Here is a 288,358-nt window from a genome sequence, read left to right as displayed (position 1 = left end):
TGGGAACAAAATACAGACGGCAGTAAAAGAGTTAATAACAGGGTGAATGGAATACCATTGGAACCTAAAGAAAACACAATATTTTATTAGAGAGATATGATTGGGTGAAATTCAACAGGTTCACTTAAATTCATTTAATTAATGTTTAGAGAAATCCTGAGACAAACCAAAATAAAAATCTTATTATTATCTAATTCATTGTTGTAGAACTTATTTTTAACCAAAATCGTTTCTTCTTATGCTAAGATCAGTACCAAATCACAATTCTTCCATCTCTGGATCCTCTGAGTTTTATGATATGAAAGCTTGTCCTTCAAGGCAAGAATATAAGCATTGTTCTTTGCTTTTTTGAGCTTTTCAGAACATCTTCAGTCTATCAGACTATGTCTCAGAGACTGTAAGAAGTGACTGGTAATCTGGAATGAGCAATTTTCAAAGCAAAGGAAGAAAAAAATGAAGATAGCACCAAACAAAGCAGTCATTTTTTTCCCTAGAGTCTATTTGCATGAAAAGGTGGATATATTACATATCCTAAGGTAGCTTTTAGGTTAGAAGAAAATATATGTTTTCCAAAATATTCATCTTGTCAGATGGGGCTCTTTCACATTTATGGAATATTGTCCAGTTCATGTCAATTACATTTTATGTAAATATTACAGGAAGATGAAAAGATGAAAAGACAAGTAAATGCAGTTCTGTTCTCTATTACAAGAAAAGTAAAGTGCTTCTTCCCTTATATGGGTAATTGATTCAGATCAAATAAGATACCCCATGCCAGGCTTTCTCAATCATTTGAATTGAACTTAATTTGAACTTTTGAAAAGTTTTATCTTCTTAGACAACTTTCCTAGTTCATTTTTCTTAATATCAAACACTTCTATGCTATGCCTTGTACTGAATGGAAAAAAAAAATGTTCTTATGACATTTTGGACCCAATTTCACTACCTCAAGAAATTCAAGTATTTCATAAAGCTTTAAAAGAGCAGGTAGATTTTGGGAAACATATAAAGTCCAATTCCTGAAATGTCCTCTAGGAGACTAGGTAAAATAGATAAAGAAAATAATAGGCATTTTTGCTTAAAAAATAATGATTCATGTTAGATTTTTTCTACATATATAATTTTTCCTATATTCATATAGTTTCTAAATTTACACCAGAACTATTAAGAAAGTATGAATTATTTGAAATGTCATTTTTTTTTTACTTCTGCCCAGGAAACATCAAAAAATCCATTAATCCAGAACCTGCTGAGAAACATGATAAATATATCACTTTTTTATGTAAAATAGAATGCAAGTAAAGATAATGGCCTATTTTAGCTATTTTTCTACTAATAAGACAGAATGACTCTGAATGGAAGATTAAATCATCATCTTTTTCTTCTCAATACTGAGCAATACCTGGTCTGCAGTGGAAAACTGTAATAAGAAACTGCTATTACTTTTCTTTTCATAATAAGCTTTCTATGAATGAAATTATACTGAAATTTTCCATTTACCCATTAGTGTGTTTCTATCCTTTTTGAAACACACTTGGTAGAAAGGAAGAAATTTGTGTTTTTATCATCTCTGGATCTTATAGGGGCATGAACTGTCATGGTTAACAGATGATAATACTTTTGAAAGGAACCCATTTGACTTTAAAAATAAACTGAGAATATCTGAAAAAAAGATTTGGTATATGATTATGTGCTACCATCTACAAGAAATTGTAGATTGAAGATCTCAGGAAAAAATGTGGATAAATTTTCACAAACTAAGAGCAAAATGAGCAGAGTCAGGAGAACATTGTATATGGTAACAACAATACTGTTTTCAGAATGACTTTGAAGGCACTTAAGATGTCAGAAAGAAGCTTAGTGTTTCCCTAGTATCTTTGAGAAAAAATGTTAAATCAACCTATAAAAGAATTCTGGAAAGATAGAATCCAGAAGAAAAAAAAAAAAAAGAATGAAACAATTTTGCAGTCCATGATAATTTTGAAATAAAACTTCAGCTATTTTGTCTGGGTCTGGGACTTTGTCACTTGGGTTAAAGAGAAGTGCAGCCCAAGGCAGGATCTCTTGGTATGCTTGCAAGAGTATTCTTGGAAGGATACATCCAGACAATCCAGCAGGAGGCTCTAAGTCACAGTAGAGATCAGCACCAAGGCCTAGTAGTCTGGGCTCAACCTTGTTAAGCACTAGCATAACAGGCAAGCTGTAAGTTTTCAAATTTCAGAGCAGCAAACAAATTGCCATCCAAGGAACCATGGGCAAAACAGGGTAAATTAGGCTGAGGCATCTCAGTATAATAGGAAAGGAAGCATAAAAAACTGAGTGAAGAAAACAGCTTCCTTAAAAGTAGAACTGGCTAAATGGAAAAGGAGATGCAAAACTAACTCAAGAAAACAAACAAAATTAAAACAATGAGATAGATAACTAGAAAAAATGGTTGAAAAAATAATTGACCTGTAAAATATATTCAGAAGAGATAATTTGAGAATTATTGGACTATCTGAAAGTGAAGAACAACAACAACAACAAAATAAAACATAAAAGAAAAGTTCCTGAACAATTGAATTATTCAAAAAACTATTAAGGAAAATATGTTTGGTATCTTAGAACCATACCACAAAATAGTCATTCATTGAAAGAATCTACTGGTCACTTTCTGAGATTTCAAAATGATAACTCCAAGGAATATTGTAGCAAATTTCAGAACTATTATTTTGAGAAGAAAAGTTAGCAAGCAGAAAGAAAGAAAGAATTCAAATATCAAGGAGTCACAATAAAGATTAGAAAGGGATTAGGAGCTTCTACATTAAAGAATCACATGGCTTGGAATATGAAATTCTGAAAGATAAAGTCATGAAGATTACAACCAAGAATGAATGAACTACTCAGCAAAATTTAGCATAATCTTTCAGGAGAAAAAATAGACCTTCAATAAAATAGGGACTTTCAAACTTTCCTGATGGAAACGCCAGAGCTAAACAGAAAAATAAATTTTCAAATAAAAAATCCAAGAGAACTATAAAAAGAAAAGGAGATAAAAACATAACATTCATTAAAGTTAAAAAGTGTTGACTTCACTACATGGGAAGACAATACTTGTAGCTTTTAATCACTATGTCTCTATTAGGGCAGTTAGATATAGTTAGTAGTTATAGTTAGTACACAGATATAAAACAAATATGATGTAATGCCAAAAAAATTAAAAAGTGGGGAAAAAGGGTTACATTGGTAGAAAAGGAAAGGGGGGAAGAATGGGGTAAATAGCATCACAAAACAAGGCATGAAAGACTTATTGTAGTTTTATTTCATAAATTAAAAATAAAATAAGTTAAAAAACAAAATAAAATGAGAGATGGAAAAAAACTGTGATAGAAAATGTTGTCCTTCTTACAATACATAGAGATCTGGAAAAGGTGATTATGTTTAGAAGAGAATTTTAATTTGTCTGGTGAAGAAGGAGACTAGGAAAAAATTACAAGTTGGGAAGCTTGTTATTTTAGAAATAGCTAAACAAATTGTGGTACTTGAATGAAATGCAATATTGCTAAAGAACCAGGGTGGAGAAAATCTGATCCTTGTGCTATATAAGGCCTGTAAAAATCATTTAGTAAGGCAAACATAGGCAATGAGGGGCAGAAAGCTACATAAAACATTGTCTCACTGCTTGAGTTCTATAAGATGATAATTTGTATGGCCTGTGAATTATGTTATAAATATCCAAATGACCCTTGGCAGAAAAAAAAATATTCCCATTCCTGTTGTAGAATAAAAAATAATGAATATGATGAATACAGACTAATATGAAAAGCCTTTACAATGTTGCTTAAATAAATATGAGGAAAATAATATGGAAAAGAACTACAACAATATAATGGAAAGAATCACTAATTGTAACCAATGAAACTGGATGTTATAAAGTTATAGTGTCTAACTTTAGTCTCAAAGAAATGATGACAATTTTATTACACATTTTCACTTTGCTAGGCACTATGCAAAGTGCCAAGGATACAAAAAGAGGCAATAGATTGTTTTGTCTCTTAAGAAACTTTTAGTGTACTGGGAGAAACAACATGCAAATAAATGCAAAGTAAGTTGTACACAGGATAGATATGTTATGTTGTTTATCCTTTGTTTTTGAAAAGTACCAATGATATCAGAGGGATATTTTGATGTGTATGAACTTGAATTAAATGAGGCAGACGAGTTAAATCATTGGTTATTATGGGCCAGAACTCTGAAACAAGGATTTTTACAAGATGTTAAGTCAGTGAAATTTATGAGACAATGGTTAACTAGTTTAGCATGGTGCTTAATGATTCTCTAAGTTCAGTATGATTGATTCAATCTTACAACAAATAATGGTTTCCTAGTGATGTAATAATTGGTTTATACTCAGTGTAAAGCATATAAGCTGAGACAAACTCAGCCAAAGGAGGCTGAGACAGATTCATTCCATCATTTATCTTTGTGGTGGCTGGAGGCTGAAGCACAAACCCTTGGACTCAGACTCATTTCATTTCACACTATTGTGGTGGCCTATTCTCCTGCATTTTCTCCACTGAAACTAAGTCCCGTCTGAATGCCATGAGAAAGTTAGCTGAGAACCAGGCCAAGGAGACAATAAAGACTTTTGGGCTTTAACACCTGGTTATTCTCATGGTGATTACTCTACTGAAAAGAAGGTTGCTCCAGAGACTTCCAGAAAACCACCAAAAGGAACATTACAATTGGTCTCTCTCTTTCTTCCAAAATCATGTAAGTACAGTAGCAAGAGAAAAAGTTAGAATAAATGGTCATGATCCAGCATATAGTACATGCCATTGGCATCTTTGATGTCTGAATAAGTACTGTACCATAGCTACTTCAATTGTCTTCATGGCTCAAGGAGGTAAAAATGGCTTTTATACATTCATTCCACCAGAGGAAATCTTCATTGAGGTTGCAGCCCCTGGTTATCCATAATGTGGTTTACATCTTCTACAGAACAATTTACTGGGGTATGATCACTGTATATGCTCTAGTTTCTATAGCCACATGTAAGTCAAATGGCAGAAACTGAAGGGCAATTAGCACTCTTAAAAAGCACTTGACAATTACTCACATTAGAAGCAATAGTCCCTTTTGAAGACCCATACATTCCAGAAGAAAGACAATGAAATAATTGAAAATTAAGCAAGGTTTCCAAAAAAAAAAAAAAAAAAAAAAAGGAAATTTAGTTGGGATTTAAAGAAAGGCAGAGAAGAAGAGAAGACAGCAATTCAAGCAAAAGAGAATGAGGATTCAAGTCTTAAGACTCAATCAGAAATTTCTCAAAGCTAAAGCTTATGAAATAGAAAGAGCAGTGTTAGTAGATTAAAAAGAATAAGGAACCAAGGAATAAGTCTTAAGAAGACTTAAAATTTTGGAGTGGAGTAAGTAAAAAAAAAAATTAGAAGTAATAAGGGTCTAGTATTGTTTACTAGGGCGAGTAGATAGATTAAAGAATTAGCAAAATAAGCACAGATGGTAGCTGATGAGATTTCCATGGGAGTAGTTTAAAGGGAGAAGAGGAAGAATGGGGAAGAAATCTAATGGACACTCACATTTAGAAGGTATGATTTCAGAGGAAGCAAAAAATTAAACAGAGAGAAAAAAGTCAGAGACAGCAGAGTGGTATCCTGAAAACCTAGATAGAAGAGAATAACAAGGAGGAAAGGGTGATCAAATGTATAAAAATCTACAAAGAGATCAAAGAGAATGAAGATTTGAGAAAATGTCATTATATTGGCAACTAAAAAACCATTAGTAACTTTGAAGAAAGCAGTTTTACAGAATAATAAAATGAAAAGCCAAGTTATAAATGGATATAAGTACAGTGGGGCAGCTAGAAGGTACAGTGGATAGAGTGTCAAGCCTGGAGTTATTATTGCTATTCAATTGTTTCTGATTCTTCATGATACTAAGTAGGTTGTCCTTTCCTTCTCTAGTTCATTTTACAGATGATAAAACTGATGCATCAGAATTAAATGACTTGCCTAGGTCATATAGCTAATAAGTGTCTGAGATTGGATTTAATCTCATGAAGATGAATCTTTCTGATTTCAAGTTCAGTGTTCTATCTACTGTGTCACCTACATATCTCTGGAATTAAGAAGATTTGAGTTCAAATTTGGCCTTAGACACTTACTAGCTATTTGAATTTGGGCAAATCACTTAACCCTGTTTGGCTCAATTTCCTCATCTGCAAAATGAAATGGCAAACCATTCCAATATCTTTTCCAAGAACAGCCCCAATAAGTTCCCAACAAATTGAATATCAGTACTATTAGTGAATGAGTGATGTGGAAGAGATAATATAGAATGAGACTGTTTTAAAAAAATAGATGATTTTGCTTTGCCATTTCCTTCTCCAGATCAATTTACAGATGAATAAATTGAAATCAATAGAATAAAATGACTTGCCCACCATCACAGAGCTAGTATACAAAGCAGAATTTGAACTTATAAAGGTATCTTCCTGATTTGAAATTTAGTTTTCTACCCACTATGCCATCTAGCTGTCCTGTATCAGTTTAAAAGATAACTAAAATTACTTCAAACTCTAAAATTTGTTATCCTGAGAATAGTGTCACATAACTTAAGACATATACACCCCAAACTACAAACCAACTAAGACAAAGGATTGCTTAAAAAACCTATTGATACCTATTATAGACAGTTGAACATTTATTAATTTCATTAATAAAATAATAACTGTAATATTTTAGTTATATAGATATTTAGTTTTCAAAGTAGACTTTAATCTTGCTTAATCTTCTGATTATACTTTCTTTTACCCGCCCATATCAATCAAATTTTCATCTTTTGATCTAGTAACCTTAATACCATCATTGTTCCTGAAAGGGTGTATTAATGAACCATTCCATGTCTCCACTTACTATCCCTGTCACTTTCCAAATGAAAGTGTACTTTGCTGGCCAAACCTCCATTCTACATGCTGTTTTCCCCTTTAGAAGGTTAGCTCCTTGTTGGTGGATACAATCTCAATTTTTTATCTCTGAATCCACTGCTTTGTATGATAGTACATGATAAATATCTAATAAATAATATATTTTCACTCATTAAAATAAAATTGTCACTAAAGTATTTTCAGAAAATTCAGCAAAAGTTAATATATCTGACATATTATATTTTTTAGAATCAACTTTCACATTTTACAAAAATCATAATGTTTGTGGGTATTTAAATAAATAAACATACAAATAAAATAACTTTTTATTTTTATTTGTTTCATTCTCTGAAAGAATTTCTTGAACAGCTCTATGGGCAATAAGGCAACTGAATCTTTAAGAAGTCTATTTTGGGTTTTGGGGGAAAGAGATAGGTGGTTTTAATGAACTATAAATACAATAAGAACCAGTAGGGTGACATAGCAGGCAAAAAGAAATTGCTAGAGAGATGAGAAATCTCATATTCAAGTCATCTAGTCACAAGAAATTGCAGGTTTTGTTTTTGTTATTGTTATTTTGTTGGACTTAAGACAAGTTTTTTTTTTTCCTGAGTCACATAAAGTCAGTGTAAAGGTTTTAACCTAAAAAAAATACAAAAACAAAACAAAACAAAACAAAACAAAAAAATCATAGGTTTCTCTCTAGCTAAGAATTTCACTTATGATAATCACCTAGGAATGGAGAGGACCATGACTGGCAGAGTGTAAGAGGTCAATTTCAGCATAAATAATAGTTCAATCACTACAAAATATACATTTTAGATATATGAGTTGTCCCTCCCTCAACATGCATTATTCTAATCATATATGTTATATGACTCTCCATGTATATTCCATTTATTTGTTTACTCTTTCTAATGATTATTTGAATATTTGAGGAATTTGAGCCATAGGTTTATTAGTGTAATCTTTTGTTGCTAACTTTTTATGCCATTTCAATAAATGTTGCTGCTTTGAATTGCTTACACCTTCTAGCAAAAGAAAACATTTTTAATTCATTAAGAATTTTGTCTTCTTGTAAAAGTATCATAATAAAGCTTTGTCCCTTTATCTGGAGATGGTTTGGGTCTTTGAATTCATTGCAGATAACTCTCCACTTTTGTGATATGTTGGGCCCCATCATGACTTGTTGGACCTCATCAGAGTGATGTCTAGAGTACAACCAAGAAATTGGATTTAATCCTAGAGATCATAAAAACCTACACAAAAAAAAGAACTAAAATACTCTATGTAATATTCCTGACAATTCATGATATAGTTTTTTTCTGAAGATCTCCTGAGAAACAGAATCCCTAACTACCAAAGAGTTCATTAATGCATCTATATAGCTAAATAAACTGGGATGATTTACTATATTAATTTTTTGTTTATAATCATTAAATAGCTGTTTTTTCTTTCTTTTCATACATCATCTCCAGATTTGTTTATTTACAATTTCAATCCATCAATTATGATTTTGTTGTATGGATTAAAAAAGAACAAGTCTTAACTTTCGTTCACATGACAGCCTTGCAAGTACTTGAAGGAAACAAATATTGATTATTCTCCAATAAATTCCTCATAAAGAAATACACAATTGAATTATTTTATTTGTTTATATACTTAATATTTTACAAATTTGAATAATTTGATCATAATAAGATTGGAAAACAAATGCCTTTTTAGAACATGAAATTGACCATGTATGATAAGTCCTACAATATTTTTGTCTGCAATATTTATTTTCATTTCTGCTCTACCTATTACATAGTGCTAAGTACTTCCTATATCTCATCTAATCTTCACAGCATTCTTTGGATGTAAACAATTTCAATAAACTCCTCTATAACATGCACAGATAAAATTTATACATATAAGCTATATCTTTAACAACAAATATCATTTAAACACATCACTATCACATTTTTACAGTACTTCTGAAATACTTCAACTCTACATGACTTTTAAAAGTTTCCTATAATCTAAATCAGCCCACATGTTCTTTGCTTCAATCAGACAAGCCTACTTACTCTAGTAATTTTATTTTTCTTTCACATTTATTCCGATATAAATCCCCACAATAATGCCTTCTTTAAAATTTGTGTTTTTTCTTCAAAATTATGTATATGCATGTGTGTATTTGTATGTATGTATGTATGTACATATACATACACGCACATATTTGGATACAGATATATGTCTAAATTTGATACATGAAATTCCAACATAATTATTTTTAATATCTTTTTTTTTAACTGGAAGGATTTCCCACTATCTAGTGACTTAATGTGAGAAGCAGTGTGGATTTAAGCCATTATAAAACACACACACACACACACACACACACACACACACACACACACACACACACCCCAAACAAAACTTAATTATCAGTTGGAGTATTCTGGAATTATCTGTAGTTGGAAAGAGTTTTGAAAGCTTAAAGGGTATTTTTTGATGTTTAGTAAGACCTGCAAATTCTGAAAAAAAGAGAGAAAGAGATAGGTAGGGAGGGAAGGGTGAAAGAATAGACAGAGAGAAACAGAGACACATAGATACAGAAACACACAGAGAGTTACAGAGACAAACACAGGAAGACAGACAAAAACACAAACACAGAGGGGGAGAGACAGAGAAAGACTGAATTAAAAAGTTAGGAATGGATTAGAAACAATTTGACCTCTTTCACAATACCAGAAGTTCCCCAGTGCTTGAAAGTTCAATCCATTCATTTCTCTGGAATACTATGGAGATTTACTCAATTGAATGCCCAGAAATCATTAGTTCTTTGAATAAAATTCATTTCCCCCCAAATTAAAAGATTTTATATATTTATGTATTCTTGTCTCATATTAAATTAATTCCTATGAAATGCTATTTCCTTCCAAAACTCACATTCAAAAGAGTCGTCAAACCATGCAATTTTCTAAGATAACACATTACATTCCTATAGATAGTTTATTCCAAGTTTCTTTAACCACACCATTAATATAAATTCTCTGGAAATTTTTGAAAGGTCATAATAAAATTTTTCTAAAAAGTTTTAAAATTATAAATATCAAATTATTAAAAGGATTTTTGTGTATTTCTGATAAAATATTTTATAAGGGGATTGTTAATGGATGTAAATGATTTAGTATAATTTTCTTAAAGGTTAACAAAACAAAATCAAGTAAATGTGACCTTTATTGTTAATATCCTCTATCAATTTATAGCTGTTATTTCCCAATGTTTTTGCTTATTAAGTTAGAGAGACAGAGACAGACATTGAGACATAGAGACAAAGAGAAATTCATTTACATAGATATTTTATCTAATAGGAATAAATTATATATTTTCTTTGAATTATGCAAAATAAACAAAATGCATTTATTCTTTCTAAGCTCTAAAGTAAAGGAATATTAGGCATATCTTCCTATTTTCCAATTTAAGTACCTGCATAGATCATGGAATGGTGCACTTGGAGTTAAAAGATGAGTTTAATTCCACCTTTGCCTTTTATGAGGTTTGTTAGAAAAGAAAAGCTCCTAAAATTCTCTATAGGTTTAGCATCCTCATGGATAAAATGGGGAAAATAATATTTTTCTTTCTTCATAGGATTGCTATAGATGTGTCAAATGAAATAACAAATGATAAAATGTTTTGCAAATATTTAAGAATTATTTACATGTTAGTATTATTATTAACCGTGTAATTATGGATTTTGATATGAATTGCAAGGGATTATATCTATGTACATATGAATGTTTTGTGGTTCTCATCAACAATGAGATGATTCAGGACAGTTCCAATGGTCTTGTGATGAAGAAAATTATCTGAACTGGACCACAGCATAGTATTTTCACTCTTTTTGTTGTTTGCTTACATTTTATTTTCTTTCTCATTTTTTTTTTTTCATTTTGATCTGATCTTTCTTGTGCAGCATGATATTTGTGGAAATATGTGAAGAAGAATGCACATGTTTAACATATCATTTGCATCTAGGGAAAGGAGTGGGGGGAAGAGAGGGAAAAATAAAACACAAAATTTTGTAAGGGTGTATATTAGAAATTATCCATGTGTATATTTTGAAAATAAAAAGTTTTAATTAAAAAAAAGTTTAATAAAAAAAAAATTTAGTTCTCCAAAATCTTAATACTGTCTTATAAGCAATTAAAAAGTTTATTTTTCATTTATACTGGTTAGGTGGAAAACTAATAATATGGGGACATTAGATACATCACATTGAAAGAGTCATTCATAGGAATAGATTGTTGGGTTTCTTTTATTCCCACAAACTTCCATATAGAGGGCTAGCAAATCCATTAAGGTTACTTAAATAATTTTTAAAAATACTTTTATTTTACTTTTAATGGGAAAAACAATAAAAAAAAAATTCCTGTATTACTTCTGCATATGATGGAGGTTCACTGAATGGGAAAGGGGAAGTATTGGATTTTATGGTACAGAAAGTGGTTCAAATCCAAATCCTCCAACTTACTACTTGTATGATTTTGACCATGTTACTCAACTTTTTTTTTTTTTTTTTGCCTATATAATTTTAAAGTCAGACACTTTTGATATAGACCTAGCTCTTGAGTATTTTAAAATTTAATAAGATAAGGATAAAATAGAAACATAATAGGAATTTCATCTTCCTGAAAATTCACATCAACTCTGAAATTCTCAGTGTTTTAGTATTCATCTGGTCCTTAATTGAATAAGGTGAAAGATAGAAAGCAGAGTTTTTCCTCTCGAATTTTTCATAAAGAAATCATCTAGGAGAGCCGTATGCTAATTTTTCACCTAGGCTGCCTTTATTGTGTCCTATAAAAGGGTATCCTCCTTATCACTTCTCCCCTTTCAGCTTTTTTAATCCCCCTGTTAGCTTCAAGGGCAGGAACTATCTTTTGCCTTTCTTTGTACCTGAGCATTTACAACAGTGCCTGCCAGGTAGTAGATACTTAATAGATGTTTATCAGTGTTTTATATAACATGAATTATTATAGTTTAAGACAACAACATAAAATACACTAAATGGCTATGTAAGATTATGTATCTGAATAGCAGAGATGAGAGGATAATCCACAAAGATTGACCTAGTTTGACAAGGTGAGATTTTATTGTGGTAGTAGGAGTTGATTTGGATCTTGAAGGATATGTAGGCAGCAAAGAAGTTGTGAATATAAGATACTCTAATTCAAAGCTAATTTTGTGTAAGCAAATGACTAAAACAAATATTCTAAAATTTCTCAGTTATTAATAAATTAATTATAGATATCTTGAAGGACTCAATCATTTGATATTGATTTATAAGATCATGGATTGTTTAATCAAGTTTTAGGTGCTTTTCGTGGGTTTGTTTATTTTATAATATACCAAAGCTCCTCTTTTAAGTAGTAATATTTGAGAAAATGTTTTCAAATAGGTAGTACACACAATTATCATTAAGGATATATCAAATACAACATAAAATATCACATGAAACTAAAATGTGAAACAATATTCTGGGACTTCCGGCCAAGATGGCGGCGTGGAGGCAGACAGCTGCTTGAGCTCCTCGTTTTCTCTCAGAACTTACTTCATGACAAGCCTCTGACTTAATGCTTGACCCAGAAAGAAATCCACAAATTATCACCAAGAGAAGACATCCTTGAAAGTCGCCAGAAAAGGTCTGTGTTTGTTCGGGGGAGGGTCAATCAGACTGGGCGCAGACTGAGGGCAGACAGCCAGAGCAAGACAGGCAGCTCACACAGCTCAGACCGGAGGGGGAGGGGTGTGATCTCTGCAGTTTCTGTGAAAGGGCTTTTGCCCCAGTGTGGATGCTCCGTCTTGGCAGCAAGCCAGGAGCGGTGGAGAGGGTGTAAACACTGGAGGTGAAGATTAAAACCCCAGAAAGCCAGCGTCTCTCAGAGCCCGGCCACCCCCAACCCCCACCTGGACTGACTCGGTGCGTTCTCGGAGCCTCAGAGCGCAGACTCAGTACAGTCATTGCTGTTCTGTTAGTGGCTCTCTGCTGCCCTACCCCCAGTCTGTAGAGGAAGCCCATTAATACCATCCAGCCCTATCCCCCGCAAAACAGACCAATTGTTTCTCTTGTCAGTTTGTTTTCTTTGATTCCTACTCTGACAAAATGAACAAAAAATTCAAAAGGGCTCTAACCATTGACAGCTTCTGTGTGGAGAGGGAGCAGACTTCAAATGCTGAAGAGACTAGGAACAGAATGTCCCCAGATGTATCCCCTGGGAGGGATATAAGCTGCCCCTCAATACAAAAGAACCTCATAGAGGAAATCAAAAAGGCTCTCACAAGAGAGCTGGAAGAGAAATGGGAAAAGGAAAGGGAAGCTTGGCAAGAGAGCCTGGAGAAGTCATCCCATGCATTCAAAGACAGAGTGGATAAAGAAATCAAATCATTGAGAAACAAGATTAGTGAGCTGGAAAAGGTAAACAACTCCAAGGAAAACAGGATTAGAGAGCTGGAAAAAGAAATCAGCTCTCTAAAAAATACAATGGAAAAAAATTCCATAGAAGATAAAAACTCAATTGGACAATTACAAAAAGATATAAAAAAAGTGAGTGAAGAAAATACATCATTGAAAATTAGACTGGAACAAGTAGAAATGAATGACTCAAGGAGAAACCAAGAGGGAGTCAAGCAAAACCAGAGAAATGAGACAATTGAAAAGACTGTCAAGTACCTTACCAGAAAGACAACAGACCTGGAAAACAGATCCAGGAGAGACAATTTGAGAATAATCGGACTCCCTGAAAAATGGGAGGAAAAAAAGAGCTTGGACACCATTTTCGAGGAAATTATCAAAGAGAACTGCCCAGACGTTTTGGAAACAGAGGGTAAAATAGACATTGAGAAAATTCATCGATCACCTACTGAAAGGGACCCTAAAATCAAAACGCCAAGAAATATAGTGGCCAAGTTCAAGAACCATCAGACAAAGGAAAAGATATTGGAAGCTGCTAGAAAAAAACAATTCAGATATGGAGGATCCACAATAAGGATAACACAGGATCTAGCAGCGTCCACATTAAAAGAACGCAGGGCCTGGAACATGATATTCCGAAAGGCTAAGGAACTTGGTATGCAGCCAAGAATAACTTACCCAGCAAGAATGAGCATCGTTTTCCAGGGAAGAAGATGGACATTTAACGAAATAAATGAATTCCATCTATTTTTGATGAAAAAACCAGACCTACATAAAAGGTTTGATCTTCAAATACAGAACTCAAGAGACTTCTAAAAAAGGTAAAAAGAATCTTGAGAACTATACTTCTGTCAAAAAAATATGTAAAGAACATATGTACAATTTGTCTTAGAAACTAGAGGTGGAAAGGAGATTATATCATAAAAAAGTATAAAGTGGTGGTACTACATCTCATGAAGAGGCAAAGGTAACCTATTATATCTGAGAGAAAGAAAGGAGGGAGATGAACATAGCATGTATCAATAGACATATTCGATTTATGGTGAAACTTCTTCCACTTCATTGAAAAGTGAAAGGGAAGGAGTAAGCTAAGGGGAAGGGAATACAGTAATTTCGAGGAAAAGGGATAAAATAAGGGGAGGATCTTTAAGGTGGGGGAGGGATCCTAAAAAGGGAGGGCTGTGAAAAGCAAGTGGTGTTTACCAGTTTAATACTGGATAGGAGGGTAAAAGGGAAGGAAAGGGGAAAAGCATAAGCAGGGGTTAATAGGATGGCAAGCAATATAGAATTAGTCCTTCTAACCATAAATGTGAATGGGGCAAACTGCCTCATAAAGAGGAAGCAGTTAGCAGACTGGATTAAAAGTCAGAATCCTACTATATGTTGTTTACAGGAAACACACCTGAAACAGGATGAGACATTCAAACTAAAAGTAAAAGGGTGGAGCAGAATCTATTATGCTTCAGGCAAAACCAAAAAAGCAGGAGTAGCCATCCTCATCTCAGATCAAGCAAAAACAAAAATTGATCTAATTAAAAGAGATAAGGAAGGGCATTATATCCTGCTAAAGGGAAGCATCAATAGTGAAGCCGTATCAATATTAAACATGTATGCACCAAGTGGTGCAGCATCTAAATTCTTAAAAGAGAAATTAAGAGAGCTGCAAGAGGAAATAGATAGCAAAACTATAATAGCGGGAGATCTCAACCTTGCACTATCAGAATTAGATAAATCAAACCACAAAATAAATAAGAAAGAAGTCAAAGAGGTAAATAGAATACTAGAAAAGTTTGATATGATAGATCTTTGGCGAAAGCTAAATGGAGACAGAAAGGAATATACTTTCTTCTCAGCAGTTCATGGAACCTATACAAAAATTGATCATATACTAGGGCATAAAAACCTCAAAATCAAATGCAGTAAGGCAGAAATAGTAAATGCATCCTTTTCAGACCATAATGCAATCAAAATAACATTTAATAAAAAGACAGGGGAAAATAGACCAAAAAATAATTGGAAACTAAATAATCTTATACTAAAGAATGATTGGGTAAAACAGCAAATCATAGACATAATTAATAACTTCACCCAAGAAAATGACAATAATGAGACATCATACCAAAATGTGTGGGATACAGCCAAAGCAGTAATTAGGGGAAGTTTTATATCTCTACAGGCCTACTTGCATAAAATAGAGAAAGAGAGGGCCAACGAATTGGGTTTACAACTAAAATTGCTAGAAAAGGAACAAATTAAAAACCCCCAGACAAACACAAAACTTGAAATTCAAAAAATAAAAGGTGAGATTAATAAAATTGAAAGTAAAAAAACTATTGAATTAATTAATAAAACTAAGAGTTGGTTTTATGAAAAAACCAACAAAATAGACAAACCCTTAGTAAACCTGATTAAAAAAAGGAAAGAGAAAAAGCAAATTGATAGTCTTGAAAATGAAAAGGGTGAACTCACCACTAATGAAGAGGAAATTAGAACAATAGTTAGGAGCTACTTTGCTCAACTTTATGCCGATAAATTTGATAACTTAAATGAAATGGAAGAATACCTTCAAAAATATAGCTTGCCCAGATTAACAGAGGAAGAAGTAAGTAGTCTAAATAGTCCCATCTCAGAAAAAGAAATAGACCAAGCTATTAACCAACTTCCTAAGAAAAAGTCCCCAGGACCAGATGGATTTACAGGTGAATTCTACCAAACATTTAAAGAACAACTAACTCCAATGCTATGTAAACTATTTGAAAAAATAGGGATTGAAGGAGTCCTACCAAATTCCTTCTATGACACAGACATGGTACTGATACTTAAACCAGGTAGATCGAAAACTGAGAAAGAAAACTATAGACCAATTTCCTTAATGAATATTGATGCTAAAATCTTAAATAAGATATTAGCAAATAGACTTCAGAAAATCATCCCCAGAATAATACACTATGACCAAGTGGGATTTATACCAGGAATGCAGGGCTGGTTTAATATTAGGAAAACTATTAGTATAATTGACCATATTAATAATCAAATTAATAAAAACCATATGATCATCTCAATAGATGCAGAAAAGGCATTTGATAAAATCCAACATCCATTCCTACTAAAAACGCTTGAGAGTATAGGAATAAATGGACTATTCCTTAAAATAATAAGGAGCATATATTTAAAACCTTCAGTAAACATCATATGTAATGGTGATAAACTAGAACCTTTCCCTGTTAGATCAGGAGTGAAACAAGGTTGCCCACTATCACCATTACTATTCAATATAGTACTAGAAACTCTAGCCTTGGCAATAAGAGCCGAGAAAGAGATCCAAGGAATTAGAGTAGGAAATGAAGAAATCAAATTGTCACTTTTCGCAGATGACATGATGGTATACTTAGAGAACCCCAAAGACTCTGCTAAAAAGCTATTAGAAATAATTCAGAATTTTAGCAAAGTCGCAGGATACAAAATAAATTCACATAAATCCTCAGGATTTTTATACATTACCAACACAATCCAACAGCAAGAGATACAAAGAGAAATTCCATTCAAAATAACAGTCGATAGTATCAAATATTTGGGAATATATCTACCAAAGGAGAGTCAGGAATTATATGAGCAAAATTACAAAACACTTGCCACAAAAATAAAGTCAGATTTAAATAATTGGAAAGACATTTAATGTTCTTGGATAGGCCGAGCGAATATAATAAAGATGACAATACTCCCCAAACTAATCTATTTATTTAGTGCTATACCAATCAGACTCCCAAGAAACTATTTTAATGACCTAGAAAAAATAACAACAAAATTCATATGGAAGAATAAAAGGTCGAGAATTGCAAGGGAACTAATGAAAAAAAAGTCAGAGGAAGGTGGTCTAAGTGTACCTGATTTAAAGCTATATTATAAAGCAACAGTCACCAAAACCATTTGGTATTGGCTAAGAAATAGACTAGTTGATCAGTGGCATAGGTTAGGTTCACAGGACAAGATAGTGAATAAAAATAGCAATCTAATCTTTGACAAACCCAAAGATCCCAAATTTTGGGATAAGAATTCATTATTTGACAAAAACTGCTGGGAAAACTGGAAATTAGTATGGCAGAAACTAGGCATGGACCCACATTTAACACCACATACTAAGATTAGATCAAAATGGGTCCAAGATTTAGGCATAAAGAACGAAATCATAAATAAATTGGAGGAACATGGGATGGTTTACCTCTCAGACTTGTGGAGGAGGAAGGAGTTTGTGTCCAAGGGAGAACTAGAGACCATTATTGATCACAAAATAGAACATTTTGATTACACCAAATTTAAAAGTTTCTGCACAAACAAAACTAATGCAAACAAGATTAGAAGGGAAGTAACAAATTGGGAAAAAATTTTTACAGTTAAAGGTTCTGATAAAGGCCTCATCTCCAAAATATACAGAGAATTGACTTTAATCTATAAGAAATCAAGCCATTCTCCAATTGATAAATGGTCAAAGGATATGAACAGACAATTTTCAGATGATGAAATTAAAACTATTTCCACTCATATGAAAGAGTGTTCCAAATCACTATTGATCAGAGAAATGCAAATTAAGACAACTCTGAGGTATCATTACACACCTGTCAGATTGGCTAAGATGACAGGAACAAATAACGATGAATGTTGGAGGGGCTGTGGGAAAACTGGGACACTGATGCATTGTTGGTGGAGTTGTGAAAGAATCCAACCATTCTGGAGAGCAATCTGGAATTATGCCCAAAAAGTTATCAAAATGTGCATACCCTTTGACCCAGCCATACTACTACTGGGCTTATACCCCAAGGAACTACTAGAGAAGGGAAAGGGTCCTGTATGTGCCAAAATGTTTGTGGCAGCCCTTTTCATAGTGGCTAGAAGCTGGAAGATGAATGGATGTCCATCAATTGGAGAATGGTTGGGTAAACTATGGTATATGAATGTTATGGAATATTATTGTTCTATAAGAAATGACCAACAGGAGAAATACAGAGAGGCTTGGAGAGACTTACATCAACTGATGCTGAGTGAAACGAGCAGAACCAGAAGATCATTATACACTTCAACAATGATACTGTACGAGGATGTATGCTGATGGAAGTGGATTTCTTCAACATAGAGAAGAGCTAATCCAATTCCAATTGATTAATGATGGAAAGAACCAGCTACATCCAGAAAAGGAACAATGGGAAATGAATGTAAACTGTTATTTTTACCTTCTGAATCCAATTCTTCCTGTGCAACAAAAAATTCGGTTCTACACACATATATTGTATCTAAATTATACTGTAATATATTTAACATATATAAGACTGCTTGCCATCTGGGGGAGGGGTTTGGGGGAGGAAGGGAAAAAATCTGAATAGAAGTAAGTGCAAGGGATAATGTTGTAAAAAATTACCCATGCATATGTACTGTCAAAAAATGTTATAATTATAAAATAAAATAAAAATTAAAAAAAAAAAAAAAAAAAAAAAGAAACAATATTCTGGATGCATATTTGGTAATCCAAAATGCATGAAGGCCAGAAAAAATATTACCTCCAAGGATTCAGTAATAACAGATCATCTAGATAGTGAGAATTTCACTAAAAAGAGAATTTCCCATGTTCAATTATCTGAAATACTAGTTCCATCTTTTGGAAATATACATTTATTGTTTGAATTTTGGCATGTGACAAAGCAGTAAGATTAATTTAGGGACAAATAAATGATTTTGCTTTTTAGACTGGTGAAAGTAACAAAATAAAAATACTTCCAGGAGTGTTTGTGTATATATGAATATATATACATGCACACACATGAAGGTGTTATTTCTGTTGCAAACTTAGTTTCTTGCATATTCTGTGAAAATATATGGTTTAAATATTAGCCTGAGATTCTAATCTACTAAACAATTTATTTCATCGTGACTGCAAGTGACATTGTTTTGGAGCTCATAGAACTATTTAGATTACTGCATTCAGCAGTTAACATATGACAAACACTGATGAAACATGTGATTGAAAATCATAGTACTAAATTTTCAAGAGAATACAACACTAAAAGAAATATATTTCAGGAAACAAAATATTAAAATAAAAATTAAAAAAAAAAAAAAAAAAAAAAGAAACAATATTCTGGATGCATATTTGGTAATCCAAAATGCATGAAGGCCAGAAAAAATATTACCTCCAAGGATTCAGTAATAACAGATCATCTAGATAGTGAGAATTTCACTAAAAAGAGAATTTCCCATGTTCAATTATCTGAAATACTAGTTCCATCTTTTGGAAATATACATTTATTGTTTGAATTTTGGCATGTGACAAAGCAGTAAGATTAATTTAGGGACAAATAAATGATTTTGCTTTTTAGACTGGTGAAAGTAACAAAATAAAAATACTTCCAGGAGTGTTTGTGTATATATGAATATATATACATGCACACACATGAAGGTGTTATTTCTGTTGCAAACTTAGTTTCTTGCATATTCTGTGAAAATATATGGTTTAAATATTAGCCTGAGATTCTAATCTACTAAACAATTTATTTCATCGTGACTGCAAGTGACATTGTTTTGGAGCTCATAGAACTATTTAGATTACTGCATTCAGCAGTTAACATATGACAAACACTGATGAAACATGTGATTGAAAATCATAGTACTAAATTTTCAAGAGAATACAACACTAAAAGAAATATATTTCAGGAAACAAAGGAAGTTGATCTTTATAATTGTCTTTTAATTTTAATGTCAAAATTTAATTGATTTCCTATTTTTCTGTTATATTAGGAGATCAAAAGGGGGCTATAATTAAATACATAGCATAATTTGGGCAAAAATAAAAGACCAAACTGCAATTATATTAAATTTTATTTCCATTTGTTGACCCTGAGTGACTTAGATTGCCTCCTGTCCTTAAAAAAGTTGGAGAATTTTTGTCTCTAGTTTTCACTACATCATTTTTTAGCTAGAAGGAAGCTTAGCACTCTAGACTAAGATAACTGCATGATATATATTTTTCTAGCAAATTTATTTATTTTAATACATATTACTTTATGAATCATTTTGGGAGAGAAAAATCATAGGAAAAGGAAAAACCTTTTGGGAGGTTGGGAAAGATTAAAAACAAAAAACAGAAAAAAAAAAAAAAAAGAAGAAGTGAACATAATATGTGTTGATTTACATTCAGTCTCCTTAGTTCTTTTTCTAGATGCAAATGCCATTTGCTGCCCAAAGTTTATTGGGATTACTTTGGATCACTGAACCACTGAGAAGAATCAAATTTTTCATACTTAATCATAGCACATTCTTGCTATTATTGTGTACAATGTATTCTTGCTTCTTCTTATTTTGCTAAAATAATCATTTTTTAAAGAACAATAATATCCCCTTATTTTCAAATACAACAGCTTATTCAGCTATTCCCCAATTGATGGGCATCTACTCATTTTCCAACTCTTCCCTACCATAAATAAAGCTACTACAAACATTTTTGCATACAAACATATTTTCCCTCTTTTAAGATTTCATTGAAATAAAAACCTAATAAAAGCACTGCTTTGTCAAAGAGTATGCAGAGCTTTATGGCCTTTTGGACATAATTCCAAATTGCTCTCCAAATTGATTGGATCATTTCACAATTCCACCAACAATGTGTTAGTGCCCCAGTTTTCCCATATCTCTTTCAACATTTATCGTTATCATTTCCTGTCATTTTAGCCAATCTGAGAGGTTTGGCATGGAGATTCAGAATTAGTGTAATTTGTAATTCTCTAATCAATAGTGATTTAAAGAATATTTTTCATTTAACTATAGGTGGCTTTAATTTGGTCATCTGAAAATTGTCTATTCATATCCTTTGATATTTATCAATTGGGGAATGACTTGTATTCTTATAAATTTGACAGTTCTTTATATATTTTAAAAATGAGGCATTTATTACAAGCACTTGCTGCAAAGATTTTTTTTACAGCTTTGTACTTCCCTTTTAATCTTATTTTTGTTGGTTTTATTTCTGCAATAACTTTTTGATTTAATGTAAACAAAATTGTCCATTTTGCCTTTCATAATGTTCTCTAGTTCTTCTTTGGTCATAATTTCCTTCCTTCTCCAAAGATCTGATGGGTATATTATCTCTTGTTCTCCTAATGAATCTCCTAATTCATCCTTAATACCCAAATCATATGCTCATTTTGATCTCATTTTGGTATGGGATGTGAAATGTAGGTCTATGTCAAGTTTCTGACATTAGTTTCCAGTTTTCCCAGAAACTTTTGTCAAATGATGAGTTCTTATACCAGAAGCTGGACTAAACACTAGACTAAAATAGGTCTTGATTATTGTATCATATATCAAATCTACTTCACTGATATATTACTCAATTTTATACCAAATGATTTTGATGATTACTGTTTTAATATAGTTTTAGGTTCGGTACTGCTAAGACAACATCCTTTATGTACATTTTTCAATTATTTCCTTTGACATTCTTGAGCTTTTGTTATTCCAGATTAATTTTGTTATTGCTTTTTCTAACTCTATGAAATAATTTTTGGCACTTTGATTGCTATTTTGCTGAATAAGTAGATCAATTTAGTCAGAATTGTCATTTGTATATTATTTATTATTATATTAACTTAGCCTATCTATTACAATTGGTATTTTTCAGTTATTTAAAACTGACTTTATTTGTGTGAGAAGTGTTTTGTAATTATGTTCATATAGTTCTTAGATTTGTCTTGACAAGCAACTCCCCAAGTTTTTTATTGTATTTTATGGAATTTATTTTTCTATCTCTTCCTGAGATCAGTAATATTTCTTTTGTAAGTAATATATAGAAATTCTGGTGATTTTTATGGGTTTATTTTACATCCTACAACTTTGCTATAGATGTGCATTGTTTCTAATAGGTTTTTGGATGATTTTCTAGGATTCTCTAAGTACATTATCATATCATCTGTAAAGAATGATAGTTTTCTTTCTTCGTTAGCTATTCTAAATCTTTTAATTTCTTTTTCTTTTTTGTTGCTAAAGCCAACATTTATGTTACAATGATGAATAATAGTAGTAGTATTAATGGGCATCCTTGTTTCACTCCTGATCTTATTGGTAATGTGTCCAACTTCTCTCCATTATAAGTAATGTTTGCTGTAGGTTTTAGATAAGTACTACTTATTACTTTAAGGAAAACTCTCTTTGTCCCTATGCTCTTATTTAATAGGAATAGGTGCTATATTTTTTCAAAAGTTTTTTTCTGCATCTATTGATAGCACATGATTTCTTTTGGTTTTGTTATTGACATGATTGATTATGGTAATACTTCTGATATTGACCCAGCCCTGCATTCCTATTATAAATCCCACGTGGTCATAGTGTACTTTTGCAGATAAATTGCTGTAATTTCTTTGTTAACATTTTCTTTAAGATGTGTGCATCAATATTCATTAGGGAGATTACTCTATAATTTTCTTTCTCTGTTTTGGCTCTTCTTGGTTTAAGCATCAATAATATTTTTATGTCATAGAAGGAACTTGGCAGTACTCATTCTTTACTTATTTTTTTGTTTATATATTATTGGAATTAATTGTTCTATAAATATTTGGTAGAATTCACATTATGAATCCATCTGTTCCTAGAGATTTTTTTTCCCTAGCAAGTTCACTAACAGCTTTTTCGATTTCTTTTTCTTAAGTAATTTATTTTATCTTCTGTTGATCAGGGAAATTTATATTTTTGAAAATATTCATCCATGTCAATGGCCAGACTTGCTGCCATACAAATTGGGCAAAATAGCTCCTAATTATTGCTTTAATTTGTTTTTTTTTTAATTGTGGTAAGTTTATCTTTTTCATGTTTGATGCTGGTGATTCAGTTTTTTCTTTCCTTTTTCTAATGAAATTAATCAATTTGTTTTATCTATTTTGTTAGATTTTTCATGAAATCAACTCATAGTTTTATTTGTTAGTTAAATAGTTTTCTTAGTTTTAATTTTATTAATCTCTCCTGTTAATTTCAGAATTTTTAAATTTGGAATTTAATTGGGGATTTTTAATTTGTTCTTTTCCTAGCTTTTTTAATTGCATGTCCAATTCATTGATCTCATCTTTCTTTTTTTTTTTATCCATGTAGTTTAGAGATTTAAGATTTCCCCTAAGAACTGATTTGCATCCCATAAGTTTTATTATGTTGTTTCCTTATTGTCATTTTCTTGGATAAAAATTATGGATTATTTCTGTGATTTGTTGTTTGACCCATTCTTTTAGAATTAGATTATTTAATTTCCAATTCATTTTTAGTCATTCTTTCTTCTCTGGCCCTTTATCGTATAAAAAAAAAAAATATATATATATATATATATATACTGATCTATAAAGGAAATATTTACTATTTTTGCCTTTCTGCATTTGATTGTGAGGTTTTTGTGACCTAATACATGAACAGTTTTTGTGAAGTTGCCAGGTACTGTATAGAAAAAGATGTGTTTCTTTCTGTCCCTATTCAATTTCCTTGAGAGAAGTTTTCTAAGATTCTATTAACCTCTCTAGTTTCTTTCTTATTTATTTTATGGTTATATACTTGTGTGATTCTGAGAACGGAAGGTTGAGGTACACCACTGATATAGTTTTCCTGTCTCTTCTTATAGCTACCTTAAAATCTTATCTAGGAATCTGTCTGCTTTACCACTTCATGCATACCCATTTAAAATTTTTATTACTTCATTGTTTACAGTAACCTTTATCATTAAGTACCTTCCCTCTCTATGTCTTTTAATAACATCTATTTTGACTTTTGCTTTATGAGATCAGAATTGCTACCCCTGCACAGGAGCCTCTTGTGTTTGCATGAGGTAGCTTTGCCTGCTCTTTTCAAAAAACTTCCTGGTTTCCCAGAGTTCACCTTCTTAGCTAGGACTGGAAGCTGTACCTCTAATTTGCTCCTCTACTGAATCAAGATTGAGGTTCTTAGTTGCTGATTTGCTGTGGTTAAGACTAGCTTTTTCACAGTCTATCTGAGTTTGTTTGAATATACTTTTCACCACAGAGATACTGTCCTTTCTTGAAGTTTTTCTATTCCATATTGAGCTGCAGAGTGATTTTATTCTGTCAGACTTTGTTCAGAGGTTTGGTTTTATATGGTTCTCCAGAAAAAGTGGGAGAGCTCAAGCAGCTTCCTGACTTGTGATCCTGGCTCCATCCCCAGAAGTTCTATATTCTTTTCTTAAGTGCTAATAAACCTGCTTCAGAGATTTGAATTTATGTCTCAAAGGGATCATCTTTCTTCACCAAAATGAAACGTAACTGCATATGAAACTTGTATCTGTGAAAAGAACTCCCATCTTCTTCATTCATATTTGTTTAATAAAAGAATAATGATAAGATATATGGTAAAACTGGATTACTTTTTCTTAAAGAAAAATGTAGAAGTATGAAATTAATTACTTAAGTATGAAGATATATTTCTTAATAAATATATCTTCAAAGAGTGGATGAATTTGATATTTCATATTTGGGGATCACCTTCTCTAATGTTAACTATGAACAGATTAAAATATTTGATCCATAATAAGGCTAATTAAGAAGTATCCCTATTATGACCACAATGATGGACTAGAGAGGGAAGACTCTAGAGGTAGGAAACTGTTTTGCAAACTATTGAAATGTTCCAATATAAGGTAATGAGAGGGAGATGGCAACTGGGTTAAAGAATAGGACAAGAAAAGAGGAAAAGAATAATAAAAACATATGAAGACCAATGAGTTGTTCCCATCTTGTTTGGAAAGTAAGGCAATAAAATTGATCAATCAACCAACATTTATAGAGCATGAGAATATGGTGAGAAAAAAAATAATAGTACCTGCAAGAATCAGAATTTGCATTCATGAACTTCATCATGACCAGAAATTTCTTTATGCTGGATTATCATTTCAGTCTTCAATTTATACCTTTAAAATGCTTTCAAACATTTTGGCTTGTACATATGACTGCATGGGTCCTTAAAGAACCTCCATTTAAGGAGAATACTCAAACCAGCCATTTCTGCATTTCTCTATTCTCTCTCTCTCTCTCTCTCTCTCTCTCTCTCTCTCTCTCTCTCTCTCTCTCTCTCTCTCTCTCTCTCTCTCTCTCTCTTTCTCTCTCTCTTTTCAAGGCAATTGGGGCTAAGTGACTTGCCTGTGTTCCCTCAGCTAACAAGTGTTAGCTGTCTGAGGCTAGATTTGAACTCATGTCCTTTCGACTCCAGGGTTGGCACACTATTCACTGAGCAAACTGATTTCTTCATTTTCACCAAACCTATATCTATAAGGTTCTCCATCATGCCCCTTAATTAGTACCTTCCACCTACACATTCACCTTTTCAACTTCCTTTTTATGTGTTATTTTTCCCATTACAGCAAGCTCCTTGAGGGCAGGGATTGTCTTTATTTTTGCTTCTGTTTGCATTCCTGCACTTAGTTCATTGTTTGTAACATAGTAAGTAATTAATAAATATATTTTAATTACCTGACCAAGTACTGGTATATGATAAATATATTCTAGAGATGATGGAGAAATGAGTCAGAAAATATTATTCAGCCAGGCATCTAATGAGCCAAATTTTGAAAGAAACAAAGTATTTTAAGAATTAGAGTATGCTTTTCAGGATTGGGAGACTGAATTCCAACATATGGAGACTGTAGATGTATAGTAAGACAGTAAGAAAAAAAGTAGGACAAATAATTGCCCTGAAAGATTAAGATACCAGATAAAGGAGGATGAAATGGGGTTACAAGTGGAGATTTAGTAAAGTTTGGGATTATCTTCTCTGAATAATGTAGCATTATTGTTGTTTTTGTTGTTGTTAAGGCTATCTGATTATAGAATCATAGACTTATAAGATTTGGGGATTAAAAGAGATTTTAGGACATCTCCTTTGACATTCAACAATTAGGAAAGTAAAGAATCAAATTGAAGAGATGATTTATACATGGCTGTACATGTTTTCTGATTCTATTCACTAACTTAGAACTGTGTAGTAAATACAAAGAATTTTTTCACATTTTATTGAAAACCTGTAAATCTGTCATTTCATTTTGTTTCATGCCAGCTTTATATAGATAGATAGATAGATAGATAGATAGATATAGATATATAGATAGATAGACAGATAGATATAGATATAGATATAGATAGATAGATATAGATATAGATATAGATAGATATAGATACACACACTCATATATATATATATATATAAATATATATGTATGTATGTATGTATGTATATTAGTACTTACTCTCAAGTCAAAATATTCTTAACCCAAGTCTTAAATCCACAAAGAGCTTGGTTTCTCATCCTGTGGCTTAAGAAGGTCAGATTTCTTTATAGCTTCTTTTTGTGAAACAGTCAGAAAACCTAGGAAATCCAAATTGTAACAGGCAGATCCAGCTTCCCTATTAAGAAACTAATATCTATGACCCTCTGCACCAATATATTTTATCCCCACACAGTTTTCCATCAGCCTAGTAAAAAGACAGCTGTCAGGTCCACAGTCTCATGAAATGATACACTTACCAATGATTGACATGTAGAATTTTTGTGGTTTGACCAATCAGTTCCCTAAAAAATGGAACTATTGCCTTCTTCTTTAGCACATATTAAGGTAAAAGCTTCATGGAATTGCCCACAGAGCTGCAGACATGTTTAATAAAAAAAAAAAAACTCACTTTTATTTATTCCAAAGAATTGTTGTAATGACAGACTTCATTAGCAAACTTTTGATTTTATTCTCCAATAGGCACCTGCCACCTTAGCCTGATCATCTTAGATAAATCAAGGCAGTTGTTTCTCAGGAGAGTAACTTGGCTTAATGTCAATCTTAGGTTGAAAAAAGTGAAGACCCTTGGGAAAACAAACCACTCACTCGCTTCCCAGGACTATAATGGAAACCTTGATGAGTGTATAGCAACTGTGACAGTAATATATTATATATGTTTGCAGTATATTGCTGTCTGTGCAGAAAAAGAAAAGTTGACCTGTGCAAAATTCTGATCCTTATTCTCTGTTTCAAGTTAAGTTGAAATCTTGTTATAGCTAAGCTATACATATATAACAATCATATATGAAACAGATTTAGTCTGTATAAGGCAATATCACTTTTTTTTTTAAAAAGGTGTCTAAAAGTTATTATAGATGTGAGGCTTAATCTTAATGAGCTACTTAACCATTTAAAAACAATTCATTGAAATCTCTAAATTCATTTTTATTAAATTTGCCAATGGCACTATTGGAATAGAGAAACAAAATTGAATGATAAGGACTCTAAAGTTATTAGTATAATGCCTCTGTTAAATGCTGATAAAGAAGATATAAGAATAACTGCCCAAGACCATTGTAGCTAAAGATTTTTTGTAATAATTTTGGCATTTTTAATGAATAGAGGAAGCAAATATAAGAGAGATTAAAATGTTTATAACAGTTCTCTTGACATCTAATTTGGATAGGTGAAAAATGACAGCTATCACTCAAACACACATATAAGGTAGTAGTGGAGAGGTAATATAGAACTGATAATGGAAGCTTTCTACCAAACATTGAGATCTCAAGATATATATTCCACTTGATTTTGGAGGATTCTGTTTCAGATTCAGGTAGAAGGCTTAGCAAATAACTGAAGAAGACTAATTTTAAAGAAAAATTTAAAATTCTCAATTGCTGCATATATTGCAATTTATCTTATATCGATTACCTCTATTCCAGAAGAAGGATGATAAAACATATTGTTGTTTCCTGGACATAGAGGTAGATGATTCAAGATTCTGAATAAGACATATCTTTCTTTGGATATAGATAATGTGATAATGTTTGTTTTTGTTGTGCATATTTATTTTAAGGGATATGTTTTCTTGGGAAGAAGGAAACTACATGGAAGAAACATGGAAGAAATTTTAATAAAATAAAAACAAAATAAAACAATAAAAAGAAAGAGAAAGAAAAAGATGGGAGGATGTCCATCTTTAAGTGAATTTTTAAAAATGTGAAAGCAGGATCTTCTAATAAAAAATATAAACCTCAGAAATACCATTAATTCAACTTAATTAAAAGCATTTTGGGTCAGCTAGGTGGCGCAGTGGATAGAGAACCAGCCTTGAATTCAGGAGGACCAGAGTTCAAATCTGATCTCAGATACTTACTAGCTGTGTGAACCTGGGCAAGTCACTTAACCCCAGCCTCTGAAATAGAGTGTTCCTTAACATGATTGTCAGCATTTATTCAAAATCACTAGAAAACATTATATGTATTGGGGAAAACCTAGAAGCATTTTGGATAAAATTAGGGGTGAAGTAAGTATGCCCAATATCCTCACTATTATACAATATTTTATAAGAGATGCTGGCATTAATAGTAAGAAACAAAAAATAAATTGAAATCATTAGTTTAGGCAATGAAGAAACAAAATTATTACTCGTTGTTGATGATATGACAATATATTTGAATGTCCTATGGAATCAACTAAAAAGTTACTTGAACCAGTTACCAACTTTAGCAAAGTTGCAGGCTATAAAATAAATCCCCCTAAATAATTGGTGTTTCTATATATTAATGTCAAAGTCCAGCAGCAAGAGATAGAGAAATCCTATTTAAAATAATTGTAGAAACTGTAAAATATTTGAGAGACTACCTGCCAACTGAAACTCAGGAAATATATGAACACAATTGCAAAACAATTTTAATATAAATAAAGTCAGATCTAAACAACTGAAAAAATATTAAGTGGTCATGGGTAGACTGAAATAATAAATCAAAATGACAATTCTACTTAAATTAATGCATGTATTAAGTGACATACCTACAAAACTATTAAGAATTATAGAATTAGAAAAAAAAATAATCAAATTCACCTACAAAAAATAAAAGGCCAATAATATTAAGGCAAATTGTAGATGGTAGAGTCAGAAAAATTTAGGCTCTCCATATTTCCCACTAATACACAGAATAAAATTGTATCTCGGGATAAACATAGACAAGAAATTGGGATAGAATAGTGCTTCTCCAAGAATAACCTAAGAAGATCTGAAGAAAGACCTAGGATAAGTTTAACTATGGTGAAGTGTTAATAACTCCAGGCTACCTACACAGAATTAGCAACTGAGGTGCTCTGGGCCTAGTTGCAAAGGAGTCTCAACCACAGAAATAGGAAGTTTCCCCCCCTGGATATTCTGGGAAATCTGGAGTCTGAGTCTAAGAAATCTGAGGGAACCTTTATTCATTAGTAATGCCAAACCCAGCTATGCTGTAGATGCTGCTCTGAGGGAGAAGAAACCAGCATACCCATTGAGTACAGAAGCAGTGGAAGAGGAACGTTTCTGTCTGAAACTTGGGGTTCAAGATCAGAAAAAAATCTTAAGTGAAGATAAAGACACAATTCCCACAAACCAAGATTAGAGGTGTCTACATTAATAGTTTTTATTTAAAAAAAAATGAAATGAAATAATCAGGCAAAGAAAAAAACAGTCCAGACATAGGAACTTAACTTGGGAAATAGGAAAGACTGGTATTCATCTTCATTGGAGAACATTCATTGGAGATATAACAGATAGGTAGATAGGTAGGTAGGGGAAAGAGAGAAAGGTAAAGGGAGAGACAGAAAGATAGAGAGAGGGGGGAAAGGAAGAGGAAGAAAGAAAAGAACAGAGGGAAAGGGGAAGAAGGAGAGAGATAAATTCAGATAGATATAAATTTTTAAAAATTTGAAACTTTTTATATGAAAAAATATTTCTAAGGAACACATCGAGAAGAAAAAAATATAATAATTGGACTACCTTAGAACAGTGACCAAAAAGGAGAAACTCGATATGACAATTCAAAGAAAATTGTCCTGAAGTAACCAAACATGAGGCAAAAATAGAAATTGAAAAAAAAAAAATCACTAATCACCACCCAAAGGGATTTTATGTGGAAAACACATAGGGATATCATCATCAAATTTCAAAATATCAAGATTAGAGATAATATTTTACAAAGAAAAAAAAATCAAATATGCTTGAACTACAATTAGAGTTGTATAAGTCTTATCAGCAACTACAATAAAAGACCACAGATTCTAGAATAATATATACCAGCAATAAAACTAGTCTTGTGGCCAAAGATATCATATCCAGCCAAACAAAGCACAATATCGAATGAAGAAAAAGTTAACATTCAACCAACTTGCAGATTTTTAAGATTTCATTTCAAGCAAACCTGAACTAAATAGAAAAATTAAGATGTAAGTCAAAATCAAAGATTAATTTCAAGGAATTCAACCTGGACAGATCATTTACATTGGAAATTCATGACATGTGTTTAAGTCTGATATCAGTAATTGGAAAGTTCAAAACAAAGATTGTGACAGAACTGAGTATGATCTGATTCTAAAAAGCAAAGTTTTCTAAGAAAAAGGTAAAAACGATAATTCTATTACAGGATTGAGATGCAAAGGAACAATAGACACAGAAGCATTAGAGGGGAGTAAAGGAGAGTAATTATGAAAATCTACTCATATCAGGGATGGGTTAAATGAAGAAATATACAAAAAAAAGGATGTGTAGATTAAGGTGTGTAGAATAATAGGAATGAAATAAAGAGGCAAGGAAAAAGGGCAGGGGTGGGGGAAGAGAAGACCAGGAGGGATCCAAGGATAGAAAATGTTAAACAGTGGCAATACAAATTAAGGAGTAGAATTAAATAAAGTAGAAGACTTAGCTATCACAAAAAATAAGAGACACACATAAACACTGCCATAAGGATCATGAGTAGAATGTTTTTAAGCATGAAGAATATCACAGGAAATGGAAAAACTGCAAACAAAGGTGGCCTAGTCAAATCAGATCTAAAACTATATTATAAAGTGACAATCATCAAAACTCTTTGTTATTGGCTAAGAAATAAAGTGATACTTCCAGTTGACCAATGATGGACAGAAATAACTATACCCAGAGAAGGAACACTGGGAAATGAATGTAAATTGTTAGCACTACTGTCTATCTACCCAGGTTACTTATACCTTCGGAAGCTAATAATTAATGTGCAACAAGAAAATGGTATTTACACACATATATTGTATCTAGGTTATATTGTAACACATGTAAAATGTATGGGATTACCTGCCATTGGGGGGAGGGAGTGGAGGGAGAGAGGGAATAATTTGGAAAAATGAATTAAAAAAAAAAAAAAAAGAAAGAAAGTGATAGATCAAAGGTAAACCAAAAGATTTTAGCTTTTGGGTTAAGAACTCACTATTTGACAAAAACTGCTGAGAAAACTGGAAAATAATATGGCAGAAACTAGACAATGACAAACATTTCACACCCTAAATTATGTTAAGGTCAAAATGTGTTCATGATTTAGAAATAGAGGGTAATAATATAATCAAAATAGGTTATCAAGAGCAAATTTGCCTGTCAAATATTTGGAAAATGGAGGAATTTATGACCAAACAAGAGATAAGAGAATAACATGAAATGCAAAAATGGATCATTTTTGTTACATTAAATTCAAAGTTTATACATGAATAAATGCAGTGAAGATTAGAAGGGAAAATGAAAGCTGGAAAACAATTTTATTTTACAGTCAGTGTTTCAAATAATGGTCTAATTTCTAAAACATTCAGGGAGTTGAGACAAATTTATAAGAATACAAATAATTCCCCTATTGATAAATGGTCAAAGGACATGAACATAGTCAAATGACAATTTTCAGATGAAGAAATTAAAGCTATCAATAATCATATGAAAAATGCTTTATCACTATAAATTAAAGAAATGAAAATTAAAACAACTGAGTATCACATCACACTTATCAAATTTTCTAAAATGACAGGAAAAGAAAATTGTATCTTTTCAAAGGGATGTGGGAAAACTTGCTAACTAATGTACTATTGGCAAAATTGTAAAGTAATCCCATTATTCTGGGGAGCATTTTGGAACTATGCCCCCAAAATTGAAAAACTATGTTTACTCTGATCCAGCAATGTTATTATTATATCTGCATCCTAACAAGATCATAAAGAGGGGGAAAAAGATCCACATGTACAAAACTGTTAATAATACCTTTGTAGTGGCAAGGAATTGGAAATTGAGAGGGTGCCCATCAGTTGGGGAATAATGGAATACGTTTTGGTGTATGAATGTAATGCAATACTATTGCTCTATAGGAAATGAAAAGCAGGCAGACTTCAGGGAAAAAAAAAAACTGGGAAAGCATAAATTGGTGCTGAGCTAAGTGAGCAGAACTAGGAGAACATTGTACACAGTAACAATATTGTGTGTTCATCAGCTATGGTAGACTTACCTCTTCTCAGAAGTACAGCTATCCCACACAAAGAACTATGGAGTCTGAAAGAAATCAAAACATACTATTTTTAATATTTTTTTTCTTTTTTCTTTCGCATATTTTCCCCTGACCTTTTCTTTTATAATATAATTATTATGCAAATATTGTTTGTTGTCTTAGGGAAATGAGAGAGAATGTAGAGAGGAAGGAAAAGTTGAAACTCAAAATCTTACAAAAATCCATGTTGAAAAATATCTTTGCATGTAATTGGGGGAAAATGATATTAAGTAGAGAAAAATGCTGTTTGCTCAAAAGGATCCTATACATCTGAAATGCCTTATTTGAACTTGTTGATATTTGCTCCTTTTGACACTGAGAAATCTTTGATTATTTTTGTTTGTTTGTTTGTTTGTTTGATTGTTTGTTGTTTTTTTTCCAGTAACCTTTCCTCTTTGAATGACTAGAGGGTAGGCAATTCAATCCATTTTTAATCTCCATTAGAATTTATCAAAAAATCAGTTGTAGATTTTACTGAATATAGATTAAATTTTGCTCATCTGATATCTCATAGAGTCTCTAAGGAAACGTTTAGACGTTTTTTATTCTATGTTTCATTTGATAATCTTCAAAGCTCTGTACAAGTTATTGACCTAAGCAAAGCTGGTAAACAACCTTTTATAAATATCATGCTTCTGTGGACAATAACTATTTACTTTCTAATAAAAAAACTTGTTCTTCTAACCATTTTCTTTGTTTGTTTTATGTGTTTTGTCAAGAAAAAGATATTTTTTGAAAAAAAGCTAGGTAGTGCAGTGGGTATAGTGTTGATAACAGAGAAAGAATCATCTAAGTTCAAACGAATTTAACGTCCACATTGAGCCTGAGGAAATTATTTAACTTTAGTCAGACTGAGTTTTTCATCTTTAAAATGAAGATAGTAGTAAGAACTATATCACAAGGTTATTTTCTCTGTGAAATAAGTAGAAAAATATAATAAAGTGCTTTGCAAACACTTAGTCTCTAAAATTAAACCCTTTTATTGTTTGAATACACTTTGATTTATATTGTGTTTATTTAATTTGGAGGTAAAACTGCTTAAAATATATATGGAAAAACTAAATTGAGTAAGAAAGCATAAAAAGCAATACAAGGTCCATTTTTTTAAGTTAACTAAATCTAGAAATAAAATCTGAGTTAAACAGCAGCTCGAGGATGTGAGGAAAAGTGACCATCTACACTATGATCCAACCAACAAAAATTGTATTACATTAGAGAAAGGTCAATATACAATTCTGTGTACCACTGCAATTTGCAATATAACATCCATTCCACCATCAATACTTGAGCATTATTAAATACCTAACCATAACTTAATGTCAATGGGATTTACTCAAATGCAACCAAAGGAAAATAGACCCACAAATGTTCATCTTATTCAGCCTCAAGCAAGAATGTGAATAGTGTCCAGTCAGCAAATTCCCAGGGAGAAATGAAGAGACCTTTAGCAAGACTTGATATATTTGGAAAAACAAAACAAACAAAAAAAATTTGTTAATATCTGCAAACTAATGACAATCCACATCACTGTTTTAGTCATACAAATCTTGCATAATACTTTATGAAAAAAATTTGAAAGATTTAAAAATATTGTATGTTAAATTTTTTAGCTTCCCCTTTCTCCATAAAAGGGAATTCTTATCATGGAGTGGGAACATTATAAGGATTGATTGAAGACTAATTTCAAATGATTATCCACACATTTCTTAAGGAGAAAAAAATGAAGAACATTCCTTTGGAAGACAGGTAGTAATAAACTTTGAATTGATATTAGAAATTACTGCTAGGACCAAGCATGTACATGTGATGCAGGCATAAAAAAGCAAAATACTAAGTAACTTAATTGACTAGAATAAATTCAAACAATAAAATATTCAGTGATTTTTACCTGGACAAAACATTGTTGATTTTAATAATCAGCAATTTCTTATATCATAGATATGACTCATACACTAAATGCATACACTTACTGAGAGCTGGAAGATTGAAATTATTAAATAGAGATTGATACAGAATAGAGTGTGTGTAAAACAATATAGAATAGGTTAGAGAGAGAAGATGGTTCAAGTGGAATCTTTACTGAAGTTTGTAGACTTGTGCAAGTCATAGGATAAGAGAAATTCAGAATTTGAAAGTCATCAGTTTCCAAGGAACCATATTCTAATGTGGGAAATAAAACACATAGAAAGGGCTAACTTTTTTGGTCATGGTTATTAGAGCACATTAATAAAGTAGTGGCCAATTCGTCTTCTTTAATATATTTGCCACTATTTTTTTTTTTTCTGATAACCTATTTGATAATGACAAAGACTAGCTGTGGCTACTAATAAATGCCTACTGAACATTTTGAGATGATCAAAGCAAACACTGAGAACCAGGTAAGGAAGCCAAAATTGTTCCCATGCTATGGGAGAGCTTAAAAGGGATTTTGAAAATGAAATAAGAGAAATAGAGGAAAAATAGGAAGAGAAATGAGAGTGGTGCAAAAGGAAATATGAAAGGTTAATGAAGAGAATAATGGCTTAAAAAGCAGAATTGGACAAATGGAAAAGGAGATACAAAACCTCAAGGAAGAAAATAATTCCTTAAAATTATAATTGAACAAATGAAAGCTTATGACTTTATAAGAAATTAATATACAATAAAGCAAAACAAAAAAAAAAGAAAAATATTAAAAACTGTGAAATCTCATTGGCAAAAATGAGTGACTAGGCAAATAAATCCTGAAGAGATTATTTAAACATTATTGGTCAACTTGAAAATTATGATCAAAAAAGAACCTTAAGCTTTCAAGAAATTGTAAAGGAAAATTGTTCTGATAGTCTGGAACCAAAGGGTAAAATAGAATTTGAAAAAATCCACCAATCACCTCCTGAAGGAGATGAAAAAATGAAAATTCCCACAAATATTATAACCAAATTCTTGAACTTCCAGGTCAAGGAGAAAATATGGAAAATCTGCCAGAAAGAAAAAAAAATCAAATATAGTGGCACTATAATCAATATAACATAAGATTTATCCAGCAGGGCTCCTACTGGGATTATATCCCAAAGAAATACTAAAGAAGGGAAAAGGACCTGTATGTGCCAAAATGTTTGTGGAAGCCCTTTTTGTAGTGGCTAGAAACTGGAAAATGAATGGATGCCCATCAATTGGAAAATGGTTGGGTAAATTATTGTATATGAATGTTATGGAATATTATTGCTCTATAAGAAATGACCAGCAGGATGAATACAGAGAAGGTGGGAGAGACTTACATGAACTGATGCTGAACCAGGAGATCACTATACACCTCAACAATGATATTGTATGAAGATATGTTCTAATTGAAGTGGATATCTTCAACATAAAGAAGATTTAATTCAGTTCCATTTGATCAATGATAGACAGAAACATCTACACCCAGAGAAGGAACACTGGGAAATGAATGTAAAATGTTTGCACTATTATCTTTCTACCCAGGTTACTTATACCTTTGGAATCCAATTCTTACCGTGCAACAAGAAATTTGGTTTTACACACATATATTGTATCTAGGATATACTGAAACACATTTATTATATATGGGATTGCCTGTCATCTAGGGGAGAGGGTAGAGGGAAGAAGGGGAAAATTCAGAACAGAAGGGAGTGCAAGGGATAATGTTGTAAATAATTACCCATGCATATGTACTGTCAAAAAGGTTATAATTACAAAATTAATAAAAATATGGATAAAAAAAGATAACATAAGATTTAGCAGCTTCCACATTAAAGAACCAGAAAGCTTAGAACATGATATTCTTGAGAGCAGTGGAACTAGGATTACAAACAAGTATTCATCTACCCAACAAAACTGAGTATAAATCCTTCAGGAGAAAAGATGAATATTCATTGAAATAGAGGATTTTCAAACAACAGTGATGAAGAGAACAGAACTGAATAAAAAATTGATTTTCAAATACAAGACTCAGGAGAACCATAAGGAGCTACCCAATAAATGGAAATCATAAGGAACTCAATAAGGTTTATCTGTTTATATTTATATGTGGAAGGATGATGCTTGTTACTCAAGAACTTTCTCATTATTAGTTGGAAGAGGTATATATTGACAGAGGGCAGCTTCTAGAGACGACAGCTCGCTACAGGTACCAAATAGAAAGGGATAACATCTTTTTAAAAGTGATAAAATTTAAAAATGAGAAAAGAACACACTGGGGAAAAGGGAAAGGAAAAGTGAGTTAGCCTTACTCGCATCAAAATTGCCTCAAATAGAAAATAGCATACACACTCGAGATGGGTATAAAAATCTATCCTGCAGGAAAACAGGAGAGAAAGGGGAGAAGGATCACAGAAGAGAGAGCTTATTATGGGAGGGAGTGATCAAAACCACTTTTGAGGAGGGACAGAATGAAAAGAAAGAATAGAATAAATGAGGGAAAAACAAATAATGAAGAGATTTTGAAGCAAATGTCTGTGATAAGGCCTCAATTCTTGAAAATATAGAAGAATGAGTTAAATTTGTAAAAAAAAAAAAAAAAAAAATAGGAGCCATGCCCTCATTCATAAATAATCTAAAGATAAAAATATGTCCAAAGGGCTGTAAAAATCATGCATATCCTTTGAGCTAACAAAATGACTGTTAGGCATGAATCCCAAAAGAGATTTTTTTTTTAAAGTAAAAGGACCCCTATGTCAAAAAAACATGTATATATATATATAGTGTATATATCAGTTCTCTTCTCAGAACAAAAAAATTGGAAACTGAGAAGATGACCATTAATTGGGAAATGGCTGAATAAATTGCGGTATGTGATTATAATGAAATCTTATGATTCTATAAGAAATGATGAGCAGTGTGGTCTCAGAAAAAACCTAGAAAGGCATCTATAAACTCAAAGTGAAATTTTCTTTGTAAAAAGGGCTGTTTACAATTTAATAGCAATGTTGTGGGATGATCAGCTATGGATGACCTTGCTATTTAGTGATCCACAAGTACTCTAAAGGACTTACTATGAAAATCCTATCTATATCTAATGAAAAACTGATTGTGTCTAAACACAGACTGAAGCATTCCCTCTGTCTCTCTATATCTCTTTGTCTCTCACTGTCTCTTTCTTTCTCTCTGTTTCTTATTCTCTCTCTCTCCCCTCCCCCCCCCCCCCTCTCTCTCTCTCTCTCTCTCTCTCTCTCTCTCTCTCTCTCTCTCTCTCTTTTTTTTTTTTTTTCTTTTTTGTAGACAGAGAGATCTGTGTTCTTTTTCACCACATGACTTTTGTGGAAATGTTTTGCATAACCTCCCATGTGCTTTCTTAATGAGGGCAGAGGTATGGATAAGGGAGAGAATCTGGAACTCAAAGTTTTAAAAACAACTGTAAATACAAATATGGCCTTAAAAATAAAAATAAAAAGTTTATGGAACAAAAAAAAAAAGAACAACAGTAAAAAATAGAGAAGTTATTTGCATAAACAGATAGAGAGTCATAATCTTACTAATATTAGTTATTATTTCTGTAACTTTTGAAATTTGGGGAAACTTTTTATGTAACATATCTTATTTGATCCTCAGAAAAATTCTGTGAAATAGGTGCTATTTTTCCATTTTATAGATTAAGAAATTGAGACCAAGAGATAAAGTAATAGTCACAAATATAATGTCAGAGTCAGAATTTGAACTTGCCTCCTTAATATTAAATCCAGCATTCATCCACTGTGCTATTTAACTATTCACAACAATTATGAGTGACCTTGAGCAAGTCATTTTAACTGTTTCTGTTTCTATAAAAAGAGCAATTTTGATTCTAGATGATTCTGAAAGTTCCTTCAAATTCTAAATCTATGATTTTAGTTATACCTATTCATGATGAATTAGAACATGTTTAACTTAGTTACTAACTTAAGAACATTTAATTTGATGTATGCCCATAGCAAATCTTGTTTTCATTTTATGGCTAGAGCTATGTAAATTCTCCAGAATTTCCAGTGTAAAATGACTATAAGCAATGTTCTATGGGACATCTGTAGGATATATCTGATTTCTCTCACTTCTATTATCTACATTTCAAGTACCATTCAGGACTACTATATACCACCCCTTGCATAACCTTCTCAAGGAAGATGTTGCTAGGTGTCTGCTCTCTTGTCTCCCCTAACTCTTTCTCAACTATACATAGAAAGAGGTTATATAGACTTTATCATAACTAGGTAGGGTGACAAAATGCTTTAATCTTACTGCTGGGAGGTGGAAGCTGGTAATTGTTTGAACTTGGACTGTATTAGGGCTAAACTTTCTCCATCACATCTGGTAACAATATAGTGATTCTATAGGAATGGTGAGTGCCACCATGCCTCGAATAAAAGTAAATTAACATGTAAATATTTTTGTGAAAGCTTTTTTTTTTTTTTTTAATAAATTAGTAGTGGAATTGAACCTATCAGTAGTTGATACACTTGTAGACTTTTAGTAGTGATATCTAGTCTAAAAAATAAATATAGAATAAAATAAATTAACAAAAATATACTTTAAAGTTTAAAATTGCTTAAGAAAGAAACAAGGATGGAATAATTCAACTTAAATATATCAAGGACACAAAATTATACTGATTTGCTTCAATGCAAACTCATATCTTTATTAATGCTCAATAATCCTTTGAATTACGAAGTTATTAAGTTAGGTTTGAAAAAAATCATTTGCTCAAGAACATGATAAAATAAAATCTTTTTGAATAATCTTGTCATTTTTATGGGAAACCAGTATGGGATACTCACAGTAAAAGCTACATATTTGTGTAGTATTTTACGTTTGACTATTGCTACTTTCAGCTCTAATATTCTTTGATTCCTTCTTCATTTCTTATTGAGTCCCTATAAAATTTCTCTATATTAAATATTTTCTCTTCTTTAGGTTTTTTTTTTTATCAAGGAATACTTATTCTCCCAATCTCCTCCCAATTATTGACACCTGCCTTTGCCATTTATTTTACTGAGAAAGTCCTTATGTAAGAAATGATATTAATTCCCTTGTGCTAGACTTCAATTTTTTTAATCATCTTTTTTTTTTTCTTTTTCCTTTTAGAGGAATTTCCTTTTAGAGGGTTAATTTCTTTCAAAGGCTATCTCTATTCTTATTTGAGTTATAATGTATCTCAAAACAACCTTTCCTACATTCACTCACTCCTCACTTCTTTCCATCAATTATCATTAGTATGTCTGTGTGGGTGTGTTTCTGTCTCTCTCTTTGTCTGTCTCTGTCTCTATCTCAGTATAAGTATCTCTCTCTGTGGATATCTTTTCTCTCTCTTTCTTTCTTTGTATAAGTGTGTATTATTTATTTCTCCCCATTTCTGCTCTCCTTTTTGTCTCATTTCTTCTTTGTTCTTTCTTAAACTTTCTTTGCATCTTTTTGTTAGCTTCTCCTTCCTCTTCCTTAATTTCCAGCCCTTGTGATTTGAATTGATACCCCCAATAATTGGCTGGAATTTCTCTCTCAAAAGTCAGTAAATCCAGTGACATTTTCTAGTCTTTTAGACATCATCCTTCTCCATCTCTGCCATACATGAATCTATTGTCAATTATGTTTTAATGATAGTCATTCCCATTCTTCCTAAGATTTCTTTTTCAACCTTTTCTCTTATCCTTTGCTTTATTTCATTCTCTAACTTCTTTCCTTTTATATTCCTTATTTTTTCTTCTAGTGTTTCAATGCCTAAATGTTAATATTCAACTTGGCTCTTTATTCGGTATATATTTTTTCTGTTTAGACTCCCGTTAGAAATGTCATTCATGTATTTTATTTCAATAATCACCTCTCTGTATAAAGTTCATTTATTTTATTTCCAGGCCCAATCTGCCTCATTAGTTTCTTAATGTTCTCCATATATTCTCCTGATGAAGTTAGATGTCTGGGAGTAATGAAATATTATAGTGTTTGAAGAATTAAAGTTGTATGTCATCCAAGGGGAAAGAGATATTCAAGGTGGAATTGGGTAGGCTACTACATTTTGCTAACAAGAAATTGCATAGGAAAATATTATTAAAATATCATCACATGCATTTATTGCTAAAAAGGAACATGACTGGGTCACATTACAAGAACAAAATAAATAGCTTGACTATATTAATATTTTCACAATATCAAGTAATCTAGCAGACTCCAACATACAAATTTGTTTAATTTTACTGTAGTCCAAATATATATTTTCATTTTACCTGTGCAAGTATCATGAAGATTGTGAAATGGTTTGCCAAAGTCAAAAACAGCTTTTGTTGTTTGGTGAAAAGAACATTGCACTGCAAATCATTTTTCTGCCTCTTATTAGATATACTATCTTGAGTAAATTTATGTATCTTTCTGAACCCTGATTTCTTCATCTATAAAATAAATTATTGGATCACATGCTGATTAAATAACCTTTCATTGGTAAAATATTATAATTCTCTTTATGATATCTACATTATTCCCTTATTTTGTTTTCTGCTTTTTTTTTTCATGACAGAATTTAATATTATAAGAAAAGAAAATTAGATAATGGTGTTATACTTCATCACTTAGGAAATTACAGTTGATTTAAACTTCACAATTTTTCTTTTCCCAAAACTTAAGGATTAATGAACAGTTTTGAAATGTTTGAGATAATGATAACAAATACATGTCAATTTGTCATTTTGGAAAACTACTTTAAAAAGTTCATTTTGGAAAGAAATATAGTTTTTGATCATAAGTATTTTAAGAATCTCTTCCCCCTTTTAAAATTTAAGTAATTTTGCAGAATTTTATGAAATTAATTTTAAAAGATATTTTAGGAACGTTTAATTCATTCTACTAGTTCCAGGATTTTCTTCCCAAATTCCCTAAGATGTGGATTTAAATATCCTTTTATAGTGACTATTTCCATTTTAAAAATTATTCTTTCTCAAATGGAGAAAAAATGTTAATGGTAGTCATTATCAAATTCAATAATGGATTTTCTATCCATTATGTCATCTTCCTTGTTCATCTTAATTCAAACAAAACAAACAAAAAGTTATTAGTAATCTTTTGCAATCTTTGAAAGTTTCTTATTCTGCAAGTCAACCTCAAAATTATATTTTAGCCTTCACTACTCTTTTAATTTTTTCTTTGGTTATATGTTGTTATATTTCATAATATTTTTCTTTTTATTATTATATTATAGCCTTTTATTTACAAGATATATGCATGGGTAATTTTTCAGGATTGACAATTGCAAAACGTTTTGTTCCAATTTTTCCCTTCCTTCTCCCCAGGTTGACCAATATATGTTAAAATATGTCAAAGTAAAAGTTGAATACAACATATGTATAGATGTCCCTACAGTTTTTTTTTTTTGTTTGTTTTTATTTTTGTTTTGCTGTACAAAAGGAATCAGACTTTGAAATAGTGTACGATTAACCTGTGAAGGAAATAAAAAATGCAAGCAGACAAAAATAGAGGGATTGGAAATTATTTGTACTGGTTCATACTCATTTCCCAGAGTTCTTTCGTTGATATGTCTGGTTCAATTCATTACTGCTCTATTGGAAATGATTTGGTTCATCTCATTGTTGAAGAGAGCCACATCCATCAGAATTGAACATCATATAGTATTGTTGTTGAAGTATACAATGATCTCCTGGTTCTGCTCATTTCACACACCATCAGTTCATGCAGGTATCTCCAGGCCTTTCTGAAATCATCCTGTTGGGCATTTCTTACAGAACGATAATATTCCATAACATTCATATACCACAATTTATTCAGCCAATCTCCAGTTGATGGGAATCCACTCAGTTTCCAGTTTCTGGCCACTACAAAGAGGACTGCCTCAAACCTTCTTGCACATAGAAGTCCTTTCCCCTTCAAGATCTCTTTGGGATATAAGCCCAGTAGTAACATTGCTGGATCAAAGGGTATGCACAGTTTGATAACTTTTTGAGCATAGTTTCAAACTGTTCTCCAGAATGGCTGGATGTATTCACAATTCCACTAGCAATGTATCAGTATACCAGTTTTTCCACATCCCCTGCAACATTCTGGATTATCTTTTCCTGTCATTCTAGCCAATCTCACAAGTGGGTAGTGGTATTTCAGAGTTGTCTTAATTTGCATTTCACTAATTAATAATGACTTGGAGCATCTTTTCATATGGCTAGAAATAGTTTCAATGTCTTCATCTGAGAATTGTCTGTTCATATCCTTTGACAATTTGTCAATTGGAGAATGGCTTGATTTCTTATCAATTAGAATCAATTCTCTATATATTTTGGAAATGAGGCCCTTATCAGAAACTTTGACTGTAAAAATGTTTTCCCAGCTTATTGCTTCCCTTCTAATCTTGTCTGCATTAGTTTTGTTTGTACAAAAACCCTTTGAATTGATAAAATCAATATTTTCTATTTTGTAATCAATAATGATCTCTACTTTTTCTTTGGTTATAAATTCCTTCCTCTTTTACAGGTATGAGAGGTAAATTATCCTATGTTCTTCTAATTTATTTATAATCTCATTCTTTATGTCTAGGTCATGAACCCATTTTGACCTTATCTTGGTGTACAGTGTTAAATAATCTATGCCTAGATTCTGCCATACTAATTTCCAATTTTCCCAGCAGTTTTTGTCAAACAGTGTGTTCTTATCCCAAAAGGTGGGATCTTTGGGTTTGTGAAAGACTAGATTATTAAAGTCATTGACTGTTTTGTCTTTTGAACCTAACCTATTCTACTGATCAACTAATCTACTTCTTAGCCAATACCAAATGATTTTGGTAACTAATACTTTATAATAAAATTTTAGATCTTGTATAGCTAGGCCACCTTCATTTGATTTTTTTTTTTTTCGTTTTCATTTTTCATTGAATTTCTTGACCTTTTGTTTTTCCATATGACCTTTGTTGTTATTTTTTTCTGGGTCATTAAAATAGTTTTCTGGGGGTCTGATTGGTATAGCACTAACTAAATAAATTAGTTTAGGTAGTATTGTCATCTTTATTATATTTGCTTGCCCTATCAAAGAGCATTTAATGTTTTGTTTTTTCTCCCAATTGATTAGATCTGATTTTATTTATGTGGAAAGTGTTTTGTAGTTTTGCTCATATAATTTCTGATTTTCCCTTGGCAGATACATTTCTAAATATTTTATACTATCAGTATTTACTTTAAATAGGATTTCTCTTTGTAACTCTAACTGCTGGATTTTGTTAATGATATAAGAATGCTGAGTGCTTATGTGGGTTTATTTTATATCCTGCAACTTTGCTAAAGGTGTGGATTGTTTCTAATAGCTTTTTAGTAGAATCTCTGGGGTTCTCTAAGTATACCATCATATCATCAGCAATTTGGTTTCCTCATTACCTAGTCTAATTCATTAAATCTCTTTCTCAACTCTTATTGTCAAGGCTAACATTTCTAATCCAATATTGAATAGTAATGGTGATAGTAGGCAATCTCACTCCTGATCTTAATGGGAATGATTCTAGTTTATCCCCATTACATATGATGCTTACTGATGGTTTTAAATAGATGCTACTGATTATTTAAAAGTCAAGTCCATTTATTCCTATACTCTCAACTGCTTTTTAATAGGAATGGATGTTGGATTTTATCAAATGCTTTTTCTGCATCTAGTGAGATGATCATATTTTTTTGTTGTTGTTAATTTAGTAATTGGTATGGTCAATTATACTAATAGATTTCCTATATTGAACCAGCCTTGCATTCATGGTATAAATCTGACTTGGTCATGGTGTATTATCTTGGGGATGATGATTTTCTGTAGTGTTTTTGCTAATATTTTATTTAGGATTTTAGCATCAATATTCATTAGGGAGATTAGTCTATAATTTTCCTTCTCTGTTTTCAATCCCCACTTGGTTTAGGTATCAGTGTCATGTCTGTGTCATAAAAATGAATTTGGTAGGACTCTTTCATTTCCTATTTTTTCAAATAGTTTATATAGCACTGAGGTTAATTGTTCCTTAAATGTTTGGTAGAATTCATATGGAAATCCATCTGGTCCAGGGGATTTTTTTCTTAGGGAATTGAATAATAGCTTGTTCTATTTCTTTTTCTGAAATGGTACAATTTTAGCAATTTGCTTCCTCCACTGTTAATCTGTGCAGCCTATATTTTTGGAGGTAGTCAACCATTTCACTTAGATTATCAAATTTATCAGCATAAAGTTGGACAAAGTAACTCCTTATTATTACTCAAATTTCCTTTTCATTGGGGGAAAGTTCTCCCTTTTCATTTTTAAGACTAACAATTTGATTTTCTTCTTTCTTTTTTCTAATCAGATTTACCAAAGGTTTGTCTATTTTATTGTTTTTTTCATAAAACTTATATTTAGTTTTATTTATTAATTCAATAGTTTTTTTTTTTTACTTTCAATGTTATTAATTTCTTGTTTTAATTTTAAAATTTCAAATTTAGTATTTGATTGGGGGTTTTTAATTTGGACTTTTTCTAGGTTTTTACCCTGAAAATCCAATCCATTGATCTTCTCTTTCTATTTTGTTCAAGTAAACCTCTAAAGATAGAAAATTTTCCCTTATTACTGCTTTGACTGCATCCCACAAATTTTGGTATGATGTCTCATCATTGTCATTCATTATCTTCGGTGAAATTATTAATTGTGTCTATAATTTGCTGTTTAATATAATCATTCTTTAAGATGAGATTATTTAGTTTCCAATTACTTTTTGGCCTCCTTCCCTTATTTTTTGTTGAATATAGTTTTTATTGCATCATGATCTGAAAATAAATTCTTTATTATTTCTGCCTTCCTGCATTTAATTTTGAGATCTTTATGTTCTAATATGTGGTCAAATTTTGTATATGTTCCATGAACTGCTGAGAAGAAAATATACTCCTTTCTGTCATGATTCAGTTTTCTCCAACGATCTATCTTACCTAATTTTTCTAATATTCTATTTATTCTTTAATTTCTTTCTTACTTGTTTTGTGGTCTGATTTATCTAATTTTGAGAGTACAATGTTGAGCTCTCCCACTATTATAGTTTTAATGTTTATTTCTTCTTGCAACTGTCAAATTCTCCTTTAGGAAGTTAGATGCTATACCACTTGGTGCATATATGTATAGTATTGATATTGCTTCACTGTCTATGCCCTTTAGCAAGATATAGTTTCCTTCTTTTTCTCTTTTAATTAGAACAATGTTTGCTTTTGCTTGATCTGAGATAAGGATGGCTACCTCTGCTTTTTTACTTTACCTGAAACATAATAGATTCTGCTCCAGTCTTTAAATTTGTTTCCTGTAAACAACATATTGTGTGTTTCTTACTTTTGATCCAATATGTTATCTGCCTCTGCTTTATGGGAGAGTTCATCCCATTTCCATTTACGGTTAAAATTACTAATTCTGTATTTTTTGCTATCTTATTTTCTCCAGATTATGCTTTTCTTTTTCTTTACCCCCTCCTTACCCCCTTTCCCAGTATTAAAATTATGGGCACCACTTGTCTCACGCAGCTCTCCCTCTTTAGAATCCCTCCCAGCCCTTTTGAATCCCTTCCCCTTTCTTGTACCATTCCTTTATTACTCTTTTCCTTTTCCCTTTTCCTCTCCCACTTTTTAATGAGGTGAAAGAATTTTCTTTGTAAACCAAATATGTCAATTATTTCCTCTTTGAGCCAATTCTGATGAAAGTAAGATTCACACAATGTTCCCCCTCTAAATTCCCTCAGATATGATAGGTTTCCTTTGACTCTTTGTGGGATGTAGTTTCCCTCTTTTTATCTCCCCTTTTCACTTTTTTTGAGACTATGCCTTCTCCGTATCTATTTCCCTTTTTTAATATTATATCAGTAAAATAAAATTATACATGTACTCTTTGTGTATATCCATAATCAAAATACAATTCTCAAGAGTTCTTTTTACCTTTTTTCTGCATCTCTTGAGTCCTATGGTTGGATATCAAAATTTTTGTTTAGTTCTGGTTTTTTCCTTAGAAACAAATTGGATTCATCTGCTTCATTAAATGTCCATCTTCTTCCCTAAAAGAAAATGCTCTGCTTAGCTGGGTAGTTTATTCTTGGCTACATTCCAAGTTCTTTTGCTTTTCGGTATATCAGATTCCAGGCCCTTTGATCTTTTAATGTGGAAGTAGCTAGATTTTGAGTGATCCTTATTGTAGCTTCTTGGTATTTGGGGGAAAATTTTTTTTTTTTCTGGCTGCTTCTAATAGTTTTTCCTTAGTCTGATAGTTCTGAAGTTTAGCCACAATATTCCTTGGAGTTTCTATTTTAGGGTCTTTTTCAGGTATTCAATGAATTTTTTCAATGCCTAGTTTATCTTCTGATCTATGGCAGTTCTCTTTGATGATTTCCTTTAAAATAGTATTTAGGCTCTTTTTTTTTTTCATCATAATGTTCAGGAAGTCCAAACATCCTCAGATTATCTCTCCTAGATCTATTTTCCAGATCTGTTGTTATTCCAAGTATTAATATCTAACAATTTTTTTTCTATTTTTTTCTTTCTTTTTTTTTTTTTTTTTTTTTTTTGTTTGTTTTGGTTTTGCTTGACTGATTCTGGATGTCTCAATGAATCATTCATTTTTATTTGTTCAGTTCTGATTTTTAATGAGTTATGTTCTTCATTAGCTTTTTTTTTTTTTTTTTACTTATTTTTGTATATCTCCAATTGAGTTTTTAAATGAGTTGTTTTGCTCTATAAATTGTTTTTTTTTTCCATTTTTTTTAACTGAGTTATTTTCTTTTTCCAATTCACAAATCCTACTTGGTTGGGAGCTCTTTATATTTTCCAATTGACAAATCCTACTTTCTTGGGAGTTCTTTACCTTTTCCAATTCACAAAATTGTGTTTCCCTGCACTTCCATGGAGTTCTTTACATTTTCCAATTCACATTTCAGGAAGTTGTTACTCTTTTGCATAGCTTCTCTTTCCTTCTGCCATTTTTCTTCTATCTCTCTTTTAAGATTTGTTTCATAGTTTCTTCTAGGAGAGCCTTGTGTGATGGGGCCCAGGTTACATTCCCCTTTGGAATTTTGTTTGGAGATTGTCTGCTATTAGTCTCCTTGGGGTTAAAAACCTGCTTTCTTTCTGTATAGAAGCTATCGATTATCATTTTGGCTTTTTTACTGATTTCTTTTAAAGCCCTTAGATTCTGACTTGGAAAGGAGGTTACCAGCTTCCTCTGTAGAGCAGAGAAAGGAATATGGACAGTAGCTATCCTGCTAATAGGCTGCAAAGAGCTACCTAGCTGTGGAAGTGCTCTGGGAAAAGCTCTGCACTAGAAGTGACTCAGGCCTGGGTAACATTGGCCAAGCTGAAGAAGTGCCTTGCAAAGGGCCCTGCTCTGTATATTAATGACTTCCCTGGGGCTAGAAACTGAGCAGTGAAAGTGACACTACCCCAGGCAAAAGGCTGTTGTGGGTATTAGCAGTTGCCCTGGGAATAGAATAGCCCTGCATGGCATCAGAAGTGTGTCTGCCCTGGGGAGCACATTCAGGCTGCACAAGTTCTGTTGTCCCAGGCTGAGCTCCACACTGTGCAGATTATAGGCTTCCCTGGGCTTCACCCCCCTGCATTGCAGATTTGTGAATGCCCTGGGTAAAATCCCGTGCTGCAGAATGCAGCTGCACAGTTGTGTTGTGGTCTGTGCTCAGTCACTCACTTCCAGTTTTGGGTGGGTATAGCCAGATCCTATTAAGTTGTAGTGTTTTTAAGAGTGTTCTCTTCCTTTGGCTTTAATTTCTCTTCTGATCTACTGCTTTGCAACCAAAGTAGAGCAGCCAACATGTGATAGAGTTCTCCCTGTAAATTTTCCAGCCACGGAGAACTACCCACCCTAGTTGATTCCATATGCTAGATTCTCCTATCTCTCTGCTTGGGCTGGCCTGCTCCTGCCACTCAGGACAAACTTTTTCTAGTGATCTTCCAGATTATCTTTAGCTGGTAAGTTGTTGCTCTTCCTACCTTCGTGAATTTTACCAATCAAGCACTATTTTTGAGGCTGAATTTAGTAATTAGTAGTGAGGATATGAGAGGAGCTTAGAAAGTCACCTGTACCTTCTCCCCCATATTGGCTATGACCCCATCATGTTTTGTTAAGCTACTTTTTATTAGGATCACATCAGTTTGCCTGATATAGTTAAAGTTGTAATACTCACTTTCTTTTCATTTCCTCTTTCATTTGGGAATCTAGTTTTTTTTTTTTTTTTTTTTCTTTTTTTTTTAACTTCCTTTCAAAAATTTTTTTTTCATTTGGGAATCTAGTTTCTTTTAAAACTTCCTTTCAAAAACTTTTATTTCATAGTTCAAGAGATATTATCCCATAATTTACCATTAGAAATCTTCACATTGACTTTCAATTTTATTTTTCCTTTCAAATTACATCATTAAATGAACATTTTAATCTGCTGTTTGAATTATTTCTTGTTGAATTATAATTTTATGATTCACTTTACAAAATATCATATACCAGAAAATATTTTTCTTCAAATTTGGACTCAGTCACTTTAACCTCCTTTAAAGCACAATGGTTGCTTTAAAACTTTATTAAAGAAAGTAAAAAACGCAAAAATGCTTGCCCTAACAGTAGAAAACATTTTGTGATCATCTTACATTTTTCTACTGTGTTTCCCAGTTGACATTTAGTCAGCATTAGTCTTCATTATATCTCTAAATGTTGACTCTGTGACAGTTCACAATCCCCTAAGAGAAAATATGACTCCATAAAAATTGTCTATTGCTCTTGAAAGTGAACATACATCCAATAAAAAACAAAAAGAAACACTTGTTTGTTTTTATCTGTGTATATGCAGGTATGTGTTCTCAATTTGGGGGGAAGTTCCATTTAGTTTTTTTCTTGACATTAAATTCATTTCATCTTAATGAAAGGAAAAAGGTAAATATGTGAAACAAGAATGTAAATAACAAACCATATGGATGAACTAAAATTTTTACTTAAGTAATTAACAGATATAAGTATAGTGAAAGTTAATATTTAATTGAATGTCAAAATCAAGTGTCAGGACAGGGTCCTGAATACCATAAGATCTTTTTTTTTTATTATTATTTTGATTAGCAAAGTGGGTTTTGTAATAAAAAAGCATTCTCATTTTAATTTTATGACACATTTGTTTATTATTATCTAACTTTATTTAAAGGAATGTCATCAATTTTTGAAATTTCTGTCATTCTCTCTCCAAAATTAATCATTTAATAACTAATCAAAATTTATTGTTAATTATATTAAAAGAAGAAAATGTATAGATGTAATAACAGGAATGAGAGGGCATATAAATATACTTTTGACTATTTTCCCCAAAATACAGGTAAACTTTATTTTTAAAAAAAGTTCAGGAAATATATATATATATATATATAAAACCAGTTCCCAAAGTAATCTTTAAGAAAATATTTACTTAATAGCATTAATTTGGTTAATTCTTTTTTTTTTTTTTTTTTTTTTGTATTCATTTTTCCAAATTACCCCCCCCCCCCCTCCATTCCCTCCACCCGATGACAGGCAATCCCATACATTTTACATGTGTTACAATATAGTCTAGGTACAATACATGTGTGTGAATATCATTTTCTTGTTGCACAATAAACATTAGAATCCGAAGGTACATGCAACCTGGGCAGACAGATATTAGTGCTAACAATTTACATTCACGTCCCAGTGTTTCTTCTCTGGGTGTAGCTACCTCTGTCCATCATTGATCAACTGGAAGTGAGTTGGATCTTCTTTATGTTGAAGATTTCCACTTCCATCAGAGTACATCCTCATACAGTATTGTTGTTGAAGTGTACAGTGATCTTCTGGTTCTGCTCATTTCACTCAGCATCAGTTGATTTAAGTCTCTCCAGGCCTCTCTGTATTCCTCCTGCTGGTCATTTCTTACAGAACAATAATATTCCATAACCTTCATATACCACAATTTACCCAACCATTCTCCAACTGATGGACATCCATTCATCTTCCAGTTTCTAGCTACAACAAAAAGAGCTGCCACAATGATTTTGGCACATATATGACTCTTTCCGCTCTTTAGTATTTCTTTGGGATATAATCCCAGTAGTAGCGCTGCTGGGTCAAAGGGTATGGACAGTTTGATAACTTTTTGGGCATAATTCCAGATTGCTCTCCAGAATGGCTGGATTCTTTCGCAACTCCACCAGCAATGTATTAGTGTCCCAATTTCCCCACATCCCCTCCAACATTTATCATTATTTGTTCCTGTCATCTTAGCCAATCTGACAGGTGTGTAATGGTATCTCAGAGTGGTCGTAATTTGCATTTCTCTGATCAGTAGTGATTTGGAACACTCTTTCATGTGAGTGGATATAGTTTCAATTTCTTCATCTGAGAATTGTCTGTTCATATCCCTTGACCATTTATCAATTGGAGAATGGTTCGGTTTCTTATAAATTATGGTCAGTTCTCTATATATTTTGGATATGAGACCTTTGTCAGAACCTTTGTTTTTAAAAATATTTTCCCAATTTGTTACTTCCCTTCTAATCTTGTTTGCATTAGTATTATTTGTACAGAAACTTTTTAGTTTGATGTAATCAAAATCTTCTATTTTGTGATCAATAATGATCTCTAGTTCTCCTCTGGTCATAAATTCCTTCCTCCTCCACAAGTCTGAGAGGTAGATTATCCTCTGTTCCTCTAATCTATTTATTATCTCCCTCTTTATGCCTAAATCATGGACCCATTTTGATCTTATCTTGGTATATGGTGTTAAGTGTGGATCCATATCTAATTTCTGCCATACTAATTTCCAGTTTTCCCAACAGTTTTTTCTGAATAATGAATTTTTATCCCTAATGTTGGAATCTTTGGGTTTGTCAAAGATTAGATTGCTATAGATGTACCCTTTTTTGTCCTCTGTATCTAATCTGTTCCACTGATCTACCGGTCTATTTCTTAGCCAATACCAAATGGTTTTGGTGACTGCTGCTATATAATATAGCTTTAGATCAGGTACACTTAGACCACCTTCCTCTGAGTTTTTTTTTCATTAGTTCCCTTGCAATTCTCGACCTTTTATTCTTCCATATGAATTTTGTTGTTATTTTTTCTAGGTCATTGAAATAGTTTCTTGGGAGTCTGATTGGTATAGCACTAAATAAATAGATTAGTTTGGGGAGTATTGTCATCTTTATTATATTCGCTCGGCCTATCCAAGAGCACTGAATGTCTTTCCAATTATTTAAATCTGATTTTATTTTTGTGGCAAGTGTTTTGTAATTTTTCTCATATAATTCCTGACTTTTCTTTGGTAGATGGATTCCCAAATATTTTATACTCTCAACATTTGTTTGGAATGGAATTTCTCTTTGTATCTCTTGCTGTTGCATTTTGTTAGTGATATATAAAAATGCCGAGGATTTATGTGGATTTATTTTGTATCCTGCCACTTTGCTGAAATTTTGAATTATTTCTAGTAGCTTTTTAGCAGAGTCTTTGGGGTTCTCTAAGTATACCATCATGTCATCTGCAAAAAGTGATAGTTTAATTTCCTCATTCCTACTCTAATTCCTTGAATCTCTTTCTCGGCTCTTATTGCCGAGGCTAGCGTTTCTAGTACTATATTGAATAGTAATGGTGATAGTGGGCAACCTTGTTTCACTCCTGATCTTACTGGGAAAGGTTGCAGTTTATTTCTATTGCATATTATGCTTACTGAAGGTCTTAAATATATGCTCCTGATTATTCTAAGGAATAATCCATTTATTCCTATACTCTCAAGAGTTTTTAGTAGGAATGGATGTTGGATTTTGTCAAATGCTTTTTCTGCATCTATTGAGATGATCATATGGTTCTTATTAATTTGATTATTAATATGGTCAATTATATTAATAGTTTTCCTAATATTAAACCAGCCCTGCATTCCTGGTATAAATCCTACTTGATCATAGTGTATTATCTTGGAGATGATTTTCTGAAGTCTTTTTGCTAATATCTTATTTAAGATTTTAGCATCAATATTCATTAAGGAGATTGGTCTATAATTTTCTTTCTCAGTTTTCGATCTACCTGGTTTAGGTATCAGTACCATGTCTGTGTCATAAAAGGAGTTTGGTAGGACTCCTTCATCCCCTATTTTTTCAAATAATTTATATAACATTGGGGCTAATTGTTCTTTAAATGTTTGGTAGAATTCACATGTGAATCCATCTGGCCCTGGGGATTTTTTCCTGGGGAGTTGATTAATAGCTTGTTCTATTTCTTTTTCTGAAATGGGACTATTTAAGCAATTTATCTCCTCCTCTGTTAATCTAGGGAGCCTATATTTTTGGAGGAAGTCATCCATTTCACTTAAGTTATCAAATTTATTGGCATAAAGTTGGGCAAAGTAACTCCTTATTATTTCTCTAATTTCCTCTTCATTGGTGGAAAGATCCCCCTTTTCATTTGTAAGACTATCAATTTGACTTTCCTCTTTCTTTTTTTTTTGATCAAATTTACCAAAGATTTATCTATTTTATTGGCTTTTTCATAAAACCAACTCTTGGTTTTATTTATTAATTCAATAGTTTTTTTACTTTCAATTTTATTGATTTCTCCTTTTAATTTTTGTATTTCAAGTTTAATTTTTGGTTGGGGGTTTATAATTTGGTCTTTTTCTAGCCTTTTAAGTTGTAAGCCCAATTCGTTAATCTTCTCTTTCTCAATTTTCTTCAAATAAGCCTCTAAAGATATAAAATTTCCCCTTATTACTGCTTTAGCTGCATCCCAAAGATTTTGATATGATGTCTCATCATTGTCATTATTTTGGGTGAAATTGTTAATTGTTTCTATAATTTGCTCTTTCACCCAGTCATTCTTTAAGATGAGATTATTCAGTTTCCAATTACTTTTTGGTCTATTTACCCCTAACTTTTTACTGAATGTAGCTTTTATTGCATTGTGATCTGAGAAGAAGGCATTGATTATTTCTGCCTTCCTACATTTAATTTTGAGATCTTTATGTCCTAATATATGGTCAATTTTTGTATAGGATCCATGAACTGCTGAGAAGAAAGTATATTCCTTCCTATTGCCATTCAGTTTTCTCCAAAGGTCTATCATACCTAGTTTTTCTAATGTTCTATTTACTTTTTTAATTTCTTTCTTGTTTGTTTTGTGGTTTGATTTGTCTAAATCTGAGAGTGCAAGGTTGAGATCTCCCACTATTATAGTTTTACTGTCTATTTCTTCTTGCAGTTCTCTTAACTTTTCCTTTAGAAAGTTAGATGCTATACCACTTGGTGCATATATGTTTAGTATTGATATGGCTTCATTATTTATGCTACCTTTCAGCAGGATATAGTTTCCTTCCTTATCTTTTTTAACGAGATCTACTTCTGCTTTTGCTTGATCTGAGATAAGGATAGCTACCCCTGCTTTTTTGGCTTTACCTGAAGCATAATAGGCTCTGTTCCAACCTTTTACCTTTATTCTGTATGTATCTCCCTGCTTTAAGTGTGTTTCCTGTAGGCAACATATCGTAGGGTTCTGCTTTTTGATCCAATCTGCTATCCGTCTCCGTTTGATGGGATCGTTCATCCCATTTACATTTACAGTTAAAATTACTAATTCTGTATTTCCTGCCATCGTATTATCCCCAGATTATGCTTTTTTCCCTTGACCCCCCTGATCCCCCTCCCCGATATTTAATTTACAGACCCCCCTTGTGACGCGCAACCCTCCCTCTTTTTTTTTTTTTTTTAGGATCCCTCCCCCCTCCCTCCAAGTCCCTTCACTTATTCTCCTTTTCCTTTTCCCTTTTCCTCTCCCCCCTTTTAATGAGGTGAGAGAAAATTCTCTGAAAAACAAATATGTTAATTATTTACTCTTTGAGCCTCTCCTGATGAGAGTAAGATTCACACAATGATTCTCCCCCTCACTAAGTTCCCTCAGATATGGTGTATTTTCTATGCCTCTTCCTGGGATGTAGTTTCCCTCTTTTTATCACTCCTTCCCCTTTTTCTGAACCGACCTCCTTCCCTTTACTACACCCACCTTTTTTTCTTTTATATCAGTAAAATCAAATTATCCTTGAGTATTTTTTTATATACCCACAACAGAGTTACAGTTCTCAAGGGTTCTGTGTACCTTTTTCTGTTTCTCTTCAGTCTTGTGGATGTAGATCAAATTTTTTGTTTAAGTCTGGTTTTTTTCTTAGAAACATATGGAATTCCTCTATTTCATTGAATGACCATCTTCTTCCATGGAAAAAGATGCTAAACTTAGCTGGGTAGTTCATTCTTGGTTGCAGTCCTTGATCTTTTGCCTTACGGAATATCAGGTTCCAGGCCCTTCTATCTTTTAATGTGGAGGCAGCCAGATCTTGGGTGACCCTTATTGTGGCACCTTGGTATTTAAATTGTTTTTTTCTAGCTGCTTGCAGGATTTTCTCCTTTGTGTGGTAATTCTGCAGCTTACCCACTATATTCCGTGGTGTTCTTTTTTTAGGGTCTATTTCAGAAGGAGTTCGATGAATTCTTTCCACATCTACTTTCCCTTCTGTTTCTATTTTCTCTGGACAGTTCTCCTTGATAATTTCCTGTAAAATAGAATCTAGGCTCTTTTTTTGGTCATAGTTTTCTGGAAGTCCAATAATCTGCAGATTATCTCTCCTAGATCTATTTTCCAGGTCTATAGATTTTCCCAGTAAGTATTTGACGTTGTTCTCCAGCTTCTCATTTTTTTTGTTTTGTTTGACTGATTCTTGGGTTCTCTGTGAATCATTCATTTCTATTTGTTCCATCCTGACTTTTAAGGAGTTATTTTCTTCTTTCACAGTTTTTAGTTCTTTTTGTAAATGCCCAATTTCATTTTTAAATGAATTATTTTGCTCTATTGAATTTTTTTCCATTTCCCTAATTTTTTTTTTGAGAATTATTTTCTTTTTCCAATTCAGAAATTCTATTTTCTTGAGACTTTTTTATCTTTTCCAATTCAGAAATCCTACTTTCCTGTGTTTTTTTAACCTTTTCTAATTCATAAATTTTGTTTCCCTGCATCTCCTGTGAATTCTTTATTTTTTCCAACTCCAATTTCAGGACGTTGTTATTTTCTATCATAGCTTCCCTTTCCTTTCCCCATTTTTCTTCAAACTCTCTTAACTTTTTAATAGTCTCTTCTAGGAGAGAGTTATGTGATGGGGGGCAGGAATCGTTCCCCTTTAGGTTGTTGTCTGCTGACTCTCTGCTGTCAACTTCCTCGGGGTTGGATACCCGCTCTTTCTCTGTGTAGAAGGAATCTATGGTTTTTCTAGCTTTTTTCTCATATTTAAAAAAATGTTTTGGGGTCTGTCCCTGGGGTAGGAAATTATTTACTTCTTTACCAGCTTCCTCCCAGACTGGATGGATGCAGTGGCTCTTGGGCCTGAGCTAAGATAGAGCTCTGGGAGAGAGTTCCCCACCCCCTCCCTGGAAGTGCCTCAGAGGTGATTAGCACTACTGTGCTTCGAGGGCGTAGAATAGTAAAGACAGCAGGAAGCCCAGCTTATGTGTCCGGGTGGGGAGTGGATGTCTGCAGCAGGTGACGTGAGAAGCCCCTGCGCTCAAACTGGAAGTGTCTGCCAGAAACTGCGGTCCCTAGTTCAAAGGTTCCGCTTCTCTGGGACTTCCTGGAGCTGAGTTCCACTCCCTCCAGCTAAATTAGGCAGAGTGTGTTGCCTTGGGCCATATCCACCCACTTGTCAATCTCTTAACTATTCTCAGGTGGTAGCTGAGGCCGCACCCCCTGGTGCAGATTCTCTGCTGAGTCACCCCCAGGATCGGGGAAAATCTAATCTGAGTTTTAAAATATTTTGGCTTTCTCTTCTGAACTGCTAAATAATTAGCAGAGAAGAGCTAACAGCCTGTGCCAGATTCCTTTACCTCAGTGGCTTCTCTGATCCCAGAGCCCTTCCCAGCGCAATGGGCGCAGTGTGCCCCTACCCCACCGTCTGTGCTGGTCTTTCTTATTCCTCCCCTGAGAACTGACCTTTCCTGTTGAAACTCCAGATTCTCTTCAGCTGGTAAGTCGTGCTTCCAGTCCTTGTGGTATCTATCAGTCTTGAGCTAATTTTGAGACTTAATTTATCTAATTGGTTGTGAGGGAGTGAGGACGTTCACTGAGTCGTGTGTTTCTTCTCCACCATCTTGGCTCCGCCCCCTAATTTGGTTAATTCTTAACCTTGCTCTTTAATTTGCATTTGGAAAAATATTTAGAGCACCTTTGGAAAAATGGTTACCACAGAGAAATCATATTAAAAATTTAAATATAGAGAAATTACTAAATATAATTTATTTGCTAATGCTAAACTAAACAAGGGAGTTACCATTTTGATCATTCAATAAGAAATGTAAATATGTTATTAATTATATTAGATTATGTACAACATAAAATTTTAGTGGAAGGATTCCTAAAGGAAAAAAACAACCAATCCAGATAAACAATCAAATCAAATGGATGTTTTAATACTCCTTACTTAGGGAAACTATGTAAATTGTTTTTAATTTATTGTTAAGGATATCTTCTATACCTAAAAAGTAGAACTCTAGGAGTTGTCATTTCATTCCAAGATTACAAAATTACTAATATTTTAGTAAACAGAACAGAATTCAAAACAATTATTATACATTGAAGTGTGTTCCAAAACTGGTTTAAATTAAATAAGGAAAAGTCTTAAGTGGTTCCTATATTGCTGTAGTAAATTTACAAAAAATTTGCATGTTATATTGGAATCATTGCTGTCCAGGGTAGGGGGGAGAAAAATTAGGAACACAAAGTTTCTCAAGGGTGAATGCTAAAAATTATTTTTGTATATATATATTCAAAATAATAAGCTATTATAAAAAAAGTATGTGTCTGCCTAAGCAAGTCATTTAATCTCCCTAAGCAACAGGCATCTTTTTAATATGAAAAAATTGTAGAGTACATAACTAGTAAATAGGGAAGTAGATGGAGAAAGATAGATACAGAGAATTAAGCCTGCTGGCAAAAATATCAAAAATCTCGCATATGGAAAAGATAAGTTTCTCATGGAGTAAGTGAATAACAATTGAGGAGTCTTTTGATGAGAGTGAAAGGGGAAAAATTGGCTTGGAGCTTAAACAAACAAACAAGACAAAACAAAGTGAAAAAAGATCTTGGCAAATGTTCACATCATGTCCTGGCAAATAGAGAGAGATGGGATGGAATTAGTGTCACATTTTATATTCTTGAGCTCAAACACCAGATGATGACTGGAGCTATAAAGTTAAGACTCACTTGCCACTTAGAATGAAAGCTATGACAAATATGGACAGCATACTAAAAATCAAAGACACTTTGCCAAGAAATATAGTCAAAACTATGAATTTTCTATTAACAATGTATGGTTGAAGAGTTTGACTGTAAGAAAAGCTGAGCATCACAAAATCAACATTTTCAAATTTCAAATAAAGAAAATTCAAGCCCAGAAAATATAGGACAAGCCCAAGCCCACATATGCTAGCAAATAATCGCACCAGAATTTGAACATATTGTAGAGAAGATATAAGAGAGTCCATTGGACAAAAAGGAGGTCCAATAAATCAAAATTTTAGGAAATTAATTTAAGTTGTTCAGTTTAAGGTAAAATATCAAAGTTGAAACTTAAATACTTTGACTACATAATGAGATGATGGAACTTATTGCAGATATCCTGATGTTGAGAAAAATTGAAAGAAAAAAGAAAAAGAAAGGTAGTGACAGAGGAAGACATGGATGTACCATGGAAACAATGAATATGAACATGAACAAATCTTTTTTTTTATTGTTAATTTTATAATTATAAAAAATTATTGACAGTACATATGCATGAATATTTTTAAAAATAATATTATCCCTTGTATTCATTTTTCATATTTACCCCTCCTTCCCTCTACTCCATCCCCTAGATGACAGGCAATCCCATACATATTACATATGTTACAGTATAACCTAGACACAATATATGTGTGTAAATGCAATTTTCTTGTTGCATGTTAAGAATTGGATTCCGAAGATATAAGTAACCTGGGTAGAAACACAGTAGCGCTAACAGTTTACATTAAATTCCCAGTGTTTCTTCTCTGGGTGTAGCTACCTCTGTCCATCATTGATCAACTGGAAGTGAGTTGGATCCTCTTTATATTGAAGATATCTACTTCCTTCAGAATATATCTTCATACAGTATTGTTGTTGAAGTGTATAGTGATCTTCTGGTTCTGCTCATTTCACTCAGCATCAGCTAATGCAAGTCTCTACAAACCTCTCGAGCATGAACAAATCTTGAGAAATAGTATAGGACTGATAGGCTTTGTATACTGTATTTCATACAATTTTGAAGAATTGAACATGTCTGTACAACTAAAAAAAAAATCCCCCCCAGAATCCCCCAAAAGGATCTGCTCCCAGATTACAATTACAATTTAGAGAAGCAGAACATCACATTTTGCCACCCAACATGGGGCAGACAAGATCCTGATTTCAATGGAAAAACCTCTAATCCAGATTTCAGTGGAAAAGTCTCTCTGACCCAGAAATAAGGGTGAGTAACAAGGAAACTTTGTTAAAGAGATAAAGTAGAATTTCAGCTAAAATGGGGAAAATTTTTAGAAAACAATCTTTTTTTCTCTTCAAGGGAAATGTTTGGAGAACATTGTCAAGGTTATGAAAAGCCAAGTATTGATTATAATTTTGAAGGAGATCACTGAATTTTTAAAAACTGTAGAACAAACATATCCTTGGTTCTCTAAGGAAAAAGAATTGGATCTAGATGAGTGGAAATTAGTAGGAGAGCAACTAAGTGAACACTACAATTCCAATCCAAACTCAATTTCCAAAGATACACTTCATATGTACAATTTAATCCAAGTAGCTTTAAAAAATGTTAGACTAAAGAAAAGGAATAAAGAACAGAAGCGGGAGGATCCAACTAAACTAGGTGAAAAGGATTAATCAGATAACAATGGAGTTAAGTACAATTCTGAGCAATAGAAGCATTTCCCATCTCCTTTTCCCTCAATTAACCCCTCATGGATGGAGGAAGAAAGAGAAGAGGTAGAGGCAGTGACACAAACAGAATCTCCTGTTAAGCAGCCTATGACAAGATTAGAAAAAGCATTAGTTAAGGAAAAACTGAAGGAGAGGATATAAGTGATTTTATAGATGCCTACCCTGTGATTGAAGAGCATGACTCTTCAGGTCAAAAAAGGAGAAGATATACTCCTTTTGATTTGGATAAGATCAAGGATTTGAAAAAAGGTTGCACTCTTTATAGGGCTACATCTTCTTATGTTAAGATGTTACTAGAAAATTTGGTTTATGAAATCTTAACCCTGAATTACTGGAAATCCATAGCAAGGACATGTTTAGAACCTGGACAAAACTTGTTGTGGCTTTCCAAGTATCATGAATTATGTAGGATTCAAGTCAGACGCAATAAGCAAACAGGAGTTAACATACATTTCACTTTTGACCAATTAACAGGTGAAGGTCACTATGGAGAGAATTCAGAACAGATTGAGTATCCCATAACAGTGTATGAGCAAATTTCTAAGGCTGCTATAAAAGGTTAGGGTTCCCTCCCTGGAAAAAAAGATTAAGGGGAAGTCTTCACAAAAATAGAGCCAGATCTCAATGAACCTTTTGCGGATTTTGTGGGATGTCTACAAATAGCTGTAACAAGAACCATTGGAGAAAATGCAGCTACAGAAATAGTGACTACACATGTGGCTATGGAAAATGCCAATGAGGTTTACAAGAGAATTATATGGGGACTACCCAAAGATACTCCTTTAGAGGAGATCATAAGACTCTGTGCTACAGTGGGCACAAATGCTTATTATACTCAGACTATCATGAACATGGAAAGACAGGGTCCTTCTTAGCAAAGGACTTCTAGAGAAAGTCATTGATGTTTTCAATGTGGAGAATTTGGACATCTAAGAGCTCAGTATAGATATGGAGATAAAGTGAGAAGACAGGCTGAGAGAAGACCTAAAACTCTATGTCCAAAATGCCACAAGGGCTTCCACTGGGCATCAGAATGTGGATTGACCCAGGGAAATGAGAGGTGGAACCCAGCTCCAAGATATCAATCAAAAGATGGGTGGGGGCATGATGGCAGCTGAGGTTACACCCAGGGAACCTTTAGAAGGTCAGGACTCTGATGTGATCAACCGACAGAAAAGCAATCAGATAGGAGAAATGGATTGCAATTGGGGAGAGTACAGTTTTTTTATACCAACGGGGCAGTGTCCTGTGCAAACAGCTCCAATGTAATTGCCAGATGATGAGTAAAGATTTAGAAAGTGGTAAATAAAGAGAATTAGATAGGTTAACTGCCTGGGAGAGAGAGTTTGCTTGTATTTTTACAGACAGAGAAGGAAACAGATGAAGAAGGAAACAGATGGAGAAGGAAACAGATGGGTGGCAACAAACACCTGGAGAAAGACAAAAACAGAGAAAAATCTGGAAACAAAGGAGAGAACCTAAGAACAAAATATGCAGGAATCATTGGATTCCCTAACACAAAATAAGACTGTTAAAGGACTTGAAAACCAGCAGGGATCATTGGATTCCTTGAGATGAAAAATCATTGATTAGACTATTGTAGGACTTCGAAACTTGCAGGAATTATTGGATTCCTTGCACATGAACTAATGAACAATAGATTCCTTTTTGACTATTTCTGGGACTTATGGGCATGTATTAATTCCTCATGTTGGTTCTTGTTATTTGTTGCATCACTTCTAGCTTGTGTTATGTTATTATGTGTTTATGTAATTTATGTAATTATATGTAATACCTCCCATATTGATGGATTTATGTCTAACTGTTTCAAGGTCATGACCAACCTATGTTCTGAATCAAAAGAAAGGGGGAGATGTTAGGATTCTTACAAGGTGCTAAGTCACTGGAATGGATATAATTATCTAACTTAGCATGGTACTTAACAGTTCTCTAGTTCAATAATGTATTTACTAGAATTCCATGAGATGCAAACCTTTAAGAGAGCATACTTTTAAGGAGCTCCCACAAGCCCAGGGAGTACCCACAAGCCCATTCTCTGGGAGGATATAAGGAGCCAGGACTCAGTGGGGAGAGTGAGAGTCTGGATTCAATGAAGGAGAGGACTTCCCGGGAGAGACATCCATAATTTCAATTTGCATGTTTTATCTCATTCTTTACACTGGTGTTCAAGCAATAAAATAATTTTGATTCCATAATTCCCAGTTAAAAAAAAAAAGACCTCCCCTTCATTTGCTGAATCAAGAACAAGCCCCACTTGTTAATTCATCTACATACCATCTTCATTTAAAAATAACTTACCTGGGGCATCCTTGCTGATTGCAGATTCTAGGAACTCTGTACCTTAAATAACCCCAGATACTTCTCACTTCACTTCTTGCTCACACTCTCATCTCTTCAACCTCTATACTGCCTTGCTAAAGGGCAAGTTTCTTCTCTCTTCCTCCTATAAAGCTTTCCTTCATTTTCTCTTTTCTTGCCAAAATTTAATTTTAGTGCTAAAATTCATTTAGCATAAAACCTATCTAGTTTTTAAAATTTTTATATGCATTATTAGTTTAGTTTTATAAACAATATTAGTAAAGTTACCTCTTTTGGAGGTAATCAAGGTTAAATGACTCGTCAGTCAAGTGACTTCACATGGCTAATAATTGTCTAAGTTTGGACTTCAACTCAAATCATCCATCAAGCTCAGTGCTCTATCCACTGGACCACTTTTCCAAAATTTATCAATTTTTTCAGTTTATCCAAGTCCATCTAACTATATCTTTATATCTTTCTCCTTTCCCTCTCTCTTTCTGTCTTTCTGTTTCTGTCCTCTGCCTCTCTCTCTTTTATCTTTCATGGTTCTTCACAATCATGTTATTATAAACATTTTCAATTTTATGTAAAATATACCTCTTCAGAAGAGGCAAAATGGTGGAAATAATCCATGAGTTGTTTAAGCTCTACCACTTTCACTCAGAAATAACATTAAATCAAGCCTCTAAATATAGAGTGAAGTAACAGAATCCATTAAAAAATGAAGTAAAACTTGTTTACAATTTACAATAACTTTGAAGGACTTCAGGAAAAATCTGTCTCATTTGGGTAAAAGTGGAGCCCAGCCCACTTCAGACAGTATCTGGACAAGCCATAAGGAAGCAATTAGACACAGCACTGATTAACAATAGAGCCCTCAGTCTTAGAACAATAAGTCAATGGGACTGAAACCAATTGTAAGACTTTCTAGCCCCAGCACAGTTGGCAAACAGTGAGCCTTGTAACCTGGGCAAATAGGCGCAACAAAGTTAGTCTAGTTAAGCACAGTGGGTAAGCCAAAAGCACTAGAGTAGAAATCTAAGTTTTGAACAGTAGTCCCGGTACTTCAGGAGTGGAGTTCAGCTTAAATAGGCTAAAAAATAAACAAGAAACAAACAAACAAAAAAGATGTGACCATAGAAAGGTACTATAGTGACAGGGACAATCAAAACACAAACTCATAAGATGGCAACAATGTCAAAATTTTTTAATGTAAAGCCTCAAAAAAGAATATGAATTGATATCAAGCCCAAAACATCCTCTTAGAAGAACTCAAAATCATTTTAAAAATTAAGCTGGAAAAGTAGAAGAAAAATTGGGGGAAAATGAAAGTTATGCAGAATTATGAAAAATAAAGAGTCAACAGCTTAGAAAAAAGAAGCACAATAACAAAATAAAGAAAACAACTCTTTAAAAAGTAGAATTGGACAAATGGAAATGGATGTAAAAAAGTAAACTGAAAAAAATAATTCCTTAAAATTATAATTGGTTAATATAAGGTAATGACTATATGCAACATGAAGAATCACTCAAACAAAATAAAAAAAAATGAAAAACATAAAAAATAGCACTTAAAAACAATTAAAGAATTATTAATTGTTTATGGATAGCCACAGCAAATAAAAGAAAGATAACAATTGTGTTGAAATTAATTTACTTATTAAGTGTCATATCAATCAAACTTCTAAAAAATATTTTGTAAAGCTAGAAAAATAATAGCAGTTCATCTGAAAAAAAAAACAAAATATCAAAGAATATCAAAAGAATTAATAAAAAAAATTCAAAAGAAGTTTGACTTAATAAACTTTTTTTTATTAATGAATAAACTAAGTTTAACTAATCTACAACTAAATTACAAAGTGTCAGTCATCAAAACCATTTGATACAGATTAAGAAACAATGTTGTAGATCAGAGGAAAAGGTTGATTACATAAAATATCATAGCAAATGATTATAGTAAACAACTGTTTGACAAACCCAAAGGTTTTGGTATCTGGGGTGAAATATTTGGCAAAAATAGTTGTGAAAACTAGAAAAGGGTATGACTCAATCTTGACATACATTTACAGTTTCACATTCTACCCCAAGATAAAACTGAAATAGACATAGGATTGGATGTTATAAGTAAATTAGGAGAATAAGGAATAAATAATCTAGTTAATCTGTCAGATATATGGAGAAGAGAAGAATTTATGGCCAAATAGTAAAAAAAACATCATGAAATACACAAAGTATAATTTTAATTATATTAAATTTAAAAAAAAAGGTTTTGCACCAACAAAGCTAATGCAACTAAGATTAAAAAGCAAGCAGAATTCTGGAAAACATTTTAGAGCCATTATTTCTGATAGAGGCCTCATTTCTCAAATATATAGAAAATTGAATCTAATTTATAAGACTAAATATCATTACCCAATTGACCAGTGGTAAAGATATGAAAAGTCTTCAGCTGAAATCAAAGCTATCTCTAGTCTTATGAAAACAAATATTCTAAATCACTCTTTGTTAGGATTACTAAGTGAGAACTGAGGTTGTCTGGACAGTGACAAGGTGAGAATTCAGGTTTTCTGGACAATTACAAGGTGAGAACTCAGGTTGACTTGATAGAGGGGGCAAGCTCATTGGCTGGGGTGGTTCTTCCCAGAAGCCCTTGCATTATCCCACACCCATTCTCTGGGAGGATAAAAAGAGACAGCACTGGGCACAGAGAGCAGATCGGCCTGGAGAAGGATAAGAGCTGGAGGAGATTCAGAGCCAGGATTCAAGAAGAAAGACTCTGCATTGCATCAGGCTTGACGGGGCTCTCTGCAGGAAGGGAAGTCACTTCTAAGGACAAGAGTTAACAGCAACTGCCTGAAGACAACGGTTCGTTACAGGAAGAAGAATCTGTCTGAGAGATTTGAGTAGACACAGCAGATCTCTTCCCAGAGAGCGATCCAGCAGCTTCTGGAGACGACAGCTCGCTACATTTGGCGCCCAACGTGGGGCAAGGACTTTTGCTTATCCTGACAAGAGGAGCTAGACCAGACCTTCGCAATTTGGCACCCGAACAGGGACAGACACAGTCCTGATTCCAGTGGAAAAGCTTCCGATCTAGATCTCAGTCTCTCTGACCCAGAACCGTGAGTAACGAGGAAACTTTGTTAAAGATTAAGTGAGCGTGCTAATAGATAAATAAGGAACTTAACTTGTTAAGGGCTAAACCAGGAATCTCTTATAGCTGAAATGGGGCAGATGTTAGCTATATTCAATCCCTGGACCTCAGCCGACTCAACCCCAGCCCCAGAAGCAACCTCAGCTCCACCCCCATTCAGGAGTGGTACTATAGAGAGTATAATCAACATAATTGAGGAGCAGAGTTTACTTGTAACCTGGGTACAGATTGCTAAACTCTTGGCTGCATTAAGACGCACATCCCCTTGGTTCTTAGAGGAAGAAAAGATAGATGTAGATAAATGGAAGCTAGTGGGATATGAAATGAAAGAATTTCAAGCAAAAAATGGGCCTCGTTCAATTTCTGCAGAAGTATTTTATATCTACAACATAGTTCAATTAGCCTTAAACTATCAAGCAAGTTGTAGGAGAAGGAAAAGTTCTAAAAATGAACAGAGGAGGAAGTGTGAGGAAAAAAGGAAAGATCAAGATCTTTCCCTAGAGCAAGAGGATTTAAATGAGGAATTATGGTATGATTCTCTTGAAGAAGCTTCAAACCCTGCCTAGAGAACAGATTATTGACAGGCCCACATCAACCCCACCTTCAGAGATGGAGGAAGAAAGAGGGGAAGAGGCAGAAACACAAACAGAATTGCCTGTGAAGAAGCCTAAGCCTATGACAAGATTAGAAAAAGCATTGGTTAAAGCTAAGAGAGAAGGACAGGATATAAGTGATTTTATACATGCATATCCTGTGATTGAAAATACTGACTCTGTAGGTAAAAAAAGGAGAAGATATGCACCTTTAGATTTGAATAAAATTAAGGATTTGAAAAAAGGTTGTACCCTTTATGGGGCTACATCAGCTTATGTCAAAAATGTTACTAGATGGTTTGTCTTATGAAGTCCTAACCCCGAATGATTGGAAATCCATAGCAAGGACATGTCTGGAACCTGGAGAAAATTTATTATGGCTTGCGGAATTTTCATGAATTATGTAAAATTCAAGTCAGATGCAATTTGGAAATAGGAGTTAACACACAATTCACTTTTGAGCACTTAGCTGGTGAAGGTCAGTATGGAGAGAATTCAGAACAGATTAATTATACCATGACAATATATGAGCAAATTGCTAAGGCTGCAATAAAAGCTTGGGGTGTCCTTCCTGGACAGAAAGATCGTGGAGAGGCTTTCACTAAAATACAGCAAGGTCCCAATGAACCTTTTGCAGATTTTGTGGGACGTTTGCAAACTGCTGTCAAAAGAACTATTGGAGAAAATTCAGCTACAGAAATAATGACCAGACATCTGGCTAAGGAAAATGCCAACGAGATTTGCAAAAGAATTATATGGGGATTAGACAAAGATGCTCCTTTAGAGGAGATCATAAGACGCTGTGCTACAGTGGGAACAAATGCTTTTTACACCCGGACAATGATGAATGTGGAAAGACAGGGTCCCTCATGGCAAGGGCCTTCTAGAGAAACTCGGCGATGTTTTCAATGTGGAAAAATTGGGCATCTAAGAGCTCAGTGTAGATATGGAGATACAGTGAGAAGACAGGGTGAGAGAAGACCTAAAACTCCATGTCCAAAATGTCACAAGGGCCTCCACTGGGCCTCCGAATGTAGATTGACACAGGGAAATGACAGGTGGGGCCCAGCTTCAGCCCCCCAAGTGGGGCATGATGGCAGCCGAGGTTACATCCAGAGAATTTTAAGACACGATCAATCAGCCAAAAGGCAATCAGATGGAAGAAAGGGATTGAAATTAGGAAAAATAGAGTTGTGTGCAGTAGAGACTACCGAGATACTCCCTGGAGAAGTGAAATCTGTTCCTGTTGAGCCTATGGATCCTTTGCCTCCAGGCACAGTAGGCTTGACCATTTCACCTTCTGAGAGTGCCTACAAAACAGTGTCCATCCATACACTGATGTGGGAGACTGGAGAACATGTATCTAATATCCCAGTCACTAACACAGGCAGACAATGTGTGATTTATCAACCAGGAGAAGTAGTAGCATCAGGCTTATTGTTACGGACCCCTAATAAGCAACCTAGTGATAGTCGCCTAGATTTTGACTCCAATGAACAAAATCCAGGAATATATTGGACAACAGCTGTGACAGCTGACCGACCTATGCTTACTATTTATATAAACGGAATACCATTTGAAGGATTGGTAGACACGGGTGCAGATCGTACAGTTATTAGAGGTGCCAATTGGCCCGGTCACTGGCCAAAGATTAAAGCAGACACCTATATGTCTGGGGTGGGAGGATCAATAGCAGCAGAGGTTAGTGCTAGGCCTTTGAGATGGGTATTTGAAGGAGAAACAGGAGCTTTTACTCCTTTTGTGGTTGAAAAAATCCCCATCAATCTGTGGGGAAGAGACATTTTACAGCAGATAGGATTACAAATAAGCACTTCGGCTTTTTAGGCAGGGCTGCTGTTGAAGGCCTACCTGCACTTTTCACCAGTTCCTATTCAGTGGAAGACTGATTCACCAGTGTGGGTAGAACAGTGGCCCTTAAGAAGTGATAAAATTCAGGCCTTATTAGACATAGTGCAAGAACAACTTGACCAAGGACACTTGCGGCCTTCTCTAAGTCCTTGGAATTCCCCAGTATTTGTGGTGAAAAAGAAATCTGGAAAATGGAGGATGATAACTGATCTAAGAAGAGTAAATGAACAGATGGAAACTATGGGAACTCTTCAACCTGGACTTCCATCTCCTACTCAGTTGCCAAGAGAATGGCCTCTATGGGTTATAGACATTAAGGATTGTTTCTATTCTATTCCTCTAGATAAGGAGGATATGAAAAGATTTGCTTTTTCAGTGCCTAGTGTTAATTTGGCTGAGCCTTATAAAAGATATGAATGGACAGTTTTGCCACAGGGAATGAAAAACAGCCCTACTATGAGCCAAATGTATGTTGCAGCTGCTCTTGCTCCAGTAAGAAAAGCCTTTCCAAAAGTAATATTGTTACATTATATGGATGATATTTTGGGATGTGCACCTGAGGAACAAATGTTAGAGGCATGTCTACAAAGGACCATGGAAACATTAAAGTACTACAAACTGCATATAGCTACAGAAAAAATTCAAAGACATGCTCCTTTTCAATATTTAGGATATGAAGTATATCCTAAGACACTCACAGTACAAAAGCTTTCTTTAAGAACAGAGAAGTTGAACACCTTAAATGACTTTCAAAAATTAATAGGAGATATCCAATGGATGCGTCCAGTGTTAGGCTTAACTACCAATCAACTACAACCTCTCTATGACATTTTAAGGGGAGACAGTGCTTTAAAATTCACCACGCCAGCTTACAAAAGAAGCACAAAAGGCTTTGAGAGAAGTTGAACTGGCTTTATCCAATGTGGTTGAAAGAGTCACTCAAAAACCCTTGGAAATATCAGTTTTTGCTACAAAAGAGGCACCCACAGCAGTCCTTCATCAAGGAGACAGAGTGATTGAGTGGGTGAACCTCCCAGCACAACCAGAACAAAGCCTTACACCTTACCCAGTGCTTGTGGCTAGGATTTTATTAAAGGCTATTAAGAGAGTAACACAATTATCTGGGATAAGTCCTGAAAAAATATACACATTCTATACTAACGCACAGATTAATGTATGCTGTGAGAACATCCCAGAATGGCAAATTTTATTGGCCACCGCTCCAAATTTTGCACATGGATCTCCATTAAAGATTACCCGGCTACTACATAATTGGCGATGGATTTTTGAAGAAAAGGTTTCTAAGGTTCCTCTTAAAGGACCAACAATCTTTACAGATGCCTCCAAAGAAAATATTTGTGCCATATACTCTCATGATTTAACCATAAAGAGAGTAATCAGGACTCCTTTTCAATCCACTCAACAGAATGAATTATTTGCTATCATGCTAGCTCTCACTTATTACCCAGGAGACGTAAATATAATTACTGATTCAGCCTATTCAGTAGGTGTAGTACAAAGAATTGCCACAGCCCAAATAAAATTTGCAGCCTCCAATATTTATCAGCTCTTTAAGGAACTTCAAGAGCAAGTGAGAAAACATCCAGGCAAGATTTATATCTTGCATGTCCACTCACATAGTGGACTCCCAGGTCCTATTTTTGATGGAAATTCAATGGCAGATAGCCTTCTAACCATGTTAGCCAGTAGTCCTTTATTTCAGGAAGCGCAAGAATCTCATTCTAAATATCATCAGGCTGCTCGAGCTTTACGTTTACAATTTGGAATCACAAGAGAGGAAGCTAGGAGCATAGTAAAAAGCTGTACAGCTTGTCTTCCTTTCCATGCTCCTACACTCCCTCCAGGGAAGAATCCTCGTGGTTTGAGACCCAATGAAATCTGGCAAATGGATGTGACCCATTATAAATCTTTTGGTCGTCTATCTTTTATTCATGTCGTGGTAGACACCTTTTCAGGATTCACATTTGCAATGCCAGCAGCAAAAGAGACAGCCCGAGTGGTCACTGAATTCCTTATACAAGCTTTTGCAATTATGGGTGTGCCACAAGCAATAAAAACAGACAATGGACCTGCATATACATCCAAACATTTTACACACTTTTGTGCACAGTATAAGATTTTACATACCACGGGCATACCCTTTAATCCTCAAGGGCAGGCAATAGTAGAGAGAAGAAACAGAGATATTAAGACACTCCTCCAAAAACAAAAGAAAGGGGGAGCCACAGGTAGCCCTAGGGAACTTCTAAATTTAGTTCTCTATACCATTAATTTTCTAATTTTTGACAAAGATGCGCTGGCTCCAGCAGACAGGTTTTATAACCCACCAGAAGGGCAGTGTCCAGTGAGAGCATCTCCACTGTCCTTAGATAATCGCCAGGTGATGTGGAGAGATCCAGAAAGTGGTGAATGGAAGGGACCAGATAGGTTAACTGCCTGGGGGAGAGGGTTTGCTTGTATTTCTTCAGCAGGAGAAGGAATCAGATGGGTGCCAACAAGTCATATTCGCCTTGTCCATCAAAGAGAGACAGAAAAAGAGAAAGACCTCAAAATAAAGGAGAAGATCTAAGAAACATCTGACACTGAAAGAGCATGGATAATAAGAAGACTGTTAAAGAACTTAAAAACCAGCAGGAATCATTGGACTTCCTCACACAAGATGAGAATAATGGACAATGGACTTATGGACATTTATAAATTTTCAATTTATGATTATGATTATGTTATATACTTCTAGCATGTGTTATGTTACTATGTTACTATGTGCTTATGTAATTTATGTAATTATCTGTAATACTTCCCATATTGATGGATTTATGTTTCAAGGTCATGACTGTCCTATGTTCTAAATCAAAAGAAAGGGGGAGATGTTAGGATTACTAAGTGAGAACTGAGGTTGTCTGGACAGTGACAAGGTGAGAATTCAGGTTTTCTGGACAATTACAAGGTGAGAACTCAGGTTGACTTGATAGAGGGGGCAAGCTCATTGGCTGGGGTGGTTCTTCCCAGAAGCCCTTGCATTATCCCACACCCATTCTCTGGGAGGATAAAAAGAGACAGCACTGGGCACAGAGAGCAGATCGGCCTGGAGAAGGATAAGAGCTGGAGGAGATTCAGAGCCAGGATTCAAGAAGAAAGACTCTGCATTGCATCAGGCTTGACGGGGCTCTCTGCAGGAAGGGAAGTCACTTCTAAGGACAAGAGTTAACAGCAACTGCCTGAAGACAACGGTTCGTTACAGGAAGAAGAATCTGTCTGAGAGATTTGAGTAGACACAGCAGATCTCTTCCCAGAGAGCGATCCAGCAGCTTCTGGAGACGACAGCTCGCTACAACTCTTCATTGTAGAAATGCAAATTAAAACAACTCCAATGTGTTACCTCATACCTATCAGACTGGCTAACATGACAGAAAAAGGAAAATGATAAGTGTTGGAGAATATCTGAGAAGCCTGGAACAATAAGGCTTTGTTGGTAAAGTTTTAACTGATCCAACCTTTCTGGAAAACAATTTAGAACTATTCCCTCATGGCTATAACTCTGTGCATATTCTCTTATCCAGGAATACCACTGCTAGGCCTATATCCCAGAGATCATAAAAAAGTAAAAAGGACCCACATGTATATTAAAAAGAAAATATTTGTAGCAGCTTTTTTCAGTGGTGGCAAAGAATTATAAATTGAGAGGATGAGCATCAGTTGGGAAAGACTATTATGTAATTTTAAAAGTTATAAACAGGTGGATTTCAGAAAAAAATTGGAAATATTTAGATGAATTGATATTGAGTGAAGTTCAGAGAACCAGTAGAGCATTGTAGCAATAGCAACCAAATTGCATAAAAATGCAATGAAAGACTTAGCTCTTCTCAGCAAGAATTGATCAAAGACAATTCCAAAAGACATGTGCTGGAAAATGCTGACTGTATCCAGAGAAAGAACTATGTATTTTATTTATTTTTTTTTACTTAATAATTTTTTATTATATATATATATATTTTTTTAATAATATTATCCCTTGTATTCATTTTTCCAAATTATCCCCCCTTCCCTCTATTCCCTCCCCCCGATGACAGGCAATCCCATACATTTTACATGTATTACAATATAACCTAGATACAATACATGTGTGTGAATATCATTTTCTTGTTGCACAATAAACATTAGATTCCGAAGGTACATGCAACCTGGGCAGACAGATATTAGTGCTAACAATTTACATTCACTTTCCAGTGTTTCTTCTCTGGGTGTAGCTACCTCTGTCCATCATTGATCAACTGGAAGTGAGTTGGTTTTTCTTTATGTTGAAGATTTCCACTTCCATCAGAATACATCCTCATACAGTATTGTTGTTGAAGTGTACAGTGATCTTCTGGTTCTGCTCATTTCACTCAGCATCAGTTCATGTAAGTCTCTCCAAGCCTCTCAGTATTCCTCCTGCTGGTTATTTCTTACAGACCAATAATATTCCATAACCTTCATATACCATAATTTACCCAACCATTCTCCAACTGATGGACATCCATTCATCTTCCAGTTTCTAGCTACAACAAAAAGAGCTGCCACAAACATTTTGGCACATATATGTCTCTTTCCGTCTTTAGTATTTCTTTGGGATAGAACTATGTATTTTAAATACAGATCAAGAAGAGATGAATGCAGAGAGAAGCAAGGGAGGGAGAAAAAATTGTAGCTCAAAATCTTACAAAGATGCATGTTGAAAACTATTTTTACAGGTGATTGGGAGAAATAAATTTAGTTGTTATTTTTTTTTTTTTTTTTTTGAGAAAGAAAGTAAAAACAAATTTCTTACCAAGTTCTGGAATGATGGAAGTCAAAAAGTTAAATAAAATATGCATTATTTTGTATTTTTGTTTTATTCAAATGTTTGTTTTTCATTTTTCACTAAACTTGATCTATAATGCTTTCCTTCCTTTGTTATAACTGCTGATGAACTTTGTTTTCTTTAAATTCTTTCTAAAATCTCACTTTCTATAGGAAGCCTTCCACAATCTTTCTTAATTTCATTGCCTTCCCTCCATTAATTATCTCTTATTTTGTCTATAACTTCTCTGTATATGTTTGTCTATGTTCTGTCTCCCCCATTAGATTGTAAATTATTTGACGTAGGGAATATTTTTTGCCCTTTTTTTAATCTCCTGAATTTAACAATTGTTTTAAAGGCATTTGCTTAATAAATGTTTATTGAACTGAATTGAATCCAATTTCAGCTAAATTGCTTATCCACCTCCAGGGAAGGAAAAATATACACAGTAATGAACTCAGAGGTCTGAATCCCTACTTACCCCCAAAACAATGCTGATTTATAGTATTGTCAGTTGTATACATCTTAACCTTTAGTTATTATAGCACATACATGTGTGTGTATGTATGTGTGTTATTCATGGATACCATTTTTTACATCATAATTTCACAATATATTCTCTCACAAAGTACACATTAAACTCTGTTAAAAAACAAAACAAAACAAAAACAAAACAAAACAAAGCAAAACAAAACAACAACAAAAAAAAACAATAACCAGCATTTTTGATAAATCAACCATATCAGACAATGCATGAATAGCCATCTTACTTAGTGTCTCTTTAAAGAAAGTCTGTCATAATTAAATTGTTAGCTACTGGAATACAGGTACTACATCTTATATCTGTTTTCCAATGGTTTGGCATATTGTCTTGCACTTTGTAGGCTTTAACAAATGTTTCTGGATTATTGAATTCCTAAAAGCCTTGTTTTCATTAAGCAAATTATTGTTCAAACTATAAAACTCTTTTATCAGTCTTTTTAAAAATGAAATTCTACTGTAATTGTATTCACAAATATCATATGTATGTATATATATATATATATATATATGTATATATATATATGTATACCTATACTTGCATGAATATACACATATGGAATAGCACTTGTATATGCATGCAATATTCATGAATATATAAAATTATATATGCTTGCATTCAAAATAACATATATATCCACATACCTATTATTTCACTTGTGTAGAGACCACCTTATGAGATAATTTCCTCTAGAAAAACAGATCACAATTTTCCTATGATTTATAGTTTTAAGGAGCTGCTGGGGTTTACTGAAAGGCAAGGCTTTATCAGGCAATGTAATATTATATAAGTATGCTATTTCTCAAAAAATTACAAATTATTTTCGATAACTCTCCATCCATCCATATCAAGTTGGTTCCACATAAGCTTGAAAATTTTGATGGTGAAAAGTATTTCAATCATTATATTGTATTATATTGCATTTTATATGCTAATTTGTGTGTGGAAATATATATTTTTTTATGAAATAGGTTCAAAATGTTTCCATGTTATAGATCAGAGAAGCTTAGTATTTAAGAATGTATCATGGAGTTCAAAGACTTAATTGTTTTTTCTATCTTCTATTTTTCACATCTGCTCCCTGTGTCTATGCATGCTAGAATGGTGAAAGAAATATCTGGGTGGTAATTATAAAGCTTGAAGTCATTCCTTGGTACTGCATATATTGAGCTAGAGGCCATGGGGAAGGCTTAGTTGCATTTTGCCTCTAGCTTTCACTGTCTCTGCAGGGTTGATATTAAATATAGGGACTTTATCATTCTTCATGTCTCTGACTGTAATCTTTAAACTTCCAGAGAGATCAATCTACTTGCATGTTGCTATTGTAGCTGGCACTTAAGGCCTCCTCAGTGACAGTGAACACAATATTCCTAAGACTGCACCATTGTTGCTTTCTCTGAATCATTCTCTTCTTGACAGTAATGAACATGCAATTCATTTGTTCTCTTCAAGACCACAAAATGCATATAGATGTGTGTATCTACACAAATAAATACCCAATCTTACCATCTGCAATGCCAGAGTTTCTTTAGGCTCCTCTATTTTATCTTAGTCCACTGTTAAATTCTGGTCAAAGAAGAGAGGAAATATTTTTAGGCTAGCAAGGATTGGAAATGCAAGTGTTGAGGGATCTCAACTCTTTCTTATTTCTTCATATATGATGATGAAAAACTAGAATCTTCTTTTGTCCCTATTTACATGACTATCCTCTTCTAAGCTCCTTTTTCTTTCTTCTATCTGTCTCACTCAACTAATTGAACCAATTGATGTAATGTACAACTTCATAGTAGACACATTCATTTTTTCCAAATTATTTAAGAAAGGTAAGGTGAAAGCAGATCATCATATGTATTCATGTAAAAACATGTATACATACATATATATGCATATATATATACACACACATGTCATAAAAATATATATGATATATGTTTAATGATAAAGTATGCATTTTCAATATCTTGAAGATCAATATAAAATTATTTTTGTTTCCTGTTGCTTTCAAACATTTTAGTTAAGGGATAATGTAACAGATCACAATTGTTGCTAAAATAGATATAGATTTACTGTTTTGGATATTCCAGCAACAAACATCATTATGTTGTTTTCTAAAAACACCATGGACAAAAGCATATTCAGAGTCTGTTTCTTGGGTACCATAGTATAAGTCTGCAGCACTGCTAGACAGTTACTGTCTACCTTAACAAATGAAAATGGCATGTTGTCAAAGTGAACTGAATGATTGTATGTCACTCAGACATTATATAACCACCACTTCCATTCTCTAGTCAGTAAGAACTCCGGAGGCTGGTTACTTTCTTACATTTTAAGGATGTCTTTTTTTTTTTTTTTCCTTTTTTCAATTTACCAGTTTGAAAGGAACACAAAGTAATGAAGTCCGACATGGGAATTATAGAAAAATGCTAATAATTAATTTGTCCACATTGAAATGTTGTGAAGACATAGACTGAATAAAAGAAAGAACTAATGATTCTATTATAATTGTTATAGCAATGTTCTTTGTAATAATTATGTACATAGACAGTCTACTTATTTATTGGTCATGCACTTTTGGCTGCTACTTAATTTTAGGTTATTCTTTAATGGTTTCTTTTCCTGATTTGTTTTGTACTTGTTATTTTTTTTTAAAAGACAAGTTTATAACAAGATAAATGTGATTACCACATTTTTTTCTTTCTTTTTTTTCTCCCCTTTTCTAGATAAACTTTACTCTTTCTTCATTACCTTTTGGCATATTTTTTTACAAATACTTTGCATTATAGAGATTCTTTCAGATGATAGATTTAAGTTCAGATGATAAATTAAATTATATATTAAACCCTGAATTAATGTTCGCTCTAAATCTGACCCAAATTCTTAGATGTAGAAATGAAAAAAAATGGCAGTCAAATAATCTTAATGGCAATTTTGTCTAATAGAGTACAATGGCACATGAAAAATCTTTTTAAAAAGACAATTAAAATAAGCAAAAAACATGGCACAGCATCTTCCTAGACTGCCAGTTAATAGGAAGTTTCTATCCTGCTGCTTTAGCTGCAGAGTCTGTAAGTTTTAAGTCACTTGAAGAATAATAAAATATTTTATGTACTTTTTACTTTACATTTTTTACTGTCTTATGTAATCATTGTTTCTGAGCTCCATGGTTCAGAAAGCCTGGTAAACTTTGGAGATATACTTGGTTCATTGCCTACACCTAAGAATCTGCTACCCACTAGTCTATTGATACCATTGAACATATTACCTAATCTCTCTCCATATTCATAGCTTACATGTCAAATCCACAGGATTTTATTAAGCCCTTCCTTTGTGCCTGGTCTCTCCTAGGTGATGATCACTCAAAATTCTTTACAATGTGACTTCCTATAAATATATATAGTCCTCAATAAGGTGCAGTGATACCACACTTGGTCTCAATGTAACAGTGTTAATGTTTACTTCATCTTTCATTGGCTCATTAAATTCTTTGTTGCTCCCAATGGGTAGCAAAGTTACATTGGCATACACATCTCATCATTTCTCTGTAGGCATTATTATAGTTATAATTGCTAATAGGAGGAAACTTTTAGATTTTTTTAGCCCTCATCTAGATAAAGAACATTTTTGCTGTGGACCCTCTTTTGGAGAGGGCCAATGTAATTCTACATAATTTTCTGTATGTATCTCAGATATCACTTTATAAATGTACACTTTAGTTTATAAATCCTAAATTGATACATTTTAGGGTAAATATAATAGTTTAATCACCTCACTAAATATATAACAAAACTAAATAATAATAATAATAATAATATCTACAACTTCAGAATAATAATTGTTTCATCTAAGGACACCCTTATAAGTAACATGGCTGGGATTTGAATCCATGTCTTCTGACTTCTGACTCCAACTGCCATGTAGTTTCTGTCAAAACAGTCACTAGCCTCTGGAAATAAGGAGGAAAGAGGGGTTTACAAAGACTTTGCCTACTTTCTCTTACTGATCCCAGATTACAACATGATAGCACTAAAATTTCATGTCTTCTTTCCTTGAGGTCCCCAAATTCTGTTACTAGCCTTTAGAAAACACTTCCCCATAGATCTAGATAATTGAAAAAAAAGGCAGACCATAATGTTTCTTTCTACTTTCTAAGTCTTTTTGGGTTAGCTAATAGTAATGAAACTCAATGATTTACTCATTCATCAATCTTTCCTTGTCTTTTTTGTCCATTTGTTTTGGGGGTTTGGGGCCTCTTTAATCATTTCCCCTCTATTGCCTTCACATGTTATTTTTTCTTCTTTTACTGACTAAATATTATCACTACTTAAAATTTTATCCTTTGTACTCCTCCCTAATCTCTCAATAGATTGTATCATAATAATAAATTCTTATTCATAACACAAATCTTCTCAAACTTACATCTACCATCCAAAACTTTCCCCATGCTTTAGTGCAATATTTCTGACTACCCTAAGACTTCTCTATGTGAATGTCCCATGCAATGAAAATTTGAAATGTTCAAATCTCAAGCTCTCATTCTCTTAAACCATATTCATTCACTGACTTTCCTTTAACAACACCACTATTCTCCTTGTTACTTATTCTCAGCATCTTTATCATCCTTAAATTTCCCTTTTGCTTCTAAACTTTATATCTAATTAAATACATGATTTATAATTTTATCTCCACAATATCTCTTTAAAAAATTCTCTTCTTCTGGCTATGTTATTGCAACCAACAGAGTTTAAGTTTTCATGATCTCTTCCTTTTGAAGTCTTTAATTTAACAAAACAATTCTATTTTATTGTTTCTGTCTTCTAACTCATCCAAGAGTCACTGTCCAAAATTCTCCAGAGTATCTCTATGATTATATCAATGTCTCATTAATATATCCATGCTATGGGGCAGTTAGATGGTACAGATGGTACCAACACACGAGGAACTGAATTCAGATGTGACCTTTGATATTTAATCCTTACTAGCTGTGTGACTCTAGGCAAGTCACTCCACCCCAAGAATTGCCTCAATATAGTGATATTTTTTCACCTTCCAAATAAAGTCTTTGGTCTGAAATTTAAGACTTGTTGTATTCTGTCTCTAACATTCTCTTCCAATGGTACCTCCTATATCTTCAGCATACGAACAAAGAACTTCCATTGAAAAAAAAATTAATTGATTTAGAAATGTAATCTTGGTTTTGTTTTCCATTTATGTGCATTTTCTCACCCAGTTGAATTCAAATTGAACATTTTTAAAGTTTCATGGATTAAGATAGTTCCAACAGGAAGACAACTATAAGGCAAATTTCATTAATAATAGCTAATGTTCTTTTGCACTCAAATAGATATAACTTTTATTTGCTACTGCAACAACTTGGACTGGCAGCAGAGACCTTAGCTTTCCTTATCAATGACAGAAAGACCTAGAAAAGTTCCATTATTGAATGAAAAAACTTTTTCAAAAATATATTTTAAAAATATTTAATATATGAATATATTTTAAATTTAAATATATTAAATTATTTTAAATGATTACTCTACCAAGCAGGAGAATTATTTATATACAACTGATTAATGTTCTCTTGATAAGAATAGTTGCTATGATATACTATTATGCTGAATTTTCATTTTATCAATTAGTATAAGTATCAGTCCCTTGTGAATTTAGCAAATGTTAATTAGTTCTTCAGAATTTAAGCACTTCTAGGTGTTTTGGATATAAACTGAAAGTGCTAAGAAACATGCCATAAATGAATTATTCAAGTGCTACATACTTATCCTAAGGACACTATCATTGTCTCATTGACTGTTTCTTTTAATTTTAACAAATTTTAATTATGGGAAATCATTATAAGATTATTTTATTGACTAGAAATTCTTCGGTGCTTAATCAGAATAAATACTTATATTATACTAGGTTATTCACTTTATATGATTACCTAAATGAATAGCTATCAATTATTTATTAAATTAATCAATAAGAAAATATCATAAATGAAATGCTCTTTTGTGATTTCAAAAATATCAGTCCTGAATTTAATGATCAAATGTACCAAATTACCAAAAACAAAGAGATGTACTTTAAATCAGTATGTATTCATTTTATGTGTCAAAAATCAATTATTTATGAATAAATTAATTGACACTTTTACCTCAAATATTTAAAATATTTCATGATCCTATCAGTGGAATTATCCCTTCCTTAAAATATATCTCAATCTTTCTCTGAATTCAATAGATTTTTTTCATAACTAACTTAGGACAAAATCTTATCAACTTTGTGTCTGATCAGTCATGAAAACTGCAAGGAATATTGTAGCTAAATTCCAGATTATCAGATCAAAAAGAAAATACTTGAAGCAGCCAGAAAGAATTCAAGTATTGAGAAGCCACCATCAAGATTACCAAATTCCTAGCAGCTTCTACATTAAAGGTCACAGGGCCTGGAGTATGATGTTCTAGAAAGCAATAGAGCTTGGACTACAACTAAGAATTAATTACCCAGCAAAAGTAAGCATTGTCTTTCGGAGCAAAGATGAACATTCAATAAAACAGGAGATTTTCAATTATTTCTAATGAAAAGACCAAAGCTGAACAGAAAATTTTATTTCCAAATACAAGAATGTTATAAAAGTCAAAATGGACAGCTTTAATTACATTAAACTAAAAAAGATTTTGCATAAACAAAACCAATAGAAACAAGATTAAAAGGGAAGTACAAAGCTGGGAAAACATCTTTATAGCCAGTGTTTCTGATAAAGATCTCATTTCTAAAATATATAAAAAATGTGTCAAATTTATAAAGAAGACAAGTAATTCTCCAGTTGATAAATGGTCAAAGGATATGAACACTCAATTTTCAGATGAAGAATTAAAATTGTTTATAGTCTTATGAAAAGGTGCTTCAAATCACTATTGATCAGGGAAATATGTTAATTAAGAAAACACTGAGATACCACTATACACCAGTCATATTGGCTGAGATGACAAGAAAAGATAATAATGAATGTTGGAGGGGATGTGGGAAAACTGGGACACTGATACACTGTATCCCTTGAGAACTGTATCTATGTCAGGTTAGTTAGAAGAGTTATATTTAGAAGGGTAGTTATAAGTTGACTATAATGTGGTGATGTGAAAAAGAAATCAGGGGTGGAAAAGGGATTGTACTAAGAGGAATAGGGATGTAAAATGGAGTGAATTAAGTAACATAAAAAAGGTACAAAAGTGTAATGACTTAAAACAAGGATTCTTACAACAAGGTATTAACTCAATGTAACTAATAAGAAAATAATTTAGCATGGTTATTAATGGTTCTCTAGTTCAGTATGATTGAATTAATCTTACAACAAATAATGGTTCCCTAGTGATAAAATGATTGGCTTATACTCAGAATGATGAATGGATTTAATTATAATAGAGAATTTAAAAGGTCACAGTCAAACCTAGAGAGGGACTCAAAGACAGACTAAGGGAAGACAAAGGACTTGTAGGCTGGAACTCAAGGTCTTGAAGCCAAGGAGAGACATCCATTCCATCTCACACCAACGTGGTGGCTACCATGTCCTTCTTCATTTCCCCACTGAGACCAAGACCAGTCTGAACAGCCTCCAGAAAGCTAGCCCAGGCCCCAGGCAAGGAAACCTACTGTGAAGGAGACAATAAAGACTTTTGGACTTTATCACCTGGCTATTCTCCTGGTGATTACTCTGCAGAAACAAAGGCTGGCCACAAAAATAAAGTCAGATTTAAAAAACTGGAAAGACATTCAGTGCTCTTGGATAGGCCGAGCAAATATAATTAAGATGACAATACTCCCTAAACTAATCTATTTATTTAGTGCTATACCAATCAGACTTCCAAGAAACTATTTTAATAACCTAGAAAAAATAACAACAGAATTCATATGTAAAAACAAAAGGTCGAGAATTCCAAGGCAAGTAATGGAAAAAAAAATTAAGTGAAGGTGGTCTGTACCTGATCTAGAACTGTATTATAAAGCAACAGTCACCAAAACCATTTGGTATTGGCTAAGAAATAGACTAGTTGATCAGTGGCATAGGTTAGGTTCACAGGGCAAGATAGTGAATAAAAATAGCAATCTAGTGTTTGACAAACCCAAAGATCCCAAATTTTGGGATAAGAATTCATTATTTGACAAAAACTGCTGGGAAAACTGGAAATTAGTATGGCAGAAACTAGGCATGGACCCACATTTAGCACCACATACTAAGATTAGATCAAAATGGGTCCAAGATTTAGGCATAAAGAACGAAATCATAAATAATTTGGAGGAACATGGGATCGTTTACCTCTTGCACTTGTGGAGGAGGAAGGAGTTTGTGTCCAAGGGAGAACTAGAAACCATTATTGATCACAAAATAGAACATTTTGATTACACCAAATTAAAAAGTTTCTGCACAAACAAAACTAATGCAAACAAGATTAGAAGGGAAGTAACAAATTGGGAAAAAAATTTTACAGTTAAAGGTTCTGATAAAGGCCTCATCTCCAAAATATACAGAGAATTGACTTTAATTTATAAGAAATCAAGCCATTCTCCAATTGATAAATGGTCAAAGGATATGAACAGACAATTTTCAGATGATGAAATTAAAACTATTTCCACTCATATGAAAGAGTGTTCCAAATCACTATTGATCAGAGAAATGCAAATTAAGACAACTCTGAGGTATCATTACACACCTGTCAGATTGGCTAAGATGACAGGAACAAATAACGATGAATGTTGGAGGAGCTGTGGGAAAACTGGGACACTGATGCATTGTTGGTGGAGTTGTGAAAGAATCCAGCCATTCTGGAGAGCAATCTGGAATTATGCCCAAAAAGTTATCAAGATGTGCATACCCTTTGACCCAGCCATACTACTACTGGGCTTATATCCCAAGGAAATACTAAAGAAGGGAAAGGGACCTGTATGTGCCAAAATGTTTGTGGCAGCCCTTTTCATAGTGGCTAGAAGCTGGAAGATGAATGGATGTCCATCAGTTGGAGAATGGTTGGGTAAATTATGGTATATGAATGTTATGGAATATTATTGTTCTGTAAGAAATGACCAACAGGAGAAATACAGAGAGGCTTGGAGAGACTTACATCAACTGATGCAAAGTGAAACGAGCAGAACCAGAAGATCATTATACACTTCAACAATGGTACTGTACGAGGATGTATTCTGATGGAAGTGGATATCTTCAACATAGAGAAGAGCTAATCCAATTCCAATTGGTTAATGGTGGACAGAATCAGCTACATCCAGAAAAAGAACACTGGGAAATGAGTATAAACTGTTATTTTTACCTTCTGAATCCAATTCTTCCTGTGCAACAAGAAATTCGGTTCTACACACATAGAATATCTAGAATATATTGTAGTATATTTAACATGTATATGACTGCCTGCCATCTGGGGGAGGGGGTTATGGGAGGAAGGGAAAAAATCTGAACAGAAGTAAGTGCAAGGGATAATGTTGTAAAAAATTACCCATGCATATGTACTGTCAAAAAAAAAAAGTTATAATTATAAAATAAAATAAAAATTAAATAAAAAAACAAACAAACAAAAAAAGAAACAAAGGCTGGCCCCAAGTCTCCAGAAAACCAATCAGAACATTACAAAAAAACCTATTATAATTGAGGGAAAAAAGGGAGGGAAATGAACATTGTTTGAATTCTATTTCTCATCAGATTTGATTTAAAGAGGGAATAATATGTGTGTGTGTGTGTGTGTGTGTGTGTGTGTGTGTGTGTGTGTGTGTGTATATATATATATATATATACACCACATATATACATAATTCATTATAGAAATTTGTCTCACCCTATAAGTTGTGTATCTTTGTGTTGTTTTTGTTCGTCATTTTCAAAGAGGATCAAAATAACATCACTATGTTAGAATCATGTTACAGTGTGTCTGACTGCAGCTGATCAAATCAATACAAGCTCATAATGCTCTTCTATGGTTTAGGCACAAGTAATCTTTATGAACATTTGGGATGGCTCTCTAATTTTGAACAACTCACATTTCCTTTGGGTTAATTTAATTCTGCTTTGCTCATAGAGCAGAGTACCATCTCTGATGACACATGGCATTCTGTGCAGTCTTGTGCCAACATCTTCCATGCCATATAATCAGTTCAATAGTTCTTTAGAAATACTTGTACTTGTATTGCTTTTTCTGACCACCTTTTGAGCACTTGCTCTGTATGAATTCTATATAAAATAAAATAAAAATATAACAATAATATAATAATAATAATAATAATAATAATAATAATAATAATAATAATAAATGTTTAGGAGAGGAAAGGAGAAAAGAAAGGGGTTGGCTAATAGAAGAAAGGGATGACTCCTATTTACATTCATAATATTTCATGGCTAAAATGTGTAGTGATTTTTTTTTTTAACTGCAACATACTTCCCTTAGCTGATTTTGGTTTTTTTGTTTGTTTGTTTGTTTTTGAAGTAATGATATAAAATGCATTTCATCTCTTTTTTTCAAGACAGCCTCTTTCATACATAACATCAGACTTGTCATATCTATCAGAAGTAAAAAAAAAGAAAAAAAAAAGAAAAAAAAAAGAAAAGAAAAATATAAAAAAGGGTGGCATGAAAAAAGGAGAATAGATTGTGCAAGATGATGGTAATGCTCAATACACTGATGAGGAAGAAAAAGAGAAACAAAAACTTGGAAAAATAGGATGGTTGCAAATATGCTTTAGTCACCTTAAATGAGAATGTGAATGAGAGTGATGAATTCTCCCATAAAACAGAAGTGGATATCAGACTGAATTAAAAGCTAGAATTCCACAATAAGTTGTCTACAAGAAATGCATTTAAAGAAGAGAGGACATACAGAATAAAGGCAAAAGGCTGAAGCAGAAGCATAGGGGGAAAAAAAAACAGGCCCTTATCTCAAATTAAGCAAAAGCAAAAATAGATCTAACTAAAGGAGATAAGAAAGGAATCTTCATCTTTTAAAATAGCACCATAGATAATGAAGAAATATAAAGATTAAATATATATGCACCAAGTGGTGTAGCATCCAAATTTGTAGAAGAGAAGTTAAGAGAGCTACAAGAAGAAATAAACAGCAAAATTATACTAGTAGGAGAATCTCAACCTCCCACTTTCAGAACTAAATATATCTAAATACAAAATAAACAAGGAAGAATTTAACATGAATAGAATTTTAGAAAAAGGTATTATAAACCTTTAAAAAACTGAATGAGGATAGAAAGAAATATTATTTTTCTCAGTGCTATAGAACACCTACACAAAAATTGACCATGTATTATAACATAAAAAGCTTCATAATCAAATGTAGAAAGCCAGAAATAATTTATGCATCCTGTTTTAGATAATGATGCAATAAAAATTACATGTAATAAAGGGCCATGGAAAAAATAGACCAAATATTAACTGGAAATTAAATCAACTAATCCTAAAGAATGAGAGGGTGAAATAACAAATAATAGAAACAATTGGATAATTTCATCCAAAAGAATGAAGTAATAAGAAAACACACTAAAATATATGAGTTGCAGCAAAAATAAGTCTAAGGAGACATTTTATATAATGAGATGCTTACACAAATAAAATAAAGAGAACATCAATATATTAAGCTTGCAACTAAAAACATTTCATACCAAATTCGAAATTCTGAAGATCAAAGCAGAGTTTATTAAAATTGAAAGTAAGAAAATCATTAAACTAATAAACAAAACTGAATTTATTTATGGAAAAACCCAACAAAATAGATAAACTTTTGGTTAATTTGATAATAAAAAGGAACCAATAAAAACAAATTACCAGTATCAAAAATGAAAAAGGTGAACACCAATAAAGAAGAAATTAATGCAATAAGTAAGAGCAATTTTTCCCAATTGTATACCTGTTCTGATAATCTCATAATCTAAGTTAAATGGATAAATACTTATAAAAATATAGCTTGCCCAGATTAACAGAGGAGGAAATAAATTATTTAAATAGTCCCATTTTAAGAGGAAAAAAATTAAATAAACCATTAATAAACTTCCTAAGGAAAAAAAAAAATCTCCATGGCCAGATGAATTTACAAATGAATTCTACCAAATATTCAAAGAACAAGATATTCCAAATACTATACTATAATATATTTATTTGGAAACAACAAAGTAAGAATCCTACCAAATTATTTTTATGACACAGATATAGTGAAATTTCTCTAATGAAAATTATTGCAAAAATCTTAAACAAAATATTATCAAAGAAATTATAGCAATTTATCTATAGAATAATACACTGTGACAATTAGCATTTATAACAGAAATATATCAGAAAAGCTATCAATATAATTGATGATCAAAAACCAAAATAACAGAAAGCATATGATTATCTAAATTGATGCAAAAAAATTGGCAAATTAAAATACCCATATTTGAACAGCAATAGAACAAAGGAATAAAGGGAGTTTTCCTTAAAATGATAAGTGGCATCTATCTAAAACCATCAGCAACCATTATATGTAATGAGAAAACCTAGAAGCATTCCCAGTAAGATCAGGAGTGAAACAAGGTTGCCAAATATCACAATTACTATTCAGTATTAGGCTAGAAATGTTAGCTTTGGCAATGAGAAAAAAAGAATTTGAAAGAATTAGAGTAGGTAATGAAAAAAAATTATCACTTTGCAGATGATATTATTATATACTTAAAGTATCAACTAAAAAACTACTATAAACAATAACTTTAGCAGTTACAAAACATAAAATAAACCTCAAAAATTATTGGCATTTCTATATGGTATCAACAAAGTCCAGTGGCAAGAGACAAAAAGAGAAATCCCATTTAAAGTAACTAAAGATAATTTAATTATGTGGCAGTCTACCTCTCAGAACAAAGTCAGGAACTATATGAACACAATTACAAACACTTTCACATAAATAGAGTTATAACTAAGAATTGGAAGACTATCAAGTGCTCTTAGGTAGGATTAGCTAAAATAATAAAAAATGAAAATTTTACCTAAATTGATCTATTTATTCAATGCCATACCAATCAAACTACAAAGAAATTATTTTATTGAGTTAAAAAATACATCTGGAAGAACAAAAGATCAAGAATTTCAAGGGAAGGCAGAGCCAAGATGGCGGAGAAGAAACACACAACTCTGTGAACGTCCTCACTCCCTCACAACCAATTAGATAAATCAGCCTCAGAAATAGCACTGGACTGATAGATACCACAAGGACTGGAAGCACGACTTACCAGCTGAAGAGAATCTGAAGTTCAACAGAAAAGGTCAGTTCCCAGGGGAGGAAGAAGAGAGGCCAGCACAGACGGCTGGGTGCTAGCATACTGCGCCAAATGAGCTGGGAAGGGCTCTGGGATCAGAGAAGCCACTGAGATAAAGGAATCTGGCACAGGCTGTTAGCTCTTCTCTGCTTATAATATAGCAGTCAGAAGAGAAAGCTAAAATACTTTAAAAATTCAGATAGATTAGATTTTCCAGGACCCTGGGGGTGACTCAGCAGATCTCAGCACAAGGGGGTGTGGCCACAGCTCCCTCCGGAGAATAGTTAAGAGATTGACAAGTGGGTGGATACGGCCCAAGGCAACACACACTGCCTAGCTTAGCTGGAGGGAGTGGAACTCAGATCCGAAAGTCCCAGAGAAGCAGAACCTTTGAACTAGGGACCACGGTTTCTGGCAGACACTTCCCAGTTTGAGCTCAGGGGCTTTTCACATCACCTGCTGCAGACATCCACGCCCCACCCGGACGCATAGGCTGGGCTTTGTGCTGTTTTTACTGTTCAATCTCAACCTCAGGGAAGCCACTAAAACACAGTGCCCTCGGGGCACAGCAGTGCTAGTCACCTCTGAGGCACTTCCAGGGAGGGGGTGGGGAACTCTCTCCCAGAGCTCTATCTTAGCTCAGGCACAAGAGCCGCTGCATCCATCCAGTCTGGGAGGAAGCTGGTAAAGAAGTAAATAAATAATTTCCTACCCCAGGGACAGACCCCAAAAGATTTTTAAAATATGAACAAAAAAGCCAGAAAAACTATAGATTCCTTCTACACAGAGAAAGAGCGGGTATCCAACCCCGAGGAAGTTAACAACAGAGAGACAGCAGATAACAACCTAAAGGGGAACGATTCCTGCCCCCCATCACATAACTCTCTCCTAGAAGAGACTATTAAAAAGTTAAGAGAGTTTGAAGAAAAATGGGGAAAGGAAAGGGAAGCTATGATAGAAAATAACAACGTCCTGAAATTGGAGTTGGAAAAAATAAAGAATTCACAGGAGATGCAGGGAAACAAAATTTATGAATTAGAAAAGGTTAAAAAATCACAGGAAAGTAGGATTTCTGAATTGGAAAAGATAAAAAAGTCTCAAGAAAATAGAATTTCTGAATTGGAAAAAGAAAATAATTCTCAAAAAAAATTAATTAGGGAATGGAAAAAAATTCAATAGAGCAAAATAATTCATTTAAAAACGAAATTGGGCATTTACAAAAAGAACTAAAAACTGTGAAAGAAGAAAATAACTCCTTAAAAGTCAGGATGGAACAAATAGAAATGAATGATTCACAGAGAACCCAAGAATCAGTCAAACAAAAAAAAAAAAAAAAAAATGAGTAGCTGGAGAACAACGTCAAATACTTACTGGGAAAATCTTTAGACCTGGAAAATAGCTCTAGGAGAGATAATCTGCAGATCATTGGACTTCCAGAAAACTATGACCAAAAAAAGAGCCTAGATTCTATTTTACAGGAAATTATCAAAGAGAACTGTCCAGAGATAATAGAAACAGAAGGGAAAGTAGATGTGGAAAGAATTCATCGAACTCCTTCTGAAATAGACCCTAAAAAAAGAACACCACGGAATATTGTGGCTAAGCTGCAGAATTACCAAACAAAAGAGAAAATCCTGCAAGCAGCTAGAAAAAAACAATTTAAATACCAAGGTGCCACAATAAGTGTCACTCAAGATCTGGCTGCCTCCACATTAAAAGATAGAAGGCCCTGGAACCTGATATTCCATAAGGCAAAAGATCAAGGACTGTAACCAAGAATGAACTACCCAGCTAAGTTTAGCATCTTTTTCCATGGAAGAAGATGGTCATTCAATGAAATAGAGGAATTCTATATGTTTCTAAGAAAAAAACCAGACTTAAACAAAAAATTTGATCTACATCCACAAGACTGAAGAGAAACAGAAAAAGGTACACAGAACCCTTGAGAACTGTAACTCTGTTGTGGGTATATAAAAAGTATACAAGGATAATTTGATTTTACTGATATAAAAGAAAAAAAGGGCGGTGTAGTAAAGGGAAGGAGGTCGTTTCAGAAAAAGGGGAAGGAATGATAAAAAGAGGGAAACTACATCCCAGGAAGAGGCATAGAAAATACACCATATCTGAGGGAATTTAGTGAGGGGGAGAATCTTTGTGTGAATCTTACTCTCATCAGGAGAGGCTCAAAGAGTAAATAATTAACATATTTGTTTTTCAGAGAATTTTCTCTCACCTCATTAAAAGTGGGGAGAGGAAAAGGGAAAAGGAAAAGGAGAATAAGTGAAAGGAATAGGAGGGAGGGGGGAGGGATACTAAAAAAAAGGGAGGGCTGTGCGTCACACAGGGGGGTCTGTAAATTAAATATCAGGGAGGGGGATCAGGGGGGTCAAGGGAAAAAGCATAATCTGGGGATAATATGATGGCAGGAAATACAGAATTAGTAATTTTAACTGTAAATGTGAATGGGATGAACGATCCCATCAAACAGAGACGGATAGCAGACTGGATCAAAAATCAGAATCCTATAATATGTTGTTTACAGGAAACACACTTAAAGCAGGGAGATACATACAGAGTAAAGGTAAAAGGTTGGAACAGAGCCTATTATGCTTTCAGGTAAAGCCAAAAAAGCAGGGGTAGCTATCCTGCTGAAAGGTAGCATAAATAATGAAGCCATATCGATACTAAACATATATGCACCAAGTGGTATAGCATCTAACTTTCTAAAGGAAAAGTTAAGAGAATTGCAAGAAGAAATAGACAGTAAAACTATAATAGTGGGAGATCTCAACCTTGCACTCTCAGATTTAGACAAATCAAACCACAAAACAAACAAGGAAGAAATTAAAAAAGTAAATAGAACATTAGAAAAACTAAGTATGATAGACCTTTGGAGAAAATGGAATGGCAATAGAAAGGAATATACTTTCTTCTCAGCAGTTCATGGATCCTATACAAAAATAGACCATATATTAGGACATAAAGATCTCAAAATTAAATGTAGGAAGGTAGAAATAATAAATGCCTTCTTCTCAGTTCACAATGCAATAAAAGCTACATAGAGTAAAAAGTTAGGGGTAAATAGACCAAAAAGTAATTGGAAACTGAATAATCTCATCTTAAAGAATGACTGGGTGAAAGAGCAAATTATAGAAACAATTAATAATTTCACCCAAGATAATGACAATGGTGAGACATCATACCAAAATCTTTGGGATGCAGCTAAAGCAGTAATAAGGGGAAATTTTACATCTTTAGAGGCTTATTTGAAGAAAATAGAGAAAGAGAAGATTAACGAATTGGGCTTACAACTTAAAAGGCTAGAAAAAGACCAAATTATAAACCCCCAAACAAAAATTAAACTTGAAATACAAAAGTTAAAAGGAGAAATTAATAATATTGAAAGTAAAAAAAAAAAAAAAAACTATTGAATTAATAAATAAAACCAAGAGTTGGTTTTATGAAAAAGCCAATAAAATAGATAAACCTTTGGTAACTCTGATCAGAAAAAAGAAAGAGGAAAATTAAATTGTTAGTCTTACAAATGAAAAGGGGGATCTTTGCACCAATGAAGAGGAAATTAGAGAAATAATAAGTAGTCACTTTGCCCAACTTTATGGCAATAAATTTGATAACTTAAGTGAAATGGATGACTTCCTCCAAAAATATAGGCTCCCTAGATTAACAGAAGAGGAGATAAATTGCTTAAATAGTCCCATTTCAGAAAAAGAAATAGAACAAGCTATTAATCAAATCCCCAGGGCCAGATGGATTCACATGTGAATTCTACCAAACATTTAAAGAACAATTAGCCCCAATGTTATATAAATTATTTGAAAAAATAGGGGATGAAAGAGTCCTACCAAACTCCTTTTATGACACAGACATGGTACTGATACCTAAACCAGGTAGATCGAAAACTGAGAAAGAAAATTATAGACCAATCTCCTTAATGAATATTGATGCTAAAATCTTAAATAAGATATTAGCAAAAAGACTTCAGAAAATCATCTCCAGGATAATACACTATGATCAAGTAAGATTTATTCCAGGAATGCAGGGCTGGTTTAATATTAGGAAAACTATTAATGTAATTGACCATATTAATAATCAAATTAATAAGAACCATATGATCATCTCAATAGATGCAGAAAAAGCATTTGACAAAATCCAACATCCATTCCTACTAAAAACTCTTGAGAGTATAGGAATAAATGGACTATTCCTTAGAATAATCAGGAGCATATATTTAAGACTGTCAGTAAGCATAATATGCAATAGAAATAAACTACAACCTTTCCCAGTAACATCAAGAGTGAAACAAGTTTGCCCACTATCACCATTACTATTCAATATAGTACTAGAAACGCTAGCCTCGGCAATAAGAGCCGAGAAAGAGATTCAAGGAATTAGAGTAGGAAATGAGGAAATCAAACTATCACTTTTTTCAGATGACATGATGGTATACTTAGAGAACCCCAAAGACTCTGCTAAAAAGCTACTAGAAATAATTCAAAATTTCAGCAAAGTGACAGGATACAAAATAAATCCACATAAATCCTCAGCATTTTTATATATCACTAACAAAATGCAACAGCAAGAGATGCAAAGAGAAATTCCATTCCAAACAAATGTTGAGAGTATAAAGTATTTGGGAATCCATCTACCAAAGAAAAGTCAGGAATTATATGAGAAAAATTACAAAACACTTACCACAAAAATAAAATCAGATTTAAATAATTGCAAAGACATTCAGTGCTCTTGGATAGGCCGAGCGAATATAATAAAGATGACAATACTCCCCAAACTAATCTATTTATTTAGTGCTATACCAATCAGACTCCCAAGAAACTATTTCAATGACCAAGAAAAAATAACAACAAAATTCATATGGAAGAATAAAAGATCCAGAATTGCAAGGGAATTAATGAAAAAAAACTCAGAGGAAGGTGGTGTAAGTATACCTGATCTGAAGCTATATTTTATAGCAGCAGTCACCAAAACCATTTGGTATTGGCTAAGAAATAGAACAGTAGATCAGTGGAACAGATTAGATACAGAGGACAAAAAAGGGTACATCTATAGCAATCTAATCTTTGACAAACCCAAAGATACCAACATTAGGGATAAAAATTCATTATTTGGAAAAAACTGTTGGGAAAACTGGAAATTAATATGGCAGAAATTAGATATGGATCCACACTTAACACCATATACCAAGATAAGATCTAAATGGGTCCATGATTTAGGCATAAGGAGGGAGATAATAAATAGATTAGAGGAACAGAGGATAGTCTACCTCTCAGACTTGTGGAGGAGGAAGGAATTTATGACCAGAGGAGAACTAGAGATCATTATTGATCACAAAATAGAATATTTTGATTACATCAAACTAAAAAGTTTCTGTACAAACAATACTAATGCAAACAAGATTAGAAAGGAAGTAACAAATTGGGAAAATATTTTTAAAAACAAAGGTTATGACAAAGGTCTCATTTCCAAAATATATAGAGAACTGACCCTAATTTATAAGAAACCAAACCATTCTCCAGTTGATAAATGGTCAAAGGATATGAACAGACAATTATCAGATGAAGAAATTGAAACTATATCCACTCACATGAAAGAGTGTTCCAAATCACTACTGATCAGAGAAATGCAAATTAAGACCACTCTGAGATACCACTACACACCTGTCAGATTGGCTAAGATGACAGGAACAAATAATGATGAATGTTGGAGGGGATGTGGGGAAACTGGGACACTAATACATTGCTGGTGGAGTTGCGAAAGAATCCAGCCATTCTGGAGAGCAATCTGGAATTATGCCCAAAAAGCTATCAAACTGTGCATACCCTTTGACCCAGCAGTGCTACTACTGGGCTTATATCCCAAAGAAATACTAAAGAGTGGAAAGAGACATATATGTGCCAAAATGTTTGTGGCAGCTCTTTTTGTTGTAGCTAGAAACTGGAAGATGAATGGATGTCCATCAGTTGGAGAATGGTTGGGTAAATTATGGTATATGAAGGTTATGGAATATTATTGCTCTGTAAGAAATGACCAGCAGAAGGAATACAGAGAGGCCTGGAGAGACTTACATCAACTGATGATGAGTAAAATGAGCAGAACCAGAAGATCACTATACATTTCAACAACAATAATGTATGAGGATGTATTCTGATGGAAGTGGAAATCTTCAACATAAAGAAAAGCCAACTCACTTCCTGTTGATCAATGATGGACAGAGGTAGCTACACCCAGAGAAGAAACACTGGGAAGTGAATGTAAATTGTTAGCACTAATATCTGTCTGCCCAGGTTACATGTACCTTCGGAATCTAATGCTTATTGTGCAACAAGAAAGTGATATTCACACACATGTATTGTATCTAGGTTATATTGTAACACATGTAAAATGTATGGGATTGCCTGTCATCGGGGGGAGGGAATAGAGGGAGGGGGGGATAATTTGGAAAAATGAATACAAGGGATAATATTATAAATATATATATATAATAAAAAGTTATTATTAAAAAAAAAAAAAGAATTTCAAGGGAATTAATGAAATAAATGCAGAGGACAGAGTTCTAGCTCTACCAAATGTAAAACTATATTAAAAAGTTGCAGTCATCTAGATCCTTTGTTACTGGCTAAGAAATAGAGTAGTGCATCAATGGAATATGTTAACTTCACAAGACATAATACTCAATGACTATGGTAATCTAGTGTTTTATATAACCAAAGATTCTACTTTCTAGGATAGAAATTCACTATTTCACAAAAATTGCTAAGGAAAATAGTACATATATATATATATATATATATATATATATATATATATATATATATATATATTTAGTTTTAAGTATAATTCATTGATTTTCCCTTTCTCATTTTATGCAAATAAGCATATAGAACTATAAAATATCCCCTAATAACTGTGTTACTTGCATCCCACAAATTTTGACACACTGTTTCATTATTGTCGTTTTTTTTGGATGAAATCACTCATTAATTCTATAGGATTAGATTATTTAGTTTCCAATTAATTTGTGATCTATTTTCTCCTGGCTTTTTATTACATGTCATTTTTATATAATAATATGAAAAAAATACATTTACTATTTCTGCCTTTCTGCATTTGAGGTTTTTATGCCCTAATACATGGTCAATTTTCTTATAGGTCCCATGAACTTCGGAGAAAGAGTGTACTCCTTTCTGTTTTAATTCAATTTTCTCCAAAAATCTAGCATATATAATTGTTGTTACGTTCTGTTTACATTCTTAACTTCTTTCTCATTTATTTCATGGTTTGATTTATCTAGTTCTGAGAGAGCAAGGTTGAGATTCTCCACTAGTATAGTTTCCCTGTCTATTTCTTCTCACATCTTTCTTAACTTTTCTAGGAATTTGGAATTTAGGAATCTAAATTGATGCAAAAACAAAAATAAAAAACAAACAAAAAAACAAAAACAAACAAAATTTGCTGCATATATGTTTAGTATTGATACTGCTTCATTATCTATGGTACCCTTTAGTAAGAAATAATTTCCTTCCTTATCTCTTTTAATTAGATCTAACTTTGCTTTTACTTGTAGATCCCAAATTCTCAAACTGTGGTGGATAACTTATATGGGATCTCATGACTGAATGTGGGTTTTATAAAATTATGTTTACTTATAGGTAAATGTTTGATTTGTATACCTACTCTTCTTTTATATACCTATGTAGTTAGGTCACATAAAAAGTTTTTGGGAAGAAAAGAGATCATGAAAGAAATCTACTTTGGTTGCCACATTTGTTAGTCAAATTTTATTTTCAGCTCTCATCTTTCCATCAGAAATGCTTAAAATCCCTCCATTTTGCTGAATGTCCATTTTTTTTTACCTGAAAGATTATACTATTTTGTTGGGTAGGTTATTCTAATTTGCAATCCTATCTCTTTTGTCCTCCAAAATATCATATTCCAAACACTCTGATCCTTTAATAGATAAGCTGCTGAATCTTGTGTCATCCTGACTGTGGCTCCACAGTATTTGAGTTGTTTCTTGCTGTTTTCAATATTCTTCTTAATCTGGAAGACTTAGAATTTGGATATAATATTCCTGGGAGTTTTATTTTTGATATCTCTTTAGGAAGTGATTAATGGATTCTTTCAATTTCTATTTAATTCTCTGGTTCTAGAATATCACGTCAGTTTTTTCTAAATAATTTATTTTTATAATTTTTACTTTAATAGTATATAATATTACCAATTACATGTAAAGATTATTTACAACATTAATTTTGTAAGACTTTGAGTTCTAATATTTTTTCTGTTTTCATCCTTTACTTTTTCCCTTCCCATACTAGCAATCAATCTGATATAGATTATATGTGTGCATTCATTTTTTAATGTGTTTTCTTGTGATTCCTATTAGGAAATAAAAGTAAGAACAAAAGGGAAAACCACAAAAAGGACAAAATGAAAAAAGGTACAAATATACTTTGATCCATATTCAGTCTACATAGTTCTCTCTTTGAACATGAATGGCATTTTTCAACCAAAGTTTATGGGACTTGACTTAAATTTCTGAATTTCTGAGAGAAGATAAGTCTAGCATAATTGAGTATGACACAATTAGCCAATTTCTTGAAAGATATTTAGGCTCTTTTTAGATCATGGCTTCCAGGTATTTTCGTAAGTTTTAAACACTTTCTCCAAAAATCTATTTTCCAGGTCAGTTGTTTTCAAATGAGATATTCAAATGTGTTATTTTATCTTTTTTTTTTTTTTTTTTCTTTCTTTCAAGGTGGTGATGTCCCAGGACTGGGATTAAGATTCAAATATGTACAAAATAACAGAGTCTCCCTGAATAAATATGCAGGACAGCCATTTGTATAAAGCTTCTCTGTTGATCTGTATTTGGTTGATTGCATAAAGTTGTCAACAAGGAAGATCTTTTGACTCTATCTAGAGATAGATAAATCATTTATGGTTATATGTAATAAATCTAAGGATGTTTACATATTGTGTTTTTTTTTTTAATTTTTGTGCAGTGAAGTATATTGCCTACTTATTTGTGGAGTTTTGTCACCTGTTTATCATGTGTTGATATCACATCAACCTATCAACCTTGGTCTTTATCATATCTTAAAAAAAAAAAAAATACTCTTCCTCTAGGTGCCTGAGATTGTGTTTCTTTTTGAAGATTGTGTGAGTTTCTGTTATGCTAAGTGCAATTAGTCTAGGCATGAACTAGGATACAGCCCACTTCACAGATGTTCTAGGATATATTTCAGTTACATTTCTGAAACTATGCATTGCTGTTGGCATTATATATTTTACTTTAATTTTATTTTTACATATCTGGTCAAACAACAATTTTCATTTTTGCCATACTGCATAAAAGGAAGGAAACTTGAGAAAAGTATTATTCATTTTGCAGTCTAGTGCAAAATGTTCTTTCTCTTTCTGAAAGTAGACAAAATTTTTTCCTATCATGAATTCTTTGGAATTGACTTGGATCACTGTTGATCAGAGGTAGTACCTAAGTGTTTCATATCCTTATAGATTTTCATAATTTTTTTCATCATCACAAGATTGCTATTCTGTGAACAATGACTTCTGGATACTTGTTACTTCGCTATACATCATTCCATCTAAATCATGCCACTTTTTTAAAACCATGCCCCACATTATTTTTATAGCATAACAGTATTCCATCACAAGCATATGCCATACTTGTTCAGACATTCCCCATTTTATAAACAATTTTGCTAGCACAGAGAACTATTATAAGCATTTTTGTACATATAGATTTTTTTCTTTTTCTTTTATTTATGTGAGGTACATAACTAGTAGTAGTATTATAAGGTTATAGGATATAAAAAAGTTATAGCCCTTTGGGCATAATTATAAATTGTACTCAGGAATGGTTGGACCAATTTACAACTCCAAAAGCAGATTATTTGCATACCTATTTTCCCTCATCCTTTCCAACATGTGTCATTTCAGATAGAATTGAGGTAATATCTCAGAGTTGCTTTAATTTATATTTCTCAAATGAATAGTGATTTGAAGTATTTTATATGACTCCATTTAGATTTCACTTTTTCTTTTGAAAACTTCATGGTCATATCACTTGACCATTATTAATTGGGAAATGGCTCTTATTTTTTTTTATCAGAGAAATATACTGGGATATATATATATATATATATATATATATATATATATATATATATATATATATATATATATATATATATATATATATATATATATATATATATGTGTGTGTGTGTGTGTGTGTGTGTGTGTGTGTGTGTGTGTGTATGTATATATGCATATACTATATGGTATGTATATAGCTGGCTAGTTCTCTATTTTATTAAATAAAATGAATAAGATAAAGGAGATGTTTGGTTTTTTCTTTAATGGAGTTCTCTAACAATTTTATCTAGGTACATCACTGATTAAGACAGAGGAGGAGGAGAAAAAGGAGGAGATAAATGAGATGGAAGTGGTATGAGAAAACCCATAAAATGATATTGTGAAATTTATTGTTAGTTTGTGGCTCCAAAATATTTTCAAAATTTATAATATATTATATCAACAGATCACATAGGAACTTTTCTGGATTTATTTCTAAGAAAATATATGCATTGGGGAGTTTATACCATATTTGTTTATTTCTTTTATTACATTAAATTCCACACTATTCAAATTTCTTAAAATCTGGATGACAAAATCTTGCTTCTGGTCTGCTCTACTTCTCCGTTCTACACAATACTAAGCCAGCTGCCATGAATAGAGCATTTGAACGATTCACAAAAATAACATGAGAGAAAAAATTGGCTCTGTTCTGGCAACACATTCATTTTTACATGCCATGGGTAGGTGGGAAATGGTGATTATGGAATTTTTCAAACAAATATTCACTCAATATTTTTATATCTCAAACATCACATTAGTTCTATCAATAAATTAATTTTTAAAAACTATTATGATAGTTAAATCCTCTCTCTCTCCCTTTCTGTCTTTCTCTTTTTCACTCTCTCCCCCTCTCCAGATACACACACAACCCTAAAATATATATATAGCCTAAAAGTATGAAGTTTCAGTTGTTTTAAAACCTACTTATTAAACCCACAAGATGATTTTTGTAAACATGCTAGTGCTATATCAAATTCTTAGTATATGTATAAGAATACTTTTTGAGGGAAATTCCAGGTAGATTGAATTATTTTTGTTATTATTTATATTTTCAAGCTTTTGTTTTTGCATTTTCTTGATTATATATATATATATATGTATATATATATATATATATTTATGTGTGTGTGTGTATGCTTATGTGCATATTAGTATATGTGTGAATATATATGTATTGGTGTGCAGTATACATTATATAGACATATGTATGTCTATATATGCAGATGTATACACACACATATGGAAACTTTAAAAAGGATCCTATAGACAAAATATTACATATAAATACATTTTTGTCATCTTATGTGCATGTCAATATTATTTATGTTTTGTTTGACTTCAAGCAGCAAAGATTTCACTCTCTCAGATAGAACTTTAACTTGATATTTCATGATATTTAAGATAAATTGTCTTTCAGTAACCTGAAACCTTATTTTTACCACTTCCACAAGCAATAGTAAGGCAAGTATCTCATATTTGGTATGTAAAAAAATCTGTGGCTTATATGTGCTCTGAAATTATATCTACTTTGAAAACACACAACAATAAAAGTTGTCTAAGTGCTGTCAGAGTATGTATATTATATATTACAACTCTAGAAATCATATTCATTTTCTAAGCCAACCCATTTTATTTTATTTTTCTCTTCCAGTTAAATGTTTCTTGGAGTCACTGGCAATGTGTCATAAGCATTAACCAAATATCATTTTTTTCACTCCCTCAACCTTTCCGCACACCAGGGAATTGTAAACCATTCTGCTGTGATACCCAAATTAATTTTACATGAGGTTTCTGAAAAAGGAAACCATTAAGTACAAAGGTGGGCAAGAAGTCAACCTTGCTAATAAAAGGTTGAGTACTTATGGAGAAAGCTAGTGTAATCTGTAAAGTTCTGGGTCACTTGAAATAGCTTCATCAATCAAAGGTTAGTACACCTGAGTTCACTTCATTGTTAGGCATAGTTAAATTAAAGCAAAAATTTAGAAAAGTAAAAGTACACGGCAAGAAAACATTTTTAGAGACTATGAAAAATTAAAATGCCAGCCTGAAATTCTACTTTTGTATAGTTTCACATACTAATCAATACTATATCTGAGTTACTTGAAAAACAAGTGGATTTGATTCCTTAAAAAGAAGAATGAGATTAAGTTTAAATGACATCACCATATTCTCTGTTGCACTCCCAAGTCTTCAGTCTTAGAAACCTAACCTTAGCCCATATTCTCTTTGTTAAAATACTAAAGATACAGATGTAGCCCATAGTCTCATTCTTTACTAAAATATTTTTATTTGCCATGAAATTAACAGTTCATTTCTACCTATGTATATTTAAAATATAATTTGAAAAAAGTACAACAGAGGGCAGTTAGGGTGGACTAAGACATCTATTTTATGGAAGTTTCATTAACTCTTTCAGAATATAGTTTACAATGGGGAACAGGAAGTAGTCAAGGAGAGTGATCATTTTTTTTTATTTTTTTGTTTTTTATATTCAACAAACATTCTCTGAAGTGTTTGGAATCCAATTTTATTAAGGGGCTAAATGATGAAGGAGAAATAAAAAATACATCAACTTTAATAATCTTATGTAAAAATAATTGAGTATCATGAGCAATATAAATAATGGGCACGATGTAGAGATGAATTTTAAGAGTGAAGGTTTCATGGGAGAGATATTTTTTTTTTCCCAAGCTGGAATTTGATATGTGAGTAAAATGTAGGCAATGAATTAAAAAAAAAAAAAAAAAATTTCAAGATGAAATGTGAATAGGATTAAGAGAACAAAACACAACCACTTCTTGTAAAGCACAGTTAAGCTAGATTGTTCGGTATATAAAAACATAGAAGGTTATAAAACTAGAAGTAGATTGGAAGCAAATATGGAATTTCTCAAATGCTATGTTAAGAACTGAGGAAATCATATCCTAATTCTGAATTTTTAAAATTTCACAATAACATTAAATTCTGAAAGTTATATATTTTAATAAATGAACTTTTAAAAAGAGAGATAGTTTCATTCTCAATATTTCTCAAATCTAAAACAATTCCTATTAATAAAGATTCTTTAAATAAAATACGCTTTACTAGTACAGATTATTATTTTTCTCTAATTGAATCTGTGTGGGGAGATATTTTAGAAAAGCTTAACATAAAAGCTGTCATGGGAGTTTCCCATTTAAATTACACTTTCTTATACTGGCTATCAGATTTGATTGTGGAAGAAAAATGAAGCATTTAAATAAAAAGTTACTATGAAGATAATCAATGATTTGATCTTTCAGTGAAGCTGACCAGATAGTAGAAGAAATGAACAGTAGACAAGAAAAAGATTTTAAAATGCTTCAATTTAAATCTTAATTTTTAACTGAGACTAATTTAGAGATTTGCATTTAAAGGCCAATTTTAAAACCTTTTGAAAACCTTTCCTTCTTTTTGAAAACTTCATTGCCTAACACCCCTAGAGGAAATTGGAATTATCATCATCATTATTATTGCAAATTCTATGTCTTATGCAAGAGCCCAACATTTTTCAGTTTGGTAAATGACAAAAAAAAAATTTGGTGAACTGAAGTTACTGAATTTGTAAAGCTTCATAACTGTGGATATGAATCCATTAAAATAATATCAGGTAGGCTTCCTTGGTTATATTTCAATAAGGAAAAGAAAAATTATAGATGACATACAATTGAAGATATATCCCTATAATAACTATTATTTTATAAATCAAAAATTTATAAACCATGGTTTAAAAAAGGAAATGATAATATCTATATGTACTTTTCAGATAATTGATTAAACTATCTAATTACAATAGAATATCATTAAATGGAACCATGTGAAAGTGCCATTTCATCATTGGCCATTTTCTTAAATGATGCATCTAAAAATATAAAAAAAGTATGATAACAATATGTAAGTTTTCTTCAAAACTTTGTAAAACAAATCTGTTTGAATTATAAAGTGAAACAGTCCCTTTTCTTTTTTTTTATTTTTTTTAAATTTTTTATTATATATATATATATATTTTTATAATATTATCCCTTGTATTCATTTTTCCAAATTATCCCCCCCTCCCTCTATTCCCTCCCCCCGATGACAGGCAATCCCATACATTTTACATGTGTTACAATATAGTCTAGGTACAATACATGTGTGTGAATATCATTTTCTTGTTGCACAATAAACATTAGAATCCGAAGGTACATGCAACCTGGGCAGACAGATATTAGTGCTAACAATTTACATTCACTTCCCAGTGTTTCTTCTCTGGGTGTAGCTCCCTCTGTCCATCATTGATCAACTGGAAGTGAGTTGGATCTTCTTTATGTTGAAGATTTCCACTTCTATCAGAATACATCCTCATACAGTATTGTTGTTGAAGTGTACAGTGATCTTCTGGTTCTGCTCATTTCACTCAGCATCAGTTGATTTAAGTCTCTCCAGACCTCTCTGTATTCCTCCTGCTGGTCATTTCTTACAGAGCAATAATATTCCATAACCTTCATATACCACAATTTACCCAACCATTCTCCAACTGATGGACATCCATTCATCTTCCAGTTTCTAGCTACAACAAAAAGAGCTGCCACAAACATTTTGGCACATATATGTCTCTTTCCGCTCTTTAGTATTTCTTTGGGATATAATCCCAGTAGTAGCGCTGCTGGGTCAAAGGGTATGCACAGTTTGATAACTTTTTGGGCATAATTCCAGATTGCTCTCCAGAATGGCTGGATTCTTTCGCAACTCCACCAGCAATGTATCAGTGTCCCAGTTTCCCCACATCCCCTCCATCATTCATCATTATTTGTTCCTGTCATCTTAGCCAATCTGACAGGTGTGTAGTGGTATCTCAGAGTGGCCTTAATTTGCATTTCTCTGATCAGTAGTGATTTGGAACACTCTTTCATGTGAGTGGATATAGTTTCAATTTCTTCCTCTGAGAATTGTCTGTTCATATCCTTTGACCATTTATCAACTGGAGAATGGTTCGGTTTCTTATAAATTAGGGTCAGTTCTCTATATATTTTGGAAATGAGACCTTTGTCAGAACCTTTGTTTTTAAAAATATTTTCCCAATTTGTTACTTCCCTTCTAATCTTGTTTGCATTAGTAGTTTGATGTAATCAAAATCTTCTATTTTTGTGATCAATAATGATCTCTAGTTCTCCTCTGGTCATAAATTCCTTCCTCCTCCACAAGTCTGAGAGGTAGATTATCCTCTGTTCCTCTAATCTATTTATTATCTCCCTCTTTATGCCTAAATCATGGACCCATTTAGATTTTTTCTTAGTATATGGTGTTAAGTGTGGATCCATATCTAATTTCTGCCATACTAATTTCCAGTTTTCCCAACAGTTTTTTCCGAATAATGAATTTTTATCCCTAATGTTGGTATCTTTGGGTTTGTCAAAGATTAGGTTGCTATATATGTATCCTTTTTTGTCCTTTGTATCTAATCTATTCCACTAATCTACCAGTCTATTTCTTAGCCAATACCAAATGGTTTTGGTGACTGATGCTTTAGATCAGGTACACTTAGACCACCTTCCTCTGAGTTTTTTTTTCATTAGTTCCCTTGCAATTCTGGATCTTTTATTCTTCCATATGAATTTTGTTGTTATTTTTTCTAGGTCATTGAAATAGTTTCTTGGGAGTCTGATTGGTATAGCACTAAATAAATAGATTAGTTTGGGGAGTATTGTCATCTTTATTATATTCACTCGGCCTATCCAAGAGCACTGAATGTCTTTCCAATTATTTAAATCTGATTTTATTTTTGTGGCAAGTGTTTTGTAATTTTTCTCATATAATTCCTGACTTTTCTTTGGTAGATGGATTCCCAAATACTTTATACTCTCAACATTTGTTTGGAATGGAATTTCTCTTTGCATCTCTTGCTGTTGCATTTTGTTAGTGATATATAAAAATGCCGAGGATTTATGTGAATTTATTTTGTATCCTGCCACTTTGCTGAAATTTTGAATTATTTCTAGTAGCCATACCACCCTGAACGAGCCCGATCTCGTCTGATCTCGGAAACAGTCCCTTTTCTAACAATTTTAGTATTTCAAATGTTATATTAAATCTATGAATAGCCTTGGTTGCTCAATAGTCATAAAGGCAGAAGGGCTTTCTGCAATAGCTAGGTGATTTCCAGTTTTTTCAGTGTACATTTTCATATAAGACTCCCATGAATTGTGAAATTCTTCAAATCTTTGTCCATTTTGCAAAAGTTATATATGGTTTCTGTTGCTCAATTTTAGCCAGAAATCATCTGCTACTTCCTTTAACTTGTGAAGATATATGTCTCATATTTCATTGTATTTTGTGTAGAATGGGAGGTTATAACTCTCAGTGTCATATTCCTTTTGCTTATATTGATTTCAATAACTTGTCTTCTATTTTTTTTTTAGAATTTTATTTCTAGTCAGTGGTTGTTATTTCTATTATCAGATAAGAGTTTGCCTATCCTTTACTTCCCGCCCCCCCCCACCACTAGAATATTAAAGTAATGCTGCCTACAAACAAGAAGTTATAGCAATTTACTTCACTTGAGTGTTTGCTCTATTCTTTACTATTGAGTGTATACTTTTCTCAAAGAGTTATATTTGATCTTTGAAAAATATCTCTTGATATTTTGATCTTTGAAAAATATCTCTTGATCACCAAAACTGAAAGGTTCCTGGTATTACTTAATTTCCTAATGTTCCTTAATGTTACTGAAAAATGTTTTTGAATGATGTTTCTTAGTGTTACTGAAAGTAGTCTTTACTAAAATTACAAACACAAACTTTTATTCTTTCTGGTATTTTAAGTGCTAGAATAATATATAATTCAAAAGTAAAAAATATATATAGGAGGCTTTGTGAAGACTCATCTTTCCAGGACGGGGTCATATCTTTCCCTTTCTAAGATTTCAAGTAGAGTCATTCTTTTCAATATTTTCAATCTCCTTTGGATTAACCCTTTCCCACAACGGCACTGTTCATTCATAATATTTCCTCTTTCATGCTTTCCATTCCAGTTTACCTGTCCTTTTGTATTCCATCTCTTATCATTATGAAGTGATTCAAAAGGATCCCCATGCCTGGAATACACATCCATTTCTGCTTCATAGGATTTCTTGTATCCTTAAAACTACACCATGGATGCATTTACTTTATAGATAAGGTCCTTAACAGTTATTAGTATGCTCTTCATCTTTATGTAACTGTTATGTTAAATTTGTAAAATTTCACATGGTAGAATCTCAGCTCCACAAGATTCCTGAGGGCAGAAACTAGGTTGTTAACTTTTTTTGTGAATAATAATTATATATAGAATTTATATGGTGTTTATTTTATTTCTTTTACAAAATACACTCTACATGGCATTTCATGTGAGCCTTATACCAGCGCTTTCTGGAAACTGATTAAGAAAAGAGGCTTAATAAAAATAAGTAACTTACCTCAGATCACAGCTTTCATTCTTAGCACAGTGTGCTACACAGGATAGGTTCTTAATAAATTTTTGCTAAATTGACCAATATTGAATTCTTCTACTGAAATTAGAAATCTGGTGAAATGTTTATGCCTTTAGTAAACCATCAATATTTTGACACTTGATTGATATAATCAATGTGGTAATATTGATTCTAAGCCAAAAAGTACATCCTATTGCAATCTTTTGTCAAATCTATTAGACTGATGAAAGTTCTATCTCCTAATTTTTATAATTTTCCTTAATTCAATAATCATTTATTAATATATCTATCAATTTTCAAAAGTTATGCATTCTTTTGTATTTAGTATGCATTGAATAAATACTATATGAAAGACATTGGGATGTTAAAAGAAATATATTGTATAGACTGCTATTTGATGACAAAATAAATGCTTGTGGTATTATTCCTCCAAAATTGGATATCTAACGCATTGCCATTCTCTATGGGAATACTCACTATTACATTATGAAGCCATTTCCATTTTTAAGTCCCTTTCTATAGAGAAGTATCCTCTTATGTTTTTCCTCCCCTCCATACAACTCAACAAAATACTGAAACAAATGATAGGTCTGAATTTCTAGAAATAATGACTGATCAAGATATATTGCACCTATTTTTTGATTAAAGGATAGGGGGCCAAAAAAGAAAACATTTATGAGAGAGAAATTATATAGTGGATTAAAGTCCTGAAAAAAAAGTTAGTAGATTTATCTTATAGAATACTGGTCAAATTTTAAACATACCAGATTGATCTTTGAGCTTTTATAAAATCTGAGTATCAAAACTTTTGTATCTGTTATGAGAGAGATGTATGTGTTGCTCAGCAATTCATAAAGTTAATACATAGAGAAGTGCTTTATTCAAATCTGGCTGTGATGAAAGATAAAACAAGTATTCTGTACCTAAACATTTATAGGATGTCCATTTTTACCCTGTAGAAATAGATGCATAATAAATGAGAAAAGAAAAATAAATATATATATACATATATATATACATATATATATGTATATATATACCACAATTTAACCCAACATTCTCCAACTGATGTACATCCATTCATCTTCCCAACTAGAAGGATTTTACAGTTAGTAATTTTAAAAATAAAGTGACAAGGAAGAAGATAGTTTGCTTGAAAAACACTGAAAGATGACCAATTCACATTGATAGAATATTAATACCTTATCTTCATCTTTTAAGAATTGTTATTTCAAGCTTTTTATTTTTTAAATAAATCTCATTAGATTCCTCCTTCAAATAATTGTACCAATTTACACATACATACATACTTTAAAATCTATGTATACACACATACACACACACATATAGTCAGTTAAGTGTGGTGTTTTTATATGCTATTGTGTATTTGGTATATAAAGGATAATGATATTGATTGAATTACAGCACTTGAAAAGTTGTGGCAAAATAACGTAGAGTTCCTGGTATATTCCACAAAGACAAGTTTCCAATAAGCCATGTTCCATGGATAAAAGACTATTGTTAGCTGAAAGTGATTGCTCCAAAACTGAAGGAAATCTTAAGAGATTTCATTTCAAATGTCAGGTAGAATTATATAGGCAAGTGTTGATCGGGTATGATTGAAGGCTCAGTAGAGTCATTTGTGACAGTGGGAACTGATTAATAAATAAGAAATGTGGGTGTCTTTCTTGACAAGTTAGCACCAAGTGTAACTTCTTGGAATTCGCAAAACATAAAGTAAGAGTTGAGATGAGTTTAATCTTAATTAAGGGGAGGGTAATCTCATTGGTTTGCCAAAAATAATAAAGAAAAATCTACTTTATGTAAACTATGCTGAAAATATACCCAAAAGGCAATATCAATGTCAATAGATGAAATATGACAAAGCTTACGAATATGCTGCATTCTGAAAGAAAGGAGGAGGGCCTCCATCCAAGTCAAAAAAAAAAAAGTTTTTAGGTTGTCAGGTTAAGAGGCACAGCATCAAATAGTGACAGGCCCTGCAGGCAGGGGGTGTAGTCATTACCCAAAGAGTAGGTTATTCCTGTAATTATCAGTGGAAGAGCTACTTCCTACCACCCCCACCACACCCATAAATCCTGACACAGTGGAAATAATTCTTGAAGTATTAGTGCATTCCAAAATGAGAGACAACAGTATTATGTGTGTAGATAGATAGATAGATAGATAGATAGATAGATAGATAGATAGATAGATATAGATAGATATAGATAGATAGATAGATAGATAGATAGATAGATAGATACAGAAAAAACTCCTTTTCTCACATTCTAACAGTGATCATGAAGACCATTATCATGACCACTATTAGAATGTGAGAAATTGAGGCCATTTATTATTTAATCTTTTCCAATTTTGTGGTCCACTCACTCAAAATTGACCCATTTAAAGTGAAGGTATCTTGTGAAGTGATTGGAATAATTTCCATCAATGATTGTTATCTTGGAATCAACTTTTCCATTTCTGACAAAATTTCTTCCCTCTTATATAATCAGGTGCTAAGACTGAAATATATTTAGATGTTTAGGCATCCATCCAATTTTCTCTCTGAATCCTAAAAGACAACCAACCACTGCTGACTTATATTAAATAAATTTATAAATGCACAAGGAGATTCAAGAATGAAATTGGCATAGAAGTTTAACATCTTTGAATAGCCACTTTATAAGGAAGTCTAGAGATAATATTTGATGAATTGTACATAACTACCTTTATGGAACTTGGATGAATGATAGAATTTCATAGACCAACTCTCATGAAAAAATAACATAAGGATCTCTAATTTTCATGAAAAACGAATTCTTCTGCAAACTCTTTGAAAGAGAGCATCTGGTTATTCAAAGAATAGGGATTAACATCAAATAAAAAGAATGCCATATGCAGCACTCTGAAATTCAAAGTATCCCTTTTTTGCTTTGTGTTAAACTCAATGATATAATATAACATGGAACATAAGAAAATATGTTTATATATATCCAGTCTAAAAAAAATATTCAGTGTTTGTGACTTCCCAGTGATGAAGGAAAAAATTAAGTACCAATAAATTTTATGTATGTGTGTAAATATGGCTAAGAAAGAACTTTCAGAGATTCAATCAGGTATAATGAAAAAAATACAAACACGGACATATACACATATACATCCAAACTACTATGCTTGTTATCAAAATGTTCAAATTGCTGCTCTATCAAGTGACACAGGACAGAGCATTTAAAAACTTATCCTTTGTTTGCTTATCTTTAAACATCAACTATAATGTCTAAACTAGCTCCCTGGAAATATACTGTCTGGGCTAGTTCCCTGGAGGGCCTGAGTATCAGAGACAAGATCAGTCAAAGTTCTTGGTCTATAGAGGAAGAAGTGAAGGAGTCAGGACAATTGTCATGTGGCATGCCAAAGATGTATCCTGGATTTGGGAGTCCAAAGTCTTCAGCCTCTCTCCTCCTCATACTGCCACCAAGTGACCCCGACTTCTCTCCCTCAACCCTCTAATCTTTGCCTATGATTATATCACCACCAAACATTCAGCAAGCACCAATAGTGAGGAAAGCTATCACATCACCATCTCATCTAAATATATGTATATAGATTGGTTATCTCACATTCAATAGGTAATTAGCTTTAAATGCTCTGTGCTCTGATTCAAGGAGATGCTTTCAGAGTTTCAGCCCTCTACATCTCTTACTTTCTTTTGTTTTAGAACACAGGTGGTCATGCCCTTTCTGACTTCTCAGAGAGGTAAGAACCCCCAAAAGGAAGTGATCACACTCTCCCTGACTTTTCAGGAAAAAAAGTAAAGCTACAAATTTTATTTGAGCTGTGGCAATTCTTTGTACCACACCTACTGAATAGACTGAATTAGATATTATATTTATATCTTATGGATAATAAGTAAGGGCTAGAATGATTGCATAAAATTCATTCTGCTGAATGGACTGAAAGGAAGTTCTGACTACTCAATAGTTATGCCATGAGAGAATACAGCACAAATTTTACATTTGTATGCATCTGTAAAGATAAATAGTCCTTTAAGAGGAACTTTAGAAACCTTTTCTTCAAGAATCCATTGCCAATTATGTAATAGTTGGGTTATCTTTAATGGAAAATCATGTGTAAAATTTAGAGCTATGTCCAATAAAATTTGTCACTCTGGAATGATTTCACAGAATACATTAATTTGTGCATTAGTATAAAAGGGATATATCTTGTCAGGTCTTATCACAGATAATTGTACTGCTCACTTAATGACCTATAATAAAATTCTAGCCAAAAGCACTGGGTAAGGAGTAAAGCTTTGATCTGGTTGTGCCTGGAGGTTTACCCAATCTATCACACACTGTTTCCTTGATGAAGAACTGCTGTGGGTGCCTCTTTTGTAGCAAAAACTGATATTTCCAAGGCTTTTTGAGTGACTTCAATCACATTGGATTAAGCCAGTTCAGCCTCTCTCAAAGACACTTGAGCTTCTTTTGTAAGCTAGTGTGATGAGTTTAAAGCACTGTCTCCCTCCCCTTCAAATGTCACATAATGGTTGCAACTGATAGGTAGTCAAGTCTAACACTATACAAATCCATTGGATATATCCTATCAGTTTCTGAAAGTCACTTAAGATGATTAGCTTCTCTGTTCTTAAGAAAAGTTTTTGTACTATAAACACTTTAGGGTATATTTCATATCTTAAATATTGGAAAGGAACATAACTTTGAATTTTTTTCTGGAGTTATATGCAATTTGTAGTGCGTAAGTGTTTCTATAGTCTTTTGTAGACATATTTCTAACATTTGCACCTCAGGTTCACATCTCAATATATCATCCATTTGATGTAACAACATAATTTTTGGAAATGCTTTTGTTACTCCAGTAAGAGCAACAGCAACATACATTTGACACATAGTAGGGCTATTTTTCATTCCTTGTGGCAAAACTGTCCATTCATATCTTTTATAAGGCTAAACTATATATATATATATATATATATATATATATATATATATATATATATGTGGCCCAAAGAGGCCCTACTCTAGGCAACTGAGTAAGAGATGGAAGTCCAGACTGAAGAGTCCCCATAGTTTTCATCTGTTCATTTGCTTTTCTTAAATCAGTCAACATCCTCCATTTTCCACATTTCTTTCTTACAACAAATACAAGGGAATTCCAAGGACTTAGAGAAGGTTGAAAGTGTCTTTGGTCAAGTTCCTCTTGTACTATATCTAATAAGGCCTGAATTTTATCACTAGCCCTTAGCTAATGATAGAACAGGGCCACTGGTCTATCCACACTGATGCATCAGTTTTCCAATGATTAAGAACAGGTGAGAGTGTTGGCAGGTCTTCAACTGCAGCCCTGCCTAAAAAGCCAACATACTCATTTGTAATCCTAACTGTTGTAAGTTGTCTCTTCCTCACAGATTGATGGGGATTTTTTCAACTATAAAAGGAGAAAAAACTCCTGTTTCACCTTCAAATGTCCATCTCAAAGGAGTAGCACTAAATTCAGCTACTATTGATCCTTCTATACTAGACATATAAGTGTCTGCTTTAATCTTTGACAAGTGACTGGGCCAGTTGGCACCTCTAATGACTGTACAATCTTCACTTGTGTCTACCAATCCCTCTAATGGTATGCCATTTATATAGATAGTGAGCATATGTTGGTCAGCTGTAATAGCTGCTGTCAACAATATTCCTGCATTCTGTTGCTGGGAGTTAGAATCTGTGCAACTATTACCACATTGAGTATTAGGAGTCTGTATCAGTAAACCTGATGCTATTGCTTCTCCTGGTTGATAAGTCACACATTGTCTACCTGTATTAGTGACTGGGACATTATTTATATATACCCCAGTTTCCCACATCAGTGTATGAATGAATACTATTTTGTAAGTACTCTCAGGAGATGAAATAGTCAAGCCTACTATGCCTGGAGGCAAAGGATCCAGAGGAACAGGAGGAGGCAGAGGAACAGATTTCACCTCTCCAGGAGATATCTCAGTAGTCCCAACTCCATACAACTCTATTCTCCCCTATGATAATCCCTTTCTCCCATCAGATTGCATTGTGGCTAATTGATCCTGTATGAGTATTGAACTTCTAAAGACTCTCTGGATGTAGCATCAGCTGCCATCATGCCCCAAGTATTTTTTGCCTTGGGCCCTGGGGCTAGGCCCCTCATCTCATTTCCCTGATCCATTCTTCATTCTTATGCCTAATGGAAGCCTCTTTTTTCATTTTAGACATGGGGCTTTGGGTCTTGTTCTCACACTTTGTTTTCTCACTCTGTCTTTATGCCAACACTGAGCTTTCAAGTGCCCTACTTTGCCATATTGAAAGCATTGACTAGTCTCTCTTTAAGTCACTTGCCAAAAGGGATCCTGTCTTCCCATGATCAGATCTTGGGGAAGTCTGCATCATAGCCTGGATATAAAAGGTATTTGTGCCTATTGTGGCACAGCGTCTTATGATAACCTCTAAAGGAGTATCCTTGTGTACTCCTAGTATAATTCTTCTACAAACCTCATTAGCATTTTCTTTAGCAAGTTGTCTTATCATAGTTTCTGTTGTTGCATTTTCAACAATAATTTGTATGACATCCCACAAAATCAGCAAAGGGTTCAATTAGACCTTGCTCTATTTTTGTGAAAGTTTCCCTCTATCTTGCTTTCCTGGGAGGGTGCCCCATGCTTTGATAGCAGCAGAAACAAATTGCTCATATACTGCTATGAGGTAATTAATCTGTGATGAAGTGTCTGCATGAGGACCTACACCTGTTATTTGGTCACAGGTGATTGGTATATTAACTCCAGATTGCCTATTTTGTTGAGCTTGTATCCTACAGAGTTCACTATATTCAGAAAGCCACAAGTTTTGTCCAGGTTCTAAATATGTCCTTGCTATAGATTTCCAATCACTAGGGGTTAAGATAATGTAGCCCTATAAAGAGTGCAAATCTTTCTTAGATCTTTGTTAATTTCTAGATTAAAAGGAGTATATTTTCTCCTTTTTTGACCTGAAGTGTTAAGATGTTCAATCACAGGATAAATTTCTATTCTCAAATCAGCTGTATTTTGCCCTTCCTCTTTGACTTTAAGAAGTGTCTTTTGCAATGGTGTCATGGGGGGTAGGTGTTTCTGGGGGGGGGATGTGCTTGTGGTATCACTGCCCCTCCTACTCCTACTTCTCCCTCTACCAAAGAAGGTGAAGTTGATGGTGGAGGGTCAAGAGCCTACTCGGGTATAGACAGAAATGAAACTGGGCTATATGAGTAAGAAGCACCACACCCTTTAAGTTCACTCAACTCCTCATGCATTTCAGCATTTTTTTCATTACCATCCCCTCCTCTTCTTTCTCCTCATGCTTCCTGGTCTGGCTGTCTCCTTAAAACTTTTCTTTTTTCTAGAATTTGTAGGATTCTTTAAGGCCTAATATATTATGTAGTATATGTTGAATATTTCCTTAGAAACTGAATCAGGACCATTGTATCAAGACCACTGAATCAGAATCATTGTAATATTCACTTAGTTGTTCTCCAACTAGTTTCCAATTATCTGCCTCTGTTTCTTTATCCTTGAAGAACCAAGGGGATATACATTCTAATTTTTCTAAGGGTCCATCAGTCTGCTCCCAAGTTACAAGGAAACCTTGCTTCTTTATTAACCTAAGTATACTTTCTATAGAGCTTCCTCGGGGTGAGGGAGGTTCTTTTCCTAATATCTGCCCCATTTCAGCCCTTAACAAAGTTTCCTCCTTGTCTCTTTTAATACTCACCCTACTTCCTGGTCACACATATAATGTCTGGGCTAACTTCCTGGAGGAGCTCAGGATCTGTCAGAGTCAGGATCAATCAACATACTTGGTCTTTAGAGGGAGAAGTGAAGGTGGCAGGTAAGCTGCCATGCAGCTTGCCAAAGATGTATCCTGGATTCTGGAGTCTGGAGTCTCCAGCTTCTCTCCTCGTCCTGCTGCCAAGTGACCCTGACTTCTGCAATGGTGAGGAGAGCTATCACATTACCATCTCATTTAAATATATGTATATAGAGCCATTATCTCACATTGAATAGTTAGTCTTAAGTACTCTGTTGTCTAATTCAAGAACATTGTTTCAGCGTTTCAGCCCTCTACAACCCACCTTCCCCATTTGATATCAAAACTCCCTAACCCACAATAACATCCTAACATAATTGATCTGTGAACTGTATGGTGCTATATATGCAGTATATGCAAATTCAGATCACTATTTCTGATTTCAATATAATTTCTATAGTCATTTTCAAATTTTTGATTTGAATAACTTGTTCAAATAACTTGAATTGATTTTGTTGTTGTAAATCATTTTGTGTCATTCTTTTTTGTCTGTTTTGTTTTACAAATTTTTATTATAACTGTGAAAAGTTGATAGGCTAAACACAGAAAGATGAGTTTTCCATAATTCACACAGCAAACACACACATACACACACACACACACACACGCACACACACGCACACACACTGCACAGCTTCTACATCAATGACAAGCTTTTTTTTTTTCCTGTTCACTAAAATATACTTAATTTTCCCAGAGTATATATTTACATATATAATATTTGTAGAAAATAGTTTATTTTGTGTCTTTGTATCTACTTCACTTTGTACAAGGCCACAGATAGTGGGGGAACTCTGGGTGATGTATGAGACTCTTCAGCCCAGAAGGAACCTGCTGACTGTGTCTGGTTCAGCCCCCCAACTCCTTTAAGGGTGCTTGGCCTTTCTGAGAAGTCAGGGAGCAGTGACAACCTGTGTTGTAATTAAAGCAGAGTGATATCAATTGGCAAAGAGTCATCTACATACAATAGCAAGTTGTTTATGTGGTCCGTGCATGCCCATATGTAGTTAGTGCATGCATAGTGCACTACAGTTATGTAAGGGTATTAAAGTATTTAAGGCTGAGAGAATTTGGAATAAATAGAGCCCATGTTTGACCATCCATGTGAGTCCAGCATCTTCATTTCTTTTCTAAGACTAAGGACTCAGGTACCAAGATCATGCTCCACAGAGCTAGTCTAGACACAACATCACTTAGCAGAATATCTGATATACAATATTTTCATCAATGATGTCAACTTAAATGAATTTACTTGAAAGTTTTTATGTCACATATTAATTCCTTTAAATAAAATAGGAATTGGCTATTAGAAATATAGATCTTATTGATGAAAATAACTTAATGTGTAATACATACTAACCTTGAAGTAAATTATTATAGATACTCTGGATTGAAAAGAACAAGTCCTAGGAAAATGTTTAGCTGAGTCACATACATGCACTACATATTATTGCCAATGTATTTAAATCAAAGGATCCATTAGAATTTGTCACAGAGCCATTTCAATTGTAGTGACATATCCAAACATATGAAGAATAAGTAGATGCAAATCATTGTCCTGACTCTTAGTTTTGGATATGTTTATAGGCCTTATCTTACTATTCTCTAAAATGAGTAAGTTATAGTAGATAACCTTGAAGTTCCTTCCTGGTTTAATGACCATTCAAGAAGCAAAAATAAATAAATAAATAAACACCTATTCGAGTTGATTATTAATATTGTTCTTTTATAGGTATAAATGAAAAAAGCTCATCAATTTCTTCTATTTTATTTGTTATTATTCATCAGTAAATTCTTCTCTCAATTAATTGTGTGTTTGTAGTACTTGAGCATTTACATAAGAAAAAAAAAAAAAAAAAAAAAAAAAAAAAGAACCCATTCATGATCCTGCCTATTCAAGGGAAATTTACTAAATGTCATTTATCAGTGCTTGGAGATACAGGATGCCTGAGAATGAAAGAAGCTACAAGTTTTTGTTTGAGTCTAGAGATGAGTTTCTGGCTAGGTATATGATTGTGTTTAGGGTCAGATAAGATGATTAGTAAGAAATATGGCTTTTCAGTTTTCCTTTTTTATATATGTATAAGGTTCTGTCTCTGATGAGTGTTATTAATGTTTCAGCAGATTTCCTCAATTCTCTGGTTCTCTAACAAAATGACTGACAGGGGAGAAACATTATCTGCTATCTCTACATCAAGATCTATAATTTGAGAACTTTGATCTTTACAATTGGTTGAGAGGGTAAAGGAAGAAAGAAAAGATAATATGGGGAGAGAGAGAGAGAAAGAGAGAGAGAGATTCCTTTCATATCTGATTTTGTCGATTTGTAGGGCCTGTTCTTTTAGAGATAAAGGTAGGCTTTCATGTTCTAGTATGAACTCTGAAAAATTTCTCAGAGCTCAATAGTCTGCCCTCTGCAGACTATTGCTTCTTAGATAAAGAGTTGAAGGAAGAAAGGGGAAGAAGGAGCATTTGCCAGTGTTTGTTCATTTTTTTCAATTTCTGATAGCTCTGGATAAATAAATAACTCTATTTATCCAGTCCCCATACTTTAAAATATGCAATAGTTATAATTTTAGAGTAATATTTACTCAGTACTTCGTTGCATACTACTCAACTGTCAATGTGATTTTTCTAAAATGTAGGAAACTTCCCTTCTTAACTTTTAGTATCAGATATAATCTTCCCTCTCTATTAAGGCTCTGCATTAGCTTTCTTTTTTCTAGCTCCTTTTCTTTGTTCTTACTGACAATTTATAATATGTATATCTGGTATAAAACTAATTTTTACACAACTATTTTATATTTTTTTCATATTCTTTTCCCCTTTATATTATTCTCTTCTTGAAAGCAGTCTTTTTTTTTTCTACCTATGTATTTTAATACTTAGTGCCTGGCACATAGTAAGTACTTAATAAATGCTTATTGACTAACATATACTTTGCTTGAATACAAATACTCTATTCTCCGATTAAATTTATCTACATGCCTCATCTCAAATATGACGCTTGACTGTCCTGATGCCTGGAATGTTTTGCTCTCCTTATCCCCTTCAAAGCCTTCCTTATGAAGTTAAAAACAGCTTTCCACTTATTATTCATAAATTTTGTATGACCCTATTATTTATATGGTGTCTGTTCTATTAGAGCATGATTCTTTAAAGAAAAATTGTTTTTTTCTTTTTTTTCAAAACATCATTCCTTAGGCAGAACTGTTAGGATTCTTACAAAGTGCTAAATCACTGAAATTGAAAGAGACAATAATTATCTAATTTAGCATGGTTCAGTATGATTGATCTGATCCTTCAAGGAGATGTTATGGGCCAGAATTTGAAACAAGGTACTCAGTGGAATTGATGAGATAATAATTCTCTAATTTACATGTACTAGTATCTACTATAATTCAGCAAGATTCACACCTTTAAGCCAGCATAAATAAGGAGGAGCTGACAAGCTCAGGGGAGGAAAAGCCTGCTCTTGGACTTCCAGGAGAATTCACAAGCCCACAGAAACCCACAAGCCCACTCTCTGGGAAGAGGAGTCAAGATTCATTCCAACTTCCACCTTCATGCTGGCTGGAGACATTTGGAGGACAAGAGACAGAAGTTGGCAGAGACAAAGGACTAGCGACAAGAGCTCTCGGGGAACCAAGAAGAGAGATGGGCCTCTAAGAAAGCTAACCAGGCCCAAGGAAGGAGACGACTTGAAGGAAAAAATAAAGGATCTGGACTTTAACTTTTGGCTGCATTTGGGATAAACTGAACTAAAAGAATGGCTGCTTCCAGAAGCTCCCCAAGTATCCTGCTCCCAGAGAATGATTACAATTTAGAGAAGAGAGCATTTCATAGAACCAAGGTAACAGAGTTAAGGCAGGGAATCACTCAATCTCTTCCCCAAAATCATTTAAATAAAGATCTTTTAATAATTATTCTAAACAAATTCTTGAGCAGTAGAACCCACAAAAAGATGAAGTGAGACAATTTTCCAGTTCAGGACTATTTGGAAGGGTCCAAAGGAAAGGGATTTCACACCAGGATAAAGATGGAGCATAGACCATCATAGTTCACACCAACACAACACTAACTCCAGCAATCTAGGAGCCAGCCTTGGGAGTCACTAAATCAGCAATAGCAGTGGAAATTTCTAGAACTCTTAGCCTAAAGAGAGGAAGAAGAGTTACCCAATTGACTAGAAGAAGATTACAAGATTCTCTTTCCTAGCATTGAGGCTGGACACAGTTGCTTTGCCCTTATTCACAGTCTGGATCCCGGTCCTGCATTGCTCTTCCATGGTGAGGAACACTAACACATGAGAACTTGAGACAACAATGAAATGGGGAGCTTCCTCATAGTTCTGGGATGGAAAAACTGCTTATAGTCACCCACAGAGAAGAGAATAGTTCATGAAAATAGTAAACATCTTTCCCAAAACATATCAACTAGGAAGTACATACAGATCCCTAGAAACATCTCTGAAAACACTTGCAAAAATCCCTGAAGTTTGGGACAGTTAATCCTATACTTTGAAAGAAGAGCTCTACTTTAATAAGGAATTAAAGAGACTGTAATAGTAATAGGCTGGGGAAATGAGCAAATAACAGAAAAATATAATGTTTATAAAAGGTTACTCTGGTGACAAGAAAGATCATAATACACACTCAAAAGATATAAAAATCAAAAAAGATGTAAAGAAAAAGAAACTCAGGAAAATCTGAAGTCATCTTATGCCAAGGAAGAGTTCAAAAAGGATTTTGAAAACAAAATTAGACGAAGAAAGGAAAAAAAGTGAAAGTAATGCTAGAAAATTATAATAAAAATTCAACAGGTTGCTAAAAATAACATCAACAACAAAAAAATACTGAAGAAAATAACAGCTTAAAAAAAAAAAAAAAAAGACTAAGCCAAAAGGTAAAAAAATGAAGTAACAATAGCCAATAAGGAAAACAGTACCTTCCAAAGTAGAATTGGCCAAATGCAGAGAGATACACATGTTTGCTGAAATAAATTAGAATAAGTATATATAGATGGAGGGCACAGGTGTTAGTTGAATGTGAAGAGATGATATTTAAAAAGAATAAAATTGATGGGTGAAAGAGAAAAGTGTTGGAGAAAAAAACTGGGAGACCTAAAAATTGGTAAATTGTCTGCCTACAAGCAGCAAGAAAAGGAGGACAAAAGTGGGGAAGAAGATGAATTGAGTGAGCCTTATTTTCATCAGAATTAGCTAAAAGAGGGAATAACATACATACTCAACTGGGTATATAAATCTGTTTTAACCTACTGGTAATGAAGTAATTACCTACAGGAATGTTGGAAAGGAAGAAAGGGAAGAGAGGAGTGAAAGATGAGAAAAAGGAGGGCAGTTTGAGGGAGGGGATAGTCAGAAGTAAAACAAATTTTAGGAAGGAAAGAGTGAAAGGAAAAAAGAATAATAGATATAATAATAGTAGGATAAATGACAAGAAGATACATTTAACAAGTGTAAATGTAGAAAAAATTTAAAGCTCTCATTTCTCAAGTGTATAGAGAATCAAATCAAATTTATAAAAGTGGGTGTCATTCCCCAATTGATAAATGACTAAAATATGTAAGTCTCCAGATGAATTATTCCTACCTATTTATAAAATAATATATTAAAAATGGTCTGACTAACCATTGATTGGAGAAATGCAAATTAATATAATTCTCACATACTTAGTAGTGAGACAGCAGGGTAAAATGACATGTTTATGGGGATATAGGCAAAGGGAGATCTAAGGCACTATTAGCAGACTTATAAACTGATTCAACAATTCTGTGGAGAAGTTTAGAAAAATAAGCAAAGGGCTGTAAGGCCATACATACCTGTTAAATTAGAAGTGCCACCTCTAGGTCTGTAAGGGACCAGAATTCTGGAGAAGTATACTTACGCAAGGATTCTTACAACAAAGTGTTAACTCAGTAGAATTGATGACAATGGTTATCTGTTTAGCATGGTGATTAATAGTTCTCTAGTTCAGTATGATTGAATTAATCTTACAACAAATAATGGAGGAAGCTAGGTGGCATAGAGGATAGAGCACCAACTCCAAAGTTAGGAGGATCTGAGTTCAAATCTTGCCTCAGGGACTTAATACTTCCTTGAAGTGTGACCCTGGGCAAGTCACTTAACCCCAATTGCCTCAGAAAAAAATTTAAAAAAATAAAAATGTAAATTAAAAGGATGGTGGAGCCAAGATGGTGGAGAAGACACACACTTCATTCTGCCCTCCTTTTTACCCTCACTTACGAATTAACTAATTCAGCCTCAGAAATATTGTATCACAGCAGGGTTCTGCCCGGGGCAGTAACACTTCTGCAGCAGGTGACTACTCTTCACAGCCTGTTAGCAGGACAGCTACTGTTCTTCTATCCTTGTCTATAGAGGAAGCCGAGAACATACTTGCCCTGAAGGCAGGACCAAGGGCTTTTTAAAAAAATGAGAAAAAAAGCCAAGTGAACTGTAAGTATAAATAGCTTATATACAGAAAGAGAGCAGATTCCCAACTCCAAGAAGACTAATAGCAGATAGTCTCCAGACAAAACCCCAAAAGGGGATGTAACCTGGTCCCCATCACACAAGGCTCTCCTAGAAAAAAATTATAAAAGATCTTAAAAGAGAGCTACGAGAAAAATGGAGAAAGGAAAGGGAAGCTATGCAAGAGAGTAGAGAAGAGATTATTAAATCATTAAAAGAAAGATTTGAAAAATAAAACAACTCCCTGAAATGTGAAATGGAGAAGGTAAAGAACTCCCAGGGAAACAGAATTAGTGAATTTGAAAAGATAAAGAACTCCCAAGAAAATAGGATTTATGAATTGCAAAAGGTAAATAACTCCCAGGAAAGTAAGATTTGTGAATTGCAAAAATAAAATAACTCATTAAAAAAATAGTGAAATGGAAAAAAAAAATCCAGAGAACAAAACAACTCATTTAAAAACTCAATTGGACATATGCAAAAAGAATTTTTTTTAAAAAGTTAATGAAGAAAATAACTCAATAAAAATCAGAACTGAATAGAAATGAAAAATTCATGAGACATCAAGACTCAATTAAGAAAAACCAAAAAAAAAAAAAAAAAAAAAAGAAAAGAAAAGAAATGAAAAGAAAAGAAAAAAATAGAAAAAATGATAAATATCTACTTGGAAAAACAACAGATCTGAAAATAGATCTAGGAGAGATAATCTCACGATTATTGGACTTCTTGAAAATTATGATGAATAAAGAGCCTAAACACTATTTAACATGAAATCATCATAGAAAACTGCCCAGAAGTAATAGAATGAAAAGATAAAATAGCCATTGAAAGAATTCATTGAGGGGGGCTGAGCCAAGATGGCAGAGAAGATATATGTGAATTTCTAAACTCCTTTTTACCCTCAATACCAACGAGTTAAATCAGCCTCAAAAATAACACTGGAGTGATAAAAACCACAAGGATCAGAAGCACAGCTTATCAGCCAAAGAGAATCTGGAATTTCATCAGAAAAGGTTGATTCCAAGGGAAGGAAAAAAAAAAGACCAGCACAGACAGGGTGGGACTAGGGGCTAGCACATTGTGCCAAATGGGATGATGGGGAGAACTCTGGGATCAGAGAAGCTACCGAGATAGAGGAATCTATCATAAGCTGATAGCTCTACTCTGCCTGTAATAGAGCAGATCAGAAGAGAAATCAAAGCCATTTAAAAAAAAAAAGAAGCCAGAAAATATAACTACCCCAAACCAGATGTGACCTAACACCAATCTTGACACAGCTGTGCAGCCGCCTTCTGTGGTCTGCGTCTTTTCCTTGGAGCAGTTAAGAACCTGAACAGTGGGGGCACACAGCCAGAGAAGTCTCTAATCCACATAGTTCAGGCTCAGCCTGAGGCAGTGGAACTCCAACAGCAGTGAAACTCCCGCAGCAGCTAAACTCCAGCAGCAGCGACTCTGCTTCCCAGGGAAGAGACTTCCAATTTGAGTGCAGGGGCTTTTCAAGGGTCAGTTGCTAATATCCATGCCCCACAGGGGGCCGTGGCTAGGGGTTGTGATGCATTCACTGTTCAGCCTATAGCTTCAGGGCAGTTGCTAGACTACACAGAAGGGGTTCCTCACTGGGCACTCCTTGCAAAGCTGCCGTTCTAACCACCTCTGAGTCATTTCCAGGGGGAGGAGGTGAACACTCTCCCAGAGCTCTCTCTTAGCCCAGTCACAAGATTTCTGCATTCCATCCTATCTGGGAGGAAGCTGGTAAATTTCCTACCAAAGAGGGCAGACCCCAGAGAGTTTTAACAATGAGTAAGAAATTGAAGAAAATGATTAACACCTTCTACACAGAGAGAGAGCAGGTATCCAACCCCAAGGAGGCTAACTGCAGACAGTCTCTAGACAATACCTTAAAGGGGAATGATACCTTCCCCCATCACATAATTCTCTCCTAGAAGAGACTATCAAAAAATTAAGAGAGTTAGAAGAAAAATGGGGAAAGGAAAGAGAAGCTATACTAGAGAGTAACAACGTGCTGAAATTTGAGTTGGAAAAAATAAAGAATGCACAGGAAGTGCAGGGAGATAAAATTTGTGAATTAGAAAAGATTAAAAAATCACAAGAAAGTGGGATTTCTGAATTGGAAAAGATAAAAAAATATCAAGAAAGTAGGATTTGTGAATTGGAAAAAGAAAATAACTGTCTAAAAAAAATAGTGAAATGGAAAAAAAATTCCACAAAACAAAATAATTCATTTAAAAACTCAACTGGACATATACAAAAAGAACTAAAAAAATGTGAATGAAGAAAATAACTCATTAAAAATCAGGACTGAACAAATAGAAATGAATGATTCATTGAGAAATCAAGAATCAGGCAAACAAAACAAAAACAATGAATAGCTGGAGAATAACATCAAATATTTACTGGGAAAATCTATAGACCTGGAAAATCGATCTAGGACAGATAATCTGAGGGTCATTGGACTTCTAAAAATTATGATGAAAAAAAGAGCCTAGATTCTATTTTATAGGAAATCATCAAAGAGAACTGTCCAGAGATAATAGAAACAGAAGGGAAAGAATTCATCAAACACCTTCTGAAAAAGACCCTAAAAAAAAAAGAACTCTACAGAACATTGTGGCTAAGCTCCAGAACTACCAAACTAAGTAAAAAATATTGCAAGCAGCTAGGAAAAAAAACAATTCAAATATCAAGGTGACACAATAAGGGTCACTCAAGATCTGGCTGCCTCCACATTAAAGTATCGAAGGGCCTGGAATCTGATATTCTGAAAGGCAAAAGAACTTGGAATGCAACCAGGAAGAAACTACCCAGCTAAGTTTAGCATTTTCTTCCATGGAAGAAGATGGACATTTAATGAAACATAGGAATTCCATTTGTTTCTAAGAAAAAAACCAGACTTAAACAAAAAATTTGATCTACATCCACAAGACTCAAGAGAAGCAGAAAAAGGTAAAAAGAACTCTTGAAAACTGTATTTCTGTTGTGGATATACAGAAAGTCCACATGTATAATCTGATTTTACTGATATAACATAAAAAAGGGAAGTAGTAAGGGAAAGGGGATAGTATCAGAAAATGGGAAAGGAGAGATAAAAAGATGGAAACTAAATCCCAGGAAGAGTCAAAGAAAATTTACCACATCTGAGAGAATTTAGAGTGGGGGAGAAACATTATGTGAATCTTACACTCACCAGAGTAGGCTCATAGAGTAAATAATTGACATATTTGTTTTTCAGAGAATTCTCTCTCATCTCATCAAAAGGGGGGAGAGGAAAAGGGAAAATAAAACAAGGAATAAGGGAAGGGTACAAGAAAGGGGAAGGGACTTAAAAGGAGGGGGCAGGGATACTAAAAAGGGAGGGCTGCATGTCACAAGTGCGGTCCATAAATTCAATACTGGGGAAGGGATTCAGGGGGGACAAGGGGAAAAAAAGCGTAACCAGGGGATAATATGATATCAGGAAATACAGAATTAGTCATTTTAACTATAAATGTGAATAGGATGAACTCTCCCATTAAACGGAGGCAGATAGCAGACTGGATCAAAACTCAGAACTGTACAATGATGTTAGGTTCTTACTAAGTGCTAATGAGATAATGAGATGATAAGTTCTTACTAAGTGCTAATTCAGTACTTGACAATTCTCTAATTCCTGCCTTTACTGGGAGTTTTACTTTTGTGACCTCCTGAGGAGGAGCTTGCATGCTTAGGAGGAGCAAGTTCATTGGTTGAAGTAATTTTCCCCAGAAGCCCTTGCATTATCCCATGCCCATTCTCTGGGAGGATAAAACAGGGTGGCACTTGAGAGACAGGGAGAGTGTCTTGTCTGGACCAGACTTGAGGCGGCTCTCTGCAACAAGGGAAATCACTACCCTGGGCCAGAGTTGACAGCAACTGTCTGGAGACAATGGCACTCTACAGGAAGAAGAATCTCTCCAAGAGATTTGAGTTGACACAGCAGATCTCCTCCCAGAGAGCAATCAACAGTTTCTGGAGAGAACAGCACATTACAAGTCAATGAGGAGGGGACTCAGGGAGCAAATTGGAAGGGGGAAACGAATATGCTGACTATGTATGTGATTGGTCCCACAGTTCTTTTTTCCCAAATATGATCTGTTACCATGTTTTAAAATTTCCTAATTACCAATATATTTTTTTTAAGTATTCACTGGGATCAACAAACCTCTATTGTACTGGCTCTAGACTGCCCAGTTTCTTAAATTGTGCTTTTCAATCCCATATAGTGTTGCATAACTGAATTTGGGGGTCATGACCTTGAAACATAAATCCATCAATATGGGAGGCATTACACATAATTACATATATTACATAAACACATAGTAACATAGTAACATAATATATGCTAGAAGTATGTAACAAATAACATGATCAAATAATCATAAATTGAGAATTTATAAATGTCCATAAGTCCATTGTCCATTAGTCTCATCTCGTGTTGGGAAATGCAATGATTCTTGCTGGTTTTTAAGTTCTTTAACAGTCTTCTTATTAGCCATGCTCTTTCAGTGACAGATGTTTCTTAGATTTTCTCCTTTGTTTTGAGGTCTTTCTCTTTTTCTGTCTCTCTCTCTGATGGACAAGGCAAATACAACTCGTTGGCACCCATCTAATGCCTTCTCCATCTGAAGAAATACAAGCAAACCCTCTCCCCCAGGCAGTTAACCTATCTGGTCCCTTCCATTCACCAATTTCTGGGTCTCTCCACATCACCTGGTGATTATCTAAGGAGAGTGGAGCTGCTCACACTGGACACTGCCCTTCTGGTGAGTTATAAAACCTGTCTGCCGGAACCAGTGCATCTTTGTCAAAAATTAAAAAATTAATGGTATAGAGAACTAAATTTAGAAGTTCTCTAGGGCTACCTGTGGCTCAACTCTGGTCCAGAGTAGTGATTTTCCTTCCTGCAGAGAGCCACCTCAAGTCTAGTCCAGACAAGACACTCTCCCTATCTCTCAAGTGCTGCCCTGTTTTATCCTCCCACAGAATGGGCATGGGATAATGCAAGGGCTTCTGGGGAAAATTACTTCAACCAATGAACTTGTTCCTCCTAAGCATACAAGCTCCTCCCCAGGAGGTCACAGAAGTAAAACTCCCAGTAAAGGTGGGAACTAGAGAATTGTCAAGTACCGACTTAGCACTTAGTAAGAACTTATCATCTCATTATCTCATTAGCACTTAGTAAGAACCTAACATCTAACCTAACATCTCCTGCCCAACGTGGGGCCGGAAAGTGTTTAGAGAGGAATTGGGGGAGAAAGGGAGAGCTACAGGTAGCCCCAGAGAACTTCTAAATTTAGTTCTCTATACCATTTATTTTCTAATTTTTGACAAAGATGCACTGGTTCCGGCAGACAGGTTTTATAACTCACCAGAAGGGCAGTGTCCAGTGTGAGCAGCTCCACTCTCCTTAGATAATTGCCAGATGATGTGGAGAGACCCAGAAATTGGTGAATGGAAGGGACCAGATAGGTTAACTGCCTGGGGGAGAGGGTTTGCTTGTATTTCTTCAGATGGAGAAGGCATTAGATGGGTGCCAACGAGTTGTATTTGCCTTGTCCATCAGAGAGAGAGACAGAAAAAGAGAAAGACCTCAAAATAAAGGAGAAAATCTAAGAAACATCTGTCACTGAAAGAGCATGGCTAATAAGAAAACTGTTAAAGAACTTAAAAACCAGCAGGAATCATTGGATTTCCTAACCCAAGATGAGACTAATGGACAATGGACTTATGGACATTTATAAATCCTCAATTTATGGTTATTTGATCATGTTATTTGTTACATACTTCTAGCATGTATTATGTTACTATGTTACTATGTGTTTATGTAATCTATGTAATTATGTGTAATGCCAATATGTTGTTTACAGGAAACACATTGAATCCATGGAGATATATACAGGATGAAGGTAAAAGAATGGAGCAGAATCTATTATGGTTCAAGTAAAGGCAAAAAAGTAGGAGTAGCCATCCTTATCTCAGATCAAGCAAAAGCAGAAATTGACCTAATTAAAAGAGATAGAAAATTATATACTGCTAAAAGGTAGCATAGACAATGAAGCCATATCAATACTAAACATATATGCAACAAGTGGTATAGCATCTAACTTCGTAAAAGAGAAGTTAAGAGAGTTGCAAGAAGAAATAGACAGCAAAACTATAATAGTGGGAGATCTCAACCTTGCACTCTCAGAATTAGATAACTCAAACCACAAAACAAATAAGAAAGAAATTAAAGAGGCAAATAGAATGTTAGAAAAACTAGGTATGATAGATCTTTGGAGAAAACTGAATGGTGATAGAAAGGAGTATACATTTTTCTCAGCAGTTCATGGAACCTATACAAAAATTGACTATATATCAAGACATGAACACCTCAAAATTAAATGCAGAAAGGCAGAAATAGTAAATGCATTCATTTCATATCACAATACAATAAAAATTACAGTAGACAAAAATTTAGGAGTAAATAGACCAAAAAGTAATTGGAAACTAAAAAATCTCATCCTAAAGAATGAAAAGGTAAAACTAGAAATCATAGATACAATTAATAATTTCACCTAAGAGAATGACAACAGTGAAAATTCCTTTTATGACACAGACAGTGCTGATACTTAAAGCAGGTAGCTTGAAAACAGAGAAAGAAAATTATAGACCAAACTCCCTAATGAATATTGATTCTAAAATCTTAAATAAAATATTAACAAAAAGACTACAAAAAAATCACCCCTGGATAATACACCATGACCAAGTAGGGTTTATACAAGGAATGCAGGGCTGGTTCAATTTTAGAAAAACTATTAGCATAATTTACTATAGCAATAACCAAATTGGCAAAAACCATATGTTTTTCTCAATAAATGCAGAAAAAACATTTGATAAAATGCATTAAATATTAAATATACTTGAGATTATAAGAATAAATGGGCTTTTCCTTTAAATAGTCTGTAGCATGTATTTAAAACCATCAGTAAGCATCATATGTAATGGGGATAAATTGAAACCAATCCCAATAAGATCAGGAGTTGTAAAGTCCTGTTGTCTCCAGAGACTGCCAATCGCTCTCTGGGAGGAGATCTGTTGTCTCACCTCAATCTCTCGGCCACCTACTCTGACCTACAGCAGAGACCCTTTTTCAGTCTCTTATGTGCCGCCCTCTTTTATCCTCCCAGGGAATGGGCATGGGATAATGCAAGGGCTTCTGGGAAAAAATACTTCAACCAATAAACTTGCTCCTCCTAAGCATGCAAGCTCCTCCCAGAAGTTAGAAGATGTAAAGCTCCCAGTAAAGGCTGGAACTAGGGAATTGTTAAATACCACCGACTTAGCACTTAGTAAGAACCTATTATCTCCCCCATTTCTTTTGATTTAGAACATAGGGTGGTCATGACCTTGAAACATAAATCCATCAATAAGGGAGGCATTACACATAATTACATTAAGATTACATAAACACATAGGAGTGAAGCAAGGTTGCCCACTATCACCATTACTACTCAAAACTGTATTAGAAATGTGAGCTTCAGCAATAAGAATTGAGAAAAAGATTAAAGGATTAGGTTAAGTAATGAGGAAACCAAATTATCACTCTTTGCTGATGATATGATGATATACTTAGAGAAACCCACAGAATCTATTAAAAAGCTATTAGAAATTATCCACATCTTTAGCAAAATTGCAGTTTACAAAATAAACCCATATAAATCATCAGCATTCTTATATATTACTAACAAAATCCAACATTTAGAGATACAAAGAGAAATTTCATTGAACGTACATGCTGATAGTACAAAATATTTAGGAATCTATCTGCTAAGGGAAAGTCAGAAATCATATGAGCAAAACTACAAAACACTTTCCACAAAAATAAAGTCAGATGTAACCAGTTGGAAAAATATTAAGTGGTCTTGGATAGGTCAAGCAAATATATTAAAGATGAAAATACTACTTAAACTAATCAATTTATCAAGTGCTATACAAATCAGACTCCCAAAAAATTATTTTAATGACCTAGTATTTGGTATTGCCTAAGAAATAGACTAATTGATCAGTGGAACAGGTTAGGTTCACAGGACAGAATACTCAATAACTTTAATAATCTAATGTTTGACAAAGCCAAATATCCCAGCTTTTGGAATAAGAATTCACCATTTGACAAGAACTGCTGGGGAAATTGGAAATTAATATGGCAGAAACTAGGCATTGCCCCACTTTTAACACCATACACCAAGTTAAGATCAAAATGGCTTCATGACCTAGGCACAAAGAATGAAATTATAAATAAATTAGAAGAACATAAGATAGTTAACCTCTCAGACCTGTGGAGGAGGAAGGAATTTGTGACCAAAGAAGAATTAGAGATCACTCATTAGTGATCACAAAATAGAACATTTTGATTATCTTTTGTATAAACAAAACTAATGCAGACAACATTAGAAGGGAAACAATGAACTGTGAAAACATTTTTATGGTCAAAGATTCTTTTAAAGACCTAGTTTTCCAAAAATATAGAGAATTGACTCTAATTTATAAGAAATCAAACTATTCTCCAATTGATAAATGGTCAAAGGATATAAACAGACAATTTTCGGATGAAGAAATTGAAACTATTTCTAGCCATATGAAAAGATGCTCCAAATCATTATTAATCAGAGAAATGCAAATTAAGACAACTCTGAGATACCACTACACACCTGTCAGATTGGCTACAATGACAGGGAAAGATAATGCAGAATGTTACAGGGGATGTGAGAAAACTGGGACACTGATGTATTGGTGAAATTGTGAATGAATCCAACCATTATGGAGAGCAATTTGGAACAATGCTCAAAAAGTTATCAAACTATTCTGCTGAATTTATATCCCCAAGAGATCTTGAATAAAGGAATGGGACCTATATGTACAAAAATATTTGTGGCAGCCTTTTTTTTTATATTAGCTAGAAACTGGAAATTGAATTGAAGCCCATCAATTGGAGAATGGCTTAATATGTTGTGGTATGTGAATGTTGTGGCATATTATTGTTCTGTAAGAAATGACCAACAAGATGATTTCAGAAAGGTCTGGAGAGACTTACATGAATTGATGCTGAGTGAAATGAACAGGACAATATATATGTGTGTGTGTGTGTGTGTGTGTGTGTGTGTGTGTGTGTGTGTGTGTATACATATATATGTGTGTATATGTACATATATGTATATATACATATACACACATAAATATATGTATATATATATATATACATACATGAATATATGTATAGATGCTAGGCAGTGGTGATGGTAAGACAGAAACTAAGACAAATGGTAATGGTAAACAGCACAGGCACTAGATAATGAGCAAAATTTCATACATATTATCATCATTATATTTTATAGAAGAGGAATATAGGGTTTTCAAAGAGGTTAAGTGTCTTGAAGCTGGTTAGATACTCAAGAAGAATTATAAATACGATTTGATCCTACATTTTTCTGAATCTAGGTCTATAATATTATCTATTATATCTTCTTGTTGCTCAAAACAAGTGTTTCTATTAACTTCATTATAAGATTATAGCAAGATTCAAGCAAGATAATATGGTGAAATCCATTTTTAAGTTATAAAATGCAATGTAAATGTGTTAATATTACACATATGATAAAATTAATATAAAACCTGAAAAATATGCAAATATTCAATAAAAACTGAATATTGTTTTTCATACTATCTACAGTTTCCTGTGACAATAATTATAAGAGTGTGACATTTATCTATAGGAAATACAATTAGGAGCCTTCCCAGGGAAAATAAGCAAACAAAAATCTCATAAATCTCAAATAACAAGAGAGTCAGAAATTATAATCTTTAATATAAGCCCTTTTTTTCTTTCAGGTCCAACTTGGTATCCAGCAGACCCTTGGCGCATCCTATTTTTGAGCATCATTAATGAAAATAAAAAGAGAGAGGATTAAGGATCATTAGATAAAAGTATTCACCATTGCTAGACAAGGGTACAGCACTAGAATTTTGAAATTCTGGAAAGAAATACTGCTGTCTTTAGACTTGGTTTTATGAATGCTTGAACTCTCTCACAGAGTAATTGGCAAACTACTTACTAAGGTTACTGCTCCTGTTTGTCAATGACATGTATCTTCTTGATTTAGGGAAATTGTAGGGCCTCTTGAAAAAATGGTTCAGAAATGATAGTAGCAGACACATCATACTGCTATTCTTCAATTAGATCCGAAGCTGTTCTAGCTGAACAATTCTTTATCCTGAAATTGAGGCTGCAAAATCTAAGTAAAAAACAATGAAGAGTAATAGACTCCCAAAGATAACCCAAAAGATGTCTATTTTATTCAGTAGTATGACGTATTTATTCTTTATCTGCAAATAATAATTGAATAAAATAATAATGAGAACAAGCCCTAAAATATAATGAAATCAGAAAAAAAAAAAAAAAAACTTGTATTCATAACTTGCTTTAGATAAGCCACTAAGTGGCTATGTCATATTTGGATTAAGAAAATGAGTGTTTCTGATTTTAGGCCCAGCACAATATCCACTGAGGCACCACATCTATAATAGGGAGTTTTTGTAAGGAATAAATAAAAGAATGCATATGAAGGTTTTCACAAACTTTAAATATTTTGTTATAATAATAATAATTATTATTATCTTCATCATTATCTCTGTAATGGCATTGGTCTTTCATTCATTCACTTAACAATCTAATTGCCAACTCTGTACAAAATAGTGAGCTAAGTAATGAAGAAAATGTGAAACCTATGCTTCCATGATGTTTATAAATAAGGAAAAAATTTGTTTACACAAATAAATAATGTCATATCATATAACCATAAATAATTAAAAACATATTTCACTCATGCTATAAGAAAATTAAAATGTGAGGAAAGCACTTTGAATGTCATAAGTGTGATAAAGATTTGAGATAAGATATGATAGAAGCTACTATTAATTAGATTGTGTCAATACAACAGCAAAATTGTTAATTTCACTTAGTTACAAAATCAGTTATGATTTACATATGTATAGAAAGAACTTCAATAATTATAGATTATTTTCTCCATGATAATTGTAGAAATAGGTAATGCAGAAATTATTATGCAAATTTTAGATTAAAAAAAACTCTGGCACATGGGGGATTGGTGAACTGTTCATAATGTAATATGTAATAAATATCTGAGTTGAAATTCAAACACAGATCTTCTGATTCCAAATATAATGATGTTTCTAGTATCACAGGCTGTCTCATAGAAACATCAGCATATTGAGAAAGTCAAATCTGAATATGCTTAATTATCAAAATGTTATCTAACACAAGTAGTTTGTAATTAAAGTCTAAAAACTGAACAGTATGTTCAAAAATAAAAATGGAATCTAATACAAGACTTTGTGGTCAAAGTCTGTTTTGCTATTATTATTGTTGCTATTAAATGATTGGTAATATATGGATTACAAATTAAAAAAAATAAATAAATAAATCACTTCCCTTGATTTCCCGGGTTTTTTTTTTTTTTTTTGTTGTTGTTGTTGTTGTTGTTTTTGGTTTTGATTTTGGTTTTGGTTTTGGTTTTTTGTTTTTTGTTTTTTCCTCAGTGCAGCACTTTTAAGGCCTGATGTATGAGGGGAATTGTAATAAATAAATAAATAAACAAACAAACAAACAAACAGTTTTCATGCTAGACCCTCCCCCCCAAAAAAAATCACACAACTTCAACAACAACAAAACCAAACAAATAAATGTGTAGAAGTTATTGTCAGAAGGTTTAAAATGGAAAGGTCAATAGTTAGCTTTCCAGAATGGTTTAAATGCATTAAAATTTCAAAACAAGGACACAAAGGATGTTACCTTTCTCAGTCTCTCCAGGTCATTAATTAGCTTTAGTTAAATAATATAGAAAATCATTGATACAGATGTTCATTGTCACAATTTCTTCATCATCATTTCATAATTTGGACCTTAAAATCTTTTAATTTACCAAGGAAGCTGTCTTAAGTCTCTGACAGGTAGATTATAGAGAGCCCTGTACCATACAGGTATATATAAAATGTTGAAAACTCCTTCATTATAGAACTTCTTCACTGATTGTCAAAATCTGACAAGGATAATAAACACCCTTAATTACCATGGAAGAAGTCACCACCAGCTTTCTTTTGTTAAAGGCATTTATGTTCTATTCTAGGCAAATACTCTCACTCTGCCTCTTAAACTGCCATAAATTATTTTTATATCAATCTTTCAGATAAGAGGTTGTCCTCTGAGTGATAGCTATAGGGAATATAGCACCTCTAGGAAAGGAAAATTAATTTGTATCATTATTTTCTATGTTTCACTATTCCCTTAGCTATAATACAGCCAAGAAGCTTACAGTGGAAGTCTATGCCCTAACGTTAAATTTCATGAGCAGATATCATTAAAGACCACAAGCCCTTAAAATAAAGTAAGGTATTATAAATTGAAAGGAAGAAAAAAATATAGAGAGAAGATAACCAAGAGAGATATTTAAACCAGCTTCATTATTTTTGCTATGACAGAATTATATTGCCTTGTTATTTTCAAAGAAATTGTAACATAATGAGTATCTCATTAGGGGGAGGAAATTTGATATCACCTCTTAGGCAGTGTGAGCCACATTTTCGAGTATTGTGAAGGGGAGTAGGTCCACAGATCACTTGTACATATAAACATGTTATTTAATTTTTTTGTTTTGTTTTGTTTTTATTGGCTTTCAAGCTGACTAACTCCTGTGGCTTTCATCATATGGCTATCTCACTAGGATGATTTCACTCAAGCAGAGTCAAATTTTGTGAAAAAAATGCTAGCTTAAGGATGTTAAAATTTCAATATTATATGTTCTTACAAGTTATTAGAGGTCATTCTAAACATTAGCAATTGGGGGATGGGAGAGGCTTTCCTTCCAATTGAAAACTAAATCATACTGCTTGTGAAATTAAACTTTGGCCATATTTTTAGCTCCAGAAGTTTTGTTGTATCCAAAAATATCATTAGGTATATGGTGATAGAGACCTTGCTGCAATTAAGATACATCATATCAGTTGGAGAAAATGGATATACTTCAATAGAGCTTTGATATCTCAACCCTCAAACACATGCAAGTAAATAATAATGGAAATGCTGTTCTAAGAAAATTGGTGATACATAACCATATGAATGGATGAATTATCACAAAGCTATTACTTCTGCTCAGCTCAGCTCGTCAAATGTGCAAGGTAAATTGCTCCCTAAAAACAAATTAGGGATGCTTTAGTGTCATATGAAAACTAAACACAAGTTCCATTTTTTTCCTGATTTTTTTTTGTTTACCAGGCATTCCTGCAGACACAAACATTCAATACTAACTTTTATTAAAAATAAATTCCTTGAAGAAATATCCTTCAACCTTTTATTATTTTGTTTATTCTTCATCATTATTGAATTTCTGAGTAAAGGGGATGAGTGAGAAGTAGAGGAGGGAGTGTGACAAAAGAAGAAATACAATGGACAGGATTAAGACAAGATTGTCAGATAGAGTATAATTGTGTTAATTATGGCTTTGTACCTGCAACCTGACTTTTCACTTTCTTCAGACTGCAATTAGCATCACATGAATTACTTGAAATGAGAGATCACAAAATAAAACTGTATCCACCTATTATTGAAGTCAAAAGCAGAAGAGTCATAACCAGCATTTGTGAAATGAGAATAAGGTACATCAAACTGGATAGTCTTTCTCTAATATTTTGACTAAAAAAAAAAAAAGTAGGTTAAATGAAAAAGATTTGGAGCAAATGGTCATGAGTGCTAATTTCAATTATTTGAATTTTTATTAAATTAAATACAAATTAAACTTTTTCTTCTAGCCCAAGAGAAAAACCTAAGAGCAATGAGTGGAAGTTACAAAGAGACAAATTTCCATTTGGTTTAAGGGGGGAGAGGGAAAAAAAAAAAAAAGACAAGGAAAACAACTTCCTAACAGATGGAATTATCCAAAGTGGAATGGAATGCATCCAGATAGAGGTACTTCCTTTTACTGCAGCTATTCAGCCTCTAATGTTTACTGACCATGAGAATTTGTACAAATCACTAATACTTTCTGGGCCTCAGCTGTCTCATTTCTAAAAGGAAGAAGTTGGATGATGAATTAGCTTTTAAAATAGAAGCAAGAAAAACTTACATAATTGTCTTCTACTTCCTCAGAGGGTAAGAACCTGGGATTACAAGCAACAATCATCTACCTACTAAAAGTGAATAAAGTTATCAGGGAAAATGAAATATGTAATGAAATAGACGACTTTCAAAAATTCCTGATGAAAAAAATCAAAGCTGATTTTTAAAAAATTGTCCTTCAGGTATAAAAGAAGCAAAAAAACGTAAACAGAAAATAGAAATCTTAAAGGATTTTTTAAAAGATTAAACTAATTAATATCAACATGGGACTATGAAACTTATAAATGCAAATACTTCCTGATTAGGTTAGTTAAAAGGAGTGTATATAAACAGAGAATTGTATTTCAATTTTTTTTATTGATTTTATAATTATAAATTTTTTGACAGTATATATGCATGAGTAAATTTTTTTTATAATATTATCCCTTGTATTCATTTTTCCAAATTTTCCCTTCCCTCCCTCTACTCCCTCCCCTAGATGACAGGCAATCCCATACATTTTACATGTGTTACAGTATAACCTAGATAAAATATATGTGTGTAAATCCAATTTTCTTTTTGCACGTTAAGTATTGGATTCCGAAGGTATAAGTAACCTGGGTAGATAGACAGTAGTGCTAATATTTTACATTCAATTCCCAGTGTTCCTTCTCTAAGTGTAGTTGTTTCTGTCCATCATTGATCAGCTGGAAGTGAGTTGGATCTTCTTTATGTTGAAGATATCCACTTCCTGCAGAATATGTCCTCATACAGAATTATTGTTGAAGTATATAGTGATCTTCTGGTTCTGCTCATTTCACTCAGCATCAGTTCATGCTAGTCTCTCCAAACCTTTCTGAATTCATCCTGCTGCTCATTTCTTACACAGCAATAATATTCCATCACCTTCATATACCATAATTTACCCAAGCATTCTCCAATTGATGGACATCCATTCATCTTCCAGTTCCTAGCTACAACAAAAAGATCTGCCACAAACATTTTGGCACACATAGGTCCCTTTCCCCTCTTTAGTATTTCTTTTGGATATAAGCCCAATAGCAGCAATGCTGGATCAAAGGTTATACACTGTTGGATAACTTTTTGGGCATAGTTCTAAATTGCTCTCCAGAACGGCCGGATTCTTTCACAACTTAGTGTCCCAGTTTTCCCACATCCCCTCCAACATTCATCATTGTTTGTTCCAGTCATCTTAGCCAATCTGACAGGTGTGTTGTGATATCTCAGAGTTGTGTTAATTTGCATTTATCTGATCAGTAGTGATTTTGAACACATATGAGTGGATATAGTTTCAATTTCATTATCTGAAAATTGTCTGTTCATATCCTTTGACCATTTATCAATTGGAGAATGGTTTGATTTCTTATAAATTAGGATCAATTCTCTTTATATTTTTAAAATGACACCTTTAGCAGGACCTTTAACTGTAAATGTATTTTACCAGTTTGTTACTTCCCTTTTAATCTTGTTTGAATTAGTATTGTTTGTACAGAAACTTCTTAGTTTGATGTAATCAAAATCTTCTATTTTGTGATCAATAGTGATCTCTAGTTCTCCTTTCATCATAAATTCCTTCCTCATCCACAGGTCTGAGAGGTAGACTATCCTCTGTTCCTCTAATCTATTTATGATTTATGATCTCATTCTTTATGCCTAAATCATGGACCCATTTTGATCTGATTTTGTTATATGATGTTAAGTGTGGGTCCATGCCTAATTTCTGCCATACTAATTTCCAGTTTTCCCAGCAGTTTTTGTCAAATAATGAATTCTCATCCCAAAAGTTGGGATCTTTGGGTTTGTCACACACTAGATTGCTATACTTGTACACTATTTTGTCCTGTGAACCTAACCTATTCCCCTGATCAACTAGTCATTTCTTAGGCAATACCAAATTGTTTTGGTGACTGCTGCTATATAATTGAGCTTTAGATCAGGTACACTTAAACCACATTCATCTGACTTTTTTTTCATCAATTCCCTTGGAATTCTTGACCTTTTATTCTTCCATATGAACTTTGTTGTTATTTTTTCTAGGTCACTAAAATAGTTTCTTGCGAGTCTGATTGGTATAGTACTAAATAAATAGATTAGTTTGGGGAGTATTGTCATCTTTATTATATTTGCTCGGCCTATCCACAAGCACTGGATGTCTTTCCAATTATTTAAATCTGACTTTATTTTTGTGGCAAGTGCCTTGTAATTTTGCTCATATAATTCCTGACTATTCTTTGGTAGATGGATTCCCAAATATTTTATGCTCTCGACATTTGTTTGTAATGGAATTTCTCTTTGTATCTCTTGTTGCAATTTGTTGATGATGTATAAAAATGCTGAGGATTTATGTGGATTTATTTTGTACCCAGCAACATTGCTAAAGTTGTGAATAATTTCTAATAACTTTTTGTTAGAATCTCTTGGGTTTTCTAAGTATACCATCATATCATCTGCAAAGAGTGACAGTTTGATTTCCTCATTATCTACTCTTATTCCATTAATCTCTTTCTCATCTCTTATTGCCAAGGTTAGCATTTCTAATACAATATTGAATAGTAATGGTGATAGTGGACAACCTTGTTTCATCTTACTGGGAAAGGTTCCAGTTTATCTCCATTACATATTATGCTTACTGATGGTCTTAAATATATGCTCCTGACTATTTTAAGGAATAGTTCATTTATTTCTATACTCTCAAGCATTTTTAGTAGGAATGGATGTTGTATTTTATCAAATGCTTTTTCTGCATCTATTGAGATGATCATATGGTTTTTATTAATTTGATTATTAATATGGTCAATTACACTAATAGTTTTCCTAATATTAAACCAACCCTGCATTCCTGGTATAAATCCTACTTGATCATAGTGTATTATCCTGGGGATGATTTTCTGAAGTCTTTTTGCTATTATCTTATTTAAGATTTCAGCATCAATATTCATTAAGGAAATTGGTCCATAGTTTTCTTTCTCATTTTTCAATCTACCTGGTTTAGGTATCAGTACCATGTCTGTGTCATAAAAGGAGTTTGGTAGGACTCCTTCATCCCCTCTTTTTTCAAATAGTTTTTATAACATTGGAGCTAGTTGTTCTTTAAATATTTGGTAGAATTCACATGTAAATCCATCTGGTCCTGGGGATTTTTTCCTGGGGAGTTGATTAATAGCTTGTTCTATTTCTTTTTCTGAAATGGGACTATTTAAGCAATTCATCTCCTTCTCTGTTAATCTAGGAACCTTATATTTTTGGAGGTAGTTATCCATTTCACTTAAGTTATCAATTTTATTGGCATAAAGTTTGGCAAAGTAACTCATTATTTCTCTGATTTCCTCGTCATTGGTAGAAAGATCCCCATTTTCATTTGTATGACTAACAATTTGATTTCCTCTTTCCTTTTTCTCATCAGATTTAACAAAGGTTTATCTATTTTATTGGATTTTTCATAAAACCAAATTTGGTCTTATTTTTTAATTCAATAGTTTTTTTACTTTCAATATTTTTGATTTCTCCTTTTAATTTTAGTATTTCAAGTTTAGTTTTTTGTTGGGGGTTGTTAATTTGGTCTTTTCCTAGCTTTTTAAGTTGCAGGCCCAATTCATTAATCTTCTCTTTCTCTATTTTGTTTAAATAAGCCTCTAAAGATAAAAAATTTCCTCTTATTACCAGTTTAGTATCCCACAAATTTTGGTATGATGTCTCTTCATTGTCATTATCTTGGGTGAAATTATTAATTGTTTCTATTATTTGTCGTTTCATCCAGTCATTCTTTAGGATGATATTATTCAGTTTCCAATTACTTTTTGGTCTATTTACCCTTAACTTCTTATTGAATGTAGTTTTTATTGCATTGTGATCTGAGAAGAAGGCATTTACTATTTCTGCCTTCCTGCATTTAATTTTGAGATCTTTATGTCCTAATATATGGTTAATTTTTTATAGGTTCCATGAACTGCTGAGAAGAAAGTATACTCCTTTCTATCACCATTCAGTTTTCTCCAAAGGTCTATCATACCTACTTTTTCTGACATTCTATTTGCCTCTTTAATTTCTTTCTTATTTGTTTTGTGGTTTGAGTTATCTAATTCTGAGAGTACAAGGTTGAGATCTCCCACGATTATAGTTTTGCTTTCTATTTTTTCTTGCAACTCTCTTAACTTTTCCTTTATGAAGTTAGAGGCTTTCCCACTTGGTTCATATAAGTTTAGTATTGATATGGCTTCATTATCTATGCTACCTTTTAGCAGGATATACTTTCCTTCCTTATCTCTTTTAATTTGATCAATTTCTGCTTTTGCTTGATCTGAGTTAAGGATGGCAACCCCTGCTTTTTTGGCTTTACCTGAAGCATAATACATTCTGCTCCAACCTATTACCTTTACTCTGTATGTATCTCCCTGCTTTAAGTGTGTTTTCCATAAACAACATATTGTAGGGTTCTGACTTTTGATCCAGTCTGCTATCCGCCTCTGTTTAATGGGAGAGTTCATCCAATTCACATTTACAGTTAAAATTACTAATTCTGTATTTCCTGCCATCATATTATCCCCAGATTATGCTTTTTTTTTCCCTTGACCCCCCCTTGAACCCCTTCCCCAATATTTAATTTATAGACCCCACTTGTGATGCACAGCCCTTGATTTTTAGTATCCCTCCCCCCTCCTTTTAACCCTCAGATGTGGTAGATTTTCTATGCCTCTTCCTTGAATGTAGTTTCCCTCTTTTTATCTCTCCTTTCCCTTTTTATTATACTATCCCCTTCCCTTTACTTCTTCCCTTTATTTATTTTTTTTTAATATTATATCAGTAAAATCAAATTATCCATGCGGACTTTCTCTGTATAGAAGGTGTCAATCATTCTCTTCAGTTTCTTACTCATTGTTAAAAATATGTTGGGGTTTGCCCTTGGGGGAAGAAGTTTATTTATTTATTTACCAGCTTCCTCCCAGACTGGGGTGGGGAGGGGGAATGGAATGCAACAATCCTGTGACTTGGCTAAGAAAGAGCTCTGGGAGAGAGTTCCCCTCCCCCCTCCTCAGAAATTCCTCAGAGATGATATGGCTGCGCTGTGAGCAGTGCCCACTGAAGAACCCCGATGTGTGGCCTAGCTACTGCCCTGAGGTTTAAGGCTGAACAGTGAAAGTGCCACAAACCGTAGCCAATGCCTCCCTTGGGGCTGTGGATGTCAGCAGCCGATGTAAAAAGCTCCTGTGCTCAAACTGGAAGTGTCTGCCCAGAAACCACAGTCTGTACTACAGAGGTTCTGCTTCTCTGGGAGTTCTGCTTCTCTGGGAATTCTGAGGCTGCTAGAATTTCATTGCCTTAGGCTGATCCCAGAACTATGTGGATTAGAGGCTGCCTACGGCTGTGTCCCTGCTGTTCAACCTCTTAACTACCCCAAGGAGAAGCCCAGGCAGCAGAAGGCGGCTTCACAGACCTGGTGAGATCTGTTAGGTCACTTCTGGATAAGGGTGGATTTACATCTGGCTTTATATTTTAAAGTAAGCTTGATTTCTCTTCTGAACTGCTCTTTTATAAGCAGAGAAGAGCTATCAGCCTGTGTCAGATTCCTCTATCTCAGTGGCTTCTCTGATCCCAGAGTTCTCCCCGCCAGATTGGCAGAGTGTGTTAGCATCCAGTCCAACCCTGTCTGTGCTGGCCTCTTTTTTTTTTTTTTTCCTCCCCTCAAAATGACCTTTTCTGTTGAAATTCCAGATTCTCTTCAGCTGGTAAGTTGTGCTTCTAATCCTTGTGGTTTTTATCAATCCAGGGTTATTTTTGAGGCTGATTTAACTAATTGGTAATGAGGGAAGAAGGGAGCTTACAAATTCGCTTGTATCTTCTCCCCCATCTTGGCTCCGCCCCCCTTGCTGGAAAATTTCAGTAATATCCTGAATCTTGATCATGGATGAAGAGGGAAGGGGCAGATCTCCCAAAGACGATCAAACAGGAGTTTGTTTATTCAAAATTCTCTCAGCCTTGTATGCCCTAATATACTTACTTACATAACTATAGCTCCCAGTACATGCACTAACTATATACTGTGCACACAAGACCACACAAACAACTTGCTATTGCATGCAGATGTCTTCTTGCCACTTTAGTATCACTCTGCTTTAATTACAACACAGATTGTTTTGCCTTCTAACTTCTTAGGAAGGCCAAGATGCCCTTAGGGGTGATGGTAAGCCAAACCAGACATGTCAGCAGAGTTCTATTGGACTAAAGGATCTCTGTGACTCTCTATACTTGTATGTCTGGTAACTTCAACATAAAGTTCTGAAAAAAAGGAGGATGGGGAGAAATATATGGAAAAGTAAGATTTAGAGCAAGAAAGGAAAGAACAGAGAGACTTGAAGATTAAATAGGTAGATGTATAATTCTAAATATTTTTCTTTGTGTGCATGTGTGTGTGTATGTGTGTGTGTTTGTGTTTTTGTGTAGCTGTATCTGTGTCTGCACCATATTATAGACTTGGGAGAGGGAGACAAAGAGGAAAAAGAATATAGCAAAACAGACATAGCAGACAAGAAAAGAAAACCTACAAGGAAAACAAAGAAATGTAGTCTAGCTCTGAACATAATGTGCAGGTTTTCTTAAAATGGAAATTTACTGCTCCATATTTTGAATCCTTTCTTATGTTCTGCTGAGCACATGGCAATATTTTATTTTTTCTTTCATTTTTTTCTTTATTTTTTACTTTTAAATTTGTTTTAAATAATCAGATTTTTAATGGGTAGAAAGTTTAAATAATGATCATCATACATTATATAAAATGAAACTTAATACGTTAAGTAGGAAGGAAAAAAATATTTTTGACATGAGAGTTGTTGCTGAGTTGGTTTTGCAACAATGTTTTATCCGTCAGAAATAAAATCAGAACACATAAAAAGAAGAAAGTTAAAAGCAATGAAAAAGAGGTACACAAATTTAATCCTGTATTATTTTATGCGTGTATGTGTGTGTATATGTGTGCATGTGCATGTGTATCTGTGTGTGTTTGTGTGTGTTGCATATTGAAAAATGGGAAATGGAGAACAAAATTGACATAGATATATTTCAATGTATAGCTATAATTATTTCACCAATTATTTCAACTCAATGCAATTTAGTTGCAGTAAAAAGGGCTCCATAACTCTTCTAATCATGGGGGAAATACTAATTTGGAGACACAAAAAAAACAAACAAAAAAACATACAATCATTATTTTATTGCTATGAAAACAAAAACAAAAATTTTTCAGAATCCACAATCTAATGTTTTGCATAAACTAGTTTCTGTGGGAATTTTGCTGTTTAAAGTGATGAAATGTTAAACGCTTTAAAAACTTATGAGAATTTTATGTTTGTTTTCCTCCATAATAAGTCATTCTGTTCTTAAGGACCGCAGTGTTCTGGTACCAAAGTGCTAATTTTATAGTGACATGAAACTTCACAAAACAATGAAAGAAAACATTATTTAAATTTTATTTCAAGCTATAAAAGTCCTCACCATGACTTTTTTCTTCCTTTTCAATTCAATAGCATTCTACTTTGCTTTTAAGAGCTCCCTGGTGACTGATTCAAACATCAAACTAAGATGCTCATACAACTAAAAAAAATGATCTTGCATTTTGTTCCTTCACTCATGCTAGTAAAGGGACCCTGTGATTTACATTATTCTTATTTGTACCTCAAGCCTATGTTAATGCTACTTTTTCAAGCTTGGCATTTCAAAAACATGATAAAAAATCACAGGTGTGCTGTTGACTCCCCTTTTATTTCTACCCTTTTTATCTTTCTATGTAAACCTCTATCTACATTTCTCTGTTGAGGAAATGACATATTAGAAACAAAGAAAATCATAATAGAAAAGATGAAAATCAAAATCAACTATTTAAACTACATAAATTCCCTTAAAAAAAGGTTTTTCCTTTGCTGTTTTTCCTTTTTTGTATTACTTCAAACATGATTTTTTTCTTCTGAAAACATAAATGGATAATGACAAATTTCAAATTGAGTCTAAACAAAAAGAACAAAAAAAATGAATATAGATGAATTCATATTGTATATATTTTCATGATGTACATTATGTAGTATAGTTATTTATTATCACAGAAATATCATGAAAAGTGTATCTCTGGTATGAAAGATATTGAAAATAGTATGCTACAGAGGTCCATGAAGTGTAAGAACATTTGTTCTTTGTTGAGCAACAAGAGGCCCAAAAATATGCACTAGTAGTACAATGATCTCAAGGCAGGGTGCTACTCTACTAAAGTGAATATAATCAGAAGCAATTGGAGCTTTGTTTGGCTCACTCAATCACTTAAGGAATAAAATCCCCAGAAAGAATTTGCTATTTGCATGGATATACATATTCACTATCATGTAAATATTATGGTTGAATAAGATCCATATTTTTTCTATCCCTCATTACCTCTTGGTTAATTGACCTTTGTAATCTCTGGATTTCATGCTCTTAAACTTAATTTGTTGATGATGCTTTTAAAAGTTTTGTTTTGTTTTGTCCTTTTTCCTGATATAGATATATATATGTGTGTGTGTGTGTGTGTGTGTGTGTGTGTGTGTGTGTGTGTGTGTGTGTGTGTGTGTGTGTATATCTATATCTATATATCTATATATATATCTATCTATATCTATATCTATATCTATCTATCTATATCTATCTATATCTATATCTATCTATCTATCTATCTATCTATCTATCTATCTATCTATCTATCTATCTATCTATCTATAAAACCTGACTGTTGCATTCTGATAAAATGCAATGACTCAATAAAATAAAGGAGAATAATTTAAAAAGAAAATTAGATACCAAGTAAAATCTTATACTAAGTTCCTTCCCTTCCTACATAAAAATATTCACTAGTATTTAAATGTCTTTTTTTAAGTGACTAAATGTATCCTATACCAGATTTTAATTTAAGTTGAAGCATTTTTTGATGACTAAATTTCCCCTATTACTACACATACATACATACAAATACACATGTTTGACAGAGGTGTGTATTTTTGTACATACATTTACACTTATACTAATGATAAATCAATAAAAAATGCTATTTCATATGAACTCTTAGATGTAATAAGCACAAGAATCCCCCCAAAAACTGTAATTAATATTAAATTTTGGCCATCCCAAGACATTTGAAGACTCTATATGCCTATAGTTATGCCAGAAAGGAATACTATTTTCCCTAATTTTTAAAATTTTGAGTTTCAAATTCTATCCCTCCCTCCTCCCTTCCTATCTCACCTACCTGAGATTATAAGCAATCAGATATGGATTATGCATGTGCAATTGTATAAAAATTTTAATATTAGTCATTTTTTATATGAAGATTTGAATAACAGAAAATATTGAAAGAAAGAAAGTGAAATGTAAGAAGCCTCAATCTGTATTCATTTAATATCAGTTCTTTCTCTGGTGGCATATATTATCTTTTATCATTAGTCCTTTGGGATTGTTTCTGTATCATTTTATTACTAAGAATAGTCATGCTATTTCTAATTCTTTACTAAATAATATTGCTGTTACTATATAAAGTGTTCACTTCAATATGCATCAGTTCATACAAGTATTTCCCTCAAATATTTTTAATATGCTCTGATATTATTCTGTTTGACATTTCTTAAATCATAATGTTCTATTAAAGTCATACATCATAAACCCTTTACTCGTTTCCTAACTGTTGGATATACATTTTGTTTTTAATTCATAGCCACACAAAAAGATCTGCAGTAATTTATTTTTAAAATAGGTCTTCCTCTATGCTGCCTGGCATGTTGAATATCTAAATATTAAACTAGAAGTGCTATTTCTAAATCAAAGAGATTGACAATTTTATACACCCTTTGGGCAGAGTTCCAAATTGCAACCCAGCATAGTTGGATTGATTCACAATTTCACCAATAGTATATTTAGTGCCCTGGTTTTTTCACATCCCCTCCAATCTAACATTTTTTCTTCGTTTTTCTCATATTAGAAACTCAGATAGATTAAGGTTATTGATTCCCCAGAGTTTTTTTTTTCTTAAATTTGCATTTCTCTGATCAATAATGATTTAACCCATTTCTTTCATATGACTATAGACAGTTTTTATTTCATTGTCTGAAAACTATTAAAATACTTTAACCATTTGTTATTTGGGGAATGAATTGTATTATTATAAATTTGACTCAGTTCTCTATATTTTTGAGAAATGAAATCTTTATTCAGAGATACTTGTTGGAAAATTCTAAACTATGGTTTCCCACCAGTTTTCTGTTTTCCTTATGATTTTTATTGCATTAGATTTGTTGGACTATATATATATATATATATATATATATATATATATATATATATATATATATGTGTGTGTGTGTGTGTGTATATATATACATTTAACATTTTCTAAACGTCTCAAATTCAAATTGTGAACTGATCCAAATGTTCTGTAGAGCAATTTGGAACTATGCCTAAGGGGCTATCAAAGGTATATTTCTTTTGATCCAGCAGTGTCTCTACAGGGCCTGTATTCCAAGGAGATCAAAAAAAGGGAAAAAGATGCACATGTGCAAAAATGTTAGTGGCAACCCTGTTTGTAGTAGCAAGGAACTGTTAAATGAGTGAATGCTCATCAGTAGGAGAATAGCTGAATAAATTATAGTATACGAAGGTTATGGATTATTATTGTTCTATAAGAAACAATTAGCAGGATGATTTCAGAAAGGCCTGGAGAGGCTCACATGAACAGAAGCTAAATGAAATGGGCAGAATCAGTAGATCATTGTATACAGCAACAACAAGATTATATGATCATCAATTCTGACAATTCTTTTCAATATGAGGTGATTCAGGGCCAATGGTCTTATGATGGAGAGAATCATCTGTTCTCAGAGAGGCATCGGCAGAGACTAAGTGTGAGAAAAAATTGCACTTTTTTGTTGTAGGCTACTTGTATTTTTTCTAATTTTTTTTTTCTTTTTGATCTAATTTTTCTTGTGCATCATGATAATTGTGAAAATCTATATAGAATTGCACATGTTCACTATATATATATATATATATATACATATATATATATATGTATATATATATATATATATATATATATATATATATATATATATATATATATATATATATATATATATATATATATATATATATATATATATACATATTAGCTTATTTGCCTTATAGGGGAGGAGTCAGAGGGAAGGCAAGGAGAAAAAATTGGAACATAAGATTTTGCAAGATTGAATATTGAAATCTATCTATGCATATGTTTTGAAAATAAAAGGCTTCTTTTTGTGGTGGCTGGAAACTGGAAAATGAATGGATGCGTGTCAATTGTAGAATGGTTGGGTAAATTGTGGTATATGAATGTTATGGAATATTATTGTTCTATAAGAAATGGCCAGCAGAGAATACAGAGAGGCTTGAAGAGACTTACATGAACTGATGCTGAGTGAAATAAGCAGAACCAGGAGATAATTATACACTTCAACAACATTACTGTATGAGGATGTATGAGGATGGAAATGGATGTCTTCAACAAATTGAAGATCTAATTCAGTTCCAATTGATCAATGATGGACAGAATACACTACACCCAGAGAAGGAATACTTGGAAATGAGTGTGGACTACTTGCATTTTTGTTTTTCTTCCTAGGTTATTTTTTACATTCTGAATCCAATTCTTCTTGTACAATAAGAGAACTGTACTGATCTGCACACAATATATTGTATCTAGGATATACTTTAATATGTTTAACATGTATAAGACTGTCTGCCATCTAGAGGAGGGGTGGAAGGAGGGAAGGGAAAAGTTTGGAACAGAAATGAATGCAAGAGACAATGTTGTAAAAAATTACCCATGCATATGTTCTCTCAATAAAAACATAAATTAAAAAAAAAAATAACCAATTCTATTCTCCTTTAGTCCAGCCTGAGAGTAGGACCATGTGTCTCTTTGTAAAAATTCCAGCCTTTTATCTCACTTAACATTCATATTACCAAAAAAATTGTCTCTTGATTTATTCCTCTCTTCCAGATTTTCAAAATTTCATTATCCACTGACTTATTATCTTGTGTTTATAAAAATGCCAAAATCATACTCATACCACTCCAAAATTTACCCAATACTATAATCTTCTCAAACTATCCTCTTATATATTTCCCCCTTCAGAATTAAACTACTTTAAGAAGAAAAAAAAAGAAAAGAAAAGAAAAGGCTTTAATAAAAATAAAATTGGAAATTTCAAAAAAAGTTTCTTCCTTCTCTTTTTTCCTTCCCCCCTCAACACACATTATTAAACTTAACACACCTAAAGAATTCTGTCAATATTTCCTGCTACCCTATATTCATAATTTAGCTATTCTTTCTTTTCAAACATTTGTAAACAAGGCTTATTGAGAAAGCAGTGAAAAAAAAAAACTTTTTTTTTCTCTGACAATTCATGGAAAATATGAGATTATTTCTCAAGATGGTATGAGGAAGGAACTTTAAAGTTTAATATGAAAGTAATATCCATGTTATATTTTATCAGTTGCTCAATGTATCTCAGACTTATAATGCATCATATTTTAAGTAACTTGTTCTTTTTGGAAAATATATGAAATCAAGTAATTTGGTCTGGGAATGAGAAAACACAAGGAAATTCAGGATTCATGACGGTTATTTTGAAATATGGAAGGAAACTATATTTTGGTAAAGGGTATCATAGACAATGAAGGAATATCAATACTAAACATATAAACACCAAGTGGTATAGCATCTAACTTTCTAAAGGAAAAGTTAAGAGAGGTGCAAGAAGAAATAGACAACAAACTATAATAGTGGGAAATTTTCATCCTGTACTTTCAGAACTAGATGAGTCAAACCACAAAATAAATAAGAAAGAAGTTAAAGAAGTAAATAGAATACTAGAAAAGTTAGGTATGATAGATCTTTGGAGAAAGCTGAATGTAGACAGAAAGGAATACACATTCTTCTCAGCAGTTCATGGAACATATATAAAAATTCACCATATAATAGGACATAAGGAACTCAAAATCAAATGCAGAAAGGCAGAAATAGTAAAAGCATTCTTTTCAGATCATGATGCAATAAAAATTACATTAAATAAAAAGCCAGGGGAAAATAGACTAAAAAATAATTGGAAACTAAATAATCTCATCCAAAAGAATGATTGGGTGAAATAGCAAATTATAGTAACAATTAATAATTTCACCCAAGAGAATGACACATCACACCAAAATGTGTAAGATGAAGCCAAAGCAGTAATAAGGGGAAATTTTATATCTCTAGAGGCTTACTTGAATAAAATAGAGAAAGAGAAGATCAATGAACTGGGATTCCAATTTAAAAAGCTACAAAAAGAGCAACTTAAAAACCCTCTAGCAAATATTAAACTTAAATTTCTAAAAATGAAAGGAGAGATTAATAAAACTGAAAGTTAAAAAAAACTAATTAATAAATAAAACTAAGAGATGGTTTTTATTTTTTTTTATTTTTACAAAAATTTTATGCATAGGTAATTTTCTAACATTGACAATTGCAAAACCTTTTGTTTCAACTTTTTCCCTCCTTCTCCCCACCCATTCCCCAAGATGGCAGGCTGACCAATACATGTTAAATATGTTAAAGTATAAGTTAAATACAATATATGTATACATGTTCAAACAGTTATTTTACTGTACAAAAAGAATCAGACTGAAACAGTGTACAATTAACCTGTGAAAGAAGTAAAAAATGTAGGCAGACAAAAATATAAGGATTGGGAATTCTATGTAGTGGTTCATAGTCAACTCCCAGAGTTCTTTCACTGGGTGTAGCTGTTTCAGTTCATTATTGTTTTATTGGAACTTATTTGGCTCATCTCATTGTTGGAGAGGGCCTCATCCATCAGAATTGATCATCATATAGAATTGTTGATGATGTATAGAAGGATCTCCTGGTCCTGCTCATTTCACTCAGCATTAACTCATGTAAAGTCTCTCCAGGCCTTTCTGAAGTCATCATGTTGGCCATTTCTTACAGAACAATAATATTCCATAATATTAATATATTACAATTTATTCAGCCATTCTCCAATTGATGGGCATCCACTCAGTTTCCTGTTTCTGGACACTACAAAGAGGGCTGCCACAAACATTATTGCACATATAGGTCCATTCCCCTTCTTTAAAATTTCTTTGGGATATAAGCCCAGTAGTAATGCTGCTGGATCAAAGGGTATGCACAGTTTGATAACTCTTTGAGCATAGATCCAAATTGCTCTCCAGAATGGCTGGATGTAGTCACAATTTCACCAACAAGGTATCAGTATCCCAATTTTCCCACATCCCCTCCAACATTCTGCATTATCTTTCCCTGTCATTCTAGCCATTCTGACAGGTGTGCAGTGGTATCTCAGAGTTGACTTAATTTGCATTTCTCTGATTAATAATGACTTGGAGCATCTTTTCATATGGCTAGAAATAGTTTCAATTTCTTCATCTGAGAATTGCCTGTTCATATCCTTTGACCATTTATCAATTGGAAAATGGCTTGATTTCTTATAAATTTGAGTCAATTCTCTCTATATATTTTGGAAACGAGGCCTTTATCAGAACCTTTGAATGTAAAAAGATTTTCCCAGTTTGTTACTTCCCTTCTAATCTTGTCTGCATTACAAAAATTTTTAATTTTATATAATTAAATGTTTCTATTTTGTGATCAATAATGATTTCTAGTCCTTCTTTGGTCATGAATTCTTTCCTTTTCCACAGGAAAAAAACAAAACAAAGCAAAACAAACAAACAAACAAAAAAAATTAGCATAACAAACTATATCAATATATCAAATTAACAAAATCCTTATGATCATCTCAATAGATACAGAAAAAGCATTTGATAAAATCCAACATTCATTCCTATTAAAAATACTGGAGAGTATAGGAACAAATGGACTTTTCTTTAAAATAGTCAATAGCATCTATCCAAAACCCTAAGTAAACATCATATGTAATGGGAATAAACTGGACCCATTCCCAGTAAAATCAGGAGTGAACAAGGTTGCCCACAAACACCATTACTATTCAATATTGCACTTGAAATAATAGCTTTGGTAACAAGAGGTGAAGTAGAGGTTAAAGGAATTAAAGTAGGTAATGACGAAACAAAATTATGACTCTTTGCAGATGATATGATGGTATACTTAGAGAACCCCAGAGAATCTACTAAAAAGCTATTAGAAATAATCCACAACTTTAGTAAAGTTGCAGGATACAAAATAAATCCACATAAAACATCAGCATTTTTATACCTCACTAACAAAATCCAACAGCAAGAGATACAAAGAGAAATTTCATTTAAAATATCTGTCAATAATATAAAATATTTGGGAATTAGTCTGCCAAGGGAAAATCAAGAACTATTTAAACAAAACAACAAAATACTTTCTATACAAATACAGTGAGATCTAAAAAACTGAAAATAATATTAAGTGCTCCTGGATAGGCCAAGTGATTATAAGAAAGATGACAAAATTACCTAAACTAATCTGTTTATTTAGTGCTATACCAATTAAACTCCCAAGAAACTATCTTACTGATCTAGAAAAAAATAACAACAAAATTTATCTGGAAGAACAAAAGGTCAATAATCTCAAGAGAACTAATAAAAAAAAAAATCAGATGAAATTGACTAGCTGTACCAGATCTAAAAGTATATTATAAAGAAGTGGTCATCAAAACCATTTGGTACTGGTTAAGAAATAGAGTAATGGATCAGTGGAATAGGTTAGGTTCACAGAACAAAATAATCAATAACTATAGCAATCTAGTGTTTGACAAACCCAAAGACCCTAGATTTTGGGATAAAAATTCACTTTGACAAAAACTTCTGGGAAAATTGGAAACTAATATGGCAGAAATTAGGCATGTATCCACATTTAACACTGTATACCAAGATAAGGTCAAAAAGGGTTCATGATCTGGGTATAAAGAATGAGATTATAAATAAATTAGAAGAATAATGGATAGTTTACCTCTCAGATCTGTGAAGCAAGAAGTAATTTGTGACCAAAAGAACTAAAGTTCATTATTGGTCACAAAAAAGAAATTTTTAATTATGTTAAGTTAAAAACATTTTGTACTAACAAAACTAATACAAAGAAGATTAGAAGCGAAGCAATAAAATGGGAAATATTTTTTCATTCAAAGGTTTTGATAATGACCTCATTTCCAAAATATATATATAAAATTGACTCAAATTTATAAGAAATCAAGCCATTCTCCAATTGACAAATGGTCAAAGGATATGAACAGACAATTTTCAGATGATGAAATTGAAACTATTTTTAATCATATGAAAAGGTGCCCCAAATCATTATTGATCAGAGAAATGAAAATTAAGAACTCTGAGATACCACTACACACTTCTCAGATTGGCTGAAATGACAGGAAAAGATAGTGATGAATTTTGGAGGGGATGTGGGAAAACTGGGACACTGATACATTGTTGGTGGAATTATGAACAAAACAAAGCATTCTGGAGAACAATTTGGAACTATACTCAAAAAGTAATCAAGCTGTGCATACCCTTTGATCCAGCAAACTACTGGGTTTATATCTCAAAGAAATCTTAAAGAAGGAAAAGGGACCCACATTTGCAAAAAATGTTAGTAGCAGCCCATTTTTAAGTGGCTAGAAACTAGAAATTGAATGGATGCCCATCAAATGGAGAATGGCTGAATAAATTGTTGTATATAAATGTTATATAATATTATTGTTCTGTAAGAAATGACCAGCAGAATGAATTCAGGGAAGCCTGGAGGGACTTGCATTAATTGATGCTAAGTGAAATAAGCAGAACCAGGATATTATACATGTCAACATGAAGATTATATAATGATCAATTCTGATGGATGTGGCTCTCTTCAACAATGAGATGATTCAAACCAGTTTCAATTGCTCAGTAAATAAAATCATCAGGAACACCCAGAGAGAGAACTATTGGAAATGAATATGGACCACAACATAGCATTTTCACTCTTATTGTTATCATTTGCTTGCATTTCTATTTTCCTTCTCAGATTTTTTTTCTTTCTTTCTAGATCCAATATTCCTTATGCAGCAAGACAACTATGTAAATATATGTACATATATTGAATTTAACATATGTTTTAACATACTTAATATGTATTGGACTACTTGCCACCTAGGGGAGGGGGTGTGGAGAAGGAGAGGAAAAGTTGGAACAGAAGGTTTTGCAATGATCAATGTAGAAAAATTATCCATACATATGTTTCCAAATAAAAAGCTATAATAATAAAAATAGATTTTTTTTAATTTTTTTTATTTTTTTATTCATTTTTCCAAATTATCCCCTCCCTCCCTCCACTCCCTCCCCCCAATGGCAGGTACTCCCATACATTTTACATGTGTTACAATATAACCTAGATACAATATATGTATGTAAATACCATTTTCTTGTTGCACATTAATTATTAGCTTCCAAAGGTATAAGTAACCTGGGTATTCGCTTCCCAGTGTTCCTTCTCTGGGTATAGTTATTTCTGTCCATCATTGATCAACTGGAAGTGAGTTGGATCTTCTTTATGTTGAAGATTTCCACTTCCATCAGAATACATCCTCATACAGTATTGTTGTTGAAGTGTATAGTGATCTTCTGGTTCTGCTCATTGCATTCAGCAACAGTTGATTTAAGTCTCTCCAAGCCTCTCTGTATTCCTCCTGCTGGTCATTTCTTACAGAGCAATAATATTCCATAACCTTCATACACCACAATTTACTCAACCATTCTCCAATTGATGGACATCCATTCAACTTCCAGTTTCTAGCTACCACAAAAAGATCTGCCACAAACATTTTGGCACATACAGGTCCCTTTCGGCTCTTTAGTATTTCTTTGGGATATAATCCCAATAACAGCAATGCTGGGTCAAAGGGTATGCACAGTTTGACAACATTTTGGGCATAGTTGCAAATTGCTCTCCAGAATGGCTGGATTCTTTCACAACTCCACCAACAATGTATCACTGTCCCCGTTTTCCCACATCCCCTCCAACACTCATCATTATTTGTTCCTGTCATCTTAGCCAATCTGACAGGTATGTAGTGGTATCTCAGAGTTGTCTTAATTTGCATTTCTCTGATCAGTAGTGATTTGGAACACTCTTTCATATGAGTGGAAATAGTTTCAATTTCATCATCTGAGAATTGTCTGTTCATATCCCTTGACCATTTATCAATTGGAGAATGGTTTGGTTTCCTATAAATCAGGGTCAGTTCTCTATATATTTTGGAAATGAGACCTTTGTCAGAACCTTTACTTTTAAAAATATTTTCCCAATATGTTACTTCCCTTCTAATCTTGTTTGCATTAGTATTGTTTGTACAGAAACTTTTTAGTTTGATGTAATCAAAATCTTCTATTTTGTGATCAATAATGATCTCTAATTCTCTTCTGGTCATAAATTCCTTCCTCCTCCACAGGTCTGAGAGGTAGACTATTCTCTGTTCCTCTAATCTATTTATGATCTCATTCTTTATGCCTAAATCATGGACCCATTTTGATCTTATCTTGGTATATGGTGTTAAGTGTGGGTCCATATCTAATTTCTGCCATACTAATTTCCAGTTTTCCCAACAGTTTCTTCCGAATAATGAATTTTTGTCCCTAATGTTGGTATCTTTGGTTTTGTCAAAGATTAGATTGCTATAGATGTACCCTTTTTTGTCCTTTGTATCTAATCTGTTCCACTGATCTACTGTTCTATTTCTTAGCCATACCAACTGGTTTTGGTGACTGCTGCTATATAATATAGCTTTAGATCAGGTACACTTAGACCACCTTCCTCTGACTTTTTTTTTCATTAGTTCCCTTGCAATTCTCGACCTTTTATTCTTCCATAAGAATTTTGTTGTTATTTTTTCTAGGTCATTTAAATAGTTTCTTGGGAGTCTGATTGGTATAGCACTAAATAAATAGATTAGTTTGGGGAGTATTGTCATCTTTATTATATTCGCTCAGCCTATCCAAGAGCACTGAATGTCTTTCCCATTATTTAAATCTGATTTTATTTTTGTGGCAAGTGTTTTGTAATTTTTTCTCATATAATTCCTGACTTTGCTTTGGTAGATGGATTCCCAAATACTTTATACTCTCAACATTTGTTTGGAATGGAATTTCTCTTTGTATCTCTTGCTGTTGCATTTTGTTGCTGATATATAAGAATGCTGAGGATTTATGTGGATTTATTTTGTATCCTGCCACTTTGCTAAAATTCTGAATTATTTCTAATAGCTTTTCAGCAGAGTCTTTGTGGTTCTCTAAGTATACCATCATTCTAGACTTATTTTTAATCATGATTTTCAAGAATTCAATAATTTGAAACTTATTTCTCTTAAATCTATTTCCCATGTTAGTTCTTTTTTTCCAGTGAGATATTTACCATTTTCTTTCATGTTTTTTTCATGATTTTGATTTTGTTTTATTGTTTCTTAATGTTTCCTGGAGTCATTAGCTTTCCACTTGCCCTCTTCTATCATTTAAGGAATAAATTTCTTCAGTCAGCTTTTATACTTTTTTTTTCTTTTTTTTCAGACATGACCAAAGCTTTTTTAAGAAGTTATTTTCTTCAGTTAATTTTTATATAGGCTTTTCCATTTCTCCTATTTTATTTTTTAACAGATTTATTTTCTTTAGTAAATTTGTATGCCTATTTACCATTAAGTCAATTCTGTTTTTCTACATTGTTTTGTTACAATATTTTGTGTATCTCCTTTACCAAATTTTTAGTTTTCTTTATAATTTTTTATTTATTTTTTTTTAATTTTCTAGTACTACTCTTTAAAAAAATAGTATTTTATTCTTTTCAAATTACATGTAAATATAGTTTTCAATGTATAATTTTATAAGATTTTAAGTTCCATATTTTTCCTTACTTCCCCTTCCTTTACCTTAAATGACAAGAAGTCTGATGTAGATTATATGTGTACAATAATATAAACATATTTCCACATTAATCATGTTGTGAAAGAAGAATCAGAACAAAATGGAAAATAAACATGACAAAACAAGTGAAAATAGTATGTTTTGGTTTGACGAAAATGCTATTTTATTATTATTATTATTATCCAATTCTAATTCTCCAGGGTTACCTCCTTAAGTCAAGTACTGCCTACCTCCTAGGTTATTGTACAGATTAGATGACAAAACAATTAAAAAGTGCTTTGCAAACATTAAAGCATTATGTAACCTTATTAGTTATTATTAATATTGCTGACTTGATGAGTCTTTGAAAAGTGACCAGACTACTGAGACAAGGATGGGACTCCAGCAAAGAGACTTGGCATAACTTTAAAAGATAACAGAGGACAATATCTCAAATACACAGTTTCTCAGTTCCCTATAATTATACAGGAACTTAGGCTGCAGCTTATAAAAAAGGTTGTCTTTCAATGAAAGACATGTATGCATGCAATTCTTCTTTCACTCCTACTGATAAAAAAGATGTTTATCTCCTATTTCTGATTCTGGTCACTGATTGCATTTAAATGTTAGTAATCCTTATGATGTTTTTTGTAAAAATGGCTTTGTAGAATCAATATCCTAGAGTTATCCTTTGATGACAACAAACTTAAGCTTAGAAACCAGCTTACTGATTAGGCAAACACTCATTTTCACCTTCCATTCTTCCTTTACTTTTATTTTTCAGTTTCTAAACTTTCATTGAATTAGTAATTTGTATTGCCATTTTATCACTTAATAGTATTTTTCCAATTACATGTAAAATAGTTTTCAAAATTCATTTTTGTATGATTTTGAGTTCCAGATTTCAACTCCCACTCTTTCTTCTACCCTCACCAAAAAACAAGGAATGTATTATACATATGCAATTATTTTAATAAATATTTCCATATTAGTCATGTTAGCTCACTGAAGAAAGTAACTCCTTAAAAATAAGAACTGAATGTACATCTTACACTCCATATCAAAATAAGGTCAAAATGAGTACATGATTTGGACATAAATGGTAGTACCATAAGCAAATTAGGAGAACAAGGAATAATATACTTACCAGATCTTTGAAGAAAGGAAAAATTTATGACCATAGGAGAGCTAGACAACATTATAAAAGGCAAAACAGACAACTTTGATTACATTAAATTAAAAAATACAAAATAAATTTAAAAACAAAAAGAGAAGTACGAAACTGGGGAGAAATGTATAAAGTCAGTGTTTCTGATAAAGGTCTCATTTCTAAAATATATAAAGAACTGTATCAAATTTATAAGAACATAAGTCATGTTTAAATTGAAAAGTAGTCAAATTATACAAAAAATTATTTTTCAGATAAGGAAATTAAAACCATCTATAATCCCATAAAATTATTTAAATCACTATTTATTAGAGAAATGCAAATTAAAACAATTCTGAGGTACCATCTCATACCTCTTAGATTTGTCTAAGATGACAGAAAAAAGATATTGAGAAATGTTGGAGGGGATATGGGAAAAGTGGAACACTAATGCATTATTGGTGGAGTTGTGAAATAATCCAACCATTCTGAAGAGCAATTTAGAACTATGCCCAAAGGACTATAAAACTGTGCATACCTCCTGACCTAGCAGTACCACTACTTGTACAGTACTAATACAGACTGGGTCTGTATCCCAAGAAAATCATAATTGAGGGGAAAGGACCCACATGGGCAAAAATGTTTGTAGAGCTCTTTTTATGGTAGCAAAGAATTAGAAAATGAGTAGGTACCCATCAATTGAGGAATGGCTGAATAAATTTTAGAAGGTAATGGTATATTACTGTTTTATAAAAATAATAAACAAGATGATTTTACAGAGGCCTGGAAAGATTTACATGAACTGATGCTGAACAAAACAAGCAGAATCAGGAATACATTGTACATGATAATATCAAGAATGTGTGATGGTCAGCAATGAAAGATTTGTTTTTTCTCAGTGGTTCTGTGATTCAAGGTAATCCCAACAGAATTTGGATAGAAAATGCTGTCTACAACCAGAAAAAAGCTATAGAGATTGAATACAAATCAATTCACTTCTTGTTTTTTTTTTTTTTTTTGTTTCTCCCATGGCTTTTCTCTTTTGTTCTGCCTTATCTCTCCCAAAATGATTCATAAAGCAATGTGTATTAAAAAATAAATAAATAAAAATATTTTAAAATAAGAATTTGAATTGAGTGATTGTAACTAATAATGTGATGATAAATTAAGAATAAAACAAAATCAAAACAATGAAAAAATAGAACAAAATATGAAATATATAATTGGAAAAAGACTGACAAGGAAAATAGATCCAGGAATGTAGAGGAAAAGAGCACAGACATCATCTCTGAAGATATTTTCATATTCTAGAAATTGTGGGTAAAATAGAAATTGAAAGACTCTACCAATGAAAGAAATATTAAAAAGAAAACTCCCAGGAATATTATAACAAAACCCCAAGGCTCCCAGATTAGAGAAAAAATGCTGCAAGCAAACAAAACAATTCAAATATCATGAAGAAACAATCAGGATAACACAATATTTAGTAGTTTCCATATTAAAGAATCATAGGGTTTGGAATATGATATTCTGGAAGTCAATAGTGGGAGTACAGCAATTACATACCCAGCAAACTAGAATATAATTCAGTGGGAAATTGGGTATGCAATGAAAACACAAAAGGACTTTTAAATATTCCTAATGAAAAAAACTATAGATGAATAAAATATATTACTTTCAAATTCAAGATTCAGAGAAACATAAAAAGGTAAACAGGAAAAAGAAATTATGATGCACTTAATAACATTAAACTGTTTATATTTCTACATGGGAAGACACATGTAACTCAAAAATATTTCATCAAGGTAGTTAGAAGAAGTATCTATAGACAGAGGGCACAGATGTGAGCTAAATATAAAGATAAACTGATGATCTGAATTCATATTGAATCATATTTTTTTTTACTTTATTTGTAAAGTAATAAAGCAATAAAGCACAAGCTAGTAGTGATGTCTCTACCCACAGCTGCTGTAACAAACATGAATAGTACACGCAAGTAGTGATATAACAAACAATATGAATCAACATGGTATTGTAAAAGATTTCCAGAAGTCCTAGAAGGAAGGTGAGAATAACAATCACACATACTCCTCCTTTAGCAGCCAAGAGATAGTCCAAAACCAATCTATTGTCCATTACTTCATGTGTCAGGGAATCCAATGATCCCTGCAAGTGTTTAAAGTCCTGCAACAGTCTTATATGTTAGAAAATGTAATGATTCCTCCAGATTTTGAAGTCTGGTCTCATCATGTGTCAGGGATTCCAATGATTCCTGAGGGTTTTTAAGTCCTGCATCAGTCTCATTAACAATTTTTGATGTCCAAGAGTCAATTGCCATACTTGCTACATTTTTTCAGTGGTAGGCACAATCAGAAATGGAAGCACCCTATTTTTCTTGGGTCTTCTCCTTTTGTAAAGTAGGGAATTATAGATGTGGTCTATATATAGAATAAGATGATGGGAAAGTGGGTGACATTATGTAACTAGGAAACTCTTATGAAGAGAAAACAATCCTTTGTTCTTTTCAGCAGCCTCTAGGCTAAACTAAGGCAGTTTGGCAAACAGAGAGTGGTACCCATTATAACCTGCAGGCAAATCCTGCTTCTCTTTTAACATCAAGAAAACACAGAGCTTAAAGGGGAAACATGAAGTGCTAGAGAATAGTGACTGGATATTCTTACTTAAGGAAATTCTCAGACTTTAATAACAAAATGTCTTAGAGCTCAACAACCTCCAATGGATCTTTTAAGGCCAAACAATTCTATTTGTTCTGACTATTTTAAATTACTAGAGAGAAACATACACGCAGTCTTGAAATTCATCTCTTAATTGTTCTTTCTTGATATTTGTAATGTCTGACAGAGTCCTCTAAAATAATAAGCACTTAATAAATGCTTGTCAGTTTTAATTAAACTTACTTGACCTAATTTCAGTTGAACTAAAGGAGTCAATAGAATTGGGCTCTATCTCTGGTTTCATACTTTAGAAATTTTGTTATCATCAATGATAATTTTCTCCTTTTATAAAATATGGGAATAGTTCTATATAATTTTTAAATTCTTATTCAATTTTGATATATTAGAAATTTCTGAATTAACTATTAAACTGATTTATTATTGATGTGGTTGCTATAAGCACCAAATGATGGGAGGCACAAAATTTTGGGGTTCAGTCATGTGAAGAATTTACACTGGCCATTCTCTTTGGCAAAAGGTAAATTTATTTAGAAGAGGTAACAGACAAAATGAAGAGGTACAATAGACAGCAAGATAGTGAAACAAGGTTGCCCACTATCACCATTACTATTCAATATAGTATTAGAAACGCTAGCCTTGGCAATAAGAGCCTAGAATGAGATTCAAGGAATTAGATTAGGAAATGAGGAAATCAAACTATCACTCTTTGCAGATGACATGATGGTATACTTAGCGAACCCCAAAGACTCTGCTAAAAAGCTATTAGAAATAATTCCGAATTTTAGCAAAGTTGCAGGATACAAAATAAATCCACATAAATCCTCAGCATTTTTATACATTAACAACACAATCCAACAGCAAGAGATACAAAGAGAAATTCCATTCAAAATAATGGTCGATAGTATAAAATATTTGGGAATATATCTACCAAAGGAAAGTCAGGAATTATATGAGCAAAACTACAAAACACTTGCCACAAAAATAAAGTCAGATTTAAATAATTGGAAATATATTAAGTGCTCTTGGATAGGCCCAGCGAATATAATCAAGATGACAATACTCCCTAAACTAATCTATTTATTTAGTGCTATACCAATCAGACTCCCAAGAAACTATTTTAATGACCTAGAAAAAATAACAACAGAATTCATATGGAACAACAAAAGGTCAAGAATTTCAAGGGAAGTAATGAAAAAAAAAATTAAATGAAGGTGGTCTAGCTATACCTGATCTAGAACTATATTATAAAGCAACAGTCACCAAAACCATTTGGTATTGGCTAAGAAATAGACTAGCTGATCAGTGGCATAGGTTAGGTTCACAGGGCAAGATAGTGAATAAAAATAGCAATCTAGTGTTTGACAAACCCAAACATCCCAACTTTTGGGGTAAGAATTCATTATCTGACAAAAACTGCTGGGAAAATTGGAAATTTGTGTGGCAGAAACTAGGCATGGACCCACATTTAACACCACATACTAAGATAAGATCAAAATGAGTCCAAGATTTAGGCATAAAGAACGAAATCATAAATAAATTGGAGGAACATGGGATAGTCTACCTCTCAGACTTGTGGAAGAGGAAGGAGTTTGTGTCCAAGGGAGAACTAGAGACCATTACTGATCACAAAATAGAACATTTTGATTACACCAAATTAAAAAAGTTTCTGCACAAACAAAACGAATGCAAACAAGATTAGAAGAGAAGTAACAAATTGGGAAAACATTTTTACTGTTAAAGATTCTGATAAAGGCCTGATCTCCAAAATATACAGAGAATTGACTTTAATTTATAAGAAATCAAGCCATTCTCCAATTGATAAATGTTCAAAGGATATGAACAGACAATTTTCAGATGATGAAATTGAAACTATTTCCACTCATATGAAAAAGTGTTCCAAATCACTACTGATCAGAGAAATGCAAATTAAGACAACTCTGAGATATCATTACACACCTCTCAGATTGGCTAAGATGACAGGAACAAATAATGATGAATGTTGGAGGGGATGTGGGAAAACTGGGACACTAATACATTGTTGGTGGAGTTGTGAAAGAATCCAGCCATTCTGGAGAGCAATCTGGAATTATGCCCAAAAAGTTATCAAGATGTGCATACCCTTTGACCCAGCCATACTACTACTGGGCTTATATCCCAAGGAAATACTAAAGAAGGGAAAGGGACCTGTATGTGCCAAAATGTTTGTGGCAGCCCTTTTCATAGTGGCTAGAAACTGGAAATTAATGGATGTCCATCAATTGGAGAATGGTTGGGTAAATTATGGTATATGAATGTTATGGAATATTATTGTTCTGTAAGAAATGGCCAACAGGAGGAATACAGAGAGGCTTGGAGAGACTTACATCAACTGATGCTAAGTGAAATGAGCAGAACTATAAGATTATTATACACTTCAACAATGATACTGTATGAAGATGTATTCTGATGGAAGTGGATATCTTCAACATAGAGAAGAGCTACTCCAATTCCAATTGATCAATGATGGACAGAATCAGCTACATCCAGAAAAGGAACACCAGAAAATGAGTATAAACTGTGAGCACTGTTTTGTTTTGTTTTGTTTTGTTTTGTTTTTCTTCCCAGATTATTTTTAGCTTCCGAATACAATACTTCCTTTGCAACAACAACAACAACAAAATTCGGTTCTGCACATATATATATTGTACCTAGGATATACTATAAAATATTTAATATGTATGGGAATGCCTGCCATCTAGGGGAGGGGGTCGAGGGAAGGAGGGGAAAAATTTGGAACTGAAGAGAGTACAACGGATAATGTTGTAAAAAAAAAAATTACCTATGAATATGTACTGTCAAAGAAAATGTTATAATTATAAAAATTAATTAAAAAATTAAAAAAATAAAAAATAATGATTTCTATATAAATATAGATATCATTATATAATATAAAAAAAAGAACAACAACAACAAAAAAACAATAGACAGCAAGAATGGTAAATATGAAATAGCATTGGAAGAGCATTGCAGTGGGGTTTAAGAGGAGAAACACCATAAGACATAGTAGGATTAGAAGAGATGCCATGTAATATGGGAGAGAGGTAAGGGAAAATATAAGAGACAGTGCTGTGGTAAATTGACCCAAGGAGGTTCAGCATTGATGGTACGGAACATAAGAGTGTTTATAGAAAAAGTTTAGCCTCAGAGACTTGACATAACTTGGATTTCTGACTGGATTACCTCCATCGACTTCAGAGCTAAACTGATCTTCTATGAGATCCTTCATCCTGCCTGACCCAGGGAACAATTTTATTAATGCTTCAGTTTCTTTCTATCAACCACACCCACCATTCAGAACCTCATCATTTTACCATTTTTTTAATTTGTTAAAGAAATATTTGAAAAGTGGGTTGAGCCATTCTAAACTGAAGGGGATCTAGCAGTCTAATGCTGAAATTTCAGAAGCTAAATCCTGGGATCTGGGAATTGACATAGATCCCAGTCATCCTAAGGGTCCTAATTTGGAGAAGTGCTGAGGTGAAGAAGTGAGCCAGGGAGAAGTGAATTATCCAGTGAATTCATGAAGCTAATCAATGCAAGTATCTAGTTCTGGTCATTTGAAAGTGAATTGACCAAAGTCTAGGGGGGAAAAAAAGCCTAATAAGCAGAGTTTAGGGACAGGAAATTGATGGTTAACAGCTCTTTGATTGCAGACATTCCTCTTTCTAGAGCCTTCAGAAATGTTTTTACAAAAGTTCATCTTAACAGCCTACAGCTTGGCCAAAAACTCATTTCCTACTTATATGATCCCACAAAGTGAATCAGGGGGAAATAAAGATAAAGCAAGAGCATTTAGAAGCAGAGTCCTCATTCTTGGGAGGTGTGGTTATATCTATCTTTCTTGACAATTCTGAAAATATCTATTTAGGGATCATCTCTTTTAATAGAGACAATATTCTTTACAAAGACAGACCTTGCACTCAGTGATAAAGAAACCCAGAAATAGCAAATAAAAGGATAGAAGGTAGAGTGCATTCTCCAAAGATCTCAGTTTTCAGAAACCTCCATTTAAAATACCTTTAATAAAAGTATGCTTAAAATACAAAGATTCACTTATGGCTAGGATGTTGATTAAAAGTGGACTGCCAAGAAATTGGATATGGATCCACACTTAACACCATATACCAAGATAAGATCAAAATGGGTCCATGATTTAGGCATAAAGAATGAGATAATAAATAGATTAGAGGAACAGAGGATAGTCTACCTCTCAGACCTGTGGAGGAGGAAGGAATTTATGACCAGAAGAGAACTAGAGATCATTATTGATCACAAAATAGAAGATTTTGATTACATCAAACTAAAAATTTTCTGTACAAACAATACTAATGCAAACAAGATTAGAAGGGAAGTAACAAATTGGGAAAATATTTTAAAAGTAAAGGTTCTGACAAAGGTCTCATTTCCAAAATATATAGAGAACTGACCCTTATTTTATAAGAAATCAAACCATTCTCCAATTGATAAATGGTTTAAGGATATGAACAGATGACGACATTGAAACTATTTCCACTCATATGAAAGAGTGTTCCAAATCACTACTGATCAGAGAAATGCAAATTAAGACAATTCTGAGATACCACTATACACCTGTCAGATTGGCTAAGATGACAGGAACAAATAATGACGAATGTTGGAGGGGATGTGGGAAAACTGGGACACTGATACATTGTCGGTGGAGTTGTGAAAGAATCCAGCCATTCTGGAGAGCAATTTGGAGCTATGCCCAAAAAATTATCTGGCTGTGCATACCCTTTGACCCAGCATTGCTGCTATTGGGCTTATATCCCAAGGAAATACTAAAGAAGGGAAAGAGACCTGTATGTGCCAAAATGTTTGTGGCAGCTCTTTTTGTTTTATCTAGAAACTGGAAGATGAATGGATGTCCATCAATTGGAGAATGGTTGGGTAAATTATGGTATATGAAGGCTATGGAATATTATTGCTCTGTAAGAAATGACCAGCAGGAGGAATACAGAGTGGCTTGGAGAGACTTACATCAACTGATGCTAAGTGAAATGAGCAGAACTATAAGATTATTATACACTTCAACAATGATACTGTATGAGGATGTATTCTGATGGAAGTGGATATCTTCAACATAAAGAAGATCCAACTCACTTCCAGTTGATCAATGATGGACAGAAATAACTACGCCCAGAGAAGGAACACTGGGAAGTGAATGTAAATTGTTAGCACTACTGTTTATCTACCCAGGTTACTTATACCTTCAGAATCTAATACTTAATGTGCAACAAGAAAATGGTATTTACACACATATATTGTATCTAGGTTATATTGTAACACATGTAAAATGTATGGAATTACCTGTCATGGGGGGAGGGAGTTGAGGGAAGGAGGGGATAATTTGGAAAAATGAATACAAGGGATAATTTTATAAATTAAAAATAAATAAATAAATAAATAAATAAGTGGACTGCCAAGCAACATAAGTAGCCAAGATCCCCATGAAGGAGATTACTTTGGGAAGTTAAAATTATATTTAATCCAAAAGCCTTGATCGCCAATGAGAAAGATCCCCTGACAAAAAGCAGGACTTCCAGATAGAGACATTAGCCCAAACCCCTACATGAGGCATACTGCCAATCTTTTCTAGTCAACAATCCTGTCTAATAGTTTCTTCTTGCTTGTTCTCAAGACTAAAGGATTTTCTTTGTAGCTTGGCACAGGCATAAGAAAAGTTTCTTCTGGAATTAGAAGATAACCTGAGGATGTTTGAAACTACCCAGAGGAGAAAAGAGTATAGCCCCTCTTTGACAGAGTCTATTGTGTAAGATGGACTGGGAGAGGCCAACATACATTGGCCAACAGTGTTTCATATCAAATAAGCTATTTATAAGAAAACGTGTTTGTGCCACAGCAAACACAGAACAAACAGATGTTATTCCCCATTAGCTTAAACAAAATTGACTTTTTGCTTATGGCTTTTAAGCTGACCACTAGCTCTGAATATAAAAATTTGCTGTAAGAAAGAAAAAAACAAGAACAGAGTAAAGCATCCTTAGCTGTTTGACTTCAAGTATGAAAATAAGGAATGAATAATACTCCCTTGCTAGACAAAAATAATCAGGTAGAAAATATCTCTTTTCAAAGGAACATTACTATGAAACTGAATCAAAAGGATCCAATCTTACGAGGAGGCCAAGGTTGTCCTCAAAGCTCTTGCCCAAATATCAGAAGGATATCTATCTGAATAACTTATGACATTTCTCTTGAATGATGAATTACTGGCTTAATGAAACATTAGACAATCATACCCAAATTCAAAACTTAAAAGAATATCATTTACAATCCTAAAAGATTTTCTGTCAAATAGCCAAGTTCCATATTAGAGGCTTCAGATAAAAAAGAAGTCTTACAAATCATTATACAACAACTAACCTACCTGAGCGCTGATATGATAGCAGGGAGTCTCAAGCCATGTGTTCTTTTTACATGCAGACTAAGTTGAAGAGAAGTTGAAGAGAATTTCCCCAGTGCTGTATAGAGGGCATAGCCAAAAGTAGGTATCAAAAAAAAAAAAAAAGAAAAAACTAGAGTTTCTATCAATATTATATCCTAAATAAATGTAAAATTAATTTGCTGAAGACAGATGTTAAATATGTCACAAGTAATAGTTTTCAGAACCTGACTAATAAAAATGTTTTGTTTTTTTTTTAATTATAAAAAATTCTAAAAAAGATTCTAAAACTTCTCTAAGGAGTCTTTGCTTTCCTAAGCAGTAGAATCTTTTGACAGAGCATCTTATCTAAGTAGATGTTCAGCAGATATGATTTTGCACTTAAAAGAACTATACTTTTTTTTTTTTCCTTTTTGTTAGCCAGAAAAGGGTTAAGTGCCAGTTTTCCTTCACTGTGACTCTCTTACTAGTCCTCCATAATGATGCAAATGCAGGTTGAATTGCTGCAGAAGTTTTTTAGTGACAGGAAATTGACTTTCTGTTTCTCCCAGTTTCCAAACTCAAATTCCCTATACCTAATAGAATATTTCCTACTCTATTTTTCTTTCATATTCATAGTTCTGCTTTTTTTCTAGTTGATTTTACCATCTTCCCTCTGCTAAATATATATATTTTTTATTTCTCTTTCCAAATTACTCATCTTTTCGGTGAAGAGTGGAAGAGTGTAAAGACAGAAAAACTTTCTTTCCTTTTCTGTCGATTGCCTTTACAACCAATCTTCCTTGTCACTAGCTTTAAAAACATGTTAAAAATCTTTTTATAATATTCTATCCTTTTCCTTAAGATAAATTTTAGAGTGATATCTTAGACTGAGTGCCAAACAACTTAAGAATGAATTTCTTTCTTTTTTTTTTTTTTTGTTATCAAAACATATTCATGGATAATTTTCAAACATTGATCCTTACAAAAACTGATAGCAGCTAATTCAGTATATGTTAAACTTGTTAAGAATATATTTTAAAGCCAATATTTGCATATATATTTGTACAATTACTTTCCTATACAAGAAAAATCAGATCAAAAAGGAAAAGAAATAAGAAAGAAAACAAAATCTAAGCAAATAACAACAAAAAGAGTGAAAATGCTATGTTGTGATCCACATTCATTTCCCACAGTCCTCTCTAAGGTTGTTGCTGGCTCTCCTCATCACAACATCATTGGAACTGGCCTGAATCATCTCATTGTTGAAAGCCATGTCCATCAGAATTGATCATCATATAATCTTGCTATTACCATGTATAATGATCTTCTGGTTCTACTTATTTCACTGAGCCTCAGTTCATGTAAGTCTCCAGGCCTCTCTGAAATCATCCTGCTGGTCATTTCTTATAGAAAAATAATATTCCATAACATTCATATACCATAACTTATTCAGCCATTCCCCAACTAATGGACATCTATTCAGTTTGCAGTTTCTTGCCACTACAAAACGGGCTGCCACAAATATTTTTGCACATGTGGGTCTGTTTTCCTCCTTTGAGATCTCTTTATGATATAAGCCAAGTAGAAACACTGCTGGTTCAAAGTCCACTGGGTATAGTTCCAAATTGTTCTACAGAATGGTGGGATTAGTTCACAACTCCACCAAAAATGTATTAGTATTACAGACTAATTTCAAAACTCCTGAAACCTATTGAGAATGCTTTTTAGCAGTTTTCCAACTTTAAATAACTAACTTGTCTCAATAAGACCCAAAATGACCAGTGCTGAGTTTACATAAAAACAGTTGTTTTTTGTTTTTTTGTTTTTTTGTTTTTTTTTTTTCCCTTTTTGAGGTGGGAGTTAGGGATGTTAATAAAACTTTTCCTGTGTTATTTCCTACTGCACCCCTTAGAAAGTTTTTCTTTGTGGCTGCATTTAAAATCTTTCATGGTAATAGACTTGTTTCCAGAACAAATGTGACATTCTGCAAACACAGAGGTGCAGATAGAAAAAATGAAAAGATAAATACAATTAAATATTTAACAGAGAGGGCTATCTTTGGACTTTCTTGTTTGGGATCCTTGCTCAAAAGTAGAGCTGGTTAGAAACATTCAGTTTTTCTTCCCTTCTGCAAAGGAAATTCAATTATAAGATGGTATTGTAATTTAAAGAGCCTATTTCAGGAAATTTTTCCTAATCCCCAAGTTTGTACTGGTGGTACCCAGCAATTTTTCAAAGGAAGATGAGTACTTTTGTTTGATTTTCTTTTGCCAAATAGTTCCCAGTGTTTGAGGAGACATCTCAGGGATATTTTCTTAAGAAGGAAAAACACCTTGCCTTATTTTCATATGATCCATATCCTATACTTCAATAATCCAAAGGATGAGGAGAATATAAGAGTAAGAGCGAGTGGCTAGTTGAAAGGCATCTCTTTCAAAAAGCTTACCTGATCTGATCAGAATCTTTCATGCTCAGCTACCTAAGAACTGGGGGATACATCACTGCCAGGAGTCTTGGATCTCCTACAGGGCTGTCCATTGGTGAAAGAAGAATTCAAAGAAAAACAACCATCCTGTGTGGTTTGAAAAGAATCCATGTCCACAGAGGTGACCTCCCACATAAAAGAGATTCTCTTGAAAGTTAGACAAGATTTTATTTACACCATAATTAATGGACTATGCTCAACATTTAGTATATTTATATGTGAAAATCTGGAGCTTAGATAAGTAGGCTAACAGTCTAAAAGGTTTTAAAAGAAAATAAGGAAGAACATAATTTAGAATCAGAGAAAAGCAAGAGCTTTTACAGAAAGACAAATAAAATAAAATAGGAGTTTTGTAGGAGACAAATAAGGAGCAAAAAAATGAGAAGTTTTAATTGTTCCACATTCCTTAGCAAGATATGGAGATTTTATATTTGTTAAGCAGATATGCACTTCTGAATAGACCCTGAGTTGTGACCTATCATTACCCTTTTTGTCTTTTGGAGAGACTAAGTTCTCAGACAAAGAATCCACTCAAAGGGATGATGAACTCACCAAGCAGGGTCTAGTAGCCAGATAAAACAGCATCCATGAATGGGAGAAAGTAAGTGATGACATGTAATAAAGATGTGACTTTGACCTGTGTCCTAATTGTGACTTGAGACTTTGCAGTAATAAATTAAGCTATAGCTTAAAAGCTGCAGGTGTTCCATTGTCTTGAAGGAACATTCCTCTCAGTTTACCCCAACTCTTAATTAGCATTTAAATACTTCTTTTAAAAGCAATTTATTCTTTGTTTCTGGGATAGATTTCTACATTTGGAATGTAAACCCTTACTCTTCTAAACAATGGGAAAAAAAGAATGGGATACTTCTGCATTTAGGATCTATTTAATCTTGTGTTTTGCAGCTTGTGCTTTGCACATCTTTACTGCAATATACTTTGTCAGATGGGAGTTACCCTTTTAAGCCAGATCTTAATAAATCCCTTTTTGCTTTTCTTACTTTGATAGTCTCTGATTTTTTTTTTTTAATGGTCACTACTATTCCACATAATTCAGTTGTAGTGTTAACTATCATTTTTCACATTTCTCACCCCTGTGGATAAAGTTTACATTTTACAACTAAAATATATCTTATATAACAGAGAGAGCCACCTTTGGTTGTGCCACAATTCTCTTTTAAAGTCCTGACCCAGTTTCCCTAATTGTCCAATTCAGTTACTCTGCCTCAGGATATAACCATTCCCTTTTAATGTTAGGGTAAATTATCCTCTCCCTCCCTCCACTCCCTCCCCCCCATGACAGGTAATCCCATACATTTTACATGTGTTACAATATAACCTAGATACAATATATGTGTGTAAATACCATTTTCTTGTTGCACATTAATTAATAGTTCCGAAGGTATAAGTAACCGGGGTAGATAGACAGTAGTGCTAACAATTTACATTCACTTCCCAGTGTTCCTTCTCTGGGTATAGTTATTTCTGTCCATCATTGATCAACTGGAAGTGAGTTGGATCTTCTTTATGTTGAAGATTTCCACTTCCATCAGAATACATCCTCATACAGTATTGTTGTTGAAGTGTATAGTGATCTTCTGGTTCTGCTCATTGCACTCAGCAACAGTTGATTTAAGTCTCTCCAAGCCTCTCTGTATTCCTCCTGCTGGTCATTTCTTACAGAGCAATAATATTCCATAACCTTCATATACCACAATTTACCTAACCATTCTCCAATTGATGGACATCCATTCAACTTCCAGTTTCTAGCTACAACAAAAAGATCTGCCACAAACATTTTGGCACATACAGGTCCCTTTCGGCTCTTTAGTATTTCTTTGGGATATAATCCCAATAACAGCAATGCTGGGTCAAAGGGTATGCACAGTTTGATAACTTTTTGCACATAGTTCCAAATTGTTCTCCAGAATGGCTAGATTCTTTCACAACTCCACCAACAATGTATCAGTGTCCCAGTTTTCCCACATCCCCTCCAACACTCATCATTATTTGTTCCTGTCATCTTAGCCAATCTGACAGGTGTGTAGTGGTATCTCAGAGTTGTCTTAATTTGCATTTCTCTGATTTGGAACACTCTTTCATATGAGTGGAAATAGTTTCAATTTCATCATCTGAGAAGTGTCTGTTCATATCCCTTGACCATTTATCAATTGGAGAATGGTTTGGTTTCCTATAAATCAGGGTCAGTTCTCTATATATTTTGGAAATGAGACCTTTGTCAGAACCTTTACTTTTAAAAATATTTTCCCAATTTGTTACTTCCCTTCTAATCTTGTTTGCATTAGGATTGTTTGTACAGAAACTTTTTAGTTTGATGTAATCAAAATCTTCTATTTTGTGATCAATAATGATCTCTAGTTCTCTTCTGGTCATAAATTCCTTCCTCCTCCACAGGTCTGAGAGGTAGACTATTCTCTGTTCCTCTAATCTATTTATGATCTCATTCTTTGTGCCTAAATCATGGACCCATTTTGATCTTATCTTGGTATATGGTGTTAAGTGTGGATCCATATCTAATTTCTGCCATACTAATTTACAGTTTTCCCAACAGTTTCTTCTGAATAATGAATTTTTGTCCCTAATGTTGGCATCTTTGGTTTTGTCAAAGATTAGATTGCTATAGATGTACCCTTTTTTGTCCTTTGTATCTAATCTGTTCCATTGATCTACTGTTCTATTTCTTAGCCAGTACCAAATGGTTTTGGTGACTGCTGCTATATAATATAGCTTTAGATCAGGTACACTTAGACCACCTTCCTCTGACTTTTTTTTCATTAGTTCCCTTGCAATTCTCGACCTTTTATTCTTCCATATGAATTTTGTTGTTATTTTTTCTAGGTCATTAAAATAGTTTCTTGGGAGTCTGATTGGTATAGCACTAAATAAATAGATTAGTTTGGGGAGTATTGTCATCTTTATTATATTTGCTCTGCCTATCCAAGAGCACTGAATGTCTTTCCAATTATTTAAATCTGACTTTATTTTTGTGGCAAGTGTTTTGTAATTTTTCTCATATAATTCCTGACTATTCTTTGGTAGATGGATTCCCAAATACTTTATACTCTCAACATTTGTTTGGAATTGAATTTCTCTTTGTATCTCTTACTGTTGCGTTTTGTTGGTGATATATAAGAATGCTGAGGATTTATGTGGATTTATTTTGTATCCTGCCACTTTGCTAAAATTCTGAATTATTTCTAATAGCTTTTTAGCAGAGTCTTTGGGGTTCTCTAAGTATACCATCATGTCATCTGCAAAGAGTGATAGTTTGATTTCCTCATTTCCTACTCTAATTCCTTGATAAATGGAATTTCAACTATTACCATTCTGCATTTATTATTTTAGCAAAACCCCTAATTACATTGGCTAAGTTTCCATCAAATATCAGCAAAGAGCACATGAGACTGTCCAAAGAGGATCAGAGATCTAGGGATTCAAATGCCATCAATAATAAATATGTTAACTTCATTATTAATTGCAATTGTTCAATTTGGCACTTGGATAATTTCAGTTGCTGTTTCGTCTCTGCAATTATTCTCTAAAAATTCATATGGAAAATGATGCAATTTTCAGTGGAAAGGGAAGAAATGCTTATTCAAAGAAAAATTGATGAACTGATAAATTAGCTGAATTTAGACTAAGAAGTCCAAACCCACAGCTTAGTTAGGGTTAGTTCTAAATAAATTTAAGCAAAATGCTTGGAAATCAATTTAAAATAAGTTAATCTAAGGAGGAATTAGATCTTTATCCAGAATTAATCTGAAAGGAAAAAAAAATTACTATGATATTTCTGTGTCACAAATGTGAATCAGTAGCAAAATGTTTACCTTTTTATATTATAATACATTATGTTATAAAAATATACAAAATATTAATTGTACCTTTTTCTTAATATAAACTACTTTGGTTGCAAAAAAAAAAAAAGTATATTAAAAAAAAAAAAAAAAAAAAAACTAAACCTTTTAGTTTTAAGGACCGCACCCTTCTATTTAGAGTCCCAAAAGGAGGATTTTAGGACTCTGGGCATCAGGAACAAAAGAGAGAAACTGAGACTGACTCTAAGGCATGGGGAAGAGGGGATGTTGGGAAGTCTATCATACATCAGAAAGGCTGGATATACAAAAAGAAACAAGATCAAAACAAGTAGGGCAAGATCTAATCAAGCCAGTCTTGGACAATAAGTCTAGTTAAGAAAGAGAAGCTTAACTTTTATGAAACCAGGTAAGTTTGAATCCCGAAGACAAGGCATACTATCACAGATAGGCAGAAATGAGAGTACATACAGGAACAGTATGAGAATGTATATTTAAAACCTAAATGGACAGCTACTACACTAGCTCCTTCTATAATATCAGAGAACAAAAACTCTCCTAAGTCTGAAATCTTACTTTCAAGTAGCTTTGCCCACTGACTAGCATATGAGGTAATAAATACCCTGAGGCTTTGCTGGGTTCCCAAATATGAAACTCCCACCTTAGATGAGAAGTAGGGAAAAAAATTGGGGTACAAAGTATTTACCTTTTGTTAATAGAAGGCCAAGGGTTTGTGCATCAAAAAATGTGGCTGCTGTAGGCAACAGATGATGGTAACCACAAAATTTTGGGTTTCAGCCATGTGAAAAATTCACAATGACTATTCTCTTTGACAAAAAGTAGGTTTATTTAGGAGAAGACATTATAAACAAATTGAAGAGATACGACACCAGGAATGGTAAATATGAAATAGAGTTGGGAGAGCCTAAAAGTGAGATCTAAGAGGAGAGATACAAGAAAGCATAGTGAAGTTAGAAGAGACACCATGTAGCATGAGAAAACGGTAAGGGGAAAGTCTGGGGACTGACTAAAGGACATTCAGCATCAATGACAAGGGTCATAAATTGATTTAGAAGGAAAATTTAGCCTCAGAAGCTTACATGCTTTGAATTTCTGATTGGACTACCTCCATAACTGGTAGCACCAAGGAACTAAACTGATCTTCCATCAGAGTCTTCTTCCTTTTATCAATGTTTCACTTTCTCTCTGTCAACCACACCCACCATTCAGGACCTTATCATTAATCATAAGTTACAAAAACAAACTGTTTCATAAGTTTGCAGCTGCTACAGAAACCACTCCTTTGTACCTAGTAGAGATTGTCAAAAATCAGAAAACCCTGGTAATCTGTTTGTTTCTTGTATCTGTAATACATCCTAAATTGAATTCAACACTTAGTAAGTACTTAATATGTAAAAGAGAACTGGGCCAGGTCCTGGGATTTATTTTACATATTTAGTTCTATTGGAAAAAGATGGAAAATGTTAGATTCAATGATATGTAGTTTAATGTTTCCTCTTTGATCCACACCAAGTTGCAATAAAAGAAATGCTAACTACCTACATCATGTTTGATTTAAGTGAAAAGTTAATTAGATAATCCAATATTAAAATTATTGGAAAATAGAAGCACGCAACAAAGTTCATTCAAGAGAACATATTAGATACTGTTATGTAAGTTACTTGTGAAAAAGTCTAAAATGAGTAATGTTTAAACTACCACAAATATCAATCTTCACATATATACAAGTGAATAATTTTACTGGAAAATATTTTTTAAATTAAGATGAGTATTCAAAACAGTAAAACTTGCTCTTTATTCTCTTTGAATTTCTGAAGAGAATATATTATCTCATAGTAAATGATTTGTTTTCACTTAGTAAACATCCAAACCTCTGTATATATTTTGTTTTGTACAGCAGATTCCATCCAGTTAATAATCAAAAAGACTTCCCATAACTGGCATGGTTCTCAAAAAGAGTTGAACAAAATTGTTTAATAGGATGATTATAATAGATAGTCTTTGGCTTAAAAAATATATATATATTTGTTTATTTTAACCCACATTGCTTTGTGAATCACATTGGGAGAAAAAAATCAGAGCAAAAGGGAAAAATCTTGGGAGAAATTAAAAAAAAAAAAAAAAAAAAAAAAACAGAAAAAAGGAAGTGAACAGTGAACATAGCATGTGTTGATTTACATTCAGTATCCTTAGCTCTTTTTTCTGGATTCAGATGGCATTTTATGTCCAAAGTCTGCTGGAATTGCTTTGAATTACTGAACCACTGAGAAGAATCATATCTTTCACAGTTGATCATTGCATATTCTTGCTATTATTGTGTACAATATATTGCTGGTTCTGCCTCTTTCGCTCAGCATCAATTCATGTAAATCTTTCCAGGCCTTTCTAAAATCAGCTTATTCATCATTTTTTTTTTTTTAATAGAACAATAACATTCCATTACCTTTATATAACTTGTTCAGACATTTCCCAATTGATGGGGAAATCTACTCATTTTCATATTCTTTCCTACAACAAATAAATGCTACAAACATTTTTGCATATGTGGATTATTTTCCCTCCTTTATTATTTCCTTGAAATAGAGATCCAGTAATGCACTACTGGGTCAAAGGATATGCACAGTTTTGTAGTCCTTTGGACATAGTTCAAGATTGCTCTCCAGAATGGTTGAACCATTTCACAACTTCACCAACAATACATTAGTGTTCCAACATTTATATTTTCTTTTCATATCTTTCTTAGCCAATCTGAGAGGTTTGAAGTAGTACCTCAGAGTTGTTTTAATTTGCATTTCCCCAATAGTGATTTAGAGGGTTTTTTTTTTGTTTGTTTTTTTGTTTTTTTTCAAATGACTATAGAGAGCTTTATTTTTTCATCTGAAAAGTGCCTGTTCATATCCTTTGAAGACTTATCAGTTGTGGAGTGACTTGTATTCTTATAAATTTGACAAAGTTCTTTATACACAGCAGATGCTGTAATAGTCAAAAAGACTTCCCATAACTGACACAATTCCCAAAAACAGTTGAACAAAATTGTTTAATAAGGTAATTTAATAGCTATTTCTTGTCACTTCTGAAGGTTATCATTTGTTAAGAGAGAGGAAAGATACAAGTTTTTTTTTTTTTTTTATTATATATATATTTTATAATATTATCCCTTGTATTCATTTTTCCAAATTGCCCCCCCTCCCTCTATTCCCTCCCCCCGACGACAGGCAATACCATACATTTTACATGTGTTACAATATAGTCTAGGTACAATACATGTGTGTGAATATCATTTTCTTGTTGCACAATAAACATTAGAATCTGAAGGTACATGCAACCTGGGCAGACAGATATTAGTGCTAACAATTTACATTCGCTTCCCAGTGTTCCTTCTCTGGGTATAGTTATTTCTGTCCATCATTGATCAACTGGAAGTGAGTTGGATCTTCTTTATGTTGAAGATTTCCACTTCCATCAGAATACATCCTCATACAGTATTGTTGTTGAAGTATACAGTGATCTTCTGGTTCTGCTCATTTCACTCAGCATCAGTTGACCTAAGTCTCTCCAGGCCTCTCTGTATTCCTCCTGCTGGTCATTTCTTACAGAGCAATAATATTCCATAACCTTCATATACCACAATTTACCCAACCATTCTCCAACTGATGGACATCCATTCATCTTCCAGTTTCTAGCTACAACAAAAAGAGCTGCTACAAACATTTTGGCACATATATGTCTCTTTCCGCTCTTTAGTATTTCTTTGGGATATAATCCCAGTAGTAGCGCTGTTGGGTCAAAGGGTATGCACAGTTTGATAACTTTTTGGGCATAATTCCAGATTGCTCTCCAGAATGGCTGGATTCTTTCACAACTCCACCAGCAATGTATCAGTGTCCCAATTTCCCCACATCCCCTCCAACATTTGTCATTATTTGTTCCTGTCATCTTAGCCAATCTGACAGGTGTGTAGTGGTATCTCAGAGTGGTCTTAATTTGCATTTCTCTGATCAGTAGTGATTTGGAACACTCTTTCATGTGAGTGGATATAGTTTCAATTTCTTCCTCTGAGAATTGTCTGTTCATATCCTTTGACCATTTATCAATTGGAGAATGGTTCGGTTTCTTATAAATTATGGTCAGTTCTCTATATATTTTGGAAATGAGACCTTTGTCAGAACCTTTGTTTTTAAAAATATTTTCCCAATTTGTTACTTCCCTTCTAATCTTGTTTGCATTAGGATTGTTTGTACAGAAACTTTTTAGTTTGATGTAATCAAAATCTTCTATTTTGTGATCAATAATGATCTCTAGTTCTCTTCTGGTCATAAATTCCTTCCTCCTCCACAGGTCTGAGAGGTAGACTATTCTCTGTTCCTCTAATCTATTTATGATCTCATTCTTTGTGCCTAAATCATGGACCCATTTTGATCTTATCTTGGTATATGGTGTTAAGTGTGGATCCATATCTAATTTCTGCCATACTAATTTACAGTTTTCCCAACAGTTTTTTCCGAATACTGAATTTTTATCCCTAATGTTGGAATCTTTGGGTTTGTCAAAGATTAGATTGCTATATTTGTACCCTTTTTTGTCCTTTGTATCGAATCTGTTCCACTGATCTACCGGTCTATTTCTTAGCCAATACCAAATGGTTTTGGTGACTGCTGCTATATAATATAGCTTTAGATCAGGTACACTTAGACCACCTTCCTCTGAGTTTTTTTTCATTAGTTCCCTTGCAATTCTTGACCTTTTATTCTTCCATATGAATTTTGTTGTTATTTTTTCTAGGTCATTAAAATAGTTTCTTGGGAGTCTGATTGGTATAGCACTAAATAAATAGATTAGTTTGGGGAGTATTGTCATCTTTATTATATTCGCTCGGCCTATCCAAGAGCACTGAATGTCTTTCCAATTATTTAAATCTGATTTTATTTTTGTGGCAAGTGTTTTGTAATTTTTCTCATATAATTCCTGACTTTTCTTTGGTAGATGGATTCCCAAATATTTTATACTCTCAACATTTGTTTGGAATGGAATTTCTCTTTGTATCTCTTGCTGTTGCATTTTGTTAGTGATATATAAAAATGCCGAGGATTTATGTGGATTTATTTTGTATCCTGCCACTTTGCTGAAATTTTGAATTATTTCTAGTAGCTTTTTAGCAGAGTCTTTGGGGTTCTCTAAGTATACCATCATGTCATCTGCAAAAAGTGATAGTTTAATTTCCTCATTTCCTACTCTAATTCCTTGAATCTCTTTCTCGGCTCTTATTGCCGAGGCTAGCGTTTCTAGTACTATATTGAATAGTAATGGTGATAGTGGGCAACCTTGTTTCACTCCTGATCTTACTGGGAAAGGTTGCAGTTTATTTCTATTGCATATTATGCTTACTGACGGTCTTAAATATATACTCCTGATTATTCTAAGGAATAATCCATTTATTCCTATACTCTCAAGAGTTTTTAGTAGGAATGGATGTTGGATTTTGTCAAATGCTTTTTCTGCATCTATTGAGATGATCATATGGTTCTTATTAATTTGATTATTAATATGGTCAATTATATTAATAGTTTTCCTAATATTAAACCAGCCCTGCATTCCTGGAATAAATCCTACTTGATCATAGTGTATTATCTTGGAGATAATTTTCTGAAGTCTTTTTGCTAATATCTTATTTAAGATTTTAGCATCAATATTCATTAAGGAGATTGGTCTATAATTTTCTTTCTCAGTTTTCGATCTACCAGGTTTAGGTATCAGTACCATGTCTGTGTCATAAAAGGAATTTGGTAGGACTCCTTCATCCCCTATTTTTTCAAATAATTTATATAACATTGGGGCTAATTGTTCTTTAAATGTTTGGTAGAATTCACATGTGAATCCATCTGGCCCTGGGGATTTTTTCCTGGGGAGTTGATTAATAGCTTGTTCTATTTCTTTTTCTGAAATGGGACTATTTAAGCAATTTATCTCCTCCTCTGTTAATCTAGGGAGCCTATATTTTTGGAGGAAGTCATCCATTTCACTTAAGTTATCAAATTTATTGGCATAAAGTTGGGCAAAGTAACTCCTTATTATTTCTCTAATTTCCTCTTCATTGGTGGAAAGATCCCCCTTTTCATTTGTAAGACTATCAATTTGATTTTCCTCTTTCTTTTTTTTGATCAAATTTACCAAAGGTTTATCTATTTTATTGGCTTTTTCATAAAACCAACTCTTGGTTTTATTTATTAATTCAATAGTTTTTTTACTTTCAATTTTATTGATTTCTCCTTTTAATTTTTGTATTTCGAGTTTAATTTTTGGTTGGGGGAAGATACAAGTTTTAATATGAAGAAATTGCAACTGATATTAGCCATTGTATTTAACCTAAATTTTGTGGTCATTGTGGACTATTTTCACTTATATTACATACACTGGTACAGTGGTTTTTTATATTGTTCTTTTGGCTTGACTTTCTTCCCTTCACATGATTTCTTCCATGTAGTCATTTAGCTAAATTTCCTTATTATATCATATGTATTAGCTTCCCTTTAGCTACATTCCTAAGAATATATGTATATGTATAAATAGATCTAGGCATAACAGTAGTCTGCTTGGGGGAGGTAAGGGAAGGAAAAAAAAAAAAAAACAGGTTAAAAAAGAGTAAAGTAAAAAGTTTGCATAGCAAAGAGCAATAGGAAACATAAAAGCAAGCAAAGAAAAGCATAATCATGAATATAATGTCTTCTATTAATATTTATGTTTCTTAAAATAGAAATTATTGTTACATATTCTGAGTCTTCCCTGATGTGCGGGGTATATGACAACTTTTTCTCCTTCATTTTTCTTTTTTTTCTATTTATTTCTATTTTGTATTTAAGTTTAAAATTTAAAAAAAAAATGTAAATGCCTCCCTTCTCTAATTATTGCTTAATCACCAAAGTATGTTAAAGCATCATGAAAAATCTTCAGGAATTAATTTTGATTTTCAGATAATTTTAATTAGTAACACCTACCTTATTATACATTAACATTATATTTTCACCTTGATAACCTAGATTAAAAATTATTATGATTGGGGATAATTATCTATTTGAATCACTTATTTCATAGATTTCACTATTGAAATATGCTATTTCATAGCAATTCTATTGCTAAAAATAATGACACAATAATCTTAACATAAAACATAATTTGATGGTCTTGGGAATAAAAGAAAATTTCTGTGAAAAAACTATGCAAATGTTTGACTTGTCAGATTCCCCTAAGGTTGCTTTGTCTTTTTAAAATTTTGTTCCAAAAATAACAAGTATCCTTAGGTATTTATTAAGGATTTTTAGGTATGCTACTTCAATAGATTTTGACAATAATCCTCTGATATAGGTAGGTCAGGATAATTCTTTTTGCTACAAGTAACAGGTCCTTTATTAGAAAGGAAACATGAACAAAGATCATTATCTCTCAGGAAGGCAGGCAATAAGCAATAAGAGCCTATTATATGTTATGCTAAGAGATTACCAGCCTCAGCTTCTGGATCTTTGTCTTTGAGTCTTCTGAGCACCTGCTCTAAAGGGCAAATTAAGCTTATAAAAGGCATAAGTAGAACTATTTAATTTGCACATCACAATTTAGATATTTATAAATTGGTCATTTTGGACTCACAACTATGAGGAAACTGAGACTCAGAGAAATTAACTTCAAATCCTTCCTCAGATGCTTAGCAATCATGTGATATTGGACAAGTCATTTACACTCCCATTTCACTTTTCTTAACTGTAAAATGAAGATAATAAAATGAAAAAATATATATAAAATGTATTTCATAAGGTTGTCATGAGAACTGAGTGATACAAATATAAAAAGCTCTAGAAACTTTTACATGCTATGGAAGTGCTAGCTGACTATTCCTATTCTTCACTTCAGTCAGATACTTCCTAGCTATGTGACCATAATCATATAACTTGTTTTCTGTCTACCTCAGTTTCCTCAACTTTAAAATGAGAATATTAGCACATATTTCAAAGAGTTATAAGAATCAAATGAGATAATTTAAAATTGCTTAGCATGATATCTGTCATGTGGTAGTTGCTAGATAAATGCCAATTCACTTTCAATATCTGATAAACCTTTATTAAATTCCTACTCCATGCCAGACACTGTTCTCTGTTAGGCTTCTTAAAGATGTTATGGGCCAGAACTTGAGACAAAAGTACTCTTCTTGGTTCAAACCTTTAAAGGAGTTTCCACCTTTAAAGGAGTTTGCTCATTGATTTTGTAAGGAGTTCCCACAAGCCCATGGAGTACTCATAAGCCCGTTCTCTGGGAGGATATAGGGAGCCAGGATTCAAGAAGGAGAGGTGTTACGAGATTCTACTGTGATGCTGGCTGGAGACACTTGGACAAGAGCAGATTCACAAATCTAAAGGAAAGCCTGCTCATGGACTTCTGGGAGATTCACATCTAGGATTGAATTCTGGGAAACCCACAATCCCACACTCTTGGAGGCAGAGTCTGATTCATTCCCAAGTCTACCTTTGTGCTAGCTGGAGGCTTTGGATTCAGAGGGAGCTGGAGAGAAGATTTGAAAGAGACAGTAAAGGACTTTAACTCCTGGCTGCATTTTGGGATTATTGAACTGAAACTGAAACTAAGGGTGACTCCCCAGAAGCTCCCCAAGAGATCTGCTCCCAGAGCATGATCACAATTTAGAGACACTTTTTTTTTTTTTTTTTTTTAAGATAGGTCCTGCTTTCAAGAAGCTTACAATCTAAAAGACTGGAAATAACTAACAAAATAAAGCAGAAGATAGTATGGGAATACATGATTATTGATTATAACCTATTCCATTGGGGGTTGGGAATCAGATATAACAGCAGATACAAAATGAAGTGAATCTAGTTTCTACCTTCCATCAAGGAAGAACTTGGCAGGAATTTGGTACTATATCCTCTTGGCTTCCCTTCTTAATCTTCTTTTACACAAAGATATTCCAAATTCTTTTCTCAGATTTCTTTTACTCCTGCTCATGTACTCACAATAAGCACAAGAATTTTTTTTTTTTTTTCCTGAGAGGAAAAATACAACTCATCTTTTTAAAGTTCTGTCTTTTCCCCAACTTCATACCTTCAAATCCTCTTAATCATTGCTTACTTTTGTCCAGAATTATGGTGAACAGAGGTAAGATCCAAGAAGGCAGAGAGAAGGCAGGAAATTCCCTGAGCTTTGCCAAATTTCCTCAGAAATAACACTGAAGCAAGCCTCTAAACAGATTTTAGAGTGACAGAACATACACAGAAAAAAATTGGAATGAAACAATTTTTCAGCTTAACATATCTTTGAAGGACTTCAGAAAAGATCTAGTTCTTTAGGACAAAAGGAGAACTATGACCAAGCCCAGGTACTGTGTGGGGAAACTAGTAGAAGGCTCTTAATGAAAACATAAACCAGCACAGGCCTCTGCATCCTGGCTTAGTGGGCAGACATCTCAAAAGGTAAACTTTGAAACCTCCAACTCAATCAAAGGATGAAAATTGAGAACTCTCTAACCCCAACATGAAAGTCTAGACTAGCCAAGACAATCCAGTGGAATGAAAAAGCCAATAGCACTTCTGGCCCAAGTGAGGAAAACCAGAGAAAGGCCCTCCTTGTGGATCTTTGCCTAGGCAGTTCATTTATGGTTTATTCAATTTTTTTTTTTCTAATATGGGGTTAGTTAGGGCTTCTAGGTCCTGATATGATAATTTAGGTAGTTTATCTTTCAAAAATTTTCATTGTTTAGATTTTTAGGTTTTTTGTTTTTTTTTTGTATATAATTGTCCAAAATATTTCCTATTAAATATTTTCTTTGATGTTGTTGTGAATGATTTCACCTCCTTCATTTTTGTTACTAGATGTTTGATTTGTTTCTTTCTTTTTAAAAAAAAAATAAATTAACCTATGTTTTATCTGTGTTATTTCCCCCATAAAACCAGCTCCTAGATTTAGTAATTAACTCATTTTTTTCTTTCAACCTTATTGATCTCACCTTTGAATTTCAAGATTTCCAATTTGGTGCTTAATTGGGGATTTTTAACTTGTTATTTTTCAAGGTTTTTTCCCAGTTGCATGCCCAATTCTTTGATCCATTCTTTTTTCCATTTTGTTGATATAAGGATTTAGAAATTCCAATTTTCCCTTAAATATTCCTTTGACTTTGTCTGATAAATTTTATGTTGTTGCATTGTTGTCATATTCTTTAAGTAAATTATTGTTTTTATGATTTGTTCCTTGACCTACTTATTGTTTGGAATGAGATTATTTAATTTTCGATTAATTTTAGTCTGTCTTTCCACTACCTTTTATGAATGCACTTTTATTGCTTTAGGATCTGAAAAGACAACCATTAATATTTTTGCTTTTTTTACATTTGTATTTGAAGTTTTTTATATTCTATCACATAGTGTATATTTGTGTAAATGCCATGTGCTACTGAGAAAAAGGTTTTATATATACATTTATATATACATTCTGATGCCCAGTGGAAGCCTCTGTTTCATTTTGGACATGGGGTATTGGGTCTTGTTATCGCACCCTGTTTTCTTGATCTCTCTCTATGCTAACACTGAGCTTTCAGATGCCCTACTTTACCACATTGAAAGCATTGATGAGTATCTCTGGAAGTCCCTTGCCAAAAGGGACACTATCTTCCCATGTTTGGATCTTGGGAAGTCTGCATCATACCCTGGGTATTTGTGCTCAATGTGGCACAGCATCTTATGATCTCCTCTAAAGGAGCATCTTTGTGTAGCCCTAGTATAATTCTTCTACAAACCTCTCCAAAAAACTGCCCAGCCCTAGAAAGGAGATAATAAAGGATGTGGACTATAAGAAAGCTAACAGGGCCACAGGAAAGGAGATAAGACTTTGAAAGAGACAATCAAGGATTTGCATTTTAATCCCTGCCTGCACTTGTGGTGATTACTGAACTGAAAGGAAGGCTGCTCCCAGAGAACCCTGAGAAAACCCCAATAAGAGAATATTATATTTTAGAGAGAATATTACATGTTCCCTTGAGATTACTGTCTCAATGTTCTTGTGGCAGTGGTTTAGATTGACTGTTTATCTGATATTACACTGATATTTCATGAGTTCCACAAGGGTCTGGTTCTGACTGAGGAGATGGGGCAAGACTGGCTGGCACTAGCAGAGGCTATAAGCTCCAGTTTAGCTGCTGAGATTGTGTCCTAATAGTTGTGTCTAATGTGTGTTGAGGCCAGGTGGGTTTGTTCTATATTTCCCAGGAGCTACACTGAAGCAAGTCTGGCCACTAGAGGATAGCTGATTGCCCTGGGAGGTGCTGAGACACATGGTGGTCTGGCTGCTACAGGATGCCTGTTTGTCTGATGCTGTGTTGAGGAGATCTGGGTAACTAGAGGATCCCTATTTGGCTGGGGCTATTTCCAAGAACAAGATGATTTATGGAGATGAAGCTCATCAACTTCCTTGGTTTTGTTAAGCACAAGATGGTTCATTGTTATTTGTCTGCTCTAGTCTTTTGGGGCTCAGGATCTGCTAATTTTCTTGATGTCTGTTGTCTGGGGAGCTTTCTGTCTTGGAAAGCACCACCCCCTTACTTGAGTGAGAGGGACCACTTTCCTATCTTTCTAATCTCCTGGCTAAAAAGGTTGTTTCTCTATTTCAGAATCTGTCTTTCAGCATATTTTAAGATTTCTCACAGATAAAAATGGGAGGTTTACAGTGATTCATTCCTGATTCCACTATCTTGGATCCCAAAAGTACATTTTTCTAAGTGAGGAAAGATTTCCCATGGAAGTAGTTAGCTTACCATAACTGGAGATTTCAAATATGGAAAGAGTGGATAGCTTTCTGAAATACTATGCAAAATAATTCTATTGAATTGGGAATCATGTTAAAGTCAGAGTTTATTGTTTCCTATCTTCATATGTAATAAGTTAATATTTTACTATTTACATAGCATTCTTTTATTATTTGACTAATTATAGACTGAAAGCAAAAAGAAATAAGAAAACATGAAAATTTTACCTAAGACAAAGATATAAAGATATTTCAGAGCTAAAAGTAAGGTGGAATTATATGTGATATGTGTAAACTTAAGGAGGGATGAATGATGCTCTTTGTATTTTATTTTAAATAAAAATATTTTACCATAAACTTTATAAAAATATTTGCTACATTTTAATGTTTAACAATATATTGTAGATCCACGATATATGTTGACAGTATAAGAGCAATAAAGAATATTGTGTGGTCCTAGCCAAGGAGGGAATTCTTATCTGCAGCCTATTAGTTCACACCAGCACCAAAACTGCTTATTCTAGCAAAATAGTTTTCTGCTCATTATTTTCTTATGTTATATAAGGCTATTGATATTAGTCATATCAAGGTCACAAAACCTATTTCATTTCTGACCTTTACATATTCCAAGGTTCTGTGATTTTCTACTCATCATAGAATTTTTGGAAAGAATTCTTATTATGTATGATACCTCAAATGGTTTCATGAGCAACTGACAAATGGAGTTGCTATAAAATTACAAAATAACATACTCCTTACAAAATAAGGTCAAGATCACGGCTAACTGATACCTCAATTTTCACTATTTGACAAATACTTCAAGTGCTATAGAGCTAGTTTATTTTCAATCATGCTGAGATATTAGTATTGCTCTTTTAATAGGCATGTGTGTTTTAGTCTTATATTAAAAATCAACAATAGTTTTAGAAATGGGTGTATTCTAAAGGCTGAATATCAGCTGACATAATTTTCATTATAAGCCTTTTCAAATTTTTATATAGGTATTAAATGATTTCCACTGAAGATGAAGAAAACTACTGCAGTTTTAAGATTTCTAAGGTTTGAAACAAAAAAAAGATTAACTTTTTATAGCTAAAAATGATGTATAATACAATTATAATGCCTAAAGGTATTCAATTAGTTCATTGATTAATTACAGACTTTTCTAAAGATGATGGATTCAAGCCAGTATAGTTAGAGAAAAGAAAAAAATGAAGATATTCAATTCCCCAATAATTATTAAGAATCATCAACATTTAGAAGGTAATAATTTGCGGTCTAAGGAATAAATTTGTTATTTTTAATTATTATTATTTAATTGAATATTCTTTAAACTCTGAAACTATTCCCTAAAGCTAAGTTGTCTTAATGGTGAGTGAATTTGTACAAACTTACTTAGTCCACTATTTCTAGTTGCTTCTGGACAAGGTTTCACAGCCCATCCACTCATTCATCCCAGTACATTTGCCTTTCATCCTACCTTTTTATACCCCCATTTCTACTTCCTGCCCTAGGAACAGTAATCAAACTGATAATACTTTACTTTTGGAAAAGGACTCTTACTTGAATACGTTTTACCTCCAGTTACCATTCCTGTTGCTCCAAAATTATTGGAGTGCAAAATTATCCAGTGCAAAATTATTTTACCTATAGAACATTCCCCTGAATATACTGAGATCAGGGATGGTCTTTGTGTTTATATCCCCATGGTATATCAAGTAGTTGTCACATAGTAGGCACTTAAATTACTTTTTCATATATTTATAACATTGTGTGAATTTTTTTTCCATTATGTTTATTCTTTAGCCCATAGTTAAAGAGCAATGGATCACTCCCCACAACACCAATTCCAGTATCTACTTTGTTGATGTTTCTAATAGTCTGTCTTCATAATTCCTCCATTCTTCATTTCTTCATATATTCTTCTTCATTCTATTTTAGCTTAGTCACATTATATACTTCATTAATACCTCTGTTATCATTCATCAAATCAAGGTTTCAGACTATTAAATCTCTGTACATTATCTCTGCTTTATGTTTATCCAATTACATTATTCAATTATATGCATACTATATATACATACATATATATATATATGTATTCATATGTATCCATACCTCTGCATGCATATTATTTACCTATACATATGTGACATATATCTATAATAGATGTATAACCATATAAATGCTATTAATTTTAAATTCTACTGTTCCCCCAAATTCTTGTACTCTTGTTAATCAGAAATTTATCACTCTTGTGATACCAAAGGTTGTTAGAGAAAACCCAAAAGATTTACTATTAAAAGATTTACTTTTAAAATCCAGCTCACATATATAGTTAACTTAATGTATTCACTAAACCTTCACTTATTCATTCTTGAATCTGGCTTCTGTTATCAATCAATCAAATGAGCCTTTAAAAAAAAAATCACTATAAACTCAATCACAAATCTAAATGGATATTTTTTAAGATCAATTTTTCCTATGGAAATTTCTCAAGAGACTTCTGTAGCATTACAAAATACTTAATCTTCCACCACCTCTTTGATTATTTTTTCTAGAGCTTTTTAAGAAATTCCCAGTCTTCTACTCCTTCTTGCTAGATATAAGCATATGATAAAGTTATTTACAAGCTTCTTTTCTCTCCTCTTACAACAGTATTGACAATTCCATTTTTCCCCAGTGTTTTTGACTATTATTTAAGTCTTCAATTCCCATCTTTTCCCATAAATCCCACTTCAACATTTCCAATGGTTGACTATATATTAACCCATAACTTACCTTATTTTTTTTCAAACTCAACTATCTTAAAAAATGTAAAATGTCTCTCCTCATTTAATTAGTGCATATTCCTCTTTTTTTTCTAGTTACTCTAAAACAATGCCTTTCTTCACTCCTAGAACTAATTACTTGCTGATTTCTATAGAATCAACTTCTATTTTCCTATTTTGAGTTTGTAGTATATGATTTTTAAGTCAAGCATTGACTATTGCAGCAACCTCATAATTAATTCCTTCCCTTAGCTACAGCCAACAAAGTACTTTCAGATAAATCTCCCAAAGACTCCTTCCATAGTTAAAACACCTTCAATGGTTCCAAATAATGTAAAAAATATTATCCAAAAGTCTATCAGTTGGGAAGTGGCTGAATAAGTTATGGTATATAAATGAAATAGAATAATATTGTTTTGGAGTAATATTGCTCTATAAGAATGATGAGCAGGCTAATTTCAGAAAATCATAGAAAGACTTATAGGAACTCATACTGAGTGAAGTGAAGAGAACCAAAAGAACATTGTACATAATAACAATATTATGTGATGATCAATGGTTTTTTGCTTACATTAAGTGTGTGTGTGTGTGTGTGTGTGTGTGTGTGTGTGTGTGTGTGTGTTACTCCATACTATGCTTGAAGAAGAATTTTTCCTGGAGAATCCCAAAAAAGGGACCTCATCATTATACAATGATGAATTTTCACAATCAGATTTTTAAGAAGGGTCAGGAAGATTAAGCCAAATTTGATAAGTCCTCAAAGGGGCCTCAAAGAAGACTGCCAAAATACGGAGTCCTCATTTCTCACCAGCTCTACCTCAGCTCTTCCATGGGGTTTCATCTTTAGCAAGAAAAAGAGAGTTCTATATGATTTAGGACTTGGGTCAGGAATTACATTCAAATAAATAAGGATATTATAGTTTCCTGAGATGTCATTGAAGGATGATTTAAGCAATAATCTTATAATTCCCCATTTTATCTGAGAGATCTGTGATTCAGAGTCATGGACCTCTATAATAATGGTATTAATTTGGATTCATTGATCAAAAATTATCAAAACTATGTGAAGGCCTCTTGGAGTTCTATCTTAGAGCTACTGTAGAGAATTATCCAAATATCATTTTTAATATCCCTGATAAAAAATCTAAATTAGGCGATTGAATATTTATAAAATACTTTCTCCTCCTCACTAACTTCCTTTGCTTCTCATTTGCTAATTCTGGTTCTGATCTTGGAAATTTGGAAGGACAGAAGAAAGGCAAAGTTTCACCTGTCAAGAAAATATTAAAATATTGAATCAGGTCCTGGTTGTTATACATAGAAATTTTTGTATACACAGGGTCAAAACTAAAATTCCAATTAAAAACCTCTGGGAACCTTTAGAAGTCTTGGGAATTACTTTTGTTTTCACTTATAAAATTCTAATTTTTGACAAAAGAATCTCATTTTATTTTTAAAGTTTTTCACTGATTTTTTCCTGACAATTTTATTTTTAATAATAACAAATAAAATTGGAATTAAAAAAAATTACCATCTTCAAAGTTACTCATCAGATATTACCTTAAAAACTGGGGGAAAGTGATGTGTATGTACATAGATATGCGAGTATTTATGTGCATATGCATATGTATATACACACACATATATATATATATATATATATATATAAATTGTATTTAATTTTTTGTATAATAAAAAAGATAAATTGTAACTAATATTGTCTTTAAAATAATTCAGTATAATTACCTAATTTTCCTGAAGGATACATTATCCACAGAGGTGTGAATCTACTTTCCTAAGTATTTTAATGATGATAAGTAACAAAGTCATTATTTGAGCCTTGTTCCTCTTTTAAATAAAAATAATTTTTCTATGGCCCTGTTTTGAAGATGAAGAAACTGTTGATGACTTTCCCAGGCTTATACAGTCAGTTATTTAGGGATTAAGGCATACATTGAATATGTTCCAAGTGTAGCACTTCATTCATTGGGACATATTTAATTTGTTCTAAACAGAGGAGAAAATTTGAAACCATTCACAGACTAAAAGATAGTAATTGAAATACTACCTCTTGGTTTCATTACTCCAATTTTTATATATATTATATATATATGTATGTATGTATGTATATATGTATATATTATAGATATAGATATATACATATCTATATACATAGATATGTATATATCTATATCTATATATACATATGTATATATCTATATACATATATATATAGATATATACATATAATACATATGTATTTGCATATGTATATATGAATTGGGGGTGGAGGGAACACAAAACAAAACCTACTCAATGCACAAACAACAAGAAAAATCAACAAAAAAATTCAAATAGGCAGGAAGAAATAATTTGTATCTTTAATTCCAATAATTTAATTAATTGCAGCATTGTGATAGGTTGTCCAATACTGTCTAAATAAATAAAATGTGATTAGGAATATTTCTACCAAGGTAAAAAAAAAAAAAGTTGCATGAGAATTGGAATGAAGCATAAAAGGTGATGTCAATTTGCAAAACAGCTGATCCTATTAACCTTTCTCCCCCCCCACCCTGCCCCCCACCACTTCAGCCTAAGAAAAACAAAATAGGTAGCATCTGTAGTTTTATACCTCCTATGTAAGTGGACATGCATGCATAGGAGTACAATTAGAATTGAACTCCTGCTGATCATAAGCAGCAGGGTTTATAAAGACAAAAATTGCATAGTGATATTATCAAGTCAACTTTGGGCTGGGTTGTTTTTCAGAACTTGGAGTTGATATGACTCAGTTGATATGAGTTGTTTATCTGGCATAGGAGGGGAAGTTCTGGGTTCAGGATGCCAATACCACAAGGAACTTTGAGGTATGAATACTGTAAGAAACTTCCAAAACACCCAACTTGAGAAATATTCTATTTTATCTGATTCCAGGTCAGTCTGAAGTCTTCTAGATAGCTTGACCAAATAAAGGTAATGAGTAACATCATTAACCATTTTCATATAGCTAAATGCCTAGTGAAAAGTTTCATGCTCAGCAGTTCCAATTTATATGTTCTCAATTACTTCTAAATTATGTATTAAAATGAATTTATTTTCTCTCTTGTCCAGCCCACATGGGAGGCCAAGGTTGAATCAAATTAATGTAACTAGTTCTCTGTTACCTTTGTGGTAAAATCTGATAATCAGTATCACTGAATTAAAGAATATTCAGTTTAAGGTTTTGGAAATAAATCCAAATCTCTTTATCCTTTTGCTACTATATCTATAATTCAGTTCTTGAACATTTCAGTCTCGTATCTTTCTCAGTTGAGTTAAAGAATTATTTCAAGTTTTAATGACTTCAGAAGGCATTCCTGATAATCCTTCCTCTTCAATGCTAGTCCTTCCTTTATATCACAGGAGTTATTCTGATTGGTTTCAATTCCCTAAACTGGGCACCCTTGGCTTACCCTTATCCATTACCACTTCTTTTTGTGAATTGTGGTTTTTGTTGTTGTTGTTGTTGTTGTTTTTGTTGCTGTTGTTTTCTTGTTTTTGTAGATCGTAAATGCCTTGAAAGCAGAGACTCTTTTTTTCTTATTTGTACCAGTCAATAGCAAAGTGGTTGACACAGAGAAGGCAGTTAATAAATGCTTTCCTAGCAATTAATCCCTTCCATCTCAGTTTACAGATTGTATATATCTTATAGACATTAAGTTATTTTCCCCCATTAGATTGGAATTTTTTTTTTTTACAACAGAGACTATTTTTGCTTTTCTTGATACATCTATAGCTTAGCCACAGACTTGATACATAATATACACATTATAAATGCTTCTTGATGTGCTAGCAAGCCAGTTGAGTTGATTACTCAACTCAACCCAATCCAACTTCCTCAAGTGTTGGTAGAGTTGGAGGCATATCCTAAAAGGAACTTGCCTGAAAGTTACTGGATCTTGTGGCAGGTGTACCTTAGTTATAATTGATTTCTACAATATCTTGCAAAGCAGATGGTGATGACAATGGACATTATAGGGAGAAAATGCCCTTGTATTTTATTGCGGCCAATGCAAAATGAGATTCCTAGAATGCTAAAACTCTTGTCTTCTCTGCTCTCTGTTATTTTTGGCTCTATTGGATCAAATAACTTAATTTTCCATGTGAATAGGAAGAGCCACAAAAAATAGAATTTAGAAGAAATTATTTACCAATCCTATTCCTTTTTATAACACAAGAAACTTAAACCTAGTGATTTTGTCTTTTACTAAGTTTTGCTTATTGAGAAGAATTATAGATGTTTTAGTTAATGGCCTTGTTTAATGAATGGTATGTGATATTTAAATGATAAAAATAATATAACAGAGTATTTGTGGCTGGAACTTGGCATATAAGCAGTGAATGTTTACTTTCTTGATTGAAAAAAAAAGTCAATGTTGCAAAATAATTAACTTAGATTTTGCTAACTCAGAGTATGTAGCAGCTTAATCTTATTGACTTAAAATAATCTTTGATAAGATTTATGAGCATTTGACTTCAAAGTATATGGGATTCTTTCAACTGAAATTTAAGGAAGTAACAATTGTCTCAGTGAAATATTAGATTTTAGGTTCAATAATAATTTCTTGTGTGAAGTTTTCCTTAACTTACTTCTTGAGGGTATTAACTACACTTCAATATTTTGATCAAGCTGTGTTACCATTGATGTAACTTCTCCTTCAACAATATAAATTAAAACCTACCTATAATTTGTTATAAAGTTCATATGATGTAAAAGTCACCTATAAAACATCTATATAATATACCATGTTTTCCTTCAAATCCTAACATTGTAAGGATTGTAACCAAAGACAATAGATTGTTTTTCATTCTACCTCTTCTTCTAGTCATATATTTGTTTTTGACCATAACTATTTGGTAAGTGCTCTCTTCCTCCAGAGTCTACATTACTTACATTGCCTTCTTAACTTGAGTTTTAATGGAGAGTGATCCTTTTCTTCTCTTTGTATCCTTGATTCTAACTACACATATTAGCCCCACAGTGATTGCTTTTCTGTTTAATTTTCACTTTCTCCCTGTTTGTTCATTCCTTTATATCATATACATACACACATATAATATGTATGTATATGAATTCATACAACATATATATGGGTCACACAGCTAGGAAGTTAAGTGTTTGAGTAGAGATTTGAAATCAGATCTTCCTGACTTCAGGGCTGGTGCTCTATCCTTTAAGCCACCTAGCTACTCCCTCAGTATTTACTTTTAAAGGAAGCAATTCTCTTAAAAATAAATAAATAAATAAATAAACAAACAAACAAATAAATAAATAAATAAATAAATAAATAAATAAAGCTATTTTGGCTACTTAGCCATAAATTGTGTTAGGGAAAAACAAAACAAAACAAAACAAAACTGTTTTGATGAACTCTCTTTCCCTGTCCTTCCCCCCAATAAATGCACAGATGAAAATCTTGTCTTCTGGAGAAGTATACTTGAAACAAGGTGTTAACTGAATGGAATTGATGATATGATGGTTCTCTAGTTCACAAATATAGTTAGTATGGTGATATAATGGTTCTCTAGTTCACATGTATTCAGTATGTTGTAATGATACAATTGTAAATGTAATGATGTAAACATTTCATCTTTGAGCAGCCTTGTGATGGCTGTCCTGCCTCCTTCACTCCTCCCTAGATCCTCCAGACTGCTAGGTAAAACATTATACCCCTACCCACCCCAGTTCATAGGAATCTGAACCAGTTCTTCTGGGCATAGGGAATACTTGTTTGTCTTTCTTTGTCTTTTTAAAAAAAATTATAGATAATATTAACTTTGCTAGCTGAAAGTGCTTATCATGAATGTTGTTGGCATATACTATTTGAGAGGGAAGTATCCCCACAAAAGAATTGTGTGTATGGGGGTGAGGAATGAATTACCAAGGTATTTAGCAGAAGTGCTTCTGATTTGGTTCACAGTTAACAAATAGTTAAAGACAATTGTGTGAGTTGGTTAAAGAGCAACTAAGAAGACTTGAAGAAACATGATTACTACATAACCTTCTTAAATCTGCTACCAGTAACATGGTATTTCTCCCATGGAATGTAAATTCCTTAAGAGCAAGGGCTATTTATTTCTATGTTTGTGAATACTGCATAGCACTGTGCCTAGTAACTGACACTTAAATTCTTCTTGATGATTTTATTGGTTTATATTATTCTTTTGGTGTCTGTGCTGATTGTTGATAATATACCCACTTTGTATATCTTCCTGATCTTTGAAATCTCTGGATATAAAACGCAGTAGACTGCTATTTCTTTAAGCAAAAGAAGAAAAGACTTGTGTATTATGTTGTGCCCTCCATCCTATTTATTAGAGAATTTGCTTAAATATAAACCCTTTCGTGAACCTGAAAGTTTTAATTGATATAGAATAGTATGATGATACATTTATGCAAAGGATTGAATAAATAAACAAAAATTAGCTAAAGCTTCCAAAAAACTGATTTTCAGCATGAATTTATGCTCTTTATTTCTGAATGATGCTATCTCTGTTAAGATTAAATCAGCCTTTGCTGTAACAACTATGGCTAACAATAATCGCTAAAAGTATTTTTCCAATGGGCTTTTGATGGAAAAAAAATGAACATAATTCTGGGTGATGTCACTTTTAGTAACAGCTACCTCTTTACAAAAGAGTCTAGCCCTTACATGAACTGATGCTAAGTGAAATGGGCAGAACCAGGAGATCATTATATACTTCCACAATACTGTATAAGCATGTATTCTGATGGAAGTGGATATCTTTGACAAAGAGAAGATCTAACTCAGTTCCAATTGATCAATGATGGACAGAAGCAGATACCCAGAAAAGGAACATTGGGAAATGAGTATAAACTATTTGCATTTTTGTTTTTCTTCCCAGGTTATTTTTACCTTATGAATTCAATTCTCCCTGTCCAACAAAAGAACTGTTTGGTTCTGCACACATATATTGTATCTAGGATATACTATAACATAGTTAACATGCTTAAGACGGCTTGCCATCTAGAGGAGGATGTGGAGGGAGGAAAAGTTGGAACAGAAGTGAGTGCAAGGGATAATGTAAAAAATTACCCAAACACATGTTCTGTCAAAAAAAAGTTATAATAAAAAAAATAATAATAATTAGAAAGAAAAAAAAAAAAAGTCTAGCCCAAAAGAACTGCCATGTCTCAGTCTTTGTTTACTAAGTTAATTCATTGCGCTTGTATCACAGAAGGTTGGCCAAGAGTATGGAACATTCGTGCAGGAAATCTGACATTATCAAATTAACACACTGACCTAAGGAACACACTGGAAATAAAGAGCAAAATAAACTCCTAGTATCAGAATATATATTATAAAGAAAAATGACAGAAATGTCAACTGGGTTGTAGGAATATTTAACAACTGCTGAAAATGTAATTGAAAAGCATGTCAATAATTTGAAAACTTAAAGTAAATATAGCTTTAAACATTGCCACAAATCTTGCTTTCTGTGTGAAATAATCTATTACTCAACAATAGTCATATATAACAAGTGTTTGTGGGATTAAATCAAATCAGTTTTATAGAAATGATACTTTTAATCTCAGCACTCAATTAAACTTGGTTATTATTTTGACATGTCATGTGGTTCTCAAAAATAATTAAAATCATAGTAGTCAATGTTAAAGATATAAATTTGAAAATGAAGAGACTGAGATTAAATCCCAAATCTGTCAATAACTAGCTATATGACTCTAATTAAATGGTATAAACTCTCTGAACCTCAGTTTTCTATAGCAGTGCTTAAACTCTTTCCACTTGAAACCCCTTTTCACCTTAGAAAATTTTTATGTGACCCCCAGGTATATGTTTATGTAAAATAGGCATACTAATCATACATTTGTTGATGATAAATCATAATTTTATGACCCCCATGATCAGGTACATGACACCATATGGGGTCATGACCCACATTTTAAGAAACTGGGAGCTGCATTGTACAATAAACAACTGAGTTTCCTCCACATTATTATCTTTCATGGATCTGTGATACTTCCATTAAATTTAGCAAAACAATATTAATGTTCTCTCTATTCAAGTCACTATGGTAGTTGCTTTGTTGGGGAAAAAAAAATTAGTAATGCTCTAAGGAGATTAAGTTATTTCCTAGTAGTAAGGGGTCTCAGACACTACAGGAAATAAAGCAAGTATAATACAAGACAAAGTGTGGAAAGTTCAGAGCACCACTCCCAAATTAATTTCATCTTTGTTTCCAGAATGACTGAATGCTGAAGTACTGGGATATTCCAAATGTAAAAGAAGTTAAAGTACAACAGGATTGGAGAAGGAAAATTTCCTAGTGAGGAAAAATAGAAAAGAATAGAGAAAGAAAAATGTTAAGTCAATAGTGTTTACTTCAATTCCTGAATGAAGGGTTGAAGTGGGTTGGGAAGATGGGAACACAAATCAAAAAGAAAAACAAATGGGGAAAAAAGAAAAGAAGTTTTCATTAAAGGTATTATTGGACATTTAGAAAAAGGGAACATTATCACAAATATCTCATTATGTCACTTCATCCAAGTCAATCATTTCTATAGGATAAAATGTTATGTTCCCTGCTTAACAATTAAATTGTTTCATAAGTAGGCTTCTTAATAATATACTATTCTGTACATTCTTTGATGCAGTATCACTATCCTATGTGTTGTTCCTCTTTCCAGAAAGCTTCTCTCTAGATCTCTGCACTTTTGCCTTGGCTATTTTGCATGTGTGCAATGCTCTCCCTCTTTATTCCCACCTATTAGCTTTTTATATTTTCAATTAAAATTCCATCTTTTACAAAAGGCTTTCCCAGTTTCCCCATCTGAAACTGCTTTCAGTTTTCAAAATACCTTCTGTCCAATTGTACTGCTATTTATTTCCATGCTCTGCCCTCACCCCTATCATTAAAATGTGAGTTCCTTAGGCATAGATTACTTTGGCTAGTTTATCTATGTATATCAATCAATTAGCATATGATTGATACAGGATAAATAATTTAAAATACTTATCTGACTGAAAGGAGAATTTCCAAATGAAGAAACCCCTACTACAAATTCAGGATTGTACCACTTTTGATACAATCTTAGTGAGACACAAATTGCTGTATTACTTGTCTATGGACTCTCAATTTTGATATACTAGAGGTTTTGAATCCAGGTTTATTTACTCAGGAGCTACCTCTCTATCTTCTACATTTTCTACATTATTCTCCATATCTATGTGTAAAATAGGAAATGAAGACAGAAGGAAAAATATATAAAACCACAATTGTATGAATGAAGATATTTTTAAATGTCAACAGAATACATCAAAAACAATGAACAAGGAAAAATTATTTTATTGCAATTAAAACACATTTCCTTTCAGTAAGCAGAAAAGTATTAAAGTATGGGGTTATATGTATTGTCAGTTGGGATGACATTTTTATGCAGTTCTGTTTATTTTTATTTGGACACCACACTTTGTGAATAGCTTTATTATGATTCACTATACTGAAAATAGATGAAACCTTAGAAATCATCTACTTTGAATTCTTTTGCATATGAGGAAATTAGATATACATAGCATTAAGTGATAAAACTCCAAATCATACAGTTAAAAATGATTAATAGTATTTTATATTTGGATGACTTTTATGCCAACAAAATTCACTAATGATTTTATCTAAATGGATTATGCTTTTCAATGATGTAAATAATACTGCTGTTTAGTTTAAAATTCAGGGAGTATAGCCACAATTTTATTATCTGCTCATTAAATTCTAAATGAGATGTAACACATGGCATGAAATCTCAAGTAGGATACATATTTCACAGGGTCTGCCATAGCTAATAAAAGTAGCCACATCATTCCAAACTGACCAAGATCACATTTATAATTTTTCTGTTTACCCAGATGTGTTGATTACTCATATCAAATATTTTTTCACACTTTCTTTCTAGGTGGCATGGCTGTATTTTTATTGTTATCTTTTCTTCTTAGATTTTCATGCCAGACTGTTATTTATCTTTTTATACCTTAAAGTTTTCTATTTGCAAGGCATTCAAGTTACCTCCTTTAAGGTCTCATGTAAGGAAATATCCATCATATAACAAAACTTCTTTCCAATATAATTTTCCTATAAAACATAAGTAATTATAATTTATCAAAATGTCATCCAAAAATAGAAGAGATGTGTAGTTTAATTATGTTCATGGTATTTCTCTCTAAGATTTTTTTATTCTATTAATTTATAGACTAATGGTAAAGTTAGTAAAGTGAACATGATGTTCCTGAATTCTTAACATTCCATTGAAGGTGGCCTACACAATGAGTGGCCTATTTTAAAAGGTTAATAACATTCTTCCTAGATTACAAATCTTGAACTTTAGAATGCTGTTAATTAAAGAGAAAACTCTGTCACTGGCAGAATTCTTTTTTTATTATAACATGTAAATGTGAAAATATAGTGACATAGAAATCAAATCAGTTAAAGGGAAAGATTCAATGGTATTTTTATCTACATTGCATGACACTCATAATTCAGGAGACATTGAAAAGAATTTGGAAGATATCTCATCACTTTTCTTTGAATTAAAAATAGCTAATTTAGAATACTAATTATAAAATAAACTTGGTTACATTCTGTGAATTTACATGCTTTTATTTAACATTGTTTAGGTAGAAAATATTGAATTAACTCTATCATGCATGAAGAATTGCAAAAATAGACCATTGTTTCTTCAACTCATCTTTTTAAAAATTCAAATATTCTGGTTTATCCTAAAGGCCACCATGGAATTGGAGAATTTTCCTTTAGAGGATTTCAAAACCACCTATATACACTAAATATAATATAGAGAAGTACAAAATAGAGTATCAAAAACTATGTAAAGTGTAAAAAGGAAATAGTTTAGAATTGTAAATCCACAGATTGTTAATTGGAGAGATCTTTGAGGCCAATCTTCCTATTTTCCACAAAGAAACATTAAGTCTTCTGCAGTTTAAATGATTTTCCAAAGTTCAACTCAACAATAAGTATCAAGAGTTGAGATTGTAATGCATATCCTCTGATCACAACTAGGAGATTCAGTGGATAGAGTTCTAGGTCTAGGATCATAAAGGTGTTGACACCAAAGCCAGCATGACTGAAATAGGTTAATGTTAGGATTACTAAGTGAGAACTGAGGTTTTCTGGACAATTACAAGGTGAGAACTCAGGTTGACTTGATAGAGGGGGCAAGCTCATTGGCTGGGGTGGTTCTTCCCAGAAGCCCTTGCATTATCCCACGCCCATTCTCTGGGAGAATAAAAGAGAGGACTCCCAGAGACAAGGAGAAGACTCTGAATTGCATCAGGCTTGATGGGGCTCTCTGCAGGAAGGGAAGTCACTTCTTTGGACAAGAGTTAACAGCAACTGCCTGGAGACAACGGTTCATTAAAAGAAGAAGAATCTGTCGGAGAGATTTGAGTAGAAGACACAGCAGATCTCTTCCCAGAGAGCGATCCAGCAGCTTCTAGAGACAACAGCTCACTACAGGTTAATAAATAATAACCTCTGACTCCAGAACTAGAATTTCCTCACCAAATTGAAGAAAACAAAATGTCATAAACAATAAACAAATATCCAAAACTTTTCCATTGAAGGAAAAACTTAGAGAATTTATGCTATCCAGATTTTTTTTTTTTTTAACTTTCATAGAGATGGCAATTGCTTATGTTCTTCTACATACAGAAATAGGATGAATCTGGAGGTCAGTAAGGTAAAAGATTGGAGCTGGAAGTGATGTAATAGGACTTTTTAGTCCCCTGATCTTTATGGGGGGACCTGGATCAGGAAACTCTGAATCTTCTGACTTTGGCTCACCATTTTCCACTCTTAATTCACCTGTAGATTACTCTGTTGTCCACTGCCTTTGAGTCATCTGGAGATTGTTCCTTAGCCTCAGGTCATGGAATCAATATGTGCTCCTTAGTCTTAGGGGATAGGAGATATGATAAAGCTGTATTCTATGTTTCAATTCTCTACTATTTTCCCAATCAGGATCCTAGGCCATTGAGAATTCTCAGTGTCACTTAACTTTTTTTTATGTCAACTTAACTTGGAGCCTGGGACAGCAAATTTTTTCTGCAAAACCTGCAACACTGACCTAAGAACTCCCAAAACATTTTAAGGTGTCTCATTCCTCAACATTTGGTAGTCTGTAGAGGGATTCCCTCAATTTTATATTCTCCTTGTTAAGATAAGCTTCCTTTTGACTCTATTCTGTAGCTGGGACAACCCTAGCACCTAGGAAGACTTGAAGCTGTGGGAATTTTACTCTCAGCAAACTTCCTTGATTGGGGATGTCTTGGAAGTTCCTGCACTTCTCAAAAGAAGTACCCTTAACCAGGGGACTTCTGTCACCTGTCACCCTCTCTGGGATGCCTGAAAAGGACAGGTGCTATAGAACTTAGAAATTCTAAGGCTTGTGGCAAAAATGGGACAATCCACCTGTCTCTATCTCTAAAGATTCTCCCTTAGGCTGTCTCTTAAGAAACAGAAACAAATTTTGCCTAAAAAATTCTCAAAAGCAAGAAGCTTATTTTCTTTTGCAATACTGCATAGCCTCGAAATGTCATGGGCGACCATGAAAAATGGCTTATTAATGGATAAATTAACTATAGCACTATCCAGAGCTTGATTTGTTTTGCCAAAGGCAAGGCAAGTAGACTGAAGTTCTCTACGTCCAAGCCTTTATGGTCTTGTCTTGAGATCCTAAATTAAAACAGCCCTGTAGGATGCTGCTGGTAAAATTTACTGTAGACAAAATCTAAATTAGATACTGACCTTTTAGATTATCACCTCCTTTCTACTCCTCCAGGGACATAGGATTACTTCTCTGCACCCCCATGCAGTCCTTATCAGAAGGTCAGTGAATCCCTACCAGAACCATCCCCTTATCAAAGTCAGGACCTTATATTCAATAATATTTCTTCAGCTCAGTCCCCCTCACTTCCTAAACCTTTTTTTTTTTTTTTTCTTCCCCCTGAGGCTGGGGTTAAGTGACTTGCCCAGGGTCACACAGCTAGGAAGTGTGAAGTGTCTGAGACCAGATTTGAACTCTGGTCCTCCTGAAACCAGCTCTATCCACTGTGCCACCTAGCTTTCCCTCTCACTTCCTAAACCAGATTCTGAGACTTTCCAGCCCTCATTCTTCAGTGGGACTCCTTTTTCTCCTCCTCAGGATCCTGATTCAGCAACCCTTCTAAGCTCTGTCATCCTCTATGAGACTCTCAGGGAGGGGTACTCAGGGTAAAGATGTCTTTTTCAATATCACATCTCTCCCAGATTAAGGAAAAACGTGTCTATTACTCTGAGGACTCAGCTAAATATATTGAAGTGTTTAAGGCCATTGTCCTCCAATTTGATCTTTCTGGGGAGATGCTAATATTAATCAATTTGCCTCAGATATATGGAGGAAGCTACAGAAGTTAGCTTTGGGCCTCAAACTTCCCAGACTCAGGAGTTAGAAACATCTTTGGGCATTTTTAATAATAGGGATCAAAACAACTGTAGAAGGGCAGAACACAGGACCAGAGCAAGAAACTAGGAATGAGCTCAAATTTTAGTTCCTGCCATATCTGGGAATCACAGGGGTTTATGGGCAGGTCAACTGGACTCACAACTCTCCTTGGAGCAAATCCCTCCATCCTCCCATCCCCCAGCATTTGCTTTTACTGCAATCAGGAGGAGTACTAGAAGAGAAACTGTCCAGGGTTGAGGGGTAGAGCCTCTCCCATGCCTTGTAATCCACTATCCTCAAGACCTGGAGTGATGGGGCTCAGGATATGGCCAGAATCCCCCTTGTTCCATCATGACAGCTGAACCCAGGGTAACGTTGACTGTGGCAGTTAAGATCATTGAATTTCTTTAGAATACAGAAACCTCTCTTTCTGTCTTGTTCTGACACTCTGGTCTCACTCATCCTTCCCCACATAGGATAATGGGGATAGAAGAGAAACTTATTTTTATTGGTAACAAGCTGGAAAGAAGAATTAGACAGGTCTACCAGGCCTGCCCAATTTGTGCCCAAGCAAATCCTGAAGGAGCTGTTAAACCTCCCCCTCTCCTGTAGCCTGTTCAGAGAAGGGCACATTTGCAGGGGAAGATTGGCAAATAGGTTTTACACTTTTTCCTCCTTGCAGAGGTTTCAAGTTGCTTTTGGTCTTTGTTGACACCTTTCCTAATTGGGATAGAAGAAGCTTTTCCCTTAGGAACTGAGAACACACAGGAGGTATCAAAGTACTTGCTAAAAGCAATCATAACTGGCTTTGGCCTGCCTCGCTCCTTGCAGAGGGACAATGGCCTGATCTTCACTTCTCAAGTAACCTAAAACTGACTCAGGCACTTAAAATCACTTATCACCTTCAATTTGCCTGTCATCCTCAGGCTTCTAGACAAAATAATCACACCCTTAAGCAAGTGCTTAATAGATTGTGCTCAGAGATTAGAGAGGATTGGGTAAAGAAATTCCCATTAGGGCTTCTTAGAGTCTGCACTGCACCTTGGGAGAACATTAAGCTTAGCCTCTTTGAACTTCTGTATGGGAGGCCCTTCTTAACCACCGACATTTTTGTAGATCCAGAACAGCATCTGGTCACTCAGTTTGCCACACAGCTTGTTGCAGTCCAGAAGGCCCTTTCTGAATATGCAAACATATTAATCTCCCTAAACCTACATATGCTCATACTCAGACTGCCACCCCTGTAGATCGAAGGAACTTTGTGTACTTGAAATCTTGGAAGCCTCAAGGTATTGACTCTCTGACTATAAAGTGGAGAGAATCATATAAAGTCATTATGATTACTCCAACGGCAATCAAACTGGAAGGGTTCCCCAGTTGGACTCATATTTCTAGGATTAAAAGTGCTACCTCTGTTACTTCTCTATCAGATGTTTCAGAATATTCCTGTGAACCTGAAGATACTGTTGCAACGGACCTCTGAAAATACTCTAGAGAAAGAAGGGCAAAATTATCTGTGTCCTTCTTTCTCTCATTCAAGTCTTCTTTCTTGCTATTTTCTACTCCAAGGATGAGAACTTTACTCTCTCTCTCTCCAGCTTTCTTAGTGTTACTCTGTGGGCCCCCTGCCAGTGGAAAGATAACTTCTTAGGCTAGGGAACTCTGTGGGCAATGGGGCTATTCAGGATTGTTGGGTGTACCAACAGCTTCTCAATGCAGCTCATAAATGCAACATAATGCATTTTTTGCAAAGATCCCATTCTCAAATGTCACCATTTTCACCCTGGATGCCACCACATTTTTAACCTACTTGTGAGATTTGTTTCCTCCAGACTCCAAGTTACAAATTTCCAACTACTCATTCAGTCTGAAGATCATGGGCTGACTGACTTGGACACTGAACATCTTCTAGATGTTGCTACTGCCATATTCTAATACTGTATTTCCCCTCCTGTCCTGAATCCCCGTTGAAAATAAGGACAACTCTATGCCCTTTGTCAGCCTGAAGCAGCTATAGAAGAAGATATTCTGTCCCTTTGCTCCAAATGAATTTGGGGGTGATTACTTGAAGGGGGAAATGATGCAATAGGACTTTTTGGTTCCCTGATTTTTACTATCCTTCACTCTTAATTCACATAGAGATTACTCCTTAGATTCTAACTTCAGTGGAAACTCTTAAGATAATCATCACCCTTAATTTACCTAGAAATATTCTCTTTTTTTTTTTTTTTTTTTTTTTTTTTTTTCCTGAGGCTGGGTTTAAGTGACTTGCCAGGGTCACACAGCTAGGAAGGGTTAAGTGTCTGAGACCAGATTAGAACTCGGGTCCTCCTGATTTCAGGGCTGGTTCTCTATCCACTGCATCACCTAGCTTCCCTCATAGAGATTATTCTCTATCACACCACCCTTGATTCACCTGGAAGTTGCCCTTTAGCCTCAGGTCATGAAATCAACATGTACTCTTTAGCCTTAGGGGATAGGAGATGGGATAAGCTGTATTCTGTCTTTCAATTCTCTAACTTTCCTAATCAGTATCCCAGCCCATTTGAGAATTAATTCTCAGTATCACAATAAACTTTTTTTTTTTTTTTTGCCAACTTAATTTGGAGACTGGGACTGTGAATTTTTTTTTGCAAAATCTGTGACACCAACCTGTGTAAAGGGCTAAAAGATGTACTTGAATCAGACAACCTAGCACTTAAGGCTAATTACCTATTCGATGGAAGACAATCATTCTATTTAGCATATGTTTTGGATAAATGGCTCTTCTCTTTGTCTGGTGTTTACTCAATGTTTGATGTTAAAATAATTGTAGGCCAGGATTAGAGGATGTGGTGACAGAGGTAAAGAGCAGAGAAGTTGGTGACTTTGGACTTTAGAATCCAGGAGCCCCTTGGCAGTTTGTCTGTCTCCCTCACTTCTCCCCTCCCCTAAAGACCAAGGACTTTAATTTATCCTGATTCTGGCTTATCCTGAGCCTCCAGAGAGCTAGCTTGGACTTAACATTTTGTCTCCCAACATGTAAACAAGGGACCCTAATTTCACTGAACAAGTCCCTGTGATTAGGAAATTGGATGAATATTTTAATAGACAGAGAGGGAACTTACTTGTTAGGAGCTAAAGTAGGACCTTTTTCTAGCTGAAATGGGGCAGATATTAGGAAAAGATTGTCTCCCATCCCGAACCCCATTCCAGAAATGAACAGCAGGATGAATACAGGGAGGTTTGGAAAGACTTACATGAACTGATGCTAAGTGAAATGAGCATAATCAGGAGATCATTATATACTTCAACAACAATACTGTATGAGTCAATGTTCAAGGACTTTCTCATCTACTTCAATTCTGAAGTAGATGAGGCCTTACTGGAATTTCACAACTGTAGTGAGATATCTCACCTCATCTTGTTCAAGGTGAAGACAGAGACCTCCAGCCTTTAGCTTCAGAATTTCTACTCCCCAAAGATAGAAAAAAAAGGAAATAATGAGTCACAGCCCAAGGTCTACTGTCTACCCAAGGATTGTGGAGCAATTACAACCTTTTTCCTCCTTATTAGTCTCTAAGAAAAACCTCCAGCTAAATTTATGTTCCTCTTCTCTCTTTCACCACTTTGTAGTCTATTAGAATTGCTACCTAATTGAATTTCTAATTTGGTAGATTTCCTTTTTAGTCTAGTGTGAAACCTGCTGGCCTCACACTCCTTCCAAAGCCCAGTTTTTTCCTAGGAAACGGGATGACCCAATAGCAAACTGGGGTGCTGTTTGTCAGGTTTATTTGGGGGACAACTCAGATCATTTCATTTTACATAGACCCTATTTTCTCTGGGACTGTGGAAGGACTGGGACTGGGATCTTCTTGTCAAAAGTGCCTTTAGGCAGGATGAATTTGGCATTGTCCCTGACATAAGCTCTTTAAGAAAATCTTTTTGACCAAGGGAGGTCCCCTTTTGAGGATCTGGATTCTCTTTAAAATTATTTATGAAAATAGCTTTTAGCTAGTTCTTTCAGCCAAAAGAAATTTTGTATGGTGGATGGCTTTTTTTTTTTTCCCCAGAGCCCTTCCTTCATCCCTGAAGGCTTCCTAGGCTTTAAGGACTAGTTCTGAGACAGGAAAGTTTTTAAACTGTCACTTCATAAAGAAAAACCTGATATATTTCTGTAGAATTAGAACTGGCCACTTTGGTTCTACAGAAATAGTTAATTAAAGTTATAAAATTGTTAAACATTTTAGCAGATTCTGGTGTTTTTGAGACTAATCATTAAGTTGTTTGGCACTAATTGACTTGTTTCTCCTTAATTGACTGGAAAAAGGACACTCATTTGCTATGAAACTCAGTAAATACCAACTGGTTATTTCTGGAATTATAGAATTATAATTTGGCTTGTAACTAAAACCTTTTCTGCAGTCCTGAAAATCTTGCAGAATAGACTATAGGAAAGAAAATGCACTCTTTTTGTATAATTTTCCATGCTTCTTCCTTAGGCTTATGGAATCAGTGTGTATCTGTGGGTAAATGAGTATGGCTTATTGGTTCAGCCATCCTGCACCCTCTTTCCCTTGATCCCAAAATGAAGAAGGGTTGAATTGGATAGATAGACTTGAAAGGGCAGTTGTCTGCCACCTTAAATTTTGGGTTTATGCATATTTAAATTGGAATTCTGATTCTGAAATTGTATAAAATAATTACTGTTGACTAGTACACGCTAAAATTGTGGACAAGAAAAAATAAAAATCTGGTGTAAGATCTTAGAAATCTGTGTGCAACTATTGAAGAATTACTATTTGAAATTTAAATCTGTATTTGATTTGATTTCAAGCAAAAACTGAGAAACATGTTTGCATCTCCTAATTGGTTGAATTGTGCTTAAGGTGTTGTGTTGCTTTCTAAATTGTACATTAAATTTTTCATATAAATTTTTTTTTTTTTTTTTTTTTTTTTTTTTTTTTTTGGTGGGCTACCTTCCTTTGGCTCAGTCCACCATGGTACTCTGCCTCCTGGTGTCTTTCTTCTTATCCCCTCCTCTTCCCCCTCCTCACCATGCCACATGTCATCTCCCCTAACTCCATTATGCTTTTCAAGACCACTTCTCCTTACAGCTGACTAGCTCTTTTGGGGTGCCAAGTCGCTTTCAGGATTTAGCCTGCCAGTAAGGGCATGCCCCAACCTCATGGGGTGTTCCCTTTCAACAAATTCACTGAGGAACTTATCCTTCCTATGCTCTCCCAACTCTATTTCATATGTATCATTACAGGTACATATGAACCATTCATTTTGTCTGTAACCTCCTAAATAAATTTACCTTTTTACCAGATAGAATGGCTATTATGAATTCTTCATGTGACTAAATCCCAACTTTTGGTATCTGCCATCACAGATTGCATCTTAATGAAATAGAAAGGTAGATCTTTTTTCAATAGAATCATAATATATGCATATTGTTTCACTCCAATCTTGTAAACTCCTTGAGGAAAGAGATTTTGTCCCCCTATGTTGTTCTATCTCTGTGGCCTTTTATAGTGTTTGGGACCTAGTGAGTTTTTAATGTTTATTGAATGAATGAATTAAACCTCATTTGCAACTTTTATAGCTAAAGAAAGGGAAAGGTTAAAAAAGAAGACATAAAATATACAGCTGCCATATATTATCACTACTCAAATATTTGGAGGTGGGAGTAGGTGGGAAATAGAACTAAGAAAGCTTGCCCCAGGTCTAATCTATTCATTCTGAAAACCTAATAAGAGTCTATTAAGACAACCAAAATCAATTCAGTAAATAAAAGGCTTAAAAGAAAACCAGCCTGAGGCAGGTCAGGGGAACAGAAAAGCCTAGTTTAGATCTGCCAGGGATTCACCAGGGGCTCAAAGGGCTCATCAGGACAGCTCAAAGACCCCAGGAAAGTTTGAATTCTCCATTCAAAGAAACATTCCATGACTATTTCCTACCCTTTCATTAACTTTTGAATCTAATGGCTCTTTCTCTCCTATTTAACCCACCCATGCAAAATTGTATTCTGTATGTTATTCAGAATTAGCCACACAGCTGTTTCACTTGGTATTTTCTAGGTAGTAATACTTGAAAGAGAGAGAATTTTCTACCTTTTTGAATCCTAAAAAGAAGTAGTCATCTGTCACTAATTGAAACAAAGTCTGCTGCAGAGGGGGAGAAAATACCTGTCTTTTCCATTATAAAGTTAACTATTTATCCATTTTCTACAAAAGTAAAATCAGTCCTGGGGCACCCATTGAGTTACTCCTTTCCCTAAACTTCTGTCTAATTAACAGCCATTAAGATGTACACCTGCAACCTGCAATGCCTTTGGTTGAAGTCCACTGAATTGTAGAATGCTTTAGTGCGGAAGATTTTTTAACCCTTTACTCAATGTGTTCTGTTTTGCTAATTCCAGCCACAAAGTACTTATACTTTCAACTCTAAAAGTTCTTTTTATTTCCCTGGATTTTAAGTGATGAACTCTTCTGAGTTGAGGACTCCTAAAAATTTTTGTTTGTTGTCTGTTATTGTTGTTTGTTTTAGTTGGTTTTTTTTTGTTGTTTTTGTTTTTTTTTTTGCTAGATATGGAAATGACAGGTGGTTGTATCACCTGTTAGAATTCTTGATGTTTTTGTTGGCTCCAAACTGCTCTACAAATTGAATTGTTTGCACATTCACTTTGTGTAGGAGAAGGTAGAGGAGGAAGAAAGACCTGATAATATGTATTACTAATGATGGTAACTATTAATGAGAACTGAATGGTGGGTGTGGTTAGCTGAGAGAAACTGAACAACTGTTAATAAATATTTCCTGGTACAAGTAGGAAGAAGCTTTTAATAATCAAAATGTTTAGTTCCATGGTCCAGATGGGGTACAGGTTCCTGATGGATTACAGCTTTTAGAGGAAACAGCAGTGAAGAAGTCACTCAATCTTAGAGTGCTATTGTTCTAACATGCATCCATCAATGATTCTAAAGTTTGGCTCTAAAATAGTCCTACAAATATTACTGAATATAAATAATCTGTTGGTCAGCAATAACCAAATTCTTGAGATAATAGTGAATAGACCACTCCCACCTATAAGTAAGCCATAAAATTAATAAATAAATAACATGAAGCTCTGCTTTAACTTTGTCCTATAAATCTTTTTTCTCTTGGTTCCTTGCTAAATCCCTTTGGAACTTTGCTTGCTTCAAATGGTGTTACAATTACAATAAACTCTGCCTTTTATTTGAATATAGATTCAAGCCTGCAAATTCTTTTGAGATGCCTTGTGGCATTGGTGTGTGACCCCAACATTTTTGGGTCCCTTTCTGAACCTTAACACTAACAATCTGTTTGTCAATGATTCTAAAGCTTTCTGGCCTTTGAATAGTCCTTACTGACTATCAGATAGGTAATATGTTGGTCATGATAATCAAGTTCCTGAGACAATAGTGAATAGACCACTGCTCAAACCTACCTGTCAACCATCAAATTAACATATCAGTGGCATTAACTGGATAAATTTGTCTTTCTTATCTTCTTTCTCTGCTAAAATTCTTTTGGAAGTTAGTCCACTTCAAGTGACATTATAATTACAATAAACTTTGCCCTGTGACTTGGAAATGGGTTCAAACCTACAAATTCTTTTGTGACACCTCTGGTCATTGGTCTTTGACCCACAACCTTTTGGGGTTTTGTAAAGGGCTAAAAATCTGAGTTGCACTGAGTCCAACCAACCACTTGAGGCTAATTACCAATTGGACAATACTCTAATAACATATGCTTAGAGGATGACCCTGTCCAATTATTCTGTGCTAGCTCAATCTGTGGGTGTAGACAGAGAAGTGTGAGAGAGTTGAGAGGGTGGAGTAGGACAGGCAGCATCATTCTTTGGAGGTGGAGAGAGAAAAAGGAGGTGTAGAAATTCCTATATCTAATCCCTTGACAGAGAGCCCAAAAGACCAAGAATAAAGACTTTTGCTTATCCTGACCTGGGCTGATTCTAAGATATCCAGGGTACTAACGTGGTCATTACAGGGTACCTTCTGAACCTTAGAGCCTAAATTTTCTCTATAAAACAACTAACCACATAGTATTTCTCCTAATTCCATTATGCTTCTGAGCCCTTCTCTTTATAGCTAACTAACTCTCTTAAGGTGCTAATTCTCTTTCAGAATTTAGCCTGCCAGCTAAGGGAACGCCCCAACCTCATGGGATACTCCCTTTTTACTGGTAAATGGCAAGGTCCACTAGGGAAATTGCCCTTTCCATAAAATCCCTTTCTATTCTCTCCTACTCTATTTCACATTTACCATTCCTGGGGTCTATTGCTTACATTCATTTTGTCTAAAAAAAAAAAAAAAAAAAATCTTCTCTTAAATAAACCTTTCTTTTGCCAAAGGGAGTGGTATTTATGAATTCTTCACATGACCAGAACCAAAGATTTAGTGTCTACCATCATTTGGTGTCTACAGCAACCACGTCAACTATTAGCATAGTGTAATAAGTTCATGTATTGCTTATAAACTGTGCCAGAATTCAAATGGATCAAAATAATTGAGATGTGCAAAAATATTTTCAAGGGTTAAAGGAATGTAGATGAAAAAAGCAAGCCTTCCCTTCCATTATCCATGAAGTTTTTTTTTTTTTTTTTCTTAAGTGAACATTGGTAATTTTTCTCTTTTTTTTGGCATCTATATGTTCATTTATTATATATATATATATATATATATATATATATATATATATATATATATATATATATATTTTTTTTTCCTTTTTTACATGCATAAAAACATACTTAATTTCTAATGTGGTCAGTACCTCTTCTTTCTCACATTACTCTAACCTTATTCACTATTTCTGTGTTTTCTATTTTTTGCAAAGATTTGGATAAATTTCTTTCAGAAAACATTTGGAATCACGATATATCTGGTACTAAATGATGTGACACAAATTGATAGGATTTAGGAAAAGCATCAAATGTTGGGGGTCTGATCAAGTGAAGAATTCACAACTATTCTGTTTGGCAAAAGGTAGGTTTATTTATAAGAAGACATTACAGATGAAATAAAGGGATATAACAAACATCAGGAATGGTAAATACAAAATAGAGTAGGAGAGCATACAGTTAACAAGAAAGGGATTTTAATAATTAATTATGTAAAAAACAAGTTGCTTAGTGGAATTGAAATTTACCCAAGAGAAAATAATATCTAATGAGTTTAGGGCATATAAGAATAAGAAAGATACCATTAGATAGATTAGATAGATGGGATAGAGAAAAGGATATTTGAGGGATGAGAGGAGAGATACCATAAAGCATGGGGGGGTAGGGGATGGAGGCAAGAGACAGCATGTGGCATGGGGGAGGGATTAAAGGAAAGGCACCATGAGGCAGAGTGCAGGGGTAGACTGACCCAAGGGATTTGGCCAAAATGGTAGTGGGCTATAGACAGATATTTAGGGAAAATTTAATCTCAACAGATTTGAGTGATAATTATGACAGGTCATAGCTATGCTACCCCATGACCTCCATAGAGGGTGGTTCAGAGGTTTCACATAACTTGCTTTTCAGTTCTCACTCCTAACAGAGCACTTTTCACAGATCTTTACTTTGTCCCCATCACAATAAAGGTTTTGTTACATTTATCGTTGGATGAAGCATATTGCTCTCATTCCTAGTAAAATGTAAGCTTCTCTATAGGAAGATGTCACTGTATATCTTTAAATCTTTTGGAACTTAACAAATATCCCTTAAATTAAATTGAATCATTGAAATACATTATCAATGGGAAAACAACAATGAGTTAATATCCTCATTTAACTTCAGAAAATTACACCAATGATATGTACTAAAATAATGTACTAAATATTAGTAAGGACACAGATGAATGCTAAAGTGATGATGATGTTACTTTTGCAAGCAAAGCAGATGGAAGTTGGCCTTCAGAAGCATAGATTCAGGCAAATAAATAGGCTATTATTTTTATACCCAGAAGTAATATATTGTTTGTATTCTAGGAGTAAGAGTGGAAGTATGAAGAAGTTGCGTGTTTGACAGGTAACAGCCACTGAAATTTTCCTATTCTTTAATTAGGTAAAGTTTTACCTACTTCTCACAATCAAAGCTGGCTTACTGATGAATGAGAAGGGCATATATTGCTTGAAAACATTCAACATTTAGAAGTTTTTAAAGAAGCTGGAATTGAAAGGGAAGGTATCTTTAAAATTTATTTTTTTGTCAAATAAGATCCTGTCTTTTCTTTTTCTTTTTTTTTTTTTTTGTAATTTTATTTGTCATTTTTTTGGACAATATATATGCATAAGTAATTTTTTAAATAACATTATCACTTGTATTCATTTTTCCAGATTATCCCCTCCCTCCCTCTACTCTGTCCCCTTGATGAGACAATCCCATACATTTTACATGTGTTACAGTATAACCTAGATACAATATATGTGTGTAAATCCCATTTTCTTACTGCACATTAAGTATTAGATTCCAAAGGTAGATAGACAGTAGTGCTAACAATTTACATTCACTTCCCAGTGTTCCTTCTCTGGGTGTAGTTGTTTCTGTCCATCATTGATCAACTGGAAGTGAGTTGGATCTTCTTTATATTGAAGATATCCAATTCCATCAGAATACATCTTCATACAACATTGAAGTGTACAGCGATCTTCTGGTTCTATTCATTTCACTCAGCATCAGTTGATGTAAGTCTCTCCAAGCCTCTCTGTATTCCTCCTGCTAGTCATTTTTTACAGAGCAATAACATTCTATAACCTTCATATACCATAATTGACCCAACCATTCTCCAATTGATGGACATCCATTCATCATCCAGTTTCTAGCTACTACGAAAAAAGTTGCTACAAACATTTTGGCACACACAGGTCCCTTTCCCCTTTTTAGTATTTCTTTGGGATATAAGCCCAGTAGTAGCACTGCTGGATCAAAGGGTATACAATGTTTGATCATAGTTACAAATTGCTCTCCAGAATGGCTGAATTCTTTCACAACTCCACCAACAAGGTATTAGTGTCCCAGTTTTCCCACATCCCCTCCAACATTCATCATTACTTGTTCCTGTCATCTTAGCCAATCTGACAAGTGTGTAGTGGTATCTCAGAGTTGTCTTAATTTGCATTTCTCTGATCAGTAGTGATTTGGAACACTCTTTCATATGAATGGATATAATTTCAATTTCATCATCTGAGAATTGTCTATTCATATCCTTTGACCATTTATCAATTGGAGAATGGTTTGATTTCTTATAAATTAGGGTCAGTTCTCTATATATTTTGGAAATGAGACCTTTGTCAGAACCTTTAACTGTAAAAATATTTTCCCAATTTGTTACTTCCCTTCTAATCTTGTTGCATTAGTATTGTTTGTACAGAAACTTTTTAGTTTGATGCAATCAAAATATTCTATTTTGTGATTAATAATGATCTCTAGTTCTCCTCTGGTCATAAATTCCTTCCTCCTCCAGAGGTCTGAGAGGTAGACTATTCTCTGTTTGTCTAATCTATTTATAATCTCATCCTTTATGCCTAAATCATGGACCCATTTTGATTTTATCTTGGTATATGGTGTTAAATGTGGATCCATATCTAATTTGTGCCATACTAATTTCCAGTTTTCCCAACAGTTTTTTCCAAATAATGAATTTTTATCCCTAATGTTGGTATCTTTGGGTTTGTCAAAGACTAGATTGCTATAGATGTGCTTTGTATCTAATCTGTTCCACTGATTGACCAGTTTATTTCTTAGCCAATACAAAATGGGTTTGGTGATTGCTGCTATATAATATAGCTTTAGATCAGGTACACTTAGACTACCTTCATCTAACTTCTTTTATTCATTGGGAAGTTCCCTTGCAATTCTCGACCTTTTATTCTTCCATATGAATTTTGTTGTTATTTTTTCTAGGTCATTAAAATAGTTTCTTGGGAGTCTCAACATTTGTTTGGAATAGAATTTCTCTTTGTATCTCTTGCTATTGCATTTTGTTGGTGATATATAAAAATGCTGAGAATTTATGTGTATTTATTTTGTATACTGCAACTTTGCTAAAATTCTGAATTATTTCTAATAGCTTTTTAGCAGAGTCTTTGGGGTTCTCTAAGTATACCATCATATCATCTGCAAAGAGTGATAGTTTGATTTCCTCATTTCCTACTCTAATTCCTTGAATCTCTTTCGGCTCTTAAATTGCCTAGGCTAGCGTTTCTAGTACTATATTGCATAATAATGGTGATAATGGGTAACCTTGTTTCACTCCTGATCTTACTGGGAAAGGTTGCAGTTTATTTCTATTGCATATTATGGTTTTAAATATATGCTCCTGATTATTCTAAGGAATATTCCCTTTATTCCTATACTGTCAAACGTTTTTAGTAGGAATGGATGTTGGATTTTATCAAATGCTTTTTCTGCATCTATTGAGAAGATCATATGGTTTTTATTAATTTGATTATTAATATGGTCAATTATACAAATAGCTTTCCTAATATTAAACCAGCCCTGCATTCCTGGTATAAATCCTACTTGATCATAGTGTACTATCCTGGGGATGATTTTCTGAAGTCTTTTTGCTAATATCTTATTTAAGATTTTAGCATCAATATTCATTAAGGAAATTGGTCTATAATTTTCTTTCTCAGTTTTCGATCGACCTGGTTTAGGTATCAGTACTATGTCTGTGTCATAAAAGGAGTTTGGTAGGACTCCTTCATCCCCTATTTTTTCAAATAGTTTATATAGCATTGGGGCTAATTGTTCTTTAAATGTTTGGCAGAATTCACATGTAAATCCATCTGGTCCTGGGGATTTTTTCCTGAGTAGTTGATTAATACCTTGTTCTATTTCTTTTTCTGAAATGGGACTATTTAAGCAATTTATCTCCTCCTCTGTTAATCTAGGAAGCCTATATTTTTGGAGAAAGTCATCCATTTCACTTAAGTTATCAAATTTATTGACATAAAGTTGGGCAAAGTAACTCATTATTTCTCTAATTTCCTCTTCATTGGTGGAAAGATCCCGCTTTTCATTTGTAAGACTAACAATTTGATTTTCCTCTTTCCTTTTTCTGATCAGATTTACCAAAGGTTTATCTATTTTATTGGCTTTTTCATAAAACCAACTCTTGGTTTTATTTATTAATTCAATAGTTTTTTTTTTATTTTTTTTACTTTCAATATTATTGATTTCTCCTTTTAATTTTTGTATTTCAAGTGTGATTTTTCGTTGGGGGGGGGTTTTAATTTGGTCTTTTTCTAGCTTTTTAAGTTGCAGGCCCAATTTGTTAATCTACTTTTTCTCTATTTTGTTCAAATAAGCCTCTAAAGATATAAAATTTCCCCTTGTTACCGCTTTAGCTGCATCCCACAGATTTTGGTAAGATGTCTCATCATTGTCATTATCTTGGGTGAAATTATTGTTTCTATAATTTGCTGTTTCACCCAGTCATTCTTTAAGATGAGATTATTCAGTTTCCAATTACTTTTTGGCCTATTTACCCCTAACTTATTATTGAATATAGCTTTTATTGCATTGTGATCTGAGAAGAAGGCATTTATTACTTCTACCTTCCTACATTTAATTTTGAGATCTTTATGTCCTAATATATGGTCAATTTTTGTATAGGATACATGAACTGCTGAGGAGAAAGTATATTCCTTTCTATTGCAATTCAGTTTTCTCCAAAGGTCTATCATACCTAGTTTTTCTAATGTTCTATTTACTTTTTAAATTTCTTTCTTATTTGTTTTGTGGTTTAATTTGTCTAAATCTGAGAGTGCAAGGTTGAGATCTCTCACTATTATAGTTTTACTGTCTATTTCTTCTTGCAACTCTCTTAACTTTTCCTTTAGAAAGTTAGATGCTATACCACTTGGTGCATATATGTTTAGTATTGATATGGCTTCATTGTTTATGCTACCTTTTAGCAGGATATACTTTCCTTCCTTATCTCTTTTAATTAGATCAATTTCTGCTTTTGCTTGATCTGAGTCAAGGATGGCTACCCCTGCTTTTTTGGCTTTACCTGAAGCATAATAGATTCTGCTCTACCCTTTTATCTTTAGTCTGTATGTATCTCCCTGCTTTAAGTGTGTTTCTTGTAAACAACATATTGTAGGGTTCTGACTTTTGATCCAGCCTGCTATCTGTCTCTGTTTAATGAAAGAGTTCATCCCATTCACATTTACGGTTAAAATTACTAATTCTATATTTCCTGCCATCATATTATCCCCAGATTATACTTTTTCCCTTGACCCCCCTGAACCCCTTTCCCAATATTTAATTGATAGACCCCACTTGTGACACGCAGCCCTCCCGTTTTTAGTATCACTCCCCACTCCTTCCAAGTCCCTTTCCTTATTCCCCTTTTCCTTTTTCCTTTTCCTCTCTCCCCTTTTAATGAGGTGAGAGAGAATTCCTGAAAAACAAATATGTCAATTATTTGCTATTTGAGCCTATTCTGATGAGAGTAAGATTCACACAATGTTTCTTCCCCTCTCTAAATTCCCTCAGATATGGTATATTTTCTATGCCTCTTCCTGGGATGTAGTTTCCCTCTTTTTATCACTCCTTCCCCTTTTTCTGATACTACCCCCTTCCCTTTACTACTCCCCCCCCCCTTTTTTTTTCTTATATCCATAAAATCAAATTATCCATGCGGACTTTCTATATATCCACAACAGAGATACAGTTCTCAAGAGTTCTTTGTACCTTTTTCTGTTTCTCTTCAGTCTTGTGGATGTAGATCAAATTTTTTGTTTAAGTCTATTTTTTTTGTTGTTGTTTTTTTTTTCTTAGAAACAAATGGAATTCCTCTGTTTCATTGAATGGCCATCTTCTTCCATAGAAGAAAATGCTAAACTAGCTGGGTAGTTTATTCTTGGTTGCAATCCTTGATCTTTTGCCTTTCAGAATATCAGGTTCCAGGCCCTTCTATCTTTTAATGTGGAGGCAGCATGATCTTGAGTGACGTTTATTGTGGCCCCTTTATATTTGAATTCCTTTTTTCTAGCTGCTTGCAATATTCTTTCCTTTGTGTGGTAATTCTGCAGCTTAACCACAATATTCCATGGAGTTCTTTTTTTAGGGTCTTTTTCAGAAGGTGTTTGATGAATTCTTTCAATGCCTATTTTCCCTTCTGTTTCTATTATCTCTGGACAGTTCTCTTTGATGATTTCCTGTAAAATAGAATCTAGGCTCTTTTTTGGTCATAGTTTTTGGGAAGTCCAATGATCCTCAGATTATCTCTCCTAGAGCTATTTTCTAGGTCTATAGATTTACCCAGTAAGTATTTGACATTATTCTCCAGCTTTTAATTTTTTTTTTTTTTTTTTTGTTTTGTTTTGTTTGACTGATTCTTGGGTTCTCAATGAATCATTCATTTCTATTTGTTCCATCCTGATTTTTAAGGAGTTATTTTCTTCATTCACATATTTTAGTTCTTCTTGTATATGCCCAATTGAGTTTTTAAATGAAGTATTTTTCCATTTCCCTAATTTTTTTAAAGAATTTTTTTCCAATTCAGAAATCCTAACTTCTTGAGACTTTTTTATCTTTTCCAATTCAGAAATCCTACTTTCCTGTGACTTTTTAACCTTTTCTAATTCACAAATTTTGTTTCCCTGAATCTCCTTTGAATTCTTTATTTTTTCCAACTCAAATTTTAGAACGTTGTTATTCTCTTTCATAGCTTCTCTTTCCTTTCCCCATTTTTCTTCAAACTCTCTTAATTTTTTAATAGTATCTTCTAGGAGAGAGTTATGTGATGGGGGGCAGGTATTGTTCCCCTTTAGGCTGTTATCTGCTGACTTTCTGTTATTAACTTCCTCAGGGTTGGATACCTGCTCTTTCTCTGTGTAGAAGGAATCAATGGTTCTCTTTAGCTTTTTACTCATATTTAAAAAATCTTTTGTGGTCAATTCTTGAAGTAAGAAATTATTTATTTATTTATTTTCCAGATTCCTCCCAGACCAGATGGATGCAGAGGCTCCTGTGCCTGAGCTAAGAAAGAGCTCTGGAAGAGAGTTCACCTCCTCCTCCTTGGAAGTGCCTCAGGGGTGATTAGTATGGCTGAGGCTGAGCTGTGAGGGTTGCCCAGTGGAGGACCCTGCTGTGTGTCCTAGAGACTATCCTGAGTTTAAGACTTAACAGTAAAGGGCACACAAAGCCCAGCCAATGAGTCCCGTGGGGCGTGGATAACAGCAGCTGATGTGAAAAGTCCCTGTGCTCAAACTGGAAGTGTCTGCCCAAAAACCGTGGTCCCTATTTCAAAGGTTCTACTTCTCTGGGACTTCTGCTGCTGAGTTCCACAGCCTCCAGCCAAGCCAGGCACTATGTGAATTGTATGTTGCCTTGGGCTGTGTCTCCACTTTTCAAGCTCTTAACTACCCCAAGGTGAAGCCTCAGACAGCAGATGGAGGCTTCACTGCCATACCAAAATCTGTTAGGTCACTTCCAGATTGGGGTGGTTCTAGGATCTGGCTTTACATTTTAAAGTGGCTTGATTTCTCTCCTGGACTGCTGCTTTATAATCAGAGAAGAGCTAACAGCCTATGCCAGATTCCTCTATCTCAGTGGCTTCTCTGATCCCAGAGTTCTCCCCAGCTCCATTGGCACAGTGTGCTAGTACCTAACCCTGTCTGTGCTGGCCTTTTTTTTTTTCCTCCCCTGGGAACCAACCTTTTCTGTTGAAACTCCAGATTCTCTTCAGCTGGTAAGAAGGTGCTTCCAGTCCTTGTGGTTTCTATCAGTCCAGCGTTATTTTTGAGGCTGATTCAACTAATTGGTATTGAGGTTGGAAGGGAGCTCACAAAATCATGTGTATCTTCTCAGCCATCTTGGCTCCGCCCCCCCATCCTGTCTTTTCTTAAAAAGAAAATCTGAATTAATTTCAGACCATTAAAGAGCTAAACAAAATTTTTTAAAAATCTTTTTTTTTTTTTTTTCCCCTGAGGCATTGGGGTTAAGTGACTTGCTTAGAGTCACACAGCTAGGAAATGGTAAGTGTCTGAGGCCAGATTAGGACTCAGGTCCTCCTGACTTCAGGGCTGGTACTCCATCCACTGCACCACCTAGCTGCCTCCTCAAAAACAAAAAAAAAAAAACAATTTCAAAGAGACCCTGAATAACAGTATTATCTCAGTCATTAATATTAGCTCCTGAATAATTGTGTTCCAGGATATAATTTTTGTAAGCATTTTATTTTACTTATACCACTAGAACTGAAACTACTGGCCATTATTTCCCTTAAAAGAAAAACTGATCTAAACACATAATAGTACTTTTCAAAAGAGAGCAATTAAAAAGGTAATAGTGGCAAGCATTGGTAAATGTTTCTTTTAAAGACCTTCAGGATTCAGAAGACATGATCAACGTGTTGTGGTTATCTATTAGAGATTTCTATCAGTTATTATATGAATTATTTAGATGACAGTACAGCAAGGTTGAATATTAGTAACAATGTACATGTCATAAAGAATGATAAATATATAGCACTAATCCTTGCAAAAGTCATTGCTAATAAAGAAATTGTTATATGTATTCCAAAAGATAACTTCACATTAAATACAGAAGTGGGCATGAAGTTTGCATCCCATACTTTTGGTGGTGATTGTTGTTTTTTTTTATGTGCTAATCAAAGCCTAATTTTTTCATTTTGGCTTAATCTTGTACATTATCAGCCATTACAAAGCAATGTGTATGTATATATAAATTTTTAACCATCATATTTTGGCCTTGTAGTGCTATATCAAAGCTGATAGTCAGCTTTATTTATGTAATTGGGAGGCCAATGCATCTTTTATTGAAATCATTCATTTCACCAATTTAAATTAGGAAAAAATATGAATGTAGTCCTTCTGCCAAAACACACTCCACTCTCTAGCTTCCTTTCAAGGGAAGTATATTAGTTTTTGTCAATTACTATCAAAATGATAATTTTAGGACTGATTTGCCAATTTTATCCAATGTCAAAAATGAGTTAATCTTCCTTTTTTTCCCAAGCCTATTCTGATCACCCTGAAACTGTCTGTTTTTGATATTTTTGTTGTTGTGTTCCTAAGCAAGAGTGAAATAAGTGAATATCATCCACAAGGTTCAAGATGATGCTTAGAACAGATCATGTAGAGTATATCCAACTAAAATAAAGCTGAAAATCCCAGTCCTGTTTTTATGAGATGAAAATAGTCCATTTAGCAATGTGTTTCCTAAAAGAGAAAACAAATATATAATAACTCTTCTGATAATATGTGCTGGGAATATTGGACAGTGTGTGAACAGTGATAACAATATGAAACAGTTTTATTCACTTTCTGAGTGTTTATTAGTGGTAACCCTCACCTGGGTTCTTGGGAGTCTTCTATAACCTCTAGGGGCTCCCTATTGTCCATTTTGCCCATATCCTTTCTTTAAGTTGTGTCTTGTGAAGTATCAAACTGTGATTATATGTAACTATTATGTGGAATGTGAGAAAATAAAAGGTGAAAGTTTCCTCTAAATCCATTGGCAGAAGTTCTATATCCATTCATTAAGTCTCTGGTCCCATGAAATCTTTCACATGACAATCTTCAGTTACTGTAAAAGGGCTGGCTACTACATAGGAATGCAATGTTCTACTGTGGTGGTTTCTGGTGATTGGTTATCTACCACTTGTACAACTTGTCCCAGGAGCCATACTAGGTAGCAATATGGCCTAAAGCTGCTCTTGCTTAAAATTCTGTTTTCTCTACTTTGAGAGGTTGATTAGAAAATCTCTGGTAGTTACTAGTCTGATGGTGATTTTTTTTTTGCTTTACAGCTTCTGATTCATTAACAGGAGGAATAGGGGCATTCATAGTAAATAATCTATATGGACTGGAATGGAGCTGCACTGACATTGGTGCAACAGATATATAAATATTTGCTGGATCCAAATGGGAATACCTGGGGCTAAGAGGCAGCAGAATGGGGGTGAGGATGCTGAGAACTGGTTGGTTGTTAGTGATATTGTGGCCTGAGTCAAATCATTGAATTCCTTCGAAGGTCGCTGCTTTCCAGAATAATAGGGTGGTTACAAGGGCTGAGATGTAGTGTATCACCCACCAGTCAAAGAAACCAAAAGTACATGCTTAGCTTCTAGCTGTACAGAGACTGAATTAGGCTGCACATATCTAGATTCAGTTTGAACTTGAGGACCAGAAAAGCTGAGGCATATTCATGTGCTGGGCACATTCATGGATTCTGTAGACAATATTTGCAGGATCAAGTTTCTGTTTTTCAAAGTCTACCATGGAATTCTTTATGTTCTGTGTGAAAATGAATGGCCTCTGCATTTGTATCATAAGGTTGTGCATTTAGTTTTCTCATGAGAGGATTGGCCTGAACCATGAGAGCCAAAGAATGGTTCTCTGACATAGAGGAGGATTCAGCTTGTGTCAGTTGTTGAAGTGAGTTTATCACCTCAACTCTTTCAGTGGTCCATTCACATAACTCTTCCTTTTCATTGTTGCTAAACTGAGTCTTTGACATAAACTACTTATAAACTCTGTTTATTCAACTTTATTTTGTTCAGAATATTCTTTTGCTAGCTCAACTTTAGTTTCTGCTTCCTGTTCTTCCCCCATTGGAAGAATAGCTGCCTCTTCTTCACACAAGTCATTCTGATGGTAACTAATCTGAAAAATGCATTCAAACTGCTCCTTTAGGACATTTTAGGTTGTTCTACACACTGATTTTTCCTTTCCTTCCAATAAATCTCACAGATGAAGAGATGGTTGTTCGTACAGTTCATTCAGCCCCATGCTAATATCCCATTTAGGTCAGACTAGCTTGTAGAAGTCTTCCTGAACTGACATTTCATTTTTACTTAGCATGTTCATGACACTGACACCTTGCTTCAAATTGCTGAAGGCATTATCATCTCCAATTAATTCAGGACAAAGTACACTTCAAGGGAAATACAACAGATTCCTGCCCCTAGTGTCAATCTCTTGCAACAAATTTTCTGAGCCCCTTACTATCCATGGGCTGAAATATCTAAACTATGATGCCACTGATGCCAATGATTTAGTCACCCAAAGCCAACTGCTGGATGGCTGGGGTACATCTTGTGGTGGACTTTCCTCACATCCCTTTAAGTAGTTTTGGGCTGAAAAATTGTTGCACCCTGTTTTTCTTTATTTATTTGTTTTGCCAGTCCAGATTTTGTTTTTTGTTTTTTAAATAATAATAGCCTTTTATTTTTAAAAATACATGTAAAGGTAGTTTTCAATATTTACCCTTGCAAAACCTTGTGGTCTAAATTTTTCTCAGAATTTGTTTTGAGACATTATTTAAAGTTTTTTGAGGGGTTGTATGTCCCATTATTTTCTATGTTTCCCAAGAGTTTTGATAAATACTGAATTCTTATGTTAAAGAGTGGGATCTTTGGGTTTATCAAATATTATGTTCCTATGGTTTGCTAAGATTACTGTCTCTTAAATATTTAAACTTTTCCATTTACCTACCTTCTACTTTTGAGACAATACTAGATAGTTATGATAATAATTGTTTTATAATATAGTTTGAGGTCAGTTATTACAATGCCACTGTCATTTGCTTTATTTCTCCATTAATTTCCTTAATAGTTTTGAATTTTTGTTCTTTCAGATGAATTTTGTTGTTTATTTGTTTTTTTTTAGCCTTATCAAATAATTGTTTTGTAGTTGGATTGATACATCATTGAATAGTAAATTAGTAAAAGCAGTATTGTCTTTTTTATTATATTGGTTTGAATTACCGATCAGAAACTGATACTTCTCCATGAACATCCATGTTTATTTTTTCCATTTGCTTACATCTAACCTTACTGCATTTGAAATGTTTTGTGATGTTTTGTCTTGGCTTTTGTCCTGGCATTTATTTGGTTTACAATTATTTTGAATGGGATTTCTCTTTTCATTTCTTTCTACTTGCTTTTTTGGGTGTTTTTAAAATGCTGGTGATTTATATGCTTTTAGTTTATATTCTGAATTTTGCTAAAGACATTTTTAATAGGAATGGATTACTTATTTTTACAAGACCTCTTCAGCATCTATTGAAACAATCATACAAATTCTGTTTGTTATGTTACTGAGATGGTCAATTATACTGATAATTCTCCTAATATTGAATCAACTGTATATGGAAGATATGTCTCAACTGGCATAAGGTATAATCCTTATGATATATTGCTGCTATTTTGTTCAAATATTTTGCAACAATATTAATTAGGGAAATTAGTCTATACTTTTCTTCCTTTGTTTTAGTTCTTCCTGATTTGTGTGATCAAAGGAGTTTGATAGGATTCCTTTGATTATTAAAAAAAAAAAAATAAATAGCTCATAGAGTATTTTTTTTTGTTAAACCTTTATTTTTAATTAAACCTTTTTATCTTCAAACATATTCATGGATAATTTTTCAACATTAACCCTTGTAGAACCTTGTGTTTCAAAATTCCCCCCCCCCCTTTCTTCCTATTCCCTCCTGTAGATGGCAAGTAATCCAATATATGTTAAACATATGTTAAATTCAATAAATTATCTTGCTGAACAAGAAAAATCAGATCAAAAAGCAAAAAAAAAAAAAAAAAATCAGAAAGAAAACAAAATGCAAGCAAACAACAAGAAAAAGTAAAAATGCTATGTTGTGTTTCACACTCAGTTCTCACAGTCCTCTCTTTGGGTGTAGATGACTCTTTTCATTATGAGATCATTGGAATTGGCCTCAATCATCTCATTGTTGAAAATGAGGCATGTTCATCAGAACTGATCATATAATCTTGCTGTTGCCATGTACAATGATCTCCTGGTTCTGCTCATTTTACTTAGCATCTTCAGGCCTCTCTGAAATCATCCTAAAGATCGTTTCTTACAGAAAAATAGTATTCCATAACATTAATATATCATAACTTATTCATTCTCTAATTGAAGGGCATCCACTCATTTTCCAGTTTCTTACCACTACTAAAAGGGCTCCCACAAACATTTTTTACACATGTGGGTATCTTTCCCTTCTTTATGATCTCCTTGGGATATAAACCCAGTAGAAAGACTGCTGCATCGAAGGATAAGCATGCTTTTATAGGCCTTTGGACATAGTTCCAAATTGCTCTCCAGACTGATTGGATAAGTTATTCCACAATGTATTAGTGTCCCAGTTTTCCCACATCCCTTCAACATTCATCAGTATCTTTTCTTTTAAACTTAGCCAATCTGAAAGGTGTGTAATGGTACCTCAGAGTAGTTTTAATTTGCATTTCTCTGATCAATACTGATTTAGATTATATTGTCATATGACTAGAAATAGTTTCAATTTTTTCATCTGAAAATTGTTTGTTCATGTCCTTTGACCATTTATAAACTGGAGAATATTTTGAATTCGTATAAATTTGAGCAAATTCTCTCTATGTATATTTAGAAATGAGGCCTTTATCAGAATCTGTTTATGTAAAATTATTTTCCCAGTTTTTTGCTCCCCTTTTAATTTTGTCTCCATTGATTTTGTTTGTACAATAACTTTTTAAGTACATATAATCAATATTATCTATTTTGCATTCCATAATGTACTCCAGATTTTTTTTTTTTTTTTTTTTGGCCACAAATTCTTTCAGGCTCCACAGATCTTAGAAATAGACTATTCTTTGTTCTTTTAATTTGCTTATATATCCCTCTTTATGTCTAGATCATGAATCCATTTTGACTTTTTTTTCGTATATGGTGTTAGGTATGGGTCAATGTCTAGTTTCTGCCATACTAGTTTCCAATTTTCCCAGCAGTTTTTGTCAATCCCCAAAGCTGGGGTCTTTGGTTTGTCAAATATGTAGTCATTTACTATTTTGTCCTGTGAATCTAATCTATTCCACTGATCGATTACTCTGTTTTTTAACTAAATAGCTTTGATGACCATTGGTTTATATTATAATTTTAGATCTGGTACAGGTAGGCTACTTTCATTTGAATTGTTTTTTTTTTTTTTTTTTTTTTTTTGTTTTTGTTTTGTTTTGTTTTGTTTTGTTTTGTTTTTTCATTAATTCCCTTGAAATTCTTGACCTTTTGTTCTTCTGGATGTACTTTGTTATTATTGTTTCTAAATCTGTGGAATAATTTCTTATGAGTTTGATTAGTAAGGCATTGAATACATAGATTAATTTAGGTAGAATTGTCATTTTTATTATATTCACTCAGTCTATCCATGAACACTTGATATTTTTCAAATTGATTAGATATGACTTTATATGTGTAGAAAGTGGTTTGTAGTTGTTTTCATATAGTTTATGACTTTTCCTTGGCAGGTAGACTCTCAAATATTTTATATTATCTACAGTTATTTTAAATGGAATTTCTCTTTTTATCTCTTGTTGCTGAACTTTGTTGGTAATATTTTAAAATGCTGATGATTTCTATAGATTTATTTTGTGTCCTTTAACTTTGCTAAAGTTTTGAATTGTTTATAGCAGTTTTTTAGTTGATAGTCTAGGATTTTCTAAGATCATATCATCTGTAAAGAGTAAAAATTTGTTTTTTTCATTAGTTTATATAGTATTGAAATCAATTCTCTTTAAATATTTGGTAGAATTCACACCACATTTGGGATTATTCCTTAGGGACTTAATTAATGGCTTGTTCAATTTATTTTTTTCTAAGATGGCAACATTTGACATTTCATTTATTGATCTATTAATCTTGGAAATTTATTTTTCATAAATATTAATTGACTTTGCTGATGTCAGATTTATTGGCATATAATTGGGCAAAACATTTCTCATTACTTGCTTTAATTTCCATTTTGCCCTTTTCACTTTCAATGATGGATATTTTTTTTCCTCTTCTTTTCTCTTTTTTTCTTTTTTAATCAAATTAATCAGTGACTTATCTTTCTTTCTTTTTTCATAAAACCATCTATTAGATTTGCTTATTAGCTCAATAGATTTTTTTTTCCCTTTTAATCTGTGCCTTTATTTTTAGAATTTCCAATTTGGTGCTCAGTTGAAAATTTTAATTTTTAAAAAAATCAAAGGGCCTGGAATCTGGTATTCCTAGAAAGCAAAGGAACTTGAATTGCAGCCAAGAATTAAGTATCCAGAAAAATTAAGCATTACATTTCAGAGGAAAAGATGGACACTCAATGAAACAAAGGAATTTCATGTATTTTTGAGGAAAAGACCAGAGCTTAATAGAAAATTTGGCCTTCAGATACTAAATTGAAGAGAAACATAAAAAGGATAAAATGAAAGAAAAAAATAACTTTATTTAAAAGTAAAAAAAGTTTTCATCCTACATGGGAAGTTGATATGTTTAACTCTTGAGAACTCTATCTCTATTGTGGTTAAACTTAGAGGTGCCAGGTATACTTTGATTTTATTGTGATGATATATGAAATAAAGTAGAGATAGAATGGGGATTGTACTGCAAGAAGAAGAAAGTGGAGTTAAAATAGGGTGAATTACATCACATGAAGAGGCAAAAAAAGACCTATTTATTTAAGGAAATAAGGGAGGAAATAAGGGCTGAGCACTGTGTGAACCTTATTCTCATTGAATTTGGATCAAAGAGAGGATATCAGATATATTTAGTTCACAAAGAAAGTTGTCTCACCTAATGGGGAAGTAGGAGAGGAAAAGGGAAAGGAAAAGGGAAGGCTAAAAGAAGGGAGAACAGAAGTAAAAGGGAAAAGAGATAAGAAAAGGGAAGAGGTTATAAAAGGTGAGGGCTGTTTGAGGGAAGTGGAGATAAGAAGCAAAACACCAGAGAGGAGTGAAAGAGGAAAAGAAAAGAATAAGGTATAACTTCTGAGAAATAGGATAGGAAAAAAAAAATTAAAAATTTTAACTGTGAGTGTGAATAGGATGAATTCTTGGCTCTACAAGAAGAAGATAACAGATTGGATTAAAAGCCATCCTACAATAGGTTGTTTATAGGAAACACATTTAAAGCCGAGTGATACATTTAGAGTAAAGTCAAAAGGCTGAAGCAAAATCTATTATGTTTTAGCTGAAATAAAGGAAAAAAAAAAAAAAAAAGAAAAAAAGGATAGTGAGCCCCATCTCAGGTCAAGCAAAAGCAAAAAAAAAAAAAAAAAAAAAAAAAAATAATAATAATAATATATATATATATATATATATATATATATATATATATATATATACACACATATATAATTAAATTATATTAAATATATATTAATAATAATTATATAATATACATATATAATTAAATTATATTAAATATATATTAATAATAATTATATACATATAATAATTATAATTATTAAATTATATTATATATATAATGTATATATTAATAATTATTATATATTATATAATTAAAAGAGATAAGGAAGAAAGTTATATTTTGCTGACGGGTACCATAGATAAAAAAGTAATATCTATACTAAACATATATGCACCAAGTGGGATAGCATCCAAATTCCTAAAGGAGGAAAAATTAAGGGAGCTGCAAAAAGAAATAGACAGCAAAACTATACTAATGGGGAATGTCAAGCTTGCTCTATCAGAACTAGATAAATCCATCCATAAATACAAAAGAAAGAAGTTAAGGAGGTAAATAGAATTTTAGAAAAGTTAGGTATGTTAGACTTTTAGAGAAAATTGAATGGATACAGAAATGAATATTCTACTTTCTTGTAAGTACATGGAACCTACACAAAAAAATGAACATTTATTAGAATATAAAACCTAAAAATCAAATGCAGAAAGACAGAAATAGTAAATGCACTTTTGCAGATTATGATGGAATAAAAATTACATGCAATGAAAGGGGGAAAACAGATCAAAATTTAATTCAAAATTAAATGTTTTAATCATAAAAAATGAGTTGGTGAAACAAAAAATTATAGACACAATAATTTCATCCAAAAGAATGACAATAATGAAACAACATAAAAAAAAAAAAAAATCTATGGAATGCAGGCAAAGCAGTTCTTAGGGGAAATGTTATATCCCTAGATGCTTACTTGCATAAAATAGAGAAAGAGAAAACTCAATGTATTTGACATGAACTAAAAAAGCTAGGAAAAGAATAATTTAAAACCCCCCAATTAAATACTAAATTTGAAATTCTTAAAATAAAAGAATAGATTAATAAATTCGAAAGTAAAAAAGCTATGTTATTCATAAACAAAATTAAGAGTTGGTTTTATGAAAAAAAAATAACAAAACAGATAAAACTTAAGTTAATTTTATTAGACAAAGGAAAGAAGAAAAACAAATTGTTAATATCAAAAATAAAAAGAACTTTCCACAAATGGAAAGGATATTAGAGCAATGATTAGCAGCTATTTTGCCCAACTGTACATCGACAAATATGACAATATAAGTGAAATGGCTGAATACTTACAAAAATAGAGCTTGCCCGGTAAGATTATATGATGATTAATGCTGATGGATGTGGCTCTTTTCAACAATGAGCTGATTCAGATCAGTTTCAATAATCTTGTGATTAATAATTTGCTGCTAGAGAGATGCTTGTGAGGACTGAGTATGCATCACAACATAGTATTTTCATTCTTTTTGTTGTTGTTTACTTGAATTTTGTTTTCTTTCATTTATTTCCCATTTTTGATTTAATTTTTCTTGTGCAGCATAGTAATTGTGGAAATGTGTGTAGAAGAGTTGCAAGATGATTAACATATATTGTATTACTTGACATCTAGGGAAGGGAGTTAGGGGGAGGAAGAGATAACAACTTGAAACACAGGGCTTTGCAGAAGTGAATGTTGTGAATTATCTATTCATATATATTTGAATATAAAAAAGCTTTAATAATTAAAAAAATATGTATTGAGAAAAATATATAGATTGCCCAAGTTAAAAGAAGAAGAAATAAATTACTTAAATAGTTCCATTTTAGAAAAATATATTGAAAAAGCAATTAATCAACTCTGAAATTAAAAAAAAAAAAAAAAAAAAAAAACTCCAGGCTATATGAATTTGTATGTGAATTCTATAAAACATTTAAAGAACAAGTAATTTGGAACTATTTGGAAAAATAGGGAAAGATGGAATTCTACCAAATTCCTTTTATGACATGGATATGGTTGTGATACCTAAACCAGGTTAAGTCAAAACAGAAAAAGGAAATTATAGACCAATTTCTCTAATAAATATTGATACAAAAAATTAAAATAAAATATTGCCAAAGAGATTACATCAATTTATTCCTAGGATAATACAGCATAACCACTAGGATTTATACCAGGAATACAGAGCTGGTTCAATATTAGAAAAACTATTAAGCACAATTGACTATAACAATAATCAAATTAACAAAAATCATATGTTTATGTTAATAGGTGCAGAAAAATCATTTGATACAATACAACATCCATTCCTATTTAAAATACCAGAGAGTATAGGAATAAATGGGGTTTTCCTTAAAATGATCAGTAGCATCTATTTAAGATCATCAGCAAACATCATAGTTAAAGGGGATAAACTAGAATTACTCCCAATAAGATGAGTGGTGAAGCAAAATTGCTCACTATCACCATTACTAGTCAGTATTCTATCAGAAATGTTAGCTTTGGCAATAAGATAAGAAAAAGAGATTAAAGGAATCAGAGTAAGTAATGAGAAAACCAAATTATTACTTTTTGCAGATAATATGATGATATCCTTATAGAATCCTAAAGAATCAGCTAAAAACTATTAGAAACCAATCATAACTTTAGTAAAGTTGAAGGATACGAAAAAATCCACATAAATCATAAGCATTTTTATATATTATCAACAAAATGCAGTAGAAATACATACAAAGAAAAATTTCATTTAAAATAACTGTTAGTAATATTTTGGGAGTTTACCTGCCAATACCATCAGGAGCTATATGAACACAATTAGAAAACACTTTCCATACAAATAAAGTGAGATCTAATGAACTGGAAAAATATCAAGTACTCAAGAATAGGAGGAACTAATATAATAAAAATGGCAATACTATCTAAATTAATCCATGTATTCAAAGCCATATCAATCAAACTCCCAAGAAATTATTTTACAGAGCTAGAAAAAATAATAACAAAATTCACTTGAAAGAACAAAGATCAAGAATTTCAAGGGAATTTATGTAAAAATATGCAAATGACAGTGGCCTGCCTTTACCAGATCTAAAACTATTATAATGCAGCAGTCATCAAAACCATTAGTTACTGGCTAAAAAATGAGAGGTCAGTTAGTGGGATAGATTAGGTTCACAGATTAGGCAATAACTATAGTAATCTAGTGTTTGATAAACCCAAAGTCCAGAGCTTCTTGGTTAATAGCTCATTATTTGACATAAATTGGGCAGGGGGGTGGGGGGGACGGGGGATTGTAAATTAGTATGACAGAAACTAGGCATTGGCCTAACCTACTACCAACCTAACAACCTATACCAAGATAAGGTTAAAATGGGTTCATGATTTGGACATAAAGAATGATATTATAAGCAAATTAGAAGAACATAGGATAGTCTACCTCCAAGATCTATGGAGCCAAAAATAATTTGTGGCCAAAGAAAAACCTGGAGTACATTATGGAATGCAAAATGGATAATTTGATTATATTAAGTTAAAAAGGTTTTATACAAACACAATCAATGGAGACAAGATTAGAAGGGAGGCAATAAACTGGGAAAAATAATTTTACATTCACAGATTCTGATAAAAGTCTCATTTCTAAAATATAGAGAGAATTGACTTAAATTTATAAGAATTCAAATGATTCTCCAATTGATAAATGGCCAAAGCATTTGAACAAACAATTTTCAGATGAAAAAATTGAAAACATTTCTAATCATATGAAAAGGTGCTCTAAATCAGTATTGATCAGAGAAATGCAAATTAAAACAATTCTGAGGAAACATTACACAAATCTCAGATTGACTAGAATAACAGGAAGAGATACTGATGAATGTTGGAGGGGAATGTGACAAAACTGGGATACTAATACATTGGTTGTAGGATTGTGAACTGATCAAACTATCAAACAATGTGGAGCTATAGCTAAAGGCTATCAAACTATGCAAACTCTGATACAGCAGTGTCTCTACTGGTCCTGTATGTCAAAGATATTATAAAGGATAAAATGGGATACACATGTTAAAAATATTTGTGGCAGCCCTTTTTGTAGTGGTAAGAAACTGGAAACTGAGTGGATGCTCATCATTGGCGGAATGGTTGAATAAGTTATGGTATATGAATATTATGGAAAATTATTTTTCTATAAGAAATGATCAGCAGGATGATTTCAGAAAGACCTGGAGAGACTTAAATGAATTGATGCTGAGTGATGTGAGTAGAAACAGGAGAACATTGTACACAGCAACAACAAGATTATATTTTCATTAATTCTGATAGGCATGGCTTTTTTCTTTCTTTCTTTCTTTCTTTTTTTTTTTTTTTTTCCTTCTTGCTGAGAGTTAAGTGATTTGCCCAGGGTCACACAGGAAATGTTAAGTGTTTAAGGCCAGATTTGAATCCAGATCTTCCTGACTTCTGGGCTGTTGCTCTAACCACTACAGAACCTAGCTGCCCCAGATGTGGCTCTTTTCAACAATGAGGTAATTCAAGCTAGTTCCAAGGGTCTTATGATCAAGATAGTCATCTTCATTCAGAGAAAAGATTGTGGGAACTGAGTATGGATCACAACATAGTGTTTTTACTCTTTTTGTTGTTATTTGCTTGCATTTTGTTTTCTCCTCTTTTTTTTTTTTTTTTTTCTTTTGGATCTGATTTTTCTTGCACATCATAATTGGGAAATATATGTATAAGAATTGCCCATGTTTAACATATATTGGATTACTTGTCATCCAGGAGAAGGTGTTGGAGGAAGGGAGAAAAAAAAATTGGAACACAAGATTTTATAAGGGTATATGATGAAAATTAATTATGCTTACATTTTGAAAACAAAGTGCTTTAATAAAAAAATAGACTATTTGGCTCAATTTCTCTTGAATATGCTAGTAATGAGGGGCAAACATGAGTACTAAATGTTTTAATTGTGGCTTCCAACTGAAATGGAGAGATCCCACAAAGGAAGCACTTTTTAATTCTTAGTAAAACTAGAAAAGCTAGTATTTTATTTATCTTAATCAAACCTTAAAGTTATAAAGCAGATATCATTGCAATTACCTCACTTATCAAATGAAAATGACACAGATAATATTGGACTGTATCTATAATTAGATTTCTTTCTCTTGTAGAAAGCCAAAAAGAAGTATAAGCTGAGCATCTTTTCTAACATCAAGGACTGGCTTTTGAATACGGTAATGGTAATTTCACTTCACTCACAAAATACACATGCACACATATAAGCATATAATATATATATAATGCATATGTACATTATATATATATATATAAACACATTCACACACACATGCACACATATACATACACAAATACACAAATACAGAAGGACATGTTGAGATCGAGATTCATGTAGAACAACTTATTTGCATTAAGAGGATCTTTTTAGAATTATTAGTATGCCATTCGCATTTCTTTGGGCAACTTAGTCATTTATACCTTTTGGACCTCAAAAGTAAAATGAGGAAGTTGAATGAGATAATTCCAAAGACTCCCCCTAGCTTGAAATCTATGATTTTATGACACTAAAAAGGAAGTGTTATACTTCATTTTTGAAGAGGTCCAATGATATTACAATATTACATAAAGAAGATTAGGTTTCAGAAGAGTTGTACTAAAACACAGTTGGGAGAATCATTTCTTAAAGAGAAAGAAGTCAGTAATAGGCACAGGTAGTATTTTATCCAGTAAAAAGGGAATTTCCTAAAATATTCCTTAAAAATTAGTACTGTGGGCTACCCACCTAGGAAAAAACATATCAATATGTGCAAAAAAAAAAAAAAAAAAAAAAAAAAAAAAAAAAGTGGTTCTTTGAGTTTTAACCGAGTTCTTTGACATAACTTAAATCAGTGTCAAATATAGGTGGACCTGCTAGAAGATTGGTCATATTGCTATCTCTACTAAGCCATTAGAACTAACAGTGTGCAAGAGAAACTTTCTGCAACCTATCACACATTTATCAATTAATATTTAATAATGCCATATCAGAAAAACTAGGTGTCACTGTGGATAGAATACTGGGCCTGGAGTCAAGAAGACTCATGTTCCTGAGTTCAACTTTGGCCTCAAACACTTACCAGCTGTGTGACTCTAGGTTAGTTACCTAACCCTGTTTGCTTTAGTTTCCTCATTTGGAAAATGAGCTGGAAAAGGAAATTGTAAACCATTCAGACATTTTACCAAGAAAACCCTAAGTGAAACCAGGACACAATTGAAATAACTAAAAAATAATGACATTTCAGGAAAAAGGTTACCAATTACAGTTTTAGGTAGACATAGGAAAGATCCCTTTAAGCAGGCACTTTACAGCACACAAAATGATAAAATTGCACATGGTTCTAAAATTATCTGAGTGACATAGCTTTTGAAACTGAGAGAGGCAAGCCTGTGGATCTTTTGAAAAAATACTAATTTAAAAGATAAAGATGAAGGCTGTAATTCTTTGGTGCTTGCATATATTATATCCATACTGATTAAGTATTGTGCTTGACCCTGGTACTTGTTTCACAATCAATTTGTGATGATTAGATAATTAGATATAGTTTAGACTATAACCCCCACACTTCTCTCCCTTAGATAAAAGATTTGAATACAATTTGCCTTTTTTTTTTTTTTTTTTTTTTTTTTTTTATTGTTGGTTGCTGACCATGAATTTCCTGGTTTAGGTTATCAATTATTATAAGTTTTGATTGACTTTAAGTTTTTCTTGCCATATCAAAAATAAAGATATATTTGATATTTATAAAACTAGCTGAAAATTAATAATCACACAATCATTCTGTTCTCTATTGCAAGCAAGAGTCAGGAAAAATATTATCAATGAGGTCTTTATTTTTCCATATAGCTTTGGATTGCAATATGCTTACTGATCATCAAATACAGGCAAATCACTTGAATTTCTATTCTAGAACATTATTATATTTTGATGTCTTTTTATTAGATATTTATTTAAAAACATGTCTAACAACTTTAGTAGATCTGGGCTTTCTGGATAAAAAATGATATCCAGAAGGCCATCATGTTCTTTCAGAAACTAGCACATAGCATTGAGAAAAGATTTAAGAATGAAGTGAAAACCAATGAAACTAACTGTCCGTCTTTCTATATAGATGCAAAACATTGACTTAACGGAGATGTTCTTAAATAGAACAATTTTCACTGTCTGCAAGGCCAACTAAAGATTGTGTGAAGATGTCATATTAATTAGAATTGAATCCTGGATTGGAGAGATCCATTTTAGCACTTTTGAAATAAGGAGCAGGATCCAAATCTCTTGGGTAGAAACATTTAGAAAATGGATGTCCACAACAGTGTTTAGAGGCTGGAATGATAGGGGATGTGCAAAAACAGGGTAATAGGACTATGGTCAGAAGCACAACTATAAATAGTATGTCTTAGTTGTGCACTGCTGGACAATTACAAAATAATTATTTTGGTTTATCAAATGTTTACATCTGCAAAAAGTTTTTAACCCAAGCATATTATCTAGGTATTTTCAGTCCCATAGTATTTTAATGCATACACAGACAGTTGATTTACATATAGAAGCTTAGACTATATTCATTTGTATGCATGTTCTTCTTAGAATCTATAAATCAGCCATCTTGTTAGTTAATAAAATTTCAAAAATAACCATATGGAGATGCTAAAAGAAAATCAACTTTAATTCTTCATCCATTTGTGGTGGTACTGACTGTGCTTCCCTAAAATATTTCCAGAGGAGTTTGAACATTTGCAAAGCACATTAAAAAAAAAAAAAAAAAGGCTGAAAAAGATGGAGGAAAACAACCTTGAGTATTGCTTTATATACCCAATTTCTGTGATTTCCTTTATAGGATTTTACTCTTACTCAAACACATAAGTTGTTGGTTCATATTATAGTTTGACACAATTTAAATATATATATATATATAAACATATATTTATGGAGAGATATAGGTATAGATAGATGGATATGGATACATTTATACATATATATTTATATATCTATATGTTTAAATGAAGCATGCTTTTCATTTAAACAAATTAATAAAGCATAAATAAACTCTCAGTAGTTTTTAAATCCTTGTGAATGAAATGAACAAACAAAAAAAAAACATTTTCTAGCTTCTAAATGCAGAAAATGTTGATGGTCTTCAAGGTACCCTCTGGGGGAGGGAGCTAAAAGGATCTGGCAACTGAAATTAATTTGTAACTTTACAAGTGAAGCTAATGTGTAAAACAAAACCATGCAATAGTCCCATAATCTCAGTGGATTCATTAATTAACTTATTCTTCACATTCAGTGTGTAATGTTTCCATTCCTACATTAGACATAAAATAACAAACTTATAAATGAACAAGAAGGAATGAATTTAAACCACCTAGGAAAACAGTGTGTACTTTAATGGTGTAAACAAAAGCAATTGAATAAATGTAACTTGTTAGCAACTCATTTAACCTGAACTCTACTTAAACTACCTTCAAAGTAATACAATATTTACAGTAATATAAACACACTCATCCATGCAGAACAGAAAATGTCAAAGGAAAAGGCTAATAGTTTCATAGGCAACCTTAACAGGAACACTATATAATAAGCACCGTGAGGCTTGACAGTTCTAATCAGTTGGTAGGTAACCTTCAAACTGGCAAGGACATGCTAAAATAGTAGGACGATGCATTCTGCTAGTGATTATAAGATAATATATTGACATAGTTTACAGGCATACCTGATTAAAATGTTTGGTCAGATCATCTCAGAAAGTAACAAGTCATAGCCACAAAGGATTTCAATGTCACTAAAACAGCCAAGATTTGACTTTTGAAAGTATTTAAATAAATAATAAAATGATTTTTAGTGAACATTTGTGCTACATCCTTTTTATTTATGTGCAAAATATTTTAATAGTCAGATTCCTATTGGAATATACATTTAGCTATGAATTTCTGGGTCTCAAAGAAATTCCTTTTTTTTTTTTTTTAAAGAAAAGAAAAAAAAAAATAACACTGAAAACTGCAAGTCAAAGGTCTACATTATCCAGGAGCCAATTTGCAATCTGAAGATCAGAAGGTGCCAAGTTATAATAACATAGCTTTTTAAAGTACAAATCATTGAAAGACCAATCTAATTTCCTTCTATGCTAGAATGGTTGCCTTGATTTTTTTCCAATCTAAAATAAATGTAAATAGAAATTGGACTCCAGTAAGTCTTTTAACTCTGTTCCTCACAGCATTCATATCAAAAAAAATAGCTTAGATTAAGCTATTGTTAGCTCATTGCACAATTTTGGGGGGGGGTGATACTTAGATTGTAGTTAGAAATGGTCTCATTTTGATTAGGATACAGTGTTGGGAATAAATCTGAGTAAATCATATTGAGCTAGTTGAGGTTTGAGTCTGCTTTGACTACTAACTCATCTTGCCAATGGTTAAAGTATGAAATTCATATCATATTTATTTAATGCACAAAATAGCAGAATTTTAGATATTGAAAGGATCTCAGAAACCATCTTATCCAACTTATATGCCAAAAATCAATTCTTGCTCTAACATACTGGTCAAGTGGACATCAGACTTATTCTTTTTGAAATTGGGAGGGAGATAATAATGCTTCCCATTTTATCTTTTGGAGATGTACAATTTTTAGCAATCTTTTCCTGATTTAAATCCTAAATTATCACTCTGAAACTTTATTCCACTTCAGCAATACTTCTAATATTACTGAGATAAATAGTTAATCTCTTGTCTTTCTTTCTCTTGATTATTTTCTCACCTTCCAAAACTTTAGTGACTATATATGCATTTTTATGAACCCCAGACTCCACTTTTTCTGAGCTTTAATCCTATAGTGCCAGTTACATGTTAGACATTTCAAATTGGATATTTCAGAGATGTTTTTAACAAAAAAATATCTGAAGCCGATCATTAGATTTCCTTCTAAATCTTCTTCTATAAACTTGTATTTCTGTCAAAGGAACCATTATTATTCTACTATCCCATGTTCCTAATCATAGCATTGTCCTGAACTCCTCACTATCTTTAACCCCATATAGTTAATCTGTTCCTAAATTTGTTGTTTCTCCTTTCACAGCATTTTTCAGATGCTAGTCCTCTTCATTTTGCTGGAATAGCTAACACCTTTGTTTAGGGCCCAATCACATCTTACTTAAATTTCCATTAAAAGTCACCTAATTGGTCTAATTGTTTTATGGCACTATAATTTAGTTCATAGTACTCACTGTTGCTATTTTGAGAAGTGATTATTTTCTATTATCTAAATAACCAATTATCAAATTAGAATTAAGGCCTTTCCCCCCCCCTTGATTTACTTTTTCTGGGTCTAGCACTGATAAGTAAGTCAGTCTCTGAAGGAAATTTCTAAAAGATGAGGTCACCCAAATGCTCTGGGAACATGCTATTTGATTTTTGGTAGGACTGCAACCAACTAGAAGGCCTTATTTCTGTTTAGAGTAAACAAAAACTCATCTAGGTGAATTCTAGTGCTATTCAGTCTATGACTTTGCAGCCTCACATTATAGTTTAGAGTAACCTAGCTAATGAATGAGGAAACCAATCAGAATGTTCTGTATAGAGATAGATTCCTTATTTTCCCCATATTGCTGGAGGTAACTAGATCTTACAATTAAACAAGGACACTGGAGGAGAAACTGCCTATAGGGTAGAAGCTGCCCCACCCAATACCCTGCCCTCCAACAGGAGTTTTGGGCTTGATCAAGCTCCCCCTAGTTCTATCACAATTGCCCAACACCTGGATGTGGCCAATAAGAGTGCTGAATTTCTTTTTGCTATGGGGACTTTGCTTTCCCTTGTGATATGGCACTCTAGTCTCACTTGCCTCTCTCCCCATAGGATGGGGATTGAAAGGAAATTTAAAAATTATTTGGAAACCTTCCTCTGCCTTGCCAGTTTGATGACCTGTTATTTAAATACTTTTTTTTTTCTTTTTTAAATTCCCTCCTATCCTGCTCCTTCATTGGGGCATGATTTAATGGTAAAATTGGGGATCCAATTTTCTCTTCTCAGATGTACAAATGATTTTTTTGTGCTGCTCTCAAAGACCTCCCATATTCCCTCTGAAATCTGGGAGAAAATAGATTCTTCTGTCTGGGACCCAGTCAGAATTGAGAAGTTTCTTAAGCATGAGATTTTAGTTCCCTGCGAGTCTCCTGCAACACTCCAATTCATTCTGTTAGAAAAACGAATGGGGAGTTTCATATGGTGCAGGACCTCAGGGCAATTAATGAAGTAGTCATTCTGATTCACCTCATAGTGCCTAATCCTTATACTTACTCTTACTCAGATCCCAAGAAACACAAAATGGTTTTCCACCCTAGATCTTAAAAAGTTGTATATCTTTGCATAAAGACTCACAATTTCTCTTTGCTTTTGAATGGGCAAAGCCAGAGGAACATCCCCATCAACTAACATGGTCAGTCTTGTTCCCAGGCTTCCAAAATAGGCCTCACATATTTGGACAGCCACTGGCTAAAGATTTAAGGGAATTGGAGCAGCTTAAAGCAGTATCATTTAGTCTGTGGATGATATTTTGATCTGCAGTCCCATCTGAGAGAATTCCCTAAATGCCACCATAAAAACCCTTAATTTTACCCTGAAAGCCAAACTAACTTTTGCCTCTGCCCTGGCTCTATCTAATTTAGAAAAGCTTTTTACTCTGTATGTAAATGAAAGCAGGGCCAGGCCTTAGGTTCTTAACTCTGTGACATGATGCCAGACTCATTGCCTGCTTCTCAAAGGAACTGAACTTAGTTTCCCTTTTTTAGAAGGGTTTCGTGCCTTAGAACAGTGCCTGGTACAAACCTTTTAATTGAAGAAGTCTCAAAACTTACCTTAGGGCACCAGAGCATTTTAGAAGCCAAAAGGCATCAGCAGCTTATTTGTGGGAGGCTTACCCTCAAAAGCACCCTGGAAGCTAAGCCACTGCCCCCTGGTAATTCTTCCTAGAAAGATGAACTCATTACCCTACCCAGAGCTTTGGAAATGGGGGAGGGAATGAGAGTGAACATCTATACTGACTCCAAACATGCTTTTCATATTTTGCATGTTCATTGGGATTATGGAAAGAAAAGGGATATGCCCTTTGTCCTTCTGGAGGGTTTCAAACATCCTCAAGCCAACTTTTAATCTCAGAGGCAAGTCACTGGAAATTTATTTTTAGTCTTCATCAGGCTACATACTTGGGGAAGAAATGCTCTTCAGTCCTTTGTGAAATGCATTTTTACTGGTCTGAAGCTGGAAGAAACAAGCAGACAGGTCTGCCAGGCCTGTCCAGTTTGTGCCCAAGTAAATACTGAAAGAGATGTTAAACCTCACCCTCTCCTGAAGCCTGTTCAGAGTAGGGGCACATACTCAGAAGATGATTGGCAAATAGACTTTACCCCTGAAAATACTCTGGAGAAAGAAGAGTGAAATTGTCTGTGTCCTTCTTTCTCTCACTCTCACTTTTCTTCCTAACTCTTTCTTACTCCAAGGATAAGAACTTTGCTCCTAGCATTTTCTCTCTAACTTTCTTGATATAATTCTATGGTCCCTGCCAGTAGTTAGCTCTTTATTAGTCTTTCAACTATGGAGTTCCGTGGGCAGTGGTGGCATTCAGGATTATTGGGTGGCCCATCAGCATCCTCAAGGCATCCCACAGATGGGACCTGATGCATTATTTGCAAAGGTCCCATTACCAATGTTTCCATCTCCACTCCACTTGCTTGTGAGATTTGTTTCCTACAGGCTTTAAGCTATGAACTTCCAATTACCTGTTTAGTCTAAAGATCATGGGACAACTAACTTGGACACTCCACATCTCCTAGATGTTGCTGCCATCTTCAGATCTTGCACTTCCCCTCTTAGCCTGAATCTCCATTGAACATAAGGACAACTTATGAACTCTGGTCAGCTTGAAACAGCTATAGAAGATGACACCTTCATCCCTTTGCCCCAAATGAATTTGGGTGACTGCTTGAGGGGAGAATGATGTAAAAACTCAATATAACCAAAAGCTGTGTGCCCAGACCTTTGCAAATAATCCTAACAGGATTTTACCCACTAAGAAAGTTGTTATCTTAGTGTAATTGTAGTGAACTGTCGTCTCTAGAAGCTGCTGGATCGCTCTCTGGGAAGAGATCTGCTGTGTCTTCTACTCAAATCTCTCCGACAGATTCTTCTTCCTGTAATGAACTGTTGTCTCCAGGCAGTTGCTGTTAACTCTTGTCCAAAGAAGTGACTTCCCTTCCTGCAGAGAGCCCCGTCAAGCCTGATGCAATTCAGAGTCTTCCTTCTTGAATCCTGGCTCTGAATCTCCTCCAGCTCTTATCCTTCTCCAGGCCGATCTGCTCTCTGCGCCCAGTGCTGTCTCTTTTTATCCTCCCAGAGAATGGGCGTGGGATAATGCAAGGGCTTCTGGGAAGAACCACCCCAGCCAATGAGCTTGCCCCCTCTATCAAGTCAACCTGAGTTCTCACCTTGTAATTGTCCAGAAAACCTGAATTCTCACCTTGTCACTGTCCAGACAACCTGAGTTCTCACTTAGTAATCCTAACATCTCCCCCTTTCTTTTGATTTAGAACATAGGACAGTCATGACCTTGAAACATAAATCCATCAATATGGGAAGTATTACAGATAATTACATAAATGACCTTGAAACATAAATCCATCAATATGGGAAGTATTACAGATAATTACATAAATTACATAAGCACATAGTAACATAGTAACATAACACATGCTAGAAGTATATAACATAATCATAAATTGAAAATTTATAAATGTCCATAAGTCCATTGTCCATTAGTCTCATCTTGTGTGGGGAAGTCCAATGATTCCTGCTGGTTTTAAAGTTCTTTAACAGTCTTCTTATTATCCATGCTCTTTCGGTGTAAGATGTTTCTTAGATCTTCTCCTTTATTTTGAGGTCTTTCTCTTTTTCTGTCTCTCTCTGATGGACAAGGCGAATATGACTCGTTGGCACCCATCTGATTCCTTCTCCTGCTGAAGAAATACAAGCAAACCCTCTCTCCCAGGCAGTTAACCTATCTAATTACCTTCTATTTACCACTTTCTAAATCTCTTCTCATCATCTGGCAATTACATTGGAATTGTTTGCACTGGACACAGCCCTGTTGGTTTAAAAGGCCTGTATTCTCCCCAAGTGTAATCCATTTTTGCAATCTGATTGCCTTTTGGCTCACTTATCAGGTAATCCCTTTCTGCCATGTGATTGCTTTTCTGATGGTTGATCACATCAGAGTCCTGACCTTCTAAAGGCTCTTTGGGTGTAACATCAGCTGCCATCATGCCCCAAGTCTTTTTTGCCTGGGGCCCTGGATCTGGGCCCCTCATCCTATTTCCCTGAATTAGTTTACACTCTGATGCCCAATGGAGTCCTCTGTTGCATTTTGGACATGGGGTTTTAGGTCTTCTCTCACCCTGTCTTCTCACTGTATCTCCATACCTACACTGAGCTCTTAGATGTCCAATTTTTCCACATTGAAAACATCGCCGAGTTTCTCTAGAAGTCCCTTGCCAGGAGGGACCCTGTCTTTCCACATTCATCATTGTCCGGGTGTAAAAAGCATTTGTTCCCACTGTAGCACAGCGTCTTATGATCTCCTCTAAAGGAGCATCTTTGTCTAATCCCCATATAATTCTTTTGCAAATCTCATTGGCATTTTCCTTAGCCAGATGTCTGGTCATTATTTCTGTAGCTGAATTTTCTCCAATAGTTCTTTTGACAGCAGTTTGCAAACGTCCCACAAAATCTGCAAAAGGTTCATTGGGACCTTGCTGTATTTTAGTGAAAGCCTCTCCACGATCTTTCTGTCCAGGAAGGACACCCCAAGCTTTTATTGCAGCCTTAGCAATTTGCTCATATATTGTCATGGTATAATTAATCTGTTCCGAATTCTCTCCATACTGACCTTCACCAGCTAAGTGCTCAAAAGTGAATTGTGTGTTAACTCCTATTTCCAAATTGCATCTGACTTGAATTTTACATAATTCATGAAATTCCGCAAGCCATAATAAATTTTCTCCAGGTTCCAGACATGTCCTTGCTATGGATTTCCAATCATTCGGGGTTAGGACTTCATAAGACAAACTGTCTAGTAACATTTTGACATAAGCTGATGTAGCCCCATAAAGGGTACAACCTTTTTTCAAATCCTTAATTTTATTCCAATCTAAAGGTGCATATCTTCTCCTTTTTTTACCTACAGAGTCAGTATTTTCAATCACAGGATATGCATGTATAAAATCACTTATATCCTGTCCTTCTCTCTTAGCTTTAACCAATGCTTTTTCTAATCTTGTCATAGGCTTAGGCTTCTTCACAGGCAATTCTGTTTGTGTTTCTGCCTCTTCCCCTCTTTCTTCCTCCATCTCTGAAGGTGGGGTTGATGTGGGCCTGTCAATAATCTGTTCTCTAGGCAGGGTTGAAGCTTCTTCAAGAGAATCATACCATAATTCCTCATTTAAATCCTCTTGCTCTAGGGAAAGATCTTGATCTTTCCTTTTTTCCTCACACTTCCTCCTCTGTTCATTTTTAGAACTTTTCCTTCTCCTACAACTTGCTTGATAGTTTAAGGCTAATTGAACTATGTTGTAGATATAAAATACTTCTGCAGAAATTGAACGAGGCCCATTTTTTGCTTGAAATTATTTCATTTCATATCCCACTAGCTTCCATTTATCTACATCTATCTTTTCTTCCTCTAAGAACCAAGGGGATGTGCGTCTTAATGCAACCAAGAGTTTAGCAATCTGTACCCAGGTTACAAGTAAACTCTGCTCCTCAATTATGTTGATTATACTCTCTATAGTACCACTCCTGAATGGAGCTGAGGTTGCTTCTGGAGCTGGGGTTGAGTCGGCTGAGGTCCAGGGATTGAATATAGCTAACATCTGCCCCATTTCAGCTATAAGAGATTCCTGGTTTAGCCCTTAACAAGTTAAGTTCCTTATTTATCTATTAGCACGCTCACTTAATCTTTAACAAAGTTTCCTCGTTACTCACGGTTCTGGGTCAGAGAGACTGAGATCTAGATCGGAAGCTTTTCCACTGGAATCAGGACTGTGTCTGTCCCTGTTCGGGCGCCAAATTGCGAAGGTCTGGTCTAGCTCTTCTTGTCAGGATAAGCAAATGTCCTTGCCCCACGTTGGGCGCCAATTGTAGTGAACTGTCGTCTCTAGAAGCTGCTGGATCGCTCTCTGGAAGAGATCTGCTGTGTCTTCTACTCAAATCTCTCCGACAGATTCTTCTTCCTGTAATGAACCGTTGTCTCCAGGCAGTTGCTGTTAACTCTTGTCCAAAGAAGTGACTTCCCTTCCTGCAGAGAGCCCCGTCAAGCCTGATGCAATTCAGAGTCTTCCTTCTTGAATCCTGGCTCTGAATCTCCTCCAGCTCTTATCCTTCTCCAGGCCGATCTGCTCTCTGCGCCCAGTGCTGTCTCTTTTTATCCTCCCAGAGAATGGGCGTGGGATAATGCAAGGGCTTCTGGGAAGAACCACCCCAGCCAATGAGCTTGCCCCCTCTATCAAGTCAACCTGAGTTCTCACCTTGTAATTGTCCAGAAAACCTGAATTCTCACCTTGTCACTGTCCAGACAACCTGAGTTCTCACTTAGTAATCCTAACATGTAATAAACATTTTTTTTTGGTCACAAACATTGTGCCTATATTCATTTGGGTTTGTGAGTTATTTTGCAAAGCCTGCAACTGGCCAAGGGATCCCACTGCTGTTAGGGGATCTCACAGCCCTCATTTCTCACACCTCAACACGGGGACAGTTCAAATGGAAATTACTCGATTTCTTGGCATGGCACTGGTTTCACAGTCCTATAATGAGATCAGCATCACAACTCTGTAGAACTTAAGTTTCATAATCAGTCTATACTTCTCTTTCATCTTTCCTCCAATCTCCTAAACTCTGAGCTAGCTCTGGCAATGTTTCATCAACTTTAGTATCAATGTGTGCATTCCTGGAAAGTATTCAAAACTTCTATATTTGCTGTAATTTGTCATTCTATGTATTGTGATGGCTGGTGGGGAACCTGTGTTTTCTTGGTGTTAATTGTCAGTATACAATGTTTATGGATCTAAAAAAGACCTTTGGTAGTGTCAATTTGAAGACTTATGGAAATTGATGTCAAAATTTGGGTGTCCAGAGAAGTTACTCAGTATTCGAGGTCAGTTTCATGGCAGCATGCTTACTTTCAATCTGAGTAATGGATAATGCTCTCATGCTTTCTCAGTCACTAATGGCTTTGCCAAGAATACCTCAAAGGGGGGTCAAGGAGAGTCAAACATGACTTCTTGACCAAACAACACTAACACAAGGAGGAAAAAAAAAGGAGACTTGCACTAGACATAGACATTCTATTCACCTTCAGAGAGAAAGGATACAAGGCTAATTTTATATCTGTTTTCTAAAATGTTGTTTGTCTATGGCATATGATTTTTAAGTTCAACCTACCTTCTGATTGTTTTTTAATTACTGGGTGAAACAGGACCCCTAGATCTGTATATAAGACTTTATGCTTTTCCTACCAAATATCAGTTCCACAATAAACATGCATAGGAATTATCAAAGAAACTCATTTATTCAATTTGATACCATAGAATTCAAAAAAGTATGTACACAAAATATACCAGATAATATAGAATGAAGGATTTCTCCTATTGCAGTTAAATAACAACCCAAACAAAAGAAAGTCTTAGATTTTATCCAAGGGTAAGTCTCCAAAAATCTCTAGTTTAGCAAGCCAAGAATAGAAAGATGACAGAAGCTGTCATTTCCTCTCATGGGTTTTTCTTTATTTTTTCTAGTCTCTTCCTTCAGCTATCTAGAGTATGGTTAACATCTTTCATCTATCTTGAAGATAGAAGCCAGAAGCACCTATATAGATTGTAAAACCACTAGCTACCAAGTACCTCAAAGCAAATGCAAAGATTAGATGCAAGAAACTGGAGCTTCCCATTTCTTCACAACTCACTCTTCACATAGCCTCAGGGCATTAATATTGACCAATGAGAATAAAACCTAAATGGGCTTGGTACTGAGATTACTTCCATACATGTATACATGTATGTATGTGTGTGTGTGTGTGTGTGTGTATATATATATATATATATATATATATGTCAAATATTTTTTGTGTTTATTTGGATGAATTTTAGATTGAATCAAACTAATAGTGTGGCAATATATAGTAAGGCAAGTTAATTCTTAAGTTTCCTAGAAAACTCTCTAAAATACATCACAGTAAAATTCCAGTTGTATAGAGAATTTTCACATCAGAAAATTTGCCACATTAATGAAATTAAATAATTTTGGGAGAGTGGTCATGAATTCAGCATACTTATTTTGTCCAATTTTTATCCTTGATTCAATTTCTGATGGATTATTTTTTTTTTCTTTCCTTACTCCCGCTTCCCAAACTAATGTTACAGTGTTATAGCATAATGTATCCTTTAGTTTTTATAAACTGACATGACATTTATAAAGTATTTGGAAACTTAAAGTAAAATATAAATGCTAGATATTAAGATTCCTTCTTTTGGGAATCATCTTATTTGGTCACTATAACAACACTTTGAATTTTTATTTGTTGGCCTTTATCAATCTTCAGTAACTTTTTGAATTATTTATAAGTGAACAAATTGAGACTCCTGATTCTCTGAGTGTTAGATAATATACCTTTGACTACATTCACACACACACACACACACACACACACACACACACACACACCACACATCTCACTATTAGTATTTTTGGAATAAGTTTTAAAGATGAAATGAGTTCCTGTCATATATCTGTTATATATTTAAAGATAAACTTTAAAGTGGGGGGGAAATATATACCTATATTTTTATAAACATATAACATGTGCTTAAAAATTTAATAATCAATACCTATAAAATATATACATATATAAGTATAGATGTATTGCCTATGTTTATAGTTACATATATATGTATATGCATTTGCAAGTAGCTACACATATACATGCATGCACGTACACATGTGTGTGTGTGTGTGTGTGTGTGTTTGTGTGTGGTTCATTCTCAAATAATTTGGTGGAAAAATATGATTGCAAGAGGATAGTTATACTCTATTCATTCTCATAATCTCCAATAAGAATTAAGGTTATAACATAAAAATCAGGATTAGCAATTGGCAGCTGTAATGCTCTTAACTATAGTTTATTGTTAATTAGTGTCAGTATTTGAAGCTTCCATTAAATCTTTTCCAAACTGTTCTCTTTAGTTGATTAAATCTTCATGCCAGTGAAATGGAACGTAGAGCATGACTTGAAGGTAGTTGTTTGAAATTAACTCCAAAGGGAATATAGGTTTGAGAACAAAACCTTGCATTTGGCAAGATCAAAAGCAGACAAGATCAGGAGGGGTTGTATGTAAGATTGGTCACTTGAGATTTGAGAATACTATTAGTGAAACTGCTGAAATCTCACCTTGTTGAAAATAAAAATTCCTTTCCTTTCAGGATATTCACCGTTTGGCAATTGCTATATTTAGTAAAGACTGATTCTTGGGGAAAATAAGTTTTATAGTTTTTATTTTTTTAAATTAAAGGCTATTTTCATATTTTGCTATACTTCTTTGTGGGTATCAAAGAAATAAAGAAATTGAGAAAGATGATATTAAACATGACTTTGATATCATTAGACTGTAAAATTTCTGTGACATATTAAAATTATATTTTATATATGTTAAGGGAACATTTAAGTTTAAATTACATTAAATTATTTCTTCATTTCATTTTGTTAAGAAAACCTTATAAATTTGTCCTCTTGCATGCACTTTCTGTATTGGATGCTTGTAAAAATATATAATATCAAGTAATTTGTGATACTGCTCTATATACTTCTTAGTACCCTCATTTTCAGCTTTTTTTTTTTTTTTTTTTTTTTTTTTAAGGAAGGTTAAGGTGTATTTTGTTCATGGAAGGAAGACTCTTTACTAATGTCCCATGGTTTTCTCCTAATAAGAGTGAAGAGACTTTGAATATGTTTGCTTAATGTCATTACCTCTATATTATTGCAAGGAAAAAAAAACAAAACAAAGACAAAAAAAAAAAAACAATATCAACAAGAAAATCCAAAATCTATTACTACTTCCTACAGATTCTATGTGGAAAATTGTCTCAGAATGTGTATGGTTCTATGTTTACAAAATATGACCATATCATGATTCTGGTGACTAAACTTAGTTATTAATTACTCTTTTGCTACTCACTTCAGGATTTAATATTAAGATGTCTCTAAAGATGCCTCAGACCTTTCCATATGACATATGAAGGAAGAAGGGAGAGGTATACCCTTCCTTGTTTGCACATTAGCAAGTAATGGAGTTATTAAATAAAGGTAGCTCACTTGTATATTCGAAATATGATATTAGGTATATGTCATGGGCCAGAACTCTGAAAGAAGGATTCTTGCAAGGTGTTAAGTCAGTAGAATTGATGAGACAATGGTTATCTAGTTTAGCATAGTTGTTAGTTGTTCTCTAAATTCAGTATGATTGATTTAATCTTACAACAAATAATGGTTTCCTAGTGATATAATGATTGGTTTATACTCAGTGTAGAGCATATAAACGGAGACAAACTCAGCCAAGAGAGACAGAGATAGATTCATTCTATTGTCTATCTTTGTGGTGGCTGGAGGCCTTGGACTCAGACTCACTTCATCTCATACCAACATGGTGGCCTATCCTTTGCATTTTATCTATTGAAACCAAGTTCCCTCTGAAGGCTATGAGAAAGTTAGCTAAGCACTAGGCAAAGGAGATAATAAAAGATTTGGACTTTAACACCTGGCTATTCTTGTGGTGATTAAATTGTTGAAAGGAAGGCTGCTCCAAGACCTGCAAAAAAATAAAGAAGAACTTTACAGGTATATAGGTATAAATCACAAACATTTTATCACATAACTGTTCAATCATATTGTTAATTATTAATTACATTTTATTTTCCATCTTTTCTTTTATCTTTTTGTAATGTAAAATAATCCTTTAGATATTTACTTTTAGATATTCACCTAATATAACTTGCTAATTGTGCGTGAATATTCCTCTAACTGATCAAAAAGTTAATTTTCTGAAAATTCTAGCATACATTTTTACCTTCCATTTCTCCTAAAATTAACCTCTTTTCATAATTCCCTTTCAGTACACACATTTTAGTTAATGCATTCTATGACTCTGAATAACCAAAATATGCTTAAATTTATTTAACTGTTGATGATGATTATTATGTTTATTTAATAAAATATAATATGTTGTGACATTCTTTAAGAAACAACTTTGCAAATATTTGCTTCTGAAATAAGTAATTTTGTTATTCCTATTTTTATGTGGTCATTATATTTTTTATAAATGTAATTTATTACATAAGAAAGGATATCACCAATTATACAATATAGAAAAATGCTATCTTAAACCATTCAATATTGTAAGAGTGTGGTTTACACCATAAAAGGCATGAAAATATAATTGATATTTGCCCCTTAGTTAAAATGACATAGATCCTCAAATCCTGCCTTTAAAACATTAGTTTGAAAATGGGATAAACATTTAAATCTCAAGGCTGAGAATAACACACTAAGGTTCTATCACTGAAGAGTATTGACATATATTTTTTGAATTGATAGATACACATATAATTACATCTACGTGTTTGTGTGTGTGTGTGTGTGTGTGTGTATGTGTGTGTGCAATTCTATTAGGGAACTTTCTATACTAATAAAGTTACATTCTTAACTGGGGCAATTCTCTGGTAGAATGAATGTAGAATTGGTGAAGTTGTTTGTTTTTTTTTCCACCCTCCAGAGCATTGATACAATCAGAATTATATATTACAATCATTAATCTGATAACAATATGCAAAATGAAAAAATATAAGCAGAGTAATTCTGCTGGAACTCTATCTTTCCAGAAATCAGCAGGAGTCAGGATCACTAAATGTCTTTATTCTAGATCTTTACCGTCACCTCCAACACCAGGTCACGAGTGCAAGTGAGCATGAGTTCCACCACCCAAGTTTCTCTTACTCCTCCCACACAAGTCACTTCCCTCTCTTTGTTCACCAATCAAGTCAGCACAGAACAGCTGGGGAGGGTCAACCTTAAACAAGTTAATAGGGAACCGTCCAATTGGCAATTAGTCTCACGTGCTTCATTATCCAAGTGCATTGCTCAGTTCTAGCCCTTTACATCTCCCGCTTTCTTTTGTTTTAGACCACAGGAGGTCGTGCCATCCCTGACTTTTCAGGGAGATGAGAACCCCAAAAAGGAGGTGATCACACTGCTCCTGACTTTTCAGGAGGGGAGATAAAAGCACTAAAAAGGAGATAATCACGCCCTCCCTGACATCTCAGGAAGGGAGATGAAAAGCACCAAAGAAAAGTGGGGATTTGCTAGCGGTTTTCTGGATTGAAGGGCCTTATTAGAGACAAGTATGCACAAACCCATCAGCATGGGAGTTATTACACAAGCACATAGCAATAACGCAGAGGCTATTAGTGGTGACTCTCCCCACAGTCAGTGCAGACTCGATGTGGTGTAACAAACAGGAATTGTACATGCAAGTAGTGATATAACAAACAATATAAATCAACATGGTATTGTAAGAGATTTACAGAAGTCCTAGAAGGAGGGTGTGTAAACACCAGACACACATACCCCTTCTTCAGCAACCAAGAGATAGTCTAAAACCAATCTATTGTCCATTGCTTCACTGTTAGGGAATCCAATGATCCCCACAAGTTTTTGAAATCCCACATCAGTCTTTTTATATGTTAGGGAATCCAATGATCCCCACAAATTTTTGAAGTCCCACATCAGTCTTATGATGCCTCAGAGAATCCAATGATTCCTGAGGACTTTCAGTCCTACAATAGTCTTATGATGTCTCAGAGAATCCAATGATTCCTGAGGATTTTCAAGTCCAACAATTTTTGATGTCCATGGGTCAAACGCCATAACTGCCAGGTTCTTTCAGTGGTGGGCACAGTCAGCAATGGAACCACCCGATGTTTCTTGGGCCTTCTCCTTCGTTTCAAGGGTCTGCTCTGTCTCTCTCCAATGGACAAGGTGAATACGGCTCGTTGGCACCCATCTGATTCCTTCTCCATCTGTAGAGATACAAGCAAACCCTCTCCCCCAAGCAGTTAACCTATCTGGTCCCTTCCATTCACCACTTTCTGGGTCTCTCCACATCACTTGGCAATTATCTAAAGACAGTGGAGCTGCTCGCACTGGACACTGCCCTTCTGGTGAGTTATAAAACCTGTCTGCTGGAGCCAGTGCATCTTTGTCAAAAATTAAAAAATTAATGGTATAGAGAACTAAATTTAGAAGTTCTCTAGGGTTACCCATGGCTCCCCCTTTCTTTTGTTTTTGGAGGAGTGTCTTAATATCTCTGTTTCTTCTCTCTACTATTGCCTGCCCTTGAGGATTAAAGGGTATGCCCGTGGTATGTAAAATCTTATACTGTGCACAAAAGTGTGTAAAATATTTAGATGTATATGCAGGTCCATTGTCTGTTTTTATTGCTTGTGGCACGCCCATAATTGCAAATGCTTGTATAAGGAATTCAGTTACCACTCGGGCTGTCTCTTTGGCTGCTGGTATTGCAAATGTGAATCCTGAAAAGGTGTCTACCACGACATGGATAAAAGATAGACGACCAAAAGATTTATAATGGGTCACATCCATTTGCCAAATTTCATTAGGTCTCAAACCACTAGGGTTCTTCCCTGGAGGGAGTGTAGGAGCATGGAAAGGAAGGCAAGCTGTACAGGCTTTTACTATGCTCCTAGCTTCTTCTCTTGTTATTCCAAACTGCAAATGTAAAGCTCGGGCAGCCTGATGATATTTAAAATGAGACTCTTGTGCTTCTTGAAATAAAGGAGTACTGGCCAGCATGGTTAGAAGGCTATCTGCCTTTGAATTACCATCAAAAATAGGACCTGGAAGTCCACTATGGGAGTGGACATGCAAAATATAAATCTTACCTGGATGCTTTCTCACTTGCTCTTGAAGCTCTTTAAAGAGCTGATATATACTGGAGGCTACAAATTTTATTTGGGCTGTGGCAATTCTTTGTACCACACCTACTGAATAGGCCGAATCAGATATTATATTTATGTCTCCCGGATAATAAGCAAGAGCTAGAATGATTGCATACAATTCATTCTGCTGAGTGGACTGAAAAGGAGTTCTGATTACTTTCTTTATAGTTAAGTCACGAGAATACACAGCGCAAATATTATGTTTGGATGCATCTGTAAAGATAGTTGGTCCTTTAAGAGGAACTTTAGAAACCTTTTCTTCAATAATCCATTGCCAATTATGTAGCAGTCTGGTTATCTTTAATGGAGACCCGTGTGCAAAATTTGGAGCCATGGTTAATAAAATTTGCCACTCTGGGATGGTTTCGCAGCACACATTAACTTGTGCATTAGTATAAAAGGTGTATATCTTGTCAGGTCTTGTCCCAGATAATTGTACTGCTCGTTTAATGGCCTTTAATAAAATTCTAGCCACAAGTACTGGGTAAGGAATAAGGCTTTGTTCTGGTTGTGCTGGGAGGGTCACCCACTCTATCACACTGTCTCCTTGATGAAGGACTGCTGTGGGGGCCTCTTGTGTAGCAAAAACTGATATTTTCAAGGGTTTTTGAGTGACTCTTTCAACCACATTGGATAAAGCCAGTTCAACTTGTCTCAAAGCCTCTTGAGCTTCTTTTGTAAGCTGGCGTGGTGAATTTAAAGCACTGTCTCCCCTTAAAATGTCATATAATGGTTGCAATTGACAGGTAGTCAAGCCTAGCACGGGATGCATCCATTGGATATCTCCTATCAATTTCTGGAAGTCATTTAAGGTGTTTAGCTTCTCTGTTCTTAAGGAGAGTTTTTGTACTGTAAGCACCTTAGGATATACTTCATATCCTAAATATTGAAAAGGAGCATGTCTTTGAATCTTTTCTGAAGCTATGTGCAATTTATAATTCCTTAGTGTTTCTATGGTTTTTTGTAGACATGCTTCTAACATTTGTTCCTCAGGTGCACATCCCAATATATCATCCATGTAATGTAATAACATTACTTTTGGAAATGCTTTTCTTACTGGACTAAGAGCAGCAGCAACATACATTTGACACATAGTAGGGCTGTTTTTCATTCCCTGTGGCAAAACTGTCCATTCATATCTTTTATAAGGCTCAGCTAAGTTAACGCTGGGCACTGAAAAGGCAAATCTTTTCATATCCTCCTTATCTAGAGGGATAGAATAGAAACAATCCTTAATGTCTATAACCCACAGAGGCCATTCTCTAGGCAACTGAGTAGGAGATGGAAGTCCAGGTTGAAGAGTTCCCATAGTTTCCATCTGTTCATTTACCTTTCTTAAATCAGTCAACATTCTCCATTTTCCAGATTTCTTTTTTACAACAAATACTGGGGAATTCCAAGGACTTAGAGAAGGTTGTAAGTGTCCTTGGTCAAGTTGTTCCTGTAGTATGTCTAATAAGGCCTGCATTTTATTGTTATCTAAGGGCCACTGTTCTATCCACACTGGTGTATCAGTTTTCCACTGGATAGGAACAGGTGAAAGTGTTGGCAGGCCTTCAACAGCAGCCCTGCCTAAAAAACCGAAGTACTCATTTTTAACCCTAATTGTTGTAAAATGTCTCTTCCCCACAGATTGATGGGGATTTTTTCAACTATAAAAGGAGTAAAAACTCCTGTTTCACCTTCAAATACCCATCTTAAAGGGGTAGCACTAACTTCAGCTGCTATTGATCCTCCTACCCCAGACATGTAGGTGTCTGCCTTTTTCTTTGGCCAGTGACTGGGCCAGTTGGCACCTCTAATGACTGTGCGATCTGCACCTGTGTCCACCAGTCCTTCTAATGCTATGCCATTTATATAGATGGTGAGCATAGGTCGGTCAGCTGTCACAGCTGCTGTCCAATATATTCCTGGGTTTTTCTGCTTGGAGTCCGAACATGGGTGACTGTCACCAGGTTGCTTATTAGGAGTCTGTATCAATAAACCTGATGCTACTACTTCCCCTGGTTGATAAGTCACACATTGTCTCCCTGTGTTAGTGACTGGGATATTATCTACACATTCCCCAGTTTCCCACATCAGTGTATGAATGAACACTGTCTTGTAAATACTCTCAGGAAGTGAAATGGTCAAGCCTACTGTGCCTGGAGGCAAGGGATCCATAGGTTGGAGAGGAACAGATTTCACCTCTCCAGGGGGTATCTCAATTGTCCCAGCTGCATACAACTCTATTGTAGTCCCTTTCTCCCATCATGTTGCTTCCTGACTGACTGATTGTGTAATCCCTTTCTCCCCTCAGATGGCTTCCTGGCTGATTGGTCATGTCTGGGTATTGGACTTGGAGGCACTCTCTGGGTGTGGCATCGGCTGCCATCATGCCCCAAGTGTTTTTTGCCTGGGGCCCTGGAGATGGGCCCCTCATCCCGTTTCCCTGAATCAGTCTACACTCTGAGGCCCAATGGAGTCCTCTGTTGCATTTTGGACATGGGGTTTTGGGTCTTGTTCTCCCAGCCTGTCTTCTCACTCTGTCTCTATGCCAACATTGAGCTTTCAAATGGCCTACTTTACCGCATTGAAAGCATTGACGAGTCTCTCTGGAAACCCCTTGCCAAAAGGGATCCTGTCTCCCCATGTTGGGTTCTTGGGAAGTCTGCATCATAGCCTGGCTATAAAAGGTATTTGTGCCCATTGTGGCACAGCATCTTATGATCTCCGCATCCTTACATCATTGCATTGTCTCTAGCAAGTTGCCTCACCAAAGTGTCTGTTACTTCATTTTCACCATTAGTCTGTATGACAGCTGTCTGCAAACGTGCCACAAAATCAGCAAAAGGTTCATTTGGTCCCTGTACAATTTTTGTGTAGGTCTCACCCTTGTAGTTTTTACTGGGGAGAGAAGCCCATGCTTTGATAGCAGCAGCAGCAATTTGCTCAAATGCTGTTATGGAGTAATTAATCTGTACAGAAGCTGTCTGCATAAGAACCTACACCTATTAGTAGGTCATAGGTGATGGAAGTATTAGCTGCACTTTGACTATTTTGTTGGGCTTGAATTCTGCAGAGCTCAGTAAATTCAGAAAACCACAACCACCTGTCCAGGTTCTAAGCACACTTTTGCAATGACTTTCCAGTCACTAGGGGTTAAGGTTTCATAAGCCAAATTGTGTATTAACATCTTAACATAATCTGATGTATCCCCAAAGACAGTGCAAGATTTTTTCAGGTTTTTAAGGACATCCATATTAAAAGGAGCATATCTTCTACTCTCTTGACCTGCAGAATTATACTGTTGAATCACTGGAAAAATTTGAAGTTTGAAATCATTATCTACTTCTTTTCCATTTTCAATTGCTTCAATAAGCCCTCTTTGTAATCTAGTTACAGGAGTGGGCAATTGTTGGGGGGGGGCTCTGTGTGGGAGGAGGGGGGGCGCTGATGATGTCACCGCCCCTCCCACTACTCCTCCTCCCTCTGTCCCTGAAGGTGGAGTGGATGTGGGCTGATCAATAATCTGCTCTCTAGGTGGGGTTGAAATTTCTTCCAGACAATCAGAGTCTACACACTCAGATTCCTCATTCAAATCCCCTTGCCCTCTGGCAATGTCCTGAGTTTGCCTATCTTCTATCTTTTGTTCCTCAAGCTTCCTTATCTGTGCCTTTTTAGAACTTTTCCTTCTTCTAAACTCTTCTTGATAGCTTAAGTCTAATAGAATCAAGTTGTATAGATAAAATACCTCTGGGAAAATTTGACAAATCCCATTTTTTGAGTAAAATTCTTTCATTTCAAGTCCTACTAGCTTCCATTTATCTATAGGTAGTTTTTCTTCATTTAAGAACCAAGGGGACGTGCAAATCAATGAGTGTAAGAGATTATTCATTTGTGGGATAGGAACAAGTAAACTTTTCTCATCAATTATCTTAATTATATACTCTATAGCATTGCTAGATGAGGCAGGGGCTGGGGTTGGAGCAGGGTCAGCTGAGGCCCAGGATTTACCTAACATCTGCCCCATCTCAGTTACTAGAGATTGCTGATTTAGTCCTTAACAAGGTAAGTTCCTTATTTCTATTAGAATACTCACCTAATCTCCTGGTCACAGGAGGACTTCGGTGGAAGTAGGGTGCCAGCCACACGTTGGACGCCAGATGCTGGAACTCTATCTTTCCAGAAATCAGCAGGAGTCAGGATCACTAAATGTCTTTATTCTAGATCTTTACCGTCACCTCCAATGCCAGGTCACGAGTGCAAGTGAGCATGAGTTCCACCACCCAAGTTTCTCTTACTCCTCCCACACAAGTCACTTCCCTCTCTTTGTTCACCAATCAAGTCAGCACAGAACAGCTGGGGAGGGTCAACCTTAAACAAGTTAATAGGGAACCGTCCAATTGGCAATTAGTCTCACGTGCTTCATTATCCAAGTGCATTGCTCAGTTCTAGCCCTTTACATAATTCAAAATTATTTTGACCAATTCACATTCACTCCTATAAAAGTATGTATAATTTAAATTTCTGATTTAATTAAAATAAAATACAGGGGAAAATGCCATAATGCATGGCAAATCAGCAAATGAGTTCTCTTTTTGATGAGAACCATAAAATGTAGAGAGAAAATACATCACTTGGATGAGAATACAATGTGTTTTCTGCTATTTTTAAATACCCTATGATTTCATTTAAAGGTTTAAGAATTTTCCACATTTGCTCAAAATTAACTTTCCAATCTAGAAAACTTCTGAATTACGACCAACTGCCATGTTTTAATGTCATGTCTAGATATGCTAGTACTTTTGGGAAAATGACTATAGATATTTCAGTCAAAAATAGTTTCATCTGTGACCTTTGTTGAATCCATTTTTTCTTTTTACACAAAAGACACTTTCAAATAATCTATGTTCTATGGTTTTTAACATTCTTTTTTCATTGCAGCCAGATTTTTAAATAAAAAAATTCAAAGAGATTTTAAAGTTATGCTTAAATACAACTATATGTACTCTCTTCTGTAGTTTATGCTTAATCTTGGGTTAGCATTTCTCTGATACAGGTAAAATGTTTATTTTATTTTTTTTTAATTTCACTCCCCTAATAATTAAATGTTATTTAAATTATCTACAATGAACATTTTAATTTTTTAATTTTCTTAAAAGATATTTAAGAAATTGCTTTTTACTTTAAAATTCTTTAAATAATTCAAGATGTAAATTAAAATTATATTCAGCAAACTTTGCTTGCTATTATATTTCTCATTTCACTGTCTTCACGATTTCCTTATCATGTTTGTGTACTTAAAAGCTATGATGAACAATTTGACAAATCAATTTCTGATAGATTAAGCTTTTAAAAGGGTAATATTTAAGCTATTAAAATGTTTCTTCAATGAATCATCATGGCACATTGGTGTTAGGTTCTTACTAAGTGCTAATGAGATAATGAGATATTAGGTTCTTACTAAATGCTAAGTCAGTACTTGACAATTCTCTAGTTCTGACCTTTCCTGGGGAAGAGCTTGCATGCTTAGGAGGAGCAAGTTCATTGATTGAAGTAATTCTTCCCAGAAGCCCTTGCATTATCCCATGCCCATTCTCTGGGAGGACAAAGAGGGCAGCTCTGGAGGAAAAAGGGAGTCTCTGCTCAAGACCAGACTTGAGGCAGCTCTCTGCAGGAAGGGAAATCACTTCTCTGGACAAGAGTTAAGGCCAACTGTCTGGAGACAACGGCTCTCTAGGGAAGAAGAATCTGTCCAAGAGATTTGAGTTGACACAGCAGATCTCCCAGAGAGAGATTGGCAGCTGCTGGAGACAACAGCACATTACACATTGGGCCATTAAGGATACCACAAAGGATTTCAAGATATGATAAATGACAAGATATTGGAAATATTTTGTTCATAATTCTTGAAAAATTACATAATCAAAAGGATAGATTTTGAGGCATAGCACCAGTAAGTTGGTCAGATGAAGATGAATTATTTTGCCAGGATATCTATATGGCACAGTGGATAAAACACTGGTTCTGAAATCAGGAAGACCTGAGTTCAAAAGCAACATTTAGCTGAATGGATCTGGATAAATCACTTAACTTATCTATATATCAATTTCCTCAACTGAAAATGGGTATACAAAGCACCTACTCCTAGGATTGCTTGAGGATAAAGTTCGTATTTGTGAAGCATTTCACAAAATTTCTGACACACAGTAGATAGTGTTTTTTTTTTTTTTTATCTCTCTCTTTTTTGTTTTCTTCCTACCTTCCTTCCTTCTTTGGAAATCAATTAAATAAAATATTTACAATTAGTCTCAGTTATATTAAGCTGCTGTTCATTTCATTGTAGTGACATTTGTAGAATGACAAAAAAAAAAAGAAAAAAAAAAGTATTAAGAACATGTATAGCCCAGGAAATGATGGCTAATTCCCTTTTATTTCTTTGTAAAAAAATATGGAAAAGTCTCACAGAGGAAGAGAAAGTATAGAAGATGGACTTTTCTTTGCAGTAACAAAGTATCATCCAAGCAATTACATGAGGAGTCTATAAACAATTAAAGTAATTTTAAAAATTACTAAACATCCCATGTATTAATTTAGGAGGCAGCAAGATAGCATAGTTTCAGAAAACTGCATTTGGAGTCAGAACAGCCTGAGTTTAAATCTGGCCTCACTTCTTAGATGTGTGACCTAGGCAAACTAGGATACCTATTATTTGCTTCAATTTTACATTAAAAAATGGGGAAAATGATAGCATTTACATTTCAAAATAATACATTTACATTTCTTCAATTTTACATTAAAAATGGGAAAAATAATAGCATTTACATTACATTGCTATGCATTTACCTTGTGCTGAAAATAAAATGAGATTGATATTTTAATAAGAACACTCAAAACATTAAAATATTCTATAAATATTTGATATAATTAGCCAACCTTGAATGTTTAAAAACTATAATATATTCCTATTACATTGTTTTCAAGTGACTTTTACATAGCATGTCCATTTAAATTTTTAAAAATATTTATTATTAAAGATAATTTATACTTCACTTTCAAGAGCCAGGATGGTGTAATAAGCAATGAATTTCTGTAACCCTCTCATGTTCACCTTTGGTCAACAATAAAAAAGTGAAGAAAGTCAGATCCTAGAACAGTAAAATTAGTAAGGAGACAGGGTAAAGCAATCTTTTAGTCCAGGATACTTGGAAAATTGGTAGGAGGAGTATCTCTCATTCAGGTAAGATTGAGATACAATCTAAGACAGGAAGTTCCCCACTCAGTCAGCAACAAGATCCTCAATAAATCAGCAAAAGATCCTGAGCCCAAGAATAGTAGAGCAGACAAAGGACAACACCAGGACTCATCATGTGCCTTGGCAAAACCAGGGCAAATTCCAGCTCTAAGAATCACCATGTGCTCTGTTGTAGCCCTGGCTAAACAGCAATGTTGAGCAACCAGACCTCTACATGCCTCAGCACAAGCCCAGTCATCTTCTAGGAGCAAATTACTCAGCAGAAGCTGGAGTAAAGAGGCATATTCAGACAAACCACCAGATGCTTCAGAGTATAAGCAGGAAAACACAACATTTCAGAACGTACCCAACACCACTAGAACCATACCAAGCCATTAATGAACTTCCTAAGGGGAAAAAATACCCAGGGCTAGATGGGTTGTTAATCGAATTCTATCACATATTTATAGAATTTATAGAAAATTTAATTTCAATAATATATATCAGCAAAGGCCTCATTTCCAAAATATATAGAGAATTGACTCTATAAGAAATCAAGACATTTTTTCACTTACTTTATTCTTTCTTGTGTTTTTTCCCCTTTTGATCTGACTCTTCCTTTGCAACTGTTATTAATATGGTATTATGCATGTGATCAACAGGTAATAATATGTAATAAATAATAATTACATGATAGCACATGGATGAACTATATTAAACTGCACACTATCTTTGGAAGAGGGGAGGGGAGAGAAGAACAGAAGGAAAAAATGGAAATCAAGAGCTTCCAAAAAGGAATGCTAAAAAAAAGTTTCTTGATGTAACTAAAGGAACAAAAAAATTTTTTTTTTTCACAGATAAAGATTTTATGCATTTGTTTTGGGAAAAGTTAGTCTGAGAAAACCCTAACCACTTAGTCATTTTGATACAATAAAAGTAAGTTTTGGTATATACAAATGTAATAACATGTTAATACTTTAAAAGTAAAAGTGTGTTTTAATATATGTAGCAGTTAAAACTGAAGATACATGAATATATAATAATAAAGTGTTTTGATGCTTTCTTATAAAACAATATGAATATGTATTTCTCTTAAATATCACTAATTTTGGTCATTTTACCAATAAGTAAAGACAATGTAAAGCTAGAGGGGAAAACTAGTTGCCAACCATACAGCAGCTAGAGGGAGCTTTGGGGAGCAATTCAAAAGTACAACCAGTTAATTGGGCAGGGTCATTATACTTTAGGGAGGAGGCTGAAGAAAGAAAGAAAAATGGTAAATCCATAATTGGAGGAGATCGCACAGGAGATTATTTTAGGTCACAAAAAATTATCTTTGTTATTGTTGAATTATACGGAGCATCATCTTAAGCTCTACTTAAGTTGTTTTTTTGAGATTATTTTTAAGGTAGAAGTGGTAGAATGAGAACAGAAAACTTTAGAGGATAATTTGAGAATTACTGTAGTAAAGTGTTGTGTGCATAGAAAAAACAATTTAAGTGAAAATAATAAGCCATAAATGGAAAAGTATAAAAAGATTATGATGTATCTTTTCATAACCAGCTTTCAAGATGGCGGCTTTTAAATTTTCAGCATGAATTTTGGATATTTCTAGCAGTTGGAGTGCTGAAGTCATGGAATCAAGAATCTTATTCTGCTATTCACTTTGTCATGACTTTATAAAGTTATTTTATTAATTTGCCAATCTTTCCCAAGAACAATTGATTCTTCTCAAAGGCTGAATATTTCCTTCAAATAATTTATCCTCTGTGAATTAGAGTCTGTTACATGACACCAAATAATTTTCCTGGAGAATTCATTCATAGATCATAGATCTACTCTAAACTAGGCAGGGAGTGCTAGAGATTATTTCCTCCTCAAACTGCATTACTTGACTACTCCTATTCACTGTGATAGGGATAGCTAGGTGGCACTATATATATAGAATGCTGAACATGATAAGAGTCAGGAAGACTTGGCTACAAATTTGGCTGCAAATTTTTACTATCTGTGTATCCCTGAATAAGTCACTTTGTACTATTTGCTTCAATCTTTTCTGGTGAAGAAATTGGTAAACCATTGTAGTGTTTTTGCTAAGAAAACTCCAAAAAGGTCATAAAGAGTCTTACATGACTGAAGAACTTAATTCATTATAATAGTGCTTGAGGAAACCTTAATCATGAAACCACATTTCTATGAAGAGGATAAAATAGAACAACTGCATCTGGATTCAACTCCAATTGAATACATTGTGAATGAATTCAATGTAACAATTGAAATATATTTTCTTTTAACAATTTGAGTTTTTTAAAACCCAAAATACTTCTTATCCATTTATAAATTTGTTCACTAACTCATTTATTAATTCATTAACTTAAACTAAATGTTGATTTTTAAATTGTTATGTTACAATATTTTCAGCTTCTATGACTCTTGAAAATAAAAACTGAACTTTCTTTTACTAAATATAACCTGTATATTGATGTGAATTTATATATGAGTAACATTGTTCCCTAACGGCTTCCCTACCCCTTTATTGTTTGGAGGGAATAATGACTCATTGGCTATTCTGTGGGTTTTTCTTTAAATCAGGTTTCCTAGAAGCATAATAATTTTGTAGTCTTTTAGGGAAAAAAGAGCTTGTAGTTTTGTTTTCAGACCTATAATCCTTATAATTTCAAATTAATCTAAAACTATCTACTATTAAAGATGAAATGGAGAATTTGTTCATTTATCCAGATAATTATCATTGATACTCTGGAGAAAATAGCTGTTGTTCTTTATGAATTCATTTTATTTAAAATGTATAACTTATTCACTAAATTCAGCAAACATACATATATATGTATAATATATATGCACATATCTATGTGTGATTATGTATATATACATATATGTGTGTGTGTGTGTGTGTGTGTGTGTGTGTGAGTGTATGTGTGTGTGTGTATAGGTGTACACACACATAATAATACAAAAACAAAATCTCCTCTCTTAAAGCAATACATATCTCGTCTTCTAACTCCGTCCTGGGTAGGCTGGTTTAAAAAATCAACTTCAGTGTATTGTTTTAAAGATCACTGGTACAGAGCTACATTACAAGATAGCAATAGTTCCAATTATATGATAGGTATCTCCAGATTTTCCTGTTTCTAGTTCCCTAAACAATGTATTAGGAAACCATTCAATGCAATCCTGAATCTGCTTTGTTTCATGAAAAGTCTTTCTGGGTCTCCATTTTCTTATCCAGAAAATGAGTATAAAACTTGGAATTCCAGAGAAAAAGAGAGAGGCGGGGAGGGAGGAGGGAGGAGGGAGGAAAGGAAGGAGGAAGAAATAGAAAAAGTGTGTGTGTGTGTGTGTGTGTGTGTGTGTGTGTGTGTGCGCATGTGTGTAGCCAGACAGACAGAATCAAAGAGATATTGAAACAGACAAAGATAGAGAAAAAGCAGCAAGATGCAGGTTAGAAATAGACTGGATAGACTATAGGGACTAGAATTATGAAGAACTTAAATTTAATTTCAACCTCATAATCCTGGACAAGTTACTTGATCTCTAATTGTTTTAGTTTCTTTAACTGTGATATGGGATTAGTAACATTTATCTCTTTGCTGTGAAGATAGTATGAGAAAATGTTATAAAGTTCTTGCAATAATGCTTTGTATATTGAAAACACTTAATAAATGTTTGTTCCTTTTTTCAAACCTTAACTGTCAATACAAATTCTTACTAGTAATTTTTGAAATGTATAACCAATATGTATGTTTGTATATAGATAGATAGTTAGATAGATTGATAGATAGATAAATAGATATAGATAACTCTTTTTTTCCTTCTCTACCCCCCCCCCCCAGGAGGTTAGCATTGTGAAATGATTTATTATTTTTATTGATGAAATTAAATAAATTGTGATTTTTATTATTATCATTATGTTAGCAAATGGTATTTTAAGTGTAATCCATTGTCCTCCAATTTTATTTAATCAATTAATATTGATATAATGTACATAGAATGCATTTTTTATTATTCACTATGTTGTATTGCTACTGCTTATTTACATTATAATGGAATAATTAAAGCTGTTTGAAAGGTGATATATTTTATAGGAAGTCTCCAAGTTGGCTGATTGTTGTTCTACATTTGACTGGATATTTGACTTTTACACTAATTCTGTAAATAATTATTCTTTCTTTTCTCCTCCACTCTCCTCCTATTTTCTCACTTTCCTTCATCTCACTTTTTCTCTCCTTTCCTCTTTTTAACCTTCCCCCTCTTTCTCTCTTCCTTCTCCTGTTCCTTCTGTTCCTCATCTCTTTGTCTCTCTGTCTTTTTCTGTCTCTCATTCCCTTTTTGCCTTTGTGTGTGTTTCTGTCTCTCTGTGTGCTTCTATATCTGTCTGTCTTTAACTTTCCTTGTCTACATATGCATCTATGTTTATCATCAACAAGTGAGACTTCACAATTAACTTATTTCTCCTACTACTGCAAAAGGTGATTTAAAATCCTTTACAATTTGACTTCAACAACTTTTTCCAGGATACTTAGATAAATTTGTCCTTTACACTCTCTACAAAGCTATCTTCTTTCTGTTCATCTTACATAAAATTGTGCCTCATACTTTAAAGCATTTAAATAATCTCATATGGCTAGAATGTAATCCTTCTTAATTTTCTGCTCTTTAAATTCTTTGCCTGCCTTAAAAAACCTTTCAAACACCATCTCCTACATTAAACCTTTCTTCTCTCCACAAATTCCTATTATTTCTTCTGTTTTAATTTGTGTATCTATCTATCTATCTATCTATCTATCTATCTATCTATCTGTATATATGTATATATACATATACATATATATGTATATATATACTTGTATCAATGTGTTATCTTTCTAAATATAATAAAATTCTGTGAAATTATAGATTAGTTTATTATTATCCATGTTCATAACTACCAAAATGCACGATATAATGTTGGTACTTAAAATAGTGAAATTATATTAAATATTTTAATGTTTAAGAAATGTATGCATATGAGCATTGTGTATGCGCATGCATATGTATGTGGGTTTATTATGGTAGGGAACAATTTGTTTAATCTCATGTCGGGGCATATCCAAAGAATTGCATGGATAAAGAAATTTATTAAATGTAACTAAGAATGTCCTGAGATAATTAAAATGTTGTCCAGATATTATTCAATGTACATTCTGGTTTGTAGACAGCTAAGTATCTCAGTGGATAAAGTACTGGGCCTGAAGTCAGAAAAACTTGAATTCAAACAACTTCAGATAGTTAATAAGTCTGTGTGACCCTCAGTTTGTTTGCCTTAATCTTCTAAAAAAGGAAATAGAAAACTTCTTTAGCATCTTACCATGAAAATCCCATTGACAAGAAAAATTAGATACAAGAGAGTAACAATAGCTTGCTATTAGTCAACATTTTTCTCATGTATGTATTTATGCTATACCTTATTTTTATATTTTAAAACCAAAATTTCTTTAATTGGGATAGTTATTTCTGATAGTAGAATAAGTTCTAAGTTATTTAGGAAAAGAAATAAATTAGTCTCAAGTGGCAACATTTAGTAGTGTTCATGAATTTTCAAGCTCATAAATGAACCAATCCTTTCTGTACTAGATCTGTCCTAAAATGCCTTTCTATTTTATCATCTTGATTATAATTTAAATATTTCTGGTTTGGTAGTCTCTGCCTGAATTGTAATCTTCTGGAATATTCTCCAAAAAGGACAGGGTTTGTACCTCAATGAGGTAATGGAGGAAGTTTTCAGAACAAAATAAGTCTCTAGATATGTAATTTAAAAGTATTATCCAAACACTGGGGAAAGAAACTTGCATTTTCTTGGAAAATATTACTAGTTTCTTCCAAAGATCTTTACTTACTGCTGTCTCAGAAATGTTAGCTTAAAAATCTCATTTGGAATCATAACTATCAATCAATTGTTATAATTAACTATTAACTGCAACTGTTTTTCTCTTTTAATTCACTAGAGCTGATCAAAGCCTAGTTGATTTCTTAGTTGTAATTATTACCTGGAGTTGTAGAAGGAAATCTAACTAGGCTAATATCTGATAATCTGCTTTTTCCATAATAATATAATAGTTTTTAGTTAAAAGTAACATAATTGGCAGTTAAAGTTCAAAACTTTATTAATTGTAATAAATGATTTTAGGATTGAAAAGATATTTCCATCCTATGTACTTATTATATACCAAAGTGAACACACAGTATTACATTTTTTTTTTCTTCTGGGGTCTTTGGAATGTAGGGCTTCCAGGGTTTTTTTATCATTACTATTATTATTATTATTATTATTATTATTATTATTATTATTATTATTATTATTATTATTAACTTAGTCATTTATATTCTAAGCCTTGTGTATAAGGATTTTCTTCCAGTGAAACACATTTAAAATACAGACTTTAAGTTGTATTGTAATCACTTTTAAATATAAATTTTAAACATAAATGAAATATCAAAGTTGAGAAAGTATAATGTCAAATTAAATACAAATAGGTCCAGAAGTAATCCAAAACATAAAAGAAAATTTAGCTGCAGATGTGTCTGGTTATGAAACATCAACTGCAGTTTGCAGCTGTATATGGGGATTGCATAACTGAATATAAGGGTTGCAAAAGTATGACTTATTTTCATTAAATGTTTGAATTGTATACCTACTTTATATACCAACATACTCAGAGCAACCCAAAAATTTATTGCATGAAAAGGGATCATAAGTTGACAAATTTTACCACCAAATTAAAGACAAATAGATCCAAAAGCAATAAAGGGACTGATCCAAAAACTAAAAGAAAGCTCAGCTGCAGATGCGTCTCATCGTGGAAGGAAAGTCAAATTTTGTAAACATCAATATTGCATAAGAACCTAGAATATAAGAGCCATAACCCATGGTAAATTGGATGTGGTCAAACAGTAGATAGATTTAATATCAGCATCTTGGGTATCAGTAAAATCAAATCGGGAGGAATAGTAAATTTAATTTAGATGATAATTACATATGTTACTGTGTGTGAGAACCCCCAGAAGAAATGAAATAGTCCAAATAATCATTAAAAAGGTGACAAAACACAATGCTTGGATATAATATGAAAAAGAACATATTGAGATATGTATGAATTTAAAACAAACCATTCACCATCATACTAATAGCAGTATACACTCAAACTACTAATATCAAAGAAATCAAAGTTGATCCATTCTAGGAAAAAATCTCTCTCTCTCTCTCTCTCTCTCTCTCTCTCTCTCTCTCTCTCTCTCTCTCTCTCTCTCTCTCCATAACCTTCATATACCACAATTTACCCAACCATTCTCCAACTGATGGACATCCATTCATCTTCCAGTTTCTAGCTACAACAAAAAGAGCTGCCACAAACATTTTGGCACATATATGTCTCTTTCCGCTCTTTAGTATTTCTTTGGGATATAATCCCAGTAGTAGCGCTGCTGGGTCAAAGGGTATGCACAGTTTGATAACTTTTTGGGCATAATTCCAGATTGCTCTCCAGAATGGCTGGATTCTTTCACAACTCCACCAGCAATGTATTAGTGTCCCAATTTCCCCATATCCCCTCCAACATTTGTCATTATTTGTTCCTGTCATCTTAGCCAATTTGACAGGTGTGTAGTGGTATCTCAGAGTGGTCTTAATTTGCATTTCTCTGATCAGTAGTGATTTGGAACACTCTTTCATGTGAGTGGATATAGTTTCAATTTCTTCCTCTGAGAATTGTCTGTTCATATCCTTTGACCATTTATCAATTGGAGAATGGTTCGGTTTCTTATAAATTAGGGTCAGTTCTCTATATATTTTGGAAATGAGACCTTTGTCAGAACCTTTGTTTTTAAAAATATTTTCCCAATTTGTTACTTCCCTTCTAATCTTGTTTGCATTAGTATTATTTGTACAGAAACTTTTTAGTTTGATGTAATCAAAATCTTCTATTTTGTGATCAATAATGATCTCTAGTTCTCCTCTGGTCATAAATTCCTTCCTCCTCCACAAGTCTGAGAGGTAGATTATCCTCTGTTCCTCTAATCTATTTATTATCTCCCTCTTTATGCCTAAATCATGGACCCATTTTGATCTTATCTTGGTATATGGTGTTAAGTGTGGATCCATATCTAATTTCTGCCATACTAATTTCCAGTTTTCCCAACAGTTTTTTCTGAATAATGAATTTTTATCCCTAATGTTGGAATCTTTGGGTTTGTCAAAGATTAGATTGCTATATTTGTACCCTTTTTTGTCCTTTGTATCGAATCTGTTCCACTGATCTACCGGTCTATTTCTTAGCCAATACCAAATGGTTTTGGTGACTGCTGCTATATAATATAGCTTTAGATCAGGTACACTTAGACCACCTTCCTCTGAGTTTTTTTTCATTAGTTCCCTTGCAATTCTTGACCTTTTATTCTTCCATATGAATTTTGTTGTTATTTTTTCTAGGTCATTAAAATAGTTTCTTGGGAGTCTGATTGGTATAGCACTAAATAAATAGATTAGTTTGGGGAGTATTGTCATCTTTATTATATTCGCTCGCCCTATCCAAGAGCACTGAATGTCTTTCCAATTATTTAAATCTGATTTTATTTTTGTGGCAAGTGTTTTGTAATTTTTCTCATATAATTCCTGACTTTTCTTTGGTAGATGGATTCCCAAATATTTTATACTCTCAACATTTGTTTGGAATGGAATTTCTCTTTGTATCTCTTGCTGTTGCATTTTGTTAGTGATATATAAAAATGCTGAGGATTTATGTGGATTTATTTTGTATCCTGCCACTTTGCTGAAATTTTGAATTATTTCTAGTAGCTTTTTAGCAGAGTCTTTGGGGTTCTCTAAGCATACCATCATGTCATCTGCAAAAAGTGATAGTTTAATTTCCTCATTTCCTACTCTAATTCCTTGAATCTCTTTCTCGGCTCTTATTGCCGAGGCTAGCGTTTCTAGTACTATATTGAATAGTAATGGTGATAGTGGGCAACCTTGTTTCACTCCTGATCTTACTGGGAAAGGTTGCAGTTTATTTCTATTGCATATTATGCTTACTGACGGTCTTAAATATATACTCCTGATTATTCTAAGGAATAATCCATTTATTCCTATACTCTCAAGAGTTTTTAGTAGGAATGGATGTTGGATTTTGTCAAATGCTTTTTCTGCATCTATTGAGATGATCATATGGTTCTTATTAATTTGATTATTAATATGGTCAATTATATTAATAGTTTTCCTAATATTAAACCAGAGGCTAGCATTTCTAATAAAATATTATATGTACTTTTTAAAACATGTTATTCTTCTAATAGATTATGACTTCTTGATGAATACGATCTATGTTTTGCCTTTCATAGTTTCTCTATCACTAAGCAAAGTATATATTAGCCACTTAATAAATGGTTGGTGACTCATTTATCTTCCTGGGATATTAACTTCATAAAGATTCTGATGTGTCATCCACAGCATCTAGGACTGTACTCTGAGAAGGGTATGTGGATGCTTTTGTTATTGTTGCTTCTGCTCTAATCATTTCCTCATTTCTAGGACAATAATAGCATTAGAATTCAATCTATAGACCACAACTATCAAATAAAGAATTCATTTTTATATACTATTTATAAAGCAAATAACTCACAATAACTTTCTGAGGTTAGTAGTGCAATTTGTACTTATTTAAAAAAAAACAAATATAAATAAACATAAGGGACTTGAGGTTAAGTGACTGTCATTTGGACACATAGCTGCTATTCTTATATTGCAAAAATGGGATTCAAACCCAAGTACTAAGCTTAAAATACTACTCCATTTTGACCTCATTAGGCTAAAAAAAAAATTGTTATCTTTTGGTAGTAATGCTATATTAAAAAAATATTCATTACTATCCTATGCTGTGCCCTTCCTTCATAATTACCTTGACAAGTTATAATATTTTATTGTTATTAACATTTTCCTACATATCTATGTCACATCTCCCCAGCTAAAGTGAACAATTATGGAAAAGGTATATATATTTTAATACACACCTCATAATAGTTATCATAATGTCTCAAGCTTCATAAGCACTTGACAAAAGTACTGTTTATTTCCTAGTGAGTGAGATGAATTTTTTTTTATTCAGAGAAATTCAACTTTCTTTGATAAGTTCTGTCATTTAGAGGTTTAAAGCTTTTATAGTTTCAATTTTCTCACTGTTACTCCCCAGTTTTAAGTATGAAACCATTCCTATCCCTGTTGGACAACAAGAAGGCAATTTAATAAAAAAAAAAAAAATAGGTCAAAGCATTAATATAACCTCCAAAAAATCTTGTTTTTTTAATGGAAAAAATCTGCCTTTATTTTCAAAATTCATTAATTAAAGAAACAAAATAGATTTAAGAAAGGTAGCAAGGAAAACGAAAAAAAATAATTCTGTGATACAAAATAAATTTAAAAATTACTGGACTTTTGATTAATATTTATTTTAATATATAAATATAATTTAAAATAATATAATATACAAATATAATTGAAAACAAATTTACTTTTTGTATTTAACATGGATCATTTCATAAAGAATATTACAATATACTGACAAAAAATTTGGAACTCAAAATTTTGCAAAAATTAATGTTGAAAACAATTTTTACCACTTATTAGAAAAAATACCTTAGAAAAATAACCAAAAATAAGAATAACAAATAAAACTCTTTGGAAGAAAAAAATACAATTGGTTTATGAAGTTAGCAGCATTATGAGCATGTGGAATTTTGATTGGTTATATTAAGAAAAGTAGATTACACATGTGTAATGAAGACCAATTTCCCTATGTTAGAGAATTGTACTGATTTTTGGTACAAAACTACATTAAAAGTCCATTAATTGTCAGTTATTGGTTCAAGTTTTATATTTGTCATATTGTCTAAAGTCTTCCCTTATCTGTTTTTGTTTCCCTTCCAGTTAAATACTTTATTGTTTAATTAAATTAAAATTTTATCTTAAAATTTAATTTATTTTTTTTCAGCTCTGTAATGTAATTAAATTTGTGTGCTCACCCTTTACATTTAAAAAAAAAAAAAAATTGATTTACTTGTGGGTCAGATGTTGCTGGTTTAAATGTAACATGCTTTTTTTTTTTTTTTTTTCTTTTTCTTTTTGTATCTCTTTTCCTATTTGACTTGCTTTTTTCCTCATATGTTTTTTAGAAGTACATCTTGTAACAATTCCTCTGTTGTGTTGTTTTTTTTTTGTTTTGTTTTTGGTATTTTTACAGTAGTTTATTTTTGTTAAACTCTTTTTTTTTTTTTTTTTTTTTTTTCTATTTTCACATTTGTCCTCTCATGGACATTTATTTATATCTCTGCTTTCCTTGTTTTCAGTATTTGATTACCTTTCTTAATTTTTTTTGTTGTTTTCAGAGTTTACAATAAAAATAATTTTCCCAGTTATGGTTGCTTTGTAAAAATGCCTCAAATCAAATTTAATTTTTAAATTTTAAATCAAAACCATTTTTAAAAATTTTGGTTATTAGTTTCAGATATTCTAGATGTCATTTTGTTTCACATTCTGCATTTGTTTGCTTTTTAGAAATAATTATTCCATTCCTTCCTTTACTTTCTGGTTACTAAAGAACAGTCTTTTCTGTCATAAAAACACAAGAAAGAATAAAGTAAAAGAAAAAAATAAGGCTTCAAGCATGCTGGGAGTCTATTAATTCTTAATGGTTATGAATAGCACTTTCCTTCTTAAGTTCTTTGTACTTTTTTTGGCCCATTGTATTGCTGAGAAGAGATAATTACATAGTCAGTTATAAAACAATGTTGCTGAAGCCATAAACAATGTTTTCCTGGTACCATTCATTTCAATTTCCATTACTTCATACATGTTTTTCCATTATTATTTTTTTTTTTTTCTGAAATCTTTATGTCCTTCATTTCTTATTTCACAATGGCATTACATTACATTCATAAACCACAGATTGTTCAGCCATTTACCATTTGGCAGACATTCCTTCAATATTTTCTAACCATAAAAAAGCAACTAAAATATTTCTGTACATTTAGACCACCCCCTAAACACACACACACACACACACACACACACACACACACACACACACACTCACACGCACACACACCCTTTTTAAAAGATCTCTTTAAATGATCTTAGCATACAAACCCAAGTGTTGCTGTTGAGTCAAAAGGTATGCAGTTTGGTTGTCCTTCCGGGATAGTTCCAAATTGTGAGAATTTGTTAAGAATTTACTAGCAGATGCCATGTTCTTTCCCATCTGAGTTGTCACTGATATTTTCTATATATTTTGTCTCCCCTATTAAAATGTGATTTCCCTGTCAGCAGAGATGGCCTTAATTTTCTATTTGTATCCCCACCATGTAACATAATTGTAGCAAGCTGTCGTCTCTAGAAGCTGCCGGATCACTCTCTGGGAAGAGATCTGCTGTGTCTTCTACTCAAATCTCTCCGACAGATTCTTCTTCCTGTAGTGAACCATTGTCTCCAGGCAGTTGCTGTTAACTCTTGTCCAGAGAAGTGACTTCCCTTCCTGCAGAGAGCCCCGTCAAGCCTGATGCAATTCAGAGTCTTCTCCTTGAATCTCCTGCAGCTCTTATCCTTCTCCATGTAGACTCACTTTCCAGGCCCACTGTTGCTTTTTATCCTCCCAGAGAATGGGCGTGGGATAATGCAAGGGCTTCTGGGAAGAACCACTTCAGCCAATGAGCTTGCTCCTTCTATCAAGTCATCCTGAGTTCTTACCTTGTAATTGTCCAGAAAACCTGAATTCTCACCTTGTCACTGTCCAGACAAACTGAGTTCTCACTTAGTAATCCTAACACATAATGTTTTCACACATAGTAAGTGATTGATAATTACATTATTCATTCTTTCATTTTTTTGTTTTTATAATTTTCAAATATTCCTAGTCCATTTTAAAGGAACAATGAATTCTTGTGCATATCTAAATCATGTGCTGTGTTTTGGAGTTTGTGGAAAACACTTGTTTTCACTCTGACATCTCATTGCCACTTTCATCCCAATTTATTGTTACCTAATTGGACTAGATTATTATAATTGAACTCTTTGCTTTATATTGGGCAGGAGAGGAATTGGTTATTGTTACAGGGATTTTTTTTTAATTTGTTTTGAGAGAATAGGTTAGTATGTACTCCCTCTTATATTTGGGTACAATTTTAAATCCAACCAGGTGACAGAGATAGTGGTCTTAACTGCACCTTTACCAATATATGGGACCACAGTCAAGTTCCACTCAAAAAATTGTTTTCTCAGTTTTATTATTTCTGCATTTGCTAAATACATATCATGCAATATGTCCAGAGTTCTAAAATATCATTAGTTCGAGCATTTCCTCATTTGATTTAGATAATAAAGCATTATTTCCCTTTTCTATGTGATTATTCTTTCATTTCTTTCTCAATTACTTTTATGCATGATCAGTTGAATATACTGAAAAATTTTCTCAAAGTATGTGAACACTTTCTAGGTAATATCTCAACACTTGAATTGCCCATCTTCTATCTTTTATTCTCACCCAGAATATTCTATGATACCTTGTTGAATTTATGAAAACTATAAGCTCAATTTTGCCCACATTTGACTGCTATGAAAATGAAGACAATGTTCAATTATTATGTTCTATTTACATACCACCTGAGATGAATATGAAGCTACTTACAAAGCTATGCCTAGAATAATTGAATCATGAAAAATAAGTAAAAATACAAGTAAATACAATTTTAGTTCTTCTTACTGCTACTTATTTATATAGTACTAGTTATTCATTGAAAATCAAGAAAGAAAGAAAGAATCTTTGAAGATTTATACAGAAAACAGAGAATGCAAAATGCAGTAGAGAGATATTAGGCAAAGAAACAAACAATTTGGTTACCAAGTGTGAAAGTAACAGGGTTACCTCTTTCTCTTCAATAGGAGATAGTTTTCCTTTAAAAAGCAATAAAACTGTCTCTGGTAAATGATTTGCCTCTTTCAACAGAGTTTCTTTGTCATATCAAGGCCTAAAATAGCCCACCTATGTGGATTTGGGGCTAGTTGCACTTAGTTGATTTTTGAAGAGATTTTTATTTTTTCATTTTGACTTTGAAGGAGAAAATTCACCATATCGAACCATGCTGGCCAAACTATGCATTGTGCATTTCCATATGGGGATAAGTGGGTCTCAGTTCAAAGAAACTAAATGCCATTGAATCATTTTTTGTTAAAAGAAAGTAAAGTTTTTTTGTTTGTTTGTTTGTTTTGTTTTGTTTTATTTTTAACTGTTCAATGACTTATGAGTGTCTTATTTAGAGCAAACATCTAATATAGACTAAGAGGATGCTGCTATTAACCCTGATACTAAAACTAAGAAATTCTTTAGCAGTCATAATATTAAACATGAATGTATTTCTCTCTGGACTTTTAAAAAAATCTGATTTCTGTATTATAGGAACATAAAAAGATGCCTGCAATAGTATGAAAAAAACTATTACTTTTAAAATATCACATTAGGATATAATAAAAATACTTATAATGAAGGTAGATATATACAATGTAACATCTTATGCACCCAAAGTATGTTCTTATAGTCTATGTTATAAATACAATTAGTTTTTCTGTATATAATAATGAAAAGGAATAGTATTCCCTAATTTAAAAGATAAAAAATAGAATATAAAGAAATTAAGATTAAGAAAATGGACTTTAGCTGGACAGAACAACTTATAGTAATCTTTGTCTACTATTTCCCTTTCTGAGAAAAGGAAGATGATAGAAAGCTATAAAAATTTACTACTCAAGCCTACTGAAAATCAAATTTTGAGTGTCTGCTTCAAGGCAAAAGACATTACCTGAACTGGTGCTCATAAAAGAAAAGCACCTCGGGAATTACTAGGTGCACAGACTTAGAATGGAAAAGTCTATCTCACCACATTTTTTGTTGTTTATGTAGCTGCCAAAATATAATTTATTAGATTTATGACTACAAGTAACCAGAATGAACAGGTTCCTCCTCAAGAACTTCTTTGATGAAAAGACAGGAGGGAGGCCTGAGTAGCTTTATGCTATAGATGTGTATGGGGAATTGCAGAGAATCTCTGTAATTGTAAGAAAATTAAGGTTGAGACATATTTACCTAGCTTTAACTATTTTTATTACTACTCAAAAGCTACCTTATCTGTCAGAAATAGCATATTAATCAAAATTGAGAGACATTTAACTCCCTATCCAGAATAACATCTGAAAATCTAATACTTAGAATCTTTGCAGGTAGGCTCATGGCAGTTATAATATTTCAGCATTCATTTGGAATGGTATTAACACATACCTTTCAGTGTTTACACAGTATATCAGACAAAAATAATTGGGAAATAAGGAAGGATATAGATCTCCCCTCCCCCCCCCATTTTTTTTTTTTTATGACTTCTGGTGAATATTTCATCATTGAGTATTAACAAGAAATTTTAAAAATCAAAATTGCTAAGGTGTGGAATTAACTTAAAAAAATTTCTTTGGGGCTGGAGCCAACTTAGCAGAGAAGACACATGTGGCATTCTAAGCTCCCCTCATATCCTCACTACTAATTACAAAATTCAGCCTCAAAAATAGGACTTGACTGGTAAAATCTACAAATATTGGAAATATAACAACTTACCAGCAGAAGATAATCTGGAAGATCACCAGAAAAGATTTGTCCTGATCAGAAGGAGCAGGCTAGCACAGACAGGGAGATATAACCAGAGGCTAGCATACTGAGTGGACCAGGGCAGGGGAGGTCTCCCCAGTGGGTGGAGATTTTACAGGGAGGACTCTACTACAGGTTGGCTGCTCTGCTTTGGGTGCAAAACAGCAGATCAGCAGAGAAGTTACAAAAAGGCCAAAGGTAGAGTGTACTCCAAAAAAACCTCCAGAATCTAATAGGATCTGGCTACACCCACACAGCACCAGAAGTGAGTGTATCAGCACAGACCACAGCACAGCTATACAGCCCCATTCCGTAACGGGGCTTTTGCCTGAAGCACTCATACTTCTGTAAAGAAGTGGGGCTCAGCCTGGGGCAGCCTCTAATCTTTACAGGTAAGGGGACTCTTCCCAGGGCAGCCACAAATCTGCATAGCCTGGGGTAAAGAACTTCCACACCACACCTCTGCTTCTCAGGGCAGAAACACTTCTGGTGTGGGGATCTAACTAAAGCAGCCACTAATCCACACACAGTGAGATTCTGCCCAGGCAGTGACACATTTGCTGCTCAGCCGCTAGCCCCAGGTCAGCTGCTGATCCACAAGATTATTCCCAGGGCAGACACTTCTAGTGCAGAGCTCTTATCAAGGCACTTGCAGAGGAAGCTGTTAATGTCCTTGCCCTAAAGACAGATCTGCCCCAAGGGGCTTTAAAAAATGAATAAAAAAGCCAAGCATACAAAAATAATCAATAGCTTCTATACAGAAAGAGAGCAGGTTTTCAACCCTGAGGAGACTATTAGCAGCAAAACCTCAAAACCCAAAGGAACATGTAACCTTGTCCCCATCACACAAGGCTCCTCTAGAAGAAATTATAAAGAATCTTAAAAAAGAGCTAGAAAAAAATGGGGAAAGGAAAGAGAAGCCCTGCAAGAGAGCACAGAAAAGGCTTATATATCAAAGAAAAATTTGATAAAATGGAAAAAGAAAACAACTTCCTGAAATGTGAATTGGAAAAAATAAAGAACTCCCAGGGAGTGCAGGGAAACAGAATTTGTGAATTGAAAAAGATAAAGAACTCCCGGGAAAGTAGAATTTCTGAATTGGAAAATAAAATAAACCAGTTAAAAAATAATAATAATATAACTCACTTAAAAACCCAATTGTACATATATATATATATATATATATATATATATATATATATATAATTATAAAAAGCTAAGGAAGAAAATAACTCATTAAAAATCAGAACTGAATAAATAGAAATGAATGATTTGTGGAGACATCAAGAACCAGTCAAGCAAAACAAAAAAATGAAAAGAATAGAAAAAAATGTTAAATATCTACTTGGAAAACAACAGACCTGAAAAATAGATCTAGGAGAGATACTCTGAGTATTATTTGGATTTCCTGAAAATTATGATGAAAAAAAGAGCTTAGACACTAGGACAAAATTAAAGAGAACTGCCCAGGGGTAATAGAATACTAAGGTAAAATAGGCATTGAAAGAATTCATCAAATACCTTCTGAAAAAGACCCTAAAATAACCCCAAGGAATATTGTGGCTAAATTTCAGAACTACCAAACTAAAGAAAAAAATATTACAGGCAGCCAGAAAAAAGCAATTTAAATATTTAGGAGCCACAATTAGGATCACTGAAGATCTAACTGCTTCCACATTAAAAGATCAAAGGACCTGTAATCTGATATTCCAAAAGCCAAAAGAACTTGGAATGCAATCAAGAATAAACTACCCAGCTAAGCTGAGCATTTTCTTCCAGGGAAGAAGAGAGACATTTAATGAAACAGGTAAGTTCTGCTTGTTTCTAATGAAAAAACCAGAACTAAATGAACAATTTGACCTGCAAATATAGGATTCAAGAGAAGCAAAAAAAAAAAAAAAAAAAAAGTAAAAAGATATGGACATACATAAAGAGTGTGTGTATGATTTGATCTTATGGATATAAAATAAAAAGGGGGAATTAGAAATGGAAAGGGTATAATATCAGAAAAAAGGGAAAAAGGGAGAAAACAGAGGGAAACTATATACCATGAAGAGGCAAATGAAACCTATTATATCTAAGAGAATTTAGATACGTGGAGGAATATTGTGTGAATCTTACTCTCATCAGAGTTGGCTCAAAGAGAAAATAATTGATATATTTAGTTTACAGAGAACTTAAACTTCCCTCACCTCATTAAAATGAGGGAGAGGAAAAGGGAAAAGGAAAAGAGTAATAAAGGAAAAATACAAGAAAGGGAAAGGGATTCAAAGGGAATGAGAGGGATTCTAAAGAAGGACAGCAACATGAGGCAAGTGGTGCCCATAAGTTTAATACTGGGAAACGGGTTCAGGGGTTAAAGAAAAAGAAAAGCATAATCTGGGAATAATAGCATGGCATGAAATACAGACTTAGTAATTTCAACCAGAAATGTTAATAAAGAGGAGGTGGAGAGCAGACTGGATCAAAAATCAGAACCTTACATTATGCTGCTTACAGGAAACATATTTAAAGCATGGTGATATACCATTATCCCTTGTACTCACTTCTTTGCCTAATTTTCCCCTCACTTCCTCTGCCCCCTCCCATAGATGACAGGCAATTAGATACATATTACATTTGTTACAGTATATACTAGATACAATATATGTGTGCAAACCGAACAGTTCTCTTGTTGCACTGTAAAATTTGGATTCAGAAGGTAAGAGTCACATGGGTAGAAAGATAATAGTGCAAACAGTTTACACTCAATTCCCAGTGTTCCTTATCTGGGTGTAGCTGATTCTGTCCATCATTGATCAACTGGAACTGAATTAGATCTTCTCTATGTTGAAGATAACCACTTCAATCAAAATATATCTTCATAAAGTATATTTGTTGAAGTGTATAATGATCTCCTGCTTCTTCTCATTTCACTCAGCATCAGTCCATGCAAGTCTCTCCAAGGCACTCTGTATTCACCCTGCTGGTCATTTCTTAGAGAGCAATAATATTCCATAATATTCATATACCATAATTTACCCAACCATTCTTCAGTTGATGGGCATCCATTCATTTTCCAGTTTCTAGCTACTACAAAAAGGGCTGCCATAAACATTTTGGCATATTGAGGTCCCTTTCCCTTCTTTAGAATTTCTTTGGGATATAAGCCCAGTAGTAGCACTGCTGGATCAAAGGGTATGCACAATCTAATAACTTGTTGGGCATAGTTCCAAATTGCTCTCCAGAATAGTTGGATTCTTTCACAACTCTACCAACAATGCATCAGTGTCCCAGTTGTCCCACACTCCCTCCAACATTCATCATTATTTTTTCCTGACATCTTAGTCAATCTGACAGGTGTGTAGTGGTATCTCAGAGTTGTCTTAATATGCATTTCTCTGATCAATAGTGATTTGGAACACTCTTTCCAAATGTGGAAATAATTTTAATTTCATCATCTGAAAATTGTCTGCTCATATCCTTTGACCATTTATCGATTGGAGAATGGTTTGAATTCTTATAAATTAGAGTCAGTTCTCTATATATTTTGGAAATGAGGGCTTGATCAGAACCTTTAACGGTAAAAAATATTTTTCCAATTTGTTACTTTTCTTCTAATCTTGTTTGCATTAGTTTTGTTTGTACAAAAGCTTTTTAATTTGATGTAATCGAAATTTTCTATTTTGTGATCAATAATGATCTCTAGTTCTCCTTTGGTCATGAATTACTTCCTCTTCCACAAGTCTGAAACATAAACTATCCTATGTTCCTCTAATCTATTTATGAGCTTATTCTTTATGCCTAAATCATGGACCCATTTTGATCTCATTTTGGTATATGATGTTAAGTGTGGCTCCATTCCTAATTTCTGCCATAATAATTTCCAGTTTTCCCAGCAGTTTTGTCAAATAATGAATTCTCATCCTAAAAGTTGGGATCTTTGGGTTTGTCATACACTAGACTGCTATAGTTGTACACTACTTTGTCCTGTGAACCTAACCTATTCCCATGATCAACTAGTCATTTCTTAGGCAATACCAAATGGTTTTGGTGACTGCTGCTATATAATTGAGCTTTAGATCAGGTACACCTAAACCACATTCATCTGATTTTTTTTTTCATTAATTCCCTTGAAATTCTCGACCTTTTATTCTTCCATATGAACTTTGTTGTTATTTTTTCTAGGTCACTAAAATAGTTTCTTGGGAGTCTGATTGGTATAGCACTAAATAAATAGATTAGTTTGGGGAGTATTGTCATCTTTATTATATTTGCTCGGCCTATCCACAAGCACTGGATGTCTTTCCAATTATTTAAATCTGACTTTATTTTTGTGGCAAGTGCCTTGTAATTTTGCTTATATAATTCCTGACTTTTCTTTGGTAGATGGATTCCCAAATATTTTATGCTCTTGACATCTGTTTGGAATGGAATTTCTCTTTGTATCTCTTGTTGCAATTTGTTGGTGATGTATGAAAATGCTGAGTATTTATGTGGATTTATTTTGTATACAGTAACTTTGCTAAAATTGTGAATTATTTCTAATAACTTTTTTATTAGAATATCTGGGGTTCTTTAAGTATACCATCATATCATCTGCAAAGAGTGATAGTTTGATTTCCTCATTATCTACTCTAATTGATTTAATCTCTTTTTCAATTCTTATTGCTGAGTCTAGCATTTGTAATACAATAGTGAATAGTAATGGTGATAGTGGACGACCTTGTTTTACTCCTGATCTTACTGGAAAAGGTTCCAGTTTATCCCCCACTACATATGATGCTTACTGATGTTTTAAAATATATGCTCCTGACTATTTTAAGGAATATTCCATTTATTCCTATACTCTCAAGTGTTTTTAGTAGGAGTGGATGTTGGATTTTATCAAATGTTTTTTCTGCATCTATAGAGAAGATCATATGGTTTTTTATTAATTTGATTATTAATATGGTCAATTATACTAATAGTTTTTCTAATATTAAACCAGCCCTGCATTCCTGGAATAAATCCTACTTGATCATAGTGTATTATCCTGGAGATGATTTTCTGAAGTCTTTTTGCTAATATCTTATTTAAGATTTTAGCATCAATATTCATTAAGGAAATTGGTCTATAGTTTTCTTTCTCAGTTTTCAACCTACCTGGTTTAGGTATCAGTACTATCTCTGTCTCATAAAAAGAGTTTGGTAGGACTCATTCATTCTCTATTTTTTCAAATAGTTTATATAACATTGGGGCTAATTGTTCTTTAAATATTTGTAGAATTCACATGTAAATCCATCTGGTCCTGGGGATTTTTTATTAGGGAGTTGATTAATAGCTTGTTCTATTTCTTTTTCTGAAATGGGACTATTTAAGAAATTCACTTCCTCCTCTGTTAATCTGGGAAGCCTATATTTTTTGGAGGTATTTATCCATTTCACTTAAATTATCAAATTTATTGGCATAAAGTTGGGCAAAGTAACTTCTTATTATTGCTCTAATTTCCTCTTCATTGGTGGAAAGTTTCCCTTTTTCATTTTAAAGACTCATAATTTGATTTTCCTCTTTCCTTTTTCTGATTAGATTTACCAAAGGTTTATCTATTTTATTGTTTTTTTTTTTTCATAAAACCAACTTTTATCTTTATCTTTTTCCATTCACAGATCCTACTTTCCTGAGATTGTTTAACCTTTTCCAATTCATAAATTTTGTTTCCATGCACTTCCTATGAATTCTTTATCTTTTCCAATTCAAATTTCAGCACATTGTTACTCTCTAGCATAGTTTCTCTTTCCTTCGCCTATTTTTCTTCTAACTCTCTTTTTAGGTCTTTAATAGTCTCTTTTAGGAGAGAGTTATGTGATGGGGGCCAGGTAACATTTCCCTTCAGGGTATTATCTGGAGACTGTCTGCTGTTAGACTCCTTGGGGTTGGAAACCCACTCTTTTTCTGTATAGAAGCTGTCAATCATTCTCTTCATTTTTTTACTTATTTTTAAATATCTATGGGGGTGTGCCTTCAGGGTAAGGAGGTTACCAGCTTCCTCTGTAGAACAGAGATAGTATGAATGCCAGGTGTCTTGTGAATGGGCTGCAAAAGTATGAGGGCGCTCTGGCAGAGAGTTCCCCACACACACACTGAAAGTGACTCAGAGGTGGTTAGCAGGGCTGGGCTTTGGGAGTGCCCAGTAAAAAACCTCCATTGTGTTACCTAGAGACTGCCTTGAGGCTAGAGGCTGAACAGTGAAAGCATCACAACCCCAGGCCAACCCCCCCCCCCCGCCCTGGGGCTGTGGATATTAGTAGCTGACCAGTGAATAGTCCTAGCACATAGACCAGAAGTGTCCCAGCATATAGACCGGAAGTGTCTCTGCCCCAGAAGCAAAGTCACTGCTTTGGAAGTTTCACTGCTGTGGAAGTTTCATTGCTGTGGAAGTTCCACAGCCTCAAGCCGAGCCTGTGCAGATTAGAGGCTGCCCCAGGCTGTGTCCCACTGCTTTGCAGATTATTAACTGCCCCAAGGAAAAGTCTGGAACAGTAGAAGTCAGCTGGCTGTGCTGTGATCTGCACTGAATCACTTCCAGTTTGGGGTGGCTATAGGCAGTTTTTGGTGTTTTTTTTGTTTGTTTGTTTTTTTTTTTTTTTAAGTGGCTTGATTTCTCTGATGATCTGCTGTTATCCAAGCAGAGTAGAGCATCAGCCTATGCCAGAGTCCTCTGTCTCTACAGCTTTTCTAATGTCAGAGGCCTCCCCAGCCTGATTGGCACAATATGCTAGCCTAGTTCTATCACTGTGTGCTCTGGTCTTTTTCCCTCACCCTTCAGTACAGACCTGCTGAAATTCCAGATTCTCTTTGGGTGGTAAGTTGTTCTGTTTCTAATCTTCATGTTTTTTTTCCCAGTACAGAGCTATTTTTAAGGCTGAATTAAATAGTTGGTATTGAGGGTAAGAGAGGTTAGAGATTTGTGTGCATCTTCTCCTCCATCTTGGCTCTACCCCATCCCTTTTATTTTTGATATTGAAAATTTCATTTTCTTCTTCCTTTTTTAATTGAATTAACAAAATGTTTATCTACTTTCTTAATTTTGCGTAATACCAGAACTCAATTTTATTTATTAGCTCAATGTTTTATTACTTTCAGTTTTATTAGTCTTGCCTTTAATTGTCAAAATTTTTAAATTTAGTATTTAATTGAGGATTCACAATATGCATTTTTTCTAGCCTTTTTAGTTGTAAGAGTAATTCATTGATTTCCTCTTTCTTTATTTTATTTATATAAATGTTTAGAGATGTAAGTTTATGGGATGTTGTATTATTGTTGTTGTTTTCCTTGAGGAAATTATTGAATGTTTCTGTGATTTGTTGTTTGTTCCAATCATTCTTTAGGATTAGGTTTTTAGTTTTCAAATATTTTTTAGTCTATCCTTTCGTGTCCCTTTATTACATGTAATTTTAATTACATAAAGATCACAAAAGTGTGCATTTAATATTTATGCCTTTCTACATTTGATTGTTATATTTTTAATAGCATAATGGTCAATTTTTGTGTATATGGCAAAAAAGGTATTTCTTTCTATTCCCATTCAATTTTTTTTCCAGATGTATATCATATCTAACTTTCCTAAAATTCTTTTTACCTCCTTGATTTCCTTCTTGATTAGTTTTTGTTAGATTTTTCAGCTTCTCAAAGGGGGATGTTTAGTTCCTTGGCTACAGTAGTTCTCCTATTTTTTCCTTATAACTCAATTACATTCTCCTCTAAGTAACTGTATGCTAAATCACTTAGTTCCTTTCACAAAATGTGTAATTTCTTTTAAATATATATTTAATTTGATATATTTATATTATATATTTTTATATATTAGATATAATTTTGCTTTTACTTTGTATTAGATCTAAATTGATACCCATGCTTTTTATTTAATTTAACTAAAGCACTATATACTATTTTCTATCCTTTTACTTTTTCTCTTTGCATATCTCTCTGCTTCAAATGTGTTTCTCCTAAACAAGACATTGTATGATTCTGGTTTTTAATCTAATCTACTATCCAATTCCTTGTTATGGGACAGTTCATTTCATTCATAATCAAAGTTATGATGGCCAAATGTGCGAAAGATTTTCCTCCATTCTATTTTCTCCTTATATATATTTTTTTTTCCTCTCTTTAGTTTGTTCCTCTTCACTAGTGTTTTGCTTTAAATCACATTATTCTACCTTCCCTTTTTCCACATTTTTCCTACTTCAGCCCTCCTTTTTATCCACTTCTCTTTATTCTTTACCTTTCTTCTCCTACTTTCCTATGGGGTAAGATAGATTTCTTTTCCCAGTTGAATATATATGTCATTCCTTCTTTAAGCCAAACATAATAAAATGTTAATTTAAAGCATGCTAATGTGCTGATGTTTTTCCCTCTACTATAATAGGTCTGCTGTCCCTCTTCATCTAGTGTAATTCTGTATATTTTATCTCCCTCTTCTTTTCCCTTAGTACAATCCTTTTACTAATTTTAAATTTCTTTTTTATATCATTTTATACCAATTTAAACTCATCCCCTCTTTCTATAAATATTCCTTCTAAATGCCCTAATAAAGATAAAGGTAACAAAAGTTACAAATATCATTTTTCCACTTAGGGAAAATAAGTAAATTGGAGAAATAGTAAATGATTGAACCTGAATAACATATTGCTGTTTTCTTTACTGTTTACCTTTCTATGCTTCTCTTGTGTTTTGTATTTGAAGATCAAATGTTCTATTTAGTTCTGGTCTTTCATCAGAAATTATTGAAAGTCCCCTAAATCATTTAATGCCCATTTTTTCCCTTGAAAAAAAATGCTCAAATTTTCTCAATATGTTAGTAAATTCTTCATTGTGGTCTTAGCTCCTCTGCCTTTTTGGAATATTATATTCTAGGTGTTCTGATTCTTTAATGTGAATGCTGCTAAATCCTGGGTAATCCTGATTTTGACATCTCAACATTTCATTTTCTTTTTCTTTCTGGTTGCTTGTAGTATTTTCTCCTAGAAGGGATAATTCCACAATTTAGTTAAACTATTTACTGGAGTTTTAACTTTGGACTCTCTTTTAGGATGAGATTGTTGGATTTTTTTTTTTAATGACTATTTTAATCTCTGACTCCAGGTTGTCAGGGATGTTTACCTTGATGATTTTTTTGAAGGATATTGATCAGTATCCTTTTTTTTTTTTAATAATAAATTTTAGGTAGTCCAATGATTCTTAAATCCTCTCTTCTGAATCTATTTTCCTGGTTCATTGTACTTCTAATGAGGAATTTTAAATTTTATTGCATTTTTTAATTAAAAAAAATTTGATTGATTCTTGATGTATCTTTGAGTCATTAGCATCTACATATACACTTATAATATCAATGAATTATTTTCTTCAGTTTGCTTTTGTATCTTCTTTTCCATTTGCCCAATTCTTCTTTTAAAGGAGTTATATTGTTAAGTGATTTTTATTCCATTTCACCAATTACATATGGAATTCTTCACAAATGTGTGTGTTGTCTCTGTGCAGGGCCCATGCTATATTATAAGGGAGACATATTTCAATTGTTCAGTAGATGTGAAGAAGTCATTTGAATGCCATTATAGTTAACACAATATGTATTTGGTTTAGTTACATTACTTGTTCATAACCACTGGGACAAGATAAAACCACAAATAGGTTTTGAGAGTCTGGAGAGAATAAGGAGTTGGTATATAAGGAACTGAGTCATTATTAACTATATGGGGCAATCAGGAAAAAAAGAGAAAGAAAATGTTCAGTTGAGCTTTGGAAAGGAAGCAAATATTTATGAGGGTCCTTGACTGTCTTAAAACATAAAATCCAGGGAGAAAGAAAAGAAAGAAAGAGAGAGAGGCAGAGAGAGAGAGAGAGAGAGAGAGAGAGGAGAGAGAAATATATATACATATATATGTAGTAAGATAAATATGTCGATAGAGGTGGATATATAGATAGATACATAATTATCATATGATAATTAGATGATGATGCTTTATGAAAGTCATTCATATAAGAAAGTATATATATATATATATATATATATATGTATATATATATATATCATATGAACTGATGCTGAATGAAATGAGCAGGACCAGGAGATTGTTGTATACTTCAACAACAATACTATATGATGATAAATTTTGATGGATGTGTCCATTTTCAACAATGGGATGAACCAAATCAGTTCCAATAGAGCAATAATGAACTGAACCAGCTACACCCAGTGAAAGAACTCTGGAAGATGACTATGAACCACTACATAGAATTGCCAATCCCTCTATTTTTGTCTGCCTGTATTTTTGATTTTCTTCATAGGCTAATTGTACACTATTTCAAAGTCTGATTCTTTTTGTACAGCAAAACAACTGTTTGGACATGTATACATATATATTATTTAATTTATACTTTAAGATATTTAACATGTATTGGTCAACCTGCCATCTGGGAGGAGGGGGAAGGAGAGGAAAAATTAGAACAAAAGGTTTGGCAATTGTCAATGTTGTAAAATTAACCTTGCATATATCTGGTAAATAGAAACTATTAAAAATTAAAAATAAATAAATAAATAAATATATATATATATATATATATATATCATACACAGGCAAATTTGTCCACAGAAGTGTGATATGGAATAACTGGATAACCGGTATTTAAATTCTGCTTGTTGAAATTACTAGATTTGTAATTCAGCATAAGTAACTTAAACTTTTCTTGTTTTGTTCTTTAAAAAAAAAGTGACAAGCATTTAATCATAGAAGGCAGACTCAATATTATATGTAGCCTCCACCAATTGACCACTCGTATGAATAACAACAAGCAAAATTATCCAGAAGCTAAATGAATTGCCTTCAGAGATGAGTTCTTCTAATACTTAAGGTCTTCAAAAAGGAATTTTGATTGTTTTTTGTACATGATATTTTAGAATAATTTATTCATCAAAAAAAGATTTGACTAGATATATTAGATGTCTTTCAATTATGAGATTTTCCTATTGTATTATTTCAAGACTTTAAATTGTTTCTCTTGCTTTGTTTCTTCATTCATCAAAAAATACATGAATTATTTCACATGGCATTTGTGAAAATCAAATCATAATGTTTTTAAAAGTACTTCAAAACTTCATAGAACCAAAGGAATTTGTTATATTGAATTATTTATTTATTTAGATATAATTAGTTTTCCCCTCATAATCTTCCTGGATGGACATTTTCTATAACTTTCTATACATTATAAAAAATGAAGTTTTGAGATGTATCCTAAATCCTTGTTATACATTTAAATCACTAAAAGGAAGTGTTTTTGGTGGGAAGCAGAGATTGTGTATAAGTGTGTTTTCTTTTTTTTTGTGTGTGTATGTTTGTATACAAAAATACATAGGAAAATTAAAGTTTCATGTGAAATGGAGAAGAAAAAATCATGAGAATGATTTGTGTAACAAGTGAATAATTTACAGGCTTTCTTTCATTCATTAAAGTGATAAAAATGTCAAAAAAAGAAAAAAAAAAAGGAAAGAAGATAAAAAATAGAAGGAATACCAGGAAATTTAATTTTACTTACCAGAATGTTCTTTGATGTGGTGTTAAAGTATGATTTAAAAACATCTAATTGCTCATTAATTTTATGATTATGTTTAAAGAATTCACTTTTCTATCAGCATGTGAAGCATATGCTTATTTCTGTCTTCACTAATTCTATTCTCATTTTGTATCATTCAATGTCCTGCAGGGATTTTATTTGTCATGTAAACAGATTCTCTAAGCATCACTCACTATGACTGCTCAAATATACAACACTGCTTTGATTGGAATGAAGTCTGAAAATAAGGTCAAAAATAGCTTCATTGTACTTTGATCCAAAGTCCTGTAGCTCCAGTTAAAATTGATATAACAAGATAGAAAAATGTAATGCACATTAGAAAGCATATTTCTTATATTAAATAAAATAAGAAAGACAATTTTTTTTAAATTCATTGAATAGATTTTGATAAGCAATGGTCAAGACATCTAATTGGCAAGAAAATAATTTGCCAATCTTGGAGCATGCTAAATTGCAAAGATCTCTTCCTCTCTATTAACTCCATTTCCGCCCAACAATTTCTAAGTAAGTTAATGGTTATACACAGAAGCTTGTCACACTAAGATACTACATAGTTTTCCACTCTATTCACAGAATTGGGAGACCAAGGGCTAGAAGAGACCATTAAGATTATCTAGTTGAATTTGTTAGTATGACATGATGGATTTGGAATCAGGAGACTTTTTTTGCCACTAATTATCAGGACCTTGTAAAAATTCATAAGTAGGAATTTTGTGTGCCTCATTTTCTTTATCAATAAAATAAAAATTACATTAAATATCATCTATATTTCATTCCCGGTTTAAAAAAAAAAAACAAAAACAAACAAACAAACAAACAAAAAATTAGATCCCATGATCTAATCCTAATAAAAATAAGAAATAAGCTCCAGAGGGTTGTTAATAAATTAATGGAGGGAAGATTTTTAAAAAAAATATTTTATTTCAAATACATGCAAAGGTAGTTTTCAACATTCTCTGTTGCAAAACTTTGTGTTCCAAATTTTTCTTCCTCCCTCCCTCACCTCATTGATTCCCAGGAAAACAAGCAATCTAATTTAAACATGCAGTTCTTCTAAACATATTCCCATATTGATTTATCATGGGATGAGAAAAAATTCAGGTCAAAAGGGAGTAAACCACAAGAAAGAAGAAACAAACAACTAAAATGAAAACACTAAAAAGGTGAAAATACTATGCATAGATTCACATTCGGTTTCTGTAGTTCTCTCTCTGTATGCAGAAGATACTTTCCATCCCAGGTCTATTGGAATTGGCTTGAATCACCTCATTGCTGAGAAGAGTGAAATCCATCACATAAATTTATTTTTACTGTGTTCAATGTTATCTTGGTCCTGCTCACTTCACTCACCAACATTTCATGAAAGTCTTACCAGACTTTTCTGAAATCAGCCTGCTTGTCATTTCTTATAGGACAACAATATTCCATTACATTTGTATGTCATAAGTTATTCAGCCATTCTCCAACTGATGAGAATCTACTCAATTTCCAGTTTTGGGTCACTTCAAAATAAAGTTGCTATAAATAGTTTTGCATATGTTGGTCCTTCTTTCCATTTTATAATCTTTTAGGGATATAGTTACAAAATAAACAATATTGGAACAAACGTTTGTTTTATTTTGTTTGTTTGTTTGTTTGTTTGTTTGAATAGCTCCCTTTGGACCTAGTTTCAATTATTCTCCCAGGTGATTGGATTATTTCACAATTACACCAAAAATGCATTAATGTTCTAGTTTTCCTACATCCCCTCTATGTTATGTCATTATTTTTCCTGTCATTTTAGCTAATTTGAGAAGTATCTCAGGGTTGTTCAATTTGCATTTATTTGCTAATAGTAATTTAGGGAATTTTTTCATGCAACTAGAAATTACTTTAATTTCTTCATCTTAAAATGATCTATTTATATTCTTTGAAAATTCATCAATTAGAGAATGGCTTATATTCTCATAAATCTGATTCAATTCTCTATATATTTTGTCAATGAAGTTTTATCAGAAAGACTGGTTATAAAAAAATTGGGGAAAATATTTATTAAGCAATTCTTACATGGCAATCACAGACCAAAAGTAAGTAATAAATATAGTTACTACCCTAAAGGGAAAGCCCACATATGTTAAAAATCCATTAGCAAGAGGTAAATACTATAAATAAAGTTACCAGAGGGAATGGTAAGTAAAGTTCTAGGGAAAATAAATTAATATGTAATTTTTAGGAAGTGTTGATTTAATAATATTTTAGAATCCCAGATGGAAAGAAATGGGGAGAGTATGCGCAAAATAGTATGGCATTAATATGTGTAGAATAAAAGTACATTATTTTAATAGATGCATAGAAAATGGATTAGAATGACAATATATGATAATCAAGCGGAGTAGAGAAGGGAAGAGAAGAAAAGGGGAAAGGAAGTGAAATGTGATATGTTAGCCATTAAAGGAAATGTTATGTTTCCCTACTTTAAGAGAAATATAGCTCAGAAGAATAGAGAGTTCTTAATCACACAATATTCCAACATCATTATATTTTCTCTGGAATAGTGGGATCATTGCTGGGGACTTTGAATTAAGGACATTAATAAACTGGAAAGTGTTTAGAGAAAGATAAGCAGGATATTAGAAAGTCTCAAGCTCATGTTTACTCTAGTTTCTTCAACTTGGGATAATAATAACACCTATCTCAAATGATAAATCTAAAAATCTCGATGATCAAATGAAAAAAACATTTGTAAAGGCACTTAGCATAATGCTTGAAAGATAGTTTATATATATATATATATATATGTATATATATATACATATATATATACATATATATATATATATATAGACACACATGCACATGTCCTCTCTTCATTCTCTTCTTCCTATGCTATATAACTGTTATTTACAATAATTTAAGTTACTTAGCTCATGTGAGGAGGAACATAATTATTGTTTTTAAGTATTTAAAGTATATACATTTGAAGGAGGGATTCAATTAATTGTATTTGAGGACAGTACAGAAGCAGGAACAATGAGTAGAAAAAATTTTAACTCTCTATACATTTACTTCTGTTTATCACTTTGACTATAATTAGTTTAGTCCAGCTGTCATCCTTGGACCATTTTTTTCTACATTAAATTATCTTATTTAATTAATTATCAACCTTAGGCTTTTCTGCATGTTTCCTGTGGTACCGATTCCACTGACACCCCCACAAATAATTTTAATTATACTATATTATTACATAATTCAACAAATTTCAAAAAAATCATAAATATATTTTTCCAAAATAATGGTTTCCTATAGAATCAATTTATATTATTAAGCCTTTAACATATACTAGGCACTTTGCCAAACCTGAGGATACAAAGAAAGGTCAAAATAGCCACTATTTTCAAGAAGTTTACATTCTAATGGCAGGGAAAACATTTGCATAAGTACAAATACTTAATGTACTTACAGAACAATTGGAAGATTGTAGAGGTCTGGACCTATGAAAAGGTATACTTAAGACTCAATATTATTGATGGGATAATTATTCTATAGTTAATGATGTAACCATTCTAGTTAAGTACATATACCTAATATGCTGTGGTAATGCAATGCTACTTCAGTGATGGCTACAGTTGTGCATGCTCAATGTGGTTGCTCATGATCCCTGTGATGTGGTGATGTAATTGTTCTGGAGTATTTAAAGGGAGTCTCACACTCTTTCTCAGTTGCATCTATTAGCTCCAGCTCTCAGAGAAGACTTTTGGCTCCAGACTCTAGACTTCAGATTTCAGACTCCATCTTTGACCAGCCATGTGGTGACTCTCTTGCCTCCTTCACTATCCCACTAAGACCAAGGACTCAGGCCTATCCTAATGTCCACCAGAGAACTAGTCCAGACTTTACATTTTGGCACCCAAATGTGGGGCTCTAGGTGAGGTCCTATACAAATCAGCTTGACTTTTATCAGAAAGACAGGGCCATACAAAGCAGGGCACAAATCAGCTTGACTGACAGGATCCACTGAGTTCAGTAGAGAAGTCCCCTTTGACCCAGAAATAGGGTGAGTATGAAAATAGACAAGCAGGAAACTTTGGTAAGGGTAAACTATTCACTTTTGTTTTTCAGCCAAAATTGGGCAGATAGTAAGAAATGAGTCTTCCTGCTGAGGAAGTGTGAAAAGGACTTAGTGAGGTTAACAGAGAAGCAAGGTTTGTAAGTAACTCAGAAGCAAATCAATGAGTTCTCAGGTACTCAGAAGAGCATGTTTCCTTGGCTCTTTAAGGAAGCAAGATTAGAGCAAGAGAGGTAGAAGTTAGTAATTTAATACAATGAATTAAATTGGTTTTAAGGAATCCCACAAGTTTTAAAACTAGGAAAGATTTTATGTTGGGCAGCCAGACAAGGAAGTATCAGGAGGAAGAGAAGCAGAGAGTTGGTGACTATGGCATTAGAAAGTACAGCATGTGGAGCTTAGTTAAGGAAATCTTTCTTAGTATTTTACTGATTTGTATAGCTTGTTACTGCTTTAGAAGATCTGCAGGCATGGCCATTTAGTCAAGAAAAGAGTTAAGTATCTTAAGTACCATGGTGAGTTGGGCAGGAAGGGAAGTATAGATACATCAAGTATCTTGCTGATGAGAAGGGGTATGGTTCTTTTCACATTCAAAGCACAGTTTCAATTCTGCCCATAGCAAGTACATGTTTAGAACCTGGACAAAACTTGTCATGGCTTTCTGAGTATAGTGAACTCTGTAGAATAGAAGCTCCATGAAATACGCAACCTGATGTCAATATACCAGTCACTTCTGACCAACTAACAGGTGTAGGTCATTATACAGACAGTTTAGTGCAGATTAATTACCCTTTGAAAGCATATGAACAAATTGCTCTGCTATCAAAGCTTGGGTCACCCTCCCAAGAAGACAAAATAGAGGGGAAGCCTTCACAAAAGTAGCACAAGCTTCAAATCAGCTTTTGCTGATTTCGTGGGACATCTGCAAACAGCTGCCATACAAACTATTGGTAAAAATGTAGCAGCAGAAATTATTTTAAGAAAACTTGCTAAAGAAAATGCTAATGAGGTTTGTAGAAGCATTATACTAGGACTACACAAGGATGAGACCATAAGGCTGTGCCACAGTGGGCACAAATACCTTTTATACTATATATACAGGCTATGATGCTGACTTCTCAAGATCCAAACATGGAAGACAGGGTCTCTTTTGGCAAGGGACATCCAGAGAAACTTATCAATGTTTTCAAGGTGGCAAAGTAGGGCATCTGAAAGCTCAATGTTGGCATACAGACAGGGTGGGAGAACAAGACTCAAAACTATCAGAATATAGATTGACTCAGGAAAACAGGAAGTGAGGCCCAGCTCCAAGGCCCTCGTGGGCATTAGAATATAGATTGACTCAATGAAATGGGAAGTAGAGTCCAGCTCTAGGGGCCCAGGCAAAAACACTTGAGGCATGATGGCAGCTGATGCTACACACAGAGTCTTTAGAAGTTCACTTCTGAGACAGGATCAATCAGCTGAGAAGCAATTTGATGGGAGAAAGGGATTAGAATTGGGGAGAATAGAGTTGTATGTATCTGGGACTACTGAGATATTCCCTGGACTGGTGAAATCTATCCCTGTCTGGCCTATGAATTCTTTGTCTCCAGGAACAATAGGCTCAACAATTTCACCTCCTGAGAGTACTTACCAAAACTGTGTTTATCCATACATTGCTTTGGGAAACTGAAGAATGTGTAGCTACTATACGAGTCACTAATAGAGGTAGATAATATGTGACTTATCACCCAGGAGAAGTAGTAGTAGCATCAGGTTTACTGATACAGACTCCTAATAGGCAAATTGGTGATATTTGTCCTGATTTTGGCTCCCAGAAACAGAATCTAGGAATATTCTGTACTGTAGTTATTACAGCTGACCATCCTATGCTCACTATGGAAATGGCATAACTTTAAAAGGGTTGGTAGACACAAGTGCAGATCATACAGTCATTAGAGGTGGTAATTGGCCCAGTCATTGGCCAAATATTAAGGCAGACAACTATATGTCTGACATATGAGGATTAGTAGCAACTGAAGTTTGTGCTCTCCTTTGAGATGGACATTCAAAGGTGAAATAGGAGTTTTTACACCTTTTATAGGTGAAAAAATCCCCATCTGTCTATGGGGAACAGATATCTTATAACAAGTAGGATTAAAAATGAATACTTTGTTTTTTTTTGGTAGGGCTGGTTTTGAAGGCCTTCCTACACTGTCACCTGTTCCCATTCAATGGAAAACTGATACACCAGTATGGGTAGAACAGTGACCCTTAGCTAATGATAAAATTCATGTCTTATTAGATATAATACAGGAGCTACTTGACCAAGGACACTTACAATCTTCTCTAAGTCCTTGGAATTCCCCTGTATTTGTTGTAAAAAAGAAAGCTAGAAAATTGAGGATGTTGACTATCTGAAAAAATTAAATGAGCAGTTAGAAACTATGGAAACTCTTCAGCCTGGACTTCCATTTCCTGCTCAATTGGCTAGGGAATGGCCCCTTTGGGTTATAGACATTAAGGGTTGTTCCTATTATATCCCTCTAGATAAGGAGGATATGAAAAGGTGTGCCTTTACAGTGCCCATCGTTAACTTAGTGGAACCTTATAAAACAAATGAATGGACAGTTTTGCCATAGACAGCGGGTGCTAGCATACTGCGCTGATCACGCTGGGAAGGGCTCTGGGATCAGAGAAGCCACTGAGATAAAGGAATCTGGCACAGGCTGTTAGCTCTTCTCTGCTTATAATATAGCAGTTCAGAAGAGAAATCTAAACTACTTCAAAAATTCAATTAGATTAGATTTTCCCGGATCCTGGGGGTGACTCAGCAGATCTCGGCACAAGGGGGTGTGGCCCCTAATTCCCACCTGAGACTAGTTAAAAGATTGAGAAGTGGGTGGATACGGCCCAAGGCAACACACACTGCCTAGCTCAGCTGGAGGGTGTGGAACTCAGCTCTGGAAATACCAGAGAAGCAGAACCTTTGAACTAGGGACTGTGGTTTCTGGCAGACACTTCCAGTTTGAGCACAGGGGCTTTTCATGTCACCTGCTGCAGTCATCCACGCCCCACGCAGATGCATAGGCTGGGCTTTGTGTTGTTTTTATTGTTCAATCTCAAACCTCAGGGAAGCCGCTAGAACACAATGCCCTCAAGGCACAGCAGTGCTAGACACCTCTGAGGCACTTCCAGGGAGGGGGTGGGGAACTCTCTCCCACAGCTCTCTCTTAGCTCAGGCACAAGAGCCACTGCATCCATCCGGTCTGGGAGGAAGCTGGTAAAGAAGTAAATAAATAATTTCCTACCCCAGGGACAGACCCCAAAAGATTTTTTAAGTATGAGCAAGAAGCCCAAAAAAACCATAGATTCCTTCTACACAGAGAAAGAGTGGGTATCCAACCCCGAAGAAGTTAACAGCAGAGAGTCAGCAGATAACAAACTA

Source organism: Sminthopsis crassicaudata, chromosome 3 (assembly GCF_048593235.1).
Source record: "Sminthopsis crassicaudata isolate SCR6 chromosome 3, ASM4859323v1, whole genome shotgun sequence".
In the NCBI taxonomy this organism is placed as follows: Eukaryota; Metazoa; Chordata; class Mammalia; order Dasyuromorphia; family Dasyuridae; genus Sminthopsis; species Sminthopsis crassicaudata.
The sequence above is the reverse complement of the archived record's forward strand: the minus strand, read 5'-3'. Positions refer to the sequence as shown.